Here is a 288,358-nt window from a genome sequence, read left to right as displayed (position 1 = left end):
TTGTGCCGCACCTAATCCCATAAAATTAAAACATAACTTAATAAGAACTGAAAATAATTAATCTAATATATATATATTATTAAAATAAAATTTTATTAAAAGAAGGAAAACAAAAAAACCCTTGAGAGCACAGAGAGCAAACTAAGGGCTGAGCCTCGTTAAAACATTTCTAAGGCAAACCCGCAAGGGAAAATCCTTAGAAGGGAAAAAGAGTACTCGTAATAGAAATAAAAAAGTGCCAGGAAGCGGAGGTGAGACGACTTCAAAGGTTCCGGCCTAACCCTCACCCCTAAGCCGCTCGGCTTCCCAACACAGACAAACAGAACAAACACATCGTAGAAAAATAAAAAATCAACTAAAGAAACAGCCCCGCACCAGAGACACCCACACGCACAAGCCAAACGTCTCCAGGAAATAGGAGATAAAACTCCGGGATTCGGCAAATCGACGACGGAAACCACTGAATCCCAATAGAAAACCGACCCCGAGGAGCGGGATCGAAAACCAACGGAGTCCGACCAGCAGCGCCCCCGAGCCGAGCTAACCCAGACCCGGAAAGGCCCTACTGACACTCCAATCCTCACCACAGACCCCCGCCAGCCAACAACCAACCTCCGCCTCATCATCTGCGCAACCAGCAGCGCGGAAGCGAACTGAACATCAAGATCTCCCAGCCTAAACCAAGCGCCAACCAACAGTTCGGTAAAAAGCCGCCCTAAAATACCACCAAAAAGGCTAAGAAACAACCCCTTCTCAGCGTAAGTAAGCGCATCCGGGAAAAAGGAGATAAAACTCCGGGACTCAACATATCGACGACGGAAACCACTGAGTCCCAAGAAGAAACTGACCCCGAGGAACAGGGCCCAAAACCAACGGAGTCCGACCAGCAGCGCCCCCGAGCCGAGCTCACCCAGACCCGAAAAGACTCTACTGACACTCCAATATACCTTAATGTTTTGAAGGTAAATAAAAAAAAGGTAAATATACCTTAATGTTTTGAAGTTCTCGACTTCTATTTTTTTTTTTATGAAGGAAAATGCCATCAATCTCACCTCTATTTATAGCAGTGTAAAATTTGAATATAAAAATATATAGGTTTAAAGAGTCATATTAGTAGATCATATAGGCTTGCTTAGTTATTAGGTTAGAAAGACTCCACGTAGTTTGCATGCATGTGTATAGGTAAGATATATATTATTATTATACTAAAGTTATAGATAACTACATATATATTTTAAATCCGTGCATATGTATTTCCTTTAAATATGAATTACTAAATAAAATATTATATGCATACATTTATATATATATGATTCTATTTATGGAAATAGATTTTGTTTTAAAGCCTAATTTTAATATCAAAATTATTATAATTATTATCTTAATTAGGGGCACAACTAGATTAACATAAACTTGATATATAAAATACTATTATTTTATTTTTCAAAAACTTCATAGCTTGAAAATTTAATCATTTTTAAATAAAAATTGCAAAGAAAATAAATGGTTTTGAGTTGTGACAATTCAAATGCAATATTTATAATACTATTTTTTTCATTCTTGAATATTTATATGAGAATACTCTACACAATAAAATATACAAATAAATTTCAGGGTGATGTGGAAACTAAGTTTACCATATATTCTATTATAAATATTTTATTTATAAGGAAGTATTTATATTTATAAATTTTATAATTATATTATCATAAGATGTGTGTTACTAGTTTATATTTAAATTAATTACATTTGAATAAAAAAAATATGCGAATATCCATATAAACTACTCCCTCTGCCTCATTATTGTTGGCATGTTTTTCTTTTTGGGATGTCCCATTTAATATTGGTCTGTTTCTACTTTTGTTAAAGATTTTACACTACAAACAATATGACTCCACACACTTTTACACTACAATCTTATTCTCCTAAATATCCGTGTCCAAAAGAAATAGGCCAACAATAATGGAACGGATGGAGTATTAAGGATTATAAAAAATGGTTAAATGCATGTAATATCATGAACTTAAGCCGAAATCCAAATTTAGCACGACTTTTAAAAGTTCCAATTAATATGGCTACCTTTGCTCCGTGTTCAATTTTAGCACCCCTTTTTGACGTGGCTTGCCGGCACACGCTTCGATCCTACGTGGCTTACCGGCATAAGCTTCCGGCCGGCGAGCAAAACGCTGTGTTTTGCTCGCCAAGCTTTCTCTCTCTCCCGCCGCCCCTCATCTTCTCCGGTTAGCTTCCTTCGCAAAATCGGCGTTCACCCGTTTCAGTTCCTAATCTCCACAACCCCCCAAAAACCTTGTTTATCTTCCACAAAAAGTCCCCACCTCCGATCAAAAATTTCTAGAAATCAGTCCACCATCACTTTCAATTTTCCAGTTTCCGGTGGGAGTGCATGGCAATCTTCGGCAACCCCAAAAAGACAAAAACCCCAATATCCACCAGGCGGCGGCGGTGGCCAGCGTGTCTGTCGCTCGCCGAACGAAAGCAGAGGACGGAGATCAGCGGCGCGACGATCTCTGGCCAACGAAGGCGCGGCGGCGTGCGGTCACCCGCGCTTTCAGGCGGAGAAGCTAGGGCTCGATCCATTTTTCCCTCTCCCTCTTAATTGTGTGCTTCCATTGAGAGTCGAGATGAGAGAAGGTGGAGGACGGAGCGGCGGCCGTTCGTCGGGCCTTCAGCAGCAGCGACAGCGACTTCACCTGGTCTGGATCGAAAAAATGGGGCTCGCGCCCTTTTAGCCCTGATTGTGTGTCTGAGAAAGGGAAGCGAAGAGGGAGAGAGAAAGGAAAAGGAAGGCGACGACGGGTGGAAGAGCGTCGGCCTCACCGTGCGTCGTCCCAAGTGCCGGCTGATGAAGCTAAACCGCTGCGTCTCTTTTTCTTCTTCTTCTCCGACCATGCTCGTCTCTCTCTCTCTCTCTCTCTATTCAATGCTAAAATTGAACAAGGAGTAAAGTTAAACATTTAAATTGAATACGAAGTAAGTTACACATTAAAATTGGAGGTTCGTAAGTTACAGATTATGACGTGTCACTTGGAATACACGTCATTGCCACGTGGTTATGCCGAAAAATAAATCGGTGCTAAAATTGAACACGGAGCAAAGGTAACCATATTAATTGAAACTTTTAAAAGTCGTGCTAAATTTGGATTTCGGCTTAAGTTCATGATATTACATGCATTTAACCCTATAAAAAAATATATTGATCGTCACTAAATTAGATTGATTAATTAACTTAAATATGGAAATTCATTAAGAAAATAAATTACACACATATATATGTATAGTGAGGTTTAAACGATAACCTTATAACTATATGTATATACATATATAATTGATAATTAAATTAGATGTTTTTTTTATTTATTTTTTTGTGATTGATTTGGCTTTTATGTATAGAAGATTATTATATATAGATTGATAATATTGGGCGAAAGTCGGCCTAATAAAAGGGTGATTTTAAACATAGCCCCAAATTTTCTCATTGTAGCCCTTTATTTAAAAAAATAATAAAAATAATTATAATTTTACTATTATACCGTTGTAGTCCCATTTAAAATTTATAATAAATCAATAAGTTTCTGAAAATTAATTTCAAAGACATTACGTTAATCTCAAAATTTTATAGCCCCAACTCAAATATTTCTAAATAATTCATTTTTATAGCCTCAACTCAAAATCTAAAAACATCAATAATGGAGAAATAAATATTTTTTTGTAGTGGCAACCGAGCATACTTGATTTCACTAGCAAGAGTTTAATTTCTTGCTTCGCCGCAGGCATGCCCCCGGCCCCACCAGTCGGCTACTGAAATCCGCTTCTCCCGGTGGAACAACGCCAATGCGCAGAAATTCATCCGGCGCGAGACAAGCTTCGCCTTGAACAACGATTCGATTCCGCCCTGACCATCGTCACTACCTTCAAATCGAGCGGCACCCCCTCCGTCCCTTCTATCCCCTTGAAAAAAATCCAAATACTCCAAAGACGCTCCTTCCCACCCCGCCTTCAAATCCCTCGCCAAACCCCGACATATCCCCATTAAAGGAATGTCCTAATTTCGATTTCAGAATCGTTGAGAACGGGATTTCTTACGAGATGCCAGCTGCCCCAATTCTATATAATTATAGTTAAACCGAGACTCGGAATGTGAAGCCGGTGAAGTTGCGGGAGCCGTTGGTGCCCCCATTTGGGCCTGAAACGATGGCGAGGTCGTGGCTGGGTCTCCCAGAATTTGAAGCCCAGGTGTTTGTGAAATGTCTTCTGAGAGGTTTGAATCAAATCCACAGCATTGGGTATGTTCATTGCGATTTGAAGCCGGAGAACATCCTGCTGGCGCCGGATCCCGGGAGCGGGGGCTGAGGGCGAAGATTGGGGATTTGAGGCTGGCAAAGAGGGCGTGAGGAGGAGGAGGATTACGAGGATGAGGTTACGTCTCAATCTCTTGGGACGAACCTCAAGGAGAAGAGGTCATCAATGGCGATGAAGAAGCCGATGAGGCATTATCCAGTTAGTTTCACCATTCTTGCAGGAGTGTAGAGAGGAAGATTTTGTCGACATGAATGGCAAAGTTTTGTTGTTTAGATATATAACACTACTATATATATATAGGCTTTGTTCAGTCGATTCATTAGTTATAGCCAGAGATAGAGTCTGTATTTTAGTTATTCATCTATGTAATAGTTACAGATTGATTAATGTGACTATGGTCTTGCATTATTCAGTTTTGACTTGATTCTAGATATATGGCTACACATGATGGATTAAGGATTCTGCCATAATACAAGGAAAAATACACATGATGTATTACTGAGTCTCGCGAGTGGAGAGTGTTTCATTCTGCCAGTTTGTTGTCATTGTGGATTCATATTGTTGTCATTGTGGATTCATATGTTATTCTCATGTTGACGTTCTTCTTATTTTTTCTGTGTTCTGTTCTCTGTGTTTATTATATGTCAAAATAACATATTTAAGTAAAATTTAAATTGGGGGCTATATGATTTATCTGTATTAGATAAGGATGGGGCTATATGATTTATGTAAAAAAATTATACGTACTTTCAAATTAATTTTTATAACTTATAATTTATTATATATTTAAAATAGTATAAGGGTATAATAGTACAATCATAATTAATTTAATTATTTTTTTAAATAAGTGGCTATAGTGAGAAAATTGGGGGCTGTGTTTAAAATTACCCCTAATAAAAGTATAAGTACAACACAATGAATCCATAAGAATAATAGTTTTATAGTACCGAACATAAAGCCCATTTACTAATGAAGCCCAATAACCAGCTAGGGCTTTACACCTCACTAACCTCCCTCTTTCTCCCTCTTATATCGCCGTCTGAACCTCCCTCCCTCTCTCTCTAAACTAGGGTCGCAGCTAGGGTTTTACACAGTTCACGCTTCACCCCACAAAATGAAGACGATCCTCTCCTCCGACACCATGGACATTCCCGACGGCATCAAGATCAAGGTCAAGGCCAAGGTGATCGAAGTCGAGGGGCCCAGGGGCACGCTCTCGAAGAATTTCAAGCATCTGAATCTCGATTTCCAGCTCATCACCGATGAGGAGACCGGGAAGAAGAAGCTGAAGATCGATGCCTGGTTCGGCAGCCGGAAAACCACCGCCTCCATCCGCACGGCGCTCAGCCACGTCAACAACCTAATCAACGGTGTTACCAAGGGATACCGCTACAAGATGAGATTCGTGTATGCTCATTTCCCTATTAACGCCTCCATCACTAACAACGGAACCGCCATTGAGATCCGAAACTTTCTCGGGGAGAAGAAGGTACGGGATTTATTCGTTCCTGCGTCTCTGGTATTGATGTATGTTGGCTTGCTGTAAATATTTCCTATTCCGCGGATTGACTGTTTTATAATTTAATTGATTAATTTAGTTAGTTAATTGCTTTTGTTGATTGATTTTGTTTGTTGATATTTATTAAAACGGTTTATTTGTGTATACTGTCTTGTTGTTTCGATCATTAGTACTTTGTTTTTATGATTTAATGCCTATTTGCATTTTGTTATTTGATTATATACTTATATTGCATGTAACAACACTGCAATGTACTATTGCTGAGAGTTTGATTAATTTTTTCAAGTTGCGTGTGAAATGAGAATATAGGTAGAATGGGGCATGCATTTCTGTATGTATTTACAAATTCTATTGTTTTGAATGTTAATTGGTTGTTTTAGTGTTTGCTAGAATGTTTATATCATTATTAATTTTAATTGAGGAGATCATGTGCATAAACTAGTTTGTCTGTTTTGGTTCCTTGCTTGGGTCGTTGAATGGTATAGCTATTTGTTTGTTCAATTTGGACTGTGTGTGATGATTTACATTTTGTCTCCTAAAACAGGTGAGGAAGGTTGATATGCTTGAGGGAGTGTCGATTGTGCGATCTGAGAAGGTCAAGGATGAGTTGGTGTTGGAGGGGAATGACATTGAGCTTGTTTCTAGGTCTTGTGCCTTGATAAACCAGGTAATGATGCCTGATAACTCTTTCTAGTTTTCATTAGTCTTGTGTAAAGATAAAGTCTGAGCTTTTTTTCTTCTCTCTTGCTTGATCTAACTATGGCTCATTTTGTTTGTTTGACAGAAATGCCATGTCAAGAACAAGGATATCAGGAAGTTCCTTGACGGTATCTATGTCAGTGAGAAGGGAGCCATTGCTGTTGAGGAATGAAGTTAGAAATTTATGTTTTAATCAGTTATTCGAATTTTCTTTGTCTTGTTTGCCTGCTGACTTCTTATGAGACTTGTATAAAGATGAATCTGCAAATTTTGTGCTGTCACAGATTGAGTGTATTCTTCTTGTTTTATGGTATTCTAGATTTATGCCAAAATATGTGATGTTTTTGTCATTTTATTTATGTGAATTGATAGTGCTGCATAAGGTAGCATTACTTGCTTTGTCAGCTCAGGAAAATCATAATATCTAATTAGTAATTTTGCTTAGTCTTTTACTGTTTAAACTTTCAGCAGTAAACGGTGGTATCTTTGTACATTGGAAGGGTTCACAAATTTTTCTCATCTTTTTGGAGTACATTTGAAATATTTTGCTGTAACTTACTACTGTTCTTGTATTTTTTTTTATTAATATCAAAATAAGATTCTTTTATATTCTACCTATTTCCATTTTTCTTCTTTTGAATCGATTATTTTTCTGTTTATTTATTGCTGTGTTATTTACTCTATATCCGTTAGGGCTGTATACGAATTGAGCCGAGCCCTGTATACGAATCGAGCCGAGCCGAATACCTCCAGGCTCGGGCTCGGTTCGTGAAGATTTGGTTCGGCTCGAGCTCGAATTCGAGCCTAAAAATGAGCTCGAGCTCGGCTCGCTTATATAATACCAAGCTCGAGTTTGGTTCAAATTCGGCTCGTTAATTATTCGTTTATCTCAAGCTCGAGCTCGACTCGTTAATTATTCGTTTATCTTGAGCTCGGCTCGAATTCGAGCTCGGTTCGAATTATTTATATAATAAGGTTTCATTAAAATAACAAAAAATTATATTTCTTCATATATTACTAGACTATTTATGAATCGTAATTTATAATTTATTTTTAACAAATAGATAATTTATCAAGTTAGTAGTATTTTTTTTAATTATAAGTATTATTTTTATTATTTAAAAAGTACTATTTACCCTCCGTCCCATAATAAGTGGCCACATTCTTTTCGGCACGGAGATTAAGAAATTGAGTGTTATATGTTTTAATAGAGTGTGACCTACAATTGTTGACCAAATTAGTGAGTAATTGTTGACTTAATTAAAGTAATTTTGGCATTTTTAGAAAGTGGCCTATAATTGTTGACCAAATTAGTGAGTAATTGTTGACTTAATTAAAGTAAACTTTTGTCATTTTTAGAAAGCAGCCACTTATAATGGGACAGACGAAAAAGGAAATGTGGCCACTTATTATGGGACGGAGGGAGTAACAAATAAAATATATAAAATTATTATTTAATGAACCTATTCGCGAGCCTATTCGCGAACATATTCGTGAACCTATTCGCAAACATAGTCGCGAGCCTATTCGCGAATAGGCTCGCGAATAGGTTCGAGCCGAACATGTTTGTGAGCTCACGAGTCGAACATGCACAGGTTCGAGTTCGGCTCGATAATTTTATCGAGCTTGGATTCGGGCTCGAGTTCAGCTCGTTTAAAAAACGAACGAATTTCGAACGAGCTTTTTTCGAGCCGAGCCCCGAATAGTTCACGAGCGGCTTGGTTCGTTTACACCCCTAATATCCGTATATCCATATTTAGCTTTTTTACAAGCCATTTTATTAACAAAATGATTTTCTTTGAAAGCGATTGCACTGATGTATTATTTGGGGGACGTCGTGAGTTTAAAAAATATTTGGTAGATAATGTAGTGACTCTTACTCCACTTTTATTATTTTAACACTCACTAAAAGATGAGACGAATTAAAAAATAAGAGTAATTAATTGCAAATATTGATGTGTTTGAATTTAAGTAATTGATATTCCATTTCTCAGTCAATCATTTTTAGGCGTAAAGATAAATTAATATAAGAAGATTTAAGTAATTGCAGAGAATGTCTTGATGGAGTCCGACACAGGTTATTTCATTGAGAAAATTATGGTAGAAGACAAAGATTACGAGCAAAGTTAAAGCATATAGCCTCCCACATCTTGGTACTTGCTAATTTGCATATTTTTTGCTAATTTGCTAATTTGCTAACATCTTGGTACTTGCTAATTTGCATATTTTTTGCTTCAGTAACAGGAAAAAGATTGTAGAGGAGTAATGAGAGTTTTAAATTTTTTTTCTCTTGATCCACTACACTATGCTGATGAACATAATTGTTGGGGGATGTTATTTTTTTAACACTCACATAAAAAGTGAGACTCTTTTCTCTGATGACGCATCCTCTCTCTCGCGAATCTCCTCTTGGCGATGACTCATCACGGCGGTTCTAGGGTTCCAAGCCGCCACATCCCGTCGATCGACTTTTCTCCGACTCGGCGACATGGCTCCATCTCTTCGTGATTTCTTTGATGAATTCCCTCAGCTGTCCTCTCACGCTTGAGGGATTGTTTTTACGTCTATCCCCTCCGACGCCTCATGACACGCACTCGTCGTGCGGTACGATCAAAATACTTGTGTATGCCCCAGTCGGATAGTACACGCTCCTATTACTCGCAACCAAATAACAGTCTTAGCAGCAAGTATAGGGTCGATCTCACGAACCACTTTACTCTTCGGGTGCACAAATTGAGTTGTCACGGTCTCAACCTGTTTATCTGCACAAGTAAACTTAAACAAAGATCAAATATAACAAGGGGTAAAGTTTTTGGTTAGGTTATAACTGTTGTCGATATTTGTATTGGTCATAGGCATACTGAGGATCCGTCCATGATCCATATAACCTCAAGGCGTGGCCCAAAGACATTGGGGCGTTTCAAGAGATCATACTTCACACTTAGGATGGTTGAGTCCGTTGTAATCACTTGGTCCGAAGATCACGGTTTTTCCTCGGTCACAAGGTTGTGCTTCACTTCTCCGTAGATAGTAGCCATACCCGTTATCCACCAAGTATGGTCCTCATCAACCTTCTCTCCCAAAGTCCTCGGAGCTGCATCCTGAGCACATATGACTCACGGGATTGACATTTCCGGCTCACAGCCAATATGTACGATACATTAAGCGTCTTCCTTGGTTGATAACCATGGCTTTATGCCTCGTCACAGTTGATGGGTAGTCACTAGAGAAGCCCAAGATCGAGGAAGCACAGTGTATCCCATCAATCCTTTCCTCGCCGGATGGATCTACAACACCTTGAGGTGGTATTGCTCAGCTACTCGGTCAGCGCCTTACTGGTTGTCACGCTCAGGGCATCTGACCTTTGCTTGATATGGACAGGATAGTACCGAGCGGAGTTCTTCCGTTAGGTCCTTACTGGCCATGGTTCTGCCTAGATCCCGGAACTACTAGACTCAACCGAGAGCACAAATGCCTCACAATAGTTTTACATATCGACAACAATTATTTCCACCTCGTAACCTTACCAAGGGAACTACTCACACATATTGGAAAACGTAAATGCGAAATAGAATGAACACATGAATGAAAGGAAATTCGAAATACTTAATATAAAAATACCTAAGGCAACAACCTTGGCTTTGTTCGTCACAACGGAATGGAAATACGAAAAGCAACTAAATTGTTTGGTACGAAAAATGTAAAAGAACTAAAAGTAAATTGTTTTCTTGGTGAACTAACAAAAGTCTAAGTCTAGAAAAGCACTAAAAATTCGTCTATGAGTTGTGAAAACTGAATGTAAAAACTCCCCTCTGTCAACCACACATGATGGTCTTTAAATAGCAGTTCGGTAGCAGTCAAACCCTAGCCGGCAGACCATATATGGCAGCTGATTTCCTTCCATATTTAGCTTGATCCTTGATTTGATTTGATTGATAATGGATCTCCAACGGATTTGGGGTTGATTCCACATTATTCCAGATCTTTCCATTGCTAGAATTTGCCAGAATCTTCCGGGCAATCTCTTTCACACGTCTTTCCATATATAACTCCAGCTGCAGACTGCTATTGACGGGCATGGTCATACTAGCTTCTTTCTTCGGTTGGCCTCATACTAGGTGGTACACTTCGAAGGTTCCCACGCCTCGAATGGTTTTGAGAGGTACTTCACCGAGCTCTCTTCCTGGTAAGTTTCACTTCTTGAAGCTTGGATAGTTTTGTTCCGGTAATGCCCATTCTGACCATATTTCGTGCATATGCCCTTTTTCGAGCTTCCTCCTCCTGAATACCTGTTTTCGCCCCTAGAGGACTCAAACAAACACAAAGAAGAGAAAAAACTAGGGCCAAATGGCCCAAAAGTCGAAGACACATCACCTCACTATCTTCATATGTTGCGGCCTCGGATTTTAATTCGATTCTTTTTCCAGAAGCACATCCACTTTTGACGGCTAGGGTTCATGCGAAACTGCCCTTGGATTCTAGGTGATGGAACATAAAGCCCCACCCTCAAGTAAAAAGTCGATGATTGGAAAGGAAACCTGTTATGGCGAAATCGCGGAGAACAAGAGAACTCCACCGAACACAATTTTTCACAACCGAATTCTAGATATTTCTTATATTCCAACCAAGTTTACAAGTATGAAGGAGATGCCCGGATTACAATGACTAAGCTGGTATTTATAGACATTACAAAGGTAAGGGTACAATGGTATTTTTACTCTTCGCACGCACACTACAAGAATTGAGCACATAGACAACACAAAATAGACAACAAATTTTAATAAGTGTGTTGTCAAATATTATATAGACAACAATTATGATCAAATCAGTTGTCTATAACCTTAAAAAAATAAGGTCATATACAACATAAATTGAAAGACTGTTGTCTATGACCACTCTTAGACAACAGAGTTTAAATTTTATTGTTTATTAATATAATAGACAACACATATTTTTAAACTATTGTCAATATTCAATACATATAACAATTGTTTTTAGAAACGTGTTGTCTATTTCAATTATATAAAAATAAGAAAATGAACTTTATATTAATAAAATAATCCTAGGTAATTCTAAAAAAATAAGAAATAACCCCAGGTAAATTAATAACTTCCAATCTGCAATTACCGCTACTCCCATGTTCTCCCAACTGCCCAATTTGCCATCCCGATTGCCTCCCGCCACCCTCGGCTGTCGTGGCCTCCGTCACCATTCCGGCGCCGGCAATAACCCACCACGCACACGCAGCCATCATCACTTCCTCCGTCGGCGTCACTCTCTCCGCCAGCGTCGCCCTTGCTGGACTCTGTTTCTCACAGCGGATATCGCTTCTGATAATCAAAATCTTCGACTGGAACGCAGATGTTATTCTCAACCTCGACGAAGTATCGCAGTGCATTCAGATTCACCTGAATCGGGTATATAATCCATCTCTTCTTTTCTTTCTTTGTTAGGCATTGTGAAATTTTAGTAAACCTTTCGAAGCATTATCAGCAGCATGTAGGGCTTTTTTGGATTTATGTTTTAATTGTTAGATGAGGTATTAGTTTTGGATTTATAATCAGAATTGTGTTGTCATCAAAAAGTTTGAAGTAGCTTCATCGAAGATATTTGGTCAGGATAGAATTGTGTTGTTTGGGCAAAGTTTTCATGATTTTTTTCGAAACCAACTTGAATGGCTTAAAGCTTTCTTAATTGTTAATTGATATGTAATAGTAGTTTCTACAGGTTTACTTTGCTTTTCAATTAATATAGTATATATCACGTTCTGGTTTTAGGAACTTGTGATAATAAATAAGCATGAATTGCAGAGGGTGTAAACTTAATCAAATTTTGATTGTTAAAAAACTTTAAACAGTTTTAGTAATAATAAAAAATGTCACTCCTCAACTGATTTTAGGCTATGACATTTAAATAATGAGTCTATGACATTTAAATACATAAAAATTAATTTCTAAGATTAAAATAATTTTAATATTAGTTTCAGTTCGTATTATTATTGAAGGTCTTATCTTGTTTTCTTATTTGCAGATACAATCTTTGTGAAGACTATTACTTAAAAGACGATTACTCTTGAGGTCGAGAGCTTTCTTGATGTTCTGATAACTAGCTGAACCCTATCCTATTATTGCATGTTGCTAGATAGCCCGATTGGTGGCTTTAGGAATGAAGTTTTGTGTATATATTTCTATGCTTACGAATAGTAGAAATTGGTGGTTAGGATTGGGGTGGAGCCTTGCCGACTCTACTGAATTTTGTCGCTGAGAAGGGCGTGGCGCCATTATGTGAATATTTGTGTATTTATTTTGTTCTTAATGATGAGCTATATGATCAGAGATGAGATTCTATTAAATTTATTTCAGATTTAACGTAATAGAAATGGATAAAGGATGGACTAATCAATTTGTTTTGGTGTCGTGCAACATAGGGTACGTAAAAAATGCTTATATTTGAGTTTAGAATGAATATGTGTTGCTTTTTTATTTAACATGGTTATCTTGTTAGTTGACATTGGATCCTTCTAGCTATTGACCCACATAATGATACTACATACGTGTTGGATCCGTTGAAGGATGATCGTCATTTTACGGAGATAAAGATCGTCACAGAAACGTAAGTTCTATCAATTTTAAGATATCATTTATATATTTTATTTTAAATTTGTATTTTAATATATGTAGGGCTATAAAATTTTTCAATAAGAACATAGAAAAAAGGGGAAGGCAAAGTCTAGTGTGAGAAGTGATAAAGGTATGAAATTACTTGTATTCAATGTTTATTGAAGATTATATGTTAGTTTTATAGTCATATTATATCTTTTTATATCTTAAAGTTGTCGTATTTTATTTTGCTCATGTAGGTTCGAGCGAGTTGGATGGTTGATTTGTTGGATGATTGGTGGCGAATGAAGGCGTAATTAGTTAGAGATTTTATTAGAAATTTGTTTAGTAGATAAATAAAGGCGTACTTAGATTGGATACAACTGTGGATGTAAATATTTGATTATGAGTTTATAAGTATTGTTTGATATTTATTAGTGGTTTATGAGTATTGTTTGATTATTTGATATTTAAGTATTTTAATTTTGTCATATATATTGGTATTATAAAACAAGGATGTAAATATATTAGATTTTTTTTTTTAAATTTTGTCATAGAATAGACAACAGATATTAGATATTGTTTATAATCACTAGATGTGTTGTCTATATTATTATAGACAACATATAGTCTTCGTTGTCTATTAACTTCCATATGTTGTCTATGTTTAAATAGACAACATATAATATCTATTGTCTACTAGCTTCTATTTGTTGTTTATCTTTAAATAGACAACACATAATATTTGTTGTCTATGAGCACCCTATAATAGACAACACTGGCCTCTACAACACATATTTTTTACATAGACAACATTAAATATATGTTGTCTATGTGTTAAAATCTTGTAGTGGCACTCTTCATGCACGGATGCCCTTCCGGTGTCATTGTCGCGTTGGTTGTCGTTTCCTAACTACTTTGCAGCTTTTCACCTCAGTTTAGAAGATTGTTAGATGATCTGCGCAGGCGTCTCCAAGATGGACTGCGCAGGCATTGAGGCCAAAACATGCTCCCTTTCGCGATCTTACACGGACGCAGCTTAGTAGATTGTGCTGATGAAGCCCCCCAGTCTGCGCAGATGTGCCTCTAAGTGGTAGAATCCCGCGTGGCTGTGCAGGCTTTATATAGTAGAGGTCAATGATGAAGTTGTTGCGCAGGCTCTGTATAATAGAGTTCCTCGCTCTCTCCGCTGCACCGGTGTTTTAAACTCCTTTTGTTATCCCAGGTCTTCATTTAAGCCTGCCTTGGTTAGTTTCTTTCCATGTATATAATAATAAATAGTAAACATTATGTACGAATAACCGTTGATTAGAGAGTCCTGCGCTGAAGAGGATCTTATCCCTCATCAGCTACTCCCCTTAAGTCTACGAAAAGAAGTAAATATTTATATGAATTTTGTAGACGAAAACCATTAGTCTTGCCCGTGCAGGACTTAGTGTAGGTCATTGTCCCATCGCATTTAATGTTCACTGACACACTTAAGTACATGTTCACATCCCCCCACGTCCTACTTTCGAAATGGATTAATCTCGGCCCTCGATTGTTAACCGCCAATTTGAAATGTAATCTTAACCCTTCATTTCCCATCCCATGGGTTTCAACCCTAATAATTGCTCCCACATTTTTTCGATTCAAATTTTCCCTATAAATACTCATCTCCCTCTTCTCTTTCTTTTTTCTTCTTCCTCTACGTCTGCTATTAGCGCCCTTGAAGTATTTCTTGTAATTTCTGATTCCATGCCGTTATATGCTCCATTCTTTTTTCCCCAGTCCGACCACTCCTCGTTCGCTGGTACCAGGCTTTCCCTTCTATATTTTATCTCCCCATTCATCTTCCCCCTTTGTCCTGTGCATTTTTCGTCGATTTTCGTAAGTATATATATATTTGAGTCGCCGTGGCCACCGTCGGAGCCCGTCAGCAAATGGAGAACCATGCTGATTCCATGACCTGTGTAGGTTTTCCCCGTTCCCACTGCTTCTCTTTCTCAGATAAGTGAGATGCGGCAACTGCTGCGTATTCCTCCTGATGATCCAGAGTTGAAACTTCGGATGCAACGGACCGCCGATGACATGCCCGACGCCGATGGGCGATGGTCACCAGATACTGTACCTATTTGGGTGGCCCACGTCAAGGCCTGTCTATGTTTGCCCCCTCCCAATTCCTTGTAGACATTTGTGAAAAATTTGGTGTACATTTCTTTCAGATTTCCCCCTCCTCTATTCGCCGAGCCCATATTCTCCACATCCTCTGCGCAGTCAACAACTACCATGACAACGCAACATTGTTCCATAAAACCCATATAATCAAAAAGACTGGTTGTCACTATAATTTTACGTCTAAGTTAGGTAGTAATATGGAATTTTTAGCGAATTTAAATTCTATGGATAAGAAATTCCACGACAAGTATTTCTTCGTTCAAGTACGGAGCGGTACTTGGAGGGATTATGCCGGCACAGACGAAGTGGAGTGGCACCGCACTAAGCATACCACCCCTGCAAGTAAGGCCCGGATAAGTGACTCTGAGCATTGCTTGATTGAATCGCTGAACGTGGCCTATGAAGAGAAAAATTTTTATGTTTTAGAACTTGTGACAACACCTTTCGTCCTGGCTGGCGCGGGGCTGTTTCGCAGATACCATGTTTCCGTCGTTAGTATAATTTTAGTTTTGTAGTTTTGTTTAATTATTTTCGCCCATGCCTGCGCTGTATTTTGTTGTTATTCTATCTAAAATTGGCTTTTATGCATCTTACGTAATTTTAATATGTACATATATTTGTATTTTTCTGCGCAGGCATGTGGAAAATAAGGAAACACGGGAAAGTTGACAACATCCAGTTCTTCCTTGTTCTGGATGCCCCTGAGACTGTGCAGTCGGGTGTCGGCGCAGTTCAGCAGGTCGATCCGGAGTCCTTTAACCCCGGATAGCTCCGCCCTACCAGCGCAGGTTACGGGGATGTCTCGCTTCATCTAATAGATGAAGTCTCTGGGGACGACATCCCCCTTCAACAAAGGAAACGTCAGAAATTTCACCAAACGTCTTCCTCTGGTGCTAAGAGAAAGAAAAAGACTGCCAACGACCGCGGGAAAGTCAGCGGTCGCGCTTGAATGACACAGTTAACACTATTAGTGCCATTTGTACTATCATAACCCGCGAGTCCAACCCGACCCGAAGCCCAATTCCGCGCACGTAACCCTAACTCAGTCCGCCTAATTAAAGAGTAAAATAGTTATAAAACATAAAAAATTACCAAATTTTATGTTTTTAGATTAGTGGCCAAATCCCCACATCTCCCTTTCCCCAACTCCTCCAAGTAAAAAAATAAAATAAAAAATAATTGGCAAATATTATATTTTATTGTTCAATATGACTATCTCACAAGTTAAAAATAACTCGAAATCGAGTGAGCCCGATTGACATTCCTATCTACTGCACATTATTCCATCCGACTAATAATTTTACAGTAGCAAACATAAAGCCCATATACTAATAAAGCCCAATAAGTAGCTAGGGTTTTACACCTCACTAACCCTTCATCTTTCTCTCTCTTATATCGTCGCTCTGAACCTCCTTCCCTCTTTCTCAAAAACTTCATAGCTTGAAAAATTAATCATTTTCAAATAAAAATTGCAAAGAAAATAAATGGTTTTGGGCTGTGACAATTCAAATGCAATATTTATATAATACTATTTTTTGTCATTCTTGAATATTTATATGAGAATACTCTACACAATAAAATATACAAATAAATTTCAGGGTGCTGTGGAAACTAATTTTACCATATATTCTATTATAAATATTTTATTTATAAGGAAGTATTTATATTTATAAATTTTATAATTATATTATCATAAGGGTGTGTTAGTTTATATTTAAATTTATTACATTTGAATAAAAAAAATATGCGAGTATCCATATAAACTACTCCCTCTGCCTCATTATTGTTGGTACTAGTGTATTACCCGTCGAAATTCGACGGGTACATATTTTCTTGTAATTTATATATTTTATGTTATTCTTATGATAATTATATAAAATAATTTTTTATGTAATTTATTTATATAATTAATTAAATTAAATTAGTAATACATTTTAAATTATATTAATGTCAACAACTTTTAGAAATTAAATTATTAATTTTGTTGAGATCATAAAAATACCCGTTAGTTTTCATATGAAATTTTATAAAAAGTTGACGCGTAAGAAAAAAAGAGAGAGAGTAGAAATACATATAAATTTGACATAGGCATCATATAATTCCGAACTTCTAAAAGCAAAACTAATTATAAAAATAATATCGCCTGATATTTAAAAGACCATAACTGATTTATCGAACATCGTATCATTTGGAGTTTTAAGACCAACCAAGTTGTGGGCATCAGCTCGTCGCAAACTTGACAGATCACCTCTAACTTCTGAGCATCATCTTGTTTGAAACTTGAAAGAGAATCATCTCGTCTAAAACTTGAAAGAGCATCATCTCGTCTGGAGTTTTGAGCATCATCTCATCTAGAGTTTGAGAGACCATCATCAAATATGAAATTATATTCAACCATGACTCCAATTGTCAACTATCTAACAAACATAACTCTAACAATTTAGATATTTTATTTATATATGTAATTTTATTAGTTCAAACTCTAGAGAGAAAGGAAATAGAAGAGTTCTTAAAGCAGTAAAAGAGAGAGCGTGTGCTTTATTTCATCATCGTAGGTATTTATAGGCATTACAGTTGGGGTAAAGTAGTAAATTCGTCTGGTCATCTATTTCGCATGCTCGCCATTAAACTAATTAAGGCTATTATTAGAATATAACTTGTCAGGTCGTTGTCCCCTAATTACTGAGCTGGATTCTGTCCTCATCATCCCGCTCTGACTCTAATGACTTAGCTCTGACTCTGGATCTGGCGACTTGGCTCTGGCTCTGACTTTAATGACTTAGCTCTGGAATCTCTGCTCTGGCATCTCTGCTCTGGCAACTTGGCTTTGGCCCTCTGCTTTGGAACCTCTGCTCTGGTTAGCTCTGGCTTTGTCAGTTCTGCTCTGGTAACTCTGCTCTGGTTAGCACTGGCTCTGGCATCTCTGCTCTGGCTAGCTCTGCTATGGCAACGTAGCTCTGACCCTCTGCTCTGGAAGCTCTGTTATGGCAACTCTGCTTTGGAAGCTCTGCTCTGGAAGCTTTACTCTGGCAACTCAAAATGGTATTATATGGACCCAATCAACTGTAATTTACATATTCCGTGGAAAGGCTTATAACATATCTTTCACAAGTCAGAAACAAATTTTATTCAAATACGAAGCACTAAAATTACACAGCAAAAGGTTTGCTTTGCTCCCTAAACACAGCAAAAGAAGAACAAAAGTACCTTGTGTTGGCTGAAAAAACACGATGCAGCGTAAATCATTATTAACTAAGGAATTTATAGCTAAAAATCTAGGTATGCAATTAAAACTTATAAATATCGGAAAAGCGAGGATTAAGAATGTAGGTATGCAATTAACTAAGGCCTAATGTGGCGATTTGGCTCTGGCTCTGACTCTAACGACTTAGCTCTGACTCTGGATCTGGTGACTTGGCTCTGGCTCTGACTTTAATGACTTAGCTCTGGAATCTCTGCTCTGGAAGCTCTGCTCTGGCAACTTGGCTCTGGCCTTCTGCTCTGGAAGCTCTGCTCTGGTTTGCTCTGGCTCTGGCAGCTCTGCTCTGGAAGCTATGCTATGTCAACTCTGCTCTGACAGCTCTCCTCTGGAAGCTTTGCTCTGGCAACTCTGCTCTGGCTAGCTCTGGCTCTAGCATCTCTGCTCTGGCAGCTCTGCTCTGGCATCTCTACTCTGGCAACTTGGCTCTGGCCCTCTGCTCTGGAAGCTCTGTGATGCATGCCATGGAGGCCCAAGTTACGTTGCATATGTGGGCTGATTTAATAGAGTCTTTTATTTTGTTTTATCTTATAATTTTCGTGGGTTATGTTAGGGTGGCAGAAATTAGGCCTTAGTTGAGTCAATTTTGAGTTTTATACCTTGTTTTGACTAAGGATATGTTTCCTTATTAGATTAGGAGTTATTTTCCATGTTTATTCTCCTAGTTTGGTTAGGTTTTCGCATACCTTATTTGTAGTCCTTATGATGGACGAAAATTAGGGCTTCTTTGCTTGGTAGTTAAGTTGTTTCCTTCTTAGATTAGGGTTAGTCTTTGCCTATATATATAGGCCTTCTTATGTTGGACGAAAATTAAGCCTACTTTTATCAATAAACTTGTGAGTTTTATTTCTCTCTTGAGATTTCCGAATTCCTCTTGATTATTCCAAGACGAATTCAATTATCGACGTAACGGCGAGTCAACCAACCCTCGTCGGGTGTCATTCAGCGTCCCCGAGTTGCTGCGTCAACATCACGTTGGGGTATAGGGCATTCAGTCGCCTATATCATTCCGTGGGTTAGATTCAGAGGTTTTGGGATTCCATCTTCCGTTTCGTTGTCAAGTCTTCCGTTTGCGTGGTGTTCGATTGATCGGCAAATGATATAGGCGACTGAATGCCCTATACCCCAACGTGATGTTGACGCAGCAACTCGGGGACGCTGAATGACACCCGACGAGGGTTGGTTGACTCGCCGTTACGTCGATAATTGAATTCGTCTTGGAATAATCAAGAGGAATTCGGAAATCTCAAGAGAGAAATAAAACTCACAAGTTTATTGATAAAAGTAGGCTTAATTTTCGTCCAACATAAGAAGGCCTATATATATAGGCAAAGACTAACCCTAATCTAAGAAGGAAACAACTTAACTACCAAGCAAAGAAGCCCTAATTTTCGTCCATCATAAGGACTACAAATAAGGTATGCGAAAACCTAACCAAACTAGGAGAATAAACATGGAAAATAACTCCTAATCTAATAACGAAACATATCCTTAGTCAAAACAAGGTATAAAACTCAAAATTGACTCAACTAAGGCCTAATTTCAGCCACCCTAACATAACCCACGAAAATTATAAGATAAAACAAAATAAAAGACTCTATTAAATCAGCCCACATATGCAAAACTTGGGCCTCCATGGCATGCATCACTCTGCTCTGGCAACTCTGCTAAAAATCTAGGTTATAAGTTTTCATTGTTAAAATTCTTTCCAAAATTTGTTCATTCTTAAATAATAATCATTCTATATTTAAAATAGTGAAACATGTTATTAAATTAGGAAACTAATTTAATACTTACCATAGGTGTGTAGGAAGAATCACGGCAGATTCAAAAATGAAGGTATCAAAATAGAGAAGTCGTCGGTGGGGTGGGGGTCGACGGCACGGTGGACGAAGTCCAGGGCTCAGCGGCGGACGAACCGCAAGCTCAGCGGCGACTATTTCGCCAGAGTTTAGAAGAAGGAACGACAACGGGTTATAGGAAAAAGAAATCTTAGGGCTCTTGTATTAATTGCTTCGAATGGAGAATTCTCATGGGTTTAAGAAGTGGAAACAGAATCGAACTAATTAAGGAATGGAAGAGGGAGTCAGAGATGAGGCGGAGCAATGCCGCCCTTAGGACGGCGGCGATGCCGGAATTTAGAGGGAGAAAGAGGCGGGCAGTTTAAGGGGGGAATTAGGGCTCGATTTGAGTGTGCAATCGACTTTAGAGAGAGAAAAGGATTGAGAGAAAAGAGAGACAGTGAAGGGGGAGACGACGCCGACCGGATTCAGGGTCGACGGCAATGGGGTGAGGAAGAGGGAGGCGTGACTTTTGTTTGAAAAGTGAAAATGAGAATATATAGATTGGATTCTCAAATGCCACGTTGGAGATTGAGATTGAAAATAAAGAATTTGAAGCCTGTCACGTAGGCTAAGGTCTAATCGTATTATAGAATAGATCATTATTATTATTATTATTATTATTATTATTATTATTATTATTATTATTATTATTATTATTATTATTATTATTATTATTATTATTATTATAGTAATGGACGAACAGAAACAAATAAAGATTGCATAAATGAAAAATATATTTTTCTTCCCTATATAAATAAAATGTATGGATTTATTTTATAAAAAATAAAAATAAAATTTTAATTATTTTGATAGACATAAAATAAGATTTTGTTCTAAATTAATCAGTTTATAGAATTTGTGCCTTATTATGCAAACATGTAAATCAATGACCGGACCCATTTATAATTTACATATACGTGCATGCCTCAATTCAAACTTAATTTAAAATTAATTTTATTGAAAATTAAGAATATAAATATTATATATATATATATATATATATATATATATAGGGGAGGACTACAGTAAAAATACTTCTTAAAATATAAATATAACCGTTTTTTAATGTACGAATTTTATCCAACAGGGTTACGAATTCATCCAACATGGTTACGAATTGTGAAAAATAAATTTTTGCTACCTTTGGGATTCGAATCCAGGACCACGAATTCATCCAAAAGGGTTACGAATCAACCGTAGATCTTGATGATCTAAGGGCTGAAAATCATTTATATTTTATACATTTAAGAGTGTTTTTATTCTAGCCCTCCCCTATATATATATATATATATATATATATATATATATATATATATACACACACACACGCACACACAATATAATATAATATATTGCAACATATACATATAATATGTACGGTATTGAGAAATATAAAATTAATAACAAATATACATCTAATCAATAACATTCAATTAAAATAATTTATCGTATATAGATTATAATTTTTTTCTTATCAGACATATAAATCTAATTTTTATCTAGAAAAATAAATAATAAAATATGTAATGTTAATATTATATATATATATTTATTTATTTATTTATTATTAATTATATTTATTATGATTAATGAATCTTTATATAGAATGTAATAGTTAATTAATTAATAAATGATGAAGATTATATATGGTAAATTTTGAAATGGTGAGATTTTAGATATGCCACATAGGTTAAGGCTTAATCCTATTATATAATAGATGTTTTTTTCTTTTTGGGATGTCACATTAATATTGGCCTGTTTATACTTTTGTTAATGATTTTACACTACAAACAATATGACTTCACACACTTTTACACTACAATTTTATTCTTCGAAATATTTGTGTCAAAAAGAAATAGGCCAACAATAATGGAACGGAAGGGGTATTAAGGATTATAAAAAAATATATTGATCGACACTAAATTAGATTGATTAATTAACTTAAATATGGAAATTCATTAAGAAAATAAATTACACATATATATGTATAGTGAGGTTTAAACGATAACCTTATAACTATATGTATGTATGTATGTATGTATGTATGTATGTATGTATGTATATATATATATATATATATATATATATTAATATAATTGATAATTAAATTACTCGTTCTTAATTATCGATGTTTTTTTTTTGTGATTGATTTGGCTTTTATGTATAGAAGATTATTATAGAGTAAAATTTTGAAGTAGCCAAAATGAAGCATAAAACACAATTTATGGCCACACATTGAAAAAACACAAATTTTGGCCATTTTTATAGCTTTGGGACGCTTTTGCCCTTAATTGGGCGGACTGGGTAGGGTCAGACACGCGGGTCGCGTGCCGGGTCGGGTTAGGCACTTATGGCACTATTAGTGCCATAAGTGCCATCGAAAATCCAAAATAAAACCAAGTAAAATAGTCATTTTGGCACTTATGGCACTATTAGTGCCATAAGTGCCAACGAAATTCAAAATAAAACTAAGTAAAATGGTCATCAGCACAAATACAGAAACAACAACATCATTTAAACCCTAAATGGAACATCTAAACCCTAAATGGATAATCTAAACCCTAAATGGAACATCTAAACCCCAAATGAATAATCTAAACCCTAAATGGAATATCTAAACCCTAGGGGGAAGTGTGCACTTATGGCACTTATGGCACTATAAGTGCCATAAGTGCCATCTTGGCACTTATGGCACTAATAGTGCCATAAGTGCCTAACCCGACCCGGCACGCGACCCGCGTGTCTGATCCTACCCAGTCCGCCTCATTAAGGGCAAAAGCGTCCAAATCAATAAAAATGGCCAAAATTTGTGTTTTTTCAAATGGTGGACAAAATTTGATTTTCATTCTTCATTATGGCCATTTGGGTGGATTGTTTCATTATTATATATAGATATATAGATTGATAATATTGGGCGAAAGTCGGCCTAATAAAATATAAGTACTACACAATGAATCCATAAGAATAGTTTTATAGTACCGAACATAAAGCCCATTTACCTTATGAAGCCCAATAACCAGCTAGGGTTTTACACCTCACTAACCCTCCCTCTTTCTCTCTCTTATATCGTCGTCTGAAACTCCCTTCCTCTCTCTCTAAACTAGGGTCGCAGCTACACACAGTTCACACTTCACCCCACAAAATGAAGACGATCCTCTCCTCCGACACCATGGACATTCCCGACGGCATCAAGATCAAGGTCAAGGCCAAGGTGATCGAAGTCGAGGGGCCCAGGGGCACGCTCTCGAAGAATTTCAAGCATCTGAATCTCGATTTCCAGCTCATCACCGATGAGGAGACCGGGAAGAAGAAGCTGAAGATCGATGCCTGGTTCGGCAGCCGGAAAACCACCGCCTCCATCCGCACGGCGCTCAGCCACGTCAACAACCTAATCAACGGTGTTACCAAGGGATACCGCTACAAGATGAGATTCGTGTATGCTCATTTCCCTATTAACGCCTCCATCACTAACAACGGAACCGCCATTGAGATCCGAAACTTTCTCGGGGAGAAGAAGGTACGGGATTTATTCGTTCCTGCGTCTCTGGTATTGATGTATGTTGGCTTGCTGTAAATATTTCCTATTCCGCGGATTGACTGTTTTATAATTTATTTGATTAATTTAGTTAGTTAATTGCTTTTGTTGATTGATTTTGTTTGTTTATATTTATTAAAACGGTTTATTTGTATATACTGTCTTGTTGTTTCGATCATTAGTACTTTGTTTTTATGATTAATTTTTTCAAGCTGCGTGTGAAATGAGAATATAGGTAGAATGGGGCATGCATTGCTGTATGTATTCACAAATTCTATTGTTTTGAATGTGAATTAGTTGTTTTAGTGTTTGGTAGAATGTTTATATCATTATTAATTTTAATTTGAGGAGATCATGTGCATAAACTAGTTTGTCTGTTTTGGTTCCTTGCTTGGGTCGTTGAATTGTATAGCTACTTGTTTGTTCAATTTGGGCTGTGTTTGATGATTTGCATTTTGTCTCCCAAAACAGGTGAGGAAGGTTGATATGCTTGAGGGGGTGTCGATTGTGCGATCTGAGAAGGTCAAGGATGAGTTGGTGTTGGAGGGGAATGACATTGAGCTTGTTTCTAGGTCTTGTGCCTTGATAAACCAGGTAATGATGCCTGATAACTCTTTCTAGTTTTCATTAGTCTTGTGTAAAGATAAAGTCTGAGCTTTTTTTCTTCTCTCTTGCTTGATCTAACTATGGCTCATTTTGTTTGTTTGACAGAAATGCCATGTCAAGAACAAGGATATCAGGAAGTTCCTTGACGGTATCTATGTCAGTGAGAAGGGAGCCATTGCTGTTGAGGAATGAAGTTAGAAATTTATGTTTTAATCAGTTATTTACATTTTCTTATTCTTGTTTGCATGCTGACTTCTTATGAGACTTATATAAAGATGAATCTGCTAAAATTTTGTTGTCACAGTTTGAGTGTTTTCTTCTTGTTTTATGTTATTCTAGATTTATGCCAAAATTTTGTGGTGTTTTAATCTTTTTATTTATCTGAATTGATAATGCTGCAAATGGTAGAAAAATCATAAAATCTGATAGTATAATTTTGCTTAGTCTGTGGTGTTTAATTACTGTTTAAGCTTTGAGCAGGAAAAATATTTTATAATTGTGAATCTCACGTGTCTTTATAGATCTTGGATATTTATAATTTGACATATTTGTAGAACTGTGGTATCTATGTACATTGGAATGGTTCACATATATTTATCATCGTTTTGAGTATATATGAAATATTTTGTTGTAACTTACTACTGTTCTTGTATTATTACTAATTTCAAAAAAAGATTCCTGAAATTGTACTTATTTTGATTTTGTTTTACTATTGAAGTATTTTCTAAAAAAACAAACTTTTGAAAACTTGGTGGATTTCTAGTTTTGACCAACACGTATACTCCATAACATGCTAAATATTATCGCCACAATTTTATTTTAATTTCAATTTTCTTCTTTTAAATCGATTATTTGTGTGTTTAATTATTGTTATTTACTCTAGATCCGTATATCCATATTAGATTATTAGCTTTCTTATAATCGATTTTATTGACATAATGATTTTGTTTGAAAGTGATTGCATTAATGTATCTAATAAAATCCAAGCACTGTAGTTGCATTTGTGATAATGATCTTGTGATATATTTTTATTATTAATGAAAATGAATTAAGTGATAAACGATGAGACTGAGAAGGTATGAAATATTACTAAAAACTGTACCTAATAAATTCCAAGCACTGCAGTTGCCTTTTGTCTATTTGGGCGTGTGTGCTGAAGATGACTCACACTTGGGCACACATACATATTCACGTTTGGTCTCGCTTGATTTGGCGTTATCTTCTTTGTGGTTTGTCTTTATTCGCACACGATTCATCAATTATCAATAATAGTAGACGGTGTGTGCGTGTGTTGGTCTATCGGTAGGGGATTAATGTCTAAGAATTAAGGTCTTGTATCCAAGTCCCCCGTCGTTGAATTTCTTTATTTACTTATGTAATTTTTTATTAAAAAAAATAATAATAGACACTATATTATCACTTGTTATTAAATAAATGAACCCAACAATTGGACTAAAGTTCTTTTATAAATAGTGAAGTTTACTGTTCAAATTCCATGTTCCCATTTACTTAAGTTTTTTTTAAAGTCCTTTTATTTTATGTGACAAGTAGAGTCTGAAACTACTATTTGCAAAAATCTCATGTCTTATATTTGCAATTACATAAGAGTACAAAGAATGCAATTACATAAGTAATGGTGCACTTAGTTTATAAAATTACATACTATTTACAATAATGCGTGTGGGTGTATTATGAACCTAACTTCCACTAATAGCAATTATATATACAAAATATCACACACAACCTAACATTTTTTTTAGGGACACACAATCTAACATACTACCATCGTTTACAAAATATCACACACAACCTAACACACTACTATCGTTTTCACCAGTTTTAGAAGAATAAGTAATGGGGGAGAAAGGTATGTAGGAATACCAAAATATATTCGGAAAAAGTTATACTAGTACGTTTAAAATTGTAATATGCTTGTATACAAATGCTTATTTATTTCTATCATTCTTCAACAAATCATGATTTAAAGACTTATATCTACCAAAAAATCTTGTTTTTTACTTGGTAATGTCTTCACATCACGATTCACGATACTTGAGTAACTTCACAAATATTTCCAATACCAAAAATAAGTAAGAGGGTGTTTGACTGAGCTTATAAGCTCCTCAAAACAGTTTAAAGTGTGTTTGGCAAAATAAGCTCCTAAACAGTTTATAAGCTCTCCAAAAAATAAGTTCTTTTACCATAACTTATTTTTTTATAATCTCATATGCAACAATCTTTTTACAAATATTTTTCAACTATAATTTATTATTTTCATCATATATCATTCAAGTTTATTTTTCTTCAATTTTCCCTTTCTTGGAAAAATGTTTGTTCTCTCTCTAACTTATAAGTTCAATTATCCAAATACTTTGACAACTTATAATCTCTTAAAAATTACATCTTATAAGTTCAAAGAGCTTATAATAAGCTTTTAAAATAAGCTTAGCCAAACACCCTCTTATAAACCAAATGCAAAACTGATAAAAAAAATGAAAAAAATCAGTAAACTTTATGTTATAAATTCTGTGAAAATAATTTGTAGGACCACATTACTAAAACACCATACGTGTCTTTCTCTGATGACCATGTAAATACAAAATCCACCATAGAGTAAAAACCAACATTCTTCTTCTTCTTCTCCTCCTCATCTGTGAATCATGTTTTTCCTCATCTTATCAATCATCCTATCCTCCACGCTCCCAAACCCAGCCCAATCCTCGCACAAGCCCGGGCCCGAAATCAGCCTGACAAAGCGCCTCTCCTTCCCAAATTTCGGGCCGAACAACATCAACCAAGACCTCACACTCTTAGGCAGCGCCGCAATCCCATCCGAAACGGGCTGCATCCAAATCCCCCAACCCAATCTCCGATCCTCCGCCGGGAGAGCAATCTACTCCTCCCCCGTCCGCCTCTTCGACCCCACCTCCCGTCTCCCCGCCTCCTTCCAAACCACCTTCTCCTTCCGCATCCAGGACCGCTCCAACGGCTCCGGCGGGCCCGGCCTGAGCTTCGTGGTCGTCCCCGACGAGTTGACCGTGGGTCGGCCCGGCCCGTGGCTCGGCATGCTGAACGACGCATGCGAGGACGAATACAAAGTATTCGCCGTCGAGTTGGACACCCGCATGAACCCCGAGTTCGGCGACCCCAACGACAACCACGTCGGCATCAACCTCGGCAGCATCGTCTCCACTACGGTCATCAACGCCTCGCGCTTCGGCGTCCGTCTCAACGACGGCACGCTCCACCGGGCCTGGATAGCCTATCATGGAAGCAACAAGTCTTTAGAAATTTCCCTCGGGCCCGACGCCGAACCCCGCCCTACTACTGGAGTTTATTCCGCTAATCTCGATCTCTCACCTTATTTGAATGAATACATGTTTATAGGATTTTCGGGCTCATCCGGCGATGACTACCACACGCAAATCCACAGCGTTTGTTCTTGGAATTTCACTAGTGTTAGCCGGGCCCGCCTTCGTGTTCCGTCTCCCGAGAGCTGCGCGAGCAAGATCATGGTCGGAGATGATGGGAATGTCATTCAGAGCAAAACGCCCACCAGTTTCTACATCTTCGTAGGCGTTGTTGTTCTTGTGCTACTGGTGATGATCAACTTGTTCTTCAACAGAAAAAAGGGCAACGACTCCGACTGGGAGGAGATGGTTGGGAAGGAAAAGCAGCGGCCCGGCCCGCCCAACCGGGCCCGGAAGCTGAATCTGAGTCAGATATATTCAGCCACGAGAAGATTAGATGAATCGCAAGTTTTGGGGAGGGATAGGAATAGTGTTACATATAAGGGCATTTTGTTGAGTGGGTGCAACGTGGTGGTGAAGCGGTTTTCGAGCATCCCAAGTGGGTCGGTTAGACGAAGAATGATTAAAGAAATAAAGAGAATTGGTAAGATTCGGCATCCCAACATAGTGGGCGTGAGGGGATGGTGCTTTGATCATCAAGAGACTGTAGTGGTTTACGATTTCGTGGGCAATGGGAGTCTGGATACGTGGTTGTTCGGATTCGGAGTGCTGCCGTGGACGCGGCGGTTTAAGGTTGTCAAGGATGTGGGGCAGGCGTTGGCGTATCTCCACTCCAAAGCCGTGGCTCACAAGAATCTCAAGCCGAGTAGTGTGTTGATCGACGTCAGCTTTCGGGCTATTCTAGGAGACTTCGGGTTCGTGCTGTCGTCCGCCGAGTCGACGCGCTTCGAGTCGTCGGTGAGTCAGAAAGTGGATGTTTTCGAGTTCGGGATTTTGATACTGGAAGTTGTGTCGGGGCGACGCAGGAAGTCCGGGGCGGGGGAGATCCACTTGCTGGATCTGGCGTGGGCCCTGCACGAGACCCACGAAGGGTGGAGCCTGGTGGACCGGAGCATGGGGCCGGTGGTCAACCCGGATCAAGCGGTCCGGGTTTTGGAAGTGGGGTTGATGTGCACATTGAATGACAACAAGGGGAGGCCCAGCATGGAGGAGGTGGTGGACTACTTGAATTTTGAGAGCCCGCTGCCCGACTTGCCGCCCACCCGACCCGTTTCCTTGTTCCCCTACACCAGCACCACAGCCTTGTGTAGTGGCTACTCTTGTGCTTCATTCAACTGACACTTTCACTCACTGTTCCACGTCACAACAACAAAATATACTTTTAATTTCAATTATTAGTGCTTTGCCAACTTTTATTTTTCTACACAAATATGTACATTACTTGTTAATATAACTCTATAGGTTGTAGGAGTGATTTTTTTTTTTATGAGGATATTTTGGTGCTATATGTTAATTTTGTTATATTTGTATGAGGTGGACAATTATATATATTCCTCATTGAGATTGGTTCCATTGACCTCTCGAAAATGCCAAGTTTATAATAGCGTTATTGCGAAATGGCTTATTTGATATATGCTTGGGCCTTGGTATGAATATATGATGAGGTCGCAAGCCAACTCTGAAGGTCGTCGAAGGTTAGCGTTCACTACTAAAAAAAGAAATAGGGATAACGGTTCATACATAACGGTTTTGATCAAAAACTGTTATGTATGAGCGCACTTTTAATAATACATAACAGTTTTTGACAAACATGGTTTTCGTACCTCAATTCCACATGATTTGTTGTCATTTCCCTTCATATTTTGATTGCTAATATGTGTTTGTATCCCAATTTTAAGTTTTATTGAGTTTTGATGCTTGGTGTATCTTTTGGAGTGATTTCAGGAAAAATCAAAGATTAATTGGAAGATTTTGAAGACATGAGATTGAAGTACGTCTCGAGAGGAATCCGTGAGCGCAAACGACGACCAAATCCGAGTCCGGACGAGGGATAACAGAGCCGAACAAGCGGACTGCGCATAAAGCCCAGGACCCCGCGGTCCGGGCCGCGGCCACGGGCCCGACCGCGGGCCTCTGCTCCAGAGCAGTCCAGAACGTTTTTGGCAATCACCCGCGGTCCGAGCCGCGGCCGCGGGCCTCGACCGCGGTCTCCTCTTATTTTGGCCGCGTTCTTGACCGCGGTTCATGCCGTGGTCGCGGGAAAAAGGCGGGATTGCCCCCTTTGGTGGGCCCAGACGCGATTTTTGCCCCAAAACCCCCTTTTCCCCCTTTTTTATGATATCTTTCATCTCCCCCCAACAAAAAAAACACACTCTCCTACCTCCATACCCAAGCCCTAGCCTCCATAACTACACTCAACCACCAAGATTGGAAGGACATTGAAGAAGAGAGAAGATTGAAGGAAGCTAATTAAATAGGATTTGTCACCTCTTACTCTCTCTCTCTTTCATTTATGAATTTCCTTGAATTAAGTATTTTGATTGTAAGCATGATAGGCTAAATCCCCCATTGGTTTGGGGGTTAGGCTCATGGATGATGTAATGGATTGATTATTATGCTTAATATATGTCTTGATTAGGGGTGAGCATCGGTTCGGTTCGGTGCAAAACCGAACCAAAAACCCAAAACCGAAAACCGAACCGATCCTAAAAAACGGCACCAAACCGCACCAAGACAAAGTGTCAAACCGAACCAAAACCGAACCGGCAAAACCGTCGGTTTCGGTTCGGTTTTCGGAACCGATACCTTTTTCAATTGGCCGATTGGCCCGCACTGAAAGGGAACGCCGAGAAGGGGGATGCGTCTGGCCGCCGAGAAGTCGACTAGGTTGCCGCCGGAAGAGGGACGCCGGCGCCGCCGGAAACTGGAAGCCGAGTCTTGGCAGGCGAGCCGGCGACGCGGACGACTGGAGTAGGCGACGCGGACGTCTGGAGTACACGACGCCGACGACGGGCGAACGGCGGGCGGGCGCCGGAGACTGGAGAGAGAGGCTGGAATGGAAGGGAGTGAGAGGCTGAAAGTCTGGAACTGGAGTCGGCGACGCGACGCTGACGACGGGCGGACGGCAGGCGGACGCCGGAGACTGGAAGGAGAGGCTGGAATGGGCTCACTCCGAGGCTGGAAGTCTGGAACTGCCGAACTGGAGGCGAAAAATTGAAAAGGAGATTGGAGAGTGAGAGAGCGGCGCCTAGGTTAGGCAAAAATTGAAAGAAGCTACAGAGAGAAGTCGCTAATTGAAGAAGCTAGTGTTTTAATTACACTTAGGTTTTCTTAGATAATAAAATATACTAATATCTATTAAAACTAACTTTGTGTATTATAATAAAAAAGAATAAGAAAAAAACACTTTTAACAAAAAACCTTAGGTAACATAAACTAATACTTTTATCAAATTATTACTGCTCCTCCCTTTGCTCCCATCCGCCGCCGCAGCCTGTCATCCCCGACTGTCGCCCGCCACCGCCCGCTACCCCCGCTGCCGTCGCCTCCTCATCAGCTCAGCACCTCCATGATTCGCCTTCTCTCTTCTTCGACGAACAGCTGCTCGACGAGTGCTCGCCTCAAACAGCCGCACCCGCACAGGCACACACAAGCAAGCGCGCCTCCATCGTCGCTCGCCGTCCGCCACCATCGATGTCAGCATCAGCAGCAAGCGCTATCGCCACCTCCGTCACCTCCATCCAACGGCAGTCACCGGCTCAGCCAGAGGTTAGTTGTTTGCCACAAATTAGGGCTCGAATTGCTAATTTCTTTTGTTTTTGTATAATTGTAGCTGTGTGGATGCTATAAAATTTAATTTAGGGCTCCGAATTTTGAATTTCTTTTGTTTGTGTAATTGTGGTTGTGTGGATGCTGTAAAATTCAAATTAGGGCTCCTGATATAAGAGGTTTATCTGATATAAGAGGTTTATCTGATAACTGAAATCTCACATTTCAGTATAAATTGATAGGTTTCTGATTGATACTTTGGAAACAAAGCTTGGTCTGAGAAATATGGCATTGCTTGGAACTAGGCTCCTGTTGATAAACTACATTGGTTCTGTTTCAGTAGCAATTTACTTACCTCAGATAGCTCCATTTTTTATCGTACACTTAATGGTATCAACTCGAGTGTTAATCTAGTAGTCTCTCAACATCTCTTGACCGAAGTTCTAGTTTATATAGTCGTAAAAAAGTAGGAACTTCAGAACTGATTGCACAGTTATAAGTTTGGTTAAATTAGTAGATTTTCACTGTTGTTGGTTTGTCATTTTCGTAACTTGTTGGGCATTAGAATTTCATTATACTAAGATTCTTATATCGATCCCTGTCTTCATATGCTCTAGAGTGAATGTGGGGGTGGGTGGGAGGGGTAATATGAGCTGTCTAGTTAGGGTTTCTACAGAACTGATTGCACAGTCATATGTTTGGTTAACTTAGTAAATTTGACTTACTGCAGAGAGTAGAATCAGGGGTCTTGGCAAAAACAATCTTATTGATCCTGAATTTCCATAGTGTTTATGATCTGCAACTAAAGTAAATCTCGCCTAATAAAAATAAGCAAAGATGGATTTTGACAGAATGAGAGCTGGAGTAGAGGAAATATCAGTTTCTGATGGATTTGTCGTAGATATCGAAGTCTTCTTTCATCTTACAGAAGAAGCAAGTGAATGCATGGTAGAGAGTAGAGAGAGGTAGTGTTTTTGTATGTTTAATTTGTGTATGATGGGGCTTTTGCAGGCACTTTATGTTTTGAGTTATTAATGGAGCTCAACACAAAGGCAATACATAGGTATTATCTTCGTGTTGCTCACATTGCAGATTGTGTGATAGATACATTCCTTAATCCTAAGTGAATAAAGGTAGGTTGTTACTCTCCACTATTTGTATTCCTCTTGTTAAAGACTAAGTGTCTGACTTTGCATTAGTCTCACAAATAACTTAACTTTTTTTGTTACTTTCAGAAAAAAGTGTTGGATCATCTTTGATGTTGGGCATAGAGAGTCAATGGGCTCCTATTGCTCTTCGTTGTATGGTGAGATAGCTACTACTCCCTCCGTCCCTTTAAAGTTGACAATATTTCTATTTTGGGTGTCCCACTAAAGTTGGCCACTTTCTAAATATGGCAAAAGTTTACTTTAATTAAGTCAACAATTACTCACTAATTTGGTCAACAATTGTAGGCCACTTTCTAAAAATGCCAAAATTACTTTAATTAAGTCAACAATTACTCACTAATTTGGTCAACAATTGTAGGCCACACTCTATTAAAACATATAACACTCAATTTCTTAATCTCCGTGTCGAAACGAATGTTGCCAACTTTAGCGGGACGGAGGGAGTACTTAATAATGAATAATTTGTCATACTCCGAGTCCATCCTTTATCCAGTGCTCTGCCATTTCTTTCCAATGATGCTATTCAAAAGAAATATTATGCTTTATAACTACTGATGCGGATACTTCTTTAAACGTAAATTAGAAAAGAAATATTATGCCTATTCACTTCTAATATATCAGAGACTATAATTATGATCACTCAAATCAGAATGAATGAATTCAGAGGGGTATATTAGATCCGAAAACAATTAAGTACTATTTCAATAATATTATAAGTGGTTGACATGTTACTTTCTAAGTTTATGATTAGTTATTTTATTATTTCTTTAGTTAGTTTTGTTATTTAATTATTATTTCTTAGTTAGTTTTGTTATTTGATTATTTCATTAAACAACAATAAGATTCATCCAAATTGTCCTATTTCTCCATCTCTAGATAGGGCCTTTCTTCTTTTCCATGCCTACCACCATATGTTGCTGCCTCAATGCATCTACCCAATTAAAATTGGATCCACGCAACTACCTGCTCTAGATATAAGAGACGATAGATGATGAATTTTGAGTGAATCTTATTCCTAATTGGATCTTTTATATGTGATCCTATATACAGTTGCAGCTTCTGTACATTGGACTTTACCTCCTTATTTAAATTTTGCTCATTACTTTAATGTCTTTGTCTTTGCTGTAGGAAAGTTAAAATTTAGAAACTTCTTGATAAGCTAGGAGTTATAGCTCTTATATGGTTAAGTGCTAGAGTTTGTTTCCTTGGCAGTTGTTGCTGACTTTGGTTAAAGAGTATCTTGATAATTCTATGTGATCTAGGAAACCAAGCACCTTAATTGAGGCCTTAATAAGATAGAGTCAGTCAACCCGTAGCATCTAATGTTACAATTTTCTTCAAATCTGGTATTGCAGGTGAAAGGCTGCTCAATGAGCTCTCAAAGCAATGGGTAAAACAAAACAAAAACATGATATGTTTTCTTCTATATAGGCCTGTACAAATGTGTGGTAGAGCATATACTTCAATTTTCAACTGAAGGTATCTCTCACTCTTACCTTGTTGTGTAGCTAATGCTAGCCTGTGCCCCACTATATAATCTCTGTGTGTGTGTGTGTCTTATATATATACACATACACATTTATAATGTACATGAGCATATATATATATATATATATATAGGGTGTGGTTCTAGAGAGAACTACATTATTTGTGAGAACGGGAGAACCATCAAATCTAATGCATTCACTGTAAAAATTAATGCATTCGCTGTTAAAATTAATGCACTCAAAAAAATAAAAAAAATTGCTCCCTTCAGGATTCGAACCCAGGATCTGCATTCATCCAACAAGATGATGCATCCACCGTAGATCTTGATGATCGAATGGCTGAAAATGGTTCTCCGTTCTTTTTTTATTTATAGTTCTTTCCTGAACCTCTCCCTATATATATATATATATATACAAAGGGGAAGGCTAAAATAAGAACGCTTCTTAAAATATAAATTAGGAACCATTTTCAGCCCTTAGATCATCAAGATCTACGGTTGATTCATCACCTTGTTGGATAAATTCATGGTCCTGAGTTCGAATCCCAAAGGTAACAAAAAATTATTTTCCGCAATTCATGCCTTTATACAGTTTATTCATGCGTGTTATACATAAAATTCATGCATTTTTGCTGGTTCGTAATTCTTAAAATAAGGGTGGTTTATTGAATAACCGCTCCCTATATATATATATATATATATATATATATATTATATATGCACGCACACACACATGTTTTCTTCTATTTTGGAAAATCCATGCTCTTTGTTTGCCTAAGGTTTTGAAACAAGGTGAACATTGAATTGCGTATCAGGTAACTTGTAAATAAGGATGATATGTTGACAGAGACATGATATATGATTTGGTGGCAAAAATAATAGTTTGCTGAGATAATTGAAGAATGTTGGGGTCACTAAAACATCATTATTTTTATATTACAAAGGGTACCTTAACTACAGAAGCATAACAATCATCATTATTTTGCAGGATGAAAGTTTGAATGGATGAATGGATTGCTTTGGACTGAAAGCTGCTTCATAGTATCATTTTTTGTTGAAGATTGTAAATGACTACTCTAGCTACTTAGATACATTACTTGGCTGGTTAAATAATGGATGGTTAAGTTATTTGAATATTTTGACATTTTGATTATGGATGGATGAAGTTATTTGGATGATTAAATATTTATATAATAGTATATGTTTTGGTTGTAGTATATGTTGTGTTTGAGGATATTGTATATTGTATAATTTGTATTTAAAAAATTATAAAAACAGGGGGGGAAAATGCTTGAATTCTGCATTTGAAAATACATAACGGAAATACCGTTATGTAAAATACAAAAAAAATGTTATGTTTAACGACAATAAAATATATAAGAAATATATTTTATAACGAAAAAATAAGTTTTATAACGGTAAAAAACTGTTATTTTTGCTATTATACGAAAACGGTAATTAATCGTTATGTAAAATATAGAAAACCGTTATGTATAGTTACAATATATAACAGAAAAAATACATTTTATAACAGATTTTACCGTTATGTATTACATTCATACAAAACGGTAATCAATGTGTTATGTATACCTCATTTACCGTTATGTATGCATAGTATAGGTAACAGTATATTACCGTTATGTATGAGCGCTCTCATACATAACACCACTATATAGGACGCTTTTTCTGGTATATAGATAGCGGAAAATTACCGTTATGTATGAGCGTTTTTTTTAGTAGTGGTTAAAAGTGTATAAATTAAATATTTTATAAATTTAAACAAATTCAAGCAATTAGTAGTATTATTATGAGACATATAATAGACATATATCTAAAATCTTCGAACTTTTAGTAGTCTTCATCAATTGGAGAATTTATTTGAAAGAATACAAATGATATGTATTTTCCAACATTATGTCAATTTCAATATTTTTTTGTCTTCACCAATTACAAAACTACTATGAAATAATTAGATATAATGATGTTTTCTAATGTCATACTAATTTTTTGAGTCAAATAATTGTCATCTACGATGAATTTATTATACATATCCTTCTATGGCAAGTGGGGCAAAGGCCTACATGACCCCCAAAGTTGAGGAGCTCAAAATTTTAAAAATAAATTCACTAGTTATAATATATTTTGTATTAATTATAAAAAAATATTATATATTAATCTTGAATCGATCATAAAAAATGAATCTAACTGTATTATGCTCGCCTCTTATCATCTCACACTTTACTTTCTTTCGTGTTTTGTTCTTTTCTTGTTTCTAAGTGATTGGCACTTAAGAGAAATTTTAAATAAACTACAAATTTTATGTATTGAAAATAATGTATTGGAGAAATTAGATCTTGAAGCAACAAGATTTTTTAAGTTTATCCGTCCCTAAAAGTTATGGATCAAAAGAGATGACACAGGTTTTAAGAAAAAGTGTGGTAGTTGTGTTTAAATGTAGATTGTGTCCCACACATTTTTGTAAATAGAGAGAAAAAAAATTTGAGGGGTCATCTCCAAATAAGGAAATACCATAATTTTCAAAGACATCCAAATATAGTACTTAATAAAACCATAATTTTTAGGGACGAAGAGAATATTTTTATGGACCCTTTTTTTTTTTGCTTCTCATAGGACACTTGAAATCTCAGGACCGACTCTATATATACATATATATATATTCTCAAATTGAATAAATAGTTTTAATCGATACAATTAATGTTGAAGTGGACCACATGGACTCTTAATTACTATTTTTTTAATTTTACATGTAGTGTTTATAATAATTTTTTTAAAAATTTGCACATTAAACACACACACACACACACACACATATATATATATAGGGGTGGGCTATAATAAAAACACATCTTTTTGTAAAAATTAAAAACAGTTGAATTCTATGTAGAACACTTATGAATTGGCTGTGTAACTGTATGAATTGTGAAAGTAAAAAAAAATCTTTTACTAATAGTATATATTTAATAATTTCACTAATATTATTAACTAATTATTATAATCTAATTTCACTAATATTATTATTATTATTATCTAATAATTCTAATATATTTCTAAACTGGTTTCCTTAAAAACTAGTAATTCGAACACGAGCATCGCGCCGCGCTCTACACAGTCTAGAAATTCAATGTGCATGTAGTTTTATCTTCATAAATTAATTATTGAAATTGAACATTTTTTTTATATGTAAACTGTGTAGAGCATCGCGTCGCAGCTCTACACAGTTTAGAAATTCAATGTGCATGTAGTTTTATCTTCATAAATTAATTATTGAAATTGAACAATTTTTTTATATGTAAACTCAATTAACAAATTGAATTTGTTGGAATAAAACAATTTTACATTTCAGCGATGCATTGACCCTTTCTCTTTCTCTCTCTCGCTCAATTAGTCTCTCTTGGTGGACAAGTAGCCCCTCTCTCTTGTTCGACAAGCCAGTTCCGAGCCATCTTTCTGGGTTTAGCTAGGGCTTTTGCCAATATAAACTGTTTCTCACTTCCCCCAAATCACTCCACTCTGATTTCCGACCCTCTCTCCAGAAATTCGAGATGAATATCGTCAAATCCAACTCTCTCAACAAACTCCACGCGGCGAGGTACCTTCTCGCCTCTCGATCGGCGATCAATTTCCGCGGAATCGCTACTGCACATCCGCGGCTTCTCAACTCCCCGACCGCACGCGGTTCGCCGAATCAGCTCCCCTCCCCATATTTCTCCGCCGTCCGCCACATTCGCCAGTTGCGCGACCCCGACACCAGGTATTCCTGATAGCATTTTATTTTATCCTTGTTGATTTTCCTTTTTATATTTCCTTCTGTTGTAACTCGTTTACTTCATTTATTCGTTCGATATGCATTTTCGTCTATTTCATGGTAGCTGCTGCTAAATTACGGTGCGATATTCATGCGACAATTCCGATTTACTTCGTCTTGGATTTGCGATATATTCTAATAATTTCTATCCATCTGATGAGAGTTATATTTTTACTGTCGCTGTATGATGGTTGATATTTACTGAGTGTTCTTTTGGTTATTGTTTATTTCGATGCTGCTATGATGTTCATTTCACCAAACTATTATAGATTTATGATTTGCTTCTTGTACTATGTTATACATTTTTTATGAATTATTTTCTCGCCGTATTATAGTTGCACAAAGAGATTGTGCCAATTTGAATAAGAGATCCAGTTTTGAAAAATAAAATAAATAAGAATCAAGGTTTAGACAAATGTTTTGGAATATTCGTTATATAATGACGAGTTTGTAGAATAAGGCTTTTACAGAGTTTCACCGAGACTAAATCCCTAAATATTGGAATGATTATTTGGTATTTAATTGGAAGTTTAGGCAATCTGATAAAAGATTCTACTGACTTGGGTGAAGGTATGAAACCACACCGCCCATAAATTGGGGAGTCCGTATTGTGCCAGAGAAGAAGGCATTTGTTATTGAGAGATTTGGGAGGTATGTGAAGACTTTGCCTCCTGGAATCCACTTGCTGGTTCCATTTGTCGACAGAATTGCTTATGTGCATTCACTGAAAGAAGAGGCAATTCCTATTCCGGATCAGTCTGCTATCACCAAGGACAATGTCAGCATTCTAATTGATGGAGTCCTCTATGTCAAGGCATGTAGGCATATGATTTTGTATATTGTTATTTGACATGCTTATGAACATTATGATTGAATTTATGAACTGTTCACATTTTATTTTCTTCTTCCCCTTAATTTTTTTTTGCAGATAGTGGACCCAAAGTTGGCATCATACGGGGTTGAGAATCCATTGTATGCTGTGATTCAGCTTGCGCAGACTACCATGCGAAGTGAGCTGGGTAAGATCACACTTGACAAGACCTTTGAGGAAAGGGACACTCTCAATGAGAAGATAGTGGTGAGTTATTGATATCTGGTTTTTATTTTCTGATTCTTTTGTTTGATAGGAGAATCTTTGGCTTTCCTGTCCTATTGTGATAGTTTATAATCAATTTTCTTTTTGTATCATGCAGTATTCTTTACTTGTGAAAATACATTGAACAGCTAACAGTGTGTTGTCAACTTTGCTACCTTGTTTGTACATTCAACCATGAACTTGTCTATTGTTAAATGTTCTTTTAAACCAAGAGCTAGATTAAGGAAATTATGGGATTTGAATTTACAACTCACATCCTTTTCTCATTAATGCAGCTGTGTTTTACATATTGACTTTTAGTAAATCAAACTTTGTATGTTCAGAGAAATAGAAAAGCAAGCTTAGTAGTTCTTATCCTATTATCTTAATAATATTCTGAGCTTTACACTGTTAGCTCATTTAACAATGCATCTTACATCTTCATTCCATAGATTTGTCACCTGTATATAAATCCAATCGATTAATAGTTGAGAGAAGTTTGAGATATCAGATTGCCATTCTGTAACCCAGTTATGATACAGCTAAATAAACAAAGAGGTCTTAACAGATTGATTCATGGGTCAAATTGAAGTTCATTTAAGATCAAGATAGTCAAAACCGCCCACATTATGTTCCAATTTACTTGAAAATTGCCTTTATCAAGTTCTTATGTCCATTTCGGGGCATCATAAAATATGCATCAGCAGTTAGAAAATATATGCAACTGGACTTCTGGTTGGCAATTCATTCAGCAAAAATTGCTAATCACCTAGAACTAGAGTTGATTTAGCTTGCACCTGATGCACATATTTGACTGACTGTTCTACATGTGTGTGGTGCAGATTTCCATCAATGAAGCTGCGCAAAGTTGGGGCTTACAATGCCTTCGTTACGAAATAAGTGGGTAGATTTTATTAGAAGAAATATTTGTTGGTTTAGTTGAAAAAAATCGCTCAAGTTCTTGCTGCATCTTATTTATTTTCCGGGTTCCTTTTTACCAAATTAGGGGATATATCTCCTCCAAGAGGAGTGAAGGCTGCTATGGAGATGCAAGCTGAAGCAGAACGCAAGAGGAGAGCTCAGGTTCTAGAATCTGAAGGTAATTTGTCTTAAACTTAAGCCCGCTCAACTCTCACAATTGTTCTGGCCACAAAAGCTATCTTGTATCCACAATAATCATAATATCTGTGAATATGACTGACCGAGGAAAAATTTTGAGTATTACTATATTCATATCGGTAGTGATGAATTCATTGATTTGCAAAAAAATTTGGGGGCATGGTATGATTAGGCTTATTTGATTTATTCCAATTAGATCTAATGACTGTTTCTGAAAGATGTAAAAGAAAGTATTAACTATTATCTGGCCAATAATGAATGCATGCTACTTATGGTGTTAGAATGTAATATAAGAAATTCAATACAGTGCATATTCATGCTTCTTTCCATTCACTTCTGATCTTACACAGGAGAAAGGCAGGCAAATATTAATATTGCAGATGGAAAGAAAACCTCTGTGATCCTTCAATCTGAAGCTGCAAAAATGGACCAGGTCAACAGAGCTCTCGGTCAGTTATCTCGTTTGCAGTTGTTATTTTCTATTGGTGCTACGATTTCCAACGGTTAATTGATATTTTGTGCCCAAAAAGTTGAATTTGAGAGTAAGCTTGCTTGACTTTTTGTATTCCTTGAAAAGGATTTTAGATGTTTGATGCTTTATTTTCGCATCTAAGAATCGGGTCCTCCAGTTATGCTTAACCCTTAAATTTTTGCTGTATCAGGAGAAGCAGAAGCTATCCGTGCTAGAGCACAAGCAACTGCAGAAGGGATTGCTGTGGTATCAAAAGCCCTCAAGGAACATGGTGGTTTGGAGGTGAAGTTCTTTTTCCTTATTGACTATTTTAACACCCCCCCGCCCCCAACACACACGCACACTTCGAATGCTTTATACTCCAAGGTTCCATTGATTATCATTTTGTGTGTGTGGGGGGGGGGGGGAGGAGTTGGGGTTGGGGTTGGTTGTAAGAGACATGATTGAAAGTACCACAAGTTTGAAACACACATACTATCTGGATTGTAAGAGTTTCTGTTATGCATGATACAAATTGATGACCGTAATGTGGGTTTGCAGGCAGCAAGTTTAAGAGTTGCTGAGCAATATATTCAGGCCTTTGGTCAGATTGCAAAGAAGGTAAACTCAAAAGATCTAGCTTAGTGTCATATTATGTAGTCACTTCATTCAGTGAAAGCTTTGAAATTATTATTTCGTCGAGTTCATTCTTTCCATATGATGCTTCTAGGGCACAACTATGTTACTACCCTCCAATCCTGCCCAACCTGCCAGCATGATGGCCCAAGCCTTTTCAATATACAAAAGCATGATTGTTGATCAGCCAGGCATCGGGCAAACTGAGAGTTCAGGATCCAAAGCTCAAACAGAACATCCCAGTTCGCCTTCGGAGTTTGGTGAGGAGAGTTCCCCGACAGCTAAATCTGATGGAGACGAGAGCCTGAATGCACCTGTTTTCTCGCTCCAGAGCACGAAGAACAAGAAGTAAAAGAGTGGGTGTCGTAACATTTTTCCTGGCTTAATTGTCTGTTTCCTTTCGAGAGAGCTAATGAACTGATAGCTGTAGAGATAGAGAGTAAAACTCGTGCTGCTCTATTTTTTGCGTAGAGTCTATATTAAATTCATTATTCCTGGCAAGCACATGATCTTTTTACGAGGCAGCACCAAAATTTTAGAAAATAATTGACCAATTTCACATCAGGCAACTTTGTGAATTTCTTTTTGTGAATTTCTGCATTGATTGGTGAAATGCGTTGTTGCTCCTTGTGAAATGCTTGATTTTAGGGTTCACTGCCAAATAAATAGTCATTTCAAATACGTTTTGCCATTTCGGCACTACTTTTGAAATGTTTCATGCGAAATTTGTCCCTTGAAACAATTTTTTTTTTGATAAGGAAAGTAAATATTATAGAACTAGAAGGCACCAGTAGTACCAAGAAGATTACAAAATCATCGGTGATTCATCATTCGACATCCACCTATGAATCCCAACTCCATCATTAACAAAACCAAAAATTCTACCCCAACTCCACACTCTAGCTTTGATTTCTCCAAACAAGTTTGCACTCTCCCATATTTTGTTCTCAAATCTACTCTCATTACGCATTTTCCAAATAAGCCAAGTAATACAACACCAAAGAGCCATCAAGAGCTTCTTATTTCTTTTCCGGCCACTCAAACTAGTAAAGAACTGAAAGTGCGAGGACACGTCGTATGGCTGCGCCATGCTAACTCCGATCCATTGAAAGATTGCTTCCCATACCTTTGAGGTCTTTGGACAGTGAATCAACAAGTGGTTCGTGGATTCCTGCCGATGAAAACAGGCGTTACATCCCACCTCGACTTCACACAACTTCACATTTCTTCTCGAGAGATTGTCACACGTCGGAATTCTGTTCTTCAAAATTCTCCATGCGGTAAGCTTGACTTTGTTTGGAATAGGGATCTTCCACACCTTCGTACTCATATCAGTTTCCTCCACCGCCTCCGTAGTCTCGTTTGCTTGATCTTTAATAGCTTCATAAGCGGACTTGGTTGTAAAGGCTCTCCCGATGTCGCCACTCCATGTCCATCCGTCCTTGTTACCTACACACAGATTAGTACCAGAAACAAGGCTAAGCAACTCCGAAACTCCTTCCCTCTCTCTCTCAAATAGCTCTCTTCTCCACCGTAAATCCCAACACCATCCAGTATCAGTCCATTCCCCAACTTCACAGATTGCAGCTTCTTTATTAGCACTCAACTGAAAAAGTCTAGGAAAAGTAAACTTCAACGGCTTTTGTCCAACCCACCACTGACTCCAGAATTTAAAGGTCTTCCCATCCCCCACCTTTGGCTTCAAATTTTGAACAAACCAAAAATTGCTCGCCCCTCCCGCCGCAGAAACGATCTTCGGCCACCACCCATCTCTAAATCTACCTTTCCCCGCGTTTTCCAGACCTGTCTCTCCCCACTCAACCTCACCATAAATGGACCTAACAATTTTAGCCCAAAGCATGTCCCTTCCAGTAAGGTACCGCCACAACCATTTAACGACAAGTGCCTGATTAAACCACTCAATATTTTTAAGCCCCAAGCCTCCTTCATCTTTTGAAGCACAAAGCACCTTCCATTTCACCCAAGCAATCGCACTTTTACTAGAACCCCCTCCCCACAGAAAATTACCAAGTAAAGCATTTAGAGAACTCACAATTGATTTTGGTAAACAGGTAAAAGAGAGCTGGTAAATCGGTATAGATTGAAGCACAGCCTTCACCAAGGTCACTCGGCCCGCGAGAGAGAACTTTCCATTTTTCCACGAATCGATTTTCTTTCTCACCTTCTCAACCAAGTATTTCCAATCAGCAACCTTTTTGCCCTTGCTACCCACTTCCCATTGTCCCTTGAAACAAATGTTGTTTCAATATTGAATACAAGTCGATTTATTTTAGAATGTCGAAATTGTAACAAATTTAAAGGTGGAAGCATTGCTTTAAGCATTTTATAGGTTGTTTAGAATAGTAAAATGATGTTTAATAGGTGGTATCGAAATAGTAAAGTGGATAAAAGTAGTGATTTATTTGACAACTAGAACATCCATTCATGCGATGCACGACGAATATTAAAATTGAATGACAAGTTTAAATAATAACAAAATATTAAATAAAATTAAAATATAAGCAAATGAAAAATATATTTTAATAATAAAATAATTCACATCAATTACTCAATAAAATCTTGAATTTGAAACATATATTTTTCAACTTTGTATAAAGTATAATGATAATTATAATTATTAAATAAATTTAAATTATTTGATAATGAAAATTGACAATACACATTATTATTATTATTATTATTATTATTATTATTATTATTATTATTATTATTATTATTATTATTATTATTATTATTATTATTATTATTATTAAGCGTCATAATAAATAAATCAATATCTTCATACACAAATATAAATAAAAAGTTGTAAAGTGTTAATGAAGAGAGAAAAATAAAATATTTTTAATTTTAATTTTTCATAATTTATTCATTTCTGATGATTTTTTTATACTATATTAATGATTTTTTCACGAACTTAAATTTAAGATGTAGTATATTAAGTATTTTTTTCATGAATTAAATTTGATGATGTTAAAAAAAATTAAAGAAAAAAATAGAGATAAAAATAGTGAAAAAAATCTATATATAATATAGAATACCAATTTTTTTCCGGCCAATTTAATGGCATTTTTGTAATTATAACATTAATTGAGGATAGTATTTTAAAAATTAAAAGATAGAGGGGAGAGAGGAGAGAGAAAAGAAGAAATATGAGAGAAGTTACGAAACAAGAGTATAAAGAGGAGAGAAGACAAAAAAAACGGAAAGATGAGATCGAATAGAAATTAGGTATAGAATAAAAAAAGGAATAGAAATTTGGTCAGATAGCCAAAAAAAATAGAGAAAAAAGATGAGAGAGAAAAGAGAAAAAGGGTGATTTTTTGAAAAATTAAAGAATTATATTTTATTTATTTTAAATATATTTTTATATTAGATTAAAGATTGTATCATGATTTTTAATTTGAGATGTATATTGGATATTTTTTCTGTAATAAAACAATATATGCAATATGAATATATATCTACACAATATATAAGTAGAGTTGCAAGATTATATTTTCTCCAACAAAGTCTTTTCTTCTCTTTTTTCTATTTTGTTTTTTCTAAAAAATGTTAAATTTAATTCATGAAAAAAATATAGAATATGTATATTAGATTAACCTTCATAACAAAATCTTTAATTTGATGTAAAAATCTATATATCACACAATTTTTAATGGTAATATTTTACCACCAAAATTTAAAAATTCGATTTTTTACATTTTTTTTCTTTATTTTTTTGTTTCCTTTTTCTTCTATTTTTTTTTTCTTTATCCTTTCAAAATTGTGTAGTTTCACTATGGTAAGATAATCAATATGTTTCTCTAATTAAAAATCATGATAACAATTTTAATTCGATATATAATACTCCATCGATCCATGTCAAGTGTGGTATGGATGAGAGGGCATGTGTTTAAAAATAGTGGAGAAAGGGTCACATTGATAAAATAATTATCGGATAAATTAAAATTTAAACACATGCGAAAATAATTATTATTATGTTTATTCAAGTTGTTTGGCACGTATTCACTCACGATTCATCGATAGCACAATTGTTATCATCTTTTTAATAAAATCGAAATACAACTAAAATAATATAACATTATTAGTGTTATAATTTTTTTCGAATCAATGTTATAAAATTAAACTTAATAAATTGAGCAATTTTATTTATAAAAAATAAATTATATCTTGTTAGGTCCCTTGGGATCTCGAATATGTGTAGAGGGGGGGGGGGAGAATACACTTATAGGCTATTTTTCAAGCGAAAACAAATTGACACAACCTTTTTCAGTTAAAAGAGTTTTGCAAGACTTAGGTTGGCGACTGATACTGAATACTCTTCAGTAAGGAGTTATCAGTTAAGTCAAAGACTTTAACTGATACACGTTAGGCTTCAGTCGAGTTTGTAAAACAGAAGAGTAATATGAATCTCACTGACTATCCGAAAATTTATCAGTTCGACTAATATTACTGGCAGCGAAAAACTTTTCTTTCGAAATAGCTTTTGTGATTAAACAAGTTGTCAAGGTTTATGTTTCACTTTGCTATTAATCAGTTTCAGTTGATAAAACGTTTGTATACAGATAAGAAAGATAAATACTGAAAGCAATAAACAACAAAGAGATTTTCACGTGGTTCGGAAAACACTTCCTACGTCCACGGTCAGTTGATCAGACTGACAACTTCACTGGGCTTGTGCTTATGGGTGCACAACAAACCTAAACAACCGAAGATCCAATCTTCAGTACCAACACACTGGGTTGAATTTCTCACTCTTAGCTCCACTGAGACAAAACTATGCCTTTCCGCAAAGACTAAGATCTCTTGGAGTCAGAACACTGGTCTGAACTCCTTACAACTCAAACTCTCAATTTGGTCGGTTGAAAATAGGTTCGAAAACTTGCCAACTAGATTATAAAGAACAGGTTCTCTGTAATCAGTTATACCTAGGCTTTGGATATACAACCTTTGCCTAAGTTCTAAGAGAATGTATGTAATCAGCAGTGACTAATTTTTGGCTTTGTGATTCTCTTATTCGATTCAAACTTTGGAATGGCTTTGAATTGCTGAGTGACGAATTCGGCAACGTTTCAACTTATGTAGTTGAATCGGTGAAGATTGAAGTGATCATCGAGCTCTATTTATAGGAGAAGTCTTGAATAGATCCGTTAGCTGAAATGCTCTTCGAGAATTCATCCGTTGGAGATAGATTTGAACTTTGCTGAGGCTTCAATATTCGAGGTTCCTTTGTTTGGTGAGAACTGCTACTTTGAGAGTAGGAAATACGACGTCTCTGAAAAAGTAATCACCAAAAAAGAAGGCTCTGCAGAGAAAGGACGATCCTCGAAATCTCTACATTTAATGCGGCTGTACTTCTGGAGTGCGTGGCTTCCTTTAAGCTTTGGAGCTTCAGTCCGAGGAAGAATGTTTAACTGATACTTGACTTTAGTATCAGTCCACTGAATCCACGTGGCTCGCATTAAATAATCAGTCGTAACTGATTCTTGGACTGGTTAGTCAAATATCAGTATTTGACTTTGCCTTAATCGTCACATCAGTCGACAACATCAGTCTTCAGTCCTCCGGCTTTAGTCTTCAGTCTTCAGAACAACAACTAAACTAGAAAAAGAACTCTAACACTTGAGTTCGAACAGTTCTAGTCTATTACAAGCCTATTGATTTTGGTATCATCAAAACTAAGATTATGATATTTCATTAAGTTCCCAACACATCTTATTTGTAAATTTATATAGAAATAATGAGTGTAATTAAATTTCTTATATAATATTTTTCTGCATAAAAAATTGTCGAATTTAATAATTTACTAAAGGTTATTATATACTCCCTCCGTCCCACGAAGCATGACACAGTTTTCTTTTTTGTCTGTCCCACGAAGCATGACACGTTTCTTAAAATGGCAAAAAATTTACCATTTATTCACATTTTCACTTTTTCACCTACCACACTTAACACACAAAATATCAATTTCTTAATTTCCGTGCCGAAAAGAAGTGTGTCATGCTTCATGGGACGGAGAGAGTAATCTATATCTGATAAAGTTATAATTTTCATAAAATTTAAATTGGTTTAAATAGTCATTAATTTGACCTCCATTACATTGGTTTGTTTATATATTCAAACTCATAATTTTAACATATACTATTATGTAACATTTTAGGATTTTGATTTATTATTGTATATAAAATAGATGGCTAATCTATTAGATGTCCGGCCGAATGGATTTTATTTTTAAAATTTTAAATAAAATGTTTGAATGGATATTATTTGAATATTCATTCAAAAAACTATATTAAATTATATGCAAATAGATGGTTTTGTACATATTGAAATATCTATATGATACATCACTGATACTTATTATTTACACTTGTTATTAATTTTGATGAATTTATATAATTATACTCATTATCTATTAATAAAATTTAATTGGTATTTCAACTATTGAAAATAAAAGGTTGAAAAATAATTTTAGATTTAGGATCTTGATTGAGTAATTAGTGTTGATTTCTAAAAATAATTCGCATTTATTTATATTTTGATTTTATTTAATATATATATATATATATATATATATTTAAAATATCGTTCAATCTTGATATTCACCGTGCATCACATAGGAGAACGTACTAATTAGTGAAAGAAGAGAGAGAAAAATGGAGAGAAAAATTGGAAAAAAAACACTCCTCTTTTATAGTACTCCCTCCGTCCCATTAATGTTGTCCCCTTTCTTTTGGGCACGGAGATTAAGGAGTGTAAAATTATTGTTGTAAAAAAGAAGGTTCCACATGTTTAACAAAAGTAAGTATAGCTTAATTCACTCCTTCAACCACCGCCTACAACCTATCGTCTCACTCTCAATTCCCAGAGCCGCCGCATCACACTGGAACTCCGGCGAGTCACCGGTCTTCTCGGCCTCGGCACTGCTGAGGGCCGGCGAGATTATCTTCCTATCTCCCAATTCGTGTGAAGAAGACGCAAGGCTCAAAACTCACTCACAATTTCGTGCCCTAGCTCCTCCTCCAGTGAATCGCCGTCGCTGCGGGCAGTGGAGGGCCGGCACCTCCTTCTCTCTTTTCTCTTCTCCTTCCTCGGTTGAGAGCCCCAATCGGTCCCTTGCACTGCCATACTGAACCATGTCTCTTCCAATTCCTTATATTAGAAAAAGGTAAGGAAGTGGGTCGTCCACCAATACATCCGCCCTAGATCTGTGCAAATAGCCTCAATTCACAGATCTTCGTCCTCAGATGTATTAGGCGAGCCCTAATTCTGGAGAAAAAAAAAACAGAGAAGAGAGAAGGTGGATTTACAGAGGGAAGGCTTAGATCTTTGCAAACGGGTGCGGCGCCGGAGGAAGGATGGGGAAGGAGACGGCGCCGGAGAAACGATGGGTGTGGCGCCGGAGGAACGATGGGGAAGGAGGCTGCGCCGGAGGAACGATGGGGAAGGGAGGCTGCGCCGGAGAAACGATGGGGGAAGGAAGGGGAGGTGGCGCCAGAGGAACGATGGGTGCGGCGCCGGAAGAACGATGGGGGAAGGAAGGGGAGGTGGCGCCGGAGGAACGTCGGGTGCAGCGCCGGAGAAACGATGGGGGAAGGGGGAGGCGGGAGAAACGATGGGGGAAGGGGGGAATTGTTTGCTGGGGGGGGGGGGGGTTTAATTGTTTGGGGGGAGGGGAGCACCGATAGGTTTAATTAGAATTAATTACTATTTGACCTCCAAAAGAAAGAATTAATTAGCATCTAAAATTTGCCAAAAAAGGAAATGGGACAAGATTATTGGGACAAACTAAAAAGGAAAGTTGGACAAGATTATTGGGACGGAGGGAGTATATAGTATTAACCTTTAAAATTACGTTTTGAGGGATATGCATTCGGATCTCGTTGTCAAGGTCAAAGCCACATTTTTATTTGTATTCTCTTTGTTGTGTTATGATGCTATTTAGCTCACATTATCTGCAAAATTGAATGCGGTTTATTGGTCAAGCCAAATACGTTTTGTTATTTTGAAAAAAGTTAATCCTTTTAGCTCTGCAATAAATTCCCATCACTTTCTCTTGGCTGCATTAGTTCTCGCCTTATAATCTAGTGGTCCAAACCTAAAGGCTCCATTTTCTTCGTTACCTTTCAAGTTTGAATTTCCTTACACGTAACGTAATATTAGGAGGTCATACGCTCTTGAAGATATTTATAAAATAAGCTCTTAAATTAATTTATAAATTTTAAAAATAATCTGTTCAAAAAATAAGTTCTTCAACTTCAACTTCAACTTATTTTCTCATTTTCACAAATATAATCACATTCAAGGAATAGTTGGAATTGCCAACATTTCGAATTCTGAATCTGTTCCCACTTCCCAAAATTGACCAAAATTTCGAATAATGAATCTGTTCCTACCAATTAGCAAGACCAAGAACAAGAAGTAGCAAATTTCTGTTTCAAATCTGAATATTTGCCTATTTGCCAAGAACAGCAAGAATCCAAGAACAGCAAGAATTCAAGAACAATAACTACAATTCTATAAATACATTGTTTTGCTACACTATCTCCTGATTCTCCTCCTTAGCAATAATCTGTTCCATAGCAATATTTCCTTTCAAAATTTGAACTTCCATCGAAGTATTGGACTGTAGTTGTAGAAGAAAAACATTAAACAATTACCTGCTGCTACGGATGGTGGTGTGGCCAGAGAAGAGCCCGCTGATCGGGTGGTGGTGTGGCCGGAAAAGAGTCCGTCGGGTGGTGAGTCTGGTGACCTCCTCCAACCTTAAACATTACGAAACATAAACTCAAACTACTTCTTCTTCACATAATCATGCAACAAAACTATATATCCCAAATAGGTTATGGATCAAAAGCTCACCTGAGAGAATAAAGTGGCGAAATCCGAGGTTGAATTCAGAGGTATGAAGAGTTTGAGCATGTATTCACTTCCCCACTTGATTATATCCTTAACATGATCGAGCTCTCCAATTGATTAATAAGAAATTACTTGAGATGAAATTGTCTTCTAGGGCTTCTTTTTTTTCTTAATGGAAATAAACTTCACAGATTTATGTCTTGAATGATAGAAAAAAAGTGAAGAAAGATGATAAAATTTTTGGAGGGAGACGCGGCGGGGAAGTGAAAATATTGTGGCGCCAGAAGAATGAAATCTTTACGCCAACAAAAAGAAGTGTAAATTTAGGATTAGATTTGAGGGGGTGTAAATATTTTTGTGGGTCCATCTTAATATAGGTGATCTGTTGAATGATCATTTTATCTCATTTTTTTATCATTTTAGCTCAAATTTAAAGTTATGATTACTTTTGAGAGATCTGCTGTGAGTGCTCTTATTAGTGATAAAGTATCTTATCAACACCTAATCTAAATTACGAATTTTACTTAGTGTTTGAACGTGAGAGTTGAGAGAAAGAGTTGAATTGCTTAAGAACAAAAGAAAATCTGCTGTAGTATTAAGAAAGAGCGTGTTTTTACAAGATACATGTGCATGAGTATTTATAGAGTACATGCTAGGGGTAAAATAGTAATTTCGGTCTAAAGGACATGCTCCCCGCGTGGTCAGGGGTATAGTGGTAATATCACCCGTAAACGGGCGATTCCTCTGTAAACGGGCAATTCCTCTGCTCTGGTGCTTCCCGGGTTAAGCGGTCATTCTTATCATTAACTATCTTATATGGTAGAGCATTCCTCTGACTTTAGCGATTCCTCTGACTGTGCCCGTTCCTCTGGCTAAGCTCATTCCTCTGACTGATGAGTCCATTCCTCTGATGTAGATGGTTCCTCTGACCCAAACGATTCCTCTATTCAGGTTGAATCCTCTGCTCTGCATATATTACTCCTCATCAATTAGCAATATTTATTTACAAAAATAAATTAATTATAATTTCTTTTATCATATAAATTTTCAATTTCAACTATTTATTTTTCTCTCTAATTATAATTTTCTCTCTTTACCTTATAATTTACTCTCTAACTTGTAAATTTAATTATTTAAATATTTTGATAATTTATAAGTTCATGGAATATTATATTTTCTAAATTCTTGAAATAACTTATAAGATCAGCTTTTAAAATTTATAACCTTTAAAAAGTACGCTTTGCTAGACACCCTCTAATAAGTCAAATTTGAATTTCTTTATACTAGCGCTAGGTCAAGCCTTGACCTACAAAAGTTGTATAATGAGAGGACGTTTACTTTGCATGATTGATAAAGATATATTGTAATGACCCGACTTTTAATTGAAGATTTAAAATCTTCTAATTACTGATTTAAGGATTTATTATGGTAATTAGGGTTCAGCATCCATTAATAAAATACGAACTTATATGAATTTGATAATTTATATACGTGATGATTTATTTTTATTTTTATTTTCAATGGATGATGCACTCAAAATATATTTTGAGTCCATTAATCTATTACCGAGGATTTAACATTGAAGTGTTAAATATAGATCTTTTAATTGATTGTTAAAGTGAGCCCATGAGTTATTTAATTTATGTTAGAGGCAAGCCCAAATGGATTTTATACTTCAAATAAGAATTAGTCTTGTATGTGTCAATGTATTTAAATGAGTTTGAAACCATATGATTAATGTATTAATCTCTTAGATATTTTGATGATTAAGATGGAACCATACTAAGCATACTGAAGAAATTCCACATTCATACTAAGCATGCTGAAGAATTTCCACAGTCATGCTAAGCATGCTGAAGAAATTCCACAGTCATGCTAAGCATGCTGAAGAAGTCCACGATCCTCATCCATCCAAGCCACCCCATTTTTCTTTTATAACCTACACCATTTTTCACCTAAAAACCCCACCACTTCACCATTTCTAAATTCTGCAGCCTAAGTTTACACAGCAGATTCGCAGATTCAGAGACAACAACATACACCACATATCTTAAGGTTTTTCTCCTTAAGCTTATTTCAGTTAATCTGTGCAGCGAACCACCAAAGCCACATACAATTTCTTGATATTTCTCTATGTGTTTACATATGCACATATGAACTGAAATATTTATAAACTGAGTGTTTAATTTGCAAGAAAAGAAATTCAGATTTGATTAAGCAATTACAGATTACAGTATGAGAATGATATGTGCTAAGAATGCTATGTGTCAACTGATTTGAGGCTTGACTGCTGTGTGTGCGTGTGAGTCGAGGTCAGGGAACGGCAGCCGCGGTGGCTGCCGGTGGTCGACGGAAGGCGGCTCCCCGCCGTGGTTCCGATCTGCCAAAGGAAGGAACAGAGGAGAGGGTTTTCAAATTTTAATTTAGAAAAGGGAAGGGATGAGGGAAGGAAAAAGAAAAGGAGAGAAAGGAAATTAGGGCTTACCTTTAAATTCAACGGACGACGGAGGCGGCGGCTCCTGGCCGTCTGTCCACCGGCGAAGGGGAGGACGACGCGGCAGCGCGGTGGTGGTGTCTGCGTGCGCGCGTGTGAGTGTGTGTGAGTCAGTGCGAAATTGAGAGAAGGTGAGAACGAGCGAAGGGAGGAAAGGTGGTGGCCGTGGTCTTGACGCGGCAGCGGATCTGCCGCGAAGACGACGGAGGCAGCGGCGGCGCACCGCTTTGACGGCGGCGTGCGTCCTATTTACGGCGGATAGACAGACAGAGGCGAGAGGGTGAGAGAGGACCAGAGAGTTTAGGAAGAAGAGAGTGCCGAGAGAGAGAGGGAGTAAAATATTTTGAGTTAAAACTCTTATTTAATGAATTCTTTTCAAATGGCTTATTAATATGGATTATGTGAAAATGATTTTAAATATGAGAAAGCATGATCTATGATGATATAATTTATCTATGTGATATTATAGGATTTGTTTTTAAGATGACGGAATATTTGACTTGATGACATAAATAGAACGAGTTATGATTAATGCGCATGTTGATGTTCGAATAAATAGTTCGAACCTAAATGATAGTTATGTGATAAATGTTTTGAGTTTAAGGTTTTGAACGAGACAAGATTAATATGGATGCTAGAACCCTAAAATCATTAAAGGAGATAGTTTAGTTTAGAGACCTATCTTCCTTTCTTACACGACTTTCTTCTCGAACTTATCGACTCTTCGTCAATAAAGGTCCAGACGGGAAGTGAAAGCTAAAGAAGGAGGTAACTCTACGCCCCTAGTGGGAACGGAATGAGGTGGGCATTACTTCTACTATACGTATATAGAGATCCCCTGCTTGTCGTAGGCCTCTTATACGAATGAATGCATGAGATGATTTAACTGTTAATTTCAGTTTTATATATCTATCAAACGAGTTTAATGCTACCTTTGAACAAGTTATTTCGTTACAAATTTTTGAACTGGAAAATATTACAACTGTTGTCTTGCCATAAAATGTTTAAATTTTAGTATGATATCTATCTGCTTTGGCTTTGCCAATGATGCAATCGAATTCGAGTCCTGAGCAGTTGATAGCTATCCTGCCAGGGCTAGTGTACACCAGTGACCGTGAGTCATCTAGCGGGTTGGCCGGTCAAGTGACCGTGAGAGGTGGCCACCTCTCCGGCACACAATTCCAGATATGATAGATTACAAGAGAACTTAGACTGATCAGTCGAACTTTAAGAATCACAAATGAATTTAGTAAGCTTGGGCCTTTTTAGCGAAAAACTCCCTTGCTGTACTGTTTATGATGGCATGACAATTTACAGTTTTGAAGCATGTATTTTTATACCTAGGCATACGTGCCCACTGAGTGCTTTTGTACTCAGCCCTGCATATGTTTTCTAAATGTGCAGATTGAGCTGATGTGATGATGGTGCTGCAATGAGCGGAGTCTCCAGGGTTGTTAATAAATAGTTAACCTGTCTAGAATATGTCTTCATACATATGTCTAGCTACTTTCCGCTGCAAGATGTTGTTGATGTTATAGTATATTATGTCATACTTTGAGTCTTAAGAGAATGGTTTCATATGATGTATAACTTGATTAATGATATTAATTAAGTTTTATGTTGTCTTTCATAGACTGTTCAAAAGAGTATTAATGAGTAAATACGATGATTTTTCTTAAGTTAAGTAAGATTTACGGTTTCAAATGATGCCCCTTTCTTTCCCCGCTTCTAAATCCCCTTCCCGAGTCATAACCCCGGTTAAGCCATCCTTAGGGATTGCGGGCTGTGACAGAGTGGTATCAGAGCGAAGGTTAAGCTCTGAATTAGAAGTCTTGAGTTTAGTCTAGAATGAGTCACTAGACTAATAGTTATTAACAACCGTGAGCTCAGCGCACCATCACACCAGGCTCAACGAGGTATGTAAAATTTCAAAATTTATTTGACGTTAAATTTTGAAGAGCACGATGTTGAGGTTATATGATGAATTATGATGTTATGCTTTAAAGATGCATAGTTTGAGTTTGAGGATGACAACATGATTAATAATGAGTTATTATGTTGTAAGAGCCTATGTTGACGTTACATGATGAATCATGATAGCGTTTATATCATATGATGTTATATGATTGAAGATGCATAATTATGAGTTATGATGTGATGTATTTGAGATGTTTTGTGATGAGAATTGTTTGAGCAGTTGTGATAAGTCACGATGATCTAGATGAAGGAATCTAATGTCATTGTTAAGAGAGATTTTCTACTAAGTAGAAGGATGAAATGAGAACTTAGAGCTAAAGCTTGAGAGAATTAGCAATTGCTTTAAGTACTTGTTGGTTTGAGTTATGAGTTTGAGTTATGAGCTTGAGTATAATAGCATGATTAATGATGAGTTATTAGCATGCTGCAATGAGATATTGTACGATATGTTGAGTTGTTTGGTGACGCGAGTTTTGCTCACGCAACCTTAATGGTACTTGAGGAGGTATCATGAGCCATAGTCTTTGGAGATGGCTTTGAGAGAGAATTGTTGAGTTGTCTTACTGAGTCACGATGATTTAGATTAAGGGATCTAATATCATTGTTTAGAGAGATTCCCTACTAAGTAAAGATGGGACGAGATGAGAATTTAGATATTTTAAGCTTGAGTTTTAAGATAACAGTACTACTTAGTAGGAGTTTTGCTAAGTTATGTTTTGTTTATTTCTGTTGCTGGAGCCGAGTAGAGTTAGTTCCTAGAGTCACCTTTAAGTTCTCCTTATAGGTTGGCCAGGACTGTTGTGAGATCGAACTCAGGGAAGATCAGATACGAGGACGAGGCGTACAGTATGTGGTACAGAGATACCCTAGCAGATTATCAAACACATGTTCATAAACTATGAAAGGATGAGAAAGAGCCAAGGAAGGCTAGGGTTGAAAGGATGAGAAGTAGCCGAGGAGGGCTAGAGTTGATGAGGATGAGAAAAGAATCCGATGTAGGCTAGAGTTAAGGATGATCTTGAGAGTATGAGCAGTACACCTTTGTTTTTGATTAGTTTCAATTACATTGCGATGTATATAACTTACTTAGGAGATACTGATACTTGAGCTTTTGGCATGCTGATAGATAAGCATGCGAATATAGTACCCTACTGATGTTAAATAGATGGATGTTCCTAGTGTGCTAAAATAGCAACTAGATGAGTTAACTGGTAGCAATTACTGTAAGAGGTCCAGACCGAGACATAGTACTATTAATGGTGTCGGTTTAGAAGGGACATTACGATAGATACTATGGTTTTTGTAGGGTTTATATAACCCCTTTATGTAAGTCCTCTAAAAAGAGGCATTCTACTGATGGATATATTAGGTTGACCAGAGTGGTCTTTTTGTTAGCATTTCGTGAGTGCTTATTGCCTTACAGATGAATGTTAAGGTGACCGTGAGGGTTTCCTTAAAGTTGAGTTAGTAAATTGAACTTGAGTTTTGAGGATGCTTAGAGCGTTGGTCGAGTTGAGTTTTCCTTTTGTGATTTCAAAAATGCCTCAAAGATGTCATCAAGAGTGTGATGTGAAGGATAGGCGGGATAATTCTCCGCCACCACCACCGCAACATGAGAGGAGAGTCGAAAAATATTGAACTTTCGAAACAAGAGTCTAGAACATAGGACCCTGAGTTTAAGCTTTTAGCTTGCTGGTGTGAACTTAAGTTTTGTTATGTATAGTATGATGAGAATTTAGAAGACCTAGAATTACCAAGTTCGGGATGATGTTTCCCGTGTAACTGGGAAGTGATTATGTTGGACCTGGCCAGTCCACATGATCCAAATCTCAGTAGACGTCTTTAGGGTTTATAAACCCCTGTATTTCAACTTCAGTTTAAAAATCAGATGGGTTCTCACTCTAGGTCATTTTGTTCGACCTGGTAGTTACTCCATTCTACCCTCTGGTTATTTATTTGAGTCTCTTGAACAAATTTTCTGCAACACTTTATATCATTCGAGATTTGAGCCTTTGCAACTTTTGAGTTGTCCTAGTAGATTCTTTTGAGGTATACGACTAAGAAGTGTTAGTATATTGACTTAGTAAGTCACCCAAACTATAGCTTGGTTAACTGTCCATCAGTTTGTGTCTAAAATTAGTTGACATTAGTTTTTCTCCTCTGATTATTATCGACCACTCCTTTTGTTAACAATTTATAGTACAAACCGTAAGGTTTGAGAATAAGGACTTGAGTTATTTTGTCTATGCTGATTTCACGATGGAATCATGGAAAAGTGTTACGCATGTGATATGAGAAAAGGGATGTATTGATGATCGTCTTTCTTTGAAAAATAGAATGTCTGGTAGATGAGAAGCTAGAAACGAGATGGGGACAAAAATGAACCATTACGAAAGATGGATGAACTTTTTCTCGAGTAAAGCTTGTTATAGCTATGAAACCAAGAATCCAGTTGAGGGTAAACTCTAGATTAAGACGATGAAGAGAACCTTTGATTTTTTTTGTACCGCACAAAAAAAAAAAAAAAAAAAAAAAAAACGACTTCATGTGTTGCGTTCCAGTTGACTAGATCTACAGATTTTGGTGGGAGGCCAAAAGAAAAGCAATGACTCAAGAATGTTAGCAAACTTGTCTTAGTAAGACTATAAGACGGACACATATTACATATTTTTTTTTAATATCTGCGATAGGAGGAGAGAAACGAAAATGTTCAATCTAAAGCAAAACAGGATGTCTATGACCAAGTACGACCAGATTTGCTGCGACATATCCGTTATGCCCCACAATAGGTGGACATCGATGAATAGATGCCGAAGAAGTTTCGACCTGGCCTAAAGTATGAGATAAGAATGGCATTCGCCAACCATGGTGAGTTTACGTACTTTGAATTGCTCAGCAAAACTCTAGACGCTAAGGTAGTTATGCCCGGGGATCACCCGTCACAAATACAAACTGAACAAAGCGATCAAGACATGAAAAACTTTTCAGCCATAGAAGGAACGACGATAGTGACACGTAGTTATATGAACCTGTAATTGAATGTAGAATCACTTAAGGTGGTAGCGAATAACTTGATGTTATACCAATATGGAACGTAGATGTAACCCTAATAATGGACTGGTTAGCTGAGAACTATATGCTATGATTTATGCAATGAATGGGAAATCTCCTTCAAACCTCCAGGAATAGACGCTTTAAGTTTTCACGAGATTAGTATAAGGAGCGGATACCAGTTATTTCATACATACAAGCCATGAAGGTGATAAATAAGAAACATTACCAAGCTTTCCTTGTATACCTAAATGGAGGAGCTAGAACCGAAAGGACAATTGAGGACATAGAAGTTATACGTGAATTCCATTATGATTATCCGGAGAACTTACCAAGACTGCCACCCAACAGACAAGTAGAATTTACCATCGACCTAGTACCAGGATCGACACGTGTATCAAAAGCATCGAACAAGATGACTCCAAAGGAATCGGAGAACCTAAAGATCCAGTTGCAGAAACTACTAGACCTAAGTTAGATCATATCTAGTGCATTCCCATCAGGAGCGCATATTTTGTATGTTATGAAGAAATATGGCACTTTAAAAAGGCGCACAGACAATAGAGCGTGGAACGAATTAATACTCAAGAATGAATATCCTTTACCGAGGGTAGATGAATTATTTGACCAACTCAAAAGTGCAAATATGTTTTCCAAGATCGATTGAGGATCGGATGTCATCACCCAAGACAACTTTTAGAACGGGTTATGACCACTACAAGTTTGTAGTTGTGCCATTCAGGCTAACAAATGCCCAGATATATTCATGGGCATCATTGATAGAGTATTCTACCTTCACCTGGATAAGTTCGTCTTAGTGACTCCAAGAATGAAGATGAACATAAGGAACATTTAGGGACCATGTACACAAGTACTATTGGGTGAACGAATTTATGCCAAATCAATAGGTGTGAGTTTTGCTCAAGGAAGTGGCATTTTCTGGAACATATTGAATGATTTGAGTTTATATATGTGTGTTTATATTTATTAAATATTGCACGTATAATTTACTTAGATTAATTTGAACACCAAGGTTCAAATTTGATGAAGGCCGTGAGTCATAAGGCCAGAGACGAGCGATGCTCGATTTTAATTGAGTTATTTTGAGCATGCCAATGTGTTTAGAATAATTAAAAATATTTGTATTTGAATTTTTGGAATTTATTTCCATTAAATACGAATTTTCTAACTATTCGATGATTTATTAAATTGAGATATGTGGAGTATGCGAAGTCATGTAAGTGAACTAGCAGTGCATATGAGTTAATGCTATGTTAGTAAGACTATATGAATTATTTGAGTATTTATGAGATGAGCATGTTTAGTAAGTTATTGAGTTTTTTTTGAATTGCATGAGAAATGCATATAAAATGGCTAAGTATGAGAAATTAGCATGGATTAGATTTATTAGTTTAAATGAGGTAAATAAATTAGAGAAGCACGTTAATTAATTATAGTTGGAATTTAGTATTTAATTACAAAGTCCGAGATTTAATCGAGAACTATGAGCATGATAAATTGTTAAGATATAATTTATTATTTAAGTTTGATATCGATTATGTGTCTAAATGGAGTGAGTGTGAGAGTTATGAATAACGCACATAAATGTTGGTCTCTGACACTCGAACAATTGGTGTCGAGTATAAATGATAGTTTAATGATAAAGAGTTTTGATGATTTTGAATTGTAGTGTTAGAGATTCTAAAACCTGATAAGGAATTTGTAGTAGCTGATGAGACAAAGAGGATGGGTTGAACCCGTAAAGGATTATGATGTTGGTATTAACCATCACATGGACAAGACCAATGTAGTAGATGATACAGTGAGCCGGAAGGCCTCGTCTAAGATAAGATAAGATGATAGAAGTGATTAAACCACCCAGCTTGAGGAAAATGGTGGTAGAAGCACGAAGGAAGGATGAGAAGTTACGAGTAAGAATAAGGATAAGAAATTTCAAGAATTACCACGAGGAATCAAATAATGCTATCTTCTTTGAAGGGAAGATATGCATCTCCATGACAATGAACTTAAGAATAAGATAAAGCCATGGCACCCATATACTGTCACCAGGAAGTACTAAGATATATTAAGATCTAGAAAAATTCTAGTTAGGAGAAATGAAACGAGATGTAACCTCATTTGTTGAAATATGTCTTGCGTGCTAACAAGTGAAGGTTTTACAACATATCATATAGTTACTTTGAGTCTTCGAGCTCATAAAGTCAAGCTTAATGTCATGTTTGGGACAAACCGAGCCCTTAACGAACCAATGAATTTCGTTGTCGAGATGGATTTTTCGAATCCATCAGACTTAAGCAAAGGTTGTCACGAAAGAGGGCAGTGAATGCCCACATAACTCGAGATTCCATCGATGAATGAATAAAAGTTTATAACGGCGTTTTAGGCTGACTGCCTACATGCTCGAAATGGTTGGTCTCCTTACAAACTATTTAAGTTGCCTTAGGAATGCTTTAGAGATATTAGTCGTTATAGTTCCGCTTAAACGATATAGAAATTACTAATAAGGTATGTTGAGGACGACCAAGCTAAACCGGGGTGAAAGCTGAGAACATGTTTTTGCCACTCTTTGTGAGACATATAATACCAGTTATCAATCGACTATCGATAGGTTAGCAAATGAGGCGTTATACGTGAGAAAATATAGATCACCACTTTGTTGGGATGAAATGACTAGATGATTGAAATCATTCGTCAAAATTTAATAGTGAATAAAAGAGGGTCATGATTGACAGAGTCATATGTTGACAAATGACGAATTAACCTATGATGTGAAAGTGGAGAGATAATTTCCATAAAAGTTTCTCCATCAAGAGAAATCATTGGATTCAATGTGAAGGGTAAACCTAAACTCCGTTTTATAGGCTCATACGAGATTGTAGAAAGGATAGGCCCACTGACTTACTGGTTGGCGTTAGCGCTAAGCTTTAAGAATATGCGTAATGTATCCCATGTGTCGCAAATAGAGAAGTATGTTTACGATTCAAAACATATGATCCATAAGAACAACATTGTTATTAGTCAATATTTGAGTTACGAAGGAAGATCCAAATCTATCTTAGATCGGGAAGTTCAGGTACTAAGGACTAAGTCGATACCGATAGTAAGGGACCTATGAATATATCATGGTCAAGAATAGACTACGGTCTAACAGGAAAGTGAAGTACTCAGAGTTGTTTTCTGCGGTACAAATTTCGGGACGAAATTTCTTTTAAGGGGGATAGTATGTAATGACCCGACTTTTAATTGAAGATTTAAAATCTTCTAATTACTGATTTAAGGATTTATTATGGTAATTAGGGTTCAGCATCCATTAATAAAATACGAACTTATATGAATTTGATAATTTATATACGTGATGATTTATTTTTATTTTTATTTTCAATGGATGATGCACTCAAAATATATTTTGAGTCCATTAATCTATTACCGAGGATTTAACATTGAAGTGTTAAATATAGATCTTTTAATTGATTGTTAAAGTGAGCCCATGAGTTATTTAATTTATGTTAGAGGCAAGCCCAAATGGATTTTATACTTCAAATAAGAATTAGTCTTGTATGTGTCAATGTATTTAAATGAGTTTGAAACCATATGATTAATGTATTAATCTCTTAGATATTTTGATGATTAAGATGGAACCATACTAAGCATACTGAAGAAATTCCACATTCATACTAAGCATGCTGAAGAATTTCCACAGTCATGCTAAGCATGCTGAAGAAATTCCACAGTCATGCTAAGCATGCTGAAGAAGTCCACGATCCTCATCCATCCAAGCCACCCCATTTTTCTTTTATAACCTACACCATTTTTCACCTAAAAACCCCACCACTTCACCATTTCTAAATTCTGCAGCCTAAGTTTACACAGCAGATTCGCAGATTCAGAGACAACAACATACACCACATATCTTAAGGTTTTTCTCCTTAAGCTTATTTCAGTTAATCTGTGCAGCGAACCACCAAAGCCACATACAATTTCTTGATATTTCTCTATGTGTTTACATATGCACATATGAACTGAAATATTTATAAACTGAGTGTTTAATTTGCAAGAAAAGAAATTCAGATTTGATTAAGCAATTACAGATTACAGTATGAGAATGATATGTGCTAAGAATGCTATGTGTGAACTGATTTGAGGCTTGACTGCTGTGTGTGCGTGTGAGTCGAGGTCAGGGAACGGCAGCCGCGGTGGCTGCCGGTGGTCGACGGAAGGCGGCTCCCCGCCGTGGTTCCGATCTGCCAAAGGAAGGAACAGAGGAGAGGGTTTTCAAATTTTAATTTAGAAAAGGGAAGGGATGAGGGAAGGAAAAAGAAAAGGAGAGAAAGGAAATTAGGGCTTACCTTTAAATTCAACGGACGACGGAGGCGGCGGCTCCTGGCCGTCTGTCCACCGGCGAAGGGGAGGACGACGCGGCAGCGCGGTGGTGGTGTCTGCGTGCGCGCGTGTGAGTGTGTGTGAGTCAGTGCGAAATTGAGAGAAGGTGAGAACGAGCGAAGGGAGGAAAGGTGGTGGCCGTGGTCTTGACGCGGCAGCGGATCTGCCGCGAAGACGACGGAGGCAGCGGCGGCGCACCGCTTTGACGACGGCGTGCGTCCTATTTACGGCGGATAGACAGACAGAGGCGAGAGGGTGAGAGAGGACCAGAGAGTTTAGGAAGAAGAGAGTGCCGAGAGAGAGAGGGAGTAAAATATTTTGAGTTAAAACTCTTATTTAATGAATTCTTTTCAAATGGCTTATTAATATGGATTATGTGAAAATGATTTTAAATATGAGAAAGCATGATCTATGATGATATAATTTATCTATGTGATATTATAGGATTTGTTTTTAAGATGACGGAATATTTGACTTGATGACATAAATAGAACGAGTTATGATTAATGCGCATGTTGATGTTCGAATAAATAGTTCGAACCTAAATGATAGTTATGTGATAAATGTTTTGAGTTTAAGGTTTTGAACGAGACAAGATTAATATGGATGCTAGAACCCTAAAATCATTAAAGGAGATAGTTTAGTTTAGAGACCTATCTTCCTTTCTTACACGACTTTCTTCTCGAACTTATCGACTCTTCGTCAATAAAGGTCCAGACGGGAAGTGAAAGCTAAAGAAGGAGGTAACTCTACGCCCCTAGTGGGAACGGAATGAGGTGGGCATTACTTCTACTATACGTATATAGAGATCCCCTGCTTGTCGTAGGCCTCTTATACGAATGAATGCATGAGATGATTTAACTGTTAATTTCAGTTTTATATATCTATCAAACGAGTTTAATGCTACCTTTGAACAAGTTATTTCGTTACAAATTTTTGAACTGGAAAATATTACAACTGTTGTCTTGCCATAAAATGTTTAAATTTTAGTATGATATCTATCTGCTTTGGCTTTGCCAATGATGCAATCGAATTCGAGTCCTGAGCAGTTGATAGCTATCCTGCCAGGGCTAGTGTACACCAGTGACCGTGAGTCATCTAGCGGGTTGGCCGGTCAAGTGACCGTGAGAGGTGGCCACCTCTCCGGCACACAATTCCAGATATGATAGATTACAAGAGAACTTAGACTGATCAGTCGAACTTTAAGAATCACAAATGAATTTAGTAAGCTTGGGCCTTTTTAGCGAAAAACTCCCTTGCTGTACTGTTTATGATGGCATGACAATTTACAGTTTTGAAGCATGTATTTTTATACCTAGGCATACGTGCCCACTGAGTGCTTTTGTACTCAGCCCTGCATATGTTTTCTAAATGTGCAGATTGAGCTGATGTGATGATGGTGCTGCAATGAGCGGAGTCTCCAGGGTTGTTAATAAATAGTTAACCTGTCTAGAATATGTCTTCATACATATGTCTAGCTACTTTCCGCTGCAAGATGTTGTTGATGTTATAGTATATTATGTCATACTTTGAGTCTTAAGAGAATGGTTTCATATGATGTATAACTTGATTAATGATATTAATTAAGTTTTATGTTGTCTTTCATAGACTGTTCAAAAGAGTATTAATGAGTAAATACGATGATTTTTCTTAAGTTAAGTAAGATTTACGGTTTCAAATGATGCCCCTTTCTTTCCCCGCTTCTAAATCCCCTTCCCGAGTCATAACCCCGGTTAAGCCATCCTTAGGGATTGCGGGCTGTGACATATATGATTCAGTATTTTTTTTTATCTTTAAGAGTATGATTTCTCCAATCTCATCATTTTAATGGGATATATGAATCAAATAAAACTAATTTAAATGACAAAATAATCAAGAGATTTAAGATATCTCAAAGATTCAATTCATTAAAATGAATAAGAAATTATCGTATTAATTTTACTATTTTTATTTATTAATGTTAATTTTTTAAAATAAACGTCCTCATAGAGTTTTCTTTTCCATTTTTCAAGGTTCATATATTATTGTAATAGTATTGTAGTTTATCTTCTAGCTAGCAGCTACATTACAAAACACAAAAGAGGCATTTGCAAAAATGCCCTTTTCTTATAAACACTTGTAAAAATGCCCTTTTTCACTTATGAAAAAGGGCATTTTTACAAGTGTTTATAAGAAAATGGCATTTTTGCCTATTAACACAAAAAGAAACGTACAACAAAATAAGGCCATTCAGTCTCAGTATTGGAGTTTATCTACTCGCAGCTTCATTTAAAAGAATTTATAAAATAAAACGAGGCCATTCAATCTCAATATTGGAGTTTATCTAGTAGCAGGTAGCAGGTAGCAGCTACAGTTAAAAAAATTTGTAAAATACAATGAGGCCACTCAATGAGAATCTTTGGCCGTCCACCTATTTCCAATATACTTACCGTTGACGCCAACATAATTTATTTTCTTCTTCGTAAATGTCTGAATAAATTATAGTATTAGTGTTCTTTTTTTTCCCACAAAATCTTCTCCACACCAGCATGTACGTACATTTGGATTGACATGTACCCAAATTCTAATCCACATATTAATTTAAACTCATATTTTAATTCAAATTATGTAAATGACACTATTTAATTATACAAATGATACTACTTATAATTGACACTATTCAATTATATAAATGATACTGTAACATTTCAAAATATTATAGTATCATTTTCAATCTTATAGTGTTATTTAAAATATTATAGTATCAATTACAGAAAGTATCATTTATATTTATGAATAATGTCAATTATACATAATGTCATTTACAATATTATAGTGTCATTTGTACAAGGCATTACGGGCAGTGTCATTTGTATAACCGAATAGTATTATTTACACGATTTGAGTAAAAATGCGAATTTGAATCAGAATACGAGTCAAGATCTGATTATGAATCAACCCAAATATACGGTACATTCGAATGTATCCAAAACCATCTCTTTTTTTTTTCCCCTCGAAAATTGTATACTGAAAATTGGATCTACATTTGGACTTTTCTGCTTTGTATACTGAAATTAATTTTGTATTATATGATAAATGTCTACTCGATTGCCTATGACGAATGTAAATACTAGTATTTAATGTTATTGTCATGGTCCTGAAAAGTACTTCTTGACTGAGAATGATAATGTTAAATGAAAGCTTTTGTCGTGACCCCAAAAAGTCACATTTATTGAAAATGATATTCTTAAAGGAGATTTGATTTTCCTGTTAAAGAGTTGATTCTAGTTTTATCACTACCGATTAATCCGATGATGGACTTTTATTTTTAGAGAGATCTCCTATATAGACAGAAAAATTGTGTTACTTTTGTTACCGTAAATATTGGGATTTTTAATGCCTTTGTGTTGTTATATTGCATGCTATAACAAGTGCAGATTTACTTACCTTGTTGACCGGTAAGAGCATCTCCAATGCTTGTTGCTTAGAGGGGTGTCTTAGGAGTGGGCTCCACCTAAGACACATCCCTCTCCAATGCATTGTGTCTTAGGTGGGTGCTTAGATCCCCATTTTCACAAAATTCATATTTCTACACTTTTATTTTTAAAATTCAAATTTTATTAAAATTAAAATTCTACATTACAATAATTTAAATACAATAAAAAAAATAAAAATTACAATAATTTTCTAGCGCTCAATCGGACCAAAACGAGACCAAATGTGCTCCTTCAAGTCCAAAGTGAGGCGAGCATGCATCTCCGCGTCTCACATGGATGCTTGTCGTGCAACAAATGCACGAAAATCCGGCGGAGCACCGGTACGAGATTGAGATGCGGCGCTACTCGAAGCTTCGTCGGCGTCTTCTTCCCACTGTGTTGCTTGCTCGCCTTCGTCTTCGATGATCATGTTGTGCAAAATGATGCACGTGAACATGATGTCGCTCAAAGGAAGCCGTGTACTCAAAAAGTACAGCTGCATTAAAGTACAACCGCTCATCGCAAAATGATGCACGTGAACATTTTTTGTAGATGATTTTTTGATATGGAGATGATTTTTTGATGTGGAGATGTGAAATGAATGAAGAAGAGTTGTGATATATATAGATAAAAGGGAAAAAAAAAAGAAAAAAAAAAGATGAATTCGGCCGTTTGCTTTCCAACGATCATTTAAAAAAAAAATACAAACTGTCAAAATTTTCAAAAAACTATCGAATTAATATATATATATATTTTTAATAGGCGCGTCCGCCGGACGCGCCATACCCTTCTTCCTCTCGCCCCGGGTCTTCGCCTCGCCACGCCTTCGCACCAGGCCGGGTCTCCAGTGCGGCGGCCATTTCTTCACCCCGACTCGAGGCTCCCTTCGACCTCCGCGCTGGAGGTGCTCTAATTGTGAAAGAAAATTGATTGGCAGGATTCACGCTTCCAAATATCATCCTCATAGCTCATAACTCATTTTCCTAAGTCTGAAACTAAAAGTGAGTCTGGGTAAATTGGTAATTGATCAACAATTGTTATAAAAAGAATTAATATAAAAAAATATTATTATATATTGTACACCTTCCAATTTTCATCCACAAAAAAGAGACTTCCTTATTTTTTTTTCCACCAAAAAGCGTTTCATTTAACTTTTTGGACCATCACATCATATATTTTCTCCTCTATTTAACTATAAATCGTACTTTTATTAAAACTTATGTCCACCCTTAGACGAGACTCTATTTTGTAGACGGAGTGAGTACGTATAAGCAAATATTACTGTTCATTATACATAATTTCTATGAAAAAAAAAGGTTTCTTATATAACCTCCCTTCCCTTCTATTTATACATACATATAATTATTGGATTAAAATAATTTAGTGCAATATGACACACGTAACAGTCCAATCGAAAAGAATATTCAATAAATTGGCCTACAAAAGATTCAAGTGCACAAAAGATTCAGCCTGCACGGAACATCCAAAATAGCAATATGAGCCTGCACACAATACCAATCACTCTAAAGTCTAATCCAAAGAAGACAAAAAAATCATAAACAGAAATGTTAAAAAGAATGAGGAATTGCGATAAAGGAATCTCAGCCGATACAGTTGTACCTTTGTGTATTGTTTCATCATAGTATCACAACGACTTCCCCAATCTCTTACAACTGGCAGTTGCTGCTTCATTTTCTCACACTAGCAATAAAAAACATCCTTCTTCAATCTCAATCTCAATCACAGCATAGTATATTACGAAATCCACAGTTTAAATCCCCGTTTCCGCGCACCCTTTTCCCACTCACAACCCCCACTCCAAAAAAAATCTAATCTTTCAACCGAATTCCCAGATGGGCAGCGTCGCCGATCAAGAAACCGGAAAGGGGTCGCCGGAGATGGATACAGGAACCCTCAAACCCTCCCTCTTCCGCTACAATTCTCCGCTAGTCCAAGTGGTGTTAATCGGATTCGTGTGCTTCTGCTGCCCCGGCATGTTCAACGCCCTCTCCGGCATGGGCGCCGGCGGCCAGGTGGACCCCACCGCCGCCAACAACGCCAACACCGCCCTCTACACGACCTTCGCCGTCTTCGGCGTCCTCGGCGGCGGAATCTACAACATCCTGGGGCCCAAGCTGACCCTCCTCTGCGGCTGCTCCACCTACGTCCTCTACGCCGCCTCCTTCCTCTACTACAACCACTACCAACACCAGGCCTTCGCCATCGTCGCCGGCGCCCTCCTCGGCATCGGCGCCGGCCTCCTCTGGACGGCGCAGGGGGCCATAATGACCTCCTACCCGCCCCATGATCGAAAGGGCACCTACATTGCCTTGTTTTGGAGCATCTTCAATTTGGGTGGCGTTATCGGTGGCCTCATTCCATTTGCAATGAATTTCCACAGAACTGAGGCAAGATCAGTCAACGATGGTACCTACATTGGTTTCATGGTTTTTATGTCAATTGGAACTTTACTATCTCTCTCAATTCTTCACCCTAGCCGTGTAATACGTGATGATGGATCGAGGTGCACAAACATCACGTATTCAAACGTGGGGGTGGAGGCACGAGCTATTTGCAGGCTGTTTCTTGATTGGAGGATGTTGTTGATTGTGCCGGCTTCTTGGGCTAGTAACTTCTTTTACAGTTACCAGTTTAACAATGTGAATGGGGCTTTGTTCAATCTGAGGACTAGGGGTTTGAACAATGTGTTCTACTGGGGTGCGCAGATGATTGGCTCTGTGCTCATTGGTTACATCATGGATTTTAGTTTCAAGAGCAGGAGGGCTCGGGGGCTGCTGGGAGTCGCGGTTGTTGCTGTGGCTGGCACGGCTATTTGGGGCGGGGGGCTCGCCAAGCAGCTTGATTATGACCGTAGTGATGTGGTTTTAAAACGTATTAGGCTGTTGGATTTCAAGAATGGGAGTGATTTTGCAGGGCCTTTTGTGTTGTATTTCTGTTATGGTTTGCTTGATGCCATGTTTCAGAGTATGGTGTATTGGGTGATTGGAGCATTAGCTGATGATACTGAGATACTTAGCAGGTGGAATTTCTTGATTTTTTTTTTGCTTGTGTTTCTTGATGTTTTGGAATGGTTCCCTTATTATTGTTGGATTCGTGCTTCTTGCAGGTTCACGGGGTTCTACAAGGGCGTGCAGAGCGCAGGGGCGGCTGTTGCCTGGCAGATCGACTCACATAACGTGCCCTTTGTGAACGAGCTGGCAACAAACTGGGGGCTCATGACGATAAGTTATCCTTTGTTGGTTGTGTTGATCATGAAGGCTGTGAAAGATGATCATGACAGTGATGGTGAAGTCGAAGGAAAAACTATGGGAGGGGCGGTTATCCCTGGGATTCATTGATGCTTGCTTGCTGTGCTTTCGTGTCAGAATTGACTCGTTGCAGCAGGGATTATTGATCTAGAAAGGTGCCTTTGTTCCCTTGGAGAAGTATGATTGATTGTTTTTGCAAATCATATAGGATTTTGTGGTTTACTTCTCATGTAATTGTTTAGTGATGTTATTTGATTATTGATATGCTAAGAGAATTTCATTGAACCACTGTTTCTCTTTTTGAGACCTCATAAATGGATGCTAAATTTACTTACAAGTTTAGGACCTAAAATTGATGATATGATTGAGCTTATAATAGGTGAAATCAAAAGAGTGTAGCCAAGGAAAGGGCTTCTGAGACGGCGCAAGCATACTAAAAGTTGCTAATCATAGTAGCTTTCCCTGTCTTGATCACCTAGTTTGACTGAATTGATAGGTCCATATAAGTAATGGAAATTCGGCCTGCACAAGAGAACTGTCGGAGATAAGTTAACTAGGCGCTGTCAAAACGTTAGTTTTCCTTTTGTTGTTCTTGTCTTTACAGTTTGGTTGTGACTCTTGTGTCCTATTGCATTGAGTCCACATCTATTTGGACATTTTTTGTTTAGTTTATTCATTGACATAGTGTTTCATAGCTCCTAGCCTCCTACTGTAGCTAGTTTTCCTTGCTGCTGTCATCTTTGCCAGTTTTCTTGTCCCTTAAAACTGCATCTATTTTGATGTTTATTGAATGTTACAGTGTTCCATAGGTGATTAAATTTCAAGAATTAGAGTTTGTGAAGTTAGTTTTGGCTTGCTGATGTTGTCTTTGGCAGTTTCCTTAGTTTTGTTGCAACTCTTGTGTCCTATTCATATTGCATTGAGATTGAGCTGAGTTTAATGATATGAGTGTTCCATACATAGCTCATTATTAAATTGCAAGAATTGGAGTTTGTGAACTTGTTTCTTGGGTTTTCAGAAGTAAATTCGGTGGTCCAGCTCAGAGTTGTTGTTTGTTAACTTAAGATCCATCTCAGGTATGCGTCTCTCCTCAACTTGCAATTGCATACACCAAGCTTTGAAAACATGTAATGTGACTCAAGAAAATGGTATTGAAAATAAGTAAAATCCAAATGAGTTTGTGGTGTACAGCGTGAGGTGGCAACTTCTTCTTTGTATTAAAGCTGGTTGGGATGAGCTTCTCAACTCCATCGGTCTTGTCTTCAAATCAAAGTATGCCACGATCACTACATCCTATCAAAATCAAAGGCCATGTACCATTTCATTGTTTTGATTTGTGTTTTGATGCTTACATTATGCATAAAGAATTCTTTACTTGTGGTGTTGCAATTGCAGCCTCCACCTCAGCCTCACATTGTGTATTTTTTGAGCAAAGAACTCTACCAACAAACAATGTAGTATTTGAGTCATCCAGCTTTGTTTTTTAAAGTAGTTTAGAGCATCCGTAGTGGGGGCTCGGCGGGCGGTGCGCACCGGACTCGGCCGAGTCCCCCCCCCCCAATGTTCCACCCAACATGCGCGCTCCAGGCTCAGAAGGAGAGAGAAATAGGTGCGTCGCGCGTGCAATGCACGGTCCAATAGAAAAATTGCTAGCACTATAAAAAAAAGTAATAATTCGCCATTACTGATGATGCGAGCCTTGTGGAGTGCCGAGCCTGGTGGCTCTTGTGGAGGGACCCACCTGCGAGCTCCTCATGTTGACTTGCCATTACTGATGCCCTTATAGCCGTTAAAAGTTGATTTTTATTGTCTTTCTGATTAATACAGAGTAGTGAGAATTACATTGTGAACCTGCGACATTCCACTCCCTATTTTTTTGTCTTTTAAGAGGCATAATTTAAAATAGCTATTTTGTTTAAGTAAAGGTTAATAGTAATTATATAAATAATAATATTATTAAATATAAATATTTTTAGTAAAATACCTTTATATGAATTTGTTTAAAATTTACCAATAATTTGAAAATATAAAAATTTCTAATTTTAATTTACAAAAGTTAAAATTTGAAAAAATAAAATAAAATCTTCAATTAGACATTTGTTTGGGATTTGAGATAGGCTCGATCTCGGGGCGGGCCCGCTGGGTAGGCCCTTTTGTTGCTTGGGCTTATTTGCATATTTTTGGTCTTCTTATTTTGATATTCGCATTTCGTAATTTAATCTTATGGAGTACTGTTATTTTTATACGATACTAGAAAATGAATAATATACGGAGATTATATGTATGTATTTTCATATATAATTAGGTTGGTGATTTAACCAATTTCCCATTACAATTAGCAGCTCAACCGATTTCGCGAGATTATATTTATTATTATTATTATTATTATTATTATTATTATTATTATTATTATTATTATTATTATTATTACGTAATGTATAACATGTATAATTGATAATTCCCATTTGCTAAATTCTTAGTTAGAAAACCAATGAAAAAAAAGGAAAAAAAAAAAAAGAAGAAGAGAAAAGCACACGTCGAGGTTGGGAATTCAACTTAGCTTAAGTTATTGGTCCCTTGTTCTTTACTTAATGAAAGAAACACTTCTATTTTTAGGTAAAGTTTTTGTTCTTTATCCGCAAATTCTTTTTTAAAGAATAAACAATCCTTTTCAAATGAACTAATCTTTCCATTTATATGAATTATTTACTATTTACTATGAGGAGATAATTCAAGCAACATAGTATTTCAAAAGAAATCTACCGACAATAGATTGAAAACTAACACGCCTTTACAATCAATCAAGATATATAGATAATTAATTAAAAGTAGAAATATTTCTATACAGATATTTGAATAAAGAACAAAGTAGAAAATTGTTCTATCTTTAAAAAGTGGTTCTATGCCTTAAAACATTTTTGTAACTAAATACAGATCCTGTTTTGGAGACAGAAGACATTATATATTGGTGTTTCATCCCATTTGTGTTTATCTAATTAAAATATTTCAAAATATTAGAGATGTGATAACTTTTTTGTCATTATCACCTTTGCCTAGTCGATCGCCATCTTGAAATAGCATGGTTTCTACTTTCTTCCACACCCTTATCTTTTTATTCTACTCCAATATGAAAGCTTTTAAAAAAAAATAGAATTACAAGTGGTATCTAAATATAATCAAATAAAAAGTTTTCATATTGGAGCAGATGAGACCTCTACATCACACAAAGATAGAAAAATAATTGTAGATGTGACTGCTACTCACACAAAAATGGAAAAACTATACCGTACCTCTCACAAAAGAATTTTTTTTAGTTACTTCAGCTTTGCCACTTGAACTAGGCCTCATCGACACTCCAAAAGCTGTAGTTAGGAATCATCGAATCATCTAATAACCCTTTAACCATTTTTAGATTAGACATTTTGGTTTAATTTACTTTACAATATGGTTGGCACTAATAACTATCTTTCAAAGAGATCGTCCACACTCGGCCAAGCCCATATGAAAGGAATGAGGCTTGGGTCCCCCATCAACTAATTTATGCTTTATTCTCACAAAAATCATCAAATTATCGATATTTTGTATGAGTTGATATACAAACAAGTCCATGATAAATTAAAATCAGAATAACATCGCCTTCATAAGATCTCGAATTTAAAATTTAGAAAACAAAACCTCCACACGAAAATAGTTTTGCCATGAAGGGTGAGTTGAAGGCTCAAATTCGAAATGAAGCTCTAAAATATTTTTTAGCTCACGTTGATAAGACGTTTCCCCCCGCCAATCATTGATCATCTTTGAAAAAAAAACACATGTAACTCCGATGAGAGAAAAATCAGACAGTAAGGTGATGATCGGGATTAGGCTGGTCGTCTTCTTGGTGATCAGGAGCCACTACAGTCCCAACATCAGCAGACAAATCAAGAAAGTAAAGCAGAAAGACGACAACCACACTAGAGACAAACATGGGAATAGGCCCAAAGATCCACAAAAACAATGGGATGGAGAAGTAGAAGGCATGCAGCCCCAGCGACCAGAAATAGCTCCCCCTGTTCACCACCCTCCACACGTACTCCTCCGTCACCAAGCACTCCTTCATATCTCCGGCGGTGCGCCGCCTCGGCACGTTGATCAGGACGCTCGCGTGGCTGTAGTACCTTATCGATTGCACGTTCAGCAGGAACGCGCACAGGAAGCACACCAGGATCGAGAAGAACTTTATGGACGACCCCAGCTTGCTGTTGTCGCCGTACACCGCCGCGATCGCCCGGTGCCCGCAGCTGCCGCCCGACATCAGCACCGCGATCACCGAGCTCAGCATGATCGCCGTCGACGCCAGCACCGTTGATGCCATTATGTTGTTTCGCAGTGTTTGCACCGATAGAATTCCGCTCTTCATTGGATCCTGCATTTAATTATTATATTCAACATTTCATCTTTTTTCTTTGGATTTAAATTGTCATCCAAGAATGTGGTTCAACATTCATATATATGTTCCGTTTCAAATTCTTTTGACCTAACTAATTAACTTCCCTCGAAAACAAAATCTACCAAACCCAAACAAAATAAAATGAGAACAAGAAAAGAAAAAACAAAACAAAATAAAATGAGAAGAAGAACAAGACTTACATATCTAAATATTAATCTGTGATTATATATGCATGACTACTTAAAATTCTTTTTTTTCTTCTTCTTCTTCTTCTTCTCTTTTAATTGATAAAGAAATATTTAATTAAGAGAGGGGCAAGCTAGGATGAGAAACCTCCATCATGAAGCGAACCCAGAGGCGGCGGTTGACGGCGTTGATGCCTATGACGGTGGTGGTGGGGTGGCGGAGCACCCGGCGGAGCAGCCACAAGTGATAAGCCACCATCACCAGCAGCCCCAGCGGCACCAATGCATAATCAAGAGCATATTTCTGCATCTTTATTTCTCTTATCTAACTCAAAAATTATCTTCTTAAAGAGAGAGAGAGTTCAGTTGTGTCACACACGCACACCTTAATCAAACTATTATTTTCATTAATGCTCGATATATGCTATAATGAAAGTATACATACAATATGTTTATGCATACACACATGCCTTAATAAGATTATCCATTTTAACTGGAATGCCGAGTATAATGTGACATCCTTGTCATAAGCATAACGTGCTTTAATAAAACATAAGCAAATTAGACTTTATAAACTATAGAAAATTAAAATATTGAACTAATTGGCTCTAAAATTGGTTATAGCATGTGAAAAAATTAATTCATCTTCAATTTAGATCTTATTTTGAGTTTTTTTGTTAATTTAATTAAAAAAAAGGCTGCGTAATTAAATTAATCAATCTGATTCAGTTATATTAATTGAAAACTCGTAGTAATTTATTCCAATATTTTACAGATAAATGCAGTTTTAAAATTTTTATAAATGGTTCATCTTAATTGAGATTGAACTAATTATTAACTATATGCATCTACGTTAGTATAAATTAAATTATTTATTAATTCATCACAAAAAGAATATTATATTTTTGAACAAAAAGTATGGTTTATTTAAGAAATATTTTAAATTTAAACTCAACTAATTTATTTAAGGAGCTTCACTCAACGAGCTCAAAAGGTAATTCAGATAGTATTATTTAATTAAGAGAGATTCTATACATCGCCCCATTCTATTCATTTAAAAAAAATTACTCCTTCCTTCTCAATGGCGAACTGAAGAATAATGGCGAAGGGAAGCAGTAGAGCTGAAGACATGTGATAGAAGTTTTCTCTCTTATTTCTTGTGGCAAAAGATATCCACAATAGCATCACCTAAACCTTATATAATAGTGAGCATAAGGCTAGGAACCAATAGACGAGAGACACGTAGAACAAAAGTAACAAAGGTAGCAAAAGGTAGCAAAAGGAAAATAACAAACTCATGCACGCAGGCATGCATTCACATTATTATCTAGCTGCACTCCTTCACCCCCCCTCAAGCTGGACGTGGTGAAGATCCACCATGCCAAGCTTGGAAAGTAGCAGACGAAAGCGAGGGCCCCCGAGAGTCTTAGTGAAGATATCTGCCAGTTGCTCCGTTGTAGAAATAGGTAGAGGAACAAGGAATCCCACATGATATTGATCCCTCACAATGTGACAATCAATTTCCAGATGCTTTGTTCGCTCATGAAAGACCTGGTTCTTTGTGATATGTATAGCCGCCTGATTGTCACAATATAAAGGCAAAGGTTGAGGTAAAACAATGTGAAAGTCAGAACAAAGATGAGACAACCATATCATCTCCCGAGTAGTGGTGCTGAGAGCTCTATATTCTGACTCGGCAGATGACGCAGAGACGGTTGCTTGTTTCTTACAGCGCCAGGAAACCAAGGAGCCACCAAAGAAGATACAATAACCTATAAGAGATCGCCTTGTATCTAGACATGTGCCCCAGTCAGCATCACTATAGGCAAGTAAACTGTGATCTCCACCAGTTGGATAGAACAACCCAAGGGAAGGACAACCTTTGAGGTATTTGAGAACATGTAGAGCAGCCTCCCAATGAAGAGTAGTAGGAGAAGAAACGAACTGACTTAATTGTTGTACTGCATATGAAATATCAGGACGCGTGAGATTTAGATACAACAAACGCCCCACCAGACGCCGATAAGCATCGGGCTGTGGATGAGCAGTAGAATCACCAAAAAATAAACTGCAATTCAAAGGGAGGGGTGTAGATACTGCTTTGCAACCAAGAAGACCAGCAGAATCTATAAGATCAAGGATATATTTTCTCTGATTAAGACATGTACCGGAATTGCCATGGGCGATTTCCATCCCCAAGAAATACTTTGCAACACCCAAGTCTTTAATGGTAAACGCTGAGTGCAGATAGGCCTTGAGCTCTGTGATAAGAGTAAGATTGGGGCTAGCAATGAGCACATCATCGACATAGACAAGCAAACAAATAAAAGAGTCACCGTCACCTTTAAGGAATAAGCAGTGATCAGCATTGGATTGAACAAATCCATAACTGAACAAGTGTTTGCTAAATTCTGCATTCCATTCTCGTGAAGCTTGCTTGAGGCCATAGAGACTCTTGATAAGCTTGCAAACTTGTCCAGGCTGAGCATTAGTATAACCCTGAGGAGGCTGCATATATATTTCATCATGTAAGAAGCCATGCAAGAAGGCATTGTTAACATCTATTTGATGAAGATGCCAATCATACTGCGTTGTCACAGCAAGGAGAAATCTCACAGAAACAAGTTTAGCAACAGGAGAGAATACCTCAGTATAATCAATACCATACTCCTGATTGTATCCCTTAGCAACCAAGCGAGCCTTGTAGCGCTCAACATTCCCATCAGCATGAAGTTTTATTTTATAAACCCATTTGGAGCCAATAGCTCGCTTACCTGGAGGCAGTGATGTGAGCTCCCATGTTTGATTACGTTCAAGAGCATCAAGCTCTGCTCCCATAGCATCTCTCCATTCAACAAATCGACTAGCATCATGATAAGAAGTGGGCTCGCGCAGAGCTTGAATGTTCACGAGGAAGGCAGTATACTGAGGGGTAAGAATAGGAGATGTAGTGTAAGGGAAAGTATATGGTGTAAGAGTGTCAGTATTGGCTGAAATAGGGTTTGAAGCAACGGTTATGTGACCAATGTAGTCATGCATCCAAACAGGAGGTTTGCGGATACGTGTGCTGACTCGCACTGGGACATGAGATATAGCAGAGGGAGTGGAGGTATGTGGTGGAGTAGAAGGTTGTATATCAACAGTGGATGTAGGTGAAACAGGAGAGATTGTGTTACTTGAGGGAATAGGTGAAACAGGTGCTATGTCATGTGGGTGGATAGGTGCTTGTTCATCATTAATGAACAATGGTGAAATATTTGTAGGTGTGTCAGATAGAGGTAGAGATGAGTATGTGGTTGGCAGAAATTTAACATCGCGCCATGTGATTACCTTCCCCTCAGCAATATCATATAACAAGTAGCCTTTATTGTTCATAGCATACCCCAAGAAAATGCAAGATTTACCTCTTGGATCAAACTTCTTTCGATTTGGCGCAAGATCCACTGCATATGCGAGGCACCCAAAGGGCTGCAAGAGAGACATATCAGGTTCTTCATCAAATAACACAGAGTAAGGTGTCTTCCACCCAATAACTTTGCTAGGTATGCGATTAAGCAGCCAAGTTGCAGTAAGAAGAGAGAAAGGCCAAAATGTAGTGGGCAACTTGCTGTCAAACATAAGAGCTCTAGCTATTTGCAAAAGAGTCCTATGTTTCCTTTCCACAATTCCATTCTGTTGTGGTGTATACACACAGGATCGTTGATGATGTACTCCAAATTCACTTAACACAGCAACCACATCTTTATTAACAAATTCAGTACCATTATCAGTACGTATATTCTTTATAGTCTTCCCAAATTGTGTCCTCACCATTAAGATGAATTTCTTTAAGGTGGAACAGACAAGACCCTTAGAGCTCAATAGATATACCCAAGTAACTCTACTGTGATCCTCTACCACAGTGAGCATAAATCTTACATTACTCAAATTTTCATCGTTATATGGCCCCCAAACATCCATATGCACAAGCTCAAATAAAGTACTCGACCTCCTTTGCAAAATAGGAAAAGATACTCTAGTTTGTTTGGATTTTATACATACCTCACATTCCTTTAGCTGTGAAGTCTCTGCATCTCCAATCATTTTAGGTAAGATAGGCATATGCTCCATAACTCCAACTGAGGGATGGCCTAACTCCATATGCCACCTAGCTATGCTTTTCTTGTTAGTGTGTGAAACAGCCAGTGCAGTAGCTGTTTCAACCCCTTCCATGATATAAAGATTTTTGCTCAGCTTTCCAATTCCCATAATACGATCTGTTCTGTTCTTCTGTATGATGCAATGAGTTGAGGAGAACAGACATCGAGCTCCAGCATCCTTTGTTAGCTGAGCTACAGAGATCAAATTGTGTGTAAAACTTGGTGCATATAGCACTCCCTTGAGTAACAACTGATTTGCCAACTTTGCTTCCCCAACATGAGTGACTGCTCTTATACTTCCATCTGGAAGATGAACATCCTGTGAACGTTCCAGCTTATGTATGACACTCATGAGTTGTGAGTTACAACAAATATGAGTACTAGCGCCAGAATCTAGTATCCATATCTTCTGTGATGTTTCATTCAAGACACTAAAGGCATAGTGCCCCTCAAATCCTGTGTCTGAATGCACCATATTTGCACCATTTGATTGATTTGTACTGCTCCCTCCTTGAGACACCAAATGACCAACGCATTTACTGATTTCATGTTGAATGAATTATTGCAAGGAAGAATTTGCACCTGCTGTAGACTGCTCTCATGTTCCTTCCTCAAGCTTCACATCTGCATAGTTCACCTTTGTCTTGCCCTTTCCTTTCTTCAATCGCTTATACCAGTCAGGAAATCCATGGAGTTTGAAGCATTCACTCTCCTCATGCCCATGCCTTTCACAATGAGGACAATACAGCTTCTGACGCTCCTCTTTGGTCTTTCTTCCCTTATAGGGCTGCTGTTGTTGTCCTCCATACGTGACAACCTCTTTCCCTCTCATAGATGCTTGTTTATTTACTGCAGAAACTTGCATAGCATGTGAGTCATTGAAACTCTCAGCAGTGAGTTTCTGATCTTATATTTGCAATACCATAGAATAGGCTCGATTAACAGTCGGCAGCGGATCCAGGAAGAGAATTTGACTCCGTGCATTCTCAAAGGTATCATTGAGGCCAAGCAAAAATTGAATCAACCTCTGATTCTCTTCGCGACTCACCCCAGCCTCTCTAGTTCCACAAATACAACTCAAAGGTGGCAGCAGCATATCAAGTTCATCCCATAGAGCTGTGAGACTGTTAAAATATACAAGCACGCTCTGGTTACCCTGTGTATAGCTACTGATTTCACGTTGGAGTTTATAGATCTTTGGTCCATTACTGCGACCAAATCGTTGACACAGAGCATCTCATAGTTTTTTCGTATTTTCAATATGAACAAAAGCATTAACCAATTCCTTCGAGATCGAGTTAATTATCCACGAAGACACCATGTAATCAGCTTTGATCCAAGCCTTATGGTAAGGTGAAGAAATATCTGGTTCAGAGAGAGATCCATCTAGAATTTCTAGCTTACTTTTAGCTCCTAGTGCCCGTTTAACAGATCTACTCCAATTGAGAAAGTTGTTACCTGTTAATTGCGCCGCGACGAGCTGCATACCGGGATGATCCGAAGTGTGGAGCTGTAAAACTTCTTCAATCTGCTTTGTATCCATCGGAGGCTGTATTTGCCTCTCACTTTCAGATCTGTCTTTGAAACCGCTGGAAATCGGTATCTCAGTCCGTCGAGTAGATGAATCTCCTTTTTCTTCATCAACAAGGATACTCCACGGAGTGTGGCGAGTTTTTCCCATAGATCTATACTACGCTCTAGATACCATGAAGAATAATGGCGAAGGGAAGCAGTAGAGCTGAAGACATGTGATAGAAGTTTTCTCTCTTATTTCTTGTGGCAAAAGATATCCACAATAGCATCACCTAAACCTTATATAATAGTGAGCATAAGGCTAGGAACCAATAGACGAGAGACACGTAGAACAAAAGTAACAAAGGTAGCAAAAGGTAGCAAAAGGAAAATAACAAACTCATGCACGCAGGCATGCATTCACATTATTATCTAGCTGCACTCCTTCACGAACCTAGAGGGGGGGCAGTGGGAGTAGACGAGTAGTGGGCTCCACTGAAATCTACCATTTTTTTTTAGAATTAGCTAGTTTGTTATGATGCTCAAATATGAACAATACAACTTTTATTTATATATAAAACTTGTAATTTTATTCTCAAATACGAAACTTGATTTTCTGAAGTAATATGATTGAATCCTCATTTGAGCTTTATGTATTATTATGTTGCTCATAATTTTATCCTTATTACGATTTACGCATCGCATGAACTTCGTCTTATCGAACCACCACAACAAAGGAGAAGATAAATATTTTTAGGTGGCCATGTTTAATTTTTTTTAATTACATTATGACACAATTTAAATTGTGTCATGATTATAATAAAATTATTATTTATTTATATTTTAATTTGAAAATTATATTTATGGATTCATTGAACTATAATTAATTAGTTTGACCCTATTGAAAAAAAAGTTTGGGTCTGCCATTGCTCTATCCTATTAAATTAGTCCTCTATTTCTTTTTAGGTGTCCCAAAATGTAGTTCACTTTTTAAATTTAAATTATCTTATTGTTTTTGTATTTATACAAAATAATAAATAAGGATAAAATAAAACAGATGCTCATTATCATCATGATCGTTATTTTGTTACGAGAATCTAACGCTAGCTCATTAATAAACTCCACGTAGATATCATCAAAATGTATGCAAATCCTATCAAATCGTTTCCATTTGAACGGAAAACAAATAACTCCACGTAGATAACATTCAACCATAAAGTCAAATCAATCTTCTTGAATCTATGCCACCTTATTGAAGGTGATCTTGCAAATTAAGCAATTCATTAAAGCTGACATCCTTGATCTCGTTGAAATTGGTAACTCACCAGAACTGCTGCTGCTTCTCGCGAATAGGCTATGGAATATTGCACACAATTCGTAAATCTATTATTATTATTATTATTATTATTATTATTATTATTAGGGGAGTATAGCGAGAAATTAAAAAAGGAATTATGTATAGAACTACCCATAAGGCCATAATGTATTCCACTATAATTCTTGGTAGGATGGGCCTCAAGCCCAGCCAATTTGAGGCCCATCCATTTTGTTGCTTTGAGTTTTTTCTTCCGCATGGTTTCGGCTAATTCAAGTATATTCTATTATAAATCGATAATTCACATATATTCTTCTTTTTTTATTCTCTTTCATTTTATTTTTACTTGGGACTTGCAAAGTTGCAATTGGCCTACCTAAATCACGGGCGACAAATCTGATCTTATGAAGGCAATGTACATACATATTAATTTAGATCGTTATATATATTATATAGATCTAGTCCAAAAAATCCATAATATCAGAAAGAAAGTATCTATCTACATAGGATCGATGAAGCCCATTTTGGCATTATAACACATCAAAATTTATAACCGAACCTCCTTCACTCACCACATCAAAAACTACACCGTTATTCAAACCCACGAATTAAGAAAACCCTAAAATCAAACTAACTCCAACTGGTCTTGGGGTGCAGAAGTAAACACAGTGGCCACGTCAGCAGCCACATCGAGGAAATAGAGCAAGAACACCAAAACAAGAGACGACAAAAACATAGGAATGGGTCCAAAGATCCACAAAAAGAGTGGAAAGGAGATGTAGAATGCATGAAGCCCCAACGACCAAAAATAGCTCCCCCGGTTCACCGTCCTACACACATAATCCGCCGTCACCGCATCCTTAAAATCCTCGCTCCTTGATGTCGGCACGTTTATCAGCATGCTTGCGTGGCTGTAGTACCTTATCGACTGCACATTCAGCAAGAATGCACCCAAGAAGCACATCAGTATTGACAAGAACTTTATCGAGAATCTGTCCCCGCCGCCGCTCGACATTAACACGGCGATGATGGAGCTCAGCATGATCGCCGTCGACGCCAGCACCGTTGATGCCATGATGTTGTTTCGCAGCGTTTGCACCGCCAGGATCCCGTTCTTGCCCGTGTCCCCCATCATGGCGCGGACCCACAGCCGCCGGCTGCCGGCGTTGATGCCGATCACGGTGGTCGACGGCCGCCGGAGGACCTGCCGGAGCAGCCACAGGTGGTACGACACCATCACTACAAGCCCCAGCGGCACCAATACATAATCCAGAATCTCTTTCTCCATATATATTCTCCGATTATGGCAATCCAAATTATATGGAAAATGTAGCGATATGAAAATCGGAGATGATTACAGCAAGATTAAATGTGTATCGAAATCTGATATGATATGATATGATATTATTGTTTAGGAGCGATAAATAGCAGGGCGGTTGAAAAGTTGAAAGACGCTTTCGCTTCCTTGGTGTGTGAATGAACTCCGTGCGCAGTGACACTCGCTTTAAATACACTTTCTGGTGAGTGTGTGTGTGTGAGAGAGAGATACAGAACTCAACTATGTCACGGATCTGCATCAGCTTTTTTTCATTAGAATTTACTAGATTTATAGTTGATTCAAGTGCATAGATTAAAACATACATTTATAGTAATAATGTTGTATATACTATAGTAATAATAATGAATAATTACTATGGTATCATGTCCATGATGCTCCTCGAAATGAATCATTACTATGGTATCCATGTATACTGAAGAGTGGATGCAATAACAATTTTCTATGTAAGATTTAATCTTTGAAAGTTAGAAAATCTCCGGTCAATTCTACAGCGCTCAAAGTATTTACTTACTTTAAGGCTGCGTTCTGTTTGGTTGTAAATTTATCATGGGAAAATGAAGGATAAACAAAATTTCACCCTTTAAATTCTTCATTTCTTTTCCCACATTTCCTACTTGACCCTTACTCATTCCTCATTGACACTACAAAGGAGGTATAAAAACAGAACGCACCCTAAGAGTAAATAATGTTGCGGAGTATGATTTTGGATCATATCAGATCCACTTTTGGATTATAACTATCACAACTAGAAAAAAACGCTTCTGACGATCGAAATTAACGAACTGAAAATTTATGTCGTTAATTTAGCGGCTCTAACGACCGATTTACGATCGTTTCACAATCGATTTTTTTTAAATTTTTTAACGATCGAAATTTCTGTCATTAACTATTTTTAAATTTTTTTTAACGATCGGAAATTCAGTCGCTAATATTTATTTTATTTATTTATTATTTTTTAACGATCCAAAATTCAGTCGTTAATATTTTTTTATTTGCTTTTTTAAAAATTTATTTTTTTAAAGACCAAATTGTCAGTCTTTAATATTACTCCCTCCGTCGGCGATATGGTTTCCACATTGTGGACAACGCGGGTTTTAAGAAAAATGGTGGATAATAGCAGATAATAGTGGATATTGTAGTGAGTGGAGTTTGGGTCCCACTATTATTGTGGACCTTACTTCTATAAATGAAAGTGGAAACGATATTGCGGATTGAGGGAGTATTATTTTTTTTCTTTGTTAACAGCCGAAAATTCGATCGTTAACATTTTCATTTTTGATAAAGAATAAATCATAGATTAGATTATCACGATCGTCATTAAGTTTTAATGCAAATGCTTAAATAACTAATAAATTGAAAGATGTTTAAATTTTAGAAATTAATCTTTTGTTATAATATACTCCCTTCGTCCGCCAAAAATATGTACATGATTGTTCGCAATTTATTTTTCACTATGCGCCGCAAGTATACGGGTAGTTGTAATAAGTGCAAGTAAGGTCGTATCCCACGAGGATTAGTGGTTAAATTATAGTGATTACCTTAAGTCATTGTACTAGAGCTATTTAGACTAAGTAGTGAAATGAGTGGTGTGATATATCTAATTGATTATCTAACAATATTAAAGACAAATAAGATCAAACAAGCAAAGTGAATTAATTAAGTGATTTAGGGACTAGGCATCAATAGATTAACAATGGACTTCAACTTAGCTCAATATTAATCTTAATATTACCTAATTATCTAGAGTGATCTCCCAACTAGTTATAGCCCCTCCCGGACGACTAAAACGGTGGATTATGAGTCATAGTTTTCATCCTCGGTCAACTTCTAACCTATAACTCCCGAAAGCACAAAGGATTGATAAACTCTCACCCAACTCTCAACCACTCGGTTTATTGAGGTTATATGTTTCAAGCTTTTAATCTGTTATCATCATCTTCTCCCTATTCAAATTACAAATGAGAAATGCATAAAGATTGGCCAACAATTCATGCAAGAGATTGTTCGCCAATTTCTTAACACACCGCAAGTGTACGAATGCAATTGTGTACAGTAGCAAGTAAGGTCGTATTCCACAGAGATTGATTATGATTAATTACTACCCTAAAATGTCTTTCTCTATCTGAAAAACAAATAAAGATTGGTTTGGTTTAAAATAAAGAAAATAAATAAACTGGAAAGAAAATAAATCAAGCTGACAGAGATAAACAAATGGAAATAAAATATCTTAAGGCAAAGGTTCAACAGATTCAGATAATCCAACATATTCAATTCAATAAACCAAGATAAATTCTCCTAAGATAATCTCAAAGCTAGTCTATACTCACTCTCGTGGCATACAAACAATTGATTACATGCAAGGCTACCGTCCCCGGATAACTCATAAACATACAACTCCAAATAGTCCTTAGGATTATTGTCCTCACACTTATCTCAAACTCTCTCGCTGCATTGACAAGTATGTTTTATGTTCTTAGTTCAGGTAATAATTATCATCTTCCGATATCAAATTAAAACCTAAGATTATGCAAAATTGGTGATCAGACAATTAAGCAATCAACAGGCACAAGAACATAAAAAATAATAAATAAATCTTAAATTATTGAATCAAATAAAAGTCAGAAAATCATCATCTGTTTACTTCCTAAACCCTAGGATAAAAGCGTTCTAGTCACACATAGACATATGAACTAGAATAAAAATAACAATGGAGTTAATGAACATTCAACAAATAAACTGTAGGAAATCTATGAATCTTAAGTTCTTGCTCTTGAAGTCTTCTCCGCCTGTCTCTCCCAGCTTCCAAGAAAAGTAGAATATGATAAAAAAAAAAAAAACAAAAAAGTGAAGTCTGAAACCTTTTCTTGAAGCTTTTGAGGGGTATTTATAGGTCAGGATGTCAGATACTGAAGAAATCAAGTGAAAATTGACCTTGGGCTTGAAATTCGCTAAAACCCGTCCAAAATATAGCAGACACGCGGCCTCGGGCATCAAAGAGACGCGGCCGCGCATCCAAAATAGAAGAAATCGGCGTACCACGCGGCCCTGGCGTGCTGCCGCGTGTCCAGGCCGCGTGTTTTTTTAGTTTCATGCAATAATTTTGTTTTGGCCCGTTCTCCCTCGTCCAATATCCGATTTTCAACCTGTTTGCATTCACGAACTCGTATCGAGATGATCTACAACTTTTATTTCAGGACATTCTTTCAAATTCTATTTCATTATTTCTGAAAATTTGTTCAAACAACAAGGAACTAACAAGTTCTTGACAATAAACCAATATAAGCTCAAATAAACCATCAAACACGCAAAATCTTCACAACTAAGCATCAAATATGAAACACCAAGAGGCAAAAAATGCATGTTTATCATAGATAAAACTAAGACTTGAAAAGATAATAATTAAATGAACTATCAAGATATATAATAAGCAAAACAATCAATCCATTACATAATCCATCTAACATAATCCCCAAATCAAAGGGGGATTTAATTAGCCTAACATAATCACAAACAAAATACATAAATCAAAAGAAAAAACATAATCAAATGAAAGAGATAGAGATGACAAATTCTATTTAAACTCTTGCAATCTTCAATCTTCTTCTCTTTTCTTCAATGCTCTTTAAAATGGGTTGTTGGGTGTAGTAACGACGGCTAGGATTTTAAATGGAGTGTTGGGGAAGATGGGATTGTGTAGGAATGGAATGATGTTGAAAATGGGGCTGAAAGAGGTATTTTGGCTGGAAATCGCGACTGGGACCTACCAAAATAGAAATCCCGCTTTTTACCCGCGGTCACAGTAGTGACAAAAATAAGGAACGCGGCAGAAGAAGTCAGGGGCCCGCTGGACGGACCACAGGTGCTCCCTGTATTAAAATGCACCATGGACCGCGGTCCCACCCGTGGCCGCGGGTGGTGATTGCGGGGTCCTGGGCTCTGTGTGTAGTCCGCTCGTTCGACTCCGTTCTCCCTCGTCGAAACTCTGATTTGGTCGCTGTTTGCGCTCACAGATTCCTCTCAAGATGTAATTCAACATCATGTTTTCATAATTCTCTAATTTATCTTTGATTTTGCCTGAAATCACACTAAAACTACATCCAAGAATACAATCTTCATAGAAATCAACATTAGGGCACAAACAAGCATTCACAATAAAAATATAAAGGGAAATGACAACAAATCATTTGAAATAGAGGTACGAAAACCATGTTTGTCAAGGATTTAATAAAATATTTGGTGAGTGGATCAATGGTTTCACCATATATATTGTGAGAGTATTACTAATTATAACTACTTAATCACTAATTAACTTTAGGAGGCTGCCGATAAGAGTTGTGTGACAAATTCAAATAAATAAAGCAAATCAATAAATCCAACCAACACAGAAATGCAACCAATACAAAAACACAAGAACCTCATACGTTCAACACATCAACGCAGGAGAGATGAGACAAATAGAGAATGTATGTACCTGATCAGAGAAGAGTCAAACAGTAAGGAACCAATCCTAGGGTTTGAAGGTAAACTCGCCTCCGCTTGATGCAAATCGGGTAGATCAGAGGAATAGCTCTTTCATCCCATTTCAAATGTTTGCCTCCCCTTCGAGAAAGTCAGAGTTCCTAATGTTTCTAAAGTCTCGTCATTGACGTCATCAACTGAGCTCATCGGAGTTGCATCGTCGGTTGAGTTTTGAGAAGGACGCCCTCAACCGAGATCATCAGAGTGTCGTCCTCGGCTGACTTTTTTAGAGTGACAATCTCAAGTGAGGAGATCAAAAGTATGTCGGAGTAACCAGTGGCCACTGGGTTCGAATCAGAGTAACCGGAGGCCAGTGAGTTCGATAACCATGAGGGATGAGGGATGGATTCAGTGTGAGTTGTAATTGGTATAGATACATCTCTTTCAAGAACCAAACCTGTAATGAATTGGAAGGTTTATCCAGTTTTGGCGGACAAATTAGGGTGAGAGATGGCAGCGTAAGATCTAGGGCGAGAGGAAGAAAGAAAGATGGTTTCACTTTTATATGGTGCGATGCAAGAAATAATCGAAATATGGCTAGGCTTCAGTTCATCCATGGCAGCGCACGGAGAAAAGGTTAGGGTTTGAGAAAAAATCGAAGAAAGAGTAAATGGGCTGCCAATAATGAAGAGATAGAGTGAGATTAATTAGTAGAGACAAATTAGAATTAGTTAATTGTATTAAGTTAATGGGCTACCAAAAAATGGTGGATCACCCCTAATATTTTTGTAAATAATGTTAATAGTAGGGATAAAATTTAAGCGTGGATATATGGTAGGACTATTGCCCAAAAAGGAAAGCCCAACATGACAATTGTGACATACTTTTGTCGGACGAAGGGAGTGCAATATAATGTCATAAGAGCTAAAGTTTCACCCAAATAAATGAACAATTTGTAAAATGCATTAAAGTCACCGAAACTAAAAAAAGAGGACAATTTGTAAAAATGCATTGAATTAAAAAAAATGATTCAGTGAATAAAATTACTACCATATTTTATTTTGTTAATTCTCAAATTGTGAGCTTATTGTGCAATCAACACATGTTAATTTGTTCAGACGTAGTGGATGACAAAATAGAGGACAATTTCATCGAAAAATGAACAAACAAGACTCGCGTATGCACAATGAGGATGGAGCTTCTCAATAAGCATCGAGAAAAGGGGGTGGAGTTCGATTTGGTGTATTAACATTCCACCTATGATTAAAATTTTCATGTGGAGAGCGGTTATTAATTGGATTGCCGTAGACGACAACCTTCGTCGCCATCATGTTCCAAACAACGACATTTGCTCTTGGTGCAAACATGATTGGGGTACAAACGAACATTGATTTATCTTGTGTGACTTTGTGAAGCGATTCTGAAAAAATACACCATAGTGGTATCTTCTAAAAGAGAGCTCCTGGTTTATTTTCGAGGATATATATCTGCAGACGATTTATTGAGGAGAATAAGGGTTTTGAGATTTTTTGTGTCTGTCTTTGGTGGGTGTGTCGTCTATGTGATGTGAAACACGACAAAAGCTATACATGAGGGATTGGAGATGATGGATAGTTGTGTGCTCTTCTTGAAAAACTATCAAGATGTCCGCTTTAAAGTAAATGCCCAACAACAGTTGCTCCCTAAAGAAGGTGATGGGTGATGGATTCCATCAAGGAAATGAGTGCTCAAGTTAGATGTTGATGTTTTGGTGCATGATGGCAGAAGTGTTGCCGGTGTCGACTTTAAAATTAGAGATTATAGTTGCTGTCGTAGCTCAACAGGTTGGAAGCACTAACACGACTTTAATTGGAGAGCTTCATGCTATGCTCTTAAGGATTGGATTTTGACTTCAAAATGATATCGACCCTCTTATTGTTTACTTGGATCTTTTATTGGTTGTGCATGTGGTGCATGATGAACAGAAGAGTTTGGACTCCCTTTGTGATGAGCTTTATTCCACTTTATCTCATAGGGCTGGGAATTTCGGGATCGGGTAATCAGGTACCCTATACCCGACCCGAAAAAATCGGGTATAGGGTACCCGATACCCGAAAAATTCGGGATCGGGATCGGGTTCGGGTATTTAGGGTATGAAAAAATCGGGTATCGGGTATACCCGATCGGGTATCGGGTATACCCGAAATACCCGAATTGTTTATTAAATATATTTTAAACTATTTAATTAAACTATTTGATACCCGATCTGTTCGACTGTTCCCATTTTCAATTCCCAAATTCCAAATCCCAATCCCAATCGGCAATCCCAGCCCTAGTCTGTACTCCCGCCCGGCCGCCCCCCACTCCAGAACTCCGGCGACCCAGCGGCGCCCCTCGCCCGCCCGCCGTTCTCCTCGGCCGTCGCCAGTGGGAAGCTCGCTCCCAGTCCCACCGCGACCCTCGTCCAGTCGCTCCGCCTCCGAGCTCCGACGACAGGTGAGCGGCGGCCCAGCGGCGCCCCTCGCCGCCCGTCATCGCCCAGACCAAAGCCAATCGCCAGTGAGCGGCGACCCAGCGGCGCCCCTCGCCGCCCGTCTTCTTTTTTTTTTTTTTTTTTTTAAATACAGATCTGTATGTGTTATCGAATTTGGTCTGATTTGGTCATTGTCTCATTGAATTGGAATTGATTTGTATGATTTTCTGTATGAATTTGGTCATCGAATTTCGACTGAATTTGCTGCCCTGCTGCTGTAAAAACTATCGGGTATTAGGGTACCCGATTTCGTTTTCGGGGTCGGGGTCGGGTATAGGGTTTAGGGGATTTTCGGGTTCGGCTACCCGATTTTTTCGGGTAGGGTACCCGAACCCGACCCGATTCCCAGCCCAATTATCTCATGTGAAGGAGAATTGTATTCTTAATTTATGGCATGTTTGTTTGTAGGGAGACTAATCGAGTATCCAATTGTTGAGTGAAGTTTGCTATTTCATCTGATGATGTAATGATTTCGAAGTCAAACTTTTCGAGTTGGCTTTTAGATATTGTTCATTAAAATTTAATACTCCCTCCGTCCGCCAAAAGTATTTCACTTTGGCCGGGCACGGAGTTTAATAAAATGTGTGATGATATTGATGTAGTGGAGAAAGGGTCCCACCACTTTATGAGATGTGTGGTTGAGATTGAATTTGGGGTGGGTTTTTTGTAAATAAAGAGTGTTTGTAAGGATAAAATATAAAGGTGGATGGTGGGACCATGGCTTAAAAAGGAAAGTGGAATATTTTTTGCGGACGCCAAATATAGTAATTGTGGAATACTTTTGGCGGACGGAGGGAGTATAATAATTCCCTTTTCTCTTAAAAAGAAATAAAAATAAAAATAAAAAAAGACTTGCCTATTCACATTAAATATAGATAGTAGTAACCAAAAACAATTCAAATATAGAGCTTATTGTTTTATTTTAATTATTGACTTTTTTTTTAAGGAATAACTGATTTTATTAAATAGTTGAATACGAGTATAACGTAAAATGTGGAGACAGAAGATCCCAACCCAACTGTAATCGCAATTTATTCCATTTATTTATACTATCTTCATCTGCCAATTTAAAATGTTTGAAACTTTGAACTACAGAGCACAAGTACTTGGTAAACTAATTTTAGAATAAATATAGTACTAAAATGATAAGTAAATAAATAAAAGGGATTTTTGTAAATAAAATCACGAACAATTTTAAATTTGCAATTTTAACGTGACTTTTGAAGTGTGGCGAATTAAATCATAACCTTTTCAATTTTTGCAATTTCGTCTCCTCATTTTTTTCCGGCCATCGGAGTGATGTGTTGGAGCTTATGTGGACTATTTTTTTCCACGTAATTAATTTCTAACTAAGATTAAATTGCTGACTAAGATTAAAACAAAATCAAAACCTAATTCTTTTATTTTACTTCTTTTTCGTCTTTTATAAAAATATATTTGATGTGTATCTTAAGTTAAAGATCATGACAAGATCTTCAATTTGATTTAAAATTCATTAAATATGAATTTGAAATAAATAATTTATTATAATTTAAATTTTTTAAGTGATTATTTTTCTCTCTCCTATCTCTTTTACAATATTCTTTATTTTTTTTTCTCTTTCTCCTTATTTTGTTATTATATTATTTCTATTTGTATCTCTTTCTCCTACAAGATTATAATTTAAATTTATTTGTTGAATTATTTTATCAAAGCATACATAAAAATATTTAAATTAAAAAATATAATGCACAATTATCAACAAATATCGAGACAATATTATAAAAGTATTTATTAATTTTAATTTTAATAGAAAATAATAATCAATAACAAAAACCTTTCGGTAAATTTAATTATCATTATACAATACTCATTGAACTTAATATTATACTCCTACTCATTAAGTTGATAAAATTATTAATATACACTATTTTAAATCAAATACTAATATTTAAATTAATATATTTTTTGTTATTAATTAATTTGATTCATAAATAATAATATTTTTACATAATTTTAAATTTTAAAAATAAATAAATATATCGTGGCCGTGCATCGCACGGGAGGGCGTACTAGTTTAAGGAAAATGGGGGATACTGAAATAAGTTCGACGAAAAAGAAGAAAAATAAAATAATTAGGTTTTGATTTTATTTTAATCTTAGTCAGAAATTAATTACGTGGAAAAAAATAATTCACATAAGCTCCAACTCATCACTCCGGTGGCCGGAAAAAAATGAGGCGACGAAATTGCAAATATTGAAAAGGTTATGATTTAATTCGCCACACTTCAAAAGTCGCGTTAAAATTACAAATTCAAACTTGTTCCTGATTTTATTTGCAAAAACTCCAAAATAAAATTGAAACTAAACAATGAAGCGAAGGATCCTTTTCCTCTCAACTATCTATCTACCTTAACCTATCGGCCATGGGCGTCTCTCTCTACTCTTCCAATATAAGTATGTCGAAGCTGATGGATGCAGAATCACATTGGTATGCAGCGGCTGACTTTCTCTGGGTATTATTGAATTCGAATTTCTTGTTCCTTTTCCTTTTTTCTGATTTTGAGCAGCAGTCGACACATAAATAGGACCAAGTCGGTTTCTGAATTGTTAACTTTCTGGAAAATCAAGAATGTAAGAAATTTCAACACAATGAGCTAGGGACTGGGAACATCTTAGTTTATATGATTAGGTTTTCATGTTTAATGATTTCTGTTTCCATGTTTACAAATTTGGTTTGCTTATATTATTTTGAATAATTGATAAATGATAGAATGCCGCTAGAAATGTATGTTCCTGATCATTCAAGACCGTGTTTTAATTCTATATGTTAATCCGGGGGCAATTTATCGCCTCTAATTGCACCAAACAAAACATTTTTCTCATTATTGTTTTGCTTTCTCTGGAGCTGCAGATGTAGTGCTAATTGTGATTGGTTGTATGATGAAACGCTTATTTGGTTTTGTGCCACATCATCCTTGTCCTCGTTGTAGTATGACTATGTTGAAAAGCTGATTATCATGAGTGGGGAAGATTGGCAGGCTTGTTGATTTATTTCCCTTTGAATTGCGAAAGATGGATATTCGAATGGTTATGTAACTCTTGCTTTGCCTTCTTGGAAGGTATGGGGTTCTGGTATCGACTGTGATGAGGAGAATGTGCCTCAGACTATCGACTAAGTTGTTGAATATATCCGTAGCATCCCTTTGTAGAACCAGACAATTGGAGAAGGCTGAAGCTGCTCTTATTGATGGAATAAGATTGGGAGTGCTACCGGATGTAGTGACCTATAACATTTTGATAACGGGGTATTGCCAATTTGTTGGGTTCGATGCAGGTTACCATGTCATTCACCGAATGAAGGAGGCTGGGATAAGCCCGAATCTTGTTACCTATAATTCTTTGATGGCTGGTGCGACCAGGCAGCACTCTTTAGCATGCTGTCTTGATATGCTCGATGAGATGCTCGACAGGGGAATAGTTCCTGATATATGGAGTTATAACACGTTGATGCACTGCTTTTTCAGAATGGGAAGGCCATATGATGCATATAGGATTTTCAGTGAAATTCTTCTGAAGAATATCTCTCCTTGTCAGGCCACTTATAACATCCTAATTAATGGACTTTGCAAGAACGGGTACATTAAGAATGCTTTGATGTTATTTAGGAACTTGCAGCATCAAGGCTACGTGCCTCAGATAGTGACATACAACATTCTTATGACTAGTCTATGCAAGTTGAGGAGGTGGAAGGCTATAATGAGACTTTTCGAGGAGATCAGGGAATTGGGTATTGCACCGAATGCTATTACTTACACCACAGCTATGAAGTGCTGCTTCAGGAGTAGACGCTATAAGGAAGGGCTTCAAATATTTTTCGAGATGAAGAGCAGAGGGTATGCATATGATTTGTTTGCCTGCTGTACAATTGTTGCGGCTTTGGTTAAGTCAGGTAGAAAGCGAATCGCTGATAGATGCATTGCACACATGATTAAGATCGGGTATGATCTTGACATAGTGTCGTACAACACCTTAATTAATAGGCATTTCAAGGAAGGCAAACTGGAAAAGGCTTACAACTTGTTGGACGTGGCGGAATCGAGGGGACTGGATTGTGATATATATACCCATACCATCTTGATCGATGGGCTTTGCAAGGCTGGCAATTTTAGTGTTGCCGAAAGGCATCTGAACCATATGAAAATGATGAGATTCAATTGCTTAGTTGCATCTAATTGCTTTATTAATGGTCTCTGCAAAGCTGGCTATATTGATTATGCACTGCAAGTTTTTAAGTCATCAGATATGAGGGATTCGTCTACCTACTCTTCCTTGGTGAACAGCCTTTGCAAACAAAGGAGATATCTTTTGGCTGCTCAACTCTTGCTATCTTGCATTAGATCAGGTATGAAAATACTAAAGTCGGACCAAAAGAATGTTATTCAGGGTCTCACTCGTTTAGGCACCAAAGCGGATGCCGAGAGATTTAAGCTACAAGTTCGGATAGCTAAATTGTTGCACTATTGATTCATCTTAGATGTCTATTCATATGACGTAGAATATCTTCATATGAATGCTATTTAATTTGAGCAACCAGCCGTCATCTGCCACCATCTAATCATTGATGCGCCTTGTTCTTGAAAATTCAAGGATTATCATGTCAGGCCAGATTCTGACTGTTACTAATGCATATCTTACACTGGAAAAGTTTGGATGATTGTGTATTTTGATTTTACTACAATGGAGATGGAGAAGTTCTAAAATCATTACTTTGTATGGATGAAATTTGATTCTTCTCCGGATTAAAATGGTGAAATGGTTGGTGCTTGGTCAATCATCAAATGACATGTTCAAAGTTTAGATCCCGAATGGCCCATTTTCACTATCCAGTCTTGATGGCCCTTGTAAGTCATGTGCTACTCGAGTGAAAGAGTGAAGTGATATTACCAGGGTCCAGGCTGTGGGTACTGTAGTGGCACGCGAAGCATTGTGCTGAGGTATTAAACGCTTCTTCCAATGGGTCGTGTCGTGTGGTCTCTATTCCTAGTAACTTCGCCTTCTAGCCCTGGTAAGACAGGGAAGATCTCCTGCAAAGTGGAAGAGAGAATGATGGCTGGATAAAATTGTTGCCGATGGGCCAGGTATCAAATCTTTTGGATTTAGTTTATAGGCTTATATTCATAGCTTATGCTTTAAACATCTGTGAAATTGTGATTTCTTCATGTTGTTTCTGATATTCCCGTGCCAACAATGTGTCCTGACGCACTTTTGAATTGTATTTTATGCTTGCATCTCTTTCTTTGGTCCTCTTGTTGCCAAGAAATTTGTCTGTCAAGATTCAAACCAGTGATTATATTATGATTAGCAACTGCAGTATTATCCGAGGATTCCTCATCACCTTTGTTTTTCTTATTTATTCATTTTGATTGTTGCAGATGCAACCCTTCTGGTTTTCTTGGCCATCGACCAGACACAATAATTGATGTCAAATTCATCGAGCAGCTGCTGTAGGCGAGTTTAAGGTGGTACAGTCAGTGGTGGAAAATTTATCTATAACTGACAAGACGGCAAGTTCTAGATCATAGTTGCTGGAATAAGTTTGTCAAAATATCGAAAGAAATTAGGTGCTGCTAAGTATTACATTTCATAGATTCAAAACAGTGTTGAGACGATATTCCTCACTTCATCTATAGAGGCTTATTACACGAGGAATTACTCTAATTCATGAAAAGCTAGATATTGAAATTGAGGAGTGCGCCGCTTGAATATATTGGCTTGGGAAGTTTCAAGAGTAGGGAAAATAGTTTGGACTTGGTGTTATACGACCACATGCAAAACTTATATCAATGTGAATGTGAACTCCCAAGTAGAAATTCACATATTCTTTTAGCATTCTTGATAATTACTTTTTCTTCTTCTTCTTTAAAGGAGGACCAATAGTGGTTTCCCATCTCCTTTTGTGGTGATTCGAACTCCAACCTACTGATTAAAGAAAAGGTGACTGAACTGCACTTTGTTGTCCATTCTTGATAATTACTGGTATTTGACAATGTACGCCATTTTTGTTGATTATCGCGTTTATTAGCCCTTTTAGTAATGAACTCCCTTTCTATCAGCGTAGCTTCTAGAAGCTGGTATCTTATGTTTGTCGCTTATCATGTTCATGAGCCTTTCTTGGTAATCAACTCTCTCTCTCTAACAGGGTTTTCTGGCTATAATGTTTGAAGGCAGTTAGCATGTTTGCCTGTTTGGTCATTGCCTCTTTTGGTATGTCTTACCGCACTAATCCTCGACTCTTTGAGCATTTGGTCTTTGCTAGTAATTTGAAATTCGGAGACTGTATTTTACATTGTTTTTGTTATATTAAGTGTAGTGATTCTTGCTTGCTTGATTTGTTTTATCATTTCTGCGGCTTGTTGTAACACCCCAATTTTCATAAACTTTTCAATATAAAATCTTTGAAAACTAATATATAAAAATAAAATTTCTTGAATTATAAAAGTTTAAACCAATTTAAAATCAACTTGTCAAAACTAAAGTAGTAACATGAAATAAAATGATAAACTAAAAAGTAACATGTTTCAACTTAAATTTCTATGGAAATACTAAATCTCTAGTCATTCTCGACTTCCATGGCCACCTCGACTCTAAAACTGCAAAACTGAAAAGATAAGGGGTGAGCATATTGAAAATATACTCAGTGAGGAACATAACAAAATATTCATATATGTCACATATATAATTAAATCACATTATCATACTTGCAAACATACGCCAAGAGACTAGAGCCCCTTGACAAACATAATCATAGTTTGAGTCGATGGCTTAAGTCCCATGACCAAACACATACATAGATCATGGCTTAGGTCCCATGATCGCACATATATAATTAAATCACATTATCATACTTGCAAACATACGCCAAGAGACTAGAGCCCATTGACAAACATAATCATAGTTTGAGTCGATGGCTTAAGTCCCATGACCAAACACATACATAAATCAATGGCTTAGGTCCCATGATCGATCAATGGCTTAGGTCCCATGATCACACATAACATAGATCAATGGCTTAGGTCCCATGATCACACATAACAACATAGATCATGGCTTAGGTCCCATGATCACACATAACAACATAGATCATGGCTTAGGTCCCATGATCGCACATAACAACATAGATCATGGCTTAGGTCCCATGATCGCACATAACAACATAATCATAAGATGCACGTAAACAAGTAATCAAACGCGATAATAAAAACATATATAACTATATGAATAAGCGTAAAATCTCTCACCTTAAAGTCGAAGCTAAATAAATCAAATCCGGAATGAAGGTCTTAATAGCGCCGCACCAGAAGAATTCGTCAAAATCGCAGCTGAACAGACCAGTCAGCTTCAAGCCTTCGTTTGAAGCCTCAAACGTCCTCAAATCGTATTTTGCGAAATATGACTTCTTCCTCTTCGAGAGAGCTTTTCGTGGCCGCCTGTTTCGCTTGAATCGGAGTTCTGTGGAGGAAGTTATGGCCGTTCTCCCGAAACTGCCAGAACTTGATTTCCTGCGAAAATCTGACTCTACACATTTCTGGCCCTCTCTGCTCTCTAAAACCCTAATTAATTAGTGTGTCCGTCTCCCTTAGGGTTTGAAAATAGATCTCATATTTATACTAGTTTCTAAAGAGCTTTTGATAAATATAAAAAAATTATTTTCTATGTATATCTCCTACTAAGATAAAGAATAAAGATGATAAAAGGAGTTCTAATTCTAATAGGAATCATTAATAATAATAATAATAATAATAATAATAATAATAATAATAATAATAATAATAATAATAATAATAATAATAATAGTCTAGATAAAATTAATGGTGCATATCTATATGTATCATGTAATTATTTAAAAAAATAAGCTATACAAGAAAATACTATTAATTAAACTTATAAAATAAATCTAAATTATCGGGGTGTTACACTTGTCATGCTTCATGTTATAGATCTTCAGAAAATTTAAAAATTCACCATCTATAAGCTATCTACTACTCGTTTCATCAATTCAAGAAAACCTTAATTAAGACGTTAGAGCACCCACATTCATGTACTCGACGGGGCTTACTCAAGTAAGCCCCTCGATGACTAAGCCGACGTGGGCTTGTTCTTACTCGAGGCTTCCTTGCTCAAGACTTACTCGAAAAAATAAAAATCTAATTTTTGAATCCTTTATTTGACCGTTTCAAATTTTCTTTTAATTTTTCTTTTCCTTCCTTTGCTAATTGACCGTTAATTTTTTTCTAAATTTCCAATCGTTATCTCTTGATTTTTTTTTTCTTTAAAAAAAATAAATAAATTTCTTCTATCTAAATCCTACTTCTCCAAAATCACATACCCACAACTAGGGGTGTAATCGAACTGAGTCGAGTCGAATAGTATCTTGCTCAAACTTGACTCGTTTAGCTAATCGAGCTGCTCGTTTAATTATTGATCGAGCTTTAATCGAGTCAAATACAGTGCCGAGCCTAATAGAGCTTTATAAATTTAAATTTTTATTTAAAATTTTAGTTATTTTTCTAATACATAAGTTATTTTTCAAATATATAAGTTGTTTTATTCACGTAATATATTTACTATTTTCTTGTAAATAAATTATGTTAATTAGATACTTAATTCAAATATTACTAATTAGAGTGTAAAATATAAGACATTTAGTTAATAATCTTATGTTTTTAAGATAAATTACTTAACGAGCTTGTTCACGAGCTAACGAGCCGAGTATCGTCATGCTCAAGCTTAACTCATTTAGCTAAACGAGCTGCTCATTAAATTACCGATCGAGCTTTTATCGAATCGAACGTCGAATAGCTCACGAGTAGCTTGACAATTACAGCCCTACCCACAACTCAATTCTCTTCATCCTCTATTTCTCAAACTCTTTCAATTTTCTCCACCAAAATGAATTTGAATAATCCCAACTACTACTCCCCAAATTGTACCCTTGATCTTACCGGAGACTACAATCCCAATTTATTGGGATTCAACTTAGGAGAGGAGCCCCCAACGGTCGAAGAGGACGGCGCGTCGACGGCCCATAGTGAGGCGGCGACACTGAAGCGTGGCGGGCGACAGAAGGTGATGGCCTTCAAGGAAAATGCTCCGTCGATGGAAGGCAAGCTTCGTCATACTTACACCCTTGAGGAGACGGACCTCATCGCTCGAATTTGGATGGAGGAGACGAACGACGCCATCCATGGTGTTGATAAAAAAGGCGAGGCCTATTAGCAACGCGTCCTCGACTGAGTGAACGCCGTCATTGGTGTCAACCTCAATCACCACCAAATAAAATCTCACTGGGCCTGTGTGAGTTCGGAGGTCAAGCTTTGGGAGGCGATTTAGGTCGAGACCAACGCAAAGTGGCCTTCTGGGCATTCCGACGACATGATTCGGGAGGAGGCCTAAACTCTCTACGCCTTATGGAGCAAAGACGGTGCCTTCAAATGGTGGAACACGTGAAAAATACTCTGGACGAACCGGAAGTTGAAGAGCTTGTATCTCGATGGAGACATGCATTCCTCCAAGAGGACAAAGACGAGTGAGAGCGGCGGCTTCACCACCTCGACTTCGGACGAGGAAATCTTGTTTTCCTGTCAAATTGGAAACAAAGCGGCGAAGGCGGCGGCGAAGGGGAAGGAAAAGGCGAAAGGCTGCGTCGCAAGGCTTGGAGCTAGGCTCCACCCGAATGAAAAGAGTACATGGTGAACACCAACGCCAAGCTGAATAGAATGATCGGTGAGTACGCCATGAAGAATGCCCTTAAGAGGGAGATCCACGACTATCAGATCTTATTCTTGAATGCCGCCAACATGACGCCGAAGCAAAAAAAAAATCCATACTGAAAGGGTGGCGAAGATTCTAGAACGACAAAGGGGTGACAATTAGCTAGTTTTAACTTTATGTAATTTTTAATTATGTCTTTAGTTTTTTTTTAAATGTAATTTTTAGATTTTTTTAATTAATGCAATGTTAATTTCAAGTAATTTGTGTTATTTAAGTTGGTGTAATTAAAATTAAATGAAAAATGCAAAGATCAAAACTAATGAATTATATGTGTAAGTGGATAAGTCTCCCCAATGCAGCCTGCTTACTCATAAGTGGTAAGCTCCTTACTCATCAAATGCGAATGTTCTTAGTAAAAATTCACAGGTCCTATTCATCCAGTTTGAGTAAACTATTTTTTATTTCAAGAATTAATCTTAGTTTTGATACTTACATTTAGGGATTTCAATCGGGCCAGCTCACTCGGTTTCGGGCCAACCCATTTGGTTTCGGGTTAGTCGGTTTTTTTATTTTTCGGGTTAATTTTTTTTTACCCTAACCCTAACCCACTCGGTTTCGGGCTAGCCCGTTCGGGCCCGGAAGTTTACGATTTTTTATATGTTTAATTTTTTTATAGATAATCATACTCTTGTAATAAAGATATGTCGTGTTTTTCAAATCAAGACATTTCGTCTTGATTTAGATACAAAAACTAGTGTTATTTTAACGTAAATTTACATAGTATCTAATTTTAACTTCGTTTCTGATAAATATTGTATATAGATTTAACATAAATGACTATCTTTCTTTGACTTTTATATCATAGATCTTTGTTATTAACTATAGGAAAAATTCAAAACATATTCTACAAGCATCAAAATGTTATTATCGAATTAAAAAGTAAAGTATTAAAGTTTAAAAATTAATTATTAAGAAAGTGTTCGGTTAATCGGGCCAACCCACTTGATTTTCGGGCCAACCCTATAGAGCTCGGGCTATTTTCGGTTAGGGTCATTCGGACTAATTTTTTTTCGGGCTAAAAATTTTCAGCCTTAACCCTCATTTTTTATTGATTTATTCAGATTGATCAGTCGGTTTCGGACTTTTTTGACATCCCTACTTACATTATGTGGCGCACATTTTATATACTTTGTTTTTTTAATAAATTATACAAGTAAATAAAAAAAATATATAAAAATCGCACGATTGTAAATTCAAACTCGAGACCTCAGAGGTCTTGGATTTTTTTTTTTTCCTTCTTCTTTATTAGTTGGATTTTACGTACATTTTTGTAATAAACCATATCATAGTCAACTTTGTAGGCTAATAACTTGGTTGCAAATCCGGAAAAGGTCAATTTTTTCTTACATACTGAATCATTCATATTATTTCTATATATAGACAACACATAAGGTTTCCCACTGCTTCATTTTATTCTTTTTAGTTTTGTGGATGAAAAAAAAATTGATCATGTGCGGTTTCGTCTATACGAATTCACCAATCTCACGTACATGTTTGTTCTTGGTATACGAGTTCGTTTAAACTCCTATATTTATTATGTAATTTAAGAATCGATGCGAACTTACCATATAATTAGATAATATATAGAAATATATAGATAGGGATGTTGTTAGGTTGTAATCCTATTTTAAAATAGAAATTACGATTTATGAAATTATGATTAATTTTATGAGTAATATGATGAATTTATAATAAAAAGTGATGAATTAAAAAAAAAATAGAATATTTGCCCTTTATGAGATTAGAACTCATGATAATTAATTTATTCAACAAAATGATGAATTTATCATAAATTTTGATTTAAGTCTTGAAAGGATTTATAATATCTATTTTAAAATAAATAAATATTTCATTAGAGGCTAAATATCATATTAAACCTTAAATTATATTCACTTTATCAAAAATATCTTGAACTATAAGAAATGTTTTTAAAAACATCAAATTATTAGGTTTGTATCAAAAATATCCCGTGTCTATTTTTCGGTTTCCGGAATCAAGATGTGGCTCGCCGGATGCCATTGTATAATATATATTTTATTGTTTTAAATGATATGACACAAAGCAACATCGTTTTGTGCCGTATCATTTAAAAAACGACATCATTTTGTGCAACGTCAACTTAAAAAAAATAACGTGATTTTTTGCCCCGTCATTTACAAAAAAAAAAAAAAAAAAAAAAAACTGCGGTGGCATCCGGCAAGCCATGTCATGATTTCGGGGATCAGAAAATGGACTAAGGATATTTTTGATACAAACCTAATAATTTAGAATTTTTAAAAATATTTGTTATAATTCGAGATATTTTTAATAAATTGGATATAGTTTGAGGTTTAATACGATATTTACCCTAAATTATTTGATATCATTTTATGATTGTAGTACACTGAGGGACTCTCTCTCTCTCTCTATTTTCTTTACCTTATATGAAAAAAATTAGAGTTTCTTTGTTGGATTAAGTACGCTTAATCCTCACCGATTTTGAATGAACTTTTGTCAACTTAGGTTTCTTTTGGGAACTACTCTTGTCCGAAAATGGTACAAAGAGGCTTTCCATTTAAATGCGATATTCTGTTTTGTTTTTTTCTAGATTTACGTCCTATACATTTTAGATTGATGGCTTTAAGAAATTTGAAATCATATTTGCTTAGACTATTTTATGGTAGAGAATATGGAGTAATATACTTATTATTCTTTCTCGATGGTTGCATACAAAATTAAATTTATCGGAACAAACAAAGCTCTAACTCAAAAAACTCTAAATTTTGGACTTATTACATTATAAATTATGTCGTGTAACATAACATTGCATATTTTAAAGCGTCGCCTTGGAACTTATTTTATCACTACAGAAAAATATTGGAATACTTTTTCTTAAAAAATAATACGAATATTAATTATTCCCACGTACTAAAAAACACTGGCATGCAACATTTCTTAAAAAATAACGTGTTTGCTAATAATTATGTCAATATACCGTTACATTTACATTTTTATCCATTAGCATATCGTATTTCAATTTATGTGTGTTTCAAATTTCAATAACACAAATACATTCAATTTTATTTTTTAACATAACACAACTATGAAAACGATTGGGGATTTTCATGATATAATTAAGGAACAATCGAAATAAATTTAAAAAGTTCCATAGATCATTTAACCCTTAATATGAGTACCATATGAAAAAAAGATTGTACAATTTCACTCAATTTTCTCTCAAGCTCATTACACACTGACACCAGGCTCTCTCTCTCTCTCACAGCTACTTTCCCTCTTTCCCCTTTTAATGTAAAAACCCATGAGAAGCCTCATCGAAACTTCCAACCCCCTAAAAACGAGAGAAATAAATCAAGAAAGGAAAAAGAGACTCAAAGTCAAAACTGGGTAGTAGTAATTTCTCTCTCCACAACACTTCATTCCCTTTGATCTCATTCTTTTCTTTCACTACTTTCTTTCTACCCAGGTTGGAGAACTAATATTTGTCAATAGGACTTCCAATTTCTGCGACCCATATGAGATAGCCAGGTAAAGTTTGAATCTTTATCGTTTTTTTTAAATAAAAAAATTCTCCCATGCTGGGGTTCGATTAATGCGCGCTTCTGGGTTTTGGTGGGATTGAGGCAAATGATTTGCTAGTTGAGAAAAGTAGTGGTTGTGGATTAAGCTTGAAATTGGTGTTCTGAAGAAGATTATTGTGTCATAGAATTTTGCTAATGCGAATGAGATCCGAGTATTAAGCATATCTGCTTGTTTGAATATGTACATGTATGTATATACCGGGTAAATTCTTTCAAAAGCTTTATGTTATCTTGGAAGTATCCATTGGAGTTGTGGAATAGTATTAAGATTTAAATGCTAGTTAAGATTACTAGCACTCTTGCAGCTTTTTTTCCGTGATTCTGGATCAATTTTAAGATACTGTAGTTTCCCTGAAAAGACGGAATATCTAAATTTATTGTTTTTCTGCAGTGACGAATATTTATTTTTTTTCAATTGGAAAACTATACTACGACAGTACCATTTTCTTGGTTTAATGGCTGGGAAAATGCATTTCTGTTTATCACTTGCAGGGATGTTGCTAATTTTATGCTGACCAGTCAAATTTGAAAAGAAGTTGCTTATTTAGTTGCTGGATGATTTTTTTCTTTTTCTTTTCTTTTTTTGTATGTAAGTGCAGAGGAGCCTCGTGCAGTTTGTATAGGATCTCGGTGACATTGGGTTCTGAATGCCCTCATTACCAACAGTAATGCATGTATGTGTTTCAGCTTGAAGCGTTGATCTTGGGGATTTTCGAGTGTCCAATATGGCAGATACCAGTCCTAGGACAGATACGTCTACTGATGCTGATACGGAAGATAAAATGGTACTAGTACTTATAATGCACTATGCAGCTGTTTTCCATTTTCAGAAGTATATATGATTTGCACATTGTATCTCATAGTATGAATCATTGCATAGATTCTTCTTTTATGCTTACATTCTTCTAACCAATAATTAAAACTATTGTGGTTAATTCATGATTTGATCATGGGATCCGTTCTTTTGCAGTTTCAAAGCAATCAATTACAGGGAATAGGTGCTTCCGATGGCAGTGATAAGTCAAGAGATCAAAAGGTTTTTGAACTCTTAATTTTTTTGCACGTTTTTAAAAAAAAAATCTAATCCAGGTGTATGATTGCCACTACCTTCTTTAGACTCTCCGTAGACTTGCTCAAAATCGTGAAGCTGCAAGGAAAAGCCGTTTGAGAAAAAAGGTAGGTTCTCATTGTATACATAACTATCTGCATCCTCTCGTGTCAAATGCATGCTTGCTAGTTTCTACAAGTCTTTCTACTTAAATCAATCATACAGTGTCACTTGTTAGTTGCTCTTCTTCAATGGTATCAAGTTGCAACTCTAATAGTTTTAATAGTTTTTTTTTTTGCTTTGTTTGTAGAGCTGTATATTGTTAATTCAACTAGAGTTGGATTTTATATTATCTAGTACTTCTAAATTAAAGTTGATTTTACCTTAATATGCAAAGATATACTGAAATACCATGAGACTTAAGATGTTTAGAAAATCTTGGTTCATCTGCGGTATGATCCTAAGAGAACCCATTCTTTCATGTGATATGTGGTTGTCAAATTTATGTTTTCCGGACCGAATGCATTTATGGGTTACTGGGTTTTGAATAGTTGCAGTGGACGTATAGATTCTGAGATGGAATAATGGATTGGGAGATTAGATAATTTAGTCAGGTCCAGAGGATAAATGAGGATCAGCACTCTAATTCTGCTGAGAAAATCAGTAGCTTACTAGTGTGCATTCAAACGAACTTCTGTATTTTTACTATGTAGGACTGCCATGTTTCCCATCTTTCAACGAAACTGCCACCCATCCTATTCAGCTGTACTCTGGGTTCCCACCACCACCGATCTCTCATTGCCAGTTGCTGGTGCTGTCTAAAGTGATTATTTTTCGTGATTAGCACAGGGGAATGCTCTTTGATAAAGTTCATTATTTATTCATTCAATGGTAATGATCAAATCACATCACCTAAAAGAACTGCACCACCGAACAAAACTCCAGAAGCCATTTGGGTGGGAGCTTGGCAAAAGAAACTTCGTACATAGAAGGCAGCAATACATTTAGATCTCATACTAGTAAGACGACATGCAAGGAAGATGATTTTTCTGAACCTTGAGCTGGCTTGTACTCATGAACTTAGGGGTCGTTGACTTTTGAGGATTAGTCTAGATAGATAAAAATAGTATAGGTTAATCCATTGCTTACTAAGATGGATTGAAAGTTAGGGATATCCCAAGGCCCTTGTTAATTCTATTATTTGAGCTGATTTTGTTTGAATCATATCGGATCAAAAGGGCAGGATTGGAGAAATCCTACTAAGCATAAGAATACTCAATCATGAAAAGTAAACACTTCTTATGGTTCATTATCAGGACATGGTGGTTTCCAGTAGTTTGAAGCAAATAAAGCCAAAACACTGAGTTTGTACAGGATAAAATTACGTTCCTACATTGTGTCAAAAGTGATGCATCGACATTAGCATGGCAATTCTCTTTCCAATTGGATAATAGATATTTTGGAGGAGCCTAGCATCTTAATACCACCGCAGTTCCATTCAGTTATGACCTTCTTCAGCATTCAACTTGTAGGGCTTCAGGAATTATGTAATGATGTGCCCATCATAATTGGAGAGAGGATCTGGTTAACTGCGAATTTGGTCAATCAAGAGGAGTTCCTCGATAGAATTGAATAGGAATGTCTTGCAGTATCTGTAAGCCTGCAAATAGAAATCTTAAAGTTGTCAAAAGAAGCTTAATAGTTTAGTGAATGAGAAAAATCTGAGATTATAGATAACAATATAAGCAAATATAGCCTTGAAATTTGATTGCTTTGAGGTCAGCTCAGAGGATTTTTTTTTTTCAATGATTACAATAGAAACTCATTTCTTTTATTATTATTATTATTATTATTAAGACTCAATAAAATATAGCCATATTTTTGTTAGTTTAAGTGCTTTAGATGGAGTCTAGGATTGATAATTTCTCATGTTCCTTGTTCTTTACTCGGAAACTGATTGATGACACTCACCTGCACATTACTCTTCTTAGAGGTGCTTTTCCAATATGATTTATTTCACTCACTACTTTGACATTATCTAAATGTATTTGTAACTTGCTCCTGTGTTCGCCATATAGGCCTATGTTCAGCAGCTAGAAAGCAGCAGAATGAAATTGACACAACTTGAGCAAGAGCTTCAACGAGCTAGACAGCAGGTTCTTTGCTGCACTCTTTTTTTACAAACATGTTATTCCTTTCTTATCTTCATTGTTTTTCAGTTCAGTGAATGAGGTTTTCTTTTCTTAAGGGGATATTTATTTCAAGTTCAGGAGATCAATCTCAATCTATTGGTGGAAATGGTATGGACATCTTATTGTGACTGTCTACTTCTGTTCTTTAAAAAAGAAGGTTTTTCTTCCAGACGGGTAGATTTGTTCCTTTCTTGATTTTATTTTTTGAAGTGGATAAGGGTGAGTCTGCAATTCTTGGTTTCGGGCCATCACTTGTTGTTTGGAGATTCTATATTTGAATATATTGTTGCTTGATGTGTGGCTTCTCCATGAACATTTGTTGCATCACATGCCAACACAGACACTTTTTCCCAAAATTGAGGAGTCTTTAGCCAACTTGGAACTTAAAACTACTTTTTACTATAAATTTTGTTTCAGCGACTTTGACTTCCGTGAATATCCACTTCTAGGTGCCTTGGCCTTTGATGTTGAGTATGCGAGGTGGCTGGAGGAGCATAACAAGCGGATTAACGAGCTTCGAGGCGCTGTCAATTCACATGCGGGTGATGGTGAACTCCGCATAATTGTTGACGGCATTGTGTCACATTATGATGACATCTTTAGGATTAAAGGTGATGCTGCAAAGGCCGACGTCTTTCACATCTTGTCAGGCATGTGGAAGACACCTGCTGAAAGATGCTTCCTCTGGCTTGGTGGTTTCCGTTCGTCTGAACTTCTTAAGGTATGTCACAATCTATCATTTCAAGTTTCTTAATTCCCTTACTGATTTTTGGCTATTATATTTAGTTTTTGATATATATTTTTTTCAATAATCCTGGTTGCAGCTACTAATTAATCAGTTAGAGCCATTGACTGAACAGCAGTTATTGGCCATCAACAACTTGCAACAATCGTCTCAACAAGCCGAAGATGCTCTATCTCAAGGAATGGAAGCATTGCAGCAGTCGTTGGCTGAGACATTAGCTGGTTCCCTCGGTCCAACGGGTTCATCTGGAAATGTTGCCAATTACATGGGGCAAATGGCGATGGCTATGGGGAAGTTAGGAACTCTCGAAGGCTTCATTCGTCAGGTATGTTCTTCTTGGTTCTTGATATTCTTATTCTAGAAAAGGTTATGGATTTTGATGTCTTAGATAATTTGGGGTGAAATAGGAGTAAAATTGCTTCATGCCTCGCCTATTATATGGTTCCGAGATTTTACCGGAACAATTGTATCCATAGGTATACAAGCCGGATCCATTGTTGTGCAACATCTCCTATTACATTACTTCTATTGATAATAGCCATATGTATCAAGGAAATTAAGAAATCCGCCAAATTTTGATAGTGGAAATTCTTAATTATTTTCTATACATGCAAATTCGTACCAATTATTTGAATTTCCATTAGTAAAATTTGGTAGATGCAATAGGAGATTTTGCACGATGGTCTATGTCGACATTGTTCAATCCTTCTCACAAGAGACTTTGTTCTCCCATAGACGAGTGAGCTACACTGAGTTTACATGTAATGTGATGAACGGAAATGTTGGTCTCAGGCGGATAACTTGCGGCAGCAAACCCTCCAACAAATGCACCGGATATTAACAACTCGCCAGTCAGCTCGCGCTCTCTTAGCTATCAGCGACTACTTCTCCCGTCTGCGGGCCCTGAGCTCTCTGTGGCTCGCCCGTCCGCGGGAATAATGTTGACTAGTAATTTAGATGGGAGATGTGGATCTTGTGGTTCTTGCCCTATTGATGACTGAGTTTGTTGTTTTAAAGCTTGGAAGCAGCATCAGTGGGAGTTGATGGTGATTTATTTCAAATGTAACATTTGGCTCCTGCAATTGTAATAGTGGAAGTGCATGCCCTTGACTGCCTGTATAATTGCTCCCCCCCTTGTATAATTTGTAGCATTTTTAGTTGTAAGTGATTGTTTTTCAACAGTTTAGCTTAATATAAATTCAAGAATTGGTTGATTGTAGCCTTGTTGGGAAATCAGAATTCGGCCTCCAAAGACAAAAAGGAAAAAAGAAAAAGGGTCTTGTTTTGTAAATGCAACACTTGATGAATTATACTGTAGCATTTACTATCTAGTTTTGAATATATGTGGCTGTTGGGAGTTGGGCCACAGGAATAGGATTGGTCCCAAAAAATTCAGATTTAGTGGGCCTCAAATGAGTCAGCTCCTGGGCCCAAAACACCATATGCGATCCACCACGAAAGCCACACACCTTTCAAGACTTTTTCGCTATAAATGATAAAGGTGTAATAGACGCATGTGGAATAGTCGCTTCAAATAGGTGTAATAAGGGCCTCATATCTATCATCCAACTATTTAGGACTAAGCATGGTGTATATTAATTAATTTCTCCTATTTGACTAGACTACAAAATGTTAGTAGAGGATCGTTCTTGGCTTGCTTCGTCGGGCTGGGGTGGTCTTGCAATTGTCTGACAGACTTTTTGTGTACCTATGTTGATCTAATAGTAAGAGGTTAATGTCCAAGACCTGAGGTCCTGGTTTCAAGTCCTATGCCGTGCGGTCTTTAATTTTTTTTATTTACTTATATATCAGAAAAAATGTTAGTATTTTAGAAATTGTAATTAATAATAAAATTTAATGTATCCAATCAAATAATAAATGAAATATGCATTACTATTGTATACTAATACATCTAAACATACAAGATACATATATTTTATATGATAAAATACATTAAAACCAAATATATTAAATAGTAGTATCTAACAAACAAACTAATGTGAACGTATAATAATATTACGTGAGGAGGTGGAATTCTAGCTCTTGAACTAATTTTGCTGTCCTACAGGCATTAAAAATCTAAAAGCGTAGCGGCGACGATCAAAGTTATGTGCAGTGGTCCTAATTATATAAACCTTGCTGGATAACTCATGGCAAATGTGAAATGAAATTCATTTTCAAACAGTCCATTTTTATATGAGATTGCGTTGAAAATGAAATGAGCCAATAATATATATATATATATATATATATATATATATATATAGGGTTAGGTTATATTGAGAAGCTCAAATGTGTTGAGAAGTTGAGAAGCAATCTAATAGATGAACATGCCAATTAGTTTTTATGAACACGAGTTTGATCTGGGGTTCGATCCTTGTCGGTGACGTATTTTTTAACAAATTAAATAGATTTGTATGTTCGTCAGTTATATTTGGTATGTTCAAAGAATTTATTGATCTAGGGTCTAATTACCATGTTCATCAAAATGTACTAACATGTTCATCTATTACATTGCTTCTCAACTTCTCAACACATTTGAGCTTCTCAATTGAACCACTCCCTATATATATATATAGAAACAATGGTGTCAAATGGCCACATTGAACATGCAAACACAATATTTGGCCACTAATTGAAAAAACACAAATTATGGCCATTAATTAGGCAATATGCCTAATATACCCCTAATTGGGCGGACTGGGTAGAGTCAGGAGCGCGGGTCGCGTGCCGGGTAGGATCAGGCACGCGGATCGGGTTAGGCACTTATGGCACTATTAGTGCCATAAGTGCCAACGAATTTTTTTTTTTACTCCCCTGCCCCGTCTACCCCCCAGACCCCCGACCCCACCCACCCCCAAGCCAAAAGGAACTTTTTAAACACTTCCCCTAGGGTTTAGATATTCCATTTAGGGTTTAGATTATCCATTTAGGGTTTAAATGTTCCATTTAGGGTTTAGATGATGCTGTTGTTTCTATATTTGTTCTACATGTTTGGCACTTATGGCACTAATAGTGCCATAAGTGCTAAAAAGACCATTTTACTTTATTTTATTTTGGATTTTCGTTGGCACTTATGGCACTATTAGTGCCATAAAATAAAATAACAAAAATAAATTTTGATTTATTTTTATCTAGGGGGAGTAAAATTTTTTTTTTGTTTTTGGCTTGGGGGTGGGTGGGGTCGGGGGCCTGGGGGTAGACAGGGCAGGGGGAGTAAAAAAAAATTTTGTTGGCACTTATGGCACTAATAGTGCCATAAGTGCCTAACCCGACCCGCGTGCCTGATCCTACCCGGCACGCGACCCGCGCTCCTGACCCTACCCAGTCCGCCCAATTAAGGGCAAAATCGTCCCAAAGCTATAAAAATTACCAAAATTTATGTTTTTTCAATGAGTGGCCATAATTTGTGTTTTATGATCCATTTTGGCTATTCCAAAATTTTACTCTATATATATATATATATATAAGCAAAATATCTCCAAGTCAAATGCATGCAGGAAGACTGTACCCATTTTGATTTTGGTAATTTTCCTTTTCTTTTGATGGCAAAAGGGTCATTCTCCTTGTGAATGTAATTATTAAAGTCAAGAATTAGGCTTCAATTGTATTCGCATGACTTTTGATTATTGTGCATTAATCCGTCGAATTTCAACCGATAATAATAATAATAATAATAATAATAATAATAATAATAATAATAATAATAATAATAAATGAAATATTTTTTATATTAAAGGATATATTTGAATTTAATATATAAATAACTATTTCATTACTTATTTTCATCATAAAAATATATAGTAATACGTGTTAGCTATTCATAAATATTTAAATTTATAAATAGAAATTCGAATATTAGAAAATAAAAACATAATACAAATATAAGAGATTAAAAAATTTAAAAAAATAAAAAAAGTCGCGTAAGTATATTAATAGTATCCAACATACCCAAATAATTTAAATAAAAAAACACTTAAAATTAAAGAGAGTTCCACGAGAACATGCCAATAAATATTCGTATATGTCTAAAGTATATATACTCACACTCGTCCCAAAGCAGATTAATTATTCAAACCCGTTTAATTTTATAAATATAAGTTGTTACAAATTTTTATATATGTACCCATTTATAATTTATATACTCATATTCATTTCAAATTCAATTAGAAAAGTGATTTTTCTACTCATTCATGTTTCAATCTCGTATAGTAATATCCGCTATCTAAATAATATCTTAATAATTTCAACATTTAGTGCCACGAGATTGAAAATGTACTACAATGTTATATTACGACAATATCAACTAAACAATACTCCTTGCGTCCCTCAAACATCTTCCTCTCTTTTTATTTTGGTTTGTCCCTAAAACGTCTTCGTAACCTATTTTTGGAAACAACTTTATTAATTATTACTCTTACAATTTCAATTTTTATGGTACTCATTCTCCACTTTCACTAACTATTACTACTACAATTTCACTTTTTATGGGACTCATTCTTCACTTTCACTAATTATTACTTTTACAATTTCACTTTTTGTGGGACTTATTCTCCACTTATCAAATGCACAACTAACTTTGTAACACCCCACCCCAATTTTCATAAACTTTGTAATTTAAAATTTTGAAGAACTAATAGATAAAATAAAATTTCTTAACTATCAAAGTTTAAACTAATTCAAAATCACCTTACCCAAAAAGGCAAAAACTAATATAATAACATGAAATAAAAATGATAATTCAAAACGTAACAAGTTCAACTTAAATTTCTATGTAAAATCTTTATCTCTACTCATTCTCAACTTTCATGGCCACCTCGACTACAAAACTGCAATACCAAAAGGAAAAGGGGTGAGCATATTGAAAATATACTCAGTGAGAAACCATGCAAATATCCACATACGCTCAAACATGTAAATAATTCACATTGTCATAAAAGTATTAAAATCTGTGTCATCTTCTCTTAGACCATGTTTATCAGTAATCACCTAACCATCCAACCATCTTTAATATTTAGTTAATTTATCTCTCTTCCGCATCACTAATATTCATCACAATCCAACCGCCTCTATTTTTGTTGATTTATCAATGACCACCCAACCACAACATAATACATAATTATTTTATTATTATTTTTAATCGTAATAGTTTTAGTAAAATTAAATATTACAAAAAAATAAAATGGAAAAAATAATACTAATAAAAATTTAAACTACGACAAACTAAAATATAAATTATAACAATCCAAACTCGAAATAGAAAAAAAATAATAATACATACTAAGCATTTAATTATAATCGCCAAATTTTTGCCATATATGCTCGATCAAGTCATGTAATAGAGAGCTGTGAGTTTCTCTATTGCGAAGTTGAGACCTAGTTCTCATATAGCTCGCTAAGCTTGCAATCATATTCGTAGAGTATACGAAATCATTAGTTTCCTCTACATCTTCACTTCGACGAGTATTATATCTTAATCGATCTTCAATAAATTCCGTAGGTTCATGATAGTTAAGGTAAGTGCTTTCATCTTCCACTATCATATTATGCATGACAATGCAAGCAATCATTATTTTCCCCATAATATCACGATCCCTAATAAAACATGGCATAATCAAACTTTGGAAATTCATTGGAGTTTTGAATATCAACAAGAATTGGATAATAGTCTTGGGAGGTATAGAAATTTTGAGAGTTGAAGAAAGAATTATTGTCTCGATCCATTGAAAAATAGAGAAAGAAATACTAGATGTTATAAGTAGAGAGGAGAAATTGAAGAATTTGAAGGTGTGTTGAAATACAGCAAAGAGTGGTCTCTATTTATAGAGAATGAAAAAAATATAAATTTTGATATTTTTATTTTTCTTTTTAAACATTTTATATATAAAGTATAATAGTTTTATCTATTTATCTAAATAAAATTTTTCAAACCAATAAATTAGTGACATGTGTTAGATTTTTATTGGTTTATACTCGGAGGAGAGAGAGAGATCATGCGGTCTCTTTTTTAAGATGGTCGGACATCTCTCAAACTAACTATTCAATTTTTCTTTTTCTTTTTGATTTAGGGGTGGTCGACCTGGTCTCCCATAATACGGCTGATAAATTTAGTATTAGGAAGATGATTGAGAGACGAAGTGAGTAGTATTATATTTTAAAACCACATATAATATATATTAACACCACGCAATTATGTAAAATTTTACTCACATATTTCAATCTCGATAGTAACATCCGATATTTAAGTAATATCTTAATAATATACCGTCAAAATCAAAATTATACTATAATGTTATATTAAGATAATATTGATTAAACAATATCATTATATATCAATATAATATAATATGTATTAATAACATGCAATTATGTAGCACATTCTTGTATAATAATATGTAATAAAAATATGTGTAGTATATTTTTTTTATATAACAATATATCACATAGTCCTCGTATTGAGAATATATTGAGAAAATGGATTCTCTCTCTCTCTATATATATATATATAATTACTTCTTCAAAATAATAAAATTACTTCCCCTCATTTAAGGAAAGGATCTTTATTAAAATAATAAAATTGCTTCTTCAAAATATATTATGGAATGTTAAATTTTGCTTTAAACGTAATCCCTTATTTGGAGGGTGGGGTAGTTAATAGAATTATGTAATTACTAACTAACGTTAATTAGCTATAGAAATTAAGATCAAGATCTGACCGTGCATTTAATATAATCTAATGATCCACATTAGTTCTTATTTTATAGGCTAATCTTGGTTTTTAATTTAGCCTAACCCTATATAGGTATAGGAAGAGGTTCTAATAAAAACCTTTGGTTCTAATAAAAATCTCTGTTAAAATGAGAACTAGAACCTAATCTTGGCCTTTTAAATTAAATCTAATGGTTAGGATTTAGTCAACAAAAGAAACTGTGCATCTATTATATTTTACTGTGCACTTAAAAAATATGCAATTTATGGAATTGAAACCAACAATGCAAAATACTCAAGCAAATCAAAATTGTGCATCTATGCAATCGAAATTGTGCATCTGTAGTTTAATCTCAACCCTCTATTTTATTTAAATCAATGACTTTAAATTGGTTCCTAGTTTTCATCTTAAGGGGGGTTTCTATGTTAACCCTACCATATATATATATATATATATATATATATATATATATATATATATATATATATATATATAGAAGGGCTATCATGAGAGCACCTCTTAAAATAAAAAATAAAAACTAGGAAAAATGTATGAATTTTATGTATAAGCTATGAATTGCGAAAAATAAATTTTTGCTATCTTTGAGATTCGAACTCAGGACCATAAATCCATCCAATAGGATGATGAATCAGCCGTAGATCTTGATGATCTAAGGGCTGAAAATGATTCTTATTTTATATCTTAAGAAGTGCTCTTATTTTAGCCATATATATATATGTATATGCACCCGTCCCAAACTACTTAAAAGTGTTTTACTACTAAGACCTATTTGAATTAATAAGTATATACTGTTACACTAATGGACATTATTTGTCGTAATAACAAATCGACATTACAAAGTAAACATTAATATAAATAAATTAAATAAAAAAATAAAAAATAGAGAAAATTCCATATAGGTATATTGATTAGAGCATCGGTAACGGGCTACTCGATGCCCCTTACTCGAGTAGCCCAAGCATCGAGTAGCCCGTTGCAGAGCTTGCCTACTCGAGGGTTACTCGTTTGTTCGAGTATACCCGAATCACCCATTTTTTTTTTCTTTTTTTCTTTTTCTTTGAAATTAGATATTTTAATATTAGTTTTAAATATATATTTTAGGATTTAAGTAATTTTTAATGTGTCTTTAGGTGTTTTTTGATGTAATATTTAGGATCTTTATTTAATGTAATTTTAATTATTAGTGAATTATTTTATTTAAATTTGAGCAATTAAAATTAAATGAAAAGCATAAACATCAAAACTAAAAAAATCAAGTAGGCTATCAAGTAATCCCAATGCAGCCTCCTTACTCAATGTGGTCCCCTCCCTCCTATCAAGTAAGCTATCAAGTAGGCTATCGAGTAGGCACCATTGCGGATGCTCTTAATGTTTGAACCAGTTTACAATTTATAAACTCGTACTTTAAAAAAATAATTTTTCAATTTGTTCCCATCCGGAACCCGTGTAGTAGTACCCGTTAATTACTCAAACTCATTTATAATATATCTAAATAAGTAAATGTATTTTTTTATATAATAATTGGTTATATATGTCAATAAAATCCGAATGTTACATAGTAAATATTCATAATAAATAGTCTAAATACTCGCTAATTAGTCTTTATTCGTCTCAACTACTCTATATAATAATATTCGCTTACTAAATACAACTATCGTTTTATATGAATTGTACAAATTCTATATATCATTTTATTGAGACTCAAAATAGTGAACTCTAATGAAAAATCGGCGTGTATCGTTTTATATAAATCTTTAGTAAAGTCTCATGAAAAATCAATATGATATTCAAAATGAAATGGACCGAATGGTGTTGTGTTTTTCACATCTCATTACGTCTATTTTGTAAAAAAAAATTATATTTTAAAAAGATATGCTCCCCCTCCCTCCATCCCACTTCAAATGTCTTATTTCTTTTAACACGATTATCTAAAAAAATATTAATTAAATCATTAAGTGGTGTAGTGTAGAATTTAAAAGGTGATATGTGCCCCAAAGATTCCCACTTTCTGAGATTAATTTTTCCATAGAGAAAAACATGACATTTGAAGTGAGACAACTCAAAAATAAAAATAAGACATTTGAAATGAGAAGGAGAAAATATGTACTTTTAGTGCTGAAATTAATGAAAATATACTACTCCGTATTAATTTACAATTATAAAAGTTCTTTAGAAATAAAATAAAATAAACCTATTTTGACTTCGGCATACATAATGTCTATAATCGCTTCTTTTTTTACGAAATTCGTAGTATAAATAATTTATTTTAAATATTATATAAATTAATTTTATTTTATTTAAAAAGTACAACTAATTTATTTTAAAATTAAATGTTAACTTTCTAGCATTTATAGGTTTTATAAAACCTTCAAAGTAAGTTTAGCTAGTTCGGTTTTTGGCCTTTAGGGGTTTTTCCGTACAGATTTTTTTTTCTAAAGTTTTAACGGGACCCTTAATCTACTTTTCTAGTGCTAGTTCGGTTTTTGGGTCAAATTGCACCGCAAATTCCAATTGTATCTATATCGTAACTTTAATAGACTATATTTCCACGCAATCAAAGTCAATCTTTTATTTTATTTGCATTATTACAACAATTTTTGTGGATAGCATTGTTACAACAATACTATTGTGGGAAATACGGCTTGATTTTTCCTTTTCGCTTCATTTTAAATTTAGTAATATTTCCATTTCCATGCCTTTATAAGCCACCATCCCACATCACCAAAAATCACCTTTTGGCTTTTGGATATCTTCTCTTCTCTACTGGTTGACACGCCCATTAAACTCTCCAATCATCAAACTCTCCGCCACTTGCAAACAATTCCCGGCATCTCCGCCTGACACCCGGAGCTATTCAACTCCGCCGCCGCGATTTTCTTCGGCGAACTTCGTATGTTACTTCACCTATTGTCTATCAATACACCTCATATATATGTATATGCATCTCGATTATTTGTGCGTTTATTTCAGCAGTTCCTTTTGAGCAGATGTGTGTGTTAATTTGAGCAATTCAGCTGATAGCTATATGTTATTGTGTGTGTGCGCACGCGCGTGCGACAGATCTTTTCTGATTTTCAGTTAAATCATTTTCATGGCGATTAAATCAACTTATCCCTCACCGACCAATTGCGTTCTGCATTTTGAAATTTGGACTTCATAGTTTTCCTTTTGACTTCTTGCTCGCTTTTAGTTTAACTATTGATTAATGATTTGAAGATTTTTATGCATAAACAATACTCGTTTATTTCATATTTTATTTCCACGTTTTATATATGCTTCATCTAGTTAGTTGAGTTCGATTAAGAAATTACATCTCAAATGAGAAGTCGCTGACTGGATTTTGCCTCCGTGTGCTGCTTTTGAGCTGGAATTTGTCATAATCGTATGCTCAAGTTGACTAAATATGTTCCTCCAATAGCTAATTTTTAGTGTTATATAATTCATCCTTGTTCTACGATGGTAAATTCCGATATCTGATCTTCTTAGAGTAGATGATGATCCCCGACAGCGACAAATTGACGAGATTGTAAGTTAACAATTTCCTGGCTTGTGGCCTTGGGTTTAGTTTGAGTTTTTGATTAATTATTGGATACTTGTATGCATAAACATTAATTATTTCATATCTTCCACGTTGTTTGTTTGCTTAATCCAGTTTTCGAGTTCGATTAAGAAATTATATCAAAAATCACATGTCACTGGTTTTTTGCCTCATATGCACACCCTTTTATAAGTTCAGTTAGTTTTTGAATCCTTTGGCTAAATTTTTTACTGTAATATATATGTTCTTGTTTTATGATGATGATCTCCATTTGATCTGCTTAGAATAGGTGTGCAAGATAGATCCTGCACTTTGATAATGATCACCGAAAACAACGATTTGTTGACCGAGATCCTCCTCTGGCTGCCTGCAAAATCCCTCATCAGATTCAAATTGGTGTCCAAGAAATGGCTCGATTTGATCTCGAGTCATCATTTCTCCGAACAGCACACTCTGCAGCAGCGCCACCAACGCTGTCATTCCAAGTTGAAGCCTTCCCTCCTCCTCCACCTTGCAGAGGCTTCAACCTACTTGTATCTTCACAGCAGCCCCAATGGTGAAAAGTTGGTGCCATATGCTTTCTCCTCGACTCTAGTTGAGCCAACTTTACGGAGCTTCTCCAACGGCCTCTTTCTGCTCCAGTGCCGTAATGTTGAGAAGCCTTTTGAAGTTTATTGCGTTTACAATCCAACCACAAAGCAGTCCAAGGAGATCTTGCTCAATGTGGATGACATGTATAGATGTGTTTTGGGGCTCAACCTGGTATTTGATCCTCTTAAATCGCCTCATTACAAGATTTTTTGCATCAAGGCTACTCCGAGGAGATCATTCAGCTTCTGGCGGAGTTGGTGGAGGCGCTGTCAGATTGAGGTGTACGAGTCTGATACAAGCACTTGGAAGCTTTGTGGTGAACCATTTTTGGCTCCACGAGAAGTGGTGTTTGATCATGGGATAGAGTGGAAAGGCTGCATCCATTGGTGCGGGGTCTTTTTTGATCTTCAAGAATGTGTTCTTGGAAAGCATCCAGAAATTGTGATTGCAGGGGATGCTGGAACGGAGGGTTTTCACCAGAAATATGTAGAGTCCAATGGCTTTTTGCATAATGTTGCTCACTTCCCCGAAAAGAAATCTGTTATGGTATTTGAACTGCAACGTGACTACTCCAAATGGTCGTTGAAGTATCACATTAACCTTGATGGAGCTTCAGGGTCACTGTCCGTGCTGAGTTACATCAGGGGAGAGAGCGAAGACGAAGAAGATAGCAAGTTAGTGCTTCATGAACCTGGCAAGATTAAGTTTTATGCGCTGCGAGAGAACTGCGTGAAGGGGCTCGTTGATTTTGGAGGGACGGGATTTTACCAAGAGGGACGCTCTCAATCTGCTTCTAACCATACTTTTCAACTCATTGAAACACTAGCTTGTGTTTGATTCCGTATGTCTTTCCTGTTTCTTCATCTCTATACATGGTGATCTTGTTTATTTGTGTTCTCTACTCTCAAAGTTTATGTGATTTTTGAAATTTCACCTAATGCTCTTAGGCTTCAACAAAAATCTTCTCATATCCATGCTTTATAGTCAAAACATTGTAAATGACGCAACATATAAAATCATTCCTCGTTGTCAACTAGATTTAGGAGGCCACAATACAAGAATATGAAGTTTAATTGATATAGAACTCGTAAAAAACTATCAATTTAGGACCTGAGCGGCAGTGATTATCAATTCAAGACTCAGAAACACTAAACAACTGTGAAATCAAATGAATCAAACCACAACCAAAATTTCACCAAATTGAAAGACATCTAACAACTCAAATGGTATGTCAACAAGATCCTCGTAAGTGTTGTCAAGAGATCTGTAAGCCTTAAACTTGCCATCCCTACTGCACAGCAAATGCCGCTTGTCCGATCCACCCACGAGCCTCACTATACCAACGCAGCCTGCACTTGCAGGGGAATGATGATGGTATATGAGGAGCCACTTATGATTATGATCTTCAACCCCTCCCAACTCCCACATTGTTACTGATTCAAATCCATCCCTATCTTCCGACACTTCAACATGAAAGAGATGGCCATTTGATTCTTGGAGATGCTGAACAGAATATGAAAGCCTCTCTGAATCTGGATATTGAGGATAAGGTACTGTTATAAACTTACAATCTTATTATTAGCCATATCAAAGTAGCAGTAAGCTTTACCGGTGCACCAGCAGATGCCGTTGTTCCAGAGTACTCCGGTGGAGCAGAAATAAATTCTTCTAGGATAGGTAAACGCTCTCAAACCGAGCTTCCAAGTGAGTCGTAAATCTCGATCTTATAACTGTACTCCTTAAATGGATTCTCTGAACTTGAATTCGACCTAACACAAATAATTTTGTAATGCGGAGAGTTTGGAAGACTGAATGCTAATGCCATCCCTCTAACATAAGGGTAATCGTCATTCTTGATCAGCCTAATCTTTCTTGGCTGCCTTGTGGTTAGATTGTAGACGTAGTAACTATTTCTGATATGCTTCGATTTCAGCAACATCAGTCCATTGCATTCTTGATGTATTTTATGGTCAGCTACACTCAGGCTATAAGGTATCAGCAACATAGTACTATTTTGTTCTTTGTTCTTTATTTAGGGGGATGTATTAGTTCAAGACTTTAATAAATTTCTGCAGACTTGTATTCGTTCAAGACTTTTAAAAGTTTATGAAAATCTGGGTGTATTCGTTCAAGACTTTTAAAAGTCTACAAAAATCTGGGTGTATTCGTTCAAGACTTTTAAAAGTCTATGAAAATCTGGGTGTATTTAAAAATCTACGGATTTTAACATTGGACTGATTTCCATGGATTTCATTCAAAAAATACACATGAACAAATCCGAGCTCGGACCACGAGAATTCAAATCTTGAGAGTTTCCAGCGCTCGCTGGGTACCAGCGGACGCGGCTGAAGAAGCCAGCGCCGGCTGGCACCTAGCGGCAGCTGGGTGTCCAGCGCTCGCTGGGTATCCAGGGAACGCTAGGGTCCAGCGGCCGCTAGGTGCCTGTCTCTCGCTCGTTCAATCCCCGCGCTCACTGGGTTTGTAGATTTCAAGTCCGAAAATATCACGCCAAATTCTTGCTAATTCATTAAAAATCCAACCAAAAATTCATTCAAAATCATGAAGAATCCGTGAGAATTTTATAGACTTTTAAAATCTACATAAATCTTGAACTAATACACCCCCTTAGTTTAATTCACATCTAAAAAGTTTTGTGATAGTGAATTGTTGATGAAATATCATTTACAACTAAGAAGCATATGATTGTAGGTAAAATAGAATTAATTTACGACGTGAATTATAGAAAAAATAGGGCAATTAACAATTAAGATACTATGTGGTTGTCAATGGTAGGTAAAATAAGGAAAAAATTGTAACAATTATTATTTTTTATATCTTTTTATTTGAGTGACTATTTTTATCTTTATAATACCAACAGATATATTATTAGTTCACTCCTTTATTTTTTTAGGCAAAATATTATAATAGTCATAATTTTGCTTACTATAAAATAAATGGTTAATTGCATCAAAATACCTGATCTTTTCCCAAATTTTGGTTTTTTGACAAACTTTTTAATTGTAGCAAAAATTTTAGCTATATTTCAATTTATTGCAATGTTCGTCCCGCGTATATTTTCGGCCAAATCCATTCATTTCCGGCCAATTTATTTTAGCTACGTTTCAATTTATTGCAATGGATTTGAGATGACAATGTTTCATTACCCGACACGACATGCCACCTAAGCTTTACGGAGGTCCACCTCAGCATGGATTTGGCCGGAAATATACGCGGGACGGACATTGCAATAAATTGAAATGTAGCTAAAATTTTTGCTACAATTAAAAAGTTTGTCAAAAAACCAAATTTTGGGAAAAGGTCAGGTATTTTGATGCAATTAACCCTAAAATAAATAATGACCAAATTTTTTAAAAACAATATAAATTCTAATCATTCTTATAAGAAAACATAGAGTTTTCCCAACACTTCTAATTTGTCAATCTCATTCCCCTCGTAACAACTTAACATATCAACGTCGACCTAGAATCATGCTTCATCAGCGAGCAAGTTTTCTTTAGTTTTCATTAATCAGTTTCGAATTCCACTTATCAGCACCGCCTCAGCCTTTGTCGTTATCTCGATGCTCGATTATTTCGATTTTCTGGATGAATAGCCTAAAAAAGTTTTTAAAACAACGATGAGAAACTATGCTTGAAAATTAATAAAATAATACTTGTTCACAAATAAAGTGAATTTATATTACAAAAGCTCTACGAGAATAGCGAATTCCCATATTAATAACAATCTCACCACCAACATTTGAATGATATATGAAGTATGTATTAAAATATATGCATAATAATATTAATCGCGCCATAAATGTGTATGAGCATTATCGAATCTCTAATGTCCACATACTACACGAATAAATACGCTATCTAAATGGAATTAAAGCAGATATTATTTTAATATAATTTATCACCAACGAACTCAAAAAATTATAATTATGTATAACAACATTAATCAACAGACATACATGAATAAACACACATATCACACCTGAAATAAACGCTACTAAACTTTTAATATACTACATGAACAAACAACATATATGTCTGAACAATCAGGTGTTATGCTTGAACAAACATCCATAATCAAATCAATTATATATACATGATTGATTTAGAACACAATGTGTCTTGAATTTTCAATTAAAACACATGAATAAACAATCAAATACTATATATACTAATTAGTAGACATAAACACTTAATCTTCCTACTATACCTTAGTCACACGTTGGACCCATGCCCTTGCATCATCAAGCTGGATGCCAATTCGAATGTCCTCATTTTTGGGTACCTTTTTAAAAACAAACAAGACACACACATATATAATTAGAATATACTTTTTTATGTATCAAATTTATTTTACATGTGAAGGTTTATGTTACCTCAAAGCTAGGGATTGCTTCAGCTGAAGTTGCATCAACAGAATCATTTGAGTCATAGAAAAGATGATCATCAAGATCCATGTTTTGGCTTGATTCTGGTGCATCAATATTGATTGTTACCCCAATTATCTTACATGCTGCACTTACGCTCTTCTTAAAAACCTTGGATTGTCTCTCAGCTAAGGTTGCACCTTGAACTAGTTGTCGGATTTTTTCCATCCTTTCAGCGATGTCTATGGCTTCTTTCATAATTCTACAAACCAGGCTGCTATTCTCTATATCTGTATCACCCTCATGATTTATGTTTTCAATAGGTCGTTGGTCTACATTCATATAGTCGTCCGGCAACTGAATGGGTTCACATAAAGAGCCACCGCCGAAGAAACCATCTTCAAGCTCCCTGCGTTGCCGTTCTCTAAGCCCGACTGTTGACCAATTCATGAATATTGGGAACAATCTATTTTCTGGCTTTCGATTCATCTCAAAGCGATCTACATACAAGAGCTGAGAATTTGTTCTTCGATATTAATTACAAATATTTTATAATTAAAAGCAAACTACTAAAAATATAGTAAATTAACTTACGACTAGAAATAATGTTGGGCCAGGAAATACTTTGGTTTGATCCACCAGCCATGATCGTTTGTGGTCAATCAGAGTTCTCAGCACATACTCACCCCAATTCCATTGTGAAAGCTCATGCAGGTTGGTTAAGCATCTGAAGATGTATGGGTGCACTGTTCCACTGGCTGTGCTCTCTATGAGTGAGAAAGCCATTGCAATCATGAAGTGTCGTTTAAACCACGTACCTCCGTCTCTGCTATTAACCATTTCATTAAGGACTGCTCCTATCTTGATCTTTTCTTTACCACCAACTCCGAAAAATGAGACCCATTCCTCAAACATTTTGTTACTCGCAGTTCGTTCAAAATTGACAATCAGTTCCTTGCCTTTCGGGAAACCAAAAACTCTGTACACATCATCCTCGGTTACCTTGAGGTTGCGCCCATCGTCTACTTGGAGCTCACAACTTGCAGAGTTGAACTTGTCGAGAACCCAATATGCTAACTTCCCTGGTATTTGTCTGACCTTCAATTCCAATATTCTACCAAAGCCAATAGCACGTATGGCTTCCTTTTGTGCATCATTTAATTCACCTAACTTATCATGGAATGTGGCTGTTGTTGTGCGATTCTTTAAACTAGTATGTAGTCCAGTTTTCTGTGTCTCAACTGCTAGCTTCACACCTCGTCGCCGACACTTGACATTCTTTGGATTTATAATGTGAATTCTATCCGTATAAGACTCGGGTGTTGTTTCCCCGACAAGCTCACTTGGTTTTAACTTTTTGGCCATACACTTAACTGAAGAAATAGTATTAGGTTTTTAGCAGTATATTAAGATGTGAAGAGTTTAATTAAGTAGAAGAAGCACCTCGTTTAAATGGACGTTTTCCCTTGTCCATGCTAGTTGGAGCACACTCTATATTCTCTGTCTTATTCGAAGCATCACCAATTTCACAACCATCTGAGACCCACACACAAAAGTATGTTGTTAATATCATAAATGGTGATTAAAAATAAGCATAGCATGAGGTACAAACCACAAACAACTTCAATGGTTACAAGTCATTATCAACCATTATACATGTTTATTAAGCATTTGTTATGCATACATATTAGACGAACACAATATATATTAAAAAGTGTATAAGATTTTTTCCTAAACAAACACATATATTAGATTAGTATATACTACTTAGGTTTTCCATCATATACCTTTATTAATTTTTGAAGCAGATGTCCTTGCTATTTTACTCCGTTTATTCTCAGGCAATTGGATTGAGCCACCAACATCTGGTAAATAGTAATTTTAATTCGAATATATATTAAAAGACATACCTAGTAAAGATTTTTCCTTACTTTTTTTAGTCTCCATGTTTGCAGATATGTACCTTCATGAAAACATAAAGAATAAGCATTGCGTTCAGTGTCAATATTTAAACAGAGTTACTTAAGGATAGTATTAAAATTATTGGTATGAATTATCATAGCAAATAAGTGTTCCAGTGCATGAATGTGTTCGAATTGTTCATAAAAGCTAATACGACCAAGGAAACAACATAAATTTATGTATTTACCACGGTGCATGAAAGCATCTTTTACCCAGATCCGTAGAACTCAAAAGTCAATATATGAAATTTACTAAATTATCCAGCAAACAAAGTCTAGTGACGACATGCTGGACCGCTATCAACTACTCCTTTTTCTGCTAAAACCCAATAATTACCTCACAATCCAGGTCTTCTGTAACAATTATGAGGAAGCTTGGTGAATTTTATAGATAAGATTGATAGGATTGGAGAGTGATTAAATAATCCACCCAACTTTAGGGTGATAAATAATAAGTCTCAATTGCATGATTAGGGTGTAAGTCGAGTTATCCATCTGGGTCCAATAATGCAAACCAAACACTTAATTAAGTTGAAATATTTTTTCAATCATTTGTATATAATAGATAATAGGCTATATTTTATGTGGCACTCTAAAAATCTCCCCATTCTCATTTTCCTCAAACCTCCTTAATTTGCAAATTTTTTATTTACAATATTTAAATTATACATTCAATTATTATAAATCAATTAATACAGACATTACAAAGCATAATTTATGACAATTAATTAAATAAATATATAAATATATCAGTATTTTTTGTTGTTAAAAAATATATAAATATATTAGGTGCATTTTAGATGCAGTTCCACTGTAATAAGATAAAATTATGTATTTATAAATTGGATCTAGGTATATTAGTCAACAAATTAAAATGAAAAAAAAAATCATAAATTTCCTCTTCAAATACTAATTTAGTTATGCATAAATAGTAAATCTACTTATATGCCAAATACCAGGTCAAATTCATTCTAGAATGATAAGGTATTTCAAATCAACCTATAAACAAAATATTTATATTGATTATTTCATTTTGGATGAATACAGTTTTATTAAACAAAATATTGCAACAACTTGTATTATTCTTGCTCTGTCCCATGAATCTTGACACGTTTGATTTCGGCACGAGAATTAAGGAGTTGTAGATTAGTGTTTTAAGTGTGTAGGTAATAAAGTATAAAAGTGATAAAGCATGAGAAAGAAGGTAATAAAAGTGATAAAGTAGAAGAGAGAATGTAATAATTATTACTCCTTATTTGGAAATATGTCGAAATTCGTGGGACGGCCCAAAAAAGAATACGTGTCAAGATTCGTAAATTGGAGGGAGTATAAATTTAAATGGGATCAATTAATTAATCGGATTTGAGACGAGTACATATATATACATTATAATGATTTTCGAACTCTTATCTTATATTTATAAATTTAAACATGGTTGGGTAATTAGGGAATATATTATTATATGGGATTGAGACAGGTATCTTCCTAATTCTCTATTCTTATTTATGTTAAACACTCATTAATTATGCATTCTTAATTCATATATTTTAATTTTTATTTATTTAATATTTAAAATTTTCTTTTATTAAAGCGTAAAAAAAATTCTTAATAATTTGCATTCTTATTTTTTTTTATTGAAATTCTGCATTGATTTTTTCATGAGACTTAATTTATAGATTTCAAATCTGAATAAAATTATATTTATGTATTTCTAATGGGTATTTTTTTTTCTCCAGTTTAACAAGAAAATCAAGCATAATCATGCTACAATTTTTCGGTCATGGTTATAGTTTGCCCATATGGAACTTGATCGAACACTTTTATTAGTTAGTAATATCTTTTATTTTTGTTTATATAAAGTAGGTCAAACATGTTAGTGGAACATATTAATTTTAGATATATAGAGGATGAATACAAAATAAGTATATATAAGAAAAACATAATCATATGTAATATTAAATATTTAAAATGAGAAATTATTGTTAATTTTAAATTAAATCAAATTTTTCTTTAGAAAATGTTAAGATTCGCTTCGAAATTGAGGAAAAAAAAGAAGAAAATAGTAATACAAAAATAGGGGGTAAGGGGTGGAAATGAAAAATAAGCAAACAAAAGGGAAATAAATTTAATCGCTTAATTTTTTAAGTGAACAATTAGAATTAGTAGTAGGGTGCATTCAATTTGATGGTTGGAAAAAAGAGGGATAACAAAAATTTATATATTTAAATGTCTTCATTTTTTTCCCACATTTTACACAAATTATTTTTCCTTTATTATTTTCACTTCAAGGAGGGATAATATTGTCACCCCAAAATGGAGGGATAATATTATTCCTCCTTGTCCTTGAAGTAAAAATAAGGAAGGAAAAATGGTGAACTTCTCTTTTGTATAAAATGTGAGATATAAAATAAGACATTTAAAGACATAAATTTTTGTTATCCCTCATTTTCTTATACATCAAAGTGAACACACATGTAAACTAAATCAATTTTCGTGACTTAGTTGTGGTTTTTTAAATTCAAGACGAGATGATGCTAAAAAGTCAGAAGTGATCTAACAAAATTTCATATGAGATGATGTTCATAATTCAATTTGATCTGACCATCTCTAGATGAGATGATGCTCACAAGTCAATTCTGAACTTCACTGTCTCTCTCTTCTCTCAATCATTTTCTCTCTCTGAAGTCGATTGCACACTCAAATTGAGCCCTAATTCCCCCCTTAAACTACCTGCCTTTCTCTCCCTCTAAATTCAGGCGTCGCCGCCGTCCTAAGGGCGGCGTTGCTCGCCTCATCTCTGACTCCCTCTTCCATTCCTTAATTAGTTCGATTCTGTTTCCACTTCTTAAACCCATGAGAATTCTCCATTCGAAGCAATTAATACAAGAGCCCTAAGATTTCTTTTTCCTATAACCAGTTGTCGTTCCTTATTCTAGACTCCGACGAAATAGTCGTCGCTGAGCTTGCGGTTCGTCCGCCGCCGAGTCACCGCTAAGTTGAGCTGCCAGAGCAGAGATGCCAGAGCCAGAGCTAACCAGAGCAGAGATGCCAGAGCCAGAGCTAACCAGAGCAGAGCTACCAGAGCAGAGTTGCCAGAGCAGAGCTTCCAGAGCAAAGCTGCCAGAGCCAGAGCTAACCAGAGCAGAGGGCCAGAGCCAAGTTGCCAGAGCAGAGCTGCCAGAGCTAAGTCATTAAAGTCAGAGCCAGAGCCAAGTCGCCAGATCCAGAGTCAGAGCCAGAGCCAAATCGCCAGATCCAGAGTCAGAGCTAAGCTATTGGAGTCAGAGCGCGGAGCCACACGCCAGAGATAATTCGCAGAAGGCGGAGCTACTTAGCAGAGCGGAGCCAAAGAGTAAAAGTCTGCCCCAAGGAAGGAAAACCAGAGCTACTAGACAGAGCGGGATAATGAGGACAGAATCAGGCTCTGTAATTAGGGGACAACGACCTGACAAGTTATAATCTAATAATAGCCTTAATTAGTTTAATGGCGAGCATGCGGAATAGATGACCAAACGAATTTACTACTTTACCCCGACTGTAATGCCTATAAATACCTATGATGATGAAATAAAGCACACGCTCTCTCTTTTACTGCTTTAAGAACTCTTCTTTTTCCTTTCTCTCTAGAGTTTGAACTAATAAAATTACATATATAAATAAAATATCTAAATTGTTAGAGTTATGTTTGTTAGATAGTTGACAATTGGAGTCATGGTTGAATATAATTTCATATTTGATGATGCTCTCTCAAACTCTAGATGAGATGATGCTCAAAACTCCAGACGAGATGATGCTCTTTCAAGTTTTAGACGAGATGATTCTCTTTCAAGTTTCAGACAAGATGATGCTCAGAAGTTAGAGATGATCTGTCAAGTTTGCGACGAGATGATGCCCACAACTTGGTTGGTCTTAAAACTCCAAATGATACGATGTTCGATAAATCAGTTATGGTCTTTTAAATATCAGGCGACATTATTTTCATAATTAGTTATGCTTTTAGAAGTTTGGAATTATATGATACTCACAATTCAATTATAATTTTTCAAACTCCATATAAAATTATGGTCAAAAGGCAAAATAAAAAAAAATTGAACAAAATTAATAAATCTTGTAACAACAAATGCAACAAATCAATCCGTCATCATATCTATGTCAAATTTATATGTATTTCTACTCTTTTTTTTCTTACGCGTTAACTTTTTATAAAATTTCATATGAAAACTAATGGGTATTTTTATGATCTCAACAAAATTAATAATATAATTGCTAAAAGTTGTTGAGATTAATATAATTTAAAATGTATTACTAATTTAATTTAATTAATTATATAAATAATTTACATAAAAAATTATTTTATATAATTATCATAAGAATAACATAAAATATATAAATTACAAGAAAATATGTACCCGTCGAATTTCGACGGGTAATACACTAGTATAATTATAAAATAATCATAAATCACAATATAAAATAATTTCGACGCTAGTTTTATTATGAGGAAGTCCTGTGGTAACGGACCCAGACTTGTCAACGATTGAAATCGCATTAATTAATACTACAAAATCTTCCTTGGTTTGGTGCTTTGGTAGTTAACGTGAAAGTCAGCTACCGTTGTTATGAAATGAGAGATAAAACCACCTCTTTAATTTCCAATGGGTTATTAATTGTATTTTTCATATGATTTCAAGAAGAAAATCAAACTTGTTCCCCTCTAGAAGAGATCACTTATACATGAATACTAAAGATATAATACACACGTATTTCAATAAATTAGATTAATGGTACATGTGACACACATACATATCATCATTTTAAACAATCTAGATTTAAATCATAAATAGATAAAATTTATTACAATTTTTTTTTCAAGAAATTTAAATAAATAAAATACTTCCTTCGTCCCCAAATAACTTCCTGGTAGGCAGGGGCACGGGTTTTAAGACAAAATTATTGAATATATTGAAATTGGTTAAAATGTGTTATATATAGTTGTATAGAAATTTATTTAGCTGACGGTTCAAAAAGGAAATATAGGACGTTATTTGGGGATGAATATGTTATATCAAATTAATTTAAACCTATATATGTATATTAAACTTCTATACTATTCTTCCAAATTAAAATAGGTAAGGCTATATAATAAACTTCTATACTATTCTTCACAACCAAAACTAATTTATGCACAATCAAAACTAAAACTTTGTCAATTAAGCAGAGTTTTTTGCTCAAGCATTGCACAAAGAGACGATAGATTTCAGAAGTGAGAATTAGCAATACACTGACAATGCATATCCAATGCTACTAGAAAAGTTGAATTCAAATTTCAACAATCTCAAATTAAACAGCACAAGTAGAATTATACAAAAGTTCTAAAATTAAACTATTTGAGTTTTTTAGCCACGTGATCGAGATGATTGCATACCACTTAAGATTCTAAAACTAAGTAAACAGGATAATTTCTTATGAAAATTCTATTATAATCGATCGTTTTTCTCTCTACACAACAATCTGAATTCAATTATATGCAAAAAGAGATTTATCATGAAATTTGTATTATTAAATTTACCTGGCCGGCGGAGGCTGATGATGATCGGTTTCCAATTGTCGGCGCTTGCGAGGCATCTCACGGCAGCGTTAGGAAACAGGAAAATTCACAATCTTGGGACTAAACTAGGTTTTGTTTTTGGGCTATATATGTTGTTGTAGGAAAGGTGACGGCCGAAGATTCATGAGCTCAATCATTATTTGGATCCGAGTAATATAAAGTATTAATAAAATTAAATACTAGTATATCACATAATAATGAATATGGGTTTTTTTGGCACAAATGCAACAAAAATATATTTAGAGAAAGATTTCGATTTTTTTTTGTTAACAGAATTTCGAAGATACCTGAATTTAATGCCCGGTTAAATTGTGTTATGTGTAAAATTATATTCAAAATATCAATCCAAATTCTCTATTCATATTCTGGAATTTTGATAATTTATTTTTTTTATAATTAATATTCAATATCTAAATATGAATAAAAAATATGTGAAGTATGTTGCTCATCCAAGTGATTAATGGATATTGTACAATAAAATGAATATAGTAAAAAAAAGAAAAGAACAACAATGCGAAATTTGATATGATTCGATCTTAAAAATCTACATTTATGTGAGATCAATAGAAAAACATCATTATCACCGGCGAAAATTACAATTATAAGCTCTCAATCACAAAAACGTCGTAAGCTAACAAACTTTGTCACCTAACTTTGTTAGTTTTTTTTTTTTTGAGAATTACAAGAGGGTATCTAATATTCTCCCCGTCCCACGAATATTGACACGTTTTTTTTTTTTTTGGCCGTTCCAAGAATCTTGACACATTTTCAAATAAAGCAATAATTATTACTTTCTCTCACATTTTCAAATAAAGTAATAATTATTACTTTCTCTCTCATATTTTATCACGTTTATTATATTCTCTCTCATACCTTATCACTTTTATTACATTCTCTCTCCTACTTTATCACTTTTATATTTTATTAACTACACACTTAAAACACTAATTTACAATTCCTTAATTCTCGTGCCGAAACCAAACGTGTGAACACTATCCACATAAAAGTGGAAAAACTACCCGCAAACAAGCAGGAATTGAACCCAAGACCTCTCATAAAGAAGAGTCTTTGGGTGCCTCAGCTTTGCCACTTGAGCTAGGCCTCATCCGTCATCTAGCTAACTTTGTTTGTTAACTCAACGTTAATCAACTAATTATCTATCATAAACTGACTTATCAGCTAACTACATTAGTTAACCCATCAACTAACCTATTATATGACGATCCAACATAAGCCAATCCTATATATTGATTAAACTCCATAAATCGAACTGAACTTATTAGTTGATTGACTTTAACTTGCCCGTTGCATTTGATGTCATACTTTACAAATATCCACTTTGATTAATACGAATCCTTAAACCTATTTTTTCCAATCCAGTCTATTATAGGACCTTTCGCAAAGATCAAAATTCATCAAGTAAGAACAAAAACTAGCTCAAGGCAATATTTGAATGAACAACACGTAAAGTCTTTACCAACATATCTGCAACATTGTTATCTGTAGATAATTTCATCACTTTAACAACATATTTGTTAACAATATCCCTAACATGATGTGTCACACCAATGTATTTCGACCTTTCATGATATATTTGATGCTTTATCAAATGAATTGCACTTTGATTATCATAATTGATACTCGGAACTGAGTATTTGTCCTCTGCCTCGAACTATATGTCACCACCTTTGCGTCTCTATCATATCATGCGTCTACGTGTGAACTGCACCGAACTAGGACAAGCACGAGCCACAACCGAACCCAGTAGCGGATTCAGGCGAGGGCGGTGGGGGTACAGCTGTACCCCCAGAAAAAGAAAATTTATACTAGTAGTATTATGCATTTAGGGGATTAATATGTATTTGACTTGTATTTGTACCCCCAAGTTCCCACTTCCCACCGGCCAAGTCACTCAAGTGAATTAATTTAGTTTGGGCTTTAGGCCCAACTAAAATTAAAAAATGGTGGCGGCTTAAGAATCACACAAAAGAATTAGAGGGAGAGTGATAGTTATGTTTTTTTTTTCTTGTTCTAACAATATTTAGGAACACACAATTCTTAACATTAAATTAAGTATTTTTTGTATTTATGTTTATGAGACTATTTTTTCGTACCCCCAATTTAAAAATCCTGGATCCGCCACTGACCGAACCACCTCCATAAGTTATATTGCCAAAACTAAAGGCTCTTCAATGCTCATCGCTGTGATGCGCAAATGCGAAATGCACCTCATAGCGCCTATTGCAACAAGTGTGACATGCCCGTGCTCGGACTCGAATGGTGCTTTCTCGTAGGTAACTAGGCTAGTCATAAAATGACTAACACAAAATATTCACTCGGGTGCACCATAGTGATGTACACTTGATTGTTTTCTTCTAATGCGATAACATATAAATAATTTGAGACTACTTTATTTTTCCAATGTGAGATAACCATATTTCCCATATTTTAAGTACCAAACTTTAGGCATTCCTAAAAAAGTATAAAATTTTAGGCATTAATTATTCATTCATCATCACTCGAAAATAAACTAATAAATATATTAAATTTATATACTTGACACGTAGATTCTGAAACTAACATTTATTAATCTCAACAAATTTCAATGAAATTATCATATTTAAATATGATTTTATAATTATTTATTCACCTATTTTCCAACAAACATAACTATTTTTATTATACTTTTATACATATAGATTTATAAATTTGAAGAATTATTTTCATGACTATTTTCACTTGCATCTCGGCTACCCGTACCGAACTCTAGCTCTTAACAGCCTTGCGTAAAGCTTCAGTTTTCTCAAACCCAGAAACCAAGGTTTTTACTTACAATCCGTTGGTGACGAGTGCTATTAGGGTTGCGGGTTCTACTCTAGCAAGACCTTATAACACATTAATGGAAGTAGGGCTTTAGAGAACACAATTCGAACGCTTTCAGGTTTAATTTACCAAAATTAAATTGTTTTAGTTTTCAATTGTGTTTAATAAGAATTGCGAAAGTACATATAGCTGCATTTTTTTTATGTATATTAACTAAATGACGATTTTATATAAAAAAAGAAAAGAAAAAACCTAAAAAAAACCCTTGAAAGCACAGAAGGAGTAGACTAATGGCCGAGCCTCATTAAAACCTTTTCACGGAAAACCCAGTGGGAAAAACCGTGAAAAGGAAAAAGAGTACTCGTCTAAACACAAAACGAAAGTAGGGGAGAGCGGAAGGGAAAGTTTCCGGAACTCCGGCCTAACCATTGTCCCCAAACTATCCCGGCTCTCACCCCACGAAAAAAAACTAAACGGCCGGTTAGACGCCGTCGCCGTAAGAAAGAACAAACCCAAACAAAGAAAAACGAGAGCAAAACAACCGGGTATATGCCATCTCCGTAAGCACTCCACAACCTCCATCCCCAAAACCCACGAAAAAAAGGAGACAACACTACCGGTTAAAAACCATCGCTGTGAATGCTCCACCACAACGAACCAGAAGAACCTCATAAAATAGGCAACAACACTACCATAACGACGTTGCTGGTGTTGCCCCAAAAACCAGAAATCCTCCAAAGTGATGAATAGCTGAAACCTATGACCAATGAAGATCCAAATCCAGAGAGAAACCCGAACGCCAAGTGCTCGAAGAAAATCCCGAGCCAACTGCAGCCTGAACGCCATCATGACGATGAAATCACGTTGAGCAAACCAGCTCGCAGTAGCCAAGAACAAACGAGAATAAGGAGATACAACTCCGAGATTCAGAATATCAACTACAAAATCTACTGAATCCCCTAAAGAAAACGTCCCCGATAAACAGAGACAAAAACCAACGGAGTCCGACCAGTAGCGTCCCCGAGCCGAGCGCACCCAAACCCGGAAGGACTCTACCGACACTCCATCCCTCACCAAACCAGGGCAGCACAAGCTCAACTCCATCCACCGCCTCAAAACCCACGCCTCCATCAGCGCAAGAACCAACGGAGCATCAAGAGCACCCATCTTAATCCAAACGCCTGCCAAGTGTTCGAAGAAAATCCCAAACCAAGATCTCCCCATACACACGCCAACAAAACCAAGAAAAAGCTGAACCCAACAACCACCCATCAGCCCCAACTACCGTTTCTGACGCAGATGGCTACGCGAAGCCATGTCAAGGCGAACCGCAGCCCTAATCTCCTCAATCTCGTGTGGCCACCACCCTTCCGAACGTTGTTGGTTAGCCATTATATCTGCCGCCTTGTTTCCTTCTCTAAAGATGTGAGAAACCTGCAGCGAGAAAGCATCTAACATCTTTAAAATCCTATTCCACGCCGCCTTAAAACGCCAAGGCACATTTAAAGAACGAGAATTAAGAATGGATATCACGTAGGTGGAATCGGCTTCAATCCAAAGCTTGTGCCATCCACGATTGTGAGCAATTTGAATCGCCGAGATAACAGCCAGGAGTTCCGCTTCAAAGGCAAAACCCGAGCCACCTTTGAAGTGAAAACAACCACGCACCACATTCCAATTATCTCTAAACACCCCACCTGCAGCAATAGTGCCCGGAGCTCCCGTCGCCGAGCCATCAGTATTCACTTTGATCCATGGTGTTCGCTAATATTTTCACCACGCCGCAAGTATACGGGTAGTTGTAATATATGGAAGCAAGGTCGTATCCCACAAGGACTAGTAGTTCAATCTAGTGATTATCCTAATTCATTTTACTCGACTATTTAGACTAAACGATTGAGTGATTGGTTTGATTATCCAACTAAATACTTAACAAGTGCAAAGACAAATAAAACCAAATAAGCAAGTGGATTAATAAGATGATTAAGGCGATTTAGGGACTAGGCATCGATGATTAAGTAAAAGACTTCAATTATAGCTCAATATTAATCTTGACAATCCTAATTATCTAGAGTGATCTCCCAACTAGTTCTAGCCCCCTCCCGGACGACTAGAGCGGTAGATTACGGGTCATAGTTGCCGTCCCCGGTCAACTTCTAACCTATAACTCCCAAAAGCACACAAAGATCGACATACTCTCACCCAACTCTCAACCTCCCGGTTATCGAATTGATATGTTTCAAACACCTTATCTATTGCAATTATCCTCTCCCGATTCAATGTGCAAATTAGAAATGCATAGAATGTGGCCAACAATCCATACAAGAAATAAATCAAGGGTTTGAAAAGATAATGTGCAAATGAACAAACAAGATTTATATTGAGCATAAATAATCAATCCATTACAATAATCATCTAGCCTAATCCCCAAATCAAAGAGAAATTTAGCCTAACATGTTCAAACACAATAAATCAAAGTTAAAGGTGTACATAATGAAAGAGAGAGTAAGAAATGACAAATCCTATTTATGAGCTTCTTCTTCCTTCTCTTCTCTTCAATGGTCTTCAATGGTAGATGGGTGTGTTAAAGGAGGCTAGGGTTTTTGTGTGTGGAGTGTTGGGGAAGATGAGTGATGGAGAAGAAGAATAATGAGAGAAAAAGGGGGAAAATGGGGTTTAAGGGCTGAAAAACGCGACTCCGCTCTTTTCCCGCGGTCATGGCCCGCGCCCGTGGTGCTCAAACGTGGGCAAAACTCAGGGGACCCGCGGTCCCGCCCCGCGGCCGCGGGTGGTGACCGTGGGGGGGACCCGCGGTCCCAGCCCGCGGCCGCGGGTGGTGACCGCGGTACATCCCTGGACTTGAGCACTTAGCCCGCGGTCCCACCCCGCGGCCGCGGGTGGTGACCGCGGGCGATACCTTCCCCACGACGCGTGACCGCGGCCGCGGCCTCTGTGCGCGGCTGACTTTGTCGGCCCCGTTCTCCCTCGTCCGAGCTCCGATTCGGGCGCCGTTCACGCTCATGGATTCCTCTCGAGACGTACTTCAATCCTATGCTCTCACAATTCTCCAATCAACTCTTGATTTGCCCTGAAAATACTCAAAAACTATACCAAGCAATCAAAACTTCATAAATACTAAATATTCGGGCACAAACAAGCATTCACAAGCAAAACATGAAGGGAAATGACAACAAAACATGTGGAATTGAGGTACGAAAACCATGTTTGTCAACCCCCCAAACTTAAAGTGTTGTTTGTCCCCAAACGACGAAGAGAAGAGAAATAAAAGTAAACAAACATGTAAGCATGAATTGGTGTCATTTCAAAGGCTTCAACAATTTTTTCAAATGAGTATCACAAGTAGATGTGCATTTCAAGAAATCACAAGTGTCAAAGAGTTCAACATTAGAGCCTCCAAGCTTGAATCCTCACAAAGGTGGATGTTTCAATGGTGCACTCAACTCTCAAGTGTTTAGAATGGACGTGTTTGCACTCAACTTGAAACAATGCATGCAATCTACCATAAGCTTGCCATTTATCCTAACTCTTTATACTTCAATGTGTTATAAATAAAGATCAAAAAGGGCTTTCCTTGGGTTGTAATGAGGGTTCTTTGGTAAGGTGAGTAATTTTTAGGCAAAGTGACTCATCCCACGATCAAATAATCATAATGAACAAATCGACTTCACTATTTCTCTTATCAAACATAAACCACAATCCCTGCATTTCATCCTTAGTGATATCTATCATGGCCATGATTCAAAAGGCAAATCACTCCCCTTTATGCTCTTTTATTCACATTCATTTTCATTTCTTTTTCATTTTGAGCTCATAGGGGACTAGTGATTTTCACTTAATCAAAGCTTGATAAGCACTTTCAATCATTTCCCAAACTTTTCTTCATCAAAGCAACCACCAACACTCTAGGTTCTACCCCTTTATTATTGGTTATTCAAAGAAAGGCTACAAGGCACAAAAGGGGTAAACTAGGATCATATGAGAATTTGGACACAATTTGAGTTAAGTGGCTAACAAAGATGGCCTTAAATCACTTCAATATTAACAACACATCTACTTTTATTTTCAAGAGAGGACTCATGGCAAGTTCTAGAGATCAACACACATGCTCAAATGATTTACACTCAAGAACAAAATGAGATTGTAAATGTATGACAATCAAAGGCTCAATTCTCACAAGCTCATTTCTTTTTCAAGTTCTTGGAGGTGCAACATTTAGCTCATCATCACAAGTTCAAACTCTTCATGCAAAATCAACAAGTGATACATAACAATTTCTTTTCAAAAACACAATCATATCATAAGCCCAATAACAAACAAATCATCCTCACAAAATTTGTTACAATTATCCCAACAAAAATCAAAACATCAAAAAGTCTTTCAATTATTCAAAACATAACAAAAACACAACATGCAAAAACACAAGATAAACGAGACAACTAATCCATCTTCCCCCTCCCCCCAAACTTATTTCACACAAAGTGGAAATAAGGATGGAGGAAAAGAGAAGGATAAGTTGGCTCGGACTCACAATGGTACGGGCACGACTACGGTGGCGGGAAGGGGCCATGGAAGGCATGGAAGTGGCGCATGTGCTCTTCATAGCGGCGCCGCTCATCCTCTTGGTATTGCAAAAAGGCTTCATATTGCCTTCTTTGCTCTTCTTGGATTGCATCAAAGCGGGCCATGTTTGCGGCTTGGAAGGAGTCAAAGCGGCCCATCATCCTATCCTCAAATCCGACACCCCCTCCTGGATACGCCGGGGGTGGTTGAGGTATCTCACCACCTGGTTCATATGCTTGCTCTTCCTCCTCGCCCTCGGGGGCGTGTTGTTGTGCATGTGCGTCTTGGAGGTGAGCAATGGTGGCGGCAAAGTGGGCGGGCTGACGCATGCCTAGGTTAGCGGCCTCCCCGGGGCCCATGATGGTGGTAAGGGCCGGATTGGGCAATGGGAAGTACACATTGCCGTTGTCGCCCTTGAGGATCCACAAAAGCCGTCTCCCGGAGGCGAGAAAGTGTTGTTGCACTAGGCAACGTTGGTCGAGGAGGATGTCACGGGAGATGGGGTCTTCTTGAATAGCCACCCCAAGATGTGTCGCTATAGGGGTGATCATGCCTCCAATGCATATTTTGCCCCCTCTTGTGTGAGCTTGAGATTCGAATTGGTCGGCCAAAAGACACCCAAGAGATAAGGAGATGTTGGTGAGGGCGCCTTGAATGAGTAAGAGCTCATTCGACCGACAAAAGCCCACATTCTCCCGACCAAGGAAAGTGAACCCGAAGGCCCGTTGGGTAAGGCGGATAACCGGGTTGCGCAATGACGCTGCCTTTGATCGCCGGGAGTCATAGCCTGCAATCTCCTCCACGCCTCGAAAGTGACATCGTTCCCACATACGGGTGGGATTGAACTCTAACCCACCGGCGTATGCTCCTCCTTGGGGGCAACCCAAAATCTCGTCCAACTCATCAATAGTTAGCTCTCGGGGCTCATTCCCGAGTTGGAAAGAGATTCTTGATGGAGCTCCGTTGGACTTGATGAGCTGGAATGTGGAGAGGAACTCAAGAGTGAGCCCTCGGTATGCTAACCATCCCCCAGTGATTACTCGCCGCCATCCGCCTCTATCCGCCAAAGACCAAATGTCTTCGGCTATTCCCATGGCCTCGATAGTTTCCGAGCAAATATACCGGCATTGCCGGTGAGGAATGGCACAAAGTTGCTCCCAACGTTCGCGGGAGTCCGGAGTAGGAAGTCGAATCCCATAGAATTGAGGAGTGTGCCGAGTGATAGTCACCTCATCGGCACGGGAGGTACTGGCCTTCCCCTTTCCTTTGCCCTTTGTTACACGTGGTGCCATAGCAAAATGTGCCTACAAAACCAAGTGTGAGTCTTTATTTGACACAACAAACGACAACAACAAGATACTAGAAAACAACTTAACTAAGCAAATTAGCCCGGGAAACGGGCGAATTCTTATTCTAAAAGCACATAAATTTATCACACCATCACAATGCATCTCACAACAACACATAGCATCAAAATCAAGCCCACAATCACCAAAATCTCCCCCCCCCAAACTTAGACATTTATCTACACCCAACACAAGCAAATTCTTAAGCAATAATGTCAATTAAGCATAAATTCACCGATTAAATTGCAATTAAATGAAAGACCCATCATCCTAGACATGCATAGAAGCAATTAAAATCATCAATTCAACAATGTAGCACAATGTAGGAAAAATCCTAATTTTGAGCCCTAATTGCATATAAACATGTAGAATGCAAAATATCACAAAATAATCGGTAAAAATCTTCTAAATCATGCTTAGAATGTAAAAATGAAGGAATGAGAGCAAGTAAAACATACCTTGTAGTTGGATTTGGAAGTGAAAGTGAGGAGGAAGAGTGTGTAATTTCGTGGGTGGTGTGAAATGAGAGTGAAAGGTGAGGAAAAAAGGGTGAAAAAAGGTTAAAAACCCGAGTCAACGCAGGTCAACGCGAGGCCAGGAGGCCCGCGGTCCCGCCCGCGGCCGCGGGTGGTGACCGCGGGACATCCCTGGATCAGCGCGTTTCGCCCGCGGTCCCACCCCGCGGCCGCGGGTGGTGACCGCGGGCTCCCTGGGAGTCCTCACCTCTGAAAAATTCAATTTTTATGCGTTTTTCTCTCAATTTTTTTTTTTTTTTTTAAGATAAAGGGAATTAAACTCACAAACAAAAGAAATCACACACATATAAAAAAATATATACATAGATGAATATATAATACCTATGTATATGTGTGTTTATTGAACTTGCAAAAATTAAAGATACCTTGTTGGGGTGCCTCCCAACTAGCGCTTAGTTTAACGTCGTGAGCTCGACGTCTTCATGATGGTGTCATGTCTTTGGTTCGGCGAGAATGATGACGGACACTTTCTCTCGTGGCTCGGCTCGAAAGTATGCCTTAATGCGTTGGCCATTCACCACAAAAGTGCGTCCATCGTTGCCCTTCAATTCAATAGCTCCATTGGGGGAGACCTTGTTGATGAGGAATGGGCCCGACCATTTGGACTTGAGTTTTCCCGGAAAGAGTGAAAGGCGGGAATTGAAGAGAAGGACCTCATCCCCGGGTGCAAATTCCCGTTTGTGGATCATCCTATCATGAAACCTCTTGGTCCTCTCTTTGTAGAGGCTTGAGCTTGCAAATGCCTCACTTCGAAATTCATCCAACTCATTGAGTTGAAAGACTCTAGCTTGGCCGGCCTTCTTGAAATCAAAATTGAGCTTCTTGACCGCCCAATATGCCCTGTGCTCTAACTCTACGGGGAGATGACATGACTTCCCGTATACAAGTTGGTATGGTGACATGCCAAGCGGTGTCTTGTACGCCGTTCGATATGCCCAAAGTGCGTCATCAAGCAAGAGAGACCAATCCTTCCGGCTCCCATTCACCGTCTTCTCTAGCACTTGTTTAATCTCCCGGTTTGCCAACTCGGTTTGACCATTGGCTTGGGGATGATAAGCCGTTGTCACTCTATGCTTCACCCCGTACTTTTTGAGAAGTCCTTCCATCCACTTGTTGCAAAAGTGGGATCCTCCATCGCTTATCAAGGCCCTTGGAATTCCATGCCTTGTCAAAATATTCTTTTGAAGGAACTTGATCACCACTTTGGAGTCATTGGTTTGAGTAGGAATTGCTTCCACCCATCTTGAAACATATTCCACGGCCAACAAAATGTATTGGAAGCCGAAAGACATTGGGAATGGGCCCATAAAGTCTATGCCCCATACGTCAAAGAGCTCAACTTCAATCACATTGTTAAGGGGCATCTCGTGCTTCTTTGATATTCCTCCCATTCTTTGGCATTGATCACAACTCAAAATAAATGAGTGGCAATCCTTGAAAATAGTTGGCCAATAGAAGCCACTTTGAAGCACCTTAAAAGCGGTTCGGTTGGTGCCAAAGTGCCCTCCACTAGGGGAAGAATGACACTCCCTCATAATAGCTCCCCATTCCTCTTCGGGTACACACCGCCGGATGATGGTGTCGGCACATCGTCGATACAAGAACGGCTCATCCCATAAGAAGAATTTCACATCATGAAAGAATTTTTTTCTTTGGTAACGATTCAACTCGGGTGGTGGATGAATGCCGGATGCAAGATAGTTGACGTAGTCCGCATACCATGGGGTGTGGGTCTTGACTTGCAAGATTTGCTCATCGGGAAAATTCTCATTGATGGGCACATCGGCATTTTCCCCTTCCACGGGATTCTCAAGTCTTGAAAGGTGATCCGCCACAACATTTTCACATCCTCTCCTATCTCGGATTTCAATATTAAACTCTTGAAGGAGGAGGATCCACCTTATCAACCTCGGCTTGGCATCTTTCTTCTCAAATAAATATCGGATGGCCGCATGATCGGTGTGAACAATAGATTTTGTGCCAATGAGGTAGGAGCGGAATTTGTCGAAGGCATACACAACCGCCAAAAGTTCTTTTTCAGTGACGGTGTAGTTTGATTGAGCCTTATCTAGAGTCCTACTAGCGTAGTAGATGACTCTAAATAGCTTGTCTTTCTTTTGCCCCAACACGGCCCCGACGGCGATGTCGCTTGCGTCACACATGAGCTCAAACGGTTGTGACCAATCCGGTGTGATCAAGATGGGAGCACTCACTAAAGCCTTTTTGAGTTTTTCAAAGGCCACCAAACAATCTTCATCAAAGTTGAACTTTGCATCTTTTTCAAGAAGGTGACATAAGGGTTTGGTGATCTTTGAGAAATCTTGGATGAATCTTCGATAGAACCCGGCATGTCCAAGGAAGCTTCTCACGGCTTTCTCATTGGATGGTGGTGGAAGCTTCTCAATGGCCACTATCTTTGCTCGATCCACCTCCAATCCGGCTTTGGAGACCTTGTGTCCAAGCACAATTCCATCCCTAACCATAAAATGACATTTTTTCCAATTCAATACAAGGTTAGTTTCCTCACACCTTTGCAACACAATAGATAGATTATGGAGACAATGATAAAAAGAATTGCCAAAGATAGAAAAGTCATCCATAAAAACTTCCATTACATTTTCAATTAAATCATGGAAAATGGCCATCATGCATCGTTGAAAAGTAGCGGGGGCATTGCAAAGACCAAATGGAATGCGTCTATAAGCAAAAATGCCATAAGGACAAGTGAAAGCGGTCTTTTCTTGGTCCTCCGGGGCAATCATGATTTGATTATACCCGGAGTACCCATCAAGAAAACAATAAAATTCATACCCCGCCAACCTATCAAGCATTTGGTCAATAAAAGGAAGAGGAAAGTGATCTTTTCGAGTAGCTGTGTTCAACATCCTATAGTCAATACACATCCTCCATCCATTTACTAACCTAGTTGCAATTAGCTCATTATGCTCATCTTTTATGACGGTTATCCCCCCCTTTTTAGCAACAACTTGAGTGGGACTAACCCACTCACTATCCGAAATAGCAAAAATAATTCCCGCATCAAGCAATTTGAGAACTTCTTTTCTTACTACTTCTTGCATAATAGGGTTTAACCGTCTTTGGCCTTGCCTCCTAGGTTTAAAATCATCTTCCATCAAAATCCTATGCATGCAAATGGATGGGCTAATCCCTTTTAAATCGGAAATTGACCATCCTATAGCGGACCTATACTTCCTCAAAACATTTAGCAATTGATCAAGCTCATGAGGAGAAAGGTAGGATGATACAATTACCGGATACGCCTCATCCTCACCAAGGAAGGCGTATTTCAAGTGTTCGGGGAGAGGTTTTAACTCCAAGCTGGGAGTCTTCTTCTCCACTCCTTCATCTTTCGGCTCTCCATTTCTCAAGTCCAAGAAACATGTCTCTCCTTGTGAAATTTTCTGCACAAAGTTCATTTCATTAGCCTCAATAAATAAGTTAGAAGCATTAAACTCATCATTATCAACAAAAGAGAATAGAGGGTTTAGGAGGCAAGTGTCCATTGGATTGTTGTAGGTGTGGTACTCCTCCATGTTGATGCAAGACTCTATCACTTGCATCATCTTGCATTCACCAACCCTCTTTTCTTCTTCCTCCTTGTACTTGAGAGCCTTGTGGATTGAAAATGTGAAGCTCTCGTCATTCACTCTAAGGGTGAGTTCGCCCTTAGCAACATCAATGAGGGCTCTCCCCGTTGCCAAGAAAGGGCGCCCCAGAATCAAAGGCACATCTTTGTCTTCCACCATGTCCAAAACAACAAAGTCCACCGGGAAAATGAAATTGTTGACTTTCACTAGGACATCTTCTACTATCCCCTTTGGATAGGAAACGGAACGATCTGCCATTTGAAGGGCAATTGTGGTTGGCTTGATGGTGCCAATCTCTAGCTTGTTGAAGATTGAGAGCGGCATCAAATTTATACTTGCTCCCAAATCACACAAAGCTTTCCCAAAACGATCATTCCCAATATCACAAGGGATTGTGAAGCTCCCGGGGTCCTTGATCTTGGTGGGGATTTTTCTTTGGAGAACGGCACTACATTCTTCGGTTAGATTGACCGTCTCATTCTCTCCCATCTTCCTCTTGTTTGATATGACCTCCTTTAGGAACTTTGCATAGGAGGGCATTTGTTTCAAAGCTTCAATAAGTGGAATGTTGATGTGCACCTTTCGAAAAATCTCAAGAAACTTGGAGAATTCATTCTCCACATTCTTCTTTTGATGTCTTTGAGGAAAAGGGATTGGTGGGCAAATAAGGTGGTGGAGCCACGTACACCTCCTTCTTCTTTCCTCTATCTCCTTGTTCCTTTGAAGGGTTGCCATCTCCAACTTCAACCACAACACCACTTCTATCTTCTTCGTCGGGCATCTTGGGCTCTTCATATGTTGTCCCACTCCTTAGAGCAATGGCCTTGCAATGCTCCTTGGGATTCACGATTGTGTTGCTTGGGAATTGCCCTTGTTGGTGTTGATTGTTTATAGACTCGGCAATTTGTCCCACTTGTATCTCAAGCATTTTCAATTGCTTGGCTTGAGCCTCTAACTTCTCATCCGTTCTTGTCATGTGAGCTTGAGTCGTGGTCATGAACTTCATCAATATTTCTTCAAGGTTGAGCTTCTTCTCTTCCTTGATCATGCCATGGCTCACCGCAAATCCGGGCGGTGGTTGCAAGAAATTGTTTGGATTGCTATAGGAGAGGTTAGGGTGGCGGTTAGGTTGGAATCCTTGAGTGTATTGCCCTTGCCCTTGGTAGCCACCTTGTTGTTGGGGCCGGAAGTTCGCATAGCCTCGGTTGTTGTTGTTGTTGATGTAGTTCACATCCTCGAAGCTAGTTTGTTCTTCAACCACGGGCTCTACCCTTGACATTGATATAGCATCAATCTTGCTATTCATGGCGGTCAATTGAGCCGTCAAAAGAGCTATCGGATCCGAGCTTGTTGTAGCCGCCACCTTCTTCAAGATGATCCTCTCCGTTGGGAATTGATGGCAATTGGTGGCCAAGTTCTCTATGATGTGAGCGGCCTCCGCGTGGCTTTTCTCCAACAATGCTCCATTGGCCGATGCATTCATGTCTCTTTGCATCTCACCACTACACCCGGTGTAGAATACACAAATGATTGTGTTTTGATCTAAACCATGGTTAGGGCACTTCCTTAGCATCTCTTTGAATCTCTCCCAAGCTTCGTAGAAGGATTCTCCATCAAATTGGTGAAATTGGACTATGTCCTTCTTCATCTTCATGGTTCTACCCGGAGGGTAGAACTTGTTGAGAAACTTTTGAGCCATGTTCTCCCATGTAGTGATAGAACCACCCTCTAAAGATTGGTACCATGTCTTGGCCATGCCCCTTAGCGAAAAGGGGAAGAGTCGAAGTCGAATGGCATCCTCCGGGACTCCATTCATCTTGATGGTGCCGCATATCTCCAAGAAGTTTCCAAGATGTCCATTCGGGTCATCTTGGGAAAGACCGGCGAATTGGTTTTGTTGTACCATATTTATGAGGGTCGGCTTGAGCTCAAAATTTGTGGCGTTGATTCTCGGGGCATTCACTCCTCCTTGTTGGACAATGGGTTGGAACATATTGCTAATAGGTGGTGGTGGAGGTGTATTTCTTAGAGCTTCTTGCTCATTGATTTTCCCTTGCATGGCTTCTAATTGCATTTGAAGTTGACGGATTAAGTCGTAATTTTCCGCCATAGCTTCCTCCAACTCTCTATCTCTTCTTGTTCTTGCTTTGTTGTGTCGACAAAAAGCTTCAACCTCAAGGTTTATAGGTATAAGAGGTGCACCCTTAGATCTTGTGTTCATACACTACCTATCAACCAACAAGAACAAGAAGTCAAAACACAATCTTAAAATAGAAAACAAAAATTAAAGCAAGTAAAATGTCTAAAGTAGTTAAGCACAATGAAGCAAAATATCACAAGCAAAGAAACTAAACTAATCCCCGGCAACGGCGCCAAAAACTTGTTCGCTAATATTTTCACCACGCCGCAAGTATACGGGTAGTTGTAATATATGGAAGCAAGGTCGTATCCCACAAGGACTAGTAGTTCAATCTAGTGATTATCCTAATTCATTTTACTCGACTATTTAGACTAAACGATTGAGTGATTGGTTTGATTATCCAACTAAATACTTAACAAGTGCAAAGACAAATAAAACCAAATAAGCAAGTGGATTAATAAGATGATTAAGGCGATTTAGGGACTAGGCATCGATGATTAAGTAAAAGACTTCAATTATAGCTCAATATTAATCTTGACAATCCTAATTATCTAGAGTGATCTCCCAACTAGTTCTAGCCCCCTCCCGGACGACTAGAGCGGTAGATTACGGGTCATAGTTGCCGTCCCCGGTCAACTTCTAACCTATAACTCCCAAAAGCACACAAAGATCGACATACTCTCACCCAACTCTCAACCTCCCGGTTATCGAATTGATATGTTTCAAACACCTTATCTATTGCAATTATCCTCTCCCGATTCAATGTGCAAATTAGAAATGCATAGAATGTGGCCAACAATCCATACAAGAAATAAATCAAGGGTTTGAAAAGATAATGTGCAAATGAACAAACAAGATTTATATTGAGCATAAATAATCAATCCATTACAATAATCATCTAGCCTAATCCCCAAATCAAAGAGAAATTTAGCCTAACATGTTCAAACACAATAAATCAAAGTTAAAGGTGTACATAATGAAAGAGAGAGTAAGAAATGACAAATCCTATTTATGAGCTTCTTCTTCCTTCTCTTCTCTTCAATGGTCTTCAATGGTAGATGGGTGTGTTAAAGGAGGCTAGGGTTTTTGTGTGTGGAGTGTTGGGGAAGATGAGTGATGGAGAAGAAGAATAATGAGAGAAAAAGGGGGAAAATGGGGTTTAAGGGCTGAAAAACGCGACTCCGCTCTTTTCCCGCGGTCATGGCCCGCGCCCGTGGTGCTCAAACGTGGGCAAAACTCAGGGGACCCGCGGTCCCGCCCCGCGGCCGCGGGTGGTGACCGTGGGGGGGACCCGCGGTCCCAGCCCGCGGCCGCGGGTGGTGACCGCGGTACATCCCTGGACTTGAGCACTTAGCCCGCGGTCCCACCCCGCGGCCGCGGGTGGTGACCGCGGGCGATACCTTCCCCACGACGCGTGACCGCGGCCGCGGCCTCTGTGCGCGGCTGACTTTGTCGGCCCCGTTCTCCCTCGTCCGAGCTCCGATTCGGGCGCCGTTCACGCTCATGGATTCCTCTCGAGACGTACTTCAATCCTATGCTCTCACAATTCTCCAATCAACTCTTGATTTGCCCTGAAAATACTCAAAAACTATACCAAGCAATCAAAACTTCATAAATACTAAATATTCGGGCACAAACAAGCATTCACAAGCAAAACATGAAGGAAAATGACAACAAAACATGTGGAATTGAGGTACGAAAACCATGTTTGTCACATGGCGCCACCGGTGGCCACCAATGCACCTCCACAAACTCCGGAGGAGGAGCACTCCTGGTAGTAACACCCACTGCCCGGAGAATCAGATAATCCGACCAAGAATTCCACATGTAGCCTAATTTAGCAAAGTTATCATCAATCTCTTTGAAAGCAACTTTCACAGTGTGGATTACACGACTTGCTTCGAACTTTTGATTATCAAAGATACAATTGTTTCTCTGCATCCAGATGGCCCAGATGACCGTGATGATACCCGCTTTCCAGAAATTACCGGTGAGGGGACTAAGTTTATACTGCCAAGCTGCCACCAAAAAACTATGAATATCATTCTCTTGCAACCCTTGCGTGAAATTAAACCACCCAAGAAACGTAACCCAAATATTCTTGACACGCTCACAATTCCAGAAAAGGTGATCCTGATACTCACTTCCTTTTAAGCAAAGCAAACAGACGTTAGGCATGATCATACCGTAGCGGATAAGGCGATCATAAGTCGGCATTCTATTATGAAGAAGACGCCAACAGATCAAAGAACGTCGAATCGGAATAAAAGATTCCCAAAGCCAAGAACCCCAAGACACCTTCGGAAAATGATGACAATGCTTGTTGAAGGCCAGCGCAGTAGTGACATTTCCGTGCAACGAGGGTTTCCAGAAACGCACATCTCCCTCAGTACCAAGAGGAGTGAGTAAAATATCACACACTATCTCAGGAAAAGCATTAACAAAGGCTTGCGTGAAATGCCAGACCCCATCGTAGAAATAATCAGCCACCGATTGAGTAAGAAACGGAAGCATGAAATGCAGAATACCGCATTTATTCATAAGATTATACCCAAGCCAGTCGTCATACCAGAACGAAGTAGAAGCGCCGTCACCAATATACGAGTACGAATCTGCCACCAAACCATCAATTTCCTCACGTAAGCTCATCCAGATAGTAGAAGCAGCCACCAGAGATTTACTACGCCCAAATCGATCGAGATATCTATCTCTAATCAAATCATATCCGAACTCACGCCCACCAACCACCTTCCACGCCATTTTCATGAGATAGCTCTTATTCATGAGCTCGAACGATCTTACCCCGAGACCGCCCTCCTCCTTAATCGAGCAGACCCTCTTCCAACTCACAGAATAAGACGGCGTCTGCTTGATGTTGCCAGTCCAAAGGAAATTACGACAGCACGCATCGAGCTCCTTAATAAGAGCAGTCGGCCATCTATAAACCATCATGGAGTGCGTCAGGGAGCTTTGGATAACCGACCTGATCAGGCAAATCCTCCCAGCCATCGACAACTGTACTCCCTTCCATCTCGCGAACTTGTTGATCACACGATCATGTATCGGTCGAAGATAAGAGGCACGCACACGGCCCTTAAAGATAGGAACCCCAAGGTAAGTAATCGGAAAGTTGCCCTGAGAAAATCTCAATATGCTCCGTATAGCCCTGCAGGTCTGAGAAGGAACTTTGCTAGTAAAAAAAAATTGCGACTTATCCGGGCTCACAATTTGATCCGAAATTTGACCATAATACTCCATAATTTTCTGAATGGTATGAGCGTTCGTGACCGTGGCGTGACAGAAAACCAGAATATCATCTGCATATAAAAGATGAGTGGGAAAATTAATTCCCTGTCTCATTTGCATCGAGGTAAGGGTGCCCGCGCTAACACAATTTGCAAAGAGCCTACCAAGAACATCCTCGGCGATTCCAAAAAGAATCGGAGAAAGAGGATCGCCCTGACGAACACCCCTTGAACACGCAAAATAACCTTTAAGCTGACCATTGTACAGAATAGAAATCCTAGCCGAATGAAGCAGAATCTCAATCCAACTAATGAACTTTGAATCATAGCCAGCAACACGAAGAACGTTAAGCAGGAAATCCCAGCTAAAAGTATCAAAAGCTTTTTTGATGTCAATCTTGCAAGCCATGTTTTGACCACGGCTCGTACGATGCATACAGTTCACGCCTTCCGACCCAGTCAGAATACAATCGTGAATGGAACGGCCGCTAATAAAACCAAACTGATGACGGGAGACATAAACAGTAGCAACCTGGCTCAGTCTAGACGCCAACACCTTAGTAATAATCTTGTAAAGAAAGTTGGACAAACAATCGGTCTCAGATCCGAGACCGAATTGACGACATCTTTCTTAGGTATCAACACCAAGGTATTAGAATTGCAGCCTTGAGGAAGATAAGAATTCCGGAAAAAGGCTTGAACAGCACACCAAATATCCACTTTAATAATCGACCAACAATGCTGAAAGAACTTACCCGAGAAACCATCAGGCCCAGGCGAGCTGTTCGGCTCCATCTGAAAAACCGCAGCAGAAATTTCCTCTTCATCCGGCAAACGAATGAGCAAATTATTATAACGATCTTCGACCATCTCCTCAATAACCGCCTCTACCGCCGTAATATCAGTATTAGTATGACTGCTAGTCGAAAACAAAGAAGAGAAGAAATCCACGATATGATCCCCAATAACCTTCTGATCGTAATTCATATCTCCATTGATCTCCATGTGAGAAACGATGTGAGGTTTACGACGAAACCTAAGCATCGCATGAAAGAACTTCGTGTTCCTGTCTCCATCTTGAAGCCAAGACACCCGGCTTTTTTGCTGTAAAAGCGAGCTCTGCCTGGAAAGCACAACGTTGATCTTAGCTTGGGCTTCCACTTCTTTATCAAAGAGATCCTCCGTGTAACCATCCCTGGCAATCTGATCTTGAATCTCCAAAAGCTCTTGTTGAGTATTCATGATACAAGAATCAACATTTCCAAAAACATTCCGATTCCACGCGCGAAGAACCTGCCGAAGACGCTTTAATTTATGCATAACTTTAAAAATCGGGCAGTCAATCTCGGTATCCATCTGCCAGGACCCTTCCACCGTATGGAGAAAATCTGGATGTAAGGTCCACATGTTAAGGAACTTAAAGAAACGATGGCGAGGAGGAGCATCCACCATGCAATGAAGAACAAGCGGAGAATGATCCGAGGTAATACGTGGAAGAGCTTGAACAAAAACCGAACTCCAGAGATTCGCAAAAGAGTCAGCATAAATCGCTCTATCCAGATGAGACTCCACATGGGTAGGCATAAATCTACGACCAGACCACGTGTAATGCAGACCAACCGTAGGCGCCTCAATGAAACCGGTGGCTTCAATGAACTCACAGAACTCCGCACAGGCAGTAGAGTTAGGCATACAGTCACTACTTCTTTCATGGGCGCCTTTCACCGCATTAAAATCGCCAATAAAGACAACATTACCATCAATATGATCCAGAAGATCCAACCACAAACGCCGTCTGCCAGCATACGTGTTAACGCCATGCACCACCGCGATTTTAAAATTCCACGTCGACCATCTGCAGTTCATGATAACCACCTGCTCCGAGGAGAAAATCACATCATGAGTAACAGAAGGATGAGAAAAAACCCAAATATTCGAACTCATGTTGTCTCTTGAATTTTGAAAACAAGGAATAAGATTCAGAGAACGCCAAAATCTAGAATAAGTCTTCTTGAGATTCGTCTTAGGCTCAATAATCCCAACAATAACAGGGGAGAAGGAGTCGCAATGCTCCTTTAAAACTCGTTTGGACTCATCCGTAAGGCCCCGAACATTCCATACGAGGACATTCATCATAAAATCTCACCCATTCGCGTAACCGCATGGTTCCGAAAGGTAACTCCCAAGAAGTGCTTTTCTGAACTAACGCCTTGTCTTCAGCGGTATTAAATTTAATAGTGTAGAAGCTCTTTCCCATGGGGATGATTTGCCAATCATTGTCAATATTCCAAACCACCTGAAGATCACGTTTAAGATCCGTGAGAAGACGCGGCTTCTCTCCTTTCCTAAGAAGAAGACGACCAATTAAAGCATGCTCAAATTGATTTATCTTGGGCAGCAGGTGCTCTTTTGGCACCCTAAGTGTGAGTATTTCACCAGAGAAATCCGGTTGCAGCGAAGTGAAGCGATGAACAAGCACATCCGGCGTACGTTCAATTTGTCGGGGTCTCCTCAGAAGCGAAGCAAAAGAAGTGGTGCTCGGCCGATGAAGCTCCGTCGCCGAGGCCTTCTTAGTATTGTCTCCCTTGATCAAATCCGGAACCCTAGTATTGGATGTAGTGAGTTTATGATCCTGTGAATTTTCAGAAGTTCTACCAGCAAAAGACGTCGGCGTAGATTCCTCAGCCACACCCTTTGAAGATTCAACAGCAAATTTCTCCTTGTCGTGACATTCTCCATGGCTATGACGTTGAGTAGAGAAATTATTGGAAACTTGCGGCAGATTCAGCCCTGCCTTATCAACCATTATCGGCTGTTGTTGGTTGATTTGCATCGTTGGCGTCGGTGGCTTGCTCGGCGATGTTGGCGGCATCGGTTGGTGGACGTTCGATGGCGTACCGGCGATCTGCATGGTGGCGGCTCAACTAGAGTTTAGTTGCTAGGGGTTGCATCGCTCCTCCAATTTACTATAGAGAAGATTGTGTATAAGCTATTTTTTTTTTATGTATATAGTTATGCACATGCTTAATTTTTTATGTTTTCTAATTGTACTATTGGTCTGCGACCATTTCCTTCTTCACTTACTATCTTATGAGAAAATAAAATTGTTGGGGAATGATTTAGTATTAGGATTTTTGTGCAAGTGATTGAGTTGAGATTTAACTTCAAGTTTTTTTCTCAGGATTTCCAATATAATGCTTTAACTGGTTTGATTATGAATCAAGTGGTTGAGCTGCAGCTGATTTTAGTATCGAGCTAAAATATACTTTCAAATTTGTTTATGTTAACCAAATATATTTTTGGGTTCTCCAAATTGATGATAATTAACAATGTGAAATAAACTAATAACTTGAAGTAGTCCACAAACAGGCAATGTCAAGTATACCAGATTTCTGGAACTTGAAATTCGACCATAAAAAATATCCTCATTACAAGATTGTTTGTCCTTTTTCAAGCAACCATTCGGCGGGGATTTGAGGTTTATGAGATAGAGACTTGCACTTGGTAGCTCAGTTTCCAAAGATCAAATGCCATTTACATGTTATTTCTTGTACACTAGAATTGGCTACAATCATAATTTTCAGAAAATACAAGAAAATATAGTAATAGAAGGGTAGGTAGTTTTTGTTAGAAATCTAGGAATATATTAAAATTTAACTCCCAACTTGGCGTTGTTGGTAGTATTTATTAGTAGGTCTTGATTTTGTTTCTAAATTAGGCAAATGATCTGTTTTATGATTAGTATACTAACTTGCTACAACAAGCTTCTTGATTGACTGCTTATGTAACTGATTTGGCAGCATGGATTCCAAGGCCAAGGTTCCTACTGGAACTTCTGTAGGGTATTATAATGATGAAAGGTTGAGATTCAACTGGAATGACGATATTCTGATCGAAATTCTTCTATCTTTGCCTGCAAAATCTATAGCCCGATTCAAGTCGGTATGCAAACATTGGCTCTCACTTGTCTCCTCTGCTGAATTCTGCCATCTCCACATGCTACGACGCTTAAAGCTGCTGCCCTCCCTTATCTTGGAGATGCCCGTTTCACAGTTCTTTTACTTCGATCCAATCATGAATGGCGAAAAGCAGATGGTACCTTATAATTTCTCAGTTCCTAACCCCAGAATCGTCAGTTCTTGTAATGGCTTGATGCTGCTGCGATCTGATTTTGATTACAGAGCAGTTTCCATGTTTACAATCCAACCACTAAGTGTTCAAGAAAGATCAGCTTTACCGATACTTACAGTGACAATAAACCTCACATTGTGGCGCTGGCCTTAGCTTTTGACCCTTCAGAATGGCCTCATTACAAGGTTGTTCGCATTAGAAGGCTTAGTACCTATTCTAAAACGATACGTAGTTATCAGATTGAGGTGTATGACTCAGAGAGTCGCACTTGGAAGCTCAGTTTGGGACCATTTACCTTTCATAGAGTACTTTTCCCCCTTCATAGGAGTGTATATTGGAATGGCTCGATCTCTTGGAGATCCTTTATGAAATTGGCTACGATGATATTGCTAAGAATGAATTCAAGACTCTCTCTCTGCCTAACTATCCACTGATAAATTACCAAGGAACAAATACTAGTTTTAGTCTCCAAGTGGCAAATGGTCATTTGTACCATTCTAGATTGACGATGAAAGGCAACTGTCAGTCAATCACACTGTTTGAGTTGGAGATGGATGATCGTTGTTCGTGGCTCTTGAAGTACCATGGCATAGTCTCTCGGCATGAACCTACCTCAACCTCATCATTTGATAGTTGTGCTAGTCAATTGAGATAAGTGTTTATAGTTTTCTGGACAAAAGCTATAAGCTACTCATTGATTTGACAGGCCCACCATTCTTCGATGAAGATGCTGAGGATTTCTACTTAGAAATGTATGAATATCACGAATGTTTAGCTCTGGTTTGAGTGAGGAGATGGAACTTAGACTTGAATGACGATATTACTATGAAGATTATGCTTCCTGTTCAAGATGTAGGTACCTTTACTAGTAGGTGTCTGTTGTATTTGATGCAGCCTTTTATTTTCTTATTTTTGGTTCAGTTTTGCTTATCTTGCAGCTACTGAAATGTGAAAGAGAGAGAGAGGGACACTATTCTCGTACCTTGTGTGTATCAACAATCTTATTCATGCGTTTGTATCCTTTTTATCTAATTTGATTCTCCAAACATTTTAACTTTCTATTCGAAGGCAAGAAAGAAAATTGGATTTGAATTGTTTCTACCCTTCCCTTCCCGTTTGCCGCTGACGAAGTCAAACTCTTCTACTTAACTATAATTCATTGTATAATTTCTAATCTAATTTAGAAGTTGTTTACTTTGGAGGACTAGTCTTGATACATAAAAATAATAAAATTAATCTCTTGTTTATTTTGATGAATTGAAATTTTGGGATGTTCCAATGTTTTTTATTATTATTATTTATATTATTTAAGCTAGTTTTGTTTGATTCATATTCTATTGAGAGGGTGAGATTGAAGAAATCTTATTTTTTAGTATAAAATATACTCAATAATATATCTTATCCCAAGGCCTTTATTAATTTTGCATGATTATAAGATGCATAATTAATTATTTTTATTCTCAAGAGTATAATTTTTTCAATCTCACCATTTCAATTAGATAGGAATGAAGCAAAATTGGCTTAAATGATACGCCACATCAGCGCCACATCAAAAGTTTAAACTCATCAACTTTTATAAATTTATCTATGCAACAATAAACCTACAAAAGCAACTCCATTATGGTCCTACCAATATTTAATTTAATTAGTTTTAATTGAAGACTTAGGGATGGCAACGGGGCAGGGCGGGGCCGGGTATTGCTTTCCCATCCCTGTACTCGCCTAAGAAATTCATCCCCGGCCCCGCCTCCATACCCGTTTAAATCGGGGCGGGGTTGGGGCGGGTATTATCCAATGGGGGAAGAATACCCGTCGGGTACCCACAAGATATAAATTTAAATTAAAGTTAAAATTTGTAAAAAATTTAACTTAAATTTTATTTCAAATTCATTTAAACTTTTATTAAAATTTGCTTTTTTTCCTTATACAACAAAGAAAAAATATAGCAAAGTTAATGAAGTTAAGTCTTGTGTAGGAAATCTTATTTATAAAGCCAACTTTCCTCATCTATTCTTTACATTTTCAATGTGGGACAAAAGTGGTGAGAAATGTGGGAGAGTTGAAGAGAAATAATGTCCCACATTGAAAAATGGATGAAAAATGGTGGATGAATTATGTTATATAAAGAATGAGAAAAATGTTATATATCATAAATTTGAATTTTAATATAATATTAATACTCATATATTTCATTAATAATAAAAAATAATTTAAAATATACTAAATATATATTATTCGGGGCGGGTTCGGGGTGGGGATCTATATACCCGCCCCCGCCCCGAACCCGATTCGGGTTTAACTTTTCATACCCGTCCACGCCCCGACCCCGAAAGTATTGGCCCCATCCCCGCCCCATTAGGGTCGAATACCCGTGGGTACCCGAACCCGTGGGTATAATTGTCATCCCTATGAAGACTCTAGGGGTTTACTTTCAATTCTCGAAGAGGTGGAAAGATGAGAGAGAAATCTTTTATCACCTTTTCTCTTTTTCTCGTTTAGTGTGCTCAAACCTAGCTCCTAAATTCAACACCAGGCTTTTATTTTTTTCAACTCAGCTTGGTGCAATTGTTAGGAGATGTCAAATCAACTTTTTTGTATGGCAAAAAGTTACCTTTGCTATCACCCTAAGAATAATCAAGGGCATTAAAATATTGTAAAAGTTTGAATCCATCAAAATTCACTTTTTCCCTTTATACATAGTGCACAATATTGATATTTTGTTGTGGCAAATCCTCTTGTCAGGATTTATGTAATGTGTAACCCAGGTTAGCCTGCATGATACAGTCAGCTTAACAGGAGACCACTAGTTTTGTTACTAAACTTTTATATTTTAAATATATATGTAAGTCTATATGTATCTTAACTCAGTTAATTGATCGTTTTTTGTGGGCGAGGTCCTCCAGACATAAGTATTTTATCACACCGAATTGGATAATTATTTTACGCATAATGTTCTTTCTTGGTTTAGTATTTTTCTGGAGACTCTGTCATCATTTGAACTAATACTATTAGTTATTGCGAGACCTTTTGTATCTGGATAGGCGGCCATTTTAGTTTTTGGACAAATTCTTAATGATTTAAGGGGGTGTATTCGTTCAGGAATTCTATAGATTTTTAAAATCTCTGGATTTTAAAAGTCTACAGATTTCATACAGAATCTGAACGAATTTTTGGACGAATTTTAAAAATCTACAGATTTCACACAGATTTCTAGATGAATTTAACAAGAATTCGACGTGATTTTTACGGATTTGAAATCTATCATCCTAGCACTCATTGGAGTTAATTGAGCGTTGGGACAGCTCACAGCGATTGCGAAAAAAAAACTCAGATTATGAATTATGATTGCGTGCAGAAATGATTAGAGGCAGTGATTAATGATGCAAAAATGATTTGGTGAGAGAAAAGGCAACAAATATATTCTTTTGGGTGCCAGCGATCGAAAGGCATCAAAATGATTTGGTGAGAGAAAAGGCATCAAAAAATGGTTTGATTAATTTCTCTGAGACCCAGCGATCGTTGGGTGCCAGAGGCCGCTGGCTTCTTTGCGCCACGGCCGCTGGAACCCAGCCGACACTGAAATATGAAATCTTCCGAATTCTCGTGATCGGAGGTTGGATTTGTTCATGTGTATTTTTTGAATGAAATCAATAAAAATCAGTCCAATTTTAAAATTCATAAATTTTTAAATACCTCTAGATTTTCATAGATTTTTAAAAGTCTGAAACGAATACCTCTGGATTTTTATAGAATTTTAAAAGTCTTGAACGAATATCTCTAAATTTTCATAGACTTTTAAAAGTTTTGAACGAACACACACAGATTTTAAAAGTCTGCTAAAATCTATTAAAATCCTGAACTAATATACCCCCTTAATGTGGAAATATTTTTTAGATGACATTGTTCTTTTATTATTATTTTAAGATCCTATGAGACTAAAATAATGCATCTATTATTATTTTCTAAAATTCATGCCCAAAATTTTGAATCCAACTTGTTAGTTAAATAAAATTCAGAATAAAAAATAGAAATTCTCCGCCCAAAGCTCTCTCTCTCACTCTCTCGCCTCTCGCTCGCCGCAGCCAGGATCGCTCCGCCCCTCCTTCGGCAGCAGCGCTGCAAGCCTGCAGCAGTCGGCCAGCTGCACCGCAACGCCAGCCCGGCAGACGGCAGTCCGCCTCTCCGGCTTCCGCGGCTCTGCCTCAGCGCTTCCGTCCGGCCTTCACTGCAGCAGAAAGCAGGCATGTCATTCAATTCATTCGTTCACGGATTCAATTAGTTTAGGGCTAAAAAATAATGAAGAAATTGAAGATTGTCGTTCTGAAAAACACACGATTGAAGATGATGAAGATGTGAAGAAACCAATTAAGCTGTGATAAGGCTTTTTCTTGATATTTTGAATACATTCAACCAAATGGTTGCATACTGTTCATGTTCGAAGTAAGATAAAATTGGAAAATGGTTGCATACTCTTTTTTCCCTTCCTTTTGGATTGTTTTTTATATGTATGGTAGGAAATTGTTACTGTTCATGTTCGAAGAAAGATAAAATTGGAAAATTTGTATACTTTAAAATTAAAGCTTTTGTTCATGGAATGTTCTAATTTCATTCCACTTAGAACAAGAACACAAAAAGGTGAATTTTATCAAATTATTCAAGTTCAGTTCAGCTTAATACGATCTGAATTTCAATTTATTCATGTGGAAATTCAGCCATTAGAGCTAAACTGATCGTGTTTGTGCTCTGTTTAAATAGGGTTTTAACTTTGATTTCTTACAATCTTGTTGTAGGGGGTTTATTGCTGCAACTGGAAATTGAGGATTATTGCCATTCAGCTACACTGGTCTGATAAATAGTCGAATTAGGAGTTTCAAAGATGCTCTCTAGAGTCATGATGAGATTAAAACCAAGTTTAGTTGATTTTCAAAAGCTTCACATATTCCCCAAGGCTTATATAGCTTCATGTTACTCGTGTGGCGCTTATGGAAGTTTTATTCATAGTAATGGTAATGATGGTTCGGGGGCAGAATCCGAGACTGAGTGGGAGATATTGCTTAAAACTTTTGACCTTGAGGAGCTGCGGAAGTCACTCAATAGAATCACTCCATTTCAGCTGAATAAGTTGCTGCAGCTCCCGTTGGATGTGCCCACATCTATGGAGTTGTTTCAGTGGGCTGGTAGCCAGAAAGGTTATCGTCATACTTTTGATGTGTATTATACTCTTGTTGATAAAATAGGGTCCGCAAATGAGTTTAAGACCGTTGATAGATTGTTATTGCAGATGAAGGAAGAAGGGGTGTCGTTTCAAGAGTCCATTTTCATTATGATCATGAGACATTATGGAAGAGCTGGTTTGCCTGGTCAATCGACCAGGTTGCTCTTTGATATGAGGAGTTTGTTCTGTTACGAACCCACGTTCAAATCTTATAACGTCGTCTTGGATGTTCTGTTGGCAGGTAATTGTCCTAAAATCGCCCCCAACGTAATTTATGATATGCTGAGCAGGGGTATATCTCCTACTGTTTTTACATTTGCTAGAGTGATGGAAGCGCTTTGTATGGTGAATGAAGTTGATTCTGCATGCTCTCTTCTGAGGGACATGACGAAGCACGGGTGTGTGCCGAACTCAGTAGTGTATCAGACGCTTATACACGCGATGTCTGTTGCTAATAGAATTGATGATGCTTTGAAGTTGTTGGAAGAGATGTTTCTCATGGGTTGTACGCCCGATGTAAATACGTTTAATGATGTCATAATTGGCCTTTGCCGTGTTGTTCGTGTTCATGAGGCTGCAAAGCTAGTTGATCGGATGCTTATCCGGGGTTTTGCCCCTGATAAAATAACTTATGGAGTTTTATTGCAAGGGTTGTGCAAAACAGGTCGAGTGGACGAAGCCAGGGTGCTGCTGAAGAAAGTGCCGAATCCTACTATTATCCTATTCAATACTTTGATTAATGGGTATGTGACGAATGGTCGTTTCGAAGAAGCAAAAGCTTTATTAGATGAGAATATGGTTAGCGCTGGTTTACATCCAGATATCTATACTTACAACATTCTTATTCAAGGGCTTTCCAAGAAGGGGTTATTATACTCCGCTCATCAATTAGTCGAAGAGATGTCACTGAAGGGTTGCGAGCCAAATTTGATAACTTACACGACTCTGATTGATGGTTTCTGCAAAAAAGGCCTCTTGAAGGAAGCTGAAGATATTATGAATGAGATGTCGCATAAGGGTCTTTCCCTAAACACAGTTGGATATAACTGTCTAATCTCTGCGTTATCTAGGGATGGACGAGTAGAAGAGTCGTTTGAGCTGTTCCATGGCATGCTGAGCAAAGGATGTAAACCTGACATTTTTACATTCAATTCCTTGATCTACGGGCTAACTAAGATTGACAAGATGGAAGAGGCTCTATGCATTTACAGGGATATGTTCCTAGATGGAGTCATTGCTAATACCGTAACCTACAATATATTGATTCATGCTTTCTTAAGGAGAAGGGCTCTCCAAGAAGCATTCAAGCTTGTAAACGATATGTTATTTCGAGGATGTTCTCTTGACGAATTCACTTACTCGGGCCTCATAAGAGCACTTTGTGAAGACGGGGCTGTCGAAAAAGCTATGGGCCTCTTTGAGGAAATGTTAAGAAAGGGAGTCGCTGCTAGTAGCTTATCTTGCAATATATTGATCCATAGTTTATGCAGAGCTGGTAAGATACAGAATGCATTCGACGTCCTCAGAGAGATGGTTTACAGTGGAGTGAAACCCGACATAGTCACCTATAACACTCTGATAAGTGGTCTGTGCAAGATGCGTCGGATCCAGGAAGCTTATAAGTTATTTGACAAATTGGAAAATGAAGGTGTCTGTGCGGATGCCGTCACTTATAATATCTTGATTGGTTCTTACTGTAAAGAAGGCTTCTTTGGGGAAGCTTGTACGCTTTTGGATAGAGGAGTTGCCTGTGGGTTGACACCGGACATTGTAACGTGGCACATTCTAGTTTCCAATATGTTCAAGAGAGTGCTCAGAAGAATTGACCGTTCATCTCGTATCAGTTGAGCTGGAAGTATTTGATTTGGAAACCACGTCGTGTAGGTTATGTTATCTTGCTCGAGGAAGAAACGGAGAGTGCTCGGTTGTTCCGCTTGGCTGTTGCAATACGAAAAGTTGGTTGGAATAAGCTAAAGGTGTTGTCAGTTAAATTCTTCTGTTATTTTTAGCTTTTTGCTGGTTTATCTTTCTTCTGGGGATATGAGAATGATCATTATTAGATTTTGATTAAGAGGGTGTTTAGATAAGCTTATTTTAAAGAGCTTATAAGCTCCTACAAACTTATAAGATGTTGGAGGAGCTCATAAGATCTAGTTTCTCAAGAGCTTATAAGGTGTAAAAGTATTATAGATGATTGAGTTTATGAGCTAGACTGCTAGAAAGACAAAATCGTTGTTAGAGAGATAAACTTGAATTGATGTGAACTTGAAAGGTATATGATGAAAACAACAAACTATAATTGAATAATATTTGTGAAATGATTGTTGCGTATGAGATAATGAAAAAATAAGTTGGCGTAGAGGAATTCATATTTTGGGGAGCTTATTTTACAGCATATAATCTGTTTAGAAACTTATTTTTGCCAAACACTGTGAAAGAGCTTATAAGTTCGTAAATAGCTTATAAACTGTTTTAAAGAGCTTATAATCTCAGCCAAACACCCTCTAAGTTCATTATGTTATTTTTGAATAGCCGATGTTACTCTGTTTGGATTATAGCTTCTCTGATATATGGTCTTCAAGAATATGAACAGACTGGTTATGGTTTTATTACTAATGCATTTCTTCAACAGATGAGCCTATTTTCGTTGGAATACGCACTCAAGACCATCCACAGGCAAAGCATTCAGGTGTTACGGGCTTGGAAGAGAGGTCGAAGAAGTCGAGGCGAGTGGCTCACGTTCCCTTGATCAAATGGATTAATTTGCCCTTTCAGAGTAAGTGAGTTAGTATTATCTTACCAAACTTGTTAGAATGCATAGCTGCTAAATTTATCTACTGCTAGCTAGTCTTTATGTATACATGCTTGACCATAACTATGTTTTTACCAAACTGGGCAAATCTTGAAAGCAGTCATCATTTGCATCAGATATCACTACCTCAATTCTTTTTGAGCTTTATACAATCAACTTGTGCACGTTTTGTTCAAACACTGGTATCCTCGTGTGTACATTCACTCTACATTCTGCCTTTCCTTGTTTTGCAGCAAATGCCAAGTGGCTGCCGGAGAAGAAAACCAAGCGCAGAACGCCACCAAACAGACCTTCCACCACTCGAAACATGTCTTCTACGAGCAGGGATGAAGTCTCCGGCGAAGTCCTATATAGTGATCTTCCTTCATAAACCACTATCAATGTATATATAGGTTTAGCTACAAAACGACCAAACATCTCCAAAGCTTTGCCTATGTTTCCCAAATTATTAAAACTCTAAGACAGCATGGCTTTATAGTTTTCTTGTGTATAGTTTTTAAAGTTGCTGAATTTTTTTGTTACGGGTTCTTTTAGTTCGATAAGCTTATCCCCCCACCACCATTTGAATTTTGTAATTACATTTTAAACTTTCGCATTTGTCTTTATATATTTAGAATTCTAATTTGTATAAGAATTCTAATTTGGTTGCCTACCTCGGTGTTTGGCTAAGCTTATTTTAAAAAGTTTAATAATTTATATTCTCTTCGTCTACAAAAAAGTAGACCCTTTTGTTATTTTTGACGTCATTAAAAGTATGAGACTTTTCTTTTTAGGATATGATTTCATTTCTTTTCTTTATCTTTTTTCTTTACAAATATTTCATGTGATCTATTAGTAATGTCTCGTACCATTTTTAATAAAATATTAATCATTTAAAATGTTATTAAATGGTGGACCAACCTCATTTTATACACCAATTCAATTAAAATAATCATTAAATATTTTTCACTAACTCATTTTATTCACTAATTACACTCTTCTTAATCTTCGTGCCCAAAGTATCTCTTATTTATTAAAAAAAAAAGAGTGGATTTTGAAAATAGCCACTTTCATATTGTAAAATTAAAAATTGTCCACTAAAATAAAAACATAAAAAAATGGCCACTGTTACCAAAATACCCTTCCACATTAAAAATTAAAAAAATGGCCACTTTACATCACCCCTTTAAAAAATCCCGCAATTCACAACCAGTGTGAATTCACAACCAAAATTTTTTGGTTGTGAATTCACACTGGTTGTGAATTGAGAATTCACAATCAGTCGAATTCACAACCAGAATTTTTTGTTTGTGAATTCACAACTAGTCGAATTCACAGCCAAAATTTAATTCACAACCAGTCGAATTCACAACCAAAATTTAATTCGCAACCACAATTTTTTGGTTGTGAATTCACAACCAAACGAATTCACAACCAAAATTTAATTCACAACCAGATTTATGTTGGTTGTGAATTCACAATCAGTCGTATTCACAACCTGAATTTAATTCACAACTAGAATTTATTTTGGTTGTGAATTCAAGTAGTTGTGAATTTGGGGTTTTTAAAGTTTGAATTCACAATTAAAACTAGAATTTATTTTAGTTGTGAATTTATTTTCGTTGTGAATTCAAGAATATTAAGTTGTGAATTCATCAAGCTGGTTGTGAATTCAAGAACATTTAAGTTGTGAATTCATAGATCTAGTTGTGAATTCAAGAACTTTAATCAATTGTCCAAAATCTCTTTATCTTTCAATCGATCTATACACTCTCAAAATATCAGTTAAATATATTAATTAATTATCATTACAATACAATCAAAATCATGAACTCCTAAATTTTGCCAACAACCAAAACAAACGAATATTGCTGGGCAATAATTTCAAAGTTGGTATCTTAAAAATTCACTACTCCCTCAAGATACACCTCCGGCAGCTGAAGCGCCCTCCGATCCACAGCGGCACCAACACCTCATTCCTCAGCCTATCCCTCACATCTATTTCTCATTCATCAAAGCTAAAACAAAACTCTCGACATAAATTGTGAAGGAAAAATAGATCGAAATTCTTCAATCTCATTAGACGCTGGAAAATTCTTCAATCACTACTCCGAAATTGGGGCTAGGGCTCGCGCTGTCGAAATAGGATTCAGGAAAAGGCGACTGAGCGCCATCGGCGACGCCGTCCTCGGTGAGAATGTCAGAGAGCGCCGTGTAGCAGAGAGGGTAGGGGTGAGAGCCACTGGATCTGGGGGAGCTAGGGCTCAAGCGCCGGAGCTCGAGCAGAGAGGGGGAGTTGTTGAGAGCGGCGGCTGTAGCAGGAGTTGTGGTCGCCGGAGGAGATAAGAAAGAGGTGCTGTGCGTCGCGGTGGTGGTGGCTGTGCGGTGCTGCCGGAGATTGAGTGGCCGCGCGGCGCTGCGGACGGGCGGCGGACGGGTAGCGAGAGGGAGAGGGGGAGCCGAAGGGAGAGAGAGAGAGAGAGAGAGAGAGAGAGAGGATTGAAGGAGAGAAGAAGAATTCACGCTGCAACATGGCAAATGGCAGAATTCACTATTTATACAAGGGCATTTCGGACATTTCACATAAAAACTGGCTAAAATTTTAAATTTTAATCCTATAGGCTAAATTTTAAGTTTACAATATGAAATAGGCTAGATTCATATATTCACACAAAAAAAAACCCTCATTTACATTTACATTTAATTTAATCTTAATCACTCATTTCATATAATGGAGAGATCATTTTTCACTACATAGAAATCACTAACCATTTTATTAAAATTGGCCCCATCAAAAGTGTCATACTTTGGTGGACGAAGGGAGAGATATTTGAAGAGTTTGTAAGATATAACGTCTCAAGAGCTTATAATTTATCAATGTATTTAAATAATTGAGCTTATAAGCCAAAGAAAGAATTCTGAGTTTGAGAGAGAGAAAATAGAGGAGAAAATTTTGGAAAGATAGATGATAGAAATAACAAATCATATCTATATCTATCTATATATGTTAAAAAAAGAATTTGGTTCCCTCCAAGACTATCCCTCATCGGCTCATCTCCTCCGATCAATTCCTCCTCGCGCCACCAAAAACTGCAGCCCTCTCTCTTCCTCAAAACTACCACCTCACGGCTTCTTCTGCTTCAACCCTTTCCTCAAGAAGGTGAAACTTTCAATTTCAACATTCAAATGCCTATTATCTTGCAATGGTTTGATGCTCTGCTGAAATCTACTACGCCTACAATCCCACCACAAAGCAATCAAGAAAACTCAGACTCACTAATAATTACACAAACTAGCCTAGTGTTGTGGTCCTGGATGCAACAAAGTGTGGCAATGTTGGTAGGTTTATCAATCACCGGTGAGCTTCTGTATTTGTATTTGCTAGCATACCTTTCGATTACTCTCGGTATCTTCTATGTCTTGTCTTGTTCAGTAATTGATGCAGAAACACCCTGTTATGAATGCAGATCATGACTATGAGATTTTTCCTTTTCTAACATATCTTGTACTAGATTAATATATAAAACTGCCTCAGCTCTTGTTATTGGTCATCACTATGAAGTTCTATGTTTCTATATTAATGGGAGGGATGGAGCCAGGAATTAAGTTCGGGGCTAAACTTGTAGAATTTTTTTTGGGCATTCTGTATATTTAAGGTATTTTTTTATTAAAATACGAGCATAATACTAATAATAACAAACAATATTTCCATAGATTATATAGTTTCAATATATCACAAAACTTTTTTTGGACATTCCGTATATTTAAGACATTTTTTATTAAAAGGCAATCATAATAATAATAATAACAAACAACATGTTCATAGATTATATATTTTCTATATATTACAAATTAGTTTCAATACATTATAATTTTTTTTAGCATTTCATACATATTAGGCATTTTTTATTAAAAGACAAGTATAATAGTAATAATAACAAACAATATTTCATAGATTATATAGTTTTAAATAACAAAATTATCCTTAAATTAAGTATATATGAAAGAATATAATAACCAAATACTCTTTTATAAAACAAAATTATTTTATAATAGGTATAAACATATATCTATATATATTTAAAAAAAAAAAAACCAAAAATTTGGGAGGGGGCCCTAGCCCCCCCTGGCTCCGTCCCTGCTTAATGGCATGTAAAAGAAGCACACTCCTTAAGCCTTTACTCACACAATACACAACTTCAGATAACACATACATTCATATTTTAAGATTATACAGAATTTGATTTCCTCAGTCCTTGCTTGGATAAAAGTATTTATTTCGGGCTTTAAAGGATAGTTCTTGTACAAAATTTAGAGAAGGTCTTATTGTTGTTTATTATGCTGATCTTCCATCTTTAAGCATGTTTATTTCTTTGTTCGTAGGTGTGCAGAGGCAAACTTGGTCGACATTCCAGTCCAGGTGGAAACTCCTGATCGCCATTATTATTACGTGAGGAGATGTGCCATTTCACCCAACTTGACCTTCTTCTCTTCCTCCTCAAGCTTCAACTCTGATTTTGTTGCTCCATCCCCAACATCTTTCACCTCACTCCACTCCCCCTCTTCAAGGGTCATAACAGAGCTCATTCTTCAAATATTTGCACAGGTATCCCTACTTTTTTTTTGGTTGTTTTTTGATTGGTTGTTCTTATACAATTAAATTTCCTATAAATCATGGATGTTTCTCTTTCAGGCTCAGTCAATCCTTCACGTGATGGTATTCAATACTGTTGAGGACATAACAAAAGGCTATGAAAAAGTGAAGATTTCCCTTGTTGATGAAACTGGCAATGAGGCTCTGCCACATTTCCTGTATTTCCGTTATAACGTGCATATATCTTGTGAATGTTCAGATTTTAGGTCTTCGTGACAAGTCAAAACAAAGGCTGGGGAGTAAGAGCACTCAAGGAGCTGCCACAAGGGGCGTTTGTTTGTGAATCTTGACCAACATGGAGCTGTGTATGAAAGGAACACCCAAAGCGGTGCTGATAAAGAAAGGCATGCATATCCGGTGCTACTTCTGAGGAAAATCTCAAGGATGAAGAAGCCCTCTGCTTGGTTGTGGAGCACAGCTTAGCGTTTGATCCTTCAAAATCGCCTCATTACAAGATGGTTTGCCTCAGAATTAGGGGCAGGGGGATAGAATCGAACCCTTTTCCTTATTAGAATATCAGATTGAGGTGTACAACTGATCAGAGAGCCATGGTTGTTTGGAATTTGCAGAACAACCTATCTTCTCTCCTTTCTGAGTGCACTCAACAACTGGCGCTCAGAGTCAGATGCTATCCCTTTATATGATATTTTGCTCAAAAAGTGATCAAATATTTGCCTTGTCCAAATATCAGAAAGCCTACTTTTGAGAAATATTGTGCTTTGACTACTCCTTATATCCAACAAGTCAAGAACTGAATGGCCATCTTCACTACTGTTTAGTAGACAAGCATGAAAATACTACATCAGTGGCATTCCGGATCACACCTGTATTTTGATGGATCTACTAGGGATGGAGGGAAAGAAGGTCAAGATTTGCAGGTTTCTTAAGAATAGTTGCAGAGATGATGTATCACTTGATTGAATGTTTTGCTCCACTTTGATTAGGTTATGTTAATACCAAAGTTATGCTTCCATATTTTTAGTTTACCTAGGTTCCAGCTTTGTTTGCTAATTCTCTGTACTTAAAAAATATTTATCAAGTGTGTTTTTTCTGTTTTTGGAAATATTTCATTTTGGAATGGATCACTGTTTTGCTGCTTAACATATATCTTGTGTTTGTATTTCTTCTCTAATATATGTCATTGCTTTATGTAGGGGTGAGCATTCAGATTTCAGATTGGATTTTTGCTTAATCCGATTCAATCCTAAAATTTGAAATTTCTCTAAAATTCAAATTGATTCAAACCATATTATAATACGAAAATCTGAAAAATTCGAATAAAATCCGATCCGAACTGAAAAATTCGAAATGTGAAAAAGAATAAATTAAAACCGAATAAATTCGAAAAATCCGAAATGCATATCAACATAATCAATTAGATAATTATGATCGAATTAAGCTCCTAATTAACAAATCATTAATTATAATCAACCAAAATAAGAGTATAGGGTTAGAATTTAGAAATATTTAACTATTTAAAAATTAATAATTATATATATTTATATATAATATTACAAAATTATTTATATTATAAATATAATTTGGATTTCGGATTTTAAAAGTGTCATTCCGTTCCGATCCAAAAATTCGGAATTTGCTTAAATTTCAATCCGATTCGATCCGAAAATCCGAATACTCTGAACCAAATTTTAAATTTCAATTTGGTTCGAATCAAATATTCGAATTTCAGATATTTTGCTCACTCCTAACTTTAAGTATTGTGGTGGGTCTGCTTATTCTCTATACTTCAAATATTATCTAGTATAAAAATATTGTGTTTATATTTCCTCTGTAATATGTCATTGCTTCATAAATTCTGCTTTGAAATTTTAGTAAATACACGACTATCATTAAATCAATAAACTGGAGAACATTAGACAGAATAACAATCAAATCAGGTCAGGGAATAAACTGAAAAACATAAAATCTTGTTATCATCTATATTAATTATAGTTCAAACACATTGGTGGCAACGATGCTGTTTTGTTTCCTTTTCTTTAAAACGACACCACCAACTCTCATCAATACCTTGCAAATTCCAACGAAAAAAAAAGCTTGCTCCCAAAACTCCAAGAATCAAGCGAACTTAGTTTATGCTCCTTCAGAATGACCGGAATATTCCCCTCGAACGAAGACATGGTGGTTGAAATCCTTCTCCGGCTGCCTGCAAAATCTCTAACCAGATTCAAATTAGTATGCAAACATTGGCTCTCTCTCATCTCTGCACAACAATTCTGCTATCTCCACACTCTCCGCCACCCAAAACCACAGCCCTCTCTCATCCTTCGAACTCATACCTCACACTATTTTTACTTCAATCCAGTTCCCAATAATCATAAGCTCATACCTTACAGTTTCACCATTCCAAACTCTAAAATCTTGAATTCATGCAACGGGCTGCTGCTGCTGCAATCTGTCCATCCAGTGGAGTACCATGTTTATAATTCCACCACAAAGCAATCAAGAAAGATCAGCCTCGCTGATAATAGCGAGGATTTCACTAATGTTATGGGGCTAACCTTAGCATTTGATCCTTCAAAATCACCTCATTACAAGATTGTGTGTGTGAGGGCTAAAATGAAGCCCCCTTCAGCTCATGAGAGACATTGTCGAATAGAGGTCTACAACTCTCAAAGTCTCACATGGAGGCTGTGTTTGGAGCCACTTGTGGCTCCTATAGGAGCTAACTTCTCTTCTGGAGTACACTGCAACAATGTGATTCACTGGGATAACTATCCTCGCGCACATTTATACTATAATATAAGCAAAAATGTTATTGGAAATTTACCTCATGCTCGAGTTCCATGGCATGGGGGTGGAGGAGGTGCAGCTTCTCACTGCCAACTCCAAGAATCAGACGGCCGTCTTTACCATTTCATCATAGTCTCGCACCTTGGCGACAAATCAATAGCAGTTTATGAATTGCAGGAAGATTATTCTCAGTGGCTCTTGAAGTATCATGATGAAGTTGGCCGCCTTCCTGGAAGGTCTCGTATATTTGGTTACATAAAGGGAGACGAAGGACAGACCTGCACTATGATCACTCATGTCCCTGGTAAGATAACTTTGTACAGTTTTCTCGACAAGAGATCCGAGGAGCTCGTTGATTTGACAAACCAACCATTCTACCGGGAAGATTCTGTGCAGTTCGATTCTAGAGATGTTTTCCAGTTTGGTGAAACTCTGGCTCCTGTCTAGTTGATCTATGACTTTATGTTTCCTGTTGTTGAACAATGTAGTTCACTAGTTCTGACTTCCGAGATGTATATGCTCGAAATAGGAATCTGAAGCCTCAATCTTGATCTTTTCTTCCCTGCATAACAATGACAAATATTCCATCTACACACAATATGGCTTACAGAAAATAAATAGTATCTAAAGTAGCTCGTTGATTTCACAAACCAACCATTCGACCTGGAACATTATATGCAGTTTGACTATAGAGATTTTTTCAACAATCTTAAATATCAATCTTGTATCTTTCCTTTGTATTCAGGGGAAAACTCCTGCATGGCATCAGTAATTTTCAACTAATACACTGAAAAATACGGTTCACAAAAAAGAAATTAATCTACCATTTGTCTACTACTTAGCCTCTCATCTATCTAAGCATACAATTAGTACTAATGTTCCAAGAGTTTGATAGTCTCGAGGCAGTTTTGCATCTCCTGATGAGCATCGGCTGTAAGGCGGTCTCCAGCTGATAATTTGTACTGTTCAAATTTCAACTCATCAAGCTTCAGAGCAGCAGTTTTGCAGGCCTTAATACTTCCTAAGAAAGAGTAAAATTGAAACAAAATTATTTTCTTAGTGTGTGATCATAGCAGAGGAAATACATATCAATAAAACAACTATACCAAAGACTGCAAGAATCGGGATTATTCCATCAAATAGATACGGATATCTATTTGAAGATAGTTTTATTGCTAATTAGTTAGCCAAATAAATTCTTCTAATCATTTGAACAAAAGTCATTGCACACAAAAGCAAAAGGATATAGGACATAATATCTTCAAGTGACAACGCAAACGAAATCATCTAACAATTGTAACTCATCTTGGTGATTACTAGTCTTAACTACAAAAAGATCATCTTTATCCATTCAATGTGAAGAACAGAGAAGTTACTCGACTGGCCACTCAGAATAATGGTTGTTCATCTGAATTTCTTAAGTTAAATACTCCCTCCGTCCCTGAAATAAGTTCCTCTTTTTCCTTTTTGGGACGTCCCCCAAATAAGTTCTTCTTTCTTTCTTTCCATTTTTGGACAACTACCCCACCACTAATAATATTTTATTTATTCTTACTTTTCACTTTTTCACCACTCCCAATACTAATTATAACACTTTTTCACCTTTTCACCACACTCAATACTAATTACTAGTATAACATATTTTTCTCCTCTATCAATACACTATACCACTTTTTCTTAAAATCTGTGCCATCCCCAAAGAGGAACTTATTTTGGGGACGGAGGGAGTATGAAATTAACTACTAACAATCCTACAATATCATTCCCGACAGATTAGTGAGCCTACCATCAAAACCCCTAATATCATACATACTCATAAGCATTACTAAGGAAGCATTGTTAAAATGAGTTATCTTTTCAAGATAACAAAACTATCAAATAGATAAGTATTTTTATGCGTATGTCCATATAATTGAAACTTAAAGCACGCATAACTCTGAAGCCTTTACCACAGGAAAAAGGAGGGTCAATATTTGAAAAACTAAACCTGTGCTCTTAGAGATTAGAAAAAACGAAGTTATAGAACCTACCACTAAGGTCAAGGAGGTTGAAAACCACAGGACAATGTCCCACGCTCTTGATCATTGTAATCGCAGCCCAAATTTTCTGGTAGTCCTCTCTTGAAGTTCTAACTATGACGAGTTTTGTAGTTGGATTCACATACTTCACTGCAGGCAGAAAAATACCCGTTAAGTTATAATAAGTTCTACACTAACAAAACATTGATAAGTTTTAAGATGAAGTGATATAAATATCAAAGTAACAATCTCACCCTTAGATGAATTCATGGCTGAAGCTAGACCACATTCCCCAAAGTTCGCAAGAATGCTTTTTCCAATTGCTTCCCATAAATTCTTAGTGGTGATTTTAATGGGTTCATCCACGGAAAATTCTTTATTTGGATCCAGAAAGACCTCCATTATCAAGTACCTATTCTTAAAGCCAACCATGCTGTTTCACCATCAAGCATTAAATCAATGTCCGACTTCACACGGAAAGCAAAAGAATTTTGACTCAATACACATACCAAACGAGGAAACATGCGGCCAAAATCAGCTCAGAGTAAATAAATAAGCCTACACTATACAAAGGCCAATACCCAACTAAATCCCATATGAATATCTATTTATGCAGGCTCGAGGACATACATTAATGCATTCCAGTAAACTTTGGTAGAGTTGAGCAAGCAAATATATTCCAATTGCTGTGGCAACAACATATAAAACTCGAGCTTGCACACAACTTAATCTACAATCAATTGAACCAAACAAGTAGAACTACAATTCTTGATGCTCGACGGCAATGCTAACAAGCTTAAACAGCATGTGCGGACTCATTTACAAACCTAACGGCGGCAGCTGTGTACATAATTAACAGCACAGTTACCAATTCCAACACACAATAATTCAACCAAAATGAAGTAAATGCATCTTTACTGCTGGAAACAAGAACACATAGAATAAGCTATTACTCAAATTTCCCCTTGAAAAATCCAAAAATCACCAACTAATCCTGGCAGCCGTAAATCATTTATTCAGGATCAAGATACTATTTAAATAAACATCAAAATCCTCAGAAATCCAATCGACGGTCAAATCAAAACATCGTCAATTCGACGAGTGTTCATACGGCACTTGCAGGAATTCATCATCGGATTTAGATTATATATACACGTAACCATATAGAACATAATTCATTATCACGAAATTAAAAACCATTACTTTATGGCAAAAAAATCCAAGGATAATATGGTTTCCAGTCAGTTTAGCCGCCGGCGATGATGGTGGAGAACGGCGCGGAGATAATTGGTGGAGGGTTTAACGCCCAAAGATATTTTCAGAAAATTTAACCTACAAGTCCTCAATCTTTGATGTAATTACTCTATAAAATTCTCAACTGTGAATGATGGATCGGCCCGTCATAAGCCCGATGGAAAGGCCTGTTTCAGTTTCCCTTTTTTTTCTTTTTAATTGTTTTTTCACTTTCTTTCGTCGCCTCTCAATTTTTAAGGGGTGTTTGGCTAAAACTATTTTAAAGAGCTAAAGAATTTATGAAATGTATAATCTTGTCTCATTTTATTCAACATATTTTTTAACATAATTATTTAAAATGATAAGATTATAATATAAGAAGATATTTACTTTATACTATAATTTAGTAGTTTTGTCTTTAAGATTATGATTTCTTTAATCTCTCCCTTTCAATGAGATATAAATCAAGCAAACTAACTCAAATAATAGAAATAATAAAAAAATTTGGAATATTTCAAAATTTCAATTCATCTAAATAAACAATAGAGTAATCTATCAAAACTAATTCTAAAAAGTAAACGACTGATAAAAGTATATTGACTTATATTTAATATATTCTATCAAGCTCCGACGATCAAAGTGTTGTTCAACTCACCCAATTTGTATCGCAAATTTATGAAATTGCAAATGTCGTTGGTCCGCCGAAAAGTCCTCCCAAACGAAGGCGTCGAACAAAGAAAGATTATAATCATCAGGATCGTGAAGCCAGTGCACAACAGCTTTACGAGAATTAATGTAATGTTAAAATTTAATTTAAAGTATTGTATTTTATTTGAATTAATGTAATTGAAATTTAATTTTAATGAAATATTGAATTTTAAAATTGAAGAATCAAAATAGAATAAAATAAAATGGAAAAATTAGAGTCCCTTTTAGAACCAATGCATTGGAGAGTGGATGCTCTAAGGTGAGGATCACCTCCTTAGAGCACTCTCAGCAGATCACCTAAATGCATCACTAACTCTAAATTTAGGCTAAAACAATTGAAAATGAGATAAAAAATGCATCCAGCAGATCCCCTAAATTGGATGGGACCCACAAAAAATTTTACACCTACCTAAATTCAATCTTAAATTTACACCCACCCTAAATTTATTTTAAGCTTATAATTAATAGGGCCCACACATAATTATTGTTTTTATGTAGAAAATAGGAGATCTGGTGTATGCATTTATAAAATCGAGATCCTAAAATTAAATAGGGAAGCTTTAGGGAGGAATATAGGAGCATAATTTTGGGATTTCTGTTGGGAGTGCTCTTAGAGCCTCTTTTTAGAGCCTTGCGTTGGAGATGCTCTAAATTGTACGAGAACTTGCTTTGCCAAGAAAAAAAGAAGAAGCTTATAAGTTATTATAAAAAAGCTTATAATACCAACCAAACATCGTGTGTGCGCATTGGCCTAGCGTCTAGCGGTAGAAGGTTAATGCTCGAGACATGAGATCATGGGTTCGAGTCATCTGTTGTACGGTCTTTAAAAATTATTTATTTATTAATGTAATTTATCAAAAAAAAAATAGCCTATAAGTCGACCATTTAAATATTTTGGGGATTATTCCACCTCAACCAAATAATGTCCGAATTTGAATTTTTAAGATATGATTGTTAGTTATAATTATAGATAATTAGAATTTTTGTGAAAATATAAATAATTTCAGCTTTAAATTGTAACTTATCTAGTAAAAATATGGTGAATCACTTACTCAAGTTTTTTTTTGGGAAACTAGTCATTTACTCATGTTAAACAATAATTTAAAGTCCAAAGTGTTATCCAAACAATATTATATATATATAAGCAGTAGTTCTAATAAAGACCAAAGTTATTATGATAAATGAGAATTAAATTTTATAAATGCATTAGTAACATCAATTTTATTGTATTTTACCGCAATTGTATTTGCATTTTTATATGTCACATTTTCGTATATTATACACTACGATTTCAACAATTAAGATTTTATATAATATAGGAATATGTGAAATGTAAAAGTTAAAATATAGATATTATAAAATGCAATAAGAATTATGTTATTGTGTATTTACGAAATTTAGTTCTTATTTTTTATAATAATTTTGATTTTTATATTAATCCAATTTTCTTATGGAGTATATATTTGCAAATCGATGAGATTTCTTATTTTATTTTTTGCCATTAGTCCAACAATATTATTATTATTATTATTATTATTATTATTATTATTATTATTTTTTAGGGAAGTCCAACAAAATTTTCATTGAGAAGAAATGACTGAATTTGGAGCCTGATAAGTTTTCGAAAATTTCCTTAATCTCTTAATTGTTCAAGATTTTATTATCTAATTAGGTGCATTATTCAAAATAATTAAGAGAGAGAAAGAGAGAGAGAGGGTGTGTGGGGTCACGTGTGGATTGAATGCAGCTCCGTCTCGCTCGGATTCACATTAACTCCCGCTGCCACTTTTCAAACACTAAATTCGTCTACATTTCATTTGAATTTCATCTAAATTTGCACTAAAAGTGGGTTGCTCCACAATCATACCCATACTTACCAAGTCAATGCCCATATTGCATCCCACCCCCTTGCCTTTACCAATTTTCTCTTTTATCCTCTATAACAATATATTGCATCTCTCTCGGTGGCCCTTATTTTCTTCAACATCAACAAAAATATTTATATTTTACAATACCATTTATAAATAATCAAAATAATTAGGCACGTGACATTTATTGGGAGGCTAATGCCTTGGGTCAAAAGCGCAAAAACGTGGTAATTGGAGGAGCGAGGTGAAATTTATTATCTAATCCACAGGAAAATAGTAAATTACTATTTTCTCCAACGTCTAGTACATGAGAATAGGATCACTCTTTCCTTTCTCTATAAATACCTCCACACCCCTCTCCGAATTGTTGCCCCTTGTTTTGGTAATTGAGCGTAGGCTGTTTGTATGCGTGTGTGCCGGAGTCGAGAAGAGAGGGAGCAGGTGGAGTTGGTTGCTGTTTTGTCGTGTTCTTCACTGTGTAAGTTTCTTGTTTCCTTGGATTTTTCTTTCAATTTTACGGATTATTTTATGGTGATTCTGTGTTTGCGTGTGGCCTCTGCGAGCTAGGCATTTCTATTATGTCTGAGCGTTTGAGCGCGTGCTGCATGGATGGAATCTTAGCTGTCAATTCGTGTCGCAATTTCTCGTTTCTACGTAGATCTGATTACTATTTTTTTTACGTTGCATAGAAGTTGAAAATTGGTGGAATTGAGTGAAAGATCTTTTCTTGTTTCGGATTAATTGAAACGGGAAATTTGGTGAGAATTTCTTTGTGTGGAGTTTATGTGAGGTTCGTGTATATACTCCTTTGTACACGTGCCTAATTAACGTATGCGTTTATGGAATCGTACTATCGTAGCGTGGTTTGATGATTGTTCAGAGTTTTATGTACGTATCTGTTCCTCAAGAAAATCTATATTGGTATATATTCTCTCGACCGAGGCTGAAAACATACAGGTTATATTTACTTTGAATAAAATTGTGGAATTTTAGGTGGGAAATTGTAATCATGTGGCTAATTTATGAATTCTGGTTCATCCACGCCAGGGGGAAATTCCTCTAGCTGCTACGCTGTTGAATTCAATGGATCTTCTGCTGTTGTGTGGTAGCAGTGGCTTTCTTGTGTGGATTATTTGAATATATATATATATTTTTTATTTTTTATTTTCTGTTTTGAATTTTGGAATTGCTGTGAGGATTGTGCAATATTGCTTTGAGATTATTGGTGGAAGACTGTTTGTTATTGTTAAGTATGGCGGTGATCCATATTCTGATTGATGATGAGATCCCACATATGGGAATCTGCCTAATCCTACTTTTTGAAGCATTTTGGTGCATCAATGAAGTCTTGATTATTGTATCTGGTGCCTTTTCGTACAAGAAATTAGGGTGACGATGAGTTGGGAAAGAATTCACAAAATATTATGCAGAGCAAAATTTTCCTCTTCGCGCTGCATAAGATTTTTAGCTAACAAACTTGCATCATACTGTTGCCATCCAAACTTCATTCTCATTTGAAGACTCCATATAAGTATTGAAATGATCCCTAGTTTCTCAGCTTCTCCAGAATTAATAAATCTCCTCTTCTTTTGGGTCTGCAGAGCATCAGAGTCCAGAGTTGGGAGTTTGGGAATTCTTTGAAGGGTTAACTTTTTTTCTGAACAGAAGCAATGGAGGTATTTGGAAAATCTGTGGTTGCTGTTCATTCCAATGTTATTTACTTGTCAAGTATTCTAGGCCAGGATGGGCCTAATCCAATTCACAAGTGTGACTGGAAATGTGAGAATGAAAATTTGTTTGGGAACATGTATCGCTGCAAGCTAACTGGGCTGACACACGTTTGTGATAAAAACTGTAATCAGAGAATTGTTTATGATAATCATAGCTCCCTCTGCAGAGTGAGCAAACAGATTTTCCCTCTAACACCGGTTGAGCAACAAGCTGTCAGAGGGGTCCGAAGGAAGCTTGATGCTGAGAATTCCTCAACTGAATATTGTTCTTTTAAGCGCAGAAGGGACGCACAGTGTCACCCCTCACCATTTGAGAGACCCTTTACTACTGTTGGTCCCATCTGCAGTCCTATTGGCGATGGCATGGATACAAACTAGTCATTATAACTTCATGTTTCATATCCATCCTTGTCCTTTTCCCTTTAGATCTTGCTCTTTTCCTACTATAAGTCAAGGACTAAAGAACTCATCGAGTACCTCAGTGGCAGGCTTCATTGTATCGCCTTTTATGTAGGAACTTTATGTTTAACTTTCCTTTATTGGAGTTGTAGCTATGCCGATGTCATAAGACTCTTAACTATTAGGAAGTTTATGATACTATATCTTGCGAACTATGATGAAGCTCGATGCATTTTATTGCATGGCATCTTGAAGTACTATGAGACAGGGTTATATTAAATTTTAGTTTTCTATTTGATGGTGCTCTGCTAACTGCTTCTCTTCCACTGTTATTTATTTTTTTTCATTTGTATCTTGTCTCTTGAGGTTATTTATTGTAATGTCTCCGACTCCATTGCCTTCATGAAAGCAAGGCAATCAGCAGGAATTTTCTGATGAAGTTTATGATTTTCATTCAGTGGCTCGGTTTGGTTGTACATATATTAGTTATAGTTATGAGATGATTGTAAATTTCTGAGAGGCTTTAACTTTTAGGAGGATGTTTTGTGTTTCAGGACAGGAATATCTTTTTATTTGGTGGAAAGTTACCTGTACTGATATTTACTTGATTTTATGTTGTGTTGCAGGTTGAAAAGGAAGGCCTTAATCAATTTTTGTTTCATTTGTTTCTTGTTTTGTGCTTCTATTATGGTTTCTGTACATCTCAGTTCCTAAAATGATGTTGCTTTTGCAGGATCTTGAAGTGTATGCCACTCAGGAGAGTTCAAATATAGTTTGTTGTTTTGATGAATGGATTTTAATAGTGTAATGTGTTCTGAATTTTGGGAAACCTTTATTAATAGATTTTTGGTTTGTATTCTATGCAGGAAATGAATTGCTCCTCCATCAGTTGCAGCTCAGGAACGGCGGAAGGAATGCCATTAAGTCATACTTCCATCAATCCAGTACATGGGATTGATCTGAGACATGAAAAACCATATCGACTCCAGTCATTTCCAGGCCTTAATCCGGACATTCCATAATTTTGGGATGAGCATTGAGGAATGAGGAATCACACGCCATGAGGACATATTTCCGGCCTGCTGGTTCATTGGATGCATCTGACAGTTAAAAGTCTCAGTCGCTTCCAAGGACTCACCCTTGATGTCATGTTTTTTGGGGTGGGGCATTAAGGAATCACAGTGGTGATATCCTTCAGCTTCAATTTGCTGGTTTGAGCTTTTCCGTTTACCAACAATGAAAAGGTACATCTTCCTGGATCGCCAATCATGATCCATGAATAAAGGATCCTTGTTGCTGGTTTGCGTTTCTTCTGGAAATCCTCAGATTGTTTTTCTTTTGTTTGGACCTTATAAGAAACGTGGCATTGTTTGGTAGGTGGTGATTGTAGATTTTATCCACAAAATAGGGGGACAATATGTGATAAGATCAGTTTGTAACACGCTCTGGTTCTGTCCAATGTTTTAGATATCCTAGTACCAGTTTGATTCTGATAATCTATTCAAGAAAAAGCATAATCATCTGCAGAATTGAGTATCTTGGACTTTGTTGTGCACGTGCCGGAGTTGATGCTCATTGAGATATGAGCGTATCGGGTCACGTGATCGGTGGTTAAGTGCATCTTTCTTCAACATTGTAATATAAAAAGTTGTAGCACAGTTGTCAAGAGTAGTTTAACTGTAACTTTATCAGGACTTGGTTACACGAGTTGTTTAGTCTAGTTTAATGACTGACAATTTTTTGGAAGTCATTGTTTATATTTTTACTGGTTTATGGTGTTTTTATTTAATGCCCACCCTTGTTAGGTTTGATTCTTGTTTGTTACTAGTATTTAATTGTGTATGATGATAATGATTTTGCTTTCTAGAAGTGATGGAGTTGGTGAAAACCAACCTCTCTCTCTCTCCTTGGTAATCTTGTAATTTCCAAGGTGTTAGATTTGCCTTTCCAATTTTGAGAAAAAAAAATAGTACTAATATCATGCTATTTTATTAGTTGAATTCAAATATTAAAATAAAATCTTATGAAGTGGTGACCTCCAAATAGGCGTGCAAAAACGTATCTACATCGATTAATTAAAATTCTTACCACACATTCAAAGGAAACTGAACTGTTACTTTTCACTAATATCATTCTTACAAAAATCCTGTTTCATTATACTATATTGTACTCCATATTTCTTAAAATACCTTGTAAGATTTAAAATAGAATTAAGGCAAGGCATATGATGAGGAATTTTTCAAAAACATATGTGCTCATGCTAAAGCAAGGAATTTCTTGTGGTTGAGGCCATCCAAAATTCAAGAAATGCTAAACCCAAATCCATAATCTTGCGGCTGATGAATTCTGCAAAGCAACGTAGCTCTTCCTCAATGTCGTACAAATACGTAACACCACCTATTTCCACCTCTACTCATGGCGTCTCGGCCGTTTCTCATCTCTTTAGCAATTTCCACCTTCTTCACCAGCTCTTTTGCTTGCACATTTGTGATCACCAACAGCTGCCCTTTCACGATATGGCCCGGCACCCTGTCCGGTTCAGGCACACCGCCTCTCCCGGCAACGGGGTTCCAATTGGATTCCGGCCAGAGCATCACCATTCCGACTACTCCGGGATGGTCTGGCCGGATGTGGGCCAGAACCGGCTGCACATTTGATGTGACCGGTTCTGGCTCATGCCAAACCGGAGATTGCGGTGGTAGGCTAGAATGCAACGGCATTGGGGCCACGCCACCAGCATCCCTCTTCGAGATAACCCTGGGCGTCGGAGACCAAAAGGACTTCTACGACGTCAGCATTGTCGACGGCTACAACCTGCCGCTAGCTGCTGTACCAAGACATGGCGGATGCAACGCCACCGGCTGCGTACAAGACATCAACATGGGTAAAATCAACAAATTCAAGATCTCAACTATCCAGAGGCGCCGGTTAGGGTGGGCTGAAGCCCCCCCCAAACTAGAAAATTATTCCTTCAATAGTCGTTGTCATTATCTGACTTAGGATACTAATTTAAATTGATTTAGAAATTAGGACAAAAACTTTCAAGCGTGCAAAAATAGAATACTAAATGAACTCTGCAAAATAATTATTACTAAATGACCTACTTTTGCAAGTCCAAAAATTAGTTTTGAACTCATTTTAGTTTCGAGAAAGCCCGAAACTCTTAAATGGATCAAGAATTGTCCTGTTGATGCATTAATTATTAATTGATGTCCTATTTTTGCAAGTTCAAATTTTTTTGTCCTAGCCTCGAAGTCAATATAAGTTGTTGTCCTAAAAAGTCTTCTAACTATCATTATCTTGTACGAACTTACAAGTTACTAATAGTAAAATTGACTAAAATAAACCCTCAGGTTGCCCTAAAGAGCTTCAGGTGATTGGCAACGAGGGAGGGGAAGGCGGCGGCGTGGTGGCGTGCAAGAGCGCGTGTGAAGCGTTCGGGCTGGACCAGTACTGCTGCAGTGGGGAGTTTGCGAACCCGACGACGTGCCGGCCGTCTTTCTATTCAGGGATCTTCAAGAGAGCTTGCCCAACAGCTTACAGCTATGCATTTGATGATGGAACCAGCACCTTCACATGCAAGGCCTCACTCTACAACATTATATTTTGCCCTAATAGTGGGTAATGTCCCAAATTTTCATCACACTTGCCTTTAATTAATATTCTCGAGCTATCAATTTTTTTGTATAGCCAAATTGATCAAGTCAATGAAATATTTGTGATGCAGGATGAGGATAATAGATGGTGGATTGCAAACTCCAGCTGTTGAAGAAAGAAGAACTAGCAATAATTCTAGGGATGTTTCAACATCATCGTCATCAACTATGAACATTAAATCTTTACAAGCATTGATAACTCATATTGTCTTGTTTACTTTATGTTATTGGCTTGTTTGATGATTTCCTCCTAACAAAGCTATTCCCAATCAAGTCGGATCCCCAATTGTGTTGTGCAGTATTTCTATAAAAGATTGCCATTCTCGAGAAAAAGCAAATATCTATCATATTCTATCTAACTATTCTCCTATACCTGCAAATTAGATTTGACCATCCATGGAAAGTATTTGGTAGATTTTTATGTGACGAATGTCAATTATCCTAAATACAACATGAGATATTATATAATGCGCAATAACAATCCGACTTGATTTGCCACTACAAGGGAGAAGGGAAAATGTCAGGTTGCAAACAGTTATGTTTGATTTCAGCAAGTAGATTTATGTTTCATTGAATCTTATATTTTACAAGAAATGCAACTAAGCAACTTCATGCTGATTAAACAAGGTTTTTTTGCATTGGTAATTCGTGATTTCTTCGTCAGATCAGAACATATGTTCTTTAGATATATAATCTTAACTCTTGAGATAAAATAATCGACTCAAATGGCCATGCTAAGAAATAACTACAAACTGTGGCTAAGAAAAGCACACGTAATTAAAAGGGGATAGTAAAAAATAAAAAAAAAAATTAGCATCAAATATGCCCCATTTCTCATTTCTTGGTTTTGCCCTTTTTTGAAAGTTGAGGTTTCCTTTTCATCACTTTCTTGGCCGGCTTTTCTCCTGTAGGCTTTCCCTTCTTCTTTGCCAAACCCTAAATTAAGATTCATATATCACAAAATAAATGTTCACAATGTAACCAAAATAATTATATAAATAAATAAATAAAAACCTATATGTCTATATATAAATAGCAGGCGCACCGGTTTTTTGCCAGGTTTCTTCTTGGTTTTTCCATCTGCTGGTTGTTCCTCAGCAGCCTCTTGTTGATCAGCTTCAACAATGGTTTTGTCAGCTTCTTCGTCAGAATCAAATGAGAATCCATCCAATGTTCCTAGTAGTTCACAATAAAATTATTTTAACAAGCAGTTTATACCTTTGAAGTAATCAAATTTAACTGAAAATTACACACCAAATATGCATATAATTAATATAGCTAGATATGAAATAAACTCCTAACCTTCAACCATAGTTTCGGATTCGTAAATATTGGATTGTGGTTTCAACTGAATGTAGTCATTCATTATAGCTTCTATCTGATCAAAGATGATTAAAAAATCACAAATCAACTATACATCTGATTCGCATTATCTTTCCATTTGAGCCATCTTTGATGGAAAGATAAGTAAAATTCGTGGGTTGGTATACAAACCTTTGCTTCTGATTGGCCAAAGCTTACCTGAAAGTAAAAGATGTTGTGAGAGTCAAGCTTAAGAAGCAAAAGTCAACAAGCAAAGAGAATTTAAGTTGGGGGTTGGGGGAAAGGAGCCAGTGACGGATGGAGTACCACACAGAATGTCCTTGATGGAACTATCGTTGTTTTGTATATGGTTCCTGGAATAAGAAAATAGAGAAACAGTAAATAGAACCTTACAATTAACAAAAACCTGAACAGGAGCATATTAAATCGGGTTAGTAGTAAGCGTGATTTACCATTAATTAATGATGTTGCAGAACAGGAGTTATCCAAATTTAGAAGCTAATAATTTCAGAGAGGCGAGGTTTAAGTATTCACGACAATACAAGAATCAACTGAGATTATTAAAAATTGCTAACAAAAGCAATGATAAAGTAGAAGGGCCAGGAAAAAAATGTGAAGACAATGCATACCTTTTATATCCAAGAACATCTCATGTTTTTTGGAGGAATCATCAGCAATTACTACCCTTCCAACAGAACCCATGTCGCCACTCAAATCTATGGAATCACCTTCACATTCAACAAGAGCCTGCAAATCAAAAAGGTGCCACATATAGTGTCATTATCCATCAGGAAAACAATAAGTGACATACATATTTTAAAAGATCTAGATACATAATTGGTGAACATATATATGAATACTAAATTCTCATTAATGCATATTACCTAGTACACAAACAGGGGATGGAAAGGAAACAAAAACTGTAGTACATAGTATTAATTTATTAATGAAATAATTCAACCATATAATTGTTTTTCCATACGTATGCAATAGAAACTAACAACAAGTTCTGGCAAAACTATATCCAAAGCCATCAAAAAATTTAATGACATGCTGATGAGTTCTTGTAGAAACTACAGTAAAGCTTCATTTACAAATCTACAAGTGATCCAAGGCCATTAAATTTTTTAATGATGCAAGTATGCAAGTCTCACAGTGAACTCCAGAAATAAATTGAAATTCCAACATAATCTTCTAATGAGTGTGAGGCATGATTAAGTAACCTTTGAACGCTGAACTTTCTCTGAGAGCAATAATGGCACCCTCGAAGAGGATACCTGCATTAGTTAGATCAAGCATTTTTGTCAGAAATCATTGCGCAAATTATGCTTAGCTACTTAACAGTAGCTACCAACTTAAACTTCTAACCTGGTGCCCAGGACGCTTCCCAGAGATATCTTCCTTCATAAAGATGTCTTTAGTATCATTATCTGCATAATTTAGATGAGGAAAAAGATTTAGATGGAGGAGCAACAATGAAGATGAGCTAAGGAGTAGTTCTAATGTTCTATATTTATTAAAGATGCAGTCCACATTTTCCAGAATGACCCAAATTTTGGCTATTTACCTCCCTTTATACTGCTATCCGTATTAATCTCCTTGGAGGATTTCTCGCCCTCTTTTTCTAGCTTTTTCACTGGAGATTTAACCTTTGGGGCTTGATTCTTTAGGGACTCTACATCATGGTCAAGGAGACCATAATTTTCCTTTTTATCTTCTGTATCAAAATCTTTACTTGCAGATAATTCTTTCTTATTAGTCTTGGACTTTTTAACAGGCCTGGCATCTGGAGAAGACTCAGAATCTGAAGATAATGACCAGATGGAAGTATTCTCTTCCTGTTAAAGAAACACAAACCTTCAAAAGCCATCACTACATAGCATGCTGAGTAACCTCCAGAAAATAACATTATCAGTATATATCATCAAAAAGATCCGCATAACTACACAGAAAATTCAAACTGTTGCACAGGGAACCGAGTAAATTTAAACTACCCAATGCAGTACAAAATATGCAATCAACTATGCACAACAACATTAATAGCAGTTCATTAGGTACACTGACAGTCTGTAAAACCAATCTCAAAGTGGTTTATTTTTAATTGATGAATAGTTACAAATACAAAAAAAAAATTCAATCCTGGTGAAGCACATATCAGTTTACTATACAGAACACATAATTGTCTTCAGATCCTTGAGTGCACAAATGAGAATAAGCCTTAAGCTGACAGAAGTTCAAAGAAAGTCAAGCTTACACGAGACTTCCCAAGATTTTCAGGTGTATTACCCCTACATCCGTCCTTCCCTTTGGCCCTATTTCCTGCATAATTGTAAACTATGAAATTACCATCAAGAACCAAATGATGCATCTTTTTGTTCTGTGGATGAACATGACAGTCAAAGGGCGCAACTACTTATATATTGAAAAAGTACAGAAAAACAGACAACCACCTCTTTCACTGTCATCATCTTTCTTCCTCTTCCTCGGTGGAGTCCTCTTTACTTTACCACCCTTATTGGGAGACTTCCCTTTGACAGGACTATCAGATAGAGTCGCCTTTCCATCATCATTATTCTTAATATCTTTCTTAAACAATCTACTAAGGTTGACATTATCCTCATCATCACTTACTGGACTTTGATCCAATGGCGACTCTGATCCAGATGACAATTCTATGGCAGATCGAGTTGGCGGCTAGAATAACAATAAAAATCCTCACTATCAGCAAGCAGGAATGATCAGATGAAATCATCTCAAAAACTGAAGCAGCTTATAATGGAAATTTAGCTCACAGTGCATGTTTCATTGTATATCGAGTATTTTCTCTAAATTAAAAATGAAAATAAAAAATACTAACTACTGTACGCCATGCGAATTATGAAAAAGCATCTAGAAAATTATAAAATTTCACGAAATCGAAGGCGAAACTAGCGCATTCAACTGCAAGCACGAATCAAAATTTGCTGGAATCTGTGAAAAATGGCAGTTAGTTGCAAAAACAGAAAATTACTTGAAATTCCCGCAACCAATCGGGAGATTCTTCTCTGGAGTCGCTCATTGAAAGTGTATGTAATGTATTAAGAAAAAGCAAACTTCAAAACCCTAATTCAGCATATATGGACACCTTCTTCCGGTGGCAGCTCACTGAGGAAAAAGGGAAAGAAAATAAACAAATTTGGGGGCTTTCCCTCCATTTTGACTGGTGTCACATATTTACCCCTATAAGGTTTTGCAACCAGCAGTTTACTTTTACCCTTCTTCTTTCACAATTTTGATATTTTCATGGGCTGTATAATATTAACCTATCCACAATCTTATTTTTCTTTATTTACTGAAAAAAATATGTATACAATGAACCGATGAAGATTGTGAGGTGTATTAACGGATAAACTAGTGTATTACCCGTCGAATTTCGACGGGTACATATTTTCTTATAATTTATATATTTTATGTTATTCTTATGATAATTATATAAAATATTTTTTTATGTAAATTATTTATATAATTAATTAAATTAAATTAAATTAGTAATACATTTTAAATTATATTAATCTCAACAACTTTTAGCAATTAAATTATTAATTTTGTTGAGATCATAAAAATACCCATTAGTTTTCATATGAAATTTTATAAAAAGTTGACGCGTAAGAAAAAAAAAGTACTGTATATATAAATTTGACATAGGTATGATGGATGATTGATTTGTTGCATTTGTTGTTACAAGATTTATTAATTTTGTTCAATTTTTTTTATTTTGCCTTTTGACCATAATTTTATATGGAGTTTGAAAAATCATAATAGAATTGTGAGTATCATATAATTCCGAACTTCTAAAAGCATAACTAATTATGAAAATAATCTCGCCTGATATTTAAAATACCATAACTGATTTATCGAACATCGTATCATTTGGAGTTTTAAGACCAACCAAGTTGTGGGCATCATCTCGTCGCAAACTTGACGGATCACATCTAACTTCTGAGCATCATCTTGTCTGAAACTTGAAAGAAAATCATCTCGTCTAAAACTTGAAAGAGCATCATCTCGTCTGGAGTTTTGAGCATCATCTCATCTAGAGTTTGAGAGAGCATCATCAAATATGAAATTATATTCAACCATGACTCCAATTGTCAACTATCTAACAAACATAACTCTAACAATTTAGATATTTTATTTATATATGTAATTTTATTAGTTCAAACTCTAGAGAGAAAGGAAAGAGAAGAGTTCTTAAAGCTGGTAAAAGAGAGAGTGTGTGCTTTATTTCATCATCGTAGGTATAAGGTATTTATAGGCATTACAGTCGGGGTAAAGTAGTAAATTCGTTTGGTCATCTATTCCGCATGCTTGCCATTAAACTAATTAAGGCTATTATTAGATTATAACTTGTCAGGTCGTTGTACCCTAATCACAGAGTTGGATTATGTCCTCATCATCCCGCTCTGTCTAGTAGCTCTGGATTTCCTTCCTTGGGGCAGACTTCTACTCTTTGGCTCCTCTCTGCTAAGTAGCTCCGCCTTCTGGCGAATTGTCTCTGGCGTGTGGCTCCGCGCTCTGGCTCCAATAGCTTAGCTCTGACTCTGGATCTGGCGATTTGGCTCTGGCTCTGACTCTAATGACTTAGCTCTGACTCTGGATCTGACGACTTGGCTCTAGCTCTGACTTTAATGACTTAGCTCTGGCAGCTCTGCTCTGGCAACTTGGCTCTGGCCCTCTGCTCTGGTTAGCTCTGGCTCTGGCAGCTCTGCTCTGGAAGCTCTGCTTTGGCAACTCTGCTCTGGAAGCTTTGCTCTGGCATCTCTGCTCTGGTTAGCTATGGCTCTGGCATCTCTGCTCTGGCAGCTCTGCTCTGACATTTCTGCCCTGGCAACTTAGCTCTGACCCTCTGCTCTGGAAGCTCTGCTCTGGTTAGCTCTGGCTCTGGAAGCTCTGCTCTGGCAACTCTGCTCTAGCAGCTCTGCTCTGGAAGCTTTACTCTGTCAACTCTGCTCTGGACTTTTCCCTCTACCTATTTCTCACAGCTTATTTGCTCCCTGCTACTCATCTTTGGTATTCCACTTTGGCATTCCAAGCAAAGCCACATGTCCTGATTTTAGGACCTTGCATATTTCACCCCTCATCAGAGTTGATAAATTATATTGCTTCCATGCAACAATCACAACACGCTTGATAGCAGATGCCAAAATTCTTTCTAAAATTTGTTCTTTCTAAAATAATAATCATTCTATATTTAAAATAGTGAAACGCGTAATTAAATTAGGAAACTAATTTAATACTTACCCTAGGTGTGTAGGAAGAATCACGGCAGATCAGGAAATGGAGGTATCAAAACAGAGAAGTCGTCGGTGGGGTGGGGGTCGACAGCACGGTGGACGAACTTCAAGGCTCAGCGGTGACTCGGCAGCGGACGAACCGCAAGCTCAACGACGACTATTTCGCCGGAGTCTAGAAGAAGAAACGACAACGGTTATAGGAAAAAGAAATCTTAGGGCTCTTGTATTAATTGCTTCGAATGGAGAATACTCATGGGTTTAAGAAGTGGAAACAAAATCGAACTAATTAAGGAATGGAAGAGGGAGTCAGAGATGAGGCGGAGCAACGCCGCCCTTAGGACTGCGGCGACGCCTGAATTTAGAGGGAGAGAGAGGCGGGCAGTTTAAGGGGGGAATTAGGGCTCGATTTGAGTGTGCAATCGACTTTAGAGAGAGAAAAGGATTGAGAGAAGAGAGAGACAGTGAAGGGGGAGACGACGCCGACCGGATTCAGGGACGGCGGCGATGGGGTGAGGAAGAGGGAGGCGTGAGGAAGAGGGAGACGCGACTTTTGTTTTAAAAGTGAGAATGAGAATATATAGATTGGATTCTCAAATGCCACGTTGGAGATTGAGATTGAAAAGAAAGAATTTGAGGCCTGCCACGTAGGCTAAGGCCTAATCGTATTATAGAATAGATATTATTATTATTATTATTATTATTATTATTATTATTATTATTATTATTATTATTATTATTATTATTATTATTGTAGTAATGGACGAACAGAAACAAATAAAGTTTGCAGAAATGAAAAATATATTTTTCTTTCCTATATAAATAAAATGTATGGATTTATTTTATAAAAAATAAAAATAAAATTTTAATTATTTTGATAGACATAAAATAAGATTTTATTTTAAAGTAATCAATTTATAGAATTTGTGCCTTATTATGCATATAATATGTACGCTATTGAAAAATATAAAATTAATAACAAATATACATCTAATCACTAACATTCAATTAAAATAATTTATCGTATATAGATTATAATTTTTTTCTTATCAGACATGTAAATCTAACTTTTATCTAGAAAAAATAAATAATAAAATTTATTAATTTAGATTATATGTAATGTTAATATTATTATATATATATAATTATTATTAATTATATTTATTATGATTAATGAATCTTTATATAGAATGTAATAGTTAATTAATTAATAAATGATGCAAATTATATATGGTAAATTTTGAAATGGTGAGATTTTAGATATGCCACATAGATTAAGGCTTAATCCTATTATATAATAGATTTGAAATGATTTATTACTCATTTCGCCTCATTAATAATGTTTTATTATAATAGGATGTTTCACTAATAATGTTTCATTCCATTTTAGGAAAAAAATTAGGGGACTAATTACTTAGTTAACTTGTGGGCCCACCACTAATACTGATACAATTGGACTCGGCTGAGTCTTTCACCCTAAATGTGTCTAACCCTAATTTCTTGCTTCCTCACATCTGTCGCCTCTCTCTCTCTCTTTCTCTCACCCTTTGTTGCCTCCCATCTTCCCCATCGTGAATGCTCTTTCTTAATTTCTTCCTCCTATGTCTGGCGGTCCGATGAAACTAGAGATCGCAGACTGAAAATATCTCATTGTCGCCTCTCTTCCTCTTGTGTCAGACAGTCAGATAAAAAATGAGACTACTGATTGGGAAAATCCAACTGTCGCCTTGCTTTCTCCTGTGTCCGGGGAGCCAGTGAAAAAGGAAGCCGCCGATTGGAAAAATCCCATCGTCTTCTTTATTCCTTCACTTATTTGCCCTAATTTTGAAAGCACTGATGATTTTGAAATCCTAGAATCTAAGATTGAGAAACAAATACATTTAGCATTGATGCAAAGCATCCGTGTTCGAGCCCACTTCGAGAATCTTGCTTTTGAATCGGTTACATCTTTCAAAAACTTGGTGGAGAAGGACTGGAATCCGACGAAGGTCGCAGGGATTGAAACGAAATGAGGAGAGAGTGGGTCATATGTGTTGAGAAAAGAAAGATATATTTAAACCCTTATATTTTGATGATACCAAAACAACCCAAAGGTACACTCTAGCTGATGATGCATGCTCTTATGATCCTAACTATCTTAGTTCGTTGTATAGCTTGAAGGATCAAGAAAACTGAAATAACTGAAGACATCATCTCGACTGAAGAAGTGTTTGACAAAAAGACTTCACACGAGTCTAGAACACGCGGAAGATGCAGACTCAACTAAAAGCTCCTAACTAAAGGAAACTACAACAAGAATGACCGAATAAAGGCCACATGAATAAATTCCAAGACACGCCGTAGTCAATGAAGAAGTCAGAAGCATTGACTTTAAAAGAAGATGTCCTTGTACCTGAGCCAAAAAAGAGACATTATCTCCCAACGGTATGATTTGAAGAAGAAGATCTCCGCCAACGGATCTATTCCTTAAAGACACCTATAAATAGCTCAGAAGATCTCTCAATCACAGAGAGAGAAGAACAGAAAAGAAAAAATTCCAATTCAATCCTCAATGCCAAAGCTACATCAGAAAATCAAATGGAGCTCAAAAATCCTTAAGCATTGAATCGATGAAGAGAGAATTTAATAAAATCAGTTTCGTGATTACTTAAACTCTCTTATTGTAACTAGGATTTTCACATAGATAAATCACTAGCCTAGTTACCGATTACTTGAGATTTTGTACTCAGTAATCCTAGTTGGTATGTTACAATAGCCCTTTTTCAAAAGAGCGAGAAGAGTGTTTGTAATCGAGCTTGAGACTTAGACCAAGCTCAGTGGTTGTTTAGTACCATTAAACTAAACAGTTAGGTTACTTAGCACCTGCAAGCTAAGTGTGTAAATCCAACTCAATGAATTGGTTGTTGTAAGGAGTTTCCTTTCAGTATAGGTTGCTTTGCACCCGTAAGCATTGCAGATAGGTTTGCGTTGCACCCGTAAGCATCGTGGTTAGGTTTGCTGTGCACCCGTAAACACATGCACAGAGTGTTTGTCAGACTAATCATCTGGCCGTGGATGTAGGAACGTTGTTTTTCGAACCACGTAAAAATCCATTGTGTTCTTACTTGCTTTTATATTTAGTACTTGCGCATATTTCTGTTTCTCTAATATTGACTAACTGAAAAGAGTAACTAAGGGATTCTCTGTGAATAAAATCTTTCAAGGCTATTTCACTAAGTTTAATATTCCGCTGCTAGAGTTATATGTTTAACTGATCAATCTTTCGATAGTCAGTTAAATAAGTAACTCTACTCTGTTTTACTTACGACTGAAGCTTTACTTGGACTGAAGTTAATTGACCAGCTCAATTAACTGAAGTCACCCACTGAACCTTTGTTTCAGTATCAGTCGCCACCTCTTGTCAACTGAACCGCACATTTTCAAAGCAGTAAAATTGTCTTTCAGTACAAATGTGTTTGTTTTAAATAAAGATTTGAAAAATAGCCTACATGTGTATTTCCCCCCCCATACACCTGTCCTTTCAACCCTCAAGGACCCAACAATATGCAATGATGCGGATTACTTTGCCAATGATCTCCAAATTGGTTAGATCGTTTCAATTGTTGGGGTTTCTTGGTGGAAATTTCATGACCTCTTATTATGTACTCTCGATATGTTCTTGTTAAGTTGATTTCATGTTTGTATTTAGGAAATTTTTGGAATTATGCATGTTGTTGAAGTTATTCTTGCGATATGTTGAGGCTATTGAAGTTGTTGAACCTATTATTGTAATATGTTCTTGCGATTTATGAATGGTGTTCTTGATGATTAAGGTGTTGTCTTGATCTGTTCTTGCTGTCTTGACTTCATACATGATGTGCTGAGATAATTACTATTGTTGCTCTTTTTAGGGGATAGATCTGGTGTGCTGAGATAATGAAATTGTTGCTGCTCGTTTTGTTTTGTGCTTTTTTTTTTTTTTGGCATCAGTGATTCAAAATTCAAGATGAGATGCCATTTAAATATGTTTGATGCTCCTTTACAAAAAGTTGAAGCTATTCTAGCATTTACAAAAAGCTTTATGCATTGTATGAGATGTTACTTACATTTGTTTGATGTTCCTTTACAAAAAGTTGAAGCTTCTCAAGCATTTACAATATGTGTTATGGTCATTTACAGAAAAATGTCATATGATGTTTTATCTTAAACACCATCTTCATTTTCAATATCCAAAATTCATATAGGAGTGGACTCCTCTTTTGTTTCTCCATTTTCCAAATTATGAATATCCAAGGCATTCATGAGTGTTTGAATGCCTTCTGTGCTTATATTTTCCATAAAAAAAAATAGTAGGCATTGTCTTACCAACTGTGGTGAGACTTTCAACTTTACTGGAAGACTATCTGCTTTTGTAAGAGCTCTTTTTCTTCATCTGTGGTATCCTGTAGCAGTTAACCTTCATGATTTTCACCATACACCTATTCAAACTTAAGAAAATATTATTGAACGTTGTATGGTTAAGTTGTTCATGCTTGATTGATTAAATAATCTCTTACAACCTCTTTGGTGACCGATTCAATTGGTTTAGGCACAATTGTGCCAGTTGCTTTGTTTTTAACTTGCCCTCTGTGATTGTACATTTCTTAGGAAGAGAAAAATGCATATTTTTTCATCAAATAAAACAGCACCATCAACTCCAAATAGAGGCCAACAAACAACACACATAAATATCACTTTTGTGATGAATTATTCATGTTCAGTGACCCTGCAGGACCCAACAGTCAATATTTAAAACTAAATACGAGTTTCAAATCTACAAATCATTTGATTGAGTGGAATTAGGACATAATGAGGGAGATTCACAACGAGTTCATGAAATTGTTCACAACCAAATTGAGGGTCAGCCTTCAAGAGCACCATCAAGCTCATCGAGGAAGGATTCATATCTTCAGGACATATTTTTAAGAGGGATGTTGCACTTTTCAAGACCATTGTTGAGCTGGTCGATAACACTTAAAGGTTTTCTTGAATTTGAAACTCATATTTAGTTATGAACGAAGATAATTTAGTGTATTATAATATTATGTTAATTTATTAATGCCTATCTGGCCATGTTAAAAATTGAGACTGCCATTTTAACTTTAATTTGAATGAAATTTAAAATTGTGTGCAAAAATTTATAAAACAATGAAAGATTTAATATTTCTATTTAGAAAACAAAAATTACGTGCAATTTCAAAAAAAATTAAAAAATTTGTCTATTATTTTTAAGTTAATATCCCTTAAAATTAGGGCTGGTAACCAGGTTTGGTAAAGGTTAACGTACCCGAGTTCACCCTAATTTTCATACTCAATCCGAATAACTGATTCGGTTAAAAAAAGAACATAAAAAGGAGAACAACCAGCCGCCACAACTTTAAACCCTAATCTAATAATCCAGATCCAGATCTCCTTCTCCATCTCTCTCTCTCTCCCTCTATCCAGATCTAGTTATAGTACAACTCTGTGCACACGTGATGTTTGAGGGTACCGAAGGGATAAGAAAGATCGAAGGGGCAGTGACGAAGGCACTTGGAGGAGACTGTAGTATAGGCAACAAGTAATCCTTGGAGAAGACGACGGCTATGCTGCCGTAACTATTTGCTTAGTGCTTATTAGTCAATATAAATAAATATATATATATATATATATATATATGTGCACGTCTGTATTCATGTTTAATTTGTTTAATTCAGTAATTTGAGAATACCCGTCGAGTATGGGTATTATCCAATAATTAAAAATCTTATATGTATATTACCGTTTATCGTATTACATTTGATACGAATCGATAATTGATTAACTCGAATCCATCAAGTATTGGGCCAGATCGGTTAAAAAACGAATATCGGAACCGTGTTACACGCCCTATGTTTTTTTTGATTAATTATAGTTTATAGCCTTAACTTTTAGTAAATTTAAGTTTATAGCCTCAATTTTCATTTATTTTTTATATAGCCTAAACTTTGAAAAATTATTTAATTATAGCTACAATCACATGAAAACTATGACATTAGTTATTCTTTATCGAAATTACATATGAAACTATAATCAATTGTCACGGAATCAGATCCTAATGTATTCTACACTAAATGAGATTTTCAACGATAGGTAGCCCATCGTCATCAGACCACCGGTGAAGTCAGAATCGCGTTGAAAGTTGGCATCGTTGCACAATTTTTTTGGCACGATTCCGACTACACTGGTGGCACGATGACGATGTGTTACCTACTGTTGAAAACCTCTTTTCGTGTAGAATACATTAGACTCTAAATTCGTGGCAATTGATCATCACCTTAGCTGTAATTACGATAAAGAATAGGTTGCTAATACACCTTCCGTCCCACTCTAATAGGCTCATTTTCCTTTTTGAGTAAAAAAATTGTAGTATTTAATTGGTGTGGACCACACCACTTTACTATCATTTTCTTACTAAAAAGTAAGTTTTCTTAATATTTGTGCCCAAAAGAAATGAGTTTATTGGAGTGGAACGGAGGGAGTATAATTTTGGTACAATTATAGCTATAATTAAATTACTCCCTCCGTCCCATGAAGCATGACCCTTTTTTTTCGGCACGGGAATTAAGAAATTGGTATTTTGTGTGTTAAATGTAGTAGGTGAAAAAGTGAAAAGGTGAATAAAGGGTAATTTTTTTGCCATTTTTACAAACAGGTCAAGCTTCGTGGGACAAACTGCAAAGGAAACTGAGTCATGCTTCGTGGTGGGACGGAGGGAGTATTTCTCAAAGTTCATGCTATACAAAAAATAAATTAAAATTGAAGGTATAAACTGAAATTTGTTGTAAGTTCGTGCTATAAACTTTAATGTGGAAATATATAAAACTATCCAAGTATCTCGAGTTCAATTTACCCCATACCCACTTTTTGTAATACATTTACCCCATGACCATTCACATTATAAAATATTAAAAAGTACACTGAGTACCTAATGGCTTAAACTTTGTGCGTACTTTTGTGTGTGTGTCAGAATTGGAAGTTGTGTAAATTGACCAAATTGAATGAAGTATGAGATGGGTAGGTAAGCTTGTTTTATTATGTCTTGACCCATTTTTTTAAAAATCTAAAAAACTCAGATTCACGCATTTCTTCTCTCTTCACGCATTTCTTCTCTCTATTTGCGGAAGATAGGTTGATTTCTCTGCGCAAAATTTGAAAAATTTGATTTCTCTGCGGCGCCGGAGAAAATGGAAGCACCGGGAGAGGTGAGGTATTTTTTTGTTGTATTAATTTCTCAATTTTTTGTTGAAAAATCAACGACTCAGTCTTTCTCAAATTCTCAATTTTTTTCAGTCTGCCCAATTGATTTCATTGCTCGTTGATTATGTTTATTTTCAGGTTTTGCATTTTTTTCTTGTGTTGTAGGCGTGTGTTATTGGAGTTGTAGTGATGCTCAATTTTTTCCAATTTTTTCTTCAGATCTAAGACAAGACAATGGATACAATTAATATTTTGATGAAATAATTTAGTGAAATAATTTAGTGAAATAATTATTGCTAGGCGTATAAAAATAATTATTTTGTGAAATAATGATTAGATATTTAATATTATTTGAGCAAAAAACAATGGATATAATGAATTTAGTGCATAATTGCGCATACTATGTAATTTGCGTAGAGTTACTATGCGCATTGTGAATTGCGCATAGTGTATTGCGCATACTATGTAAATTGCGCATAGTTACATTGCGCATACCATGTTAAATTGCGCATAGTTAACTTGCGCATACCATGTTAAATTGCGCATAGTTACATTGCATAATTTTAATTGTTTGCGCATAATGAATGAAGAGTGCGCCAATTAATTGTGTTTGCAATAGTTTGCGCAAATTAGTGATTATTATTATTTATTTTTTCTTAAAATTTGATAGTGATTATTATTTATTTTTTTTGCCTTGTAACAAGGGCCTCTTGCTCTGTTGAGACCGACTACTATCAATGTAACATCGGATGTGGGCACTTATTACAAAATCAAGTATTTAGAAAAGGTTAATAAGGTTTTAAAGGAAAAAGGTGGTCAAGAATTATTAGATAGATTTTTAAATGGTTGCTTTGGATATTTGTTGGGTTGGAATCCTGGTCCCAAATGTGCAATGGCCGTGCATCACGTAGTTTCTCGTCAAATTAAGTCAGATATGGATGGTCTATATTTTTTGTTGAATAATACTAGGGTGCATTTTTCTAGGAGGAATTATGCTTTGGTGACTGGTCTTAAATTCGGTGATTTTAATTTTGATATGTCACGTACTCATGATTTGAGTGAAGTAGAAGTATTTAGGAGATTTAGTGGTGGTCAGACGCATGTGAAATTTTCTTTTATCGTTGATCTGTTTGATAATTTTAATATTAATGATGAGGATGGTAGTTTATACTTGAGGATTGCCTACATTATAGTCCTATATGGAATTGTTTTTATGCGCATATTGACCATAGAATGCGCATAAAACAATTGAATGCGCATAGTTTAAACTTTATGAATGCGCATAAAACAATTGAATTGATGAATGCGCATTTGTTGTTTTATGCGCATAGTTTAAATAGTTTTATACATTGTACTATTATTTTATCAAATTAGACAACTGATTCATTAAATATCAAATTAGAGGGCCACAGGGAATCAAACATAAGGAAATATGTCATTAAACAACGTAATTCAAACATAGTTCAAACACAATTCAGTCACGGGGAATCAAATAAGGACATATGTCAATAGTGTGCGATTCAGATCCACACAAGCTACATGTTAGAGGGCCACGGCTACTGCTACCTGAAGCAGCATTCTCTGATTCATTTCTTCGTCTTGATGTAGTTCTTTCAGTTGGTGCCCGATGGCGCGTGCTCTTTGGACGTCCAGCTTGTTTACCGATTTTAGGCGGATCAATGGCAATACCTTGAAGGTTTGCAGGAATCGTCCATGAAGCTAGTGGGGGCACTGAATTAACTCGATACGAGTATGCCTCGCGCAATTTTGCAGCCTGATAATAATCCCCCACATGCTTAGATATATCATCACCTGTATGTCTGAACAACATTCATGCAAATATAAAAATATTAATTTCTACACAAAATAGAGCTCTACTTATCAGGATGATCAATACCTTATGGCTGAAACTGCATGCGAGCATGGTAGCCTGTTCGTATCCCACTCCACACACGTGCATGAATGCGTTTCAAGGTTCACTTTAAAAGTCTTGTTAGAACTCTTAACCTTGAAAGCAGTACGTGACATGAGAACGACCTCATATCTCCTTGATCTTTCCAATTCAACAGTTAGCTTGCTTAGAGCTTCCGGTGTCACATCAGCAGAAAATGACTTGGCGGCTTCATGTCTTTCATCGAACCACTTTTCTATGATACGACGGATTGCCTCAACCATGGAACATATGGGCAACCTTCTTGCCCACAATAAACGAGAATTGAACGATTCAGCAATATTTGATGTTAAGAAACTATATCGTGGAACAGGACACTTACATCTTGACCATTTCTCCGGGCCAACCTGCATCAATTTGCTATAAGCTCCACCTTCTTCCTTAAGAGCTTTTAAACTTGCCATCGCAGCATCAAACTCTCTTTCTCTATATGCATAAGCTGCTTTCTGATATAGTGCAACTGCTGCCTTGCCAAATCGAGTGAGTTTGTTCAACAGATGGTAGTAACACAAACCATGTGCAACCTCCGGATATACAGCTTTCACAGCATTCGCTATACTAACATGTGCATCAGAAACAATCAACATTTCTGAATTCTCACCATAAGCTGACTTCAGTCGAGACAAAAACCACATCCATGATTCATCATTCTCTATAGGCCCAACACCGAATGCCAAGGGAAAGACTTGTTCGTTGCCATCCTTCGTCACTGCAACAAACAATATACCTTTGTTACGTCCCTTCAAGTGTGTGCCATCTACCACAATTACTGGCCTTAGGCACATAGTATATGCCAGTCTACATGAACCTAGTGCCACAAAAAGGTGCTTGAACCGACCACTAGCATCAATTTCCAAGTCTGTCAATGATCCTGGATTGCACGTCCTTAACATGTGTAAGTAGGCAGGGAGCAATGAATACGATTCTTTGTGCCCCCCATATATCATCTCAACGGCACCATTTCTTGCTCGAATTGCCACACTGTAACTGATTTTCACACCATATTCCCGCTGTAGGTCGGCCATAATAGTCATCGGCTTCACGATTTCACCATCCTCACGCATTTTCTTTGCAATATGTGCTGCGATGACTCGAGCATGGAACTTTCGCACACCAGTGTTTACCATGTCCCCAATGCAAGTATGCGCAGGCCCAAACTTGCGAATAAACCAAAAAGATCCCTGCTGAGTGGCTCGTAACTGAAATGGACACCGATTCCGATATTTGCATTTGAAAGTAATCCTATCCAGGTCGGAACGAGGAATGATGAATTCTGCTCGATGTTCCAAATGCCACAAGCCAACAGCTAGCTTCAGAAGTTCTTTGCTTTCGAATATCGAACCTTCAGTTAGTTCGTCGGGATTTGGTATGTCAGCAAGTCTACCAGCAAAACGATTCTCTGTAAAATCTTCTGGAATAACCGGAACTAACCAATTCCTCAACTCCTGGACCTAAATCTTCAGACAGACCTCGTGGGTTTGTTTGCATTATCATCGCCATAAGCTCGCCAATTCCACCCTCACGGCGTATCCACGCAATATGCTATGCAAATGTTCCATAATCCACTCGAGCTGACTCTCGCTCCTCTGCTTCTTCTTCCTCTTCATCATCCCCATCAGAATCTGTTGATGGGACGTACTCATCATCATCAACGTCATCATCCCCAACAGATCTCATAGTGTGATGATTCATGGTTGAATTAGGAGTTGAATCCGAAAACCAATCAAACCCTCTCATCTGGTCTATGATGGAATGATCGACTGAAGTGGAAGAAAAAGGTATATCCACTGAAGGTCGATACACTTCTTGCTGCGGCGGTGGAAAAGTGCTCTCTTTCAAAGTCACATAAACCTGTGGCTCGACCTCAGTGGTGCATAATCGAAAAAGTTGTTCATCGTTGCTTAACAGAGACTGGATCAGCCTACCACATCGAGTTCTTGATAAATAATATAGATCGTAGCTTGGATTCAAAGAGTTGGCAACCAGATAATAGTCAATACTTTGTCTCAACTCCAAAATGCATATTTTATCGGCTCGAATGTAACAAAATGTTGCACTCCCACCATTGTAAAGAATATCATTCCAATATCCTCCATAATTTACAATAATATTCTTCCACTCCGTCATCTAAAAAAACAAAGTTAACACAATACTCGTATTAGAAACTATACGCAATAAAACTATGCTCAACACAAACTATGCTCAATTCAAACTATGCTCAATGCTCAATATAATATACTCCGCGCAATAGATTCAACATTTTCAACTATGCTCAATAGATTACACATTTTCAACTATGCTCAAATTTAAACTATGCTCAATCATAAATACAAGCAACAAAGTAAATTGCGAAACAATAAAATTCAACTATGCCCAATAAAATACAGTAAAGTTTTCAACTACAAAATTCAAGTAAATTGTGAGACCATAAAATTCAACTCTGCCCACAAAATTGCGAAAAATATACCTCGTTCCGATCAAGCTTTTCCTTGTAGTTTTTCTCAGCTCCCTTCCAATTTTTTTGTGAGTTCGTAGGTTGGAGAAATTATTTGATCTATTTTAACACATTCACCCAACAAATGAATGGTCAAAGAAATGTAACACATTCACCCGTGAACTACGTGTACCTTAATTGATTATTATTATTATTATTTATTTTGAAGCCATTGTACATCAAATAGCTACTATACATGTGAATATTGTACATCAAATAGCTGCTATACCTAAAAATATTCACGTGAAATTTGAATAAATTGTGAAAACATAGTACATCACATATAACTTTTTGCAGATAAGATTCTTCACGTGAAAGTGTAACAATTTTATTCGAATTATATGCACAATAATTTTATTATATGCGCAATAAATTTAAAACTAATTTAATTATATGCGCAGTAATTTTATATGCGCAATAGTTTTAAGTCTATAATTATAATTATTAAAATTAATATTATATGCGCAATAGTTATATGCGCATTAATTTTTATATGCGCAATAGTTATATGCGCATTAATTTTACTATAATTTTAACTAATTTTATATGCGTATAAGTCTATAATTTTATATGCGCAATAGTTATATGCACATTAAATTTTTAATTAAAATACTAATTTTATATGCGCATAGTTATTGCGGAAATCAATAGTTATATGCGCATAGTTATATGCGCAATAGTTATATGCTAATTTTATATCTCAATCTTAACTTCCAATTATTAAAACAATGCGCATTCAAATTGCAAACACTGCGGAAATCAAAAAATTACAACGCATAGTAATACAAACAATGCTCAAATTAAGTATAACTCAACTATGTGCTCCAATATTAACTCTGCGCATATTAATTGCGCAGAGTTTGGACTATGCGCAATGAATAACTAACGGAATCACTCAGTACGTCGACATCCACACTGCAAATCATTTTCCCCAATCATTACGCACAGCTTTTTCAGGGTAAGAAATATTAAATTAATACAATGGGTATGGGATAAATCATTTTCAAAAAGTGGGTATATAGAAAATGTAATTTGTAAAAGATGAGTATTTTAGATTTCCTCCCAACTTTAATTAAACCTTCTTTTTTTTGGAAAAGGTTTCACCTGCCCTACTTAAAATAATGTTTATGTATTCTTTTTTTTTTTTTTTTTGCGAGGAAATGACGAAATGTTTTGTATTCTGATTTTGGCAATATTGCAGTTTTAGGGATCAAAATGAAAATACGAATAAATTACTGTACACTGTTATCCAATTCATAGCTCTCTCTTTCTAAAACCTCCACAAAACTGCAACCCCTTCCCCAAAAATCTCACTATCCACCAAAATCCTCTCGCAAATTCACCCTAGATTAGAGGGGGGAAACAACGAGAAATTGGTTAAGCTAAATCTCGAAACACGGTTGAAAGCTAGCAAGGATTAATGGCGGTGGAAATCCCAACGAAGGCCGGCGGGTTGATGGGAAATTCTCAGCAAAATCCGGTGGCTTTGGTGCAGGCCAAGCTGAAGGAGGTGGAAGTGAGGTTCAAGGGGTGGCTGGCGAAGCAGTCTCTCCCGGTTGAGGCCGCCGTTGTCACCATCACCAGCGCCGCCCAAGGCGCCGCTATTGGCGGCTTCATGGGAACGCTTACCGGAGGCGACGGGTCCTCGCTTCTCATGCCGCCGCCCAACGCTGCTAGCCTTAATCCCGATGCTATGGCGTCGCTCAAACAAGCTCAGGTATACCTTATGCCTTTTTTTGAAATAACAAAAGAATATTGGAGTGTTTGTTGTTTATTGATAGGTTTGGTTGATGTCTTTATACATATATTGCCGCTGCTATGTTAGATATTTTGTTTTCCATGGTTGGAGATTCAGTTATTGTGTCTGTGAAAATATTGCATTTCCTCATTCTTTTGCAGCTAAATTATGGTTTTAGTATTGTTTTATTGCATTAGGATATTTTGAGTGTTCAGGGTGATGTGATGTTGGAGGTGCGGGTGAGGGTTGAGTTGTTTGTTGATTATATTCAGTGGATGTGGGGGTTGTCTATTATGCTTTAGCAAGCTTTTGTAACTGGACTTGTAATGGTTAATCTGTTGAGTAGTATGTTTGTGTGTGAGGATATTTTTTCAAAAAGAAGAAAAAAAAAATAAAAATTGAAAGGGTGATGATTATACCTCATTTTTCGTGTTCAGGCTCTTGCTGGAGGTCCATTCGTACAAGCTCGCAACTTTGCTGTTATGACAGGTGCAAATGCCGGTATTTCTTGTGTCATGAAAAGATTGAGAGGGAAGGATGATGTTCAAACCAGGTATAGATTGCTGGAACTATGCCAACTTTGTATCTCCATTTCTGTGGGAGCTGCAATTGGAAAATATAAACAATAAGTTAGCTTTCTACCATTGCTGCATGAATTTCAAGCTCAGTTATTTGCCAGGTCGATCAACAAATATTAAAATGTCTGTTCAAATAAAAGTGTGCCCGTTCACCGTCTTCCCTCCTCCATTAAATTCCCGTTGAGGATTGAAGCTCGTTTTCACTTTGAGCGTGTTTAAGGTCCTGATGATGTTTCAGATTATTAATGTTATGGCGAGAATGTTTTCCTTATGAAAACATTATCAGTTAGTATAGTTCTCGAAAGCCGTCATTGATATCTATTGTGCTGGCTATTCAAATTGTCACCATGAAGAGTTGAATTCTTTATCCCAAAGAGTGATGCTGCAAATTCGTAATATTTCCTTCAAAGTTATCTTTCTTTACTAATGATATTCACTTTCATCATAAGGAGAAGAATGCTTATAGGCTTTTGATCTCCTTTAAAATATTGTGCTGTATTGGGGAATTTAGGTTCATTCGAAATACCTGAGTGGTCTTTTACTTCTCTGCAAATTTAAAATGTGTTTTGCTACACTTAAGTTCTTGCAAATAACATGAGTCAACAAATTCAGATTGTTAGCTTAATCATGAGAACTGTGATAAGGTAAATAATTTAGCCCAACAAAATACTTAATAGTTACTCCCTCCTTCCTGAAAAAATAGTCATAGTTTTCCTTTTTGGGGTGTCCAGAAAAATAGTCCTATTCTATTTATGGACACTACCCCACAATAGATTACATTCCATATATTAATTTATTTACCTATTCTACCATATAGTGGGACCCTCTCTCCACTCACAATACTAACAATACCTTTAAGGTGGGACCCTTTCTCCGCTCATAATATACTTAACCACTTTTATTAAAACCTGTGCTACTCCCTCCTAGGACTACTTTGACAAGATGGAGCTCAAGCTCTCAACCAGCCACTTAGTTCTCTAGCTGGATGCTTCTGGTTAATTTGTCTTGGATATAGGCTAGTTTTGTTTTTCATATATTATCCTTTGTCGAACCCTAGTGTTTATCTTGCTCTCTTTTGTTGTGAATTCTAATTATCTGGTATTGGTTACTGTAGTATGGCTGCAGCTTTTGGTTCTGGGGCCTTGTTTTCCTTAGTAAGTGGTATGGGCGGCCCGAATCCGGCAGCAAATGCTCTTACATCTGGTCTTTTCTTTGCACTTGTTCAAGGTGGAATTTTCCAGGTGATTTTACTCGATTCTGTGGAACTTGTCCTTGTACACCGTTATTTCTACTATAACTAGCATTTTGAGTGGGGTATTAATCCAGTATCGGATTTCGGCATTACGAATTCAAATATTCTCTTATCTTGAGACCCTTTTTTATTGGTCGATACAGTTGGGACAGAAGTTTTCACAACCACCAGCTGAAGATCTGAATTATGTGAAAACGAGATCGATGCTGAACAACCTTGGCCTGCAGAACTACGAGAAGAATTTTAAGAGAGGACTATTAACAGATACCACGCTGCCATTGATAACTGACAGGTAAAAATTCCGAATTGTCCCCCCAGAATAGTCTAGAAATATGAAGTTAGAGTCTTTGCTTAACAACTATGCCTTTTTCTCCTTCGTAAAATTTCAGTGCTCTCAGAGATGTGAAAATTCCTCCTGGACCAAGATTGCTCATTCTGGAACACATAGAGAGGTAAATAGAAGGCTTAATCTTGATAACAATTTTTTCTGTTTTTGTGAAATTTCGAAGTTGTGATTGTATCTAGTGCCAGCAGGGAGCCCGAGTTCAAAGACAGGCGAAAGGGACCTCGTTGAAGAACCTGCTGCAACGACGCTACTTGCTAAGGTATGATTGCGTTGCTAGAGAATAGTATATTTTCTAAGAGACAAAGAGAAGGCGAGAATTTTGCTCCATGGCTATGTTACGTGTTAGAATGTTGTGCTAGATTTTTTTATTTGGGATCTCAATTCAAGAAATATGATTTTCCGCAGTTATGCCCTTCCTGATATTCAAGAAAGTGTTGCTGATTGAGAGCTACATCTATTTGATGGTCTCTTGATTTTATTACTTGCACGTGATACAGAGTTATAGAACTCGTGCTTCTGCTTCTGCCCTCTCCGATTAAACTAAAAAGAGGAAAAATCAATATATGAAAATCACAACAATTATATATCAAATCGTAAATTCGTTGTGGCTAACTTTATAATTTAATGATCAATTGCTTTTAGAATCATGAATTTTATCAATAATTTGTTTTTTTTCCCATAAACTTTAGTTTGTAACATTAATAAAATACACTTTGTCCATAGTTTGTTATTTCTCATGAACTGTAATTCTTAAAACTAATAATACGAACTTAGAGTTTGTTGCAATTTCCCCCCGAAACGAAAATTCGGCCAAATTAAAATCTCAGCCGAGAGAAATTTAGAGCACTACAATGACATATTGACATATGTAGGGTAAGAATAATATTTTTGCATATTGGTATAATATTTTAGAATTTAAATTTTGATAGATTTTTGTTTTATGGAAAAATTGCATCGAAATTGTATGTTCATATTATTAGTGTCACAGAATAAAGTTCATAGGAGAAAATAAATTACTCCCTCCGTCCCATCTCCATAGTCCACTTCACTTTTTCACACATATTAAGAAAATGCAATAAATAGTGCTTGGAAAATTCAAATATTATTTTAAAAATACAAAATATATGTAATTATTCAATTTTGCCTTTATTTATTCTATATTTGACTATATTTAAATAAGGTTACTTTGATAAAAAAAAAAATTAATGCTAATTTAATTTAGAAAGTGGACTATATTGTGGGACATCTAAAAAATGAATAAGAGACTATGAAGCTGGGACGGATGGAGTATGAGAAAAGTCTATGTTATTAGTGTTACAAATAAAAGTTAATGGGAAACAACAAATTATGGGAAGACTTGATGATTTTAGAAGCCATTAATCCTAGGACACTCACAGTAATAATTTTCTTGAACTCAATCCTCAAATAAAATATTCATTTCTTCCTCATCCAAATACATAATCCAACCTCCATATAACATCCACATATATATAAAACATAGATCCACGGGGATTGTGGAATCATCTGCTACAACATCATCAAGAAGCAATTCATCCGAGATTCCATGAGATGAGCCCTAGCTAAAAACTGAGGATCTCACAATCATAGGCGGGAGAGAATTACAAAGTTAATAGATCCCATCCATTTCTTAAACCCATCAAAATTTGATGTTCTAAATTCAACACCGTCTTTTAACTTTTGTTCAAACTATTGGATTTTTCGATGCTATTCACTTTATTTTCCATGTGGACACATATTGTGACTTGTCTTTTAATTTTGGTTCAAACTATTGGATTTTGAGCTATTGACTTTATTTTGCATGTGGACACATATTGTGACTTGGCATACATACATACATGTACGCTACACTGATAATAAAAATATTGGTGGTGCTATAGAATCTTATTACTCCCTCCGTAATGACTCACTTAATATGCGTAATGACTCACTTAATATGGACACGAGAATTAAAAAGAAGATATTTTAAAATGTAAAGCAAGTAGGAATTACATGTAAAGATGAGGTGTAAAGTAAATGATTAGGCCATTATCAGTGAAACAGACAAAAAAGAAAAATGAGTCATTATCAATGAAATCGATGAAGTATTTTCCAAGAAATTAAAGATTGGTATGCTTTATAAATATGCATCAAAATTAAAAGTGTGTTAAATCTGTCAAGACTAAAAGTCTCGTTGAATTTGGTGTAAAATTGGGAATTTTCTGGTATTATGAACCTAAATCTTTAGGTTAATTTTGTTATTAGCCTAGCTAAATATTTTTTGCATGTTTCCATGATCTTCCTCAACGAAAAACTTGGTGAAACATTGAAAGACGAAAAGAAAGAAGTACCAATTCCCAACATCTCATTTTCCCATCCCGGGAGGCTTAGAAATTAAGCAAACTATATTTGAAATTATTGCATTTAAATTGAATGTATTAATTTAGCTTGTTTATATTAAAAATATTTACCAAGCAAGCAAACTGAATCAATTGTCAAACGTATTAGTAGGATTGAATTTCTAAATTAAGTTCAGAGCATGTACTTATTGAATATTTATATATAGACTAGTATTTGCACTCGTGCAACGTACGAAAAATATTTTTATTTTTTATTATATATAGAGGTGATACTAATTCAATTATTATATAAAATATTATAAATCTAATAAAAAATACTACTCCATTTGTCTCACCTATCTTGGCACATTTGTTTTGGACACATATATTAAGAATAATGAGTTAAGAGTGTAAAGTGAATAAGATCCACTTATTTTATGTGTGTAGAGAAGATAGAGATCGCAAACTATTTTTGGAAAGTGTCATTATAAATTGGACAAATTAAAAAGAAAAGTGTGTCAAGATAAGTGGGATGGAGGGAGTATAATTTTAGTTAAATATATTTGAGTTTAATATAAAAAATAAAAAATAAAGACGGATCATGATAATAAAAATTGATATTGTGAAAAAGAAAAAAAAATTAAGAATTAAATGAAAATGAAAAAAAGTAGATTTATTCAACAAAAAAAAAAGGTAGAGAGATGTTTCTTAAGTTTTAATCTTTAAATAAATACAATTTTTACATTTTGTTAGAGTCAATGTTGACTCCAATAATGTTGGGTTGAATGTTGATAACATTTTGTTCTCAGCATTTTTGGGAATCAACCAACATTTCGGAGTCTGCCTTGAAACTGAACTTTGACTCTCCATTTGGTAACTGTAAGTATTTAATCTTTACCTTTCTCTCATGTTTTATTATTCTTTTGGTTATGGAATAAAAGTTTTGTGGAAGTTGACCACGTTTTTAATAAGTGAAGTGATGGTTAATCATTATCCAAAGTAGTGGGCAATTTGTTCCTATTTTGAGGACTCGTGATCTTTTCAACCAACATTCACGATTGGTCGACTGATAGTTTTTGGAGAAGAATTACAGCAGTTGTAGGAAGCTTCTGGAAGTGGGAAGTGATGCTAACTGACCACGACATGACAACTTATAAAAGCTACAAGATGACCCTTTCATTCTTACATTTTGGGAGTGCATTTTCACCGACCTAACATTCGCTCACAACTCACTCGTCATTTTGTTCTACTGCAAACATGACACCAGTTCTTCAAGTCTTGCTTTGACGGAGGAATCTTAGGCAGCCAATCTTTAAAGGCTTATTCTGCATTGACGGGAGGTCAAAGGCAATGATTGAAGATCGAGGACATTGGAGCGTAGCAGGCTGTTTATTTATCCGATTAACATTAGATTTTTCGGCTGTTAGCTTTATGCATGTGTTGAGTCAACATTCTATTTCTAGGGGCAACGTATAGATAGTTGGATTAATCTTAGATAGTTAATCTGTAAAGGTTGATCACCAAGAGATCTTATTATGTACCTTGTAATGTTGATGATCATGGTGTATTTTGCCTTGAGGCACTCACAGTTTGTTTTCCGTGAAAAAGTATTCATGTTTGTTCTTTAATTTCCGCGGCATGTTAGCTTGAATGTTATCAACATTCTTGCTAACATTGCTATTACAAATTACACAACATTACTTATGGTAATTTGGGACACTAAATTCTTTCACATTTGAAATCCAATATTCACATAACATATATCAAATTAAAGTTCTTGTCATTATCCTTAATTTTATATGGATATCAAATATTTTATAATTAGAAAAAATTTCACAATTTTAGAAAAGAAAAAAAAATAAAGAGAGAAAATAAAAAATACTATAATTTATAAATAAATTTTCAATTTTATTATAATTATAAATTTGTCATTCAATTTTAAAATTAATTTGAAATTAATTTTCAATTAAAAGTTGCGTTTTAATATATTATTAGATTTTATTTTGTTGGTTAACCACACTATTTTCATGATATTCAAAAAATACGAAGTCCTCCTTTGATGATGTTGGTTTGGACCGTTTGGTCACGACTTGTGAGTTGGAATTTTTATCCGACTTTAATGGTGAAGAATGAAGAATAGTCTGTTAAATAACCACAATGAGTAAGGAGACTACGGTAGAATGATTTGATAGCTGACTTGATTTTTTTTAATTTTGTTTTTTGTATTTTTTATTTAAATTTAATTGCACTAATTTAAATAACACAATTATTTAAAATGAAAATTGCATTAATACTAATTACTAAAATTTAAATATAAATTTAAAATTGAAAAAATTGAAAAAAATTACAATAAAAAATACAAGCCCAAATATTTTCAATTTTTCTTTTCCACTCATTTAAAATAGAAGTCCAAATATTTTTAGCCCAATTATAATTTTAAATTAAAACTAATTAAAAATAAAAGTTCAAATATTGAAAGCCCAATTCTAATTTTAAAATACTAAACTACTTCTTCTCTTCAAGCTAATAACACCCATGTTTTCATGGTTTTTAATGTTCATATGATGTTAATTTTATAAGAAATTGAGTGTTGGATGATTGTTTTGTGCTTATATTGCTTTATCTTGTGAAACATGATTCATGCTCGAACTTTGAAGGAATTTTCAGGATTATTGAGTTCGATTTTGAAAAACTTGTCTGAAGTAGAAGTTGTAGTTCGTCTCGATATGAGTTCGTGAGCGCAAACAGATCGCAAATCAGAGTTTGGACGAGAAAGTTATGACCAAAACAAGAAAGTCGCGCGCAGCAGCGAGATGGTGGCGACCTCGCGGCGCCCAGGCGGCGACCGCCGCCTGTAGAGGAAGTTTTGTGAAGACGGCGGCGACCTTTCGGCGACCATCGGGCAGACCGCTGCATGCCTGCCGCCTGTAGAAGGATTTTTGTGAAGAACGCGGTGACCGCCGTGAGACCGCCGGCTCGATCGCCGTGTGTCCGAGATTTCATATTTTTTATGCGTTTTCAGTGTTGTTTTCGAGCTCGAACTTTGTATTTTACCCTAGCACTATATATAGGTCTTCTTGTGACCTATTTAGGGTTCCCAACTTTACTTTTAAGTTATATAGCTTTTATTTTTCATTGTTTTTCCAATTTTTAGAGCTTGGATCGGAATTCTGCAAGGATTGAAGATTCAAGATTGTTCATCAGTTTTATTCAGAGTTTTATTTACTTTAGTTCTTTCAATTGCGTTCTTTTTAATTATATTTCTGTTTTATTTTAATATGTCTGGCTAGTTTTCTTATCTGATTTTAGGGTTTGTAAATAGTTAATTGAATTCATGTGATTTATTTGTTAATACCTATTTACCTTCCAATTTATGATTCATAATTCCCGGTGCTTGTTTTCTTGTGGATTATCTGGCCAATAATTTGCATGTGTAGTTATTCGGTTTGAGATCTAGCGGAGATAACTGTTTAGCGGATTCAGGAATGTATGATATGATCTTAACCTTGAGACCTAGCTAGCGCAGATAGGTGGATCATAGAGAGCTATTGGGAGTTGGTAGATTTTCTTGAGACCTAGCGAAGATAGAGAATTTACTAATCTACGATCGTTGCTGCTCTAGCGAGAGTAATTGATTAATTAAGTGATCTCTCATCATAACTGGATTAAATTGGTTAATAGGATTAATAGATTTATTATGTGGATTTAGTTAATGAAATGTGAATTTATTATGTTTGCCTGTCTATTGTGGAAGTTTGTTTAGGAAATAGATAAGGTTGTTTCGGTTTTCAGTCCCTGAGGATACGATACTTGACTTGCTATTTATGCTATGATTACACCGTGTTAGTTGCAGTATTTTTATAGCTAAGAAAATAGTGATCATATGCGCTGCAACTTCATCTTCTTCTCTTCAATGGCGCCGAGTTCCAGGTATGTTCTTTGTTTTTCATTTATTTTAATAGGCGTGTGCTCACACGCGCGTTGATTGAAGGAGATCAGGCCTCACCCGATAAATTGGGTTAGCCTTGAGTCGACAGCTGCTGCAGTGGGGGACACGATGTGTGGGTAACTCGAGTGGCGCTGATCGAGTCACCCCATTGTGGATGCTCTAACACTCGTTCCATCCAATTGAATTGGAGTTCAAACTCGTCCCAACAGAAAGTGTAATATATATATATATATTCGAGTTGTCATCAAGTTTAATATCGACTTATTAATTATCGAATTGAAATTTTTTTAAAAAAAATTACAAGATGTATTTGAATATAATTAATTATGCAATTCGTACGCAGACGAGACCTTACCACTATCCAAATGATGGGAAAACATGACCGCATGCAGGCCAGAAATGCCTTGTATATGTGGGACCTCAATACCAAACAATACAACACCGCACGCAGGCGGGAATACAACACCACCTAAAGTGGGAGAACATCTCAATACCAGACAATACAACACCGCACGCAGGTGGGAATACAACACCACATAAAGTGGAAAAATATTACCACCATCCAAACGGTGGAAAAATACAGGCCAGTACCTGAACACTTGCTCAACATGCTGTCGCTTAGGGCCCCAAATTTTTGGGGGCCGATTTATATAGTATATATAATTTTTTTTTTCTTAACAATAAAATAGAATTCCAAAACATATGCTAATTGAACAAAAAGGCTATTAATTGGAGCTCATTTTCGGAGATCAACTACTTTAATTGGCCAAAAACGATTATATATGTTAATATATTATTAAAAACGATTATATATGTTAATATATTATTGTTGTATTGTCAATATAAAAGAAAATTATAAGAGCCCGTTTTCTAATTTTTGCTTAAGACCCGGTGAGATACAGGACCGACCCTGGAAAAACATCACCCCACGTTGCGTGTGAGAAATGCCCTGCGTGTGGGACCTCTACTAAACAATACAACACCGCACGCATGCGAGAATACAACACCACTGAAAATGGGAAAACATCACCACATGCAGGTGGGATTAAACTCAAAATCTCTCACAAAGCAGAGTCTTTGGGTGCCTCACTTTTGCCTCTAGAGCAAGGCCTTGTTGGCAATTATCGAATTGAATTTAATTGTATTTTTGAAAGCTCAATCACGTCTATATAACTTTCTAAATATAGATTTAAATTTAAATGTTAATCTTTAAGGAATTATTTGCCTTATATATAGAGAGACTAAGATTCATCGTTAATTCGTTATACATCTTCAAAAAAAAAAGATTCGTCATTATAACAAATTTGAAATATCGAGACTTAATTAAAGTATAAGAATGTGTTACCAAATTAATAATTCTATATTCTCAAACTACTTTATTTAAGGAATCGAGCAGTGCCAAATTCAAGTTTAATTGAGAAATACAAGTAGCTCAGCCCTTTTATAGATTATAGTTCAATACATACATGGTGCTTCAAAATGAGAAGCGGAAATTCTACAAAATTGAAAGAAAAAAAATGTTATTGAGAAATGAAGCTGGAAAATGAGGAAGTTTGTTGGAGCATTTTCTTCGCGCCGGAAAGCTGCTCCAGCAATTCCATAATTCGGGTCCTATATTCCCGGGCCTGGCCCACCGCCTCCGCCTCGAGCTCGCCGAGCTGCGAGCACAGCCGCTCCTCCGCCTCCTCCGCCACCCTCAGCCGCTCCACCGCTCGCGTCAACTCCGCTCTCATTCTCTCCTCTCTCGCCAGACTCTCCCTCAGCTCCCGCTCCAGCTCCTCGTTCCTCTGCCTCAGCGCGGCCTCGCCTTTCTTTTGTGGCGGCGGCGCCGCGGCGGAGGGAATGGCAATGCTTGGGGCCATATATGAAATGAAAGAGTAGTACAAAATAAAGTTGTAGAGATGTGTGGTTTCTGTTATGAGTCGATGAAAAAGAAATGTTACGTGCATGTTCTTTTTATAGGCATCAATTTGATGCGTCTAGGTTCAATGTATCTACTCTTTCAATTCTGGATTTGTAAGGTTCCGATTTGGTTTTGGTTTATCCGTCAAAAATATTTGGTTTGTGATCCCTCGGGTTTGGTTTATTAACAAGACTGCCCCTATTAGTTTTATTTGTTGCAAATAGCATTTCGATTTGGATCGACTTTCGAGTATTTTAGAATTTTCATGATTTTGTCTCCACATGCTATTTGTATACTTGAAGTCTTACGTTTTTTTACGCTGTTGTCCGAGAATTATGTGGAAAGTAGGACATGATGTATTTAAATATATATTTTTGTATAATACTTCAACATGTCAAGTGAGATTTCAAATTACGAAAATACATTTAAAGTGTTGTGTGTTAATTTTTAATTTATTAATTATTATGAACAAAATTAGTATAAGTTTAGTTAATTTATCTGATCAAAGAGACAATCCAATCAAGCGGGTCAGACTATATCTATATCAATAAATCTAAATTCGAGCACAATATCATAAACATGCAGGTTCACCAGGTCAAGCTTTAGAAAAGGCGCTTACTTGGCGGAAGAGTCAGAGGAGCGTTGTCAGATATTTCTTTTCGAAAACTCGGAGCAGTTAGAATTTGAGCTCAAATTCAGAAGCAATATTAGCCGTCATGACCCCTCAATATATATCACCTTACTAGGTTAGATGAGGCATCCAATCGTTCATATTCTTATCGCCTTCACTTGCACACATTTTCTATTCTTTTTGGTCCCTTGCTTAATCTCTCCACCCACGTTCTCTCGCACTCAGACTCGAATTCGCTTTGATTAGTTAAACAAATTCGCCCGATGAACGAGATTCATTCTTTTAAAGAAAGAGACGACAAAATGTACCGACAAAATGTTCAACACATTAACAAGTGTTAGAAATGGATATTGGGCCCATTCCTCCCTTAAAAGGCATTATAAGGGAGAGGGTTGCCTCACCATATAAAGTGGTTCATGCCACTCTCTCCAATCCAATGTGGGACACTTCAATACACCCGCCGCACGCGCAGCGTGGACTATCCCAAACGCCATATTTTGATAACGATATTGGGGGGGCCCATCATTGGATTGAGTTGGCTCTGATACCATGTTAGAAATGGATATTGGGCCCATTCCTCCCTTAAAAGGCCTTATAAGGGAGAGGGTTGCCTCACCATATAAAGTGGCTCATGCCACCATCTCCAATCCAATGTGGGACACTTCAATTATAAGTATAATAATTAATGTGTGATTGATTACAATGTACAAATATTTAAACAATATTTGAATCGTTCAAGAATTTTGTACGATGAGAATCGATAGTTGGATGATAATAGAACAAAACAATAATTTAGAGGGTTAAAATAGAATTTCCCGAGAAATAAAAGGACCAGTAATAAGTCCAGTAGAGTTAATGGCGATTTCTTCTTGTTAGCAAATAGCAAAAGATATCGTCACTGATTGCGTTAATCAAAATGGTTGCCCCTCTCTATCCACGTCGGCTCTAATGCTCAACGCTTCAACCACAACCACAACTCTGTGTATTGGGACCACTTTTTAAATTGCCCATAAATCAAATGGGATTATTTTTAGTACACATTTAATCCAGTATTTAATTAGTTTGTCTATATTTTGAAAGTATTTTAATACTACCTTTTTCTTTAAAGATATAAAATGCATTCATATCAAAATTGACTAAATATTACAATCAACTTTAAATAGAGATTTTTTACGCTTAACTTTGTCATTTAGATTAAGATGATCTGATCACCTATTCACCGTGGGCATGCATAACGTGCCCATCACTGATGTGACAATTTTAATTAGAAAATAGAATTAATAAATCTTACTCTAATTAAAATTATCTTACTATAATTACAATTGTCACATCATGGTGGGCACGTTATACATGCCACGGTGGGACGGTGGGTAGGTGATCGTTTTTGTTAGATTAAGATCTCATCAGACATGCATTACTTTTTCTTAAGCATACCAATTTAGTATTTTTTTATTTTTTATTTTTTAAAATATTTTATAACTTAAGTTGTTGTCTTCAATTGGTCATCGTTCTCGAAGATGTACATCTTTACATGTCAACCTCAACTTATCTAATATAATTTATTGCATATATGACATAAATAAAAGTAGGGCAAGAACTTCTCATCCAAAATGAAGAAGAAATTAGACCTTAAGAAACGAGTCAAATTTCAAACTCCGCGTCTCTCATTCTTACGCTAGCGCGTGCGGGCATATTCAATTGATTTATTTTCCCTCTCTCTTTTCGAGAAGAAGTATATGTAAATTCAAAATATTTTTGAAATTTGAAATTACACTTATTCTTTTAAATTTTCTCGATTAAAATCCATAATCTTTTATTTTTTTCTAAATTTTATCCTATCATCTGTTTTCTCTCATGTGGTTATCGGAAATGACACTGTGACCGCCAAACACTAATAATAATAATAATAATAAAATCCCCCTCACCCAAACACTAATTTTCCCTCCCCCACCTGCTTTTTTTTTTTTTTTGATCGGGCAAAGTCATGTTAGATGTTAGTAATTATTTCCCCCATCTACACCAAGAACCACCTTATCTCTCCATTCACCAAATCCACCTTATATCTCCAATCTCCAATTCGCTCCCAAGAGGGATCGAACCCGGGTCACTTCACTTAAGTGAGGACCCGGTGGCCAGTGGGCTAAGCCCTCCCCCACCTGCTGCCGCCGCCCTATCGGTGTCCGTACGTTGCCGAAGGGCCACCTGCCTCCCCCACACACTGGTATTGATTAGCGCTCAAATTCACCGACAATAAGAACCCCCTAAGCCCCAAAGCACAGGAATGGAAGGAATCGAAAGGGTCGCGACATATGCAGGAGAAGTACTCCGGCAAGACATCGTACTTGAAGAAGCATCGATTGGTGGTGGCATTGTAAATAGATTCGTGGTGTTAGAAGCCTGTGGTGTTTTCATGGCCGCCGCCGCTCAAAGCTTGTGGTGTTTTTCTTCAACGGTTGATCTTGTGGGTTTACATGCCCACGGAGTAGGGCGGCGTCCAGGCCAATGGGGAAAGGTTCATGAGGCAGAAGTTTTTGGGGGTAATGAGGACGGTGATGCTGAGGTTTCCGACAGAGATTAGCTCCGGCAGTGGGGCGGATTGTGCTCGTTGGACAGGTGACGGAGGCTAGGGGAGCAGCTGGAGGCAGTGGGGATTGGGGTTTTTTTTTTTCACGTGTCTTTTTTAGTTCAAGTGTCAATTTTTTTGTCTAAGTGTCATTTTCAGTGGCCATAGTGTCATTTTAGGCAGCCACAATGTCATTTTCGATCGCCATGTAGGAGAAAACTGATTATCGGACAAAATTTAGAAGAAAACAAAAGGTTATGAATTTTGGGAAAATTTTAAAAAAATATGTGCAATTTCTAAATTTCAAAATATGCAATTAGCCCAATTATCAATAATGATTTTTTTTTTTTTTTTGGGTGATTGATTGTGCTTATCAACTTAGTTACATTTCATTATTAATATTTTTAATTGATTTGATAGGAAAAATGTTTTCAAATAAGAAAATACTAAGAAGCTTTTAGCAATCACTTCTAAATTAATTTTGTTTAACAAGCATTTATTGTGTTTACAATTTCTAATCAACTATATAATAAAATATAAATATATATTCATGTGATGTTAATTTTGTGAACACTGCTTTGAGCGTTTTTTTAAGTTCCATATTAACTTATTTTTATTTTATTCTATACATTTATTTTGATTCACTACAAAAAAATCGAGTATTACCGGGGAAATTACCGGCGGCGAAACGCCCGCCGGTAATTATCGGCGGCCCAACGACGCCGAAAGAAGGCGGGTCGGTTTTTTTCTTTAACGGCGGTATTACCGACGGCATTATCACCGCCGGTAATTAGAGGCGGCTCGCCGCCGGTAATTTCAAATTAATTTAATTTAACTTTAATTTAAAAAAAATTGTAGATTAACGGCGGTATTGCCGCCGTTAATTAGCGGCGGCAAAATGCCGCCGGTAATTCTTTAAATAAAAAACGACTTCAGATCCCCTTTTCTTTCACAGCAATCACGCGCAGCCCTCAAACCCTTCTCCCTGCCCCCTGCCGCGCCTCCTCGCCGACCCAGCAGCCGCCGCCGACCGCCAGCCGCCGCCGCCGTCAGTCCACCGTCGCCGGCCAGCCACCCCTGCAGGTATTATTTCTCTCTCTTTCTCTTTATCTCTCACTTTCACATTTAATTAATTTATTTCTTTAACATTTAATTAGTTGAACGACGCCGCGCCGTTGCCGACACCGCCATCGCCACCGCTCCGCCGCCGACCACTACCGTACGCTTTCGTTCTCGTTAATTATTTGATTTATTTATTAATTATTTTGTTAGATTAAAATTAATATTAATTAGATTAATTTTAATTAATTTATAATATTTGAAGTATGATTAATTAATTTAAAATTTGTTTTTTAATATTATTTTGTTAGAATCTAATTAATGTTAATTTGATTAATTTTAATTAATTTATAATATGTGAAGTGTGATTAATTTTAATTAGTTAAATTATATTGAAATTTGTTTTTACAATCTAATTAATAATTAGTTGGAGTTTGATTAATTTTAAATTAAAGTTGTTTGATTAATTATAAAGCATGATTAATTTTAAGTATGAATTTGTTAGAGATTTATTTATGTTAAATAATTTTGTTAAATAAAGTATGATTAATTGAATTTTAAGTATGCTACGTATGTGTTTATCATGAAATGATATGATACTATATATTGTGGGATAGATTTAATCAATTTCTTAAGGATCTTCTCCCTTGGGGATAGAAATTGATTATTTCTTAAGAATCTTCTCCCAACAAATGATTGTTTTAAATTTCAAACTTTATTTTTTATTGCTTTATATGTATTGTATATTGCTTCGACATTTGGGGGCCGGGTAGACCTAGTATAGGCTTAGTAAATTAGGACCACTATGGTCACTATAGCTGCTGGTAGAGTCGAGCACTTGGTAGTTAGGATAGTGTGGTTATGCTGTCGAAATTTCGTTTGATTCAAGTAATTTATGATATTTTATTTATTTTTCTCAATTAGAATTTGCAAGAATGAGTGATAATCGCATGTGAATGTATGCGAGATACAATGATCGTTCTGCATTTGAAACGGGGCTGGAGAGTTTCCTTGATTATGCGATAAATCAAACGGCGTATACAGATGGAGTAGGTAACATTAGGTGCCCGTGTAAGAAGTGTAACAATGAAGCCTTTTTATCTGTACCTACAGTCAGAAAACATGTTACTAGACGTGGATTTGTCCACAATTACACAACTTGGGTTTATCACGGGGAAGCACCGATGTATATGGCGACAGAACATGCTGGACCTAGTAATTACCAAGTAATGGATGAGGATGATGGGTCATACAATAACTATGAAAGGATGGTGCATGATCATGCTGGACCTAGTAATTATCAAGATGTGTCAAATCTGGAGGAGCCGCCCAATCCTGATGCTCAACAGATTTACGACATGTTGAACGCGGCCGATATTGAAGAACCTACTGCCGAGAATGAGGATCCCAATGTACTCGCAATATTCAAATCAGTTGGACGTCCGATTGGTCGAACGACAAGGAGATACATGGAGCCAAAAGAATACTTTGCTGCACACATGTATATTTTGAGCAACTGTGCGGAAGTTGCAGACACATATATCAAGTGAGTATTCTCGTTCAATTTATGTATATTTTCAGCATCGTACATAGGTAAAAACATATAACTTTTTATTTGTATCCAAGGATCTTCGAAGGGGAAATGCGATATGCAAATCCTTCAATCACCGACGCGGAGTTAGAGGTTGCATATGATAACAATTTTTTGGTGTGGTTTAGCCAATATGTAAGATGCGACTTCCTTAGATCTAATATTCATTTACATGACTAAAATTGGCTTTGCAAACTAAAATTAATGCGTGTAACAGGTGAGTCGTCCTTATAATGATGATTTGAACCCGTATGTTAAGTCGCTTGCAGCCGGGCCCTTACATGAGATTGAAACGTACTCCGGCTATTTTGTGAATGGCTATAGATTTCACATTACTGATCGTGATAGGGACAGTGCGACTGTGAACAGTGGAGTTTGCATTAAAGGCTCGATCTATGACAGAGATGTGCTAGACTTTTATGGGCGTCTGCAGGAGGTTTGCGTGCTGGAGTATCCAGGGTATCCAATTAAGAAGACAGTCTTGTTCAAATGTGAATGGTTTGACTTGTCGGCTCAGGGAACTTCTATTGATACGGACTTCAAGTTGGTTTCAGTGAACCATACAAGAAGATACAAGAAGTATGATCCCTTTGTTTTAGCGAGTCAGGCAGTTCAAGTTTTTTACTGCCTTATCCCAGTATAAACCAATCAAAGAAAAACTGGTGGTCAGCATGCAAGGTCAACGCAAGATCAAAGGTTCAGGTCTCAACTGACGCATCTAATTCAATATTAGATCAACCATTCCAAGAAGAGGTTGTTACTATTATGTCTACCCACACAACTATAGACATTGACCAGTCACTTCTTCTTCATCCCCTCGGTGGAATCGTCAACATTGACGATGACGATGAACCAGAATCAGATGATCAACCGTTAACATCTGATGACGACGATAGTGATGATGACAGTAGTTGATAATGTATTTGTTTGCACTAAGTAGTTGATAATGTATTTGTTTGCACTCAGTAGTTGATAATGTATTTGTTTGTTAACAGTAGTTGATAATGTATTTGTTTGCACCCAGTATTTGATAATGTATTTGTTTGCTTGGTTGATGGATAGTGGGGGTTATGCTGTCGAAATTTCGTTAGATTCAAGTAATTCATCATATTTTGTGTGTGTCAATGCTTATATAAATCATTTTGAAACAGGTAACATGTCTCGCCGTAGAAGTATATTTTCGTTTGCTGCATCTAGTCGGTCTGATCAAGATGACCAGCCGACTGATGACACATCTGATGGGTCCGGCACATGGATTTCTGCGACTCCTGAGACCCCCCAGGCGTCTAGTAGTTCACGGGCTAGAAGGCCCATCGCCCCTCCAGCTGCCACCATCAGGGCCAACGCGCCTAGGGAAGCACATGGGAGGCTTGTCTTTCAGAGGATGCCCAATGGGTAAGTATTTTAATTTAAATCATTATTTTTCGTACAGCAAACAAATCCTTAAATTAGTTTTACACAGTGCTTTGATGGAGCCAGTGGGCCTGGCCAAAGCCTGCACTAAAGCATTTAAGAGGGTGGATAACCCAGGCGGGTACACTTGGAGGTTGACTCCCCCGGATGTGAAGGAGTTGTACTATGCCGAATTACAGGTATGATTGAATTTATAGTGCATATAAAAATATTTGATAATCTATTGTAAAATGTTATATATTAAATTAACTATTTCATTCAACAGAAAGAGTTTTCTTGGTCGCCTGCGGACGAGCTTGAGGTCAGGGCCATGTGGGAGGTTAAAGCCATCAAGAGGTACAGTGACATGATGAGCGACTACAAGAGGAAGCTCAGGGCTCATACCGATGCAGGTCGGGAGATGGATAGACCCGTCTGGATGTCTGCCGAATTCTGGACAGGACTCAAGGCATACTGGAGTCAGGAGGCTGTTCAGGCCGTTTCCGAACGAGCACGTGCGAACCGGATGTCTGAGCCCGATGGACCCGTGTAATGACCCGACTTTTAATTGAGGATTTAATTCTTCTAATGACTGATTTAAGGATTTATTATGATAATTAGGGTTCGACATCCATTAATAAAATACAGACTTATATGAATTTGATGATTTATACACGTGATGATTTATTTTAGTGACACTCAAAATATATTTTGAGTCCATTAATTTATTAATGAGGATTTAACCTTGAAGTGTTAAAAATGAATTTTTATTAATTACTAAGGTTGATCCATGTGGTTAGTTAATTTATTAAATTGACAAGCCCAAATGGATTTTATACTTCAAATAAAAATTAGTCTTGTATGTGTCAATGTATTTAAATGAGTTTGGAACCATATAATTAAAATATTAATCTCTTAGATTTTTTTAATGATTAAATTTGAATAAATCCTAAGCATGCTGAAGAATTTACTACGCATGCTGAAAAAAGTTCTTCATGTTGGATTTGTATACTGAAAGCAAGAACTTTATGCTTGTATACAATGATTCCTGTTATTCACTATTCTTATCTCCTATCTGATTGTGTTCATGATTGCATATGTATGTTCTTTATCTCTGTATAAGTAGATTATATGGTGTGTTGTAGATCACAGAAGACCGTATAATTGGAATAACCTTAAGAGATATAATATGATCACAGCCGAAATAACTCTAGGACAAGTTATTGGTTTAGGCTGCAGTATAGATGGAAGTAGTTTGTCTTGGCTACTTGTCTATACTGGTACGTCATTACGTATTGATAGGACCAACAGTTGAGATGTATTCTTCTATCTGACTTAAGTGAAGAATCAAGATCTCGGTGACTCATAAATCTTAATACTAATAAGTATTCAGATATATATGTTAATTCGTATATCACTTTGACTTACTATGAGCGAGAGTTAAATACTAACTCGAGTACTCTGTATCTTGGGTGATAGCGGTTAATATATGATATTTGATTATCTGTATTAGTACCCGTATCCGGTATAGGATAATGACATCCCCTTAAGGAGCTCAATAAGGTTTATTACGCTAAACCCTGCAGGTTGATTAAGTTCAGGCGTAATAATAATGATTGAGTGGTACTGCTTAAGGAATTATTAAGAGATTAATTAATTTAAGCTGTCAGAGCTCTAATTAATTAATGGATGTCGGATATTTTAAATACGGAGATTTAATAAGTCTAAATGCAAGCCCCGACTCATCACCGGCAATAAAGGGGTAAGTCAGTATCGGTTCTCTAGTGGAATGAACTGATATTTATAAATTAATTATGGTCTGGGCTGACCATAGATAAATTAATTTATTTGAGGCCCATCTTTATTCCTTGTATCTGGTCCCTGGGCTGGCCCAATGTCTCCTAGCCCAAGTAGGGCAGAAATCGTCCCTCACAAGAAAAGGAGCGCCCCATACGTATTTAATTATCTATTAAATACAGCTGTCAGCTCTCAGGAAAATACACTGATAAAAATTAGGGTTTTTTGAGAGCAGAGAGGGCGCAGGAAACGTGAGAGGCATTCTGTCTTGGGAATTTCCATAGCTCGTTGTCCATCCAACGTTGGGAATTGAGCGGGATACAGTCGAGAAGACCAGAGCTGGAGTCTTTCGACACGATCATCAACAACCTGTGCATCCGATTCTCAAGTAAGTTTTCCTAACACCTGTGTGCAGCTGTTAAATTCATAGAAGCATGTTAGGAATTAATCGTTGTATGATGAATTAATAATAATCCAAAAAACGATCATCGGGCAATCGAGTATTAATTCAATTTAATATTCCTTCAATTGGTATCAGAGCCCAGGATTAATTTCTTGGCTCTATTATTAATTTATGTACGATTAATAATGTGCGTTGTTTTTAACTGCTGTTGTTCTTCGTGATTCGTTGATTCGTGGAATACGTCGGTTTGACGTTGTAATTGTTTTTCCACCACGAGAAAATCCGTGGTTAGATTAGATTTTCGAATTGTATTCGTTTTTCTGTTGTAATCTGTAATTATGGAGAACAAACGAAGAACACGAAGAACGGGGATGAGGCTGTTTGCCGATTCAAACTTTCCGGGCGACCAGCGGGAGCCCGGCACCGGAATCAGGCTGCCGCGCCGCTGGTGGGCACCGCCGTGTCTGGTACTCATCGAGGGCTGCTGGTCCGGTCCGTGGCGAGGCGTGGCGAGGCGAGGAAGACCGGGAGCGAGGGGCTGCGGGCGCCGAGGGGCAGCGCGCGCGCGGGTGCGTCCACACCGTGCGCAGCGCGCCCAGATCGGCGACCGCGCGGCCGCTGCTGTGATCTGGTCTGTTCTGTGCACTGAAGGCGAGGATGGCAGGAGCTGGGCGAGGGCTGGAAGCCACCGGCAGGGGCGGTGCGCGCCCGGGGCCGCGCCTGCGCGCTCTGCGCGCTGCGCGCCCGGCGGGCGGCGCACTGCCGCTGCTGCCGTTGCTGTTGCCGTCGGGTGCTGCTGCTATCGCCGAGATCGCCGAGGAGTTGCTGCTGTTGGAGGCTGCCGGAAGGGAGCTGGTGCAGCGGTCGAAGAAGGTGGCGGCGCCGCCCTAAGCGGCGAAACCCTAGGCGGCGCTTTTTCTCGCAAACCCTAAACCCAGCCGCGGGTCAGAGGGGTGAAGACCCGGATCCGAGGCGCGGATCCGGGTACAGTTCGCGGATCCGGGTAGCAGTTCGCGGGCCTGAGCTTCTCCTTGCATTTTTTGGGCTGCTGAACGGGCTTTGAGGGCTGGGCCGCGCGTTTTTGGGCCCAAACAAGGACTGGAGAGTTTTTTCAGCCTATTTTAGGCGTTTTTGGGCTTTTTTTTGTCCAATTTTATTTATTTTATTTTCTTTTAAAATAGAATAGATGTTGGGTTTCCACGAATGGGTCACGAAGAATTTTAATTCTTTAATTATGTTCGTTGCATGTCGTGGTTGTTAATCCCTTATGCTCTTTACCTGCTTTTGCCCGTCTTTGTTTGTTAATATCTGTTTATTAATTGCGCTTAGACGAGCATGATAGTAGGTTTGCCGTTTTCTTAAGCATGTTTTAGAATTCTGCGAGCATGATTTACATGTTGCGTTCTAGAGAAGCATGTTTAGGTTTATGTGCTTGAGCATGAACAAACCTTTTGAAAGAAAAAGACTAAGCAGTTTAATAATTTTTATAGCAATTAAAAATTATTTTAGACCTCCACATGCGGTCTCTAGACAAAGTGATTAGCAATATGAGTAACGGTCCACCCCACGTGGCTTACTTCATATCTGTTTCTCATAAGTTTGTCAGATGAGGTTTCTATAAAAATATTTAAACCATTGAAGTAGTGGGAGTTATGCAGTAACGGTCCACCCCACGTGGCTTACTTGTATAATTTTCATAAGTACTTTGGAGAATGGTATTAAATAAGATAACCAAGAAAATTAAATTGAAAGCGACATGGTCCGCGTGAGTATGTTAATTTCGAGAATTTAATTTTCAAGGTTAAAATGTGGTTATTGCTTGGATATCATATCAAGTACAATGTACAACTTCCCCACGAAGTCCCTTCTTGATGATGATATGGTCTAGTTAAGGTGCCAACTATTAATTTCCTTTGTCAAAAGGTTAAGTTGACATGGATGGAAATTAAATGACTAGGTGAATAGTCTGGTTGAGGAGTTCGTGTGTAACTGTCCACCCCACGTGGCTTACACATGGGATTCTTTGAGCCGTTGGAGGTTTCATTAATATTGTTTTATCAAAAGGTTACAATATTATTGTTACGAATTATATGCTTTTCATGTTCTTACATGTTTATTTGTTTACCTTCAGATATGTCTATGTCTCCGATTATTAACATTCTAGCAAACAATCCTCTCACCGGTCCAAATTACACTGAATGGAAACGCCATATTATGTATATTCTTGATGCTGATGAGCACAGTTTTGTGCTTACCACTCCACGTCCCGCGGCCTTAACTGATGAGTCGACTGATGCGGAACGTGAGGCGCATAAAAGGTGGCACAAGTCGAATAATATGGCCAAGTGCTATATTATGATGACTATGTCGCAAAATTTGCAACTCCAGCATCAGGTCATGGATGACGCAGCGACCATCATGTTAAACCTCAGTGAGGTTTATGGGGAGTCCGAGAGGTCTGCTCGTTTTAACTTGATGAGAGAAATCTTATCTTGTAAAATGAGCGAGGGCAGCTCGGTGCACGATCATGTCATGCATATGACAAATCTGTTTGACAGGCTTGATCTGCTAGGAGGGGGTATCGAAGGCGAAGCCAAGGTCGATATCATCCTCAATACTCTCCCCAAAACTTTTGAGCATTTCCGTCTCAATGTCGTTATGAGCAAGGCCAACTATACTCTCAATGAGTTGTTGAATGCTCTAGTTTCGGCAGAGGGGGTCATGGGCACGCGCAATGGGAAAGAGGTCCTTGTTGCTGCCAAGGGATCTACTTCTTCGTCGAAAGGCGGGAAAAAGAAGTGGAAAGGTCCAAAGGGCAAGCATGACCATGAGGCTAGTGGGAGCGGTAAAGCCAAAGTTAATGGCCCTAGCGGCGGCGTGAACAAGCCGACAGCCAAGGGAAAGTGCTTCAAGTGCGGCAAGGTTGGGCATTGGAAGAAAGATTGTCCAGTGCTCAAGGCAAAGGGACAAGGTACGTCACAAGTTTTAGTAACAGAAACATGTTTAGCTTCGTTTTCTACTCATTCATGGGTAGTGGATACGGGGGCAACTGACCATGTTTGTTACACCTTGCAGGGGTTCAACCCAACAAGGGAGCTGGCAAGTGATGAGATCACCATCTCCATGGGCAATGCGTCGAAGGTCGCAGCTGTTGCTATTGGAGATTTATCTTTATGTTTTGGTGATGACATTTTAGTTTTGAGAGATATTTTATATGTGCCGGAGTTTCGGCGGAACATAATTTCTGTTTCAAAATTGTTTTTGAATGGATATTCTGTTGTTTTTGATAGAGGTGTTTCTATCATGAGAGATAACAAGACTATTTGTTCTGGAATTTTGAACAATTCTCTCTATACTATTACATGTCCAATTAACAACTCTGTCCATGTTGCATCTACATCACAAATCCTTCCAAATCCGAATAAGAGGAAGTATTATTCTCATGAACAATATACACATGCATGGCACCTAAGGTTAGGCCACATCAATCTAAATAGGATCCAAAGGCTCGTTTCAAATGGAGTCTTGAAAGACTTTCAAGCTGTTCCATTTAGAACCTGCGAATCCTGTATAGAGGGAAAGATGACGGCAAGGCCTTTCAAGGCCAAGGGGAATAGGGCCTCGCATGTGTTAGAATTGATTCACTCTGACTTGTGTGGACCGATGTCCACTAGAGCTCGTGGAGGGTATGAGTACTTCGTCACTTTCATTGACGATTACTCAAGATATGGGTATATTTACCTACTTCAACGCAAGTCTGAATGCTTTGAGAAATTCAAAGAATTCAAGGCAGAAGTGGAGAAGAGGAGGGGTAAATCTATCAAGTCATTGCGGTCTGATCGCGGTGGCGAATACCTCGGAAACGAATTCTTACAGTACTTGTCGGAATGTGGGATTACATCCCAATTGACTGCACCAGGTACTCCCCAACAGAATGGTGTAGCGGAGAGAAGAAACAGAACTCTTATGGAAATGGTACGATCAATGATGAGTTATGCATCTTTGCCTATTTCGTTTTGGGGATATGCCTTGGAAACAGCGGTTTATTTGCTAAATAGGGTACCGTCCAAATCGGTTCCTAAAACTCCTATCGAGTTATGGTCAGGGCGTCAGCCCAGCTTGAACCATATAAAGGTATGGGGTTGTCCTGCATACGTGCTAGACAAGGAAGCGAAGAAATTGGAACCCAGGTGCGAATTAATGTTGTTTGTAGGATATCCTAAGGAAACGAAAGGTGCTTATTTTTATAATCCTAAGGATCAGAAAGTGGTTGTTAGCACCAACTCACGATTCTTGGAGCATGATTATATAAATGAGCACAAGTCTAGGTCCGAGATTGTCCTTCAAGAAATCGAAGGCAATGGACAGGCGATTCCATCACCCCAGCCAAGTGTGCAAGTGAATGCACCACAGGACACTGCACAAACCATTGTCACAACTGTACCACCACCGCTTCGTCGTAGTGGGAGGGTTGTAGTTCAACCCGATCGATTTATGTTCTTGGGAGAATCTTCGGATCTACTCCCTGTTGATGAACAAAAGGATGTCGACCCTGATAACTATAGACAAGCAATGAAAGATCAAGATGCAGATTCTTGGTACGAGGCCATGGTTTCTGAGATAGAATCCATGGGTGCTATGGATGTATACGAGAAGACCGAACTACCAGATGGCTTTTTAGCTATAGGTAGTAGGTGGGTATACAAGAGAAAGAGAGATTCGGATGGCGAAGTCGCAGCTTTTAAAGCTAGACTGGTGGCGAAAGGTTATACCCAGGAACAGGGTATAGATTATGATGAGACTTTTTCGCCGGTTGCCATGCTCAAGTCTATCCGAATACTCCTTGCCATAGCAGCCCACATGAACCTTGAGATTTGGCAAATGGATGTCAAGACCGCTTTCCTAAACGGTTTCCTTGAAGAAGGAAGGGACATCTATATGCAGCAACCTGAAGGGTTTGTGAAGAAGGGCGAAGAGCATCTTGTGTGGAAGCTTAAGAAGTCCATTTATGGACTTAAGCAAGCTTCGAGGTCATGGAACAAACGTTTTGACGAGGTCATTAAATCCTACGGATTTACTCGCTGTGAGAACGAAAGTTGCGTGTACCGTTTAGATGCCAATGGTGACGTGGTTTTCCTTGCACTTTATGTAGATGATATCCTCCTCATTGGCAACAATGTTGAGCTATTATCGGACATAAAGAAGTGGTTATCCGAACAGTTTCAAATGAAAGACTTAGGAGATGCAGCGTACATCCTGGGGATCAAGGTCGTTCGTGATCGCCAGAAAAGGATGTTGAGCTTATCTCAAGCGTCTTACATTGATACTGTGATTGCTCGTTTTAGCATGCAAAATGCCAAGAAAGGCTTGCTACCTTTTAGACATGGCATTCCTCTGTCTAAGGACATGTGTCCTAAGACGCCTAGTGAGGTTGAGGAGATGAGGAAGATACCCTATGCTTCCGCCGTAGGTAGCCTCATGTATGCGATGCTATGCACGAGACCTGATATTTGCTATGTCGTTGGCATGGTTGCAAGATATCAGTCGAACCCTGGACCAGGACACTGGACTGCGGTAAAGCATATTCTCAAGTACCTGAAGAGGACTCGAGATAATAGGCTAGTTTACCAGTCAGACAGTCTATTTCCTTTGGGTTACACCGATTCGGATTTCCAGGCTGACCGGGATGAGAAGAGATCTACCTCTGGTTATGTGTTTACCTTGGGAGGTGGAGCCGTATCGTGGCGGAGTGCAAAGCAGAAGTGCATTGCAGACTCCACCATGGAAGCCGAGTATGTAGCTGCTTCGGAAGCTGCTAAGGAGGCTGTATGGTTCCGGAACTACCTCTTGGATCTAGGAGTGGTCCCTAATTTGCCTAAGAGTATCATAATTTATTGTGATAACTCGGGTGCAGTGGCAAATTCTAAGGAACCCAGGAGCCACAAGGCGTCAAAACACATAGAGAGAAAGTACCACATCATACGAGAAATCGTAAACAGAGGAGATGTGCTAGTAGAAAAGATTGATACTTCGGAGAACCTAGCTGATCCTTTCACGAAAAGCTTACCGCAAAAGACCTATGAGAAGCATGCTCGAGGGATGGGATTGCGGTTGATGCCACCCACTTAGAGAAAAACTTTCAGTATAAGTGGGAGAGATGAAGTGAAGTTCTTGTAATAGCTAGTATTTAGACACATTGTATACTAAAAGTTTTGCTTTAGTATAAGTGGGAGATTGTTGGATTTGTATACTGAAAGCAAGAACTTTATGCTTGTATACAATGATTCCTGTTATTCACTATTCTTATCTCCTATCTGATTGTGTTCATGATTGCATATGTATGTTCTTTATCTCTGTATAAGTAGATTATATGGTGTGTTGTAGATCACAGAAGACCGTATAATTGGAATAACCTTAAGAGATATAATATGATCACAGCCGAAATAACTCTAGGACAAGTTATTGGTTTAGGCTGCAGTATAGATGGAAGTAGTTTGTCTTGGCTACTTGTCTATACTGGTACGTCATTACGTATTGATAGGACCAACAGTTGAGATGTATTCTTCTATCTGACTTAAGTGAAGAATCAAGATCTCGGTGACTCATAAATCTTAATACTAATAAGTATTCAGATATATATGTTAATTCGTATATCACTTTGACTTACTATGAGCGAGAGTTAAATACTAACTCGAGTACTCTGTATCTTGGGTGATAGCGGTTAATATATGATATTTGATTATCTGTATTAGTACCCGTATCCGGTATAGGATAATGACATCCCCTTAAGGAGCTCAATAAGGTTTATTACGCTAAACCCTGCAGGTTGATTAAGTTCAGGCGTAATAATAATGATTGAGTGGTACTGCTTAAGGAATTATTAAGAGATTAATTAATTTAAGCTGTCAGAGCTCTAATTAATTAATGGATGTCGGATATTTTAAATACGGAGATTTAATAAGTCTAAATGCAAGCCCCGACTCATCACCGGCAATAAAGGGGTAAGTCAGTATCGGTTCTCTAGTGGAATGAACTGATATTTATAAATTAATTATGGTCTGGGCTGACCATAGATAAATTAATTTATTTGAGGCCCATCTTTATTCCTTGTATCTGGTCCCTGGGCTGGCCCAATGTCTCCTAGCCCAAGTAGGGCAGAAATCGTCCCTCACAAGAAAAGGAGCGCCCCATACGTATTTAATTATCTATTAAATACAGCTGTCAGCTCTCAGGAAAATACACTGATAAAAATTAGGGTTTTTTGAGAGCAGAGAGGGCGCAGGAAACGTGAGAGGCATTCTGTCTTGGGAATTTCCATAGCTCGTTGTCCATCCAACGTTGGGAATTGAGCGGGATACAGTCGAGAAGACCAGAGCTGGAGTCTTTCGACACGATCATCAACAACCTGTGCATCCGATTCTCAAGTAAGTTTTCCTAACACCTGTGTGCAGCTGTTAAATTCATAGAAGCATGTTAGGAATTAATCGTTGTATGATGAATTAATAATAATCCAAGAAACGATCATCGGGCAATCGAGTATTAATTCAATTTAATATTCCTTCACTTCAGTCATACAAAGTAGCTGAAAAAGAATTTCTATGTTCATACCATTTCCATGCTCCTCATTTTTCTTTAAAACCACAGCCACTTTCACCATTCTCACACCACCATTTTCAACTACTACAGCCCATTTTCAACAGCAAGATTTACGGTAATAATGAAAGGAAATTCTCCCTCTTTCAATTTTCTTCACTACAGATTTCTAACTTATGCTATACACATAATTATGCAGAGACAAAAATCCACCTATTCAAGGTATCATCACCCTTTCGTTGTCAATTTTCAGAGAACCACCAAGGGAATTCATACACGACTGTTTTGATATTTCACAACATGTTTACATATGCACATATGAACTAAAACTTTTTAATTGAGTGTTTAAATTGCAAGAAAAGAAATTCAGATTTGATTAAGCAATTACAGTTTGAGAATGATATGTGCTAAGAAATCCTATGCTATTTGGTGAACTGAATGTGAGGCTTGAGCCCCTGTTTTTTTGTATGTGTGAGTCAAGGTCGGGAGAGGGCAGCCTTGGTGGCTCGTCGTCTCGACGGCGGCGGAGCCGCGGTGATTCCGTTCTGCCAAGAGAGAAAGAGAGGAAGGATTTCAGTTTTTAATTTAAAAAAAAAGGGGAAAGGATGAGGGAAGAAAAAGGAGAATAGGGAGATGGGGTATACCTGGTTGTCGGCGGTCGACGGCTCCTGGCCGTGAGCCACCGGTGAGGACGACGGAGGCAGCGGCGGCGGCGCACCGTTTTGACGGCGCGTGCGTCCTGTTTCCAGCAGATAGAGAGAGATAGAGGAGAAGAGGGGGGGGAAGAGTTAAGAGAGAGAGAAGGAGAGGCCGCGCCGCTCGCCGGCGGCGACGGCGCCGTTGAACGGCAGCGGCGGCGGCAGAACACGATAGAGAGAGAGAGGGTGCGTCTGCGTGCGTGTGTGTGTGAGTCAGAGAGAATAGAGATAGAGAGTGAGACCGAGAGAGTGAGAAGGGAGGGGAGGAGGCGACGGCGACGGCGAGGCGGCGCGCCTCCTCAGCCGAACAGAGAGGGGGAGACGGGAGAGAGGACAAAGGCGAGAGAGAGAGTGAGAAAGAAGAGAGGGAGGCGCAGCTTGTGTGTGTGTTGGGAGGTGTAATTGTGTGTGTATATTTAGGTTAAGAATTGGGCCGGGTTGGGCCGATTTTTTTTTAAATGTTGGGCTCCCTCTTGGGCCGATTTTATTAATTGTTTGGGCCGAGACTTGGGCCATTTTATTAATTGTTGTTGGGCCGAGACTTGGGCCGATTTTATTAAGTGTTTGGGCCCTTATTTAATTAATTGATGGGCTTAGATTTTAAATGTTTGGGCTTCAATATCTGTTGGGCTCGGCCCTTTTAAATAAAAATCTGATGGGCTTCTTTTATTTATAGGATTTGGGCTTCTTTAATTTAATTGTTTGGGCCTTATTCAAAGAAAAACATGATAGACTTAATTTATCTAATTAATTTGGGCTTATATCTATTTAAATTATTTGAGCTCTTAATTATTAATTTAAATTGAGCTTGATTAATTTAATTATATATTGACCTTTAAATTAATTATTTAAACGGAGTTCTTTATTTCAAGTATTTATAAATGGATTTTAAAATAAAATATTTTGAGTTAAACTCTTATTTAAATTAATTCTTTTCAAATGACTTATTAATATGGATTATTTGAAAATGATTAAATGATTTTAAATATGAGAAAGCATGATCTATGATGATATAATTTATCTATGTGATATTATAGGATTTGTTTTTAAGATGACGGAATATTTGACTTGATGACATAAATAGAACGAGTTATGATTAATGCGCATGTTGATGTTCGAATAAATAGTTCGAACCTAAATGATAGTTATGTGATAAAATGTTTTGAGTTTAAGGTTTTGAATGAGACAAGATTAATATGGATGCTAGAACCCTAAAATCATTAAAGAAGATAGTTTAGTTTAGAGATCAATCTTCCTGTCTTTCACGACTTCTTCTCGAACTTATCGATTCTTCGTCAATAAAGGTCCAGGCGGGAAGTGATAGCTAAAAAGGGAAGTAACTCTACGCCCGTTGTGGGAACGAATAAGGTGGGCTTTCTTAAAACACGTATATAGAGATCCCCTGCATACAGGCCTCTTATACGAAATGAAATGAATGACATGATATAACTGTGATATTTTAAATGGTAAATGGTTCTTATTAAATGAAATGTTTATGAATGATTGTCTGCCAAAAATGTTTATGTTTTATGTATGTATCCTATCTGTGTTGGTTCGCCAACTATAAAGGAAATCGAATTCGGACCCTACGCTAGACGAAGGTTTGCTAGTAAGGGTTAACGTGTACACTCATGGAGACTGTGTGTCGCTTGCGACCGGTCTTGGCGTCCGTGGAAGGAGGCCTCCTTCCCGGCGTGTAAAAGGAACAGATATGGATCATATAGACTGAAAATGGGATGCGCATCCAACTTTATGAAATGAAAGAAAATGTTTAGTAAGCACAGGTCCTTCAAGTAAAACCCTGTGTGTTACTGTTGGCAGTACAATAAATGATATAAAATGTTATATTTCCGGCATATGTTCACTGAGTATTTTTACTCAGCCCTGCATGTTGTTTTCCCTAATGTGCAGGTTGAGCGGGTGATGGAATGGAGTGGAGTTGAGCGGATGTACCTTTTGACATAGAACAATAATGTAACCTTGAGTATACATCTTCATATGTATAACTCACACGTATTTCCGCTGAAAGATACTCTGATTATGATAATATTTTATTTTAAGTATGATACTCTTTTGTTGAGTAATCCACTTCGACGGGCCTTCCCGAACGAATGTCTTGATTTTGCCCAAGTGATCAGTTATGATCCTAGTGTTATATAATAAATGTCTCTTTTCGTAAAATGTTTGATTGTTAAGTAAATGCCCCTTTCTTTCCCCGCTTCTTAATCCCCTTCCCGAGTCATAACCCCGGTTAAACCATCCTTAGGGATTTCGGGCTGTGACAGAGTGGTATCAGAGCAGTTCGTTTGCTCTGGCCCAAGAATTTTCTTTCAAAAGCCAAGTATAGATCGAGTCATTTGACTTAAATGAATCTTATGACACCGCTCAACGCTCCATTGCATCACGCTCAATCAAAGAAAAAGGTAACTGAAGTTACAATGTTTAATTATGTTATGGATTTAAACTGTTGCAAGAACATGATTGTGAAAGATATGCTATGAATGAATGTTGAATGATTTACGTTGGTATGACAGATTTGATGCGTACTATGTTAATACGATTCGAGGAATGAATGATAATGAACACGTTTTCAAGGAATGTAGATTGTTATAAGTTTTATGATCACATTTGCAAAAGAACATAGATTGATGGATTTATAGGGTATCCCTATAACCTAGATGCTTGAGAATGACGAAACAGAAAATGAATGAACATCACGAATGTTTTGGTTTCCTTCGGGAGACTGTAGTTTCTTTGAAACTCAAAGATAGACTGAAAGGATACGTGCCACGTTGAAAGTAAGTCAACGAAAGGTGGCATGAGACAACTTCAAGATGGACGTTACACCACGAAGGTTTTAAGCATAGTCTCTACGTTCGAAAGTTCACACATGACAGAATATCAAATTGACTTCGTTTCATGATGAGTTGTAGAAAGAATATGGTTTGACTGTTACATTACTATGTTGTAATATGTCTACTTATGTAAGAATGTTGAATGTTCAGAATATGAGTCTAGAACAAATGATCCTAAGTTTGAACTTTTAGCTTACTGCGAGCTGAAGTTTTGTTATATATAGTATCTTGAGGGTTTAGAAGACCCAGAATTACCAAGTTCGGGATGATGTTTCCCGTGTAACTGGGAAGTGATTATGTTGGACCTGGCCAGTCCACATGATCCAAATCTCAGTAGACGTCTTTTGGGTTTATAAACCCCTGTATTTCAACTTCAGTTTAAAAATCAGATGGGTTCTCACTCTAGGTCATTTTGTTCGACCTGGTAGTTACTCCTTTCTACCCTCTGGTTATTTATTTGAGTCTCTTGAACAAATTTTCTGCAACACTTTATTCTGATATCATTTGAGATTTGAGTTTTTACAACTTTTGAGTTGCCCTAGTAGATTCTTTTGAGGTATACGACTAAGAAGTGTTAGTATATTGACTTAGTAAGTCACCCAAACTATAGCTTGGTTAACTGTCCATCAGTTTGTGTCTAAAATTAGTTGACATTAGTTCTTCTCCTATGATTATTATCAACCATACATTTTGTTAGCAATTTATAGTACAAACCGTAAGGTTTGAGAATAAGGACTTGAGTTATTTTGTCTATGCTGATTTCATGATGGAATCATGGAAAAGTGTTACGCATGTGATATGAGAAAAGGAATGTATTGATGATCGTTTTTCTTTGAAAAATAGAATGTCTGGTAGATGAGAAGCTAGAAACGAGATGGGGACAAAAATGAACCATTACGAAAGATGGATGAACTTTTTCTCGAGTAAAGCTTGTTATAGCTATGAAACCAAGAATCCAGTTGAGGGTAAACTCTAGATTAAGACGATGAAGAGAACCTTTGATTTTTTTGTACCGCACAAAAAAAACGACTTCATGTGTTGCGTTCCAGTTGACTAGATCTACAGATTTTGGTGGGAGGCCAAAAGAAAAGCAATGACTCAAGAATGTTAGCAAACTTGTCTTAGTAAGACTATAAGACGGACACATATTACATATATTTTTTTTTTATATCTGCGATAGGAGGAGAGAAACGAAAAATGTTCAATCTAAAGCAAAACAGGATATCTATGACCTAGTATGACCACATTTGTTGTGGCATGTCCGTTATACCCCACAATAGGTGGACATCAATGAAAAGATCCCGAAGAAGTTTCGCCTTGGCCTAAAGTATGAGATAAGAATGGCACTCGCCAACCACGATGAGTTTACGTACTTTGAATTGCTCAGCAAAACTCTAGACGCTAAGGTAGTTATGCCCGGGGATCACCCGTCACAAATACAAACTGAACAAAGCGATCAAGACATGAAAAACTTTTCACCCATAGAAGGAACGACGATAGTGACACGTAGTTATATAAACCTGTAATTGAATGTAGGATCACTTAAGGTGGTAGCGAATAACTTGATGTTATACCAATATGGAACGTAGATGTAACCCTAAGAATGGACTGGTTAGCTGAGAACTATATGCTATGATTTATGCAATGAATGGGAAATCTCCTTCAAACCTCCAGGAATAGACGCTTTAAGTTTTCACGAGATTAGTATAAGGAGCGGATACCAGTTATTTCATACATACAAGCCATAAAGGTGATAAATAAGAAACATTACCAAGCTTTCCTTGTATACCTAAACGGAGGAGCTAGAACCGAAAGGATAGTTGAGGACATAGAAGTTATACGTGAGTTCCATTATGATTATCCGGAAAACTTACCAAGACTGCCACCCAACAGACAAGTAGAATTTACCATCGACCTAGTACCAAGATCGACATGTGTATCAAAAGCATCGAACAAGATGACTCCAAAGGAATCGGAGAACCTAAAGATCCAGTTGCAGAAACTACTAGACCTAAGTTAGATCATGTCTAGTGCATTCCCATCGGGAGCGCATATTTGTATGTTATGAAGAAATATGGCACTTTAAAAAGGCGCACAGACAATAGAGCGTGGAACAAATTAATACTCAAGAATGAATATCCTTTACTGAGGGTAGATGAATTATTTGACCAACTTAAAAGTGCAAATGTGTTTTCCAAGATCGATTGAGGATCGGATGTCATCACCCAAGACAACTTTTAGAACGGGTTATGACCACTACAAGTTTGTAGTTGTGCCATTCAGGGTAACAAATGCCCAGATATATTCATGGGCATCATTGATAGAGTATTCTACCTTCACCTGGATAAGTTCGTCTTAGTGACTCCAAGAATGAAGATGAACATAAGGAACATTTAGGGACCATGTACACAAGTACTTTTGGGTGAACGAATTTATGTCAAATCAGTAGGTGTGAGTTTTGCTCAAGGAAGTGGCATTTTCTGGAACATATTGAATGATTTGAGTTTATATATGTGTTTATATTTATTAAATATTGCACGTATAATTTACTTAGATTAATTTGAACACCAAGGTTCAAATTTGATGAAGGCCGTGAGTCATAAGGCCAGAGACGAGCGATGCTCGATTTTAATTGAGTTATTTTGAGCTTGCCAATGTGTTTAGAATAATTAAAAATATTTGTATTTAAATTTTTGGAATTTATTTCCATTAAATACGAATTTTCTAACTATTCGATGATTTATTAAGTTGAGATATGTGGAGTATGTGAAGTCATGTAAGTGAACTAGCAGTGCATATGAGTTAATGCTATGTTAGTAAGACTATATGAATTATTTGAGTATTTATGAGATGAGCATGATTAGTAAGTTATTGAGCTTTTTGAATTGCATGAGAAATGCATATAAAATGGCTAAGTATGAGAAATTAGCATGGATTAGATTTATTAGTTTAAATGAGATAAATAAATTAGAGAAGCATGTTAATTAATTATAGTTGGAATTTAGTATTTAATTACAAAGTCCGAGATTTAATCGAGAACTATGAGCATGATAAATTGTTAAGATATAATTTATTATTTGAGTTTGATATCGATTATGTGTCTAAATGGAGTGAGTGTGAGAGTTATGAATAACGCACATAAATGTTGGTCTCTGACACTCGAACAATTGGTGTCGAGTATAAATGATAGTTTACTGATAAAGAGTTTTGATGATTTTGAATTGTAGTGCTAGAGATTCTAAAACCTGATAAGGAATTTGTAGTAGCTGATGAGACAAAGAGGATGGGTCGAACCCGTAAAGGATTATGATTTTGGTATTAACCATCACATGGACAAGACCAATGTAGTAGATGATACAGTGAGCCGGAAGGCCTCGTCTAAGATATGATAAGATGATGATAGAAGTGATTAAACCACACAGCTTGAGGAAATTTGTGGTAGGAGCACGAAGGAAGGATGAGAAGTTAAGAGTAAGAATAAAGATAAGAAGTTTCAAGAATTACCACGAGGAATCAAATAATGCTATCTTCTTTGAAGGGAAGATATGCATCTCCATGACAATGAACTTAAGAATAAGATAAAGCCACGGCACCCTTATACTATCACCAGGAAGTACTAAGATGTATTAAGATCTAGAAAAAAAAAAATTCTAGTTAGGAGGAATAAAACGAGATGTAACCTCATTTGTTGAAATATGTCTTGCGTGCTAGCAAGTGAAGGTTTTACAACATATCATATTGTTACTTTGAGTCTTCGAGCTCATAAAGTCAAGCTTAATGTCGTGTTTGGGACAAACCGAGCCCTTAACGAACCAATGGATTTCTTTGTCGAGATGGATTTTTCGAACCCTTCAGACTTAAGCAAAGGTTGTCACGAAAGGGGGCAGTGAATGCCCACATGACTCGAGATTCCATCGATGAATGAATAAAAGTTTATAACGGCGTTTTAGGCTGACTGCCTACATGCTCGAAATGGTTGGTCTCCTTACAAACTATTTAAGTTGTCTTAGGAATGCTTTAGAGATATTAGTCGTTATAGTTCCGCTTAAACGACATAGAAATTACTAATAAGGTATGTTGAGGACGACCAAGCTAAACCGGGGTGAAAGCTGAGAACATGTTTTTGCCACTCTTTGTGAGATATATAATACCAGTTATCAATCGACTATCGATAGGTTAGCAAATGAGGCGTTATACGTGAGGAAATATAGATCACCACTTTGTTGGGATGAAATGACTAGATGATTGAAATCATCCGTCAAAATTTGATAGTGAATAAAATAGGGGCCATGATTGACAGAGTCATATGTTGACAAATGACAAATTGACCTATGATGTGAAAGTGGAGAGATAATTTCCATAAAAGTTTCTCCATCAAGAGAAATCATTGGACTCAATGTGAAGGGTAAACCTAAACCCCGTTTTATAGGCTCATACGAGATTGTAGAAAGGATAGGCCCAATAACTTACTGTTTGGCGTTAGCGCTAAGCTTTGAGAATGTGCGTAATGTATCCCATGTGTCGCAATTAGAGAAGAATGTTTACGATTCAAAGCATATGATCCATAAGAACAACATTGTTATTAGTCAATATTTGAGTTACGAAGGAAGATCCAAATCTATCTTAGATCGGGAAGTTCAGGTACTAAGGACTAAGTCGATACCGATAGTAAGGGACCTATGAATATATCATGGTCAAGAATAGACTACGGTCTAACAGGAAAGTGAAGTACTCAGAGTTATTTTCTGAGGTACAAATTTCGGGACGAAATTTCTTTTAAGGGGGATAGTATGTAATGACCCGACTTTTAATTGAGGATTTAATTCTTCTAATGACTGATTTAAGGATTTATTATGATAATTAGGATTCGACATCCATTAATAAAATACAGACTTATATGAATTTGATGATTTAAACACGTGATGATTTATTTTAGTGACACTCAAAATATATTTTGAGTCCATTAATTTATTAATGAGGATTTAACCTTGAAGTGTTAAAAATGAATTTTTATTAATTACTAAGGTTGATCCATGTGGTTGGTTAATTTATTAAATTGACAAGCCCAAATGGATTTTATACTTCAAATAAAAATTAGTCTTGTATGTGTCAATGTATTTAAATGAGTTTGGAACCATATAATTAAAATATTAATCTCTTAGATTTTTTTAATGATTAAATTTGAATAAATCCTAAGCATGCTGAAGAATTTACTACGGATGCTGAAAAAAGTTCTTCAGTCATACAAAGTAGCTGAAAAAGAATTTCTATGTTCATACCATTTCCACGCTCCTCATTTTTCTTTAAAACCACAGCCACTTTCACCATTCTCACACCACCATTTTTAACTACTACAGCCCATTTTCAACAGCAAGATTTACGGTAATAATGAAAGGAAATTCTCCCTCTTTCAATTTTCTTCACTACAGATTTCTAACTTATGCTATACACATAATTATGCAGAGACAAAAATCCACCTATTCAAGGTATCATCACCCTTTCGTTGTCAATTTTCAGAGAACCACCAAGGGAATTCATACACGACTGTTTTGATATTTCACAACATGTTTACATATGCACATATGAACTAAAACTTTTTAATTGAGTGTTTAAATTGCAAGAAAAGAAATTCAGATTTGATTAAGCAATTACAGTTTGAGAATGATATGTGCTAAGAAATCCTATGCTATTTGGTGAACTGAATGTGAGGCTTGAGCCCCTGTTTTTTTGTATGTGTGAGTCGAGGTCGGGAGAGGGCAGCCTTGGTGGCTCGTCGTCTCGACGGCGGCGGAGCCGCGGTGATTCCGTTCTGCCAAGAGAGAAAGAGAGGAAGGATTTCAGTTTTTAATTTAAAAAAAAAAAGGGGAAAGGATGAGGGAAGAAAAAGGAGAATAGGGAGATGGGGTATACCTGGTTGTCGGCGGTCGACGGCTCCTGGCCGTGAGCCACCGGTGAGGACGACGGAGGCAGCGGCGGCGGCGCACCGTTTTGACGGCGCGTGCGTCCTGTTTCCAGCAGATAGAGAGAGATAGAGGAGAAGAGGGGGGGGAAGAGTTAAGAGAGAGAGAAGGAGAGGCCGCGCCGCTCGCCGGCGGCGACGGCGCCGTTGAACGGCAGCGGCGGCGGCAGAACACGATAGAGAGAGAGGGTGCGTCTGCGTGCGTGTGTGTGTGAGTTAGAGAGAATAGAGATAGAGAGTGAGACCGAGAGAGTGAGAAGGGAGGGGAGGAGGCGACGGCGACGGCGAGGCGGCGCGCCTCCTCAGCCGAACAGAGAGGGGGAGACGGGAGAGAGGACAAAGGCGAGAGAGAGAGTGAGAAAGAAGAGAGGGAGGCGCAGCTTGTGTGTGTGTTGGGAGGTGTAATTGTGTGTGTATATTTAGGTTAAGAATTGGGCCGGGTTGGGCCGATTTTTTTTTAAATGTTGGGCTCCCTCTTGGGCCGATTTTATTAATTGTTTGGGCCGAGACTTGGGCCATTTTATTAATTGTTGTTGGGCCGAGACTTGGGCCGATTTTATTAAGTGTTTGGGCCCTTATTTAATTAATTGATGGGCTTAGATTTTAAATGTTTGGGCTTCAATATCTGTTGGGCTCGGCCCTTTTAAATAAAAATCTGATGGGCTTCTTTTATTTATAGGATTTGGGCTTCTTTAATTTAATTGTTTGGGCCTTATTCAAAGAAAAACATGATAGACTTAATTTATCTAATTAATTTGGGCTTATATCTATTTAAATTATTTGAGCTCTTAATTATTAATTTAAATTGAGCTTGATTAATTTAATTATATATTGACCTTTAAATTAATTATTTAAACGGAGTTCTTTATTTCAAGTATTTATAAATGGATTTTAAAATAAAATATTTTGAGTTAAACTCTTATTTAAATTAATTCTTTTCAAATGACTTATTAATATGGATTATTTGAAAATGATTAAATGATTTTAAATATGAGAAAGCATGATCTATGATGATATAATTTATCTATGTGATATTATAGGATTTGTTTTTAAGATGACGGAATATTTGACTTGATGACATAAATAGAACGAGTTATGATTAATGCGCATGTTGATGTTCGAATAAATAGTTCGAACCTAAATGATAGTTATGTGATAAAATGTTTTGAGTTTAAGGTTTTGAATGAGACAAGATTAATATGGATGCTAGAACCCTAAAATCATTAAAGAAGATAGTTTAGTTTAGAGATCAATCTTCCTGTCTTTCACGACTTCTTCTCGAACTTATCGATTCTTCGTCAATAAAGGTCCAAGCGGGAAGTGATAGCTAAAAAGGGAAGTAACTCTACGCCCGTTGTGGGAACGAATAAGGTGGGCTTTCTTAAAACACGTATATAGAGATCCCCTGCATACAGGCCTCTTATACGAAATGAAATGAATGACATGATATAACTGTGATATTTTAAATGGTAAATGGTTCTTATTAAATGAAATGTTTATGAATGATTGTCTGCCAAAAATGTTTATGTTTTATGTATGTATCCTATCTGTGTTGGTTCGCCAACTATAAAGGAAATCGAATTCGGACCCTACGCTAGACGAAGGTTTGCTAGTAAGGGTTAACGTGTACACTCATGGAGACTGTGTGTCGCTTGCGACCGGTCTTGGCGTCCGTGGAAGGAGGCCTCCTTCCCGGCGTGTAAAAGGAACAGATATGGATCATATAGACTGAAAATGGGATGCGCATCCAACTTTATGAAATGAAAGAAAATGTTTAGTAAGCACAGGTCCTTCAAGTAAAACCATGTGTGTTACTGTTGGCAGTACAATAAATGATATAAAATGTTATATTTCCGGCATATGTTCACTGAGTATTTTTACTCAGCCCTGCATGTTGTTTTCCCTAATGTGCAGGTTGAGCGGGTGATGGAATGGAGTGGAGTTGAGCGGATGTACCTTTTGACATAGAACAATAATGTAACCTTGAGTATACATCTTCATATGTATAACTCACACGTATTTCTGCTGAAAGATACTCTGATTATGATAATATTTTATTTTAAGTATGATACTCTTTTGTTGAGTAATCCACTTCGACGGGCCTTCCCGAACGAATGTCTTGATTTTGCCCAAGTGATCAGTTATGATCCTAGTGTTATATAATAAATGTCTCTTTTCGTAAAATGTTTGATTGTTAAGTAAATGCCCCTTTCTTTCCCCGCTTCTTAATCCCCTTCCCGAGTCATAACCCCGGTTAAACCATCCTTAGGGATTTCGGGCTGTGACAACCCGGTACTGGGATCAGCAGGCACGTGGGAGGGTCTCGGTCCACTCGTGTCCTGCAGCAGAGTCTGGTTAGTAATTATCAAATAAATTCATAAGTATATATATATATATATATATATAATATCGCAAATAATAACTTGTTTATATGCATGCATGGACAGAGCTTGGACACTGGACTCCCCCTGACTGCACAGAACTATAGCACTTTCCTCCGCCTCCACATGCGCGAGGATGGATCTTTTCTGTCACAGAGGGATGCGGACATTGATGTAAGCGGTTAATTAGTTTAATCAAATATTAGTAATTCATAGTGAAATGTATTTATTTTAATACAATTTTCAATTGTTATGTCTGAATTAGGCGGAGATTCGTCGCATTGCTGTTGAGACTGGGCGAGAGGACCGGCTGCCTGAGATCTACTTGGAGGTCGTACGGCCCGACAGGTCCCGGCTCTACGGCACTGGAAGTGCCGGTAGGAGCCAGGTTAGTAGGGGGTCTTCTCAAAGCACAGGCACTTCCATGATGTTTCAGCAGATGTATGAGACACGGATCTCCACGCTTGAAGAGCGCCTACTGGCCGAACAAGCAGAACGTGAGGCCCTCTAGCAGCGTATGGCTGAAATCGAGGCGTTCATGAGGCGGTCGGGTCAGCTACCTTGAGCAGCACTTTATATTTTGGAACTATTAATTTAATGTTTTGGACTATGTAATTAATTCATGTTTTGGAACTATTTGTCTGAACTATGTTTAGGAACAAAATTACACTTGCACTTTCTTTTTACATTTATATATGTTATGTTGAGCAACTATTAATTTCATGTTTTCAAACAACATTACAATTAATTCGTAACAAAGTAATAAATTCAAAATAACGACGAATGGAAATAAATTCAAATTACTTATCTTATAACAAATTATCTCCTTGTTTTTTATAAAAATAAGGACGTATGGAAATAAATTCAAAATACAATAATTATCATCATAAAATACTAATGGAGTATATAAACTATATTGATTAAAAAAAATTAATTAATTAATTAATAATAATAATAAATTAATAAATAAATACTTTTGCGACATAAAAATAAAGACAAAAACGAGTTCGATCCGTAATTAACAGCATCTCATCGATATCATCTTGATATATTATAAGGTTATGAATATATATATGATTTTGTATATTGAATTAGACTTTAAATGAATTATTAGGTACTCTATATATCAATAATACGAGTGTTCTGTACTGGTGACTATTCGAAAGGAACTTCAAAGTTAAGCGTGCTTGACTTAGAGCACAACTAAGATGGGTGACCGACTGGAAGTTCGTCTAAATAATAAATAATAAATAATAAATAATAAATAAATTAATTAAATTACAAAAAAAAATTACCGGCGGTATTTTCCCGCCGGTAATTAGCAGCGGCATTTTACCGCCGGTAAGTGCAACAATTACCGGTGATATTCACCGCCGCCGTCCGGTGACTATCACCGGCGGCAAACCCCTGCCAGTAATTACCGGCGGCATAATGCCGCCGGTAATATGCCGGCATTTCTCCGCCTTTCGCCGAGGACAAATAACGGCGGGACCTACCGCCGTTAATTACCGGCAGCGTGTTTTGCCGCCGGTAATAGTGTTACCGACGAGAAAATTACCGGCGGCGAGACGCCGCCGGTAATGCCCCCGGTAGACTAATTTTCGGCGGCCGTCCCCTCATTACCGACGGCAAAACGCCGCCGGTAATCTCCGATTTTTTTGTAGTGATTCTAATATCTTAGAGATTTTTATTGATGTCATTAATATATAAATCACATAAAAATCAAAGCTCGTTTTCTTCTTTTATTCATTTATTTGAATTTATAGGGAAATTGAACAAATCCAACTTTGCTTTTTTATGTAATGTATAAAATTAATGACGTTAATAATATTTTTTGAGGTATTAGTAGGTCGGTCATGAGATTTCGAGGGCCCTAGGCGAAACGAAAAAAGGGTCCCATGAGAAATGAAACTTGAAAATTTTTGTTACTTCAAGATCAATTTTCTCTAATACCTTATTTCAATGCATAAATTTTTTAGCTTATTCAACATTTCTTAAGACGTAGTAGAATGCAAAATATAATCTTATTAATTTTAGTTTTGAAAAACTTACGTTTGTTAAAGTTACAATAATCGGTATAGTCGACAATATTATATGCAATAGAAACATTGAGAAAGCAATATGAAATTTTAACAAAATCAAAAACTCAAACAAAGCGTGAGAGAGTAAAGTATGATGAGAGAGCAAAATATAAAAGGCGAGCACAATACAATTAATTTTTTTTAAATGATCGATTCAAGATTAATATATAATAATTTTTTTTATCATAATTAAAAATATCTTATAGCTAGCGAATCAAAATTTGTTGCCCCACTTGCTGTATAAAAAGGCCGACTCTAGGTATTAAAACGTACATAAAAGAAATGCTAACATGAATTAAACGGGAATTGCCTTGACATAATTATAATATAACCCCTCCTTCACTTGGAAAAGCTTATTAGTCGGCCGTGATCTGTTATTGGAAGGCATCGCGTGGAAAGTGGGCAGAGGAGATCGGATTCGTTTGGGATGTGATCGTTGGCTACCCAAAAAGGCAGGTGTTTATGTTGCTGCCAAGGTTCCTGAGACGTGGAAAGAAAGAAAACTCAATGAATTCATTCTGGATAGCCCTCTTTCGTGGGATGTGGATGGTCTAAATGGTGTTCTTGAACCAGGAGATCTCTGGAATTTGTCCTCACAGATTCTACCTTCCTCTACTCGTTCAGATACTCCATTTTGGCCTGATGGAAAATTCAATTCCTACACTGTGAAGTCAGGATATCTGCTTGCTTGCTCCCTTCGAGACAGAGCTGAGGCTTCTTCCTCGACTGCTGATGATTCACTTTGGCATTGGATTTGGGGTCTTGAGGTTCTTCCAAAAATCAAACTTTTTATGTGGAAGTGTTTAGCTGGGGCGATACCTACTGCTAAAGCGCTTATTTCTCGCTCGATTGACGTTGATCCTTTTTGTCGACGCTGTGGTAATGCTTTGGAAACGGTGGAGCATGTGTTGAGGGACTGTCCTTGGGCTTCTTTTGTGTGGGAAACCTCTCCTCTTCGACTTCAACCAGCCCCTGCCTCTGGGTTTTGCTCTACAGCTGATTGGTTTGACAGCATCCGACAAATTCCCCATGGTGAAGCGCACAAAACCTTTGCTAATTTGGCTTGGGCGATTTGGTTCTCTAGAAATCTCTTGGTTTTCCAAAATAAAGAGATTTCTCACCTGGAATGTTTGGCGACAGCCCAGAGAGCTTCTTGGACTAAAGTGATTTCGCCAACAGTAGGAGCTGCTAAGTCTTTGACGATGGTATGCAGGCGTGAGCAGCAGGTTAAGATTTCGTGTGATGCTTCGGTTGTGGAGGGAGTTGGCGTGGGTTTTGGGGTGGTGACGACGGATAAGGAGGGTGTGGTTTTGAACTGCTGTTTCGGTTTTATGGTAGGGGTTTTTTCTGCACTTGAAGGTGAAGCTAAAGCAGTTTGGGAAGGTTTTTAGTTGTGTCGAGACCGAACTCTTGACGACGTGATTGTTAAAACTGATAATCAAATCCTCTATTGGCGTTTGGTTAATGGAGATCCTGACCCATCTTACTTTGGAGACACTCTTTCGAATATTCTCTCCTTGGCTGCCATGTTACGTCTCTGTGGTTTTAGTTGGATCCCCCGGGAAGGCAATGCCATCGCTGATCGTTTAGCTAAATTTGCTTCTGTTAATCGTTCTGTTTTTACTTCTTCTGATGTTCTCCCCGTTTTTGGGAACTCTCCTTCTTTGTCTTAATGAAATTTCCTTCTTTCTCTCAAAAAAAAAAAAATTATAATATAACATTTTTCATACATGCATATTACTCGTAATATATAGTTCCATAATTATATACGTTACTTAAATTTTAAACTAATTAATGTTTATTGATTTTAAATTGAAACTATTGCTAATTGACTTGAATGCGTGGTCGTGTGGAACACGTTTAATTAGAAAAAGTGATTGAATTCTAAATTTTTTTATTAACACAGAAAAGGTTTGCGGTCTGGATATTCCGGCCAAATATATTACTGATTTTTAACCAAATCTATTTTTCTGGTCAAAAAATACATTAACTTTTAATTTTTTGGAATTTGACATGACCCCAAAAGTTCATTGGCCAATTAATTGATTGTCTGAATATTTCTGATGGCAAATATGAAGGTATAGTTGGAAAGCTATTGATGTTATCTTTCTAATGATGATATTTATATTGTTGGGTTTTGGTAACTGGAAGTGGTCGAAAAAAAGAAAAAATATAGAGTTTTGTGACCTCGACTTTCATGCCATTTTTTTTACCACTTTCGGTTATTAAAACCCAACAATATAAGTATCATTAGAAAGATAACATTAAGAGCTTTCCAACGGTACCTTCGGATTGTCCATCAGAATTCAGACAATCAATTTATTAGCCGACGAACTTTTGGCTCCGGTCAAATTTCAAAAATATAAAAATCTATGTATTTTTTGACCAAAAAAATAGATTTGGTTTTTTACTTGGCCAAATGTATAGTTAAATAATTGGAATGCGACTTCTCCATAAATAATACGAAGAAAGTCTTTTGGCTTCTATATTTTGGCACGTATCATAAATTCTATACATTACCAAATTGTTATCCCAAATCTTAGGTTGCGTAGATATCTATATTTAGAAAAACGTTATATATGGAGTTAAAATAGTACTTTAATTGGAGTTTTTGTCATAAGCTCGTGACTTGTGAGTTCATGTAAAATTTAGCTGGACACTACTCTCCTCTCTCGAATAAAATATATAATCACGATCTTTTTTTTTTCTAAGATTAACATTACATCATTGCCCATTATTACATTAGTATAATGAGATTAAAAATTGAAGGAGATGGAAGTTAGAAGTAAGGATTATTGAGTTTCAAATTTTAGATGGGACTGCTTTATGCAATTGAATTGGAAGAATTTTAAAGCTAAGAGTATTTTTTTTGCTGGTACAAAATGAATAAGATGGCGTGATATGGAAAACCTCTATTGACGGGAGCTTCTCAAAAAGATCAATGTACAATGCTCTTTTCAAGGAGGCACATGTGATAAGTAAGATTAATTTGATATTGATAAAATTGTGGTGTAAATTAAGATGTCCCTATTAAAGTATCTTCTTTTCTTTGGAAGACACCGCATAATACAAGAGATGATTTGATGAAAAGGAGGATTAATTTTTATGAACATGAACGTGTATTTTGTGTTCCTCTTCCTTAGAAGATCATCTTATATGTAATTTCACTTATGAAATTTGGAGAAAGTGTTATGGATGACTTGGGATTCAGATGGTAGACTCAAATATTCTGAGGAGTAATTTTTTTTTTTTTTTCACAATTTATTAGCTTTCAAAGGGTAATGACTATTAATAAGATTTTGACATTATTTGGCAATGTGTTTGTTGAACCACATGCAAGCTAGAAATTTGAAGGGCCCACATCGATTGTGGATAATATTATGGAGCATTAAAATTCGATCTTGAAAATGGATTAGGTCTTTTTCTTTTCTTCTTTCATTTACTAAATTAATGATTGATGCTAATGACATGTATATCTTCAAATGAGAAGATTTTGTAGTTTGAATCGTTATGTAAGGGTTCGAGTACCTCTGGATTATTTTTATCAATAAATTTCTAACTTTAAAAAAGAAGAAGCAGCGAGTCCATTTGCAAACACGTGATGTGATTTTATTTATTAGTCGAAAAAAGGCATAATATGAGGAACCTAGCTATTTTCATCAATTTATTTAAAAGCTAGCTACTATAATTTTTATTTTCTCTTTTGAAAAATTATTACTATCAAGATATATATATATGCAAGTCTAGTAGGCACGTAATTCATGCGCTAGCCCTTTCAATGTCCATGTCGTGATGCCAATTATTTGACAAAATACACAAACATTAGTTTCATAATTAACTTAATTAAATATATAATTTAATAAAATTTTGTTGTAAAAAATGTAAATAAGATATGGAAGCAACTTCTGTATGTACGTATATTTATATATATTTTTTTATCGAACAAAGTAATGTTAGAAATTAACAGTTAGTACCCCAAACACTCCAAAAAATCACCAAGCCCACCTTATCTCTCCAATCACCAAATTCGCTCCCAATGGGGATCGAACCCGAGTCTCATCACTAAAGTGAGGACCCGGTGGCCAAATTTATAATAGTATGTGGCTGTTCGTGAATAGGGCTCGAACTGATCTTTTGATTATTATTTTTTTTCAACATTAGATGCTAGTTTTCATTACCTATTCAATGTTCAAATGCTAACTTTGTGCATTCTCATTCATCCCAATTAAATCGGATCATTGTAAACAAATACACTTAAATAATATCCATTCAACCTAGATTCCAAATCTCTAGCTAATTTATTTTCAAAAACTACAATCCAACACTTTTAACACAAAATATAGATAGAGAGATGCCATTTTTGCAGAACTCAAAATATTAGAAAATTAAAGAAATTGATGAATAATAGAGGATGATGATCATAGATTTTTTTGGTGCAGAAGCTGCTGTGCATGAGAAATTTGGTCCATTAATGCGATGACATGAGCTCTATATTCCCTTGCATGCCCCAGCGCCTCCGCCTCCGTCTCCGCCAGCTGCGAGCACAGGCGCTCCTCCGCTTCCTCCGCCACCCGCAGCCGCTCCCACGTCTTCTGCAGCTCTATTCTCATTTTCTCCTCCCTTTCAAGGCTACGCTTCAGCTCTTTCTCCATCTCTTCGTTTCTCCTCTGCAGCGTTTCTTGCTCCGATGTTGGATTCATTTCTTCGGTAGTGAAAAAGGGCAAATATAGCTAGCGATAAATTTGAAGAGGAAAACAATGAACAAAATATATGTATATATAGGGACTTTTTGACAGATATGATAGATTTTTCTAATTGATTAAGTCTTTTTATTTGACTTTTGATACATTTTAAATGATGCCTACATATTCTGCATATCCAATTAAGTTCAAACGTTATATATATAAATAATGATCTCATAAATTAAAGTCGAAATTAATAATATTAAATTATGTTCGCCTCATTATTATGGGACAAATAAAAATAGATATATAAGTGGTAATAGTTGTTAAATTGTGGAGAATGAGCTTGTGACTGGAGTCATATCTTATGTAATTAATTTTGCTATCTATCTCACGCACGTGAGGTATACACAAAATACAATCTCGAATCATAAATAATTTTACAAAAGAAGTCGTAGACTACTATTAATTAATATGAACTTGACTTTTATTAGCTGGAAATTTTTTTGAGTCGTTTGAATTCTTCGCGAAGCTTCGCGTGTTCGCATATAAGCTAAGCTATTGACTTTATTTTTTTGGTTTTATAAGCTATTGACTTTTAATAACGAGTTTCGATTTTTCGAGTGGGACTATTAATAAAAGAATTTATATAAATGGATTTGAGACGGGTTCCAATTATTATTTTCAAATTTCCAACTGAGTTAATTTCTATGTTTGTTCTGTAGGATCCTCTGGAAAGAAAACAGAAATTTTAGAATAGGATGTTCTAGTTCTAGAAAGAAAACAGAAAGTTTTGTGGGGCTCCCTAAGAAAATTAAAGGGTTAATTTACTGTAAATTCACCAACTTTTGTTGATTTTAAATTTAGACATGACCTTTAAAATCTGTCTGACAATACAAAACCTTTAGTCACATTTTAATTTTTGACCCGAATTTCATAGAACATAAAATTGTATGTGATGTGGACATCGGAAGTGCTTGCGTGGCAATCCCGTCCGATGAGTAATACTGTATCGTTTTGAATGGGTATCGAAACGAGGTCGTTTCAATTAAATATCACCTTTAATTTGAAGATTTCCAAATTCAATCTCAAATTTGGGGTTTTCAATCTCCAGATCTGCGCGATTGTAAAATGGAAGCTCATGACTTTACTCGTCGCAGCAACGTCGTCATCTGTTGCTGGGGTAATTATGTGGAAACGCCTGCTACGAAAGTCTGTACCTATACAGGGGTTCAATGTAAAGAAAAGCTTGTTTGATGACCCGAATTGGGCCCGGTGTTTTGTCGATGGATATATGTTTGTTTACGATATTCATAAGCCAAAAACAGAGTCCGAGAGGGAGAATGATAGGAAGAGGTCGCTGAAGTTTATACAGGAGGTGGCAGGAGAGGAATAAGGCTTTGAGAGAAGGACGATTTGCAGATTTCATGAAACTAAGTTTATTTGAGGATAATAGTTCATTGGAGAATCAGAGGATCTGGGAGAGGATTAAGGCTGTCAGAGAATGACAATTTGCAGATTTCATGGAACTTCTTTTATCAATGGAGAATGATAGATCAATAGGGAATTACCTGCCATTTTCGGCCTCCTTCAAGCACCTCTTTCAAGTTTTCACCTTTAGAACCCTAATTTTAAAATAGTTGTGTTGGAATGCTTATTGCACTTGGACGACATCGTTTTTAACTCAAAATCCTAAAACGAGGCTTTTTTTTAATAATAAAAGCCATGTCATTCTTTAATTTTACACGTCAAACAAGCAATGACACGTATTTGGCCGGAATTTCTCGTCGGGTCAAAAATTAAAATGTGACTAAAGGTTGTGTATTGTCAAGCAGATTTTAAAGGTCATGTCTAAATTCAAAATTGGCGAAAGTTGATGAATTTACAACAAATTAACCCAAAATTAAAAAGAATAAAAAGGAAGAGTGCAAGAGAGAGAGAGAGAGAGTTGGCGTATTTTTTTTTGGTTGGGAGAAGTAGCAAATACTTCCTACTGAATAAGGAGTGCAAATTCCCTCCAACCCCTATTTACTTTTTCATCTTTTAATTTTAGGTTGTTAGTCCCTCAATATTTTATAAGAAGTGCAAATTTCTCTCCCCTTGTGACGGACACTTAACTCCGCCAAGTATTTTAATTTATTTTATTTTTTATTATTTAAGTGGGTCCTACTCTACGGATATAAACTACCAATTGATGGATAATTTCGACTCACGGACTTGAGTGGGGTTTGAAGGGAATAATTTTAAATGGACAAATGAAACAAGAGTGTCTACATCAGCTGTTGGCTTCTTATTTTCGAATTTTAAAATTCATCATCGAATCACCATCAATCGCCAAAAGAGGAAAGTTGGAAGATCAAGCTTGTAAAGAGCAACTCCAGAAATGGCTTTCGAAGTGTGGGGATACTCAATTTGGAAACAATAACAATGCTTTGTGGGATTTTGAACTTTTTCATACAATGAAATGGGTGGTTTGCCTTTAAATTAGATATATATGGCTAAAGCTTATAATTTGAAATGCTGATAAAAATGGATATAGGTCTTCTATAAGGAGATCTTTTATCTTTCCTGTGAAGGAGGGCGGGGACTCAAAACATGCTCCATGGAACACATCTCTGTTGTGTTGCTCGTTTTGTTTCACATATTCATTTTTGGAAGGACATATGTTTATAAGATTGACAACATATTAATACTATTTCATTCGTCCACAAAAAAAATATTCTAAAAGGGTGACACAAGTTTTAAGAAAATTTAAATTATTTATTTTTTTGTGAAATCAAAATAACAAATTAAGACATCATTTTGTGAACGAAGGGAATACATCTTATTAAGAGAAATTGGGCCAAAAGGGATAATATAAGATGGCGAATGAGCTATCGACGAGATTGGGTGTGAGAAGACCATAAAATCATCATATGGGACTTCACTTATATGAGAATTCCAAGCTGGAAGTGTTTCCAATTGACAAAACAAAATGATAAAAGACCACATCTTTTATGAACCAAGGGAATATATAATAGATTAAAATTTCAATTTAATATTTCCTTTTCTCCTGGAAATGTCATATACAATGTGAGTTATACCAACAATCACTTAAAATGTGAAATATTAGACAAGTAGTAAACTGCAAATGCTATGCTCATAATCATGAGTAAATTCGAAGTCCAAATATATTGGATATTCGGAGTAAATTTATACCTATTATAAAATAGCTTTATTTTATAAAATTTGATTTGCCTATTATATCCCTCATATATATCTAATTTAAGATCAATTGTGTAATTTAATATATATCCCTCATATATATTCGGAGTATATCTAATATATCCCTCATATATATTCGGAGTATATTATATACATAAATCTAAAAATATTGTGTTTTGTATTTTAAAATCTATTAGAAATCTTCATCACAAAAGTTACTATTTTTATTCTATAAAATCCACAAAGGATTTATTTATTATTTTATTTTGCTAGATTCCTCAGAATTAAAATTAATTATGTAAATATTAAACCTAGAAAATAAACATGAATTTTTGGTTTTTTTTTAATGAAGATAAAACTAAGTTATGCTTAATTAGTTAAAATTTGTTTTTTAAATTAAACTAGCATTTGCCCACCGTGCGATGCACGGCTATTATATTATATTAAAAAATAATACAAAAAATTAAAATGTACAAATACATAAATGTAAAATTATGAATGGTAAAAAATAATGCAATTTTAAAAATTTATATTAAAACGTCTAAATACACATAGTGGTTTTAAGAAAGCATAATTTTATAACATTTATTATTATTTTCATTATTTAATTAAATAGGGGCTAAAGAAAAATGAATTATGTATCAAATTATACTCCTACAAAAACAAAATCATAGAAGTAGGTAGTCTTGTTCAAAAGATAAAATAGATAGGAATTTACGTAGCTCGCACTCGTCATATCTAACCATTCCTTGCAATTGTAGTAAATTAATCAATTTATCTCCCCTATTTAAATGGATGGCAGAATTAAACTGTAATAATATTAAAAAAAGTAGTCAAGTTAAAATATGAAATAATTAACTTATTTAAATCTTTTAATCATAATTCAAAGTTGAAAAACTAATATTTAAGTATTCATTTTAATTAAGTGAGAAAATATCATCTATATTTTGTAACTTGATGATCGCTACTTTATTTTAATATCATGTTGAGAGCACTTCTTAAAATAAGAAATAAGAACTAAGGAAAATGTATGAATTTTATGTAGAACACGTATGAATTCGCTGTATAAAGGTATGAATTGCGAAAAATAAATTTTTGTTACCTTTGAGATTCAAACTCAAGACCATTAATTCATCCAACAGAATGATGAATCAACCGTAGATCTTGATGATCTAAAGGCTGAAAATGATTCTTATTTTATATCTTAAAAAATGTATTTTATGTTTGGCTATTTTTTTTCTTTTCACAATTGTGAAAAAAAAAACAATAATGAATTTATAATTTAGATGTTAATATTTGTGGGCTTATATAACTTATTTTCAACTTTATGAATTATTATATATATTCCTTACCTAAAAAGAAATAAATTTAAATTTTCAACATTGTTAATTTGAGAGGATTGAGTCGCATTTCTTTGTCTTTGAAAATATAGCATAACGTTGAGCAAAATAATTGTTCAGAAGAGAAAAAATAGCAAAACATAAAACAATACTATATTTTCGCTTTTTTTAAATGGAACACAAAGCTTATGATGAATATAAATTTAAAATTATATATTCACAATTTTTAAGATTTGTTGTGAGATGATAAAAAAGTAGTGGGACACAAACGGCAGTTTTTTTTTTTATGTTCACATTATTGCTAAAATTCTTGCTCTTAAATTAACTTTTAATTACAAAATCGCCATTGAAATTGATTACAAATCAATTTGAAATCAATTTCTAATTGAAAACTGCTGTTTTAATATAGTATAGATTTAGATGATTTTTTCAATTTTATGAGTTTTATAATATTATTATTTTCAAACATTATACAATAACTGATTCAAAAAATATATTAATATGATAGATGTTACTATAAAATGAAATGAAATATAAATTTACATTCACAAAAAATTATTTATTAAAATAATTCATTTTTACGTGCATTCTAGTAATAATTAAAAAGATGTTAGGATCTTGCCTGAGCCCAAATTTCATTTTGATGGACTACAGAGAAATGTCGTTGAGATGATGGATCACCATTTAATTAATTTCAAATTTTTTAAATGGGCCCATAAATTATTTGTCAATATAAATTATTCCTACGGCTTGTGCTTTACGGAGGAGATCTAGTGAGATTGATTCGTGTTGCCATCGTTGCGGTGAAGAGGTGGAAACAATGGAACATGCCTTGAGGGATTGTGTTTGGACTGCTTTTTTATGGGAAATTATGCTTCTTCGTCTTCCTCCTATTGATTCGAATATGGTCGTGGGTATTAAGGATTGGTTTGATCGGATACGCCAACTTCCAAATAAAGAATCTCACAATATGTTCGCCAACATTGCATGGGCTTCATGGTACTCTAGGAACATGCTGCTCTTCCAAAATAAAAGAATTCCCCATCTTGATTGTTTACAAATTTCGCAGCGCGCCTTATGGAAATGGCCTATTTGTTCGCCCTCAAGTGGTACTTTACTGTCACGGGTTGATTGCTGTTGGAAGACGCAAGTTAAAGTTCAGTGTGATGCGGCTGTAATCGAAGGGGTTGGAATCGGCTTTGGGGTTCGTTATGCTTGATGCTGAGGGAAGTGTGCTAGTGTGCTAGGTAGAGCTGGGTTTGTGGCGGGTGCCTTCACGGCAGAGGAATGAGAGGCAATGGCGATTAGAGAAGGTATCTCTTTGTGTTTGGAAAAGGGCCGGTCTGAGGCTATTCTGGAGATGGACTGCCAGCAACTGTTTTAGCGACTCCGAAACCGCGAGAAGGATCTTGCTTTTATTGGAGACGTTCTGAAGGAAATCTTTGTTCTTGCTGACTCTTTGTTGTGCTGTGAGTTTAGTTGGGTTTCTCGAGTTTGTAATGGTGTGGCTGATCGTCTAGCGAAACAAGCCCTTGATGTTCGTCTTCTTCCGGTTTCTTCTGATGTATTTTCTCGAGATTTGAATTCTTTTGGCTTGGTTTAATGATATGTTATCCGTTTTTCTCTAAAAAAAATATGTAACCATGTAAGCTCATTGGCTTGTATTATAACGTATAAATAACAATATATACAAAACCTATCTTCATAGCAGGTTACTTCAAATTTCCCTCCTAAACCAGGATGGGCATGGCAAATCCTAGCATCATGTCTCAGTCTATCTAGTTTTTTCTTAATATTTGGACAAATTTTATCAGTACTTCCATTTACAAGCCCTAACTTTTTATACTACCTCTCTCTTAATGCAACCCTAATGTCTTCTAACATTGTAATGATGTGTTTAGCCCTAGCTTTTACAATGTATCCATTAAATGTCTCAGAGACATTGTTATCCACCATGTCAGACATGTAATGTGTAGAGATAAAGCATCTACAAAACCTGTTGTATTATCTGTTGACAAAGTCTGTGTATGCTGCCATGCTCTCAGCCTTCATCTCTTCCATAGCAAGGTCAAATTCAGCCTGATAGGATGCCCTCACTGCTTTCAAGAAAATATTCTTCAAGGTGGCTCCCTTGTGTATTTTCTTCCAGTTACAGTAGACATGTCTTGCACAATTTATGTGTTCAGCAAATGGTGCAAGACTTGCCACTGCCTTCTCTAGTCCCTAACAAAACAGAAATCATGTAAATAATCAAATGAATGTGATAGAATAAGCAGTGTAAAAAGGATGAAAGCAATTAGATGTCCTCTTACATTTCTGCTGATCTGAGATGAAACTTAGGCCCAAACCATCGGTTACTCCCAACTCCTGAAGCAATATTTCAAGAAACCATGACCAACACTTTTCATTTTCTGCCTCTACAACTGCCCTGGCCACTGGAAACATTTGATTATTTTCATCTTTTGCAACTACACACAGAAGCTGACCCCCCAAGTAGGTTTTCAGAAAACACCCATCAAGCCCAATTATCTTCCAACATCCCTCCATAAACCCCTTCCTCAATGCACTAAATCCAATGTACAGTCCCCTAAACACTGACCCATCCCCTAATAGAAGCTCAAACCTGCCTTCTCTATCAACCCTTACCAATTCTGACATGTAAGACCTCAAAGAGTTGTAATGCTGTTTCACTGACCCCCTCAACAATTCTAGAGCATAAGCTTTTGCCCTGTAAAGTCTCCCTAAAGATGGCTGTATAGAGAATCTCTGATTGACATCCACAACCATCTCTTGAACCTGCATATAGGGCCTCAGCCTAAACATCAGTGTATTGTTTTGCCAGCCATTTGTAATTTTCCAATTTGTTGTGAATATCAAAAAGGCAGGTGTGCTCACCCACAATCACCTTGAGAGCAAAAGTACATTGATCTTTGATCAGAGATCCATAGCATCTCCATATACATGGTGGTCTGCACTTAGCCTCTAGCTGTTTTTTGCTCACTCTCCTAAACCGCAAAGGATAACCTTAAAGGATAGCCCTGGTTCTAATAGCTTCCTTGCATTGAAACTCATTTTCAAACCTTAACCTAATCTAAATCACTAAGTCACTATGATTACACTTAGGGTCATACATGATTCTAGGTAATCTCTTAGCTCCACCATCTTCATCTGTGGAATCAGAGACCATATCCCCATCAAATACATTGTAGTCAGAGTGCATTTCCTCATCTCTACCTGCCTTACTACATTGTGGATCAACATTCATACCCTCACTGCAATGAACTGTCAGCTGGCATTTCAAAATCTTCCATTTCTTGTACTATCCATTCCTCTAGTCATATGTTCAATCTAGCCTCCCTGTACTCTTCATTATCATATCTCAATTAATTGTCTCTTAATGAGTCATCTGTTTCATATTGTTCCCCTTCCTCAGGACGAATGTAGTCACTATTCTCAGGTTCTGACTCTATAAGAGACTGATCTAATTCATTGGACACACTCTCAAATGCTTGACTCTTGTATCCCTTAGATGTAGGTCTCCTAAGTTTTTTACCAACCTCTTTCTCCTTAATGTTTTTCTTTGGTGTAGTCTGCTCTGTCACCTTGCCCTTTCCAATATCTAAGGCCTTCCTATAATGGGAGAAGATGTCACTGCAACACTATCTTTTACAGTGACCTTCTTTTTCCCCTTTCCAACTGGCTTCTTCCCCTTCTTCTTCTCTGATGCACTCACCTTATCTTCCCTGGCCATTTTAGTCACATTCTTTTTCCCCACTTCACTCACCTTCTCTTTTCCCATTCTTAATGGCTTCTCCTTACCCATTTCAAGTGGCTCCTCACTCCCCTTGTCACTAGTTTTAGCAGTATCTAGTTTACCATCATCTACATACACACTACAAAATTTAGTCTTGCAAAGACTAATCTTTAGCATTTTCATAACATCTGCATCATTTTCTAAGTCAAAAAGGCAAGTGTTCTAGGGGCTTTCCAAGCAATGCCTTTCCAACTCACATACCCAGTTTCACGAACTAATTCAAGTACATCAAAGTACCCAAATGTATCCCTATCTACCATTTTGACTTGGGCCCTGCCTCCAATATACATTCTAGCACAACCCACTCTAGTAAATTTTCCCCTATGATGTACATAAACACCAAATTCGTCGTCACTGCATAAAATTGAAAAAGAAGCAAAATAATTCAGAAATTATCTGCACTAATTTGCGCGTGGATCCAACAAATTCAAACGAATTTCCTAAAAACAGAACACGAAAAACCCTAATCTCTACAAGTCGACTTCAATTTATAGGAAATTACAAAAAACTAGTGGACAAAAACGAAGTAAAGGCGCGAAATTAAAAATGGCGTACCTGTCAGCCATTGATTCTTAAAGTATGCCTTGAATTGTCGCCACCCACCACGTTCTCCACTGTTGACGACACGGAAGCTGGGACCAATTGGAATAAAGAATCGCCCTGTAGCTGTTGACCTTCAACGATGAGTGAAAATGGCGAAAACCCTAATTTTACCACTGTAAAAATATGAATGAAGAAATTATGAGGGTTTAACCTAATTCAAAGTCGAAACGACTCCGTTTTCTAACTAAACGCGGCGTTTTCCACTTTACCAGTCAAAACGACGCCGTAGACCATGTGCCACTTAGATATAATTACAGACACGTCAGTAAATCATGTGGCATTTCTTAAGCCACATCAGCTTTCCGATGACCGGAGGTCAATTTTAAGGAAAAATTGGAGTGAATGCGAAGTTCATGATTTAAAATGTAAATTTCAAAAGCCATGTGTAAAATGGAAAAGTGACTAAAGTTCGTGTATTTTCATGCAATTAACCCATTTTTAAAAATCATATTTCACTTTTAGATTATACACTGGATAAATCATGATATTATGCTACATAGCTAATTACACTCTGGTTGAATGGTTGGATTATTTTGATGGAAAAATTGCTTGACATGAATGTACTCAGGATTATCTTGAGTTCAATTTCTAGAAAATGCATTCATTTTTTGTAAACACCGGCTTGGGCCCGCGTCGAGCCCACTAACCCAGCCCACACCCTGCTCATTTACACGACCTCTGTGCCCAACTCATTTTATATGAGACTGGTCTCATTTATGTGTGCTTCTTTACAGAGTAATATTAATTATAGTTAATAATAGTATATAGATACATAATAAATGTAATCGATAAAAAAAAAAAACAAACATTACACGATTCTATGCAGATATCCTTTTTTTCCCCCCTAGTATGTATTTCCAATCCAATAGAAAAGAAACCTATATTTCGATATCCACGTAACGCAACATGACCACAAGATTGAATTAGCCTAATTGGGTAATTCTGTATCTGATTTTGAGCATTTGATTTATTGTAGTATATTCCTAATTCCTAACGGAAAAGCTAAATGGACACCGAGTGTCATGGACACTCGGTCAAAACCGGAGTTTTTGCACTTAGCCAAAGTGGGCCGGTTTTTTAGTGAATTGGTTATTTACTGATTTATCCTTATTAAGTACTACTATTTTATTGTTAATATAAATCCGAAATTAGTTTGTTTTCGTTTAGTTTGATTCCTTTTTTTCCGTTTAGTTTGTTTCCTTCTTTTTCTTTCATTTTGTTTCCTTTTTTTCGTTTATTTTGTTTTCTTATTTTTATGTTTTTATTTCAGAAGCTTTTCTTAATTATATAATTCGAAAATTATATAAATCAAATTTGAATTTTATTTCTGGAATTCTTTTGATTATTTGTTTCTTGATAAAATAATCTTATATTTGTTTCCAGTTTTTTCTTTCCAAAATTAATATTATTTATTTTTATTCCAAAATTATGTTTTATTTATTTGTTTACTCTAATTTTATGAAGATCCTAAAAGTAATCCTATTTTTGTTCCTACATATTATTTTTCTATTGTTTCGAAAATATATTTTTTTCTTTAATTTTGTATTCTAAAATTTTGTTTTTTTCTTTTCCGAAGATTTATTATTTTGGTTTATCGGAAATTATGTTATTTTATTTCTTTCCACTAATTTGGATATTCTTCTAAAAATAATCCTAGATTTGTTTCCATTAAGAGAATATAATAATGTGAGTAATGAGAAAAAATAAAATAAAATGAATCGTATCGTAAGCATGAGATTTTGCTTGTAAAATTATATAACATATAGTTTATTAAAAGCGATACAATAATAAGAAAATGAACTAATATAGTTTGAAGTTGAATTAGTGAATTGAAATAAACTCAATAATAATAATAGGAATGATTAAACTCAATGAAATAAAGTTGAATTAATGAATTGGAATAAATTAGTGAAGTTGGAAAAATAATATTAAAAAATGAATCATACGATGGTATTTTGCTCAGAGAATCATATATATTATAAATATATTATAAATGAAGTAATATATATGTGGGCAATATGAATGTTTAAAATTTGAAAATAATATTTTCGTACGATTGGAAATTGCTCGCGAAACTATTTAACATATATTTGGATGAGAAATAATGTATTATACGATGATATTTTGCAATGTATTGAAAATAATTTGTGAATTTGAAAAAAAAATTACTAAAAAAACATGAATCATATGATTGGATTCGGTCGCAAAACTATTTAAGGAATACTTTGTTTGAAAGTATTATAATAAAGTATTAAATGTAATATAATTATAACAAAATGAATATAGTATTGTATGAGTAACGAAGTCGAAAATAATTATAGTCAATGAAGTAAAGTAGAATTAATTATTTGAAATTAATTACTGAATTTGTAAAAAAAAATATTGTAATATTATGTGGACAAAAATAAATTAAAATACAAAGAAAATTGAATATAATATATATGCATATTTTGGCTGACTGAACTGAAAAAATAGCAGCTCATTTGTCTCTTATTTTCGGTCCAAATCGCACCTCACCTACTTCCCATATCAGAAATTAATTGAGCCTCTTCAATAAACCCAAACCCCAAAACACGCCTCACCCAATCCCATTCTACTCCTCACCAAATTGTCGTCGCCTCACAATCTACCAAAAACCCTCGATCCCAAAAAAAAAAAAATATGCGAATATATGTTGGCTTATATCATAAAGATATTCATTTTATATAATTGAAATATTAGTTAAGTTGGAAGCAAAAATAAAGTATAGTCAATCGTACGCAGTGATTTTGCTCGGAAAACTATATAACATACACTTTATTAAAAGCGATATAATAATAACAAAATGAACTACTATAGGGTGAGTAATGAAAAAGAAATTTTTTAAGTGAATCATGCGATGAGATTTTGCTCGAAAAACTATATTACATATACTTTATTGGAATATATTATAATAAATTATTATAATTGATATGATGTTAACAAAATGAACCATTATTGTGTGACTAACGATGTGGCCTTAGTTATTGTAAAACTATGAAATAAAGTTTAATTAATTAGTGAAGTTGTAATAAAAAATGAATTTTATAAGATATATATAATGCATGAATATTTATGTTGGGGAAACCATTGAAGTTGTACAAGCACAAAAAAAAATGCCTAGAATACATTATAAATGAATAAATATATTACAAAATGAAATTATGTGACATTATGGAGGTACAATATTAAAATTGTGAAATTGGGAAAAATTTAGATTAATATAAGCGTTAGTATAATATCATAATGAATTAGTGAAGTTGAAATAAAAAGTATACTCCATTAAATAGAGTTGAATTAATTAATTGAAGTAAATTAGTGAAATTGAGAAAAAAAAATGAATCATATGCAGGGATATCGCTCGGAAAACTATATAACATATACTTGAATGAAAAACAATGTATTATTGTAAATAATTAAACATGATATGTCAATAAGACAATGAACTGCTATGGTGTACGTAACGAAGTCGATATAACTATTCGTTATAAAATTATGAGTTATTAATTATTTTAAGTTAAATTAGTGAATATAATATATAAATAAATAAAATAAAGTTAAATGATTCATACGATTGGATTTCGCTCGCGCACTATTTAACATATACTTGAATGAGAAACAAGTTTATATAGTAAAGTATTAAACACGATATATGCCCTTAATACGATGAACTGCTATAGTATACTTAACGAAGTCAATATAATTATTTGTTATAAAATTAAAATGCAGTTAGTTAATTAATTTAAATTAAATTATTGAATATAATATAAAAATACACACACGCGCACACACACACACACACACATATATATATATATATATATATATATATATATATATGGATTTTTCATTCTTTTCTGAAGATTTGATTTTTGATTTTTGATTTTAGATTTTATTCATGAAAAATAAATCATAAATATAAAAGTGGCGAATATCAAATTTTAAGGATGATAAAAATCATTCAGAATGTTATACGAAATTCGATCACACTTTTTAACAAACATCTGGCAAACATTCAAATAGTGGATTCAAGTATTAATATTACTTACTTATTAATGGGAAAAAAAAAAATCATAATTTTAAAAAAAAAATAAAAACATAATTTCCAAAAATATAAATAATAAAAATTTTGGAAAAAATCTTGAAATATTTTATGAGAATCTCTAAAATAGTGGATTCAAATATAGGATAATTTTGTGGAGAATGAGAATATCTAAATTAGTGGAAACAAATCTATGATTAGTTTTAGAAGAATCACCAAATTATTTGAAACAAATAAAGATAACATAATTTCCAAATAAAAAAAATCGAATAAAAACTAACATAATTTTCAAATATAAAAAACATAATAACAAAATTTTCTAAAGAAATAAATAAATAATCTTAAAAAAATATTAATTAAAAAAAAACAATAGCTACAAACAAATCTAGGATTTTTTTTAACAAAAAACCATGAATTATTGGTAACAAATCAATAATAAAATTTTAAAATAATAAATTAAACAATTTTCGGAATAAATAATCATATAAACCTCAAATATATGATTTACATAATTTTCAAAACTAAATAACTGAAAAATAAGTAAAAGAAAAACCAAAAAAAAAAAGAGAAAAAAAAAGGAAACGAAAAGAACGTGAAAAAAGGAAACAAAAATAACCGAAAAAAAGGAAACAAAAAAAACAACACAACATTAAATAATATGTAGGTGTTAATTAGTAAATACAAAAATTTCTCTAAATCGGCCCATTTGGGTTAAACGCAAAAAAACCGGTTTTATGTAGGTGTTCAGGACACTAGGTGTCCATTTATCATCACCCGAAAACAAATTCCTAATTCCTAATTCATTACTACTATAATATAATTAGATTGGACCCACTTTTGATAATCATGTTTTATGGCTAAGATCCAATTAGGAAATGGAGGGGGAAAAAAGAAAAGCATCATTATTCATTATGCGAACACCTGTCTCAAGACTTTTAAAACTTCACGTCATGTCATTAACGAAATAATTAATGCTAATTTACTAGGTATATTTTTTTTGCGTGAGCTAATTAATTTAGTAATTTATCTGACAAAATTTAAAATATAAATATAGTTTTTCAAGCGACTTTCATAATGTATATCCAAATAAATGAATAAACTATACATTATATCGCGAGTTTAATGATTTCCAATAATAATATATTCGATTCTTCTCTCTATAAACAATATTGTCAAGAGTTATGATTTATGATAAAATGAAAATACTAGTATATAACAATTATATGTCTGACTAGTAAACTAACAAAAAAATAATACTAACAATTTATGAGGGCTAAGTAATTAACTTAATTAGATAGTTGGATTTACTATTACTTTATTTAAAATAAAGTATTTATTAGAATTAAACTTATCAAATGTCTAGACGGAAATTAGTAGTATCAGTTTGAAAAATAATGCAACATGATGCTATTTTGGGTGGGAAGTCTTTTCATTGTATTTATATCAATTGCGATTTTACAGAATAAAATAATACTAATTCGACGATGTAGGAATTTTGTAATTAATATAAGTATAAAAAATTTAAAGTGACGCGACATCGAAATTATTTAAATAGCAGAAGCAAGTTTGACGTAGAATATAATGTCAATTGAAATTAATCAATGCAATATAAATTTGGAAAAAAGATTAATGGCTGTTTAGAAAGAGAAGTGACTAATTAAACTTACTTTTAATGATAAGATTGATTATAAACTATAACATGTCATCAGCACCTCTCTCTCTCTCTCTCCTGCTGCTACCAGTATACGCAATCTTTCTCTCTCTAAATTACGCCATTTTGATCTAAAACACTCCATCTTTTCAAGGAATTTTGCTCTCTCAAGTAAGTTGTATTTAATTTGAACAAAGCATTCTGAGCTATTCACCATTTCAATTGCAGAATATTGAGAGGCTCATTTTTTTTAGCTTTTCGAGTATATTTTTTAAAATTATTTACGTTTAATCAGTTGACGAACTTGAGATTTATGATTGTAGATAGTAGATAGTAACTAAGATTCTTGATCTATTCCTGAATTTTACTAATGATTTATTTTTCTGTTCCAATTATTTGTTTACACCAAAATTGAATTTTGAGCCTGAAAACATTTTCCTGTAGTTGGTGAATTTCTTTAAATAATTGATGGATTTTCTGCTGCATGAATGAAGAAGTGCATCATGCAACATTTTCAGCTGCAAATTTAATTATTAGCTCAACATTTATTTTCTCATTTCAATATTTTCTCCCTATTTGATTATATGCTTAATTTATCTACTATGTGGGGTATTTTCAGGTATGCATAGAATATACAGAGGTATGCATATGAGAGAGGATGTTTCTAGAAAAATATAGGGGGAAAAGAAACTGTAGAACCCAGAAACATTTATTAGATGTTTGGGTTAATTGTCAGTTTTGTAAATAAATTGGATTTGTAGTTGCATTTTTGTGTTGACAGTGGGAATCTAGGGTTAGGCCTGTTCAAATAAAGATATGGATTTGCACAGCTATCCTCATGGTGAACATGGAAGATTTGAGCAAATATTTAATCAGTTTCTTCTAAAGAGCTTGCACATAATTTTGGATTCAAGGGTTCCGATGAACCGGCCGCCTAGCCGGGGAGGGGAAATAAGGAAGAGCGATAGATGGTTTAATTTAGTGTTGGGGGATCGCCCTGCAGCTATGGATAGCTTAAGTTTTTGGAATAGAAGTTTGATGGAACCTATGGTGATCGATATTATACTTGTTCAAGAATTGCGTGATTCCTTGTCAGAGCACGATTCTCGCTCCTCTCTGACCACGGAGATGTTCGCTGAGACGGTTATAGAGAGGTGGGTAGTTCAGTATGAGTATCAAAGGTCTATGGCTCCTCAAATTGGTGATGCCTTTTATAAGAAGACATACAAGAAATCAATCATACTACTGCGCTCAGTTTATTCAATGCTGAGGCTCCTTCCAGCGTATAAGGCCTTCCGTAAACAAATATCGTTTAAGCAGAACTGTGACTTTGAGATCAATTACAAGATCTGCTCGTTTGGTTCTCCATTGTCGAGATCAGAGGAAGAATCAATGAAGAACTATTCTTTTATTCCTATTGACGCCCAACAAGGTCGCCTTTCTGTATCTGTGATGTACCGTGAAGATCTATCTGACTTTAATCTAGATTCTTGTGTATCTCATCCTATTGAGATCATTACCGATTATGTAGGTAGCCCTCTTACTGACCCTATGAGGGCATTTCCTTGTACCTCATCTGAGAAGGGTCATTCTACATCCTTCCAGACAAGAGGGAGGCAATCAGGTCCTTCTTCACCATTTCAACGACCTCACAGCTGGTCCAGTGGTCTCCAAAGGGAGCTTTCGCCACAACAGGGCCAACCTTATAGTGCATCTCCACCATTATATCGGTCACCGTACGAGTATTCAGCGTCTCCTACAGATACGTACATCCAGAGAAACCCAAACCAAAGGCTCCCGGCTAATCAAAAAGCACCATGTGATGAAATACTTTCCCCTCCATTCTCATCATCTCCTTCTCCATCCCCCCCTACAAAGAGTGTAATTCCTTTTCATAATCGGCGTCATCCAGAAACTGCTCCAATGAGTATTCCTCATCCAATGATGGCTAGAAGTCCTAGATACCTTTCTCCTAATTTGTCCGATCCAAGTAGGCACTCTCTTCCACCTCTATCACCGAGGAATACAAAGTACGACTCATCATCCCATGAATCACCATCTGGAATCAGGTCAATAAGGAGACTGGACTCAGCCAGAACTGGAGAATTGAGCAACACTCCAACAAATGCTGGTCCGAGGGTAGGTTTTGATGAGTGTGGCTAATGATTAGTACTTATTGTTGCTTATTGATCTGCTCCTTAATGTCTGAGCTAGTTTACATCTGTCTGAATTTTATAGTTATCTCGAGACTCAAAAGAGGATTCTGGACGGTTTTCAAGTTTGCTGTCTTCAAGTAGTTCTCCACGTGTTGGATTCTCAAGGACCTCCAGTCGATTGTCTTTCCAGGATGATTTTGGTGACTGTGATTGTCCATTTATTGTGGATGATGTGGATCCTCCTGATAACCAAACAAGGTAATTCCACTTGCCATGTCATGAAATGCTTGAAATTATAACTTTCATTTGAATCATGTAATGCAAAAGAATGTGGCATCTTGTCGTATAGTTCATATCTCTTACATAGGCTCAAGAACTTTTGTCGACAATCATATTTATGACTTTATAGTGCTCCACATATAACTCCACTAGTATAATTATTGTTAAAGTCATTATCTACTTATAATCTTTTCCATCAATGTTATTTGCAAGCTTGATTTAGCCTTTTCTGAATATTATTTGGCACTAAATTTGCCATTACCTTTCATTTGATGCTAAAAGAGTAATACACATAAATCATCCAGGCCAAACAATTAAGCTCATCAGAGTATATTTTTAGGATTACCTTCTTTTCTTGATAATTCAAAATTACTTTAGATCATTGGAATAACATATTTCTAGGATTTCCTTCTATCTATGATAATTCTTCAAATCAAGTTTTATAAAGGCCATAGATATTGTCTCTTTTGAGAGCACCACAAGTGATCAAATCGTGTTGGATTTTCTGTCCTCTTTCCTCTTGATTCGTGACACATTGTAGCTTTGCTGTTCTTGATGTGGGAAAACATATAAGTCAGAGGCAACCCTGAAACTGTCAAAACTTTGGAGATACTATTTTTTTTTTTTTTTTGAGACGATTAGAGATACTATTATTTATCGATAATTATTTACTTTTTCTGAAAGTGCATAATAAATGCAAGCAATAATGGGCATGGAATGTTCTATCTGATTCACCAATACTTTCATGTAAAATTCTGTTTTGTGATATTCATGTCTGCTCGTGCACATTATGTGAGAAGGTGTGTATTACACTGGATTTCTTGCCCACTTTGATTATCTATGCAACTTTTCCAGCTTCTGCACAGATTGCTTTTCTCCTACTAATTATTATAGTGATTTTCTCATATTACATATCTGGAGCCACCCTGAAATAGCTTCTTTCTTTTTCCATAGAAGAGATTATTCAGTTCTGCTAGATTATGTGTTTCGTTCAGAAAAGAAATATGCCTGATTATTAGTTTTATGTCGGGTTAATTGTAGAGAAATATGCATATTTTGGCTTTCCGATTCCGACAAAAACCCTTTGATTGATTTCTCGCCATTTCATCCTTGATTTTTTTTATTTTTTTTGGACAATCCATACATAATTTGATAGAGGAAAAATCAACTTAACCCATGTGGGATTTCATGTGTACGTATCAACTCAATTTGTACAAATGCCTTTGTGTATAACTTTGGGAACTACAGAATTCACAGAAGGAAATTGCAAGAAGTCTTTCATTTCGTTTTTGCAATTAATTATTTTATATATATAACTAGCTAATGTGTCCATGTGCATCTCTATTTGATTTTAGCTCCGATTTTACAGTGATTTTGCTAATTTGCTCACATCATTCAATTTTATTTGGTCATACAGTCCAAATATCGACGGAAGAAACAGTTCGGAAGTCTCTTCACTAGCACCCTCAACAATGAAGAAGTCGCAGGACGCTGCTGTCGGTGCCCTCGTTCACATGCTGAAGACAGCTCCTCCTCTCCGTCAAGAATCCTGTTACTACAACACTCAGTCATCTAAGACTGAGCTCGAGGGAGAAGTTGGAGCTGCTTCCGAGTTTTTTAAGCCTCGAAAAACGTCAGATGCCTTTGAAGAACTCAAGGTTTACAGACAAATGAAAGATTTGCTACTTTCCAAGAGCGCAGCTCATCTGGTCAGCAAGGAAAAAACCGAGTTCTGACCACCTTTGTGTTGTATCATTGTTTTTTTCATTTAAGGCTGTATCATTGTTTTCTAGATAAGGTAACTTCTACAGTTGATTAATTTCCTTTAGATAAATTAATTTGAACTAATTATCCAGAACCAGTGTACATAAGATTACTAAACTTAGGAACTTACATCAAAACAATACTTGATTTCTTAACCAAAAACATCGAAAGTTCATAGGACTTTTGTCATGTGTTCATTTACATTTGACTTGATTCAGTACTCTGAAAGTTGCATTTATATTTTTCATGAACACCGGTAATTAATTGTTTGGTTTGGGGTTAGGATCGAGTTCTAACGCTTACTTTGGCCACGACAAGAGTTGTCGTAGGTTTTGTGAGTTTTGTGTGATTTTCCAAGAGTTTGCTTGTGGCATGGTACTGGATTATTGGATACAAGTTTGCACTAGATCATGGAAATATAGTGGTGCAATATTTTTCAAATTTCTAGATTGTGTAATTAGGTATAACGGGTTCACATCCATTGAGATTTTCTCTTAGAGATAGATTTAAGATTAAATCTCATCCTTTCAATATTAGTGATCTAATGGTTCAGAACCAAATTAAAATCCCGGTAATTCCTCCCTTCCAACTGAAATGGATTTTCGAACTTATGTTCATGATAATAAGATGTTATGTTCATAAAATAAAGTACCAAATTCCCTACCTCAATGTGACAAAATCGCACCAAATACCCCCCGCTACTTAACGGATGTTAACACCGTTAGAAAAAATATATATATTTTTATTTTTAATTAAAGTGGGCCCCTATCGTTGGGCCCCTATCGCTGTGTTTTCCGAGAACGATTCACATTTTGCGGCGGAGAAGGTCGCTGCCCACCCAACCGTCGCCTCATCTTTCTCTGTCCTCCGGCGATCGTAGCCACCCAATTGTCCCCGCCTGTGAGCCCTAGTCTCCAATCTGACGTCGCCCCCTTGATTCCGGTGACCACAACAACCAGCAGAGCCAGCCGTTGCACCTTCGTCGCTTCATTTCTCTCTGTCCTCCGGCGACCGTAGCCACCCAGCCGTCGCCTCATCCCCTCTCTTCGCCCGTCCTTGGCTGGGCAGTAGTGGTAGAGCTGCCACCGCGCCCTAACCTCCCTCATTTCTCACCTATTTTTCTCTCTCTCCACGGCCCGTGTCCAGCCACTGTTCGTGGTTCTACATCTGGAAATTTTGCTTCAACGATATGTCGTAAGTGTTCACACTAACCTCCCACAAAGATTTCAACTCTTGTATCAGTGGCTGTAAGAAAACGTCCAACTTCATCTTTGGGTTAGATGGCCCAGGCACGAGGACTGTGAGGAACATGAATTGTTCTTTCATGCACAACCACTGAAGCAAGTTATACGGTGTGACAATAACCGGCCAAGAAGAATATTGACGCCCTGATTGTGCAAATGGGGCAAAATCATCTGTAGAGAGGCCCAATCTCATATTTCTGATCTCCTCGGCGAATCCAGAATAGACTGAATTCAAGTGTTTCCGTGCCGGAGAGTCTGCTGGATGGCGCATGATCCCATCTTCTATTGAAGTCGCATGCCATCGCAAATTTTCAGCTATTGCTGCAGATGCAAACAACCTCTGCAGTCGGGGCGTCAAAAGAAAGTAGTGCATCTGTTTGGCGGCCAGACGATTCTTTCGGCGGCTTCCAGATGCACGCAAGTTCTCCTTATATCGTGATGCACCACAAAAATTACAACTCTGTAGCTCACTATCGTCCCCCCAATACAACATGCAATTATTAACGCAACAATTGATCTTCTCTACTGGCAAACCCAACCCACGCAGATTTCTCTTCGTACTGTAGAAGCTGTCAGGTCAGTTGTTATCCTTCGGTAAAGCATTTTGAACCATCTCAGACATCTGATTAAAACATCTCTCTGACATGTGGTTTTCAACATTTATGCTCATGGATTGTGTCATCCAGGATAACTGTGAGTAAGTGTCACAGGAAGGGTATAGAGGACTATCGGCTGCGTTCAACATGTCATAAATTTGTTGAGCGTCAGGATTAGGCGGCTCCTCCAGATTTGGAGGATCTTGATAATTACTAGGTCCAGCATGATCATGCACCATCCTTTGGTAGTTACTGTATGACTCATCATCTTCATCCATTCTAGTATGTTCTGTCGGCATATACACTGGTGCTTCCCCTTGATAACACCAGTTTGTGTAATTGTGGACAAATTCACGCCTAGTAACATGTTCTCTGACTGTAGGTACAGATACAAAGACTTTATTCTTACATTTCCTACAGGGGCACCTAATGTTACCAATTCCATCTGTATACGCCATTTGATTTATCGCAAACTCGAGGAAACTCTCAAGTCCCGTTTCAAATGTAGCACGATTATTGTATTTCGCGTACATCCACGTACGATTATCTCTCATTCTTGTGTATTCTAATTGAAATATATATATATATATATATATATATATATATATATATATATAGTAAAAACACTTCTTAAAATATAAATATAAATATTTTTTAATGTACGAATTTTATCCAACAGGATTACGAATTCATCCAACATGGTTACGAATTGTGAAAAATAAATTTTTGTTACCTTTGGGATTCGAACCCAGGACCACGAATTCATCCAAAATGGTTACGAATCAACCGTAGATCTTGATGATCTAAGGGCTGAAAATCATTTATATTTTATACACTTAAGAGTGTTTTTATTCTAGTCCTCCCCTATATATATATATATATATATATATATATATAATAAATTACTTGAATCTAACAAAATTTCGACAGCATAACCCCACTATCCTAACTACCAAGTGTTCGACTCTACCAGCAACTATAGTGACCATAGTGGTCCTAATTTACTAAGCCTATACTAGGTCTACCCGGTCCCCCAATGTCGAAGCAATAATAAAATAATATATAAAACAATAAAAAAATCATGGTAATTAAATCAAACACAATCATTTGTTGGGAGAAGATCCTTAAGAAATAATCAATTTCTATCCCAAAAGGAGACGATCCTTAAGAAATTGATTAAATCTATCCCACAATATATAATAACATATCATTTCATCCGAAATTTATATTAGCATACTTAATTTAACAAAATAATAGTAAATCAATTTAAAATTAATCTAATTAACAAATTATAATTAATCATACTTCATAAACATCCTATAAATTAATTAGAGTTAAGTTAATTTTAATCAAACAAATAAATAATAAATAAATAAATAAAAGTCTATTAAGAACGAGAGTGTACCGTGAGGGTCGACGGCGGAGCTGTGCGGCGGCACAATTGGTTTGAAATTAGGAGGAGAAAGAGGAAGAGAGGGTGAGAGAGAGAGTGAGAGACAAAAGGAAGGAAAGGTGGGGGCTTACCTTGACGGAGGCGACGGCGGCGACCGGCGATGGCGACGGCAGCGGCAAGGGGCAGGGGGGAGGGGGGGTGTTATATATCTACTGCTGCTAGGGCTGGAAGCCCGAATTTGGGCTTCACAATTAGCAGCGGCCCATTGCCGCCGCTAAAGCTCGACCCGCCTTAGCAATTACCGGCGGCAACGTAGCTGCCGCTAATCACCGGCACCGGCGGTACGTTGCCGCCGGTATTGTTAAATTTTTTTAAAAAAATTAAATATATATTTCCCGGCGGCCTTAACATTTGCCGCCGGCGATGTTGCCGCCGGTATTTACGCCGTAGATTTAAAATTAACGAGTCTACTGCTCTGCCGCCGGTAATCTCCGGCGGCAGACCTGCCGTCGGTAAATCTCGCCGGTAAACCGATGCTTTTTTGTAGTGTAATGAACCCAAATAATCAATTATTAATTCAAATAAATATAAAAAAATAATTATAAACCCTAATTGGATGAGTGAACCCTTGTTAATTATCTTTTTATTATATTAAAAACATAATAAATTAAAATTGAAGAAAACATAATTGAAAATTATAAAAAATTAAGAGTGGTACACACTAAATAGTGGGACAGAATATCTCATCTGCCTTTTACCTTGGTTATAATTATATTTTACATATATATTAACTCTATTTTCAATTTATTTTATTAAATAACTAATTTACTATTTACAATTTTGTCATGGCATGATCCTAACGTTAGGATCTTGCAGTGCATGTGAAGCACGAAGGAATTTACGTTCATTCCCTGTTTTCCAAATCCATCATCTGCTCTCTCTTTCCATTGATAAACTTGTAATTGCATGTTCTAAAATTCTACGACGCCTTCAACGCAGGTGTAAACCACATAACCTGGATGAGGACCAACGCGTTAGGGTTGATTCCCTTTCTTCCGAATCCATCAATTTTTGATCGACCATGAATAATTCCGACGAGAAACGGCTTCTTGTGAAACGTAATTTAACTGCTCTTTCTCCGCGACGAAAGTTTCAGCGTCCCTTTTCTGCATCCAAGGGAGGATATTGGTTTTAACTGTTGCGAGGGTTTGTTGTGTATCTACCAAGTTTCTGGCCATATTTATCTTATCAACTACGTACAACCAAGCAGTTTCAGTTCTTCCCTACCAAGGAAGCCTCTCCAGAGAATGGTTGGTGGTTGTGTATGCTATGATGATTACAAAATCCTAAGAGTTTGTACACGTCTTATAGGACGTACGAAACTTTTGAGTTGTATTCGTTAAGAAAGGATTCTTGGAAGGCGGTCTAATTATGAAGATGCTATATATGTTTCTCATCTTAAAAGTGTTATTGGTTTGCTGGTTGCATCGTTCGATTGTATTAAGGAAAGCTTCTCTTACTTTTATTTACCACCAAAGTCTTGTGACTTTTACTCTGATCTTGTCCAGTTTAATGGTGGAGATTCGTTAGGTGTTGTTCGCATTCGAAAACTAAGTTAGAGTTTGAAGGCGGTTATTATTATGAGGTTTGGGTATGGAAAGAAGATTTGTGGGTGTGGATTAGAGAGTTTAATGGTGGAGCACAAGCGGTACATTCTTGTTTAATTTCTTCATGGAAGAGCTGGCAAACTGGATGATGAGGTCAGACATCGTCTAGTAGCTTACGATTGGAAAGAGAAAGAGTGCAAGGAAGTTGTTGTTATTGATGATATCGATGTCTGCCCACACCAGCTTTCTCTTAATTCATTGTTGCAATCATATTTGAGTAAACATGATGGATGTGTGAGTGCAGATAATGATCCTCCTGTTCGTCTATACTCCTTCCGAGAGTGAGGAGGAGGACGACAAGTTGGAACTTGAGGATTTTCATGACATTTTAGATTAGTTTTCTAATGAAAAACAGCTTTGTTTTATATAGTTTCGTGACCGTAGATTTGGCATATAAAGAATGAGGAGGAGAAGAAGAAGGTATTCTTGTTCAAAATTGTTTTCCGGTTCATTCTTTTTACCCGTTGATGATAAGATCCTAGGAAATTTGGTTGCAGGTTGAGACATGCCATCTGATATACTTGTCCCGTTTATTTATATGGGCATTCTTCTTGTTTTGACCCATACAAGGCTATTCGCTGCATATATATATAAATAATGTTAAGGCCAGCAATAGCATGCTGAATGATGAGAGAGTAACAGTTGGTCCTGATAAATGAAAGAAGCAATTGGCTGTTACAAATATCTTCCTCTTCTTTTCTGTCACTAACCATTTTCAATTCTCAAATTATACTTAAAGCTTGATTATGGGATTTCCCTTTATTCATGTACTGGTATTGACTTTTGTGGATCAAAGCAAGTGGCCAGAAATGACTGACCACCAAGATATGCATTCCCCTATGCCAAACAATCAAAACATGCCAGCACAGACACACAAGACAAGAGGTATTTATTTATTTCGAGATGCTTAAAATATTCAAGGGCCATCCCCCCTACTCTATCCCTTGTGTAGAGAGACTCAGTGGATTGAACATATGTTGAGGCAGTATCTAACAAAACCAACACTGGTGGAAGCTGGATTTGGATGGTTTATGTTTTTCATTCAACATACAAAACATGACGTCTCTCATCTCTTCAACCTGCTATCCACTCCAATGCTACTTCTGTATTCAACAAGTTGTGATACGAGGAGATCCAAATTGAGGATATAACAATATTCATTGTTTCGTAGATTTGGTTGCATCTGTTAATTCTACATCTACATATATTATAAGGGAACCATTCCTCAATTCAGTTCAATGCTGCTTCTGTGATAAGCAATCAATACGAGGAAGAGGTACATCAAAATTCTGTATCCTAAAGTGGGCACACATCTGTCACTGCTTCTTGATTTCAAAATAAAATAAATAAATAAAGTACAAAAAATTCTCCTTATATTTATACTACATGCATATAAATAAAATACTAAATAATACGGTATGGAGCGCAAATGAGATCCTCTGTCCCAAAATATAGTGTGTAACACGTGTACCACTCTTCATTTCTTTATATTTACAAATTATTTTTTATTCAATTTTAATTTATTATGCTTTTATATAATATAAAGATAATTAACAAGGGTTCACTCATCCATTTAGGGTTTATAATTATTTTTTTATATTTATTTGAATTAATAATAGATTATTTGGGTTCATTAATTCAAAGTTAGGGTATATAATTTTTTAAATTTTATTTTTTCAATGATAAATACTAATTAGAGTTTATAATATAATAATAATTTTTATTTTTATCAAAAACAATTTATAAAACAAAGAAATGAAGAGTGGTACACGTGGTACACATAATATTGTGGGACAGAGGATCCCATCTGGTATGGAGCGATATTCCAACCAACCTATGAAAGCCAAACCTCCCGCGCCTATGTATTTCTCTTTCTGCAGATTCAAGGCTCCCAAACACACAATACAAACAGATGAGTATCGATCTCAAAAGAGATTTTTGGCCTCATCTCTTTGTAACAACTGCTTTGCTAGAGTATATTCTTAGTTTTTCTTGTTGCCAATCAAAAATTTTCTTTACGTTCATTGTCATCTTTGCTCAATGGATCATTTTGTTGGAAATATGGTTTTATGCCATATCTGAAAATTATTATTTAATTAAATATTTATTATTTAATTAAAATAATTATTGGATGTTAATCTACATCTCGAGTAGATCAACGTGATATACTTGAAATCTCAAAACCGATTTCCGGTGAGTGAGATATTGTATGTCAAAGTTTGGATGTTGAAGAGGGAAAATCAGTTTCAACTTCTGCGTTCAACGATTGCGGCCACCTACCGCAGCCGCCGGAGTTGACTGCCGTTCCATTCACACCGGCCGTTCACACTAGGTTTAACACCTATAAATACGGGTGTGTTGTGAACTTCATAACTTACAACTTACGAATCATAATTCACAACTCACAACATAAGTCTAGCTCAGTTCTTGATCCTATTCAGTTCGCCGGAGCTCGCCGGATTGTGGTGCTACATCCGACGAGACGAAGTCGTTTTACCTTTGGGGAAGATACGCCTAAACCGAAGAGCACTACCGGGGCGATAATCTTCTTGCGGGAAGAGATTCATCTCGACTCGACTTATTATACGTATAATTTATTTATACAGTATATTTCAGTTGTATAAAATTATTTCAGTTGTAATTTCTCAAATTAATTTTCTTTTGTAATATTTCAATTAATTTGAGTTGTATTATCTCAAAATATTTATTTTGTAATATCTCGATCGTGTACCCGGTTCTAACAATCGCAAGAAGATTATTTCTCTGCCGTTGATACACGTTCGAGAAATGGCTCACACCGACGTCAATATGGACGGCTCCACCACCTCTGCAACCATCGGTTCAACCACGTCGTCAATGTTTTCCTCGTTTGCATCAATGGGGGCTTCAACGTCAACCATGGCCCCATTGCAAACATCTAGAACTATTGGTCTTGCCGAGAAACCATCAACGTTCTCGGGCAAGAATTTCAAATATTGGCAAGAAAAGATGCTATTCTACCTCACAACCGTGGGGTTTACCGGATTCTTGATGGAGGATAAACCTCCAACCCCGAGTGAAGGGGAGACTAGCCAAGAAATTCGTGCCGGATATTTGAACTGGTGCCGCGGCGATTACTTGTGCCGTAACACCGTTCTCATGTCTCTGGACGAACGGCTCTATCGTGTTTTCAAGGTTCATGAAACCGCGAAACAATTGTGGGAGGCCCTTGATCTGAAATATCAAGTGGACAAGGCAAATACTACCAAGTATATTGTCGTCAAATGGTTGGAATATAAAATGGTCGACTCCCGGCCATTGATGGACCAAGTGGAAGAGTTCCAAAATCTTTCACATGAGGTTCAAGCCGAAGGGATGCCCTTGGCGGATGCATTGCTCGTTGCAATCATCATAGAGAAATTACCTCCTAGTTGGAGGAAATTTCAAAACCTTTTGAAGCATGAGCGCTCGGAGATGTCCGTGCCGATATTAATATCCAAGCTTCAAATGGAGGATCACGTGAGAAGTCGTGATCAAAAGGGAAAAGCTCCAATGGAGGCAAAGGCCAATCTCACCGAGAAAGGCGGTCCCTCCAACAAACGTGGTCGCCCTAACCCTAATAATAAGGGTAAAGGGAAGCAAGGCGGACATCAACCATCAAAGTTTGATGGTGTATGTTATAATTGTGACAAAAAAGGTCACATGGCTAAGGATTGCCGCAAGCCAAAGCGGAAGAAAGCAAATGGCAACGTGAACAACGTCGAGAAGGACTTCGACGATTGGAACCACGATGACTTTGCTGCCATGATCTCCGAGGTGAATCATGTGGACAACCCGAACGCTTGGTTCGTGGACACCGGCGCTACCGTCCATATATGCATAAATCGTGAGTTGTTCCACAACTACAAGGAAGTGGAAAACAAAACGATAATGGAGGCTAGCGAGCGGACATCCCAAGTCCTTGGCATGATGTGATTCTTCAACTCACGTCGGGCGTGGAGATCACATTGAAAGACGTATTACACGTTCCAACTGTCCGAAAGAATTTAATTTCGGGCTTTAGGCTTACGAATAAGGATTTTGAATTGTTTTTCAAATCTGACTATGTTGTAATACGCAAGTGGGGAAAGTTCCTAGGGAAAGGCTATGCCTCCGAAGGACTTTTCAAACTTGGAGTAAGAGCTTGTAAGCCTGCCAAGGCTAAAATCAATACAGATGCATCAACTTCTTCTGTTTACTTGATTGAGTGTTTTGATTTATGGCATTGTAGACTTGGACATGTTAATCTAAATGCTATAAAGAGATTAGTAAAAATGAATTTACTAAAAGTTGATGAATACAACTCACAAGAAAAATGTGAAGTTTGTGTTGAAGCCAAAATGGCTAAGTTACCGTTTAAATCGGTAGAAAGGAGCACTCAACCATTGGAACTTATTCACACAGATGTTTGTGATTTAAAGTTCGTGCAAACTAGAGGTGGCAAGAAGTACTTTATCACCTTTATAGACGATTGCACAAAGTATTGTTACCTTTACTTATTGAAAAGTAAAGATGAGGCTATTGAAGCTTTTAGAAACTTCAAAAATGAAGCCGAGAATCAACTTGGATGTCGAATTAAGATGGTTCGAAGTGATAGAGGTGGAGAATATGTAGCTCCGTTTGCTGAATTATGCAACGAAAGTGGTATAATACATCAAACTACTGCACCTTATTCACCACAATCTAACGGCGTTGCTGAATGCAGGAATCGAACTCTTAAGGAGATGATGAATGCCTTGTTGATTAGTTCAGGATTACCCCAGAACATGTGGGGGGAAGCTGTCTTGACGGCCAACTATATCTTGAACAAGATTCCACTCAAAGGGAAAGATGTAACTCCCTATGAGCTATGGAAAGGAAGGAAACCTTCGTATAAATACCTCAAAGTGTGGGGGTGTTTAGCCAAGGTAGAAGTGCCTTTACCAAAGCAAGTTACAATAGGACCTAAAACGGTGGATTGTATCTTCATTGGTCATGCACTTAATAGCAGTGCCTATCGTTTTATAGTGCACAGATCGGAGATACCTGATATACATGTTGGGACAACGATAGAATCAAGGAATGCTATATTCTTTGAAAATATCTATCCTAACAAGGATAAAGGTACATCGAACTCTAATGATGGAGTTGATGGTGATGCTATAGGTTCTAAACCTATGGAAGTAGCTAGTAATTCTACTCAAGTAAATGATGCCACGGGTTCTAATCATGTACCACCTAATAGGAAAAGACCAAGGTCTAAACCTATGGATGTAGAACCGAGACGTGGGGAACGAGTTAGAAAAGCTAATGTCTATGGACCGGATTATGTTGTCTTGATGCTAGATGGCGAACCGGTGACGATTAAAGAAGCTATGTCTGGCTCAGATGCAGCTCTCTGGAAAGAAGCCATCGATATTGAGATTGATTCCATTATGCAAAATCATACTTGGGTGTTAGTGGATCTACCACCTGGAAGTAAAGCTTTAGGATGCAAATGGATCCTAAAGAAGAAGTACAAATCTGATGGTACTATAGATAAGTACAAAGCCCGACTTGTCGTTCAAGGTTTCAGGCAGAAAGAAGGGTACGATTTCTTCGATACCTATTCACCTGTGACTAGACTAACATCTATTCGGATGCTTCTCGCTATTGCTGCCTTGCACAATCTCGAGATTCACCAAATGGATGTGAAAACTGCGTTCTTGTATGGCGAATTGGAAGATGAAATATATATGAAGCAACCTGTAGGGTTTGTAGTACCTGGGCAAAAGCACAAAGTATGCAAACTTCAAAGGTCTTTATATGGGTTGAAGCAAGCACCGCTTCAATGGCATTTAAAATTTGACAGTGTAATGTTGTCAAATGGATTCAGAATCAATGAGTGCGATAAATGTATCTACATTAAGAATTCTAATAACGGATATGTTATTGTTTGTCTTTATGTAGATGACATGCTCATCATGGGAAGTAATTCCCGAGTGATTCAAGAAACCAAAGGCATGCTAAGTAAAAATTTTAGCATGAAAGATATGGGCTTAGCTGATGTTATCATTGGAATTAAAATTCTAAGAAGACCTGATGGTATTTCTATATCACAATCTCACTACGTTGAGAAAGTGTTAAAGAAATTCAACGCTTTTGACAAGCCAATAGCTAAGACACCATGGGAACCTAGTGTGCATTTGAGTGTACACAAGGGAGAACCTATTGACGCGATAGAATATGCGAAGATTATTGGGAGCTTGTTGTATCTAACAAATTGCACTCGTCCCGATATAGCATGCTCGGTTAACAAGTTGAGCAGCTTTACAGCCAACCCTAGTAATGAACATTGGAAAGCTCTTGAAAGGGTTTTGAGATATTTGAAATATACTCAAAACTATGCGATTCATTATACTAGGGAACCCTCTGTACTTGAAGGGTACTGTGATGCAAATTGGATATCTGATGCCAAAGACTCGTTTTCAACGAGCGGTTATGTATTCACTGTGGGGGGTGGTGCTGTGTCTTGGAAATCCAAGAAGCAAACATGTATTGCTAGATCGACCATGGAATCAGAATTCATAGCTTTGGATAAAGCTGGTGAAGAAGCCGAGTGGCTTAAAAATTTCCTCGAGGATATTCCATGTTGGTCGAAACCTGTGTCGTCCGTAATAATTCATTGTGATAGTCAAGCTGCTATCGGACGAGCACAAAACTATTTGTATAACGGTAAGTCGAGACATATTCGTCGACGTCATAATACCGTGAGACATCTGATCACTAGTGGAGTTATCACAATTGATTATATAAGATCAATTGATAACATAGCGGATCCTTTGACAAAAAGTATCCATCGAGATCAGATGTATAAACTGTTAGGGGGAATGGGTTTGAAGTCCACAAATTAAGGATAATCATAGTGGAAACCCAACCATGATGACTGGAGGATCCCAAGAACTTGGTTCAATGGGACAACTAAGCTATGAAAATTCGTGTGTTGAACACTCGAATTGCCTATTCCTTGTAGAACAGTGAGTGTTCGGAAACCTGCACGTGGTGAGGTTAAGTCTTTGACTTTTAATGACTCTAGAACTCCTCGAAGAGGACAAGTATAGCAGGATACTTGAGTTAAGAGTCACCTATGTAAGTGTGAAGTGGGGCCGCTTCGATTGAAACACTTATGAATCCAAAGAGGTGTTCCAAGGCCTGTAATGGACACAAACGTGAGAACGAATAAGGATTGAAGCAATATTGTGTCAATATTGTTGACTTAGTATACACCGAGGAGGACTAGTTCAAGGAACACAATCCACTAGGCCGCCGGTATACTCGATAACATTGACTATGGCAGGTTCAAAGCCACAAGCTACCTTTCCAAATGCAATGTTGTATCTTAAGAGGACTGAGCTAAGTGTTTGCATACTTTCGCATACTGATTTCTCACTCATGTGGGGGATTGTTGGAAATATGGTTTTATGCCATATCTGAAAATTATTATTTAATTAAATATTTATTATTTAATTAAAATAATTATTGGATGTTAATCTACATCTCGAGTAGATCAACGTGATATACTTGAAGTCTCAAAACCGATTTCCGGTGAGTGAGATATTGTATGTCAAAGTTTGGATGTTGAAGAGGGAAAATCAGTTTCAACTTCTGCGTTCAACGATTGCGGCCACCTACCGCAGCCGCCGGAGTTGACTGTCGTTCCATTCACACCGGCCGTTCACACTAGGTTTAACACCTATAAATACGGGTGTGTTGTGAACTTCATAACTTACAACTTACGAATCATAATTCACAACTCACAACATAAGTCTAGCTCAGTTCTTGATCCTATTCAGTTCGCCGGAGCTCGCCGGATTGTGGTGCTACATCCGACGAGACGAAGTCGTTTTACCTTTGGGGAAGATACGCCTAAACCGAAGAGCACTACCGGGGCGATAATCTTCTTGCGGGAAGAGATTCATCTCGACTCGACTTATTATACGTATAATTTATTTATACAGTATATTTCAGTTGTATAAAATTATTTCAGTGGTAATTTCTCAAATTAATTTTCTTTTGTAATATTTCAATTAATTTGAGTTGTATTATCTCAAAATATTTATTTTGTAATATCTCGATCGTGTAGCCGGTTCTAACACATTTCTCTCTCTCTCTCTATATATATATGTGTGTGTGTGTGTGTGTACATATATGTATATTTCTGCATATATCCAAGCACGAGAAGATTATGTGAGAATTCGGAATTCGAAGAACAATTTGCTTTCACTCCATCCGCTTCAAATCGTAAGCAATTTGCAATTTACCACCTGTTCATTTATGTAATGATTTATTTCACGTTTGTTGTGGTTAGATTTTTCTGGCTTGTTATGTTGATCAAAGTAAATAATATAATGCATTTGTCCTTGCTCTTCTTTTTGACATTCTAGTTTTCGAGTCGCATACTTCTCTACAGCTTCTTCACAGTGTGGAATTGTTGTGCTTTTTCATTGTATATTTTTATACAGCTTTTGTAATTTTGCTTGAATGTTTCTGTTGCGTTTTCTTACTAATTTTCTTTTGCATAATGACGATAGGAGATCAAGAAACTAGACACAGAATCAATAGAATGCGTCCTGGAAAAGTTAGCATGTAAAGATGATTAACAATCAATGTTTTAAATGAGCTTCCTGATGATCTCTTGTAGATGCAATTTTTGGACAAGAGGAATGGTGCAACTCAAACACATGGAAAAAGGTACCAAGATGGTAGCATTTTCTTCTGTATTAAGCATGAACTTTTAATTCGGCGAATCGCCATTGAAGATTTCTTCAATAGCTTGATTTTCAAGTACTGCTCATGTTTCATTCCGTTGTCTATTGAAGATGAGGTCAAGAAAACAATTCTGAAATTTGTGTCGGTTTTCAATGAATATCATTTGCCGTACTTCCTTAAGTGCTGATCATTACTGAAATCAATTTTGAGATATTTGCATAATTGAAATTCCAAATATGGAAAGTGCAGCGATCTCAAAACACATGAGGAGTTTAAAACGATCATGCATTAAAATTGATCTTCCGTATGCATAAACCTGTCTTGATTATTTGCGATAGATGGTCAGTAGGTGGCATGCTTATTTCTAACAAAAATCTGAATATTGCAGAGAATATATAGTATTTGAGACCACAAGCATTTAATATCTTCACCACACCTCCGTAAATGTGAAATAAACTTCATGTAGAATCCCTACAAATGAAAATTATTCTCAAATGGGTGGGAAAGTGAGATTCTAACATAGGGTATCTTGTTTGGCATGGCTGTTAGATGAAGGCCTAGTCTAAAAAGCTGAAGTTGTTAAAGAAGACATAATTTTAAGAAGTATTGGTATCTGCTGTAAGAAGTAGTTACATTCACTTTATGTGCAGGTTGAAGATTTCCTGAAACATGGACCAAGTTCTATTTGATAGTCTTAAGAACAGTTCAAGAGTAATGATCCACTCTGACTTCTGTTTAAACAATACAAATGTAGAGACTTCAATTTCATGAAAAACTCTGGTGTCTATAAAGTTTGGAGTAGATTCCCTCACTTGCTGTTATAAGGTTTGCATGGGTTCCCATTTCCACAACTTTTCCCTTGTCCATAACAAATATGGTGTCTGAGTTGATTACAGTTGAAAGCCTGTGTGCAACTGTAATATTTGTTGCTCTCAGTTTCAGTGACTCCAGAGCATTGATGACAGCTCTTTCAGACTCGGCATCAAGTGCACTTGTAGCTTCATCAAGAAGCATTACCGCAGGCTTTTTCAGCAGAACCCTTGCAATTGCTATTCGTTGCTTTTGTCCACCCGAAAGTTGGCATCCCTTTTCCCCAACCGGCGTGTCATATCCTCTAGGCAGATTGCTTATCACTTCATGAATGTTGGCCTCCATTGCTGCCTGTATGATTTCAGCTTCAGAAGCACCTTCATTTCCATAGCATATATTTTCTCTGATTGAAAAGCTGAAGAGAAGCGGCTCCTGCTGCACCAAGCCAATCTGTGCTCTCAGAATTTTCAGGTTGTAACTCTTCACATTTTTCCCGTCAATGAGAACTTCTCCTTGGTTGACATCGTAAAATCTGAGCAGAAGTGCTAAAATGGAGGACTTCCCAGCTCCACTTGGTCCAACCAGAGCAACTTTTGATCCAGCTTCAATTGTCAAGTTGAAGTTATCGAGTATAGTCATATCTGGTCTGGAGGGGTAAGTGAATCTCACATTTGAAAATTCAATATCCCCCTTAATGGATTTATGATCTGATTGCTTTGGCTCGTCTGGCTCGATCTCAGTCTGTCGGTCAAGGGTATGGAATGCAGGCGTCAGAATGCTGATAGCAGAGAAAACAGTAGGTATCAGTGTCCACAGCTCCGTGATTGATGGAACTGTGAGTGAGAATATCTGGTATGATCTTATTCCATTCTCAAAGGAAGCTTGTCCTCTTTTGACGAGGATAGTGGTATACCATAATGCAACGGCATGAGCTATATTCCACAAGCAAAGCGATACACCTTGAATGATCCCATATTTGATACTCTGTGTCCTGCATTTTGCCAGTGGCTTCTTTAAAGAAACCTTTGCCTTTTCAATCACATGATCTTCTAGGCAAAAAGAGGCAACAGTTTTTATGTTGGATGCTGATTCAGAAGCAAGGGAAACCAGTTCTGAATAAGCAGCATTACTGCCACTTGAAAATCCTTTAGCAGACTTGGCTTGAATCAGCCCACCGATAAAGTGGCAGGGCATCACGGCCCAAGCAACTAGGCCCATTCTCCAGTTGACTCTGATGCTGACTACTGTTGCAATCAGTATGGACGAGATGCATTGAACAATAACGGACATACGGTCAGATATGATGGTTTTGACTGTGGCTGTTTCATTGATAACTTGTGCTGTAACTGATCCCACACTGTTTTGAGGCTTCTCAAACCAGGACAGTTCATTTCGTAGTATAGCTGTAAATAAGGATGTTTCATAAGAATTGGTTGTCATAGATGTTATCTTGCTGATGGAGTAGAGGTAAAATACAATTGGAATAAAACTGATACCTGAATATAATGCTTGTCTGAGGTTCATCATGGCCTGCTCCCCAACCAAGCCATAAAAATAATGTTGCAGAGTGTGGGCAAAGAATGACAAAAATCCTATAGACGCAAAAAGGATTGAGTACTTCCCTACTCTTCTTTCTGCATCATCTTTATAGTATGCCACTCCTATTGTTATGATGAAGTACCCAAAGACTGGTTTAGAGATTCCTGCAAGAGCAGCTCCACAAGAGCCAATGAAAATCTTTAAAATGTCTCTCTTCTTTAAGGCAAACCAGATTCTGTAAAATATTGGCTTTTCCTTCCTTTCTGTCAGTTCCTCTTTAGTGGGAGAAAATTGTGGAGTTCTGTTGGCTTCCTTAGATTCATCTGGGAAGTGTGATGAAGCATCAGTATAAATACTTGCTAAATCTTCCATTGGATCCTCTAATCTGTAAAATGAACAGTTAAATGTTATTCCAAGTCTATCAATGCTATGCAATTGATAAGTAGCTTTGGTTAGCCAACCTTGCATCACTATCTTGGTTGAGATTCTGCATTTCAAACAAGCTACGGTAAAAATTGTTGCTAGTTAGTAAGTGGTGGTGTGGTCCTGTCTCTGTAACTACTCCATTTTCTACAACAGCAATGGTATCTGCATTAACAATTGTGGATAATCTGTGTGCAATCAAGATGACTGTCCTTCCTTGCATTGCAGTCTCGAGGGCTGCTTGAACTAGCTTTTCAGATTCTGTATCAAGGGCGCTGGTGGCTTCATCTAGTAAAAGAATTGGAGGATTCTTTAGGATTGCTCGTGCTATTGCTATTCTTTGTTTCTGTCCACCTGATAACTGGACACCCCTTTGTCCGACCTAATGACAAGAGAAGCTCCTCTTCAGGATACATGAAATTTAAAAATTTGAAACTGACGGCATATTAATGTATGATTCATGACTGAGAACAAAAGAAAGAGTGCAGATGTATGCTATGGTGCCAGATATGATCATAAGACAGGAGGTTTCATCATGTGATGTGCTGTGTTTTATCAAAAATTCTAGACTTATCTGACCTCAGTCAAGTATTGATTTGGAAATTCACATATGAAAGAGTGTGCATTTGCCATTTGAGCTGCTTTCTGGAGTTGATGTTCATCTGCTTCCCAGTTTCCTGCCTGAATGTTTTCCTTGATGTTGCCCGAGAAAAGTGACGGCTCCTGTGAAACTACTCCAATGTTTCTCCTGAGGAACTTCAAATCCAGATCCTTGATGTTGTAGTTGTCAATGAGAATATAACCTGAGAGATGCCAAATCCATTAGGCTCCTTGATTTCTTAACAGATGTTGTTGTATAGCAAGAGGAATTAAGCATAGCAAATGTATATATGAAGTGGATGTGCACATAGAAGTTAGAACTACCTTCAATAGGGTCATAGAATCTTGTTATTAATGACATGATGGTGCTCTTGCCACATCCGCTACTGCCAACGAATGCTACTACCTTTCCTGCTGGGATTGATAATGAAAATCCTCGAAGAATTGGAGTCTCCTTCCTGGATGGATAAGCAAAGTGCACGTCGTTTATACATATGCTGCCTTTGATGACAGCCACTTCTTTTCCCCCGGGGTTGGTGTGTATCACTGGCTTTCTCTCAATCACTTGAAAAACTTCCATCCCTGCTGCTCTTGCTTGATTGAAGAGCTGCATGTCTGGTGCAGCATATGTGAGGGATCTGAGAATTGCAAAGTGGAAAATGGTTGTAATTTCACACCAAGACACAATGTGGTGACAATAGCATGATATATATGGTTCTCTTACATAGCACCAAAGAGAATGCTCATGACAGCAGCGATAACATCTCCTCCAAGTGATCTCCCGGCTGTCACAACGACGGCTCCAACCCACACGATAAGAGCCCAAGAACAGAATGTCACAACTTGGAACATTCCTGTCCCTAATCCCTTCACAAATGCTTGGGTCCTGCTTATTCTGAGCTGCTTTTGTAAGCTTTCTGAGAAGGATCTAATTGCTGAATTCTCTCCAACAAATGCAAACACAGTCTTGATGTGGGAAATTGTCTGTCAAACAGAGTCTCAGATATTATGTTAATTGAACTTGGCAAAGTGAGACTTTGTGATTCTCTATACCTGTTCTACAATTGCAGTGGCCTCGGACAGACATGACATTCTTGTTGCTGAAATGGTATTCATCTTCTTCGTATAAGTAGCCCCGATTACGAGAATCATGGGGACAACAAATAATGCTAGAAGTGACACTTCCCAGCAGGCAATGAAAGCAATCAAGACGCCGGAGAAGAAGGTTGCCAAGCATGATATGAAATGCCCCAACTGTCAGCCAGCCACAGATAATATTGTAAGTTCAAATCTATTAGTCCTCTTTGTTATGTGCTTGTATTTTTCAACATTCTGCTGCACTGAACATTCTACACAACATATCTACTTTATTTTTATTTAGAACCATTGTATAATCAAAGATCTAAACAAGTTGCAGATCAGCAAAAAGAATACATATCAAAGTTTTCTAACAAATATTAGAAGGATAAGGGACAGCTACAATGAAGTCTTTGTCCTTTCTATGCGTTTTTACAATTTAATAGTCTTTTTATTCTGGGATATTCTAATACGATGCCATCTATTTTAGGATTTAATTAATCAAGCCAATTTTGTTTTTATCCTAGTTCTCTTCTGCCACTATGCATGAGGATATGTCATTTGTTTGCAGCTGTGAAAGATGACGTAGCTAGTACCTTCTCACCAATGGCGTCTTGAATGATGGACATATGGCTGCTCATACCACTGATTATCTTTCCACTTGTTAAGTCAGTATCAAATGCTCCAATCTCTTGGCTAAGGAAAGCTTTTAGGAAAGCTAGTCTTAGGCGACCTACTTGTCTTTCACTTGCATACATCCAGCATCCTATCTCTGCATTTCAAGTATGTATGACTCAATATCAAAAATATCAAATCATTTTTTCTGCCATGGAAAAATTACCTAGAATTCCAGCTGGAAATGTAGCGAAAGCCATGTACCACACGTAAGGAACGACCTAATCAAACAGAATTAGAGTTATCATGCACTCACATACCTTAACACAGTAGTTTATAGAATATATACCTACCTTAAAAAGTGCCTTGACCATTTGATCAGGATTGTTGATGTTCTTACCAAATGCATCAAGGGCTTTTCCCAGCAGGTAATAGCCTACAGGCTGCGCGAGGCCGTGAACAATGGATCCCAAGGTGCCCAGACCCATCAAAATCCAGTCTACCTTATCTGCTTGCCTCAGAAGCTTGTGAAATGGTGGATTCGCATCCTTCTCCGACGTGCCTGCTTCATCTATAATCTCTGCACTATGCATATCTTTTTTTCAAGTTTGCATGCAAATGCGCTATTGTCTGATTCATTGCACCCCTCTGATTTAACTATCTTTTATTATTCCAAGATAACAAAGAATATTTTCTGAATATGCTTACAAGTATTGTAGTATAGTCATTGTTGAGATGCAAATCATCTTTGATAGCTGGTAAGTTGCAAAAGGACAAGACATAAAATACAAGGGAGTTGTTGCTGTGTTGAATCGGCGTAGGGAATAAGAATCCAGTGCGTCGTATTTGGGTTGATTCGCATTCTCCATAATTTTCTTCAACTCGAACCTTGAGATTCTTGGCATTAATTTATGGTGAAACCAACATTCACATAGTTCATCTCTGATGATTCCTAGTTCATAGTATCTGGTTTGGAATATGCAAAATATGATATGATTATTTGCATATTCCAATGTGTTTGATTAATTTAGACTATGCCATTCATAACCTTGGCGATGCTCTCAGTTTTGATATTCATATCGAGTTTAATATATTTTTTACATCTATACTAATAGAAAAAATGTGTTGGGCACGACATGTAGATTGCCTATTTTATCCCTATTATATATTTTATTTTAAGATTATTTTTTTGTATATTATATATTGATGTTTGAATTAAATTAGGAATTCTCGTACGTATAAACAAACATTAAAAAATTTCTCAATCATACGAAATCAGATTTTTCATATATAGTAGTATCATTTAGTTTGGCTTAATTCAATAAGAAAAATCTTTAGCAATCTATATATGTCGACAATGTAAGTCGATTTTTCAAAAAAAAATAAAATGAATAGAATAATTGAGTTTAAGATACGTAAAACATAAAAGTAAAATAAAGGATTCAATTGGGCCGATAGGATTCTATTAGTCCAAAGCTCAGTATAAGGGCTTCGAATTCTCGTTATCCACTCAGCAAAAATAAACAAATAATGAAAGAATATATGGAGAATTTATATTCAATATAATGTCGTTTTTTTATATGTGAAACAATGGCTATGGATGATTAGAATTCACATTTGGGTAAAAGGTTGTGCTATTAATGTTGTCAGTAGCTACGGTTTAGAAGAATTATATTTGAATTTTTTAATGATACCTTCTGGCAATTGTGTTATAAATGGTTTATTGCTAATTTATTCTTAAACTTTCATCTATTTTATAATTTTAACATTGCATTCAAAATGTTGCATTGTCATAGCTTTTAATTTATTGAAAATTTATATGATAATGTCACCGAATAAATATTTATTTTTAGAATTTTGCAATTTATATATTAATCATGAGCATGAATGTTACATTGCGCAAAACAAGCTCATCTTCAAGTATTTTGTGTATTAATTGTTTTAAACATTATTAGCATGAGCGCACAAGCGTGCTACCCAAATGCCCCTGGTGTTACCATTGTACACAGCCAAAAGGCACAAGTGGCTGGTTTCCAGTCAGCGTAACCTTTGGCTGCCAATATCATCTGCTGGAACTCAAAGAAGCTCTAGACAGTTAGCCAATACAGGACATGAATCTTGCGAACATAAAACTAAAACTCGTGGTCCTGTCCTAACCTAGATGGACCTTTACCAGATACGGGCAACCACAGAGCCTAACAAACACATAAACTACCATATAATGAATAAGAGCTTGAAATGATAAGTACATAAGATGGACCCAAATCGACCGAGGCAAGGCACCTCCATGGCCTAACAACAAACTAACATTCAAACTGACATCTAAGGATTAGGGCTGTCAAACTTAACAAGCCGGGCCAGCCCAACCTAACGGGCTTAAGCATATTATTGGGCCGGGTCGGGCCGACCTGAAATTGCAACGGGCCATGGAAATTGAAGCCCAGTCTAGCCCTACACGGGCCGTCGGGCGGGCAGAGCCAAAATGGGCCAAAAATTGACAAAATTTATCTCAAATATTTTACTTTATTAAACATGTTAAATGGCTAATATTAACATATAAATACACCTAAAATAGCGAAACTAATAAGACGAGTGACATAAAAATTCGAAGTCTCTAAACACTATAAATTATCAAAATTCAAAAGACAATCCATGAACAAATCTACAAGCACAAGTCTTTACTTAGTTCCAAAATAAAACGACAATAAATAATTTTAAAGTCTTCAACTCTCCACTCTCCAATTTCCAATATATAATTGAAAATGATGATATAAATTCTAATTACTAGACTTTGATTTTTGGAAATAGCCGATTTTCATGCCCCTATACTAACGGGCCAATTTGGCCCAAAAGCCCGGCGGATTTTTTGGATGGGCCGCATGACCCGACGGGGCCGCATGGGGATTAGGAGCTTGAATTGATAGCTACATAAGATGGACTCTAAATCGCTTAAATCCTCTTTCAAACAAAAATAAAACGATCCAATTGGTACATAACTATCATTCAGCCAAAAGTACATAACTATCATCATGTGAAATGAAATATCAGCGAAAACTACATAACTATCATCATGTGAAATAGAGTATCAGCCAAAAGTACATAACTATCATCATGTGAAATAGAGTAGACCATTTGGGTCAGTGTTCACCCCAATAAATTACCTGTTCATCCTCCAATTGACATTGTTTGTTAAAATTGAACCTTATCTCTTGTGCGCAGATGATCAATGGATTAGTTGGATGCTGCTTGCTAAACACTCGAACTTTGTATCCTATGTATCTTTGGATACGCTTAGCTATGTTGTCAGCCGTCTAAAGAATCTTGTTCGTGAACCCAAACGAATGGGCAGGGTCCTGCAAAAAAAAAATCCAAATACATACTTATATAGGTTTAGGGTTAACTGAAAATAAATGATGGGGAAAATCATCAAAGACGTCCCATACTTCTGGTACTCATTATCCTAAAACTTATTATTTGTTACAGATAGATTGAGACTAGGCCAAAATTTGTTTAAATCCTTGCGAAGTTGACCGCGAATTTGCGCCCCATGCTTCTGGTACTCATTCTCCCATAACTTATTATTTGTGACAGATGGATTGAAACTAGGCCAAAATTTGTTTAAATCCTTGTGAAGTTGACCGCGAATTTACGTCTCATGCTTCTGGTACTCATTCTCCCAAAACTTATTATTTGTGACAGATGGATTGAGACTAGGCCAAAATTTGTTTAAATCTTTGTGAAATTGACAGTAAATTTGTAATACATAAAACAGTTGTAGCCTCATTTGGGGGCTATGCATTTGAATAGAATCGGAAAAAAAAATATACCACACAAAAATTTGTGTAGTAGGAAAGTAATTTTTGACGGGTCCAGAGCCCATGTATGGTCCAATAGCCGTCTATGGGGTTCCATTGTAGAGCTAATCTCAGCTCATGAAGTAGTATCATAGTAACAATTATTATAGGAAAACAATCATTCGTCAATGTTAATGTCTATGCCAATAATTTTAGTTTTCGGTTTTTTTTTTCCGACTAAATGTCACAGTTTGTTTGTGATTGAAGGTGTACTGGAGTTCTTCTAGATAAACTTTTTTTTTTTTTTTTGAAAAGAGTTCTTCTAGATAAACTAAGAATTAATGTACACCACCAAAGATAAGTTCACCAACAATTTAACACTTGTTCATTTATGTAATGATTTATTTCGCCATTCATGTTTCTTATGGTTAGATTTTTCTGGCTTGTGGTTTTTTCGATGAACAAGAACAGCCCAATTGCTTTTATGTTTATTATTACTTGAATTATGATATTTTGTACTGATTATGTGTGGTACTTTGACCCATTTTGGCCCAACCCGCCCAAAAGCTCGTGTAGGGTCGGGCATCATTTTCAATGAACCGTATACATTTTGGGCTGGCCCAACCCAGCTCAAAATATGTATTTGGTCAGCTAGGCCAGCCCAGCTCAGCCCCGAGGTTTTGACAGCTCTAGTCAACATGTAAAGATGCAATTTTCGGACAAGAGGAATGGTGCAGCTCAAATACATGGAAAAGGGTACCAAAAGATGGTAGCATTTTCTTCTGTATTATGCATTAAATTTAATTCGGAGAATCACCATTGAAGATTTTATCAATAGCTAGATTTTCAAATACTGCTCATGTTTCATGTCGTTGTCTATTAAAGATGAGTTCTTGAGTATGCGTGTGTTGGCCAAGAGGTAAGGGGTCAACGCTTAAGGCCAAAGGTCTTGGGCTCGAGTCCCTGTGACGCGGCCTATTAATTCTTTATTTAATATTGTAAATTTATCAAAAAAAAAGATGAGTTCTTGAAAACAGTTATGAAATCTGTGTCAGTTTTCAATGAATATCATTTGCCGTACTTCCTTAAGTGCTCTTGTTTAATATACATATGTGTCAAAAAAGTAGGAGAGAGAAATAATGAAAAAATAATTATATATGAGGTATAATGACATTTGATTTCAATAATAAGTTGTGTGGGAATATTTGTAGGGTTAATAGTGTTTTATGTCCCGAACTTTCAGTATTTTCAATAAAATGTCCCGAACTTTCATTTTCTCCTAAAAAATCTCGAATTTTTGACTTTTTCCATAAAATGCCCGCTATACAAAATTCAGTGATGGAAAGATGACAAAAAATCCTAAACTTTCAACATTTTCCACCAACGGTGGTTCCTAATATGGTTTTTCAATAATGAAGATTTTCAAAATATTTCATCCGCGCGAGATAAGTTATCTTTTTGTCACCAAATTTTGTATTTCGGGACATTTTAAGGAAAAAGTTGAAAGTTCGGGACTTTTTAGGATAAAATGAAAGTTCGGGACATAAAACAGTACTATTAACCCATATTTGTTATGTATTAACTTTTCATTTTAGAAAGTGCCCTATTAAATTGAAACGTCCAAATAAGGAAACATAGTCTATTGAATTGGACGGAAGGAGTATTTGTTATTAAGAAAAAATTTATTTGATTTACATTTAAATAAAGTTTCATCTACGAATAAAAAAGTTAAGTCTTATACTCCCTCCGTCCCATAAAAAACATGCATAATTTTTTTTTTGTCTGTCCCATAAAAACGTGCATACTCATTTCCATTTACATTACACTTTACAGGATTTCTTAAAACTCGTGTTATCTCATATTATGCATGTTTTTATGGGACGGATGGAGTATGAGTTTATGAAAAGTCTTATTAACGTTTAAGCGAATCTCATTTATAAATTAAAAATCTTATTTACTCTTTTTATAAAAAAAGTCTTATTTGCTTTTATGAAAAATATCATAAATTTTTGTGAAAAAATAAAAACACCCCAATTATGAATCAAACCCAAAATCTCTAAGTTCATAAACTAATATACCTTATCCATTGAGCCACAAAGCCTATATTGTTATAAACTTTATTGATAAAAGTGCAAAAATAAATTGTGAAAAAAGTATCTTATTTACTCTAAATAAAAGTCTTATTTGATTTTATGAAAAATATCAAAAAAAAATTGTAAAAAGAAAAAAATAAAAATAAATATACCTCAACTAGAATTTGACGTAAAATCTTTAATCTCTAAGTTTATAAACTAACAAGTAACTTATACATTGGTCCACAAACTCTTTATTGATCGTTATTATAAATTTTATTTATAAAGTAAAAAAGATAAATTGTGAAAAAATATAGATAAAAGACAAAAAAAAACACCCCCTAGAGTACTGTTCAAACCCAAAATCTTTGAGAGTAGACATTATGCTTCTTCTTTTGTTTTTTTTGATAAATTACATAAGCTAGGTCTTGGACATCGCTAGGTCAACACACCCACCCAACATTATGCTTTATTCATTACACTATAGGCGGCTGG

At 36.6% G+C, this 288,358-nt stretch overlaps 22 protein-coding genes, 4 long non-coding RNA genes and 1 other non-coding gene across 55 annotated transcripts; 18 read left to right on the top strand and 9 right to left on the bottom strand.

Moving 5' to 3' along the window:
• The first annotated feature begins 5,211 nt into the window (after positions 1-5,211).
• LOC131016152 (60S ribosomal protein L9) lies at positions 5,212-6,870 on the top strand. Its single transcript, XM_057944764.1, has 3 exons — positions 5,212-5,809; positions 6,384-6,506; positions 6,624-6,870. Exons 1-3 carry the CDS (start codon positions 5,435-5,437, stop codon positions 6,708-6,710), a joined length of 585 nt encoding a protein of 194 aa, XP_057800747.1. The 5' UTR covers positions 5,212-5,434; the 3' UTR covers positions 6,711-6,870.
• A 16,485-nt stretch (positions 6,871-23,355) lies between these two features.
• Positions 23,356-24,890, top strand: LOC131016151 (60S ribosomal protein L9). The gene is made up of 3 exons (XM_057944763.1): positions 23,356-23,914; positions 24,404-24,526; positions 24,644-24,890. The coding sequence occupies exons 1-3, from the start codon at positions 23,540-23,542 to the stop codon at positions 24,728-24,730; spliced, it is 585 nt and encodes a 194-aa protein (XP_057800746.1). The 5' UTR covers positions 23,356-23,539; the 3' UTR covers positions 24,731-24,890.
• Positions 24,891-26,914: 2,024 nt separating this feature from the next.
• On the top strand, positions 26,915-29,361 carry LOC131016150 (probable L-type lectin-domain containing receptor kinase S.7). Its single transcript, XM_057944762.1, has one exon. The coding sequence runs from the start codon at positions 27,199-27,201 to the stop codon at positions 29,125-29,127; it is 1,929 nt and encodes a 642-aa protein (XP_057800745.1). The 5' UTR covers positions 26,915-27,198; the 3' UTR covers positions 29,128-29,361.
• A 1,817-nt stretch (positions 29,362-31,178) lies between these two features.
• On the top strand, positions 31,179-35,426 carry LOC131016136 (uncharacterized). Of its 3 annotated transcripts, none has more exons than XR_009098856.1 (5): positions 31,179-31,557; positions 31,787-32,690; positions 32,793-32,863; positions 34,082-34,205; positions 35,201-35,426. It is a non-coding gene; the product is annotated as an uncharacterized LOC131016136 (long non-coding RNA). The 3 variants fall into 3 exon arrangements; XR_009098855.1 differs by having other exon boundaries at positions 31,180-31,557; positions 31,800-32,690; XR_009098854.1 differs by having other exon boundaries at positions 31,195-31,557; positions 32,569-32,690.
• Positions 35,427-37,532: 2,106 nt separating this feature from the next.
• LOC131016095 (uncharacterized) lies at positions 37,533-41,883 on the top strand. Of its 2 annotated transcripts, none has more exons than XM_057944675.1 (9): positions 37,533-37,984; positions 38,609-38,852; positions 38,967-39,116; positions 39,956-40,013; positions 40,120-40,212; positions 40,583-40,681; positions 40,895-40,986; positions 41,245-41,304; positions 41,414-41,883. In XM_057944675.1, the coding sequence occupies exons 1-9, from the start codon at positions 37,776-37,778 to the stop codon at positions 41,669-41,671; spliced, it is 1,263 nt and encodes a 420-aa protein (XP_057800658.1). In that variant the 5' UTR covers positions 37,533-37,775; the 3' UTR covers positions 41,672-41,883. The 2 variants fall into 2 exon arrangements, with proteins under 2 accessions (XP_057800658.1, XP_057800657.1); XM_057944674.1 differs by having other exon boundaries at positions 37,555-37,984; positions 38,609-38,856; positions 38,971-39,116.
• A 7,767-nt stretch (positions 41,884-49,650) lies between these two features.
• On the bottom strand, positions 49,651-50,666 carry LOC131016137 (uncharacterized). Of its 4 annotated transcripts, none has more exons than XR_009098860.1 (3): positions 50,203-50,665; positions 50,001-50,105; positions 49,651-49,682 (listed from the first exon to the last, which is right to left on the bottom strand). It is a non-coding gene; the product is annotated as an uncharacterized LOC131016137 (long non-coding RNA). The 4 variants fall into 4 exon arrangements; XR_009098859.1 differs by having other exon boundaries at positions 49,651-49,691; positions 50,203-50,664; XR_009098858.1 differs by lacking the exon at positions 49,651-49,682 and adding an exon at positions 49,712-49,912 and having other exon boundaries at positions 50,203-50,663.
• A 16,422-nt stretch (positions 50,667-67,088) lies between these two features.
• LOC131016092 (UNC93-like protein 1) lies at positions 67,089-70,258 on the top strand. 6 transcript variants are annotated; one of them, XR_009098849.1, is made up of 4 exons: positions 67,089-68,617; positions 68,705-69,001; positions 69,865-69,922; positions 70,038-70,258. XR_009098849.1 is itself a non-coding variant. In XM_057944669.1 (2 exons), the coding sequence occupies exons 1-2, from the start codon at positions 67,431-67,433 to the stop codon at positions 68,934-68,936; spliced, it is 1,419 nt and encodes a 472-aa protein (XP_057800652.1). In that variant the 5' UTR covers positions 67,090-67,430; the 3' UTR covers positions 68,937-70,258. The 6 variants fall into 6 exon arrangements, 1 of the variants encoding a protein (XP_057800652.1); XR_009098850.1 differs by having other exon boundaries at positions 68,705-69,023; XR_009098851.1 differs by lacking the exon at positions 69,865-69,922 and having other exon boundaries at positions 69,923-70,258.
• A 2,228-nt stretch (positions 70,259-72,486) lies between these two features.
• On the bottom strand, positions 72,487-73,914 carry LOC131016116 (uncharacterized). Its single transcript, XM_057944728.1, has 2 exons — positions 73,609-73,914; positions 72,487-73,251 (listed from the first exon to the last, which is right to left on the bottom strand). Exons 1-2 carry the CDS (start codon positions 73,768-73,770, stop codon positions 72,682-72,684), a joined length of 732 nt encoding a protein of 243 aa, XP_057800711.1. The 5' UTR covers positions 73,771-73,914; the 3' UTR covers positions 72,487-72,681.
• A 6,994-nt stretch (positions 73,915-80,908) lies between these two features.
• On the bottom strand, positions 80,909-81,908 carry LOC131016121 (uncharacterized). Its single transcript, XM_057944735.1, has one exon. The coding sequence runs from the start codon at positions 81,712-81,714 to the stop codon at positions 81,052-81,054; it is 663 nt and encodes a 220-aa protein (XP_057800718.1). The 5' UTR covers positions 81,715-81,908; the 3' UTR covers positions 80,909-81,051.
• Positions 81,909-91,073: 9,165 nt separating this feature from the next.
• Positions 91,074-94,829, top strand: LOC131016093 (putative pentatricopeptide repeat-containing protein At4g17915). 3 transcript variants are annotated; one of them, XM_057944671.1, is made up of 3 exons: positions 91,074-91,205; positions 91,629-93,855; positions 94,150-94,829. In XM_057944671.1, the coding sequence occupies exon 2, from the start codon at positions 91,862-91,864 to the stop codon at positions 93,239-93,241; it is 1,380 nt and encodes a 459-aa protein (XP_057800654.1). In that variant the 5' UTR covers positions 91,074-91,205; positions 91,629-91,861; the 3' UTR covers positions 93,242-93,855; positions 94,150-94,829. The 3 variants fall into 3 exon arrangements, with proteins under 3 accessions (XP_057800654.1, XP_057800655.1, XP_057800653.1); XM_057944672.1 differs by having other exon boundaries at positions 91,074-91,230; XM_057944670.1 differs by having other exon boundaries at positions 91,097-91,348.
• Positions 94,830-95,185: 356 nt separating this feature from the next.
• LOC131016147 (uncharacterized) lies at positions 95,186-96,150 on the bottom strand. The gene is made up of 2 exons (XR_009098870.1): positions 96,016-96,150; positions 95,186-95,375 (listed from the first exon to the last, which is right to left on the bottom strand). It is a non-coding gene; the product is annotated as an uncharacterized LOC131016147 (long non-coding RNA).
• A 5,587-nt stretch (positions 96,151-101,737) lies between these two features.
• Positions 101,738-107,330, top strand: LOC131016105 (transcription factor TGA2.3-like). 5 transcript variants are annotated; one of them, XM_057944695.1, is made up of 10 exons: positions 101,738-101,932; positions 102,012-102,073; positions 102,726-102,911; positions 103,097-103,162; positions 103,243-103,302; positions 105,253-105,330; positions 105,423-105,474; positions 105,816-106,087; positions 106,191-106,436; positions 106,904-107,330. In XM_057944695.1, exons 3-10 carry the CDS (start codon positions 102,852-102,854, stop codon positions 107,048-107,050), a joined length of 981 nt encoding a protein of 326 aa, XP_057800678.1. In that variant the 5' UTR covers positions 101,738-101,932; positions 102,012-102,073; positions 102,726-102,851; the 3' UTR covers positions 107,051-107,330. The 5 variants fall into 5 exon arrangements, with proteins under 5 accessions (XP_057800678.1, XP_057800676.1, XP_057800677.1 ...); XM_057944692.1 differs by having other exon boundaries at positions 101,801-101,932; positions 102,814-102,911; XM_057944690.1 differs by having other exon boundaries at positions 101,803-101,932; positions 102,721-102,911.
• Positions 107,331-115,447: 8,117 nt separating this feature from the next.
• LOC131016101 (F-box protein At5g07610-like) lies at positions 115,448-117,908 on the top strand. Of its 4 annotated transcripts, none has more exons than XM_057944685.1 (2): positions 115,448-115,731; positions 116,669-117,908. In XM_057944685.1, the coding sequence occupies exon 2, from the start codon at positions 116,698-116,700 to the stop codon at positions 117,805-117,807; it is 1,110 nt and encodes a 369-aa protein (XP_057800668.1). In that variant the 5' UTR covers positions 115,448-115,731; positions 116,669-116,697; the 3' UTR covers positions 117,808-117,908. The 4 variants fall into 4 exon arrangements, with proteins under 4 accessions (XP_057800668.1, XP_057800665.1, XP_057800666.1 ...); XM_057944682.1 differs by having other exon boundaries at positions 115,558-116,367; positions 116,664-117,908; XM_057944683.1 differs by having other exon boundaries at positions 115,559-115,731; positions 116,664-117,908.
• Positions 117,909-121,354: 3,446 nt separating this feature from the next.
• Positions 121,355-129,031, bottom strand: LOC131018886 (uncharacterized). Its single transcript, XM_057947580.1, has 5 exons — positions 128,885-129,031; positions 123,265-123,317; positions 122,798-122,890; positions 121,949-122,727; positions 121,355-121,867 (listed from the first exon to the last, which is right to left on the bottom strand). The coding sequence occupies exons 1-5, from the start codon at positions 128,938-128,940 to the stop codon at positions 121,355-121,357; spliced, it is 1,494 nt and encodes a 497-aa protein (XP_057803563.1). The 5' UTR covers positions 128,941-129,031.
• Positions 129,032-143,361: 14,330 nt separating this feature from the next.
• Positions 143,362-143,468, top strand: LOC131019221 (small nucleolar RNA R71). Its single transcript, XR_009100142.1, has one exon. It is a non-coding gene; the product is annotated as a small nucleolar RNA R71 (small nucleolar RNA).
• An 11,884-nt stretch (positions 143,469-155,352) lies between these two features.
• LOC131016076 (pentatricopeptide repeat-containing protein At5g64320, mitochondrial) lies at positions 155,353-159,991 on the top strand. Of its 4 annotated transcripts, XR_009098843.1 has the most exons (5): positions 155,354-155,574; positions 156,124-156,522; positions 156,615-158,524; positions 159,181-159,324; positions 159,594-159,991. XR_009098843.1 is itself a non-coding variant. In XM_057944650.1 (2 exons), the coding sequence occupies exon 2, from the start codon at positions 156,210-156,212 to the stop codon at positions 158,394-158,396; it is 2,187 nt and encodes a 728-aa protein (XP_057800633.1). In that variant the 5' UTR covers positions 155,353-155,574; positions 156,124-156,209; the 3' UTR covers positions 158,397-158,701. The 4 variants fall into 4 exon arrangements, 1 of the variants encoding a protein (XP_057800633.1); XR_009098842.1 differs by having other exon boundaries at positions 155,355-155,574; positions 156,124-158,524; XR_009098844.1 differs by lacking the exon at positions 155,354-155,574 and having other exon boundaries at positions 156,383-156,522; positions 156,602-158,524.
• A 5,909-nt stretch (positions 159,992-165,900) lies between these two features.
• Positions 165,901-170,188, bottom strand: LOC131016129 (probable ribonuclease P/MRP protein subunit POP5). 5 transcript variants are annotated; one of them, XM_057944751.1, is made up of 7 exons: positions 169,966-170,188; positions 169,017-169,195; positions 168,775-168,912; positions 166,782-167,765; positions 166,513-166,698; positions 166,341-166,406; positions 165,901-166,157 (listed from the first exon to the last, which is right to left on the bottom strand). In XM_057944751.1, the coding sequence occupies exons 2-4, from the start codon at positions 169,192-169,194 to the stop codon at positions 167,617-167,619; spliced, it is 465 nt and encodes a 154-aa protein (XP_057800734.1). In that variant the 5' UTR covers position 169,195; positions 169,966-170,188; the 3' UTR covers positions 165,901-166,157; positions 166,341-166,406; positions 166,513-166,698; positions 166,782-167,616. The 5 variants fall into 5 exon arrangements, with proteins under 5 accessions (XP_057800734.1, XP_057800732.1, XP_057800731.1 ...); XM_057944749.1 differs by having other exon boundaries at positions 165,901-166,406; XM_057944748.1 differs by having other exon boundaries at positions 165,901-166,698.
• On the top strand, positions 166,100-167,191 carry LOC131018885 (F-box protein At5g07610-like). The gene has a single exon (XM_057947579.1). The coding sequence runs from the start codon at positions 166,100-166,102 to the stop codon at positions 167,189-167,191; it is 1,092 nt and encodes a 363-aa protein (XP_057803562.1).
• A 2,701-nt stretch (positions 170,189-172,889) lies between the features above and the next one.
• Positions 172,890-176,459, top strand: LOC131016130 (uncharacterized). Its single transcript, XM_057944753.1, has 2 exons — positions 172,890-173,049; positions 174,173-176,459. Exon 2 carries the CDS (start codon positions 174,242-174,244, stop codon positions 174,677-174,679), a length of 438 nt encoding a protein of 145 aa, XP_057800736.1. The 5' UTR covers positions 172,890-173,049; positions 174,173-174,241; the 3' UTR covers positions 174,680-176,459.
• A 437-nt stretch (positions 176,460-176,896) lies between these two features.
• On the top strand, positions 176,897-178,651 carry LOC131016109 (pathogenesis-related thaumatin-like protein 3.5). Its single transcript, XM_057944717.1, has 3 exons — positions 176,897-177,584; positions 178,054-178,321; positions 178,428-178,651. Exons 1-3 carry the CDS (start codon positions 177,116-177,118, stop codon positions 178,594-178,596), a joined length of 906 nt encoding a protein of 301 aa, XP_057800700.1. The 5' UTR covers positions 176,897-177,115; the 3' UTR covers positions 178,597-178,651.
• Positions 178,652-178,968: 317 nt separating this feature from the next.
• Positions 178,969-182,885, bottom strand: LOC131016097 (DNA-binding protein BIN4). The gene is made up of 12 exons (XM_057944678.1): positions 182,690-182,885; positions 182,130-182,373; positions 181,934-181,998; positions 181,247-181,517; positions 181,048-181,109; positions 180,903-180,956; positions 180,309-180,426; positions 179,986-180,032; positions 179,851-179,877; positions 179,659-179,734; positions 179,402-179,532; positions 178,969-179,292 (listed from the first exon to the last, which is right to left on the bottom strand). The coding sequence occupies exons 1-12, from the start codon at positions 182,735-182,737 to the stop codon at positions 179,191-179,193; spliced, it is 1,245 nt and encodes a 414-aa protein (XP_057800661.1). The 5' UTR covers positions 182,738-182,885; the 3' UTR covers positions 178,969-179,190.
• Positions 182,886-193,659: 10,774 nt separating this feature from the next.
• LOC131018884 (uncharacterized) lies at positions 193,660-196,263 on the bottom strand. Its single transcript, XM_057947578.1, has 3 exons — positions 195,703-196,263; positions 194,083-195,587; positions 193,660-194,005 (listed from the first exon to the last, which is right to left on the bottom strand). The coding sequence occupies exons 1-3, from the start codon at positions 196,261-196,263 to the stop codon at positions 193,660-193,662; spliced, it is 2,412 nt and encodes an 803-aa protein (XP_057803561.1).
• Positions 196,264-197,742: 1,479 nt separating this feature from the next.
• Positions 197,743-201,025, top strand: LOC131016112 (chloroplastic import inner membrane translocase subunit HP30-2). 2 transcript variants are annotated; one of them, XM_057944719.1, is made up of 7 exons: positions 197,798-198,347; positions 198,806-198,921; positions 200,061-200,187; positions 200,342-200,490; positions 200,588-200,650; positions 200,733-200,803; positions 200,950-201,025. In XM_057944719.1, exons 1-6 carry the CDS (start codon positions 198,051-198,053, stop codon positions 200,770-200,772), a joined length of 792 nt encoding a protein of 263 aa, XP_057800702.1. In that variant the 5' UTR covers positions 197,798-198,050; the 3' UTR covers positions 200,773-200,803; positions 200,950-201,025. The 2 variants fall into 2 exon arrangements, with proteins under 2 accessions (XP_057800704.1, XP_057800702.1); XM_057944721.1 differs by having other exon boundaries at positions 197,743-198,347; positions 200,733-201,025.
• Positions 201,026-238,093: 37,068 nt separating this feature from the next.
• On the top strand, positions 238,094-241,408 carry LOC131018883 (uncharacterized). The gene is made up of 3 exons (XM_057947577.1): positions 238,094-238,151; positions 240,192-241,118; positions 241,206-241,408. The coding sequence occupies exons 1-3, from the start codon at positions 238,094-238,096 to the stop codon at positions 241,406-241,408; spliced, it is 1,188 nt and encodes a 395-aa protein (XP_057803560.1).
• A 17,651-nt stretch (positions 241,409-259,059) lies between these two features.
• LOC131016081 (autophagy-related protein 13a) lies at positions 259,060-263,379 on the top strand. Its single transcript, XM_057944654.1, has 4 exons — positions 259,060-259,260; positions 259,709-261,228; positions 261,328-261,503; positions 262,942-263,379. Exons 2-4 carry the CDS (start codon positions 259,906-259,908, stop codon positions 263,258-263,260), a joined length of 1,818 nt encoding a protein of 605 aa, XP_057800637.1. The 5' UTR covers positions 259,060-259,260; positions 259,709-259,905; the 3' UTR covers positions 263,261-263,379.
• Positions 263,380-276,326: 12,947 nt separating this feature from the next.
• Positions 276,327-277,714, top strand: LOC131016146 (uncharacterized). The gene is made up of 3 exons (XR_009098869.1): positions 276,327-276,465; positions 276,866-276,915; positions 277,584-277,714. It is a non-coding gene; the product is annotated as an uncharacterized LOC131016146 (long non-coding RNA).
• Positions 277,510-283,172, bottom strand: LOC131016062 (ABC transporter B family member 19-like). The gene is made up of 10 exons (XM_057944616.1): positions 282,351-283,172; positions 282,224-282,278; positions 281,979-282,154; positions 281,359-281,559; positions 281,030-281,289; positions 280,630-280,943; positions 280,285-280,508; positions 279,744-280,087; positions 279,240-279,667; positions 277,510-279,146 (listed from the first exon to the last, which is right to left on the bottom strand). The coding sequence occupies exons 1-10, from the start codon at positions 282,588-282,590 to the stop codon at positions 277,699-277,701; spliced, it is 3,690 nt and encodes a 1,229-aa protein (XP_057800599.1). The 5' UTR covers positions 282,591-283,172; the 3' UTR covers positions 277,510-277,698.
• Positions 283,173-288,358: the final 5,186 nt, after the last annotated feature.

Source organism: Salvia miltiorrhiza, chromosome 3, assembly GCF_028751815.1.
Source record: "Salvia miltiorrhiza cultivar Shanhuang (shh) chromosome 3, IMPLAD_Smil_shh, whole genome shotgun sequence".
In the NCBI taxonomy this organism is placed as follows: Eukaryota; Viridiplantae; Streptophyta; class Magnoliopsida; order Lamiales; family Lamiaceae; genus Salvia; species Salvia miltiorrhiza.
This window is presented reverse-complemented; position numbering and strand designations above follow the sequence as displayed.

What these genes read in the sequence shown, in the direction of transcription:
- LOC131016152 (XM_057944764.1), top strand. Translation starts at nt 5,435, where the DNA reads ATGAAGACGATCCTCTCCTCCGACACCATGGACATTCCCGACGGCATC. An exon ending in ACTTTCTCGGGGAGAAGAAG is followed by an intron (nt 5,810 to 6,383) that starts GTACGGGATTTA and finishes CTCCTAAAACAG; the next exon opens with GTGAGGAAGGTTGATATGCT. An exon ending in CTTGTGCCTTGATAAACCAG is followed by an intron (nt 6,507 to 6,623) that starts GTAATGATGCCT and finishes TTTGTTTGACAG; the next exon opens with AAATGCCATGTCAAGAACAA.
- LOC131016151 (XM_057944763.1), top strand. Translation starts at nt 23,540, where the DNA reads ATGAAGACGATCCTCTCCTCCGACACCATGGACATTCCCGACGGCATC. An exon ending in ACTTTCTCGGGGAGAAGAAG is followed by an intron (nt 23,915 to 24,403) that starts GTACGGGATTTA and finishes CTCCCAAAACAG; the next exon opens with GTGAGGAAGGTTGATATGCT. An exon ending in CTTGTGCCTTGATAAACCAG is followed by an intron (nt 24,527 to 24,643) that starts GTAATGATGCCT and finishes TTTGTTTGACAG; the next exon opens with AAATGCCATGTCAAGAACAA.
- LOC131016150 (XM_057944762.1), top strand. Translation starts at nt 27,199, where the DNA reads ATGTTTTTCCTCATCTTATCAATCATCCTATCCTCCACGCTCCCAAAC.
- LOC131016095 (XM_057944675.1), top strand. Translation starts at nt 37,776, where the DNA reads ATGAATATCGTCAAATCCAACTCTCTCAACAAACTCCACGCGGCGAGG. An exon ending in TCAGGTTCTAGAATCTGAAG is followed by an intron (nt 40,213 to 40,582) that starts GTAATTTGTCTT and finishes GATCTTACACAG; the next exon opens with GAGAAAGGCAGGCAAATATT. An exon ending in CCAGGTCAACAGAGCTCTCG is followed by an intron (nt 40,682 to 40,894) that starts GTCAGTTATCTC and finishes TTGCTGTATCAG; the next exon opens with GAGAAGCAGAAGCTATCCGT.
- LOC131016092 (XM_057944669.1), top strand. Translation starts at nt 67,431, where the DNA reads ATGGGCAGCGTCGCCGATCAAGAAACCGGAAAGGGGTCGCCGGAGATG. An exon ending in GATACTGAGATACTTAGCAG is followed by an intron (nt 68,618 to 68,704) that starts GTGGAATTTCTT and finishes TGCTTCTTGCAG; the next exon opens with GTTCACGGGGTTCTACAAGG.
- LOC131016116 (XM_057944728.1), bottom strand. Translation starts at nt 73,770, where the DNA reads ATGCAGAAATATGCTCTTGATTATGCATTGGTGCCGCTGGGGCTGCTG. An exon ending in GGGTTCGCTTCATGATGGAG is followed by an intron (nt 73,252 to 73,608) that starts GTTTCTCATCCT and finishes AATTAAATGCAG; the next exon opens with GATCCAATGAAGAGCGGAAT.
- LOC131016121 (XM_057944735.1), bottom strand. Translation starts at nt 81,714, where the DNA reads ATGGAGAAAGAGATTCTGGATTATGTATTGGTGCCGCTGGGGCTTGTA.
- LOC131016093 (XM_057944671.1), top strand. Translation starts at nt 91,862, where the DNA reads ATGAGGAGAATGTGCCTCAGACTATCGACTAAGTTGTTGAATATATCC.
- LOC131016105 (XM_057944695.1), top strand. Translation starts at nt 102,852, where the DNA reads ATGGCAGATACCAGTCCTAGGACAGATACGTCTACTGATGCTGATACG. An exon ending in AAAGCCGTTTGAGAAAAAAG is followed by an intron (nt 103,303 to 105,252) that starts GTAGGTTCTCAT and finishes TTCGCCATATAG; the next exon opens with GCCTATGTTCAGCAGCTAGA. An exon ending in TCGAAGGCTTCATTCGTCAG is followed by an intron (nt 106,437 to 106,903) that starts GTATGTTCTTCT and finishes TGTTGGTCTCAG; the next exon opens with GCGGATAACTTGCGGCAGCA.
- LOC131016101 (XM_057944682.1), top strand. Translation starts at nt 116,333, where the DNA reads ATGATGATCCCCGACAGCGACAAATTGACGAGATT. An exon ending in AGCGACAAATTGACGAGATT is followed by an intron (nt 116,368 to 116,663) that starts GTAAGTTAACAA and finishes TGATCTGCTTAG; the next exon opens with AATAGGTGTGCAAGATAGAT.
- LOC131018886 (XM_057947580.1), bottom strand. Translation starts at nt 128,940, where the DNA reads ATGCCTCGCAAGCGCCGACAATTGGAAACCGATCATCATCAGCCTCCG. An exon ending in CATCAGCCTCCGCCGGCCAG is followed by an intron (nt 123,318 to 128,884) that starts GTAAATTTAATA and finishes GTTTTCATGAAG; the next exon opens with GTACATATCTGCAAACATGG. An exon ending in AAAACGTCCATTTAAACGAG is followed by an intron (nt 122,728 to 122,797) that starts GTGCTTCTTCTA and finishes CTATTTCTTCAG; the next exon opens with TTAAGTGTATGGCCAAAAAG.
- LOC131016076 (XM_057944650.1), top strand. Translation starts at nt 156,210, where the DNA reads ATGCTCTCTAGAGTCATGATGAGATTAAAACCAAGTTTAGTTGATTTT.
- LOC131018885 (XM_057947579.1), top strand. Translation starts at nt 166,100, where the DNA reads ATGACCGGAATATTCCCCTCGAACGAAGACATGGTGGTTGAAATCCTT.
- LOC131016129 (XM_057944748.1), bottom strand. Translation starts at nt 169,194, where the DNA reads ATGGTTGGCTTTAAGAATAGGTACTTGATAATGGAGGTCTTTCTGGAT. An exon ending in AGCCATGAATTCATCTAAGG is followed by an intron (nt 168,913 to 169,016) that starts GTGAGATTGTTA and finishes TTCTGCCTGCAG; the next exon opens with TGAAGTATGTGAATCCAACT. An exon ending in CAACCTCCTTGACCTTAGTG is followed by an intron (nt 167,766 to 168,774) that starts GTAGGTTCTATA and finishes ACTCTTTCTTAG; the next exon opens with GAAGTATTAAGGCCTGCAAA.
- LOC131016130 (XM_057944753.1), top strand. Translation starts at nt 174,242, where the DNA reads ATGGAGGTATTTGGAAAATCTGTGGTTGCTGTTCATTCCAATGTTATT.
- LOC131016109 (XM_057944717.1), top strand. Translation starts at nt 177,116, where the DNA reads ATGGCGTCTCGGCCGTTTCTCATCTCTTTAGCAATTTCCACCTTCTTC. An exon ending in CGTACAAGACATCAACATGG is followed by an intron (nt 177,585 to 178,053) that starts GTAAAATCAACA and finishes ATAAACCCTCAG; the next exon opens with GTTGCCCTAAAGAGCTTCAG. An exon ending in ATATTTTGCCCTAATAGTGG is followed by an intron (nt 178,322 to 178,427) that starts GTAATGTCCCAA and finishes TTTGTGATGCAG; the next exon opens with GATGAGGATAATAGATGGTG.
- LOC131016097 (XM_057944678.1), bottom strand. Translation starts at nt 182,737, where the DNA reads ATGAGCGACTCCAGAGAAGAATCTCCCGATTGGTTGCGGGAATTTCAA. An exon ending in AGATGATGACAGTGAAAGAG is followed by an intron (nt 181,999 to 182,129) that starts GTGGTTGTCTGT and finishes ACAATTATGCAG; the next exon opens with GAAATAGGGCCAAAGGGAAG. An exon ending in ATCCGAAACTATGGTTGAAG is followed by an intron (nt 179,533 to 179,658) that starts GTTAGGAGTTTA and finishes GTGAACTACTAG; the next exon opens with GAACATTGGATGGATTCTCA.
- LOC131018884 (XM_057947578.1), bottom strand. Translation starts at nt 196,263, where the DNA reads ATGACGGAGTGGAAGAATATTATTGTAAATTATGGAGGATATTGGAAT. An exon ending in AGGAGCGAGAGTCAGCTCGA is followed by an intron (nt 195,588 to 195,702) that starts GTGGATTATGGA and finishes CTGAAGATTTAG; the next exon opens with GTCCAGGAGTTGAGGAATTG. An exon ending in CATGCAGTTTCAGCCATAAG is followed by an intron (nt 194,006 to 194,082) that starts GTATTGATCATC and finishes AATGTTGTTCAG; the next exon opens with ACATACAGGTGATGATATAT.
- LOC131016112 (XM_057944721.1), top strand. Translation starts at nt 198,051, where the DNA reads ATGGCGGTGGAAATCCCAACGAAGGCCGGCGGGTTGATGGGAAATTCT. An exon ending in TTCAAGGTGGAATTTTCCAG is followed by an intron (nt 200,188 to 200,341) that starts GTGATTTTACTC and finishes TGGTCGATACAG; the next exon opens with TTGGGACAGAAGTTTTCACA. An exon ending in CTGCCATTGATAACTGACAG is followed by an intron (nt 200,491 to 200,587) that starts GTAAAAATTCCG and finishes GTAAAATTTCAG; the next exon opens with TGCTCTCAGAGATGTGAAAA.
- LOC131018883 (XM_057947577.1), top strand. Translation starts at nt 238,094, where the DNA reads ATGTATGAGACACGGATCTCCACGCTTGAAGAGCGCCTACTGGCCGAA. An exon ending in ACTGGCCGAACAAGCAGAAC is followed by an intron (nt 238,152 to 240,191) that starts GTGAGGCCCTCT and finishes CCAAAAAGGCAG; the next exon opens with GTGTTTATGTTGCTGCCAAG. An exon ending in AGCTAAAGCAGTTTGGGAAG is followed by an intron (nt 241,119 to 241,205) that starts GTTTTTAGTTGT and finishes TGGTTAATGGAG; the next exon opens with ATCCTGACCCATCTTACTTT.
- LOC131016081 (XM_057944654.1), top strand. Translation starts at nt 259,906, where the DNA reads ATGGATTTGCACAGCTATCCTCATGGTGAACATGGAAGATTTGAGCAA. An exon ending in CAACAAATGCTGGTCCGAGG is followed by an intron (nt 261,229 to 261,327) that starts GTAGGTTTTGAT and finishes TGAATTTTATAG; the next exon opens with TTATCTCGAGACTCAAAAGA. An exon ending in CCTCCTGATAACCAAACAAG is followed by an intron (nt 261,504 to 262,941) that starts GTAATTCCACTT and finishes TTGGTCATACAG; the next exon opens with TCCAAATATCGACGGAAGAA.
- LOC131016062 (XM_057944616.1), bottom strand. Translation starts at nt 282,590, where the DNA reads ATGCATAGTGCAGAGATTATAGATGAAGCAGGCACGTCGGAGAAGGAT. An exon ending in ATTTCCAGCTGGAATTCTAG is followed by an intron (nt 282,155 to 282,223) that starts GTAATTTTTCCA and finishes CTTGAAATGCAG; the next exon opens with AGATAGGATGCTGGATGTAT. An exon ending in AACCAAGATAGTGATGCAAG is followed by an intron (nt 279,668 to 279,743) that starts GTTGGCTAACCA and finishes TTCATTTTACAG; the next exon opens with ATTAGAGGATCCAATGGAAG.